This window comes from Salmo trutta, chromosome 1, assembly GCF_901001165.1.
Source record: "Salmo trutta chromosome 1, fSalTru1.1, whole genome shotgun sequence".
Classification (NCBI taxonomy): Eukaryota; Metazoa; Chordata; class Actinopteri; order Salmoniformes; family Salmonidae; genus Salmo; species Salmo trutta.
The window spans coordinates 72,344,682-72,627,091 of NC_042957.1; the positions used below are offsets into that span (position 1 = coordinate 72,344,682).

The 282,410-nt window shown below is 43.5% G+C and overlaps 7 protein-coding genes and 1 long non-coding RNA gene across 17 annotated transcripts; 2 read left to right on the forward strand and 6 right to left on the reverse strand.

Moving 5' to 3' along the window:
• Positions 1–35,199: 35,199 nt before the first annotated feature.
• Positions 35,200–36,093, reverse strand: LOC115198489 (uncharacterized). The gene is made up of 2 exons (XM_029760495.1): positions 35,623–36,093; positions 35,200–35,479 (listed from the first exon to the last, which is right to left on the reverse strand). The coding sequence occupies exons 1-2, from the start codon at positions 36,078–36,080 to the stop codon at positions 35,257–35,259; spliced, it is 681 nt and encodes a 226-aa protein (XP_029616355.1). The 5' UTR covers positions 36,081–36,093; the 3' UTR covers positions 35,200–35,256.
• Positions 36,094–44,890: 8,797 nt separating this feature from the next.
• On the reverse strand, positions 44,891–125,377 carry LOC115206969 (E3 ubiquitin-protein ligase rnf213-alpha). Of its 4 annotated transcripts, none has more exons than XM_029774063.1 (67): positions 124,973–125,375; positions 121,373–121,494; positions 116,501–116,628; positions 115,386–116,171; positions 113,837–114,024; positions 107,921–108,091; positions 107,524–107,726; positions 105,509–105,798; positions 104,679–104,938; positions 104,197–104,418; positions 99,105–99,297; positions 97,834–97,889; positions 97,561–97,738; positions 96,713–96,880; positions 96,492–96,590; positions 96,280–96,402; positions 93,627–93,810; positions 92,867–93,040; positions 92,447–92,599; positions 91,645–92,273; positions 90,886–91,045; positions 90,446–90,663; positions 90,189–90,326; positions 89,784–89,948; positions 88,328–89,612; positions 88,025–88,203; positions 87,734–87,889; positions 84,015–87,632; positions 83,647–83,771; positions 83,431–83,544; positions 83,210–83,334; positions 82,944–83,066; positions 82,766–82,824; positions 81,952–82,105; positions 78,787–78,928; positions 78,383–78,574; positions 77,954–78,084; positions 77,196–77,353; positions 76,789–77,001; positions 76,032–76,219; positions 75,618–75,738; positions 73,899–73,999; positions 73,377–73,559; positions 70,171–70,340; positions 69,988–70,090; positions 69,762–69,876; positions 68,022–68,229; positions 67,465–67,661; positions 67,029–67,151; positions 66,448–66,558; positions 65,557–65,799; positions 64,914–64,989; positions 64,771–64,805; positions 64,544–64,644; positions 64,102–64,258; positions 63,311–63,485; positions 62,913–63,007; positions 62,300–62,551; positions 61,732–61,864; positions 61,351–61,434; positions 61,006–61,186; positions 60,135–60,336; positions 58,887–58,964; positions 58,512–58,709; positions 54,334–54,423; positions 53,771–53,949; positions 44,891–46,366 (listed from the first exon to the last, which is right to left on the reverse strand). In XM_029774063.1, the coding sequence occupies exons 2-67, from the start codon at positions 121,473–121,475 to the stop codon at positions 46,213–46,215; spliced, it is 15,816 nt and encodes a 5,271-aa protein (XP_029629923.1). In that variant the 5' UTR covers positions 121,476–121,494; positions 124,973–125,375; the 3' UTR covers positions 44,891–46,212. The 4 variants fall into 4 exon arrangements, with proteins under 4 accessions (XP_029629923.1, XP_029629922.1, XP_029629924.1 ...); XM_029774062.1 differs by having other exon boundaries at positions 90,437–90,663; XM_029774064.1 differs by lacking the exon at positions 121,373–121,494 and having other exon boundaries at positions 90,437–90,663; positions 124,973–125,377.
• Positions 109,937–113,755, forward strand: LOC115207015 (uncharacterized). Its single transcript, XM_029774066.1, has 2 exons — positions 109,937–111,653; positions 112,284–113,755. Exons 1-2 carry the CDS (start codon positions 110,137–110,139, stop codon positions 112,807–112,809), a joined length of 2,043 nt encoding a protein of 680 aa, XP_029629926.1. The 5' UTR covers positions 109,937–110,136; the 3' UTR covers positions 112,810–113,755.
• Positions 125,378–126,065: 688 nt separating the features above from the next.
• On the forward strand, positions 126,066–127,621 carry LOC115207071 (uncharacterized). Its single transcript, XR_003880904.1, has 2 exons — positions 126,066–126,453; positions 127,254–127,621. It is a non-coding gene; the product is annotated as an uncharacterized LOC115207071 (long non-coding RNA).
• Positions 127,622–127,819: 198 nt separating this feature from the next.
• LOC115207031 (B-cell receptor CD22) lies at positions 127,820–135,455 on the reverse strand. 5 transcript variants are annotated; one of them, XM_029774067.1, is made up of 11 exons: positions 135,173–135,455; positions 132,691–133,050; positions 132,340–132,585; positions 131,976–132,242; positions 131,565–131,676; positions 131,420–131,465; positions 130,677–130,810; positions 130,537–130,581; positions 130,391–130,432; positions 130,080–130,139; positions 127,820–127,994 (listed from the first exon to the last, which is right to left on the reverse strand). In XM_029774067.1, exons 1-11 carry the CDS (start codon positions 135,234–135,236, stop codon positions 127,946–127,948), a joined length of 1,425 nt encoding a protein of 474 aa, XP_029629927.1. In that variant the 5' UTR covers positions 135,237–135,455; the 3' UTR covers positions 127,820–127,945. The 5 variants fall into 5 exon arrangements, 3 of the variants coding, with proteins under 3 accessions (XP_029629927.1, XP_029629928.1, XP_029629935.1); XR_003880895.1 differs by lacking the exon at positions 127,820–127,994 and adding an exon at positions 129,211–129,749 and having other exon boundaries at positions 130,322–130,432; XR_003880898.1 differs by lacking the exon at positions 127,820–127,994 and adding an exon at positions 129,211–129,749 and having other exon boundaries at positions 130,322–130,432; positions 130,537–130,574; positions 135,173–135,454.
• Positions 135,456–139,508: 4,053 nt separating this feature from the next.
• Positions 139,509–176,448, reverse strand: LOC115207079 (guanine nucleotide-binding protein G(o) subunit alpha). The gene is made up of 10 exons (XM_029774082.1): positions 176,280–176,448; positions 175,981–176,125; positions 171,049–171,140; positions 170,114–170,206; positions 167,537–167,697; positions 159,718–159,846; positions 155,151–155,280; positions 153,781–153,852; positions 147,079–147,166; positions 139,509–140,107 (listed from the first exon to the last, which is right to left on the reverse strand). The coding sequence occupies exons 1-10, from the start codon at positions 176,316–176,318 to the stop codon at positions 139,917–139,919; spliced, it is 1,140 nt and encodes a 379-aa protein (XP_029629942.1). The 5' UTR covers positions 176,319–176,448; the 3' UTR covers positions 139,509–139,916.
• A 6,528-nt stretch (positions 176,449–182,976) lies between these two features.
• On the reverse strand, positions 182,977–214,917 carry LOC115207090 (ethanolamine-phosphate cytidylyltransferase-like). 2 transcript variants are annotated; one of them, XM_029774095.1, is made up of 13 exons: positions 214,441–214,917; positions 205,620–205,708; positions 201,917–202,078; positions 199,891–199,957; positions 198,596–198,680; positions 196,829–196,870; positions 195,721–195,859; positions 194,286–194,368; positions 191,203–191,280; positions 190,936–191,001; positions 188,931–188,996; positions 187,447–187,535; positions 182,977–184,159 (listed from the first exon to the last, which is right to left on the reverse strand). In XM_029774095.1, the coding sequence occupies exons 1-13, from the start codon at positions 214,560–214,562 to the stop codon at positions 184,045–184,047; spliced, it is 1,203 nt and encodes a 400-aa protein (XP_029629955.1). In that variant the 5' UTR covers positions 214,563–214,917; the 3' UTR covers positions 182,977–184,044. The 2 variants fall into 2 exon arrangements, with proteins under 2 accessions (XP_029629955.1, XP_029629949.1); XM_029774089.1 differs by having other exon boundaries at positions 195,721–195,868.
• A 23,106-nt stretch (positions 214,918–238,023) lies between these two features.
• Positions 238,024–279,913, reverse strand: LOC115207107 (transcription factor MafG). Of its 2 annotated transcripts, none has more exons than XM_029774110.1 (3): positions 279,732–279,913; positions 242,036–242,108; positions 238,024–241,706 (listed from the first exon to the last, which is right to left on the reverse strand). In XM_029774110.1, exons 2-3 carry the CDS (start codon positions 242,069–242,071, stop codon positions 241,251–241,253), a joined length of 492 nt encoding a protein of 163 aa, XP_029629970.1. In that variant the 5' UTR covers positions 242,072–242,108; positions 279,732–279,913; the 3' UTR covers positions 238,024–241,250. The 2 variants fall into 2 exon arrangements, with proteins under 2 accessions (XP_029629970.1, XP_029629965.1); XM_029774105.1 differs by lacking the exon at positions 279,732–279,913 and adding an exon at positions 279,076–279,451.
• Between the last annotated feature and the right edge of the window lie 2,497 nt (positions 279,914–282,410).

Sequence of the window (282,410 nt, forward strand, 5' to 3'; positions counted from 1 at the left end):
CATCACACCCTGCTGTTACTGCCTCTACTACCGTCTACTGGACCACATCACACCCTGCTGTTACTGCCTCTACTACTGTCTACTGGACCACGTTACACCCTGCTGTTACTGCCTCTACTACCGTCTACTGGACCACGTCACACCCTGCTGTTACTGCCTCTACTACCATCTACTGGACCACATCACACCCTGCTGTTACTGCCTCTACTACCGTCTACTGGACCACGTTACACCCTGCTGTTACTGCCTCTACTACCGTCTACTGGACCACGTTACACCCTGCTGTTACTGCCTCTACTACTGTCTGCTGGACCACGTTACACCCTGCTGTTACTGCCTCCACTACCGTCTACTGGACCACGTCACACCCTGCTGTTACTGCCTCTACTACCGTCTACTGGACCACGTTACACCCTGCCGTTACTGCCTCTACTACCGTCTACTGGACCACATCACACCCTGCTGTTACTGCCTCTACTACCGTATACTGGACCATGTCACACCCTGCTGTTACTGCCTCTACTAACGTCTACTGGACCACGTTACACCCTGCTGTTACTGTCTCTACTATCGTCTACTGGACCACATCACACTCTGCTGTTACTGCCTCTACTACTGTCTACTGGACCACATCACATCCTGCTGTTACTGCCTCTACTACCGTCTACTGGACCACATCACACCCTGCTGTTACTGCCTCTACTACCGTCTACTGGACCACGTCACACCCTGCTGTTACTGCCTCTACTACCGTCTACTGGACCACATCACACCCTGCTGTTACTGCCTCTACTACTGTCTACTGGACCACGTTACACCCTGCTGTTACTGCCTCTACTACCGTCTACTGGACCACGTCACACCCTGCTGTTACTGCCTCTACTACCATCTACTGGACCACATCACACCCTGCTGTTACTGCCTCTACTACCGTCTACTGGACCACGTCACACCCTGCTGTTACTGCCTCTACTACCGTCTACTGGACCACGTTACACCCTGCTGTTACTGCCTCTACTACTGTCTGCTGGACCACGTTACACCCTGCTGTTACTGCCTCTACTACCGTCTACTGGACCACGTCACACCCTGCTGTTACTGCCTCTACTACCGTCTACTGGACCACGTTACACCCTGCCGTTACTGCCTCTACTACCGTCTACTGGACCACATCACACCCTGCTGTTACTGCCTCTACTACTGTCTACTGGACCACATCACACTCTGCTGTTACTGTCTCTACTACCGTCTACTGGACCACGTCACACCCTGCTGTTACTGCCTCTACTACCGTCTACTGGACCACGTCACACCCTGCTGTTACTGTCTCTACTACCGTCTACTGGACCACGTCACACCCTGCTGTTACTCTCTCTACTACTGTCTACTGGACCACATCACACCCTGCTGTTACTGCCTCTACTACCGTCTACTGGACCACGTCACACCCTGCTGTTACTGCCTCTACTACTGTCTACTGGACCACATCACACTCTGCTGTTACTGTCTCTACTACCGTCTACTGGACCACGTCACACCCTGCTGTTACTGTCTCTACTACCGTCTACTGGACCACGTCACACCCTGCTGTTACTGTCTCTACTACCGTCTACTGGACCACACTACACCCTGCTGTTACTGCCTCTACTACCGTCTACTGGACCACGTTACACCCTGCTGTTACTGTCTCTACTATCGTCTACTGGACCACTTCACACCCTGCTGTTACTGCCTCTACTACCGTCTACTGGACCACATCACACCCTGCTGTTACTGCCTCTACTACCGTCTACTGGACCACATCACACCCTGCTGTTACTGCCTCTACTACTGTCTACTGGACCACGTTACACCCTGCTGTTACTGCCTCTACTACCGTCTACTGGACCACGTCACACCCTGCTGTTACTGCCTCTACTACCATCTACTGGACCACATCACACCCTGCTGTTACTGCCTCTACTACCGTCTACTGGACCACGTCACACCCTGCTGTTACTGCCTCTACTACTGTCTACTGGACCACATCACACTCTGCTGTTACTGTCTCTACTACCGTCTACTGGACCACGTCACACCCTGCTGTTACTGTCTCTACTACCGTCTACTGGACCACGTCACACCCTGCTGTTACTGTCTCTACTACTGTCTACTGGACCACACTACACCCTGCTGTTACTGCCTCTACTACCGTCTACTGGACCACGTTACACCCTGCTGTTACTGTCTCTACTATCGTCTACTGGACCACTTCACACCCTGCTGTTACTGCCTCTACTACCGTCTACTGGACCACATCACACCCTGCTGTTACTGCCTCTACTACCGTCTACTGGACCACATCACACCCTGCTGTTACTGCCTCTACTACTGTCTACTGGACCACGTTACACCCTGCTGTTACTGCCTCTACTACCGTCTACTGGACCACGTCACACCCTGCTGTTACTGCCTCTACTACCATCTACTGGACCACATCACACCCTGCTGTTACTGCCTCTACTACCGTCTACTGGACCACATCACACCCTGCTGTTACTGCCTCTACTACTGTCTACTGGACCACGTTACACCCTGCTGTTACTGCCTCTACTACCGTCTACTGGACCACGTCACACCCTGCTGTTACTGCCTCTACTACCATCTACTGGACCACATCTCACCCTGCTGTTACTGCCTCTACTACCGTCTACTGGACCACGTCACACCCTGCTGTTACTGCCTCTACTACCGTCTACTGGACCACGTTACACCCTGCTGTTACTGCCTCTACTACTGTCTGCTGGACCACGTTACACCCTGCTGTTACTGCCTCTACTACCGTCTACTGGACCACGTCACACCCTGCTCTTACTGCCTCTACTACCGTCTACTGGACCACGTTACACCCTGCCGTTACTGCCTCTACTACCGTCTACTGGACCACATCACACCCTGCTGTTACTGCCTCTACTACTGTCTACTGGACCACATCACACTCTGCTGTTACTGTCTCTACTACCGTCTACTGGACCACGTCACACCCTGCTGTTACTGCCTCTACTACCGTCTACTGGACCACGTCACACCCTGCTGTTACAGTCTCTACTACCGTCTACTGGACCACGTCACACCCTGCTGTTACTCTCTCTACTACCGTCTACTGGACCACATCACACCCTGCTGTTACTGCCTCTACTACCGTCTACTGGACCACGTCACACCCTGCTGTTACTGCCTCTACTACTGTCTACTGGACCACATCACACTCTGCTGTTACTGTCTCTACTACCGTCTACTGGACCACGTCACACCCTGCTGTTACTGTCTCTACTACCGTCTACTGGACCACGTCACACCCTGCTGTTACTGTCTCTACTACCGTCTACTGGACCACGTCACACCCTGCTGTTACTGCCTCTACTACCGTCTACTGGACCACGTTACACCCTGCTGTTACTGTCTCTACTATTGTCTACTGGACCACGTTACACCCTGCTGTTACTGCCTCTACTACGTCTACTGGACCACGTCACACCCTGCTGTTACTGCCTCTACTACCGTCTACTGGACCACATCACACCCTGCTGTTACTGCCTCTACTACCGTCTACTGGACCACGTTACACCCTGCTGTTACTGCCTCTACTACCGTCTACTGGACCACGTTACACCCTGCCGTTACTGCCTCTACTACCGTCTACTGGACCACATCACACCCTGCTGTTACTGCCTCTACTACCGTCTACTGGACCACGTCACACCCTGCTGTTACTGCCTCTACTACCGTCTACTGGACCACGTTACACCCTGCTGTTACTGTCTCTACTATCGTCTACTGGACCACATCACACCCTGCTGTTACTGCCTCTACTACCGTCTACTGGACCACATCACACCCTGCTGTTACTGCCTCTACTACTGTCTACTGGACCACGTTACACCCTGCTGTTACTGCCTCTACTACCGTCTACTGGACCACGTCACACCCTGCTGTTACTGTCTCTACTACCGTCTACTGGACCACGTCACACCCTGCTGTTACTCTCTCTACTACCGTCTACTGGACCACATCACACCCTGCTGTTACTGCCTCTACTACCGTCTACTGGACCACGTCACACCCTGCTGTTACTGCCTCTACTACTGTCTACTGGACCACATCACACTCTGCTGTTACTGTCTCTACTACCGTCTACTGGACCACGTCACACCCTGCTGTTACTGTCTCTACTACCGTCTACTGGACCACGTCACACCCTGCTGTTACTGTCTCTACTACCGTCTACTGGACCACGTCACACCCTGCTGTTACTGCCTCTACTACCGTCTACTGGACCACGTTACACCCTGCTGTTACTGTCTCTACTATTGTCTACTGGACCACGTTACACCCTGCTGTTACTGCCTCTACTACGTCTACTGGACCACGTCACACCCTGCTGTTACTGCCTCTACTACCGTCTACTGGACCACATCACACCCTGCTGTTACTGCCTCTACTACCGTCTACTGGACCACGTTACACCCTGCTGTTACTGCCTCTACTACCGTCTACTGGACCACGTTACACCCTGCCGTTACTGCCTCTACTACCGTCTACTGGACCACATCACACCCTGCTGTTACTGCCTCTACTACCGTCTACTGGACCACGTCACACCCTGCTGTTACTGCCTCTACTACCGTCTACTGGACCACGTTACACCCTGCTGTTACTGTCTCTACTATCGTCTACTGGACCACATCACACCCTGCTGTTACTGCCTCTACTACCGTCTACTGGACCACATCACACCCTGCTGTTACTGCCTCTACTACTGTCTACTGGACCACGTTACACCCTGCTGTTACTGCCTCTACTACCGTCTACTGGACCACGTCACACCCTGCTGTTACTGCCTCTACTACCGTCTACTGGACCACACTACACCCTGCTGTTACTGCCTCTACTACCGTCTACTGGACCACGTCACACCCTGCTGTTACTGCCTCTACTACCGTCTACTGGACCACATCACACCCTGCTGTTACTGCCTCTACTACCGTCTACTGGACCAAGTCACACCCTGCTGTTACTGCCTCTACTACCGTCTACTGGACCACGTCACAACCTGCTGTTACTGCCTCTACTACCGTCTACTGGACCACGTTACACCCTGCTGTTACTGCCTCTACTACCGTCTACTGGACCACGTCACACCCTGCTGTTACTGTCTCTACTACCATCTACTGGACCACGTTACACCCTGCTGTTACTGCCTCTACTACCGTCTACTGGACCACGTTACACCCTGCTGTTACTGCCTCTACTACCGTCTACTGGACCACGTTACACCCTGCTGTTACTGTCTCTACTACCGTCTACTGGACCACATCACACCCTGCTGTTACTGCCTCTACTACTGTCTACTGGTCCACATCACACTCTACTGTTACTGTCTCTACTACCGTCTACTGGACCACGTTACACCCTGCTGTTACTGCCTCTACTACCGTCTACTGTACCACGTCACACCCTGCTGTTACTGCCTCTACTACGGTCTACTGGACCACGTCACACCCTGCTGTTACTGCCTCTACTACCGTCTACTGGACCACGTTACACCCTGCTGTTACTGTCTCTACTACTGTCTACTGTACCACGTCACACCCTGCTGTTACTGCCTCTACTACGGTCTACTGGACCACGTCACACCCTGCTGTTACTGCCTCTACTACCGTCTACTGGACCACATCACACCCTGCTGTTACTGCCTCTACTACCGTCTACTGGACCACGTTACACCCCGCCGCCATGACCTTGTAACCAGAGGGGGACCATACATTTATTTTATTTATTTATTTCACCTTTATTTAACCAGGTAGGCAAGTTGAGAACAAGTTCTCATTTACAATTGCGACCTGGCCAAGATAAAGCAAAGCAGTTCGACAACATACAAAAACACAGAGTTACACATGGAGTAAAACAACATACAATCAATGATGCAGTAGAAAAAAATAAGACTATATACAATGTGAGCAAATGATGTGAGATAATGGAGGTAAAGGCAAAAAAATGCCATGGTGGCAAAGTAAATAAAGTATGGCAAGAAAAACACTGGAATGGTAGATTTGTAGTTTGAAGAAAGTTAAAAGTTAAAATATAAATAATATGGTGCAAAGGAGCAAAATAAATAAAATAAATAAATACAGTAGGGGAAAAGGTAGTAGTACATGTGTGAGTGTGGTGGATTATGTCTGTTCACAATGGCTCCCTGCTCATGCATGTTTTCCTGTCGCCTGCACTGGACCGGATCATGATTGCTACAGACGCTTGATGGCAACAGACAATGAGGAACGACTGCCAAACCACTACCAACGAACAAACTGATGAACAAATGAACAAACGAATGAGCAAACGTACCAATGGAAGATAAGAAACTGACGCGTGGCGGTCGCTCATCTTAACTACCTTGAACTACCCAGCAGCATGGACTATCTCTGGAACTGAACGTATGTTTGGTGTGAATGTGTGTGTGACTGGTGTGAACCCGAGATACATTTTTTATTAAAAACCCTTGAAACCTTCATAACCTTGCCTGTGTGGTGCCTGGGATCTTAGAACCTGTTTTCGACACACACACACAAACTCTATGCACATGTATGCATATATAGACACACACATGCATACGCACACAAACACACACATCTGCACGTGTGCATAAACACACACATACACACACATTCACACACCTCCATATTAACATTCACCAACTTCCTCCAAACCCCCAACCATCACATAGAGGGAAAAAGATGGGTCCCCGTCAACGATCTGCTCCCATTGGCTGATAGGCCCAGCTGATTGCAGGCCATAATCCAGCCATTAGCTGGTCTCTTGGCAAGTGTCACCCGCCACTGGCTTTGATGACAGCCCAGCCAACTATGTGATGGCTCCAGAATGTTGATGTTCAGCTGTGGAGGTCCTATGTTAAATAGACGCTCTTCCTTTTTTACAAACCTCATAGTCTTTACATCATCTCTCTTTGTTGTTGTGTTTGTTGCTTTTGTTGTTCTGGGGGAAAGGAGGGATACAGATGGGGGTTTAGTGTAATAAAACTAGTTGTCAATAAATGAGAGTGGAATGAGTGTGCAGTGTGAAATTTGTCTTTAGAGGGGGTCTGTTCCAACTTAGTATTTGACATTGTTTTGCAGTGGCATGATGCTAAGACCAGTGAGAATTTGCTGTGGAATTCGATCTCCATTCGTCCCTGTATGTATTCAGTTGTGTAGTGTATATGCTACATGGGTTTTGTTATAGATGTAATCATCAATTTCTCCACATTATCAAGGCTCTTTTTGGAACTCAAACAAAACATTCTTCCATCATCTACGGTTGTGATAGTGGGTTGATGAGAGCCAAAGGCTACAGGACATCTAAGCAGCAGTACCATTTTATCTGAGCAGACAGTGGCCCTATCTGGTGAAAGACCACCACTGAGGGATCATATCTTAAATGTCATTTTCTGCCTTCATATTTTACAACATACCAAAATCTCATATTGATACGAATGCTAAACTTTGACAAGAGATCCAGTAATCTTGGACAGAGAACCATAACATTCACAGTATAAGGTAATCGACAGGGAGGGAGAGAGAAAGAGACAGAGGGACATAGAGAAATGGAGAGAGGGGGTTGGGGTTGGGGTGGGGAGAAGAAGAGAGATACAAAGACAGAGAGCGGGAGAGAGAGAGAGAGAGACAGATAGTGAACAGTCAAACAGAATCCATGACATGTTGTCATTCAGGTAATTAATAACATTTAATTGCATGTGACCTTCCTGTTATCGCCCACTCTAAAACAAGCTAAACAACATGAAATTGAAGATACCTTGCAATCAACTAGTATTGTTTGTGTAACGTTTCTATATACAGTTTATGAATCCATCATAAGGGGCACATTAAGAGCTTAGAATGTATAAATAGGCTATTTCTCAAACTCAGGCGGTACTTTCGGAGCGTATTACTAAATGGATTGATTCAGAGTCAGAGACATTTCATTATAAAGAGAGATTATTTTTTTTACCGAGAGACTTGGAAGGGAATCGTGACTTGCCATGGAAATATTGCCTCTGTCGACAAAAGAAAAATATACATGTTTCATTTTGGGAAATCAGAGTACAGAACATGAATGGCCTGCCAGTGCAGCGGCAGTAATAACCAAATGATTGGCCCTGGCAGGAAATGACACGTGTGTCGTTCCTGGACATCACAGGGTGGCGATGACTTGCCCAAAACGCGCCCTGCCAGGATCAACAATGGCACACGAATCTTCTTATGGGTGTCACAGGTTAAAGAGCAGGAGGAGGTTGGCAGAAGTTTCTTTCCCTCAGTATTTTCATCTATTCCCCTCGCTTAAAAAATCCTCAGCCCATCGCTAATAGCCAAGACATCCAACAAATCACCGTTCTATGGTCCAACCTGGACAGCCTGGATCTCCATGATTATGTGTTCCAGGCTGTTGGTTGGTTGTCCAGGTCAAATGCAATGGATGATTAGGACTATTATGGGGTGCTTTGAAAGTAGGCACGTACCGGGGCACTCTGAAATATACGGTAAGGGGGCACCAAGTTGATTAAATGTGGACCTGTGTGTGGAGTGAATAGGGGACTTCCCCCAATAGGCCAGCATCCCTTGAGGATGGCAGCAGCCGACATGTTGGGGCTGGCTTAAATATTGAATTCAATACATATAAAATGCAAAAGCTAGAAAAACATATTTTTTTAACCCCAATAGGCTACATGCAGTACAGTCCAATATGTCTCATAAAAACTTCATACAGTAGAAGACTAGGCGAATACATTATGATTCAGACAAACTTTATGTTTCACTACAGTTCAATCTGTCAGGCAAACCAACAGATACATTGATCACACACATCCCTCAGTCACAGGAAAGAGACATGCATCTTGTTTAAAAGTGTTCTTTAACCCTATGAGCCAGACTTTTCTGTTAGGGAGGACTATTTGGAGATGGAGGTTCTGAGGGCCAACCCCTACAGGTATATGATCTTAATTTGACCAGTTTCTTACAGCAGGAAAATAATCCTGCAGCAACAGGAAATTTGAATAATTATTGAATTAAAAAGATGTGTGGACATTTTGTAGGGGTTGATTACATTTTATTTAGGGCAAATTAAACACACTTTATAAGTATTTTTAAACCTTGAATACAGTGCAAGTTTGCATTTCATTCACACACACAGACACACACAGAGACAGACACACACACCCTCCTTACTCGGCTCACAACAGCACAGCTTTTCACCGCAGACTGAAATGAAAAGTGCTGAAAGCTTGTTTTCCAAGCAAGCGGAACTCCAATTGAGATTCCTGTCCACCCCTTGCACCCCTAGACTACTCAGCTCCACACAAAACCGACAATCTGACAGTGTGATTTCCTCACAGGCCATTATTCACTGTGATTATGGTTGAGAATGAGGTGAGCCGCTCTCCGTTCAACGAGTGTTTAGCCAAGGGAGTCTTTTAAGCAAGGTCTCAGTCTGCAGGAACTGCAGGAACGGCAAACATTTCTCATATACCTTGGAACACGTGTTTGAGCGATTTACAGCTTCACGGTTTATGATTTTGTATTCAACTGAAGTCATTAATACACTTATCTCTGACACCCCACTGTTATTGGGTTAACAGAAACGTGAGGCTCTTATACAGAGACTTGCTCTGAAGGAGCATGCACCTTTTATTTGAAGGGATAGTGAACTTTTTTCAAGTTGTGACTTATCTACGGTGTTGACCTTTATCCAAACTTTATTTAGGTTTTTCGACATAACCCTAGGTAAAGTCGGATATTTATTTTTTACTTTTAACAGCAAAAACGGAACCCTCTTTAAACTGTGGCTACCATACATGTGGCCATATACTATAGCTATGGCTGGTGGTTTTAAAGTCATACTTTCCAACTTATGGCTAAAGGATAAATCTACAGCAAAGTGCTTCGTACATGGCTTAATGGGTACTTTGCTTATTTTCCTCACAGTGAGTCCTAGTGCAGATTCAGGAGTAGCCGAGCCCAGCAAGGCCTCAACCAACGCCTCAAGGTCACACTCCTACTCCCAACTACTCCAGATCAGCAGAATTATAATTGAGCACAAATATTATTCTGTGCAATGGGAGAGGGCTTTGCGTATTTACGCTGGGGCTGAGACAGGAGGGTTGGGGAACCAGACACCGACAACAGAGGGAGAAGAGGTGGCTGAAGTAAGAACCATCTACCGCAGGTGTCTCCCAGTAGTATCCATAGAATACAGAGGGTGAAGGGGTCAAGGCTAATGCCGCCTGCTGCCGACACCTCCTCCACACCTCCAGCTGGGAATGAAAGCTGCAAATAAACCACTTGAACAAGGAACAGACCATATAGAATTGACTATATTAACAACATTACGTTTTTGTCATAAACATCCAAATTATCCAAACCACAAGCTAGAACGAGTGCATTTTCATTTCACTAGTAGAATCGGGAAGTTTCAACTTCCTGTGTATTCGGCTGCTCATAGTGAACCACAAAGTCTGGCATTTCTAGCCAATCAAGAACGATGCTTACGATGACCGAAGATTACCCGACGGGATTTTCAGGTTGACAAGTGATGCGATACCATATTTTTTCCCCGAAAATTCTCAAATAGAGGTAACATAATGCTAGCTAGCATGCTAGCCTAGCTGGACTAGGTAAGTCAGATAGCTAGCTAACGTTATAATACTGAATTGAACTCTGAAAGCCATCAGCTAAATCATATATCTAGCTAGCTATCTTTTGGATACACACTGTCAATCAATTTCGCCTATGCCATGGTAGTCACTGCTAGCCTGGTACCTTCAGCAGAGTAAACGTGTTTGTTTCTTTATTCATTCTATCTTTGACTAACATTAGCTAAAGTAAACTAGCAAACGTTAGCAAATAAGAGTAGCTCAATCTGGTAGCCATCTATTTACGTACGACATGTACGTACGGTCACTATATCCCTATAGTGACCGTACGTACATGTCGTACGTAAATCGTAATCGTAATCGATGCACTTATTGATGAAGCCGGTGAGTGAGGTGGTATACTCCTCAATGCCATTGGATGAATCCCAGAACATATTCCAGTCTGTGCTAGAAAAACAGTCCTGTAGGGTAGCATCCACATCATCTGACCACTTCCGTATTGAGCAAATCACTGCTTTGCCAAATGGAGGGCAAGCTTTGTATGTGTCTCTGTGTTTAACACTGCCTTGTTCAGGGGCAGAACAACAAACTTTTACCTTGTCAGCTCAGGGATTCGATCTAGCAACCTTTCAGTTACAGGTCCAACACTCTAACCACTAGGCTACCTGCCTTTCCTCTGTGTGTGAAACAAAAGTGGTCTAGAGTTTTTTTTTGTCTGGTTGCACATGTGACATGCTGGTAGTAATTAGGTAAAACGGATTTAAGTTTTCCTGCATTAAAGTCCCCGGCCACTAGGAGCGCCGCTTCTGGATGAGCATTTTCTTGTTTGCTTATGGCCTTATACAGCTTGTTGAGTGTGATCTTAGTGCCAGCATCTCAGAACTTCGTGGTGGTAAATAGACGGCTACAACAAATATAGATGAAAACTCTCTTGGTAGATAGTTTGGTCTACAGCTTATCATTTTTTTTATTTAACTAGGCAAGTCAGTTAAGAACAAATTCTTATTTACAATGATGGCCTACCGGGTTGAAATGTGTTCATGGTCATAATCATAACCAATGTCAATCCTCATCAATTATGTTACATGGTTAGTTAGTCAAATAATTTACCGTTGCTGATGTTACACATGTTTGCTAACAATTTTAAAGCGTAAGGCACTGCACATAACAAGTTAACAGTTGCCAGGTTAACTATCTAGCCATCTCCAGTCATGTGCTAACGTCTTCTGGTAAACCTAGCTTTAGGTGGGTGGTTGTAATGTTGTAGCTTGCGGTTTAGTAGCCATATCTATGACTAAAAAGAGAATACGTTTTACAATTGAGATACAATTTATCTTTTTTGTCATAGATATGGCTACCTGTAATTGATTAGCTAAATTAGCTAGCTAGCTAGACTAGCTAGATACCTACCTAGCTAGCTAGATAAGTTAGCAAACAGAAAAATGATTTGATTTCCCCCCACTGTAACACAATAGTATGTTAGCCAGCAATACAAAATATGGGCTTCAATAGATAAACAAAAGTTAGCTACCTAGCCAGTTAGCTACCTTAATGTTGATGAGAGAAATCACTCGAAGCCATTGCAGTCTGGTCAGTTCTTTCAGTTCTGCCCAACAGACTGTGTTGTTAGTGTCCACCTCCCTTACATAAAAGCCTGCCTTGCGGGAGGGTCGGGGCCAGAGCACAAATCACCACCACACACGAGTTGTAGTTTTTCAGAGATTGGAAAAAATGTGTCAGCTGGTAAATTTAGTAATGAATCCGCCGATAGGAACATTGCTGAAAGACGTCCAATGGCTCTATCGAACAAGGACAACCATAACTACACGCACAAAGACATATAGTGTGATCAGTATCACATAGAGCCTTTGTGAAATGCCACATAGCAGGACTACATTTATTTTCAGATATCGCCACCACCCATCAATACACCAGAAGCTGTCATAGGGTGTATCATTCAGTGCACGAATCCCTCCAGGGCTTTTCTGTGTGAAACACATCTCACTGACCTAAAAATGACTCGGACATGATGAAAACAAGCCCAGATTCCACCAGGTTGAAATTCCCCTGTAGCGCCTGCAGGTAAAATGTAAATGCTTTTTTTATGTCTTAAAATAAGGCTTGTATTGCGTTATGTTTCTCAGGTATCACTGTTTTAACTGATTCCAAAAGGCTTGTATTTAGTCAGGGTCATTATTAGATGATTATAAGGTTTGTAGTTCATACATGCTCATGGCAAGTTTTACAGTGCATTATAACTGCAGATAAGTAAAGTGTTACCGAACAGACCAGCCAATGTCTCTATGTGGATAATGAGGTAATCTCTCTCTCTCTCTCTCTCTCTCTCTCTCTCTCTCTCTCTCTCTCTCCTTCCCTCTCTCTCATCTCTTTTTTCCCCTTCTAATTAGCCTTTCATCGGAGGGGTAGGGAAAACATAACCCCATAATCTACACTCTCTAATCTGGTACAGGATGTCTTTCACCACCTCTATTGACTGTGTGACAGGCTCTCCAGGCTTATTATGACACTGGCACCAAGGTAATCATTCTAATCCTCTGGTACCGGCCATGTAAACAGAATCTGTCTCTGTGGCTACATCCGTAGCCATTATCTAGTCACCGCTACAAGGCTGTCAGGTAACAACGCATCTCAGGAGGAAGAGAATAAATCGTGAGAAAAAGAAAGAGGAATGAAAACGTGAGGGAGGAAGAGAGGGAGAGGAGAGAGAGAGAGAGAGAGAGCAAGACTTGAATTGCATTATATAAAACATATATATATTTGCCAGGCTAGCATCAGTGTTTCTCTTCAGGCAGCGAGATCTTTCTCTTGTGAAAGTAAAGTCCCATTTCGCCTCTGACATTTCTCATACCTATAAAAATGGATACTCATATTATTCTGTCATTTTATTTATTTTTCAAGTTATTCATAGAACTCCAAAATGAAAACTCTATAGACTGTTGTCTGCCTTCTGTAAAATCCCACACAACTAAGAGATTGTTGGCCACTGTTGATGACTACCTGTAAGCATTTCACAGATGATTACCATATCAGTGACTCTGATCTGATCCTTTTAAATAAAGTGACCCTTAAAATATTATTTAAAGATGATATTACCCTTAAAGGTTACCCTTAGTCCCTATCCAAAGGGAACCGCCTAAGTCTCCACAGTCACAATCACAGAAAGGGAGAGCCAAAGACGATTATGAGATGTCTTTTTGCTTCTCTTCAGTCAACTTTCGTCAAGCATTTTAGAGAGGTTGTTAGGAGGTAGATGTGGCTGCTGTATGTTGTCAGTATTATGACAGTCACACTAACATGGAAGTATGGACACCAGACAAGTGTGACTTTCTGTAGCTCTTTAAAAGCCGTTGTCCCTCTTCCCGGAGCTCTGTGTGGCCTGTGGTGCTAGGACCCATTAAAGGGGCAATCTGCTGTTGATACATCCATTTTTGGACTTATAAATGAACAGTATGTACAAATTGATTCTTGAAGAATATCATTTATAAATAATCCCAGCAGAACCCAAAATATAAGCTTGTTTTACTCTGTTTTTAAACAAAGTAAATGTAAACAAACACTATACATCCTCAAAACATGGTTAAAACTAGAATGTTGATATCATGGATGGTCAGTCCTTGCAACAAGGGCGGGGAGTCCACTTTAATATTGTTTCAACTGCTGATTGCCGTTATAGGAGCCCAGATCCAGCAGAACCAAAGTGCTAATCCCTCACACAGGAATTCAAGGGAAAGTGGGAACAGCTGAGGATCTACTGGAGGGCTAGAGAATGAGGAGCAGATGCTGTGCCTCACTACCTCTCTCAGTGTCTCACAGCATCACCGCTTCTATTCTTACCTCAACGACTGCATCGCTGCGTCTCTGCCTGCCTCCTTCCGTGTCTCTCTCTCTCTACAGTACCTCCCTGTCTGCCTTACTGTCATGGAGGTGGGAGTGTTGAGGTGGAGCAGACAGAGGACTGGTTCTAGATGTAATAACACGATACAGGGTCAGGGGATCAGGATGGACTCCGGAGGGGAACATAGCATTTTTTGGTGATAGCAGATAAGAGAATTTCTGTGCAGTGAGAATATAATGCTAATAATAGAATGAAATAGAATATAACAGAAAAGTAATTTATGCTGGACAGAGATATGTTGTATCTGAAACCCATTAAAAGCTCACAGGGTGAATTGGGTTGTAGGGAGCAGATTCTTAATATTCCCTGGTTATATTCTGTGGCTTGGGAGACCAGCAGAAAGCACTTCTGTTTCAGCACCTTATAAAAATATTACTCTTTGAGTCGTCGGCCTTGAAACAGAGTGTTCCAAACTTTTCCCCTTCGCAAACAAAATACAATCCTGATGAATGTGCAATGGGGGAGAATAAGAGGAATCATTTTGGCCCCAATAATTATATCCAGTGACTGTGGGGTTCTTTCACAAAACACGACAGAGTGAGAGAGGCGGCGGCTTCTCAAAGGTTGTAAAATGTAACACCACCTGACACAGCAGCCCTGCTGGGATTCTTCTTATTGTTATTTGGGAAATGCTAGACATATTTCTGCAGCTTCTCCTCTTAGCATAACCAGGCCAATTCAATATGGTGCTATTATTGCTGTGTGGAGTGCAGGGCGGCAAGGGCCAGAGCTGTCTGCTGGTTGCAGACGGTTTGGTATTGAAATTCAAGTGTTCATAATGAAAGTGGTGTGAAGTGGGGGTTAAGGTTTCATTGCCAGGGCTGGCCAGGGTTTAGGCAGCAAGCCCCTCCACCTGGCCTGTTTTGTAATTACGCAACCACCATAGACAGCAGTGAGCAGAGTGCTAAATGGGAGCAAGTCCTTGATCTGAAGGATATCATTTGTTTTTGATATACTGTTTATAGTTACACTCCTCAGTCTTATCAGTGTTCTACAGCGCGCAGGCCAGGCCAGGGTGGCGTTGTGTGTTGACAACTGGCTATGGAGTAAGAAATCATTTTGATCATGGCCTAGGAGCTAGTTCAGAGTTACATGTCCTGTTGGCAATAACTTGATGAGACAACAGAGCACAATGCATCAAAGCATATTTGTAAAACAGGCCTTTGTGACAACAATCAGGACTTCCCAAGAATTTCGACTTTTCGAGAGAACAATGGCAAAGAAAAGACAATCTACAAAGCAATATTAATCAAAGCAATCGATGCAAGGCTGGAATTTTGTCATGTTTTTTCCTTTTTCCATGAAAAATGTACTCACTCTGAAACGCTGTGCCTCCCATAATCCATTGTGGTATGTTCCCACTTAACTTGTAAATGTATTTTCTCATCCTATATCTAATAGAACATGGCAGCGCAACAATCTTAATTTCTTCATTGTGCTTAGAGGGCAACCCAAGTGTTGAGCGCTAAGGAGAAGTGCATACAATTAAGCTAATATAACTTACAGATGTGGTGTATTGGCTTTTGGTGTGGTTTTAGTGCTCAGAGGCTAGAACATAATGTATGCTGGGAGACCTGAGTATCTTGACACCGCAACTAAAGACATTGGTATTCGAAGGGTTAAGTTGGAAGCACTTCCCAGATCACTGAACTCAGGCCTGAAGTAGGCTAGGGGTTGGTGTTTGTAAGGTTGAATTATATATATTTTTTTACAGGCCGTTGTTTCGAAGATTTAGAAGTGGTCTTCTGTTTTCATTGTCGAGGGGTGAGCTAACGGCAGCTCCACTAGCTCCAGGTAGGAGATGGCTCTGGTTAATGGGCATATAACCCTCTAATAGATATGAAAGTGGAGCAATGTCGAAGGCAGGCTGATGACCTAGATTGTAACCAACTTCAGTCATTTCTTATTTGCCCTGGAACACAAAAAGCAGCAGATAGAACTACGTGACACTACTTAAAGGGATAGTTAACCCAAATTACAAAATGACACATTGGTTTCCTTACCGTGTAAGCAGTCTATGGACGAGATATGGCAGCAATCCGTGCTCTGGTTTAGTTTCCCTGGCACTGTTTCCACACACTAACGTTTTAGCATGTGTAGCACAAATCCCATTCAGGCCACGGGACCGATAATAGCTTTTTCACGCATGTTCAAATCATCTACAGCATAAGAGACATTGTTGAGCTTCACAATCAATTTCAAATACTTTTGGATGATTTGGACATAATGCGTGAAAATGTAATGCCAATATCAGTCCCATGACTTGAATGGGATTTGTGCCACTAATGCTAAAATGTTAGCATGTGGAAAAAGTAGTAGGGAAACTAAACCAAAGCATGAATTACTGTAATACCTTGTCCATAGACTGCTTACAGGGTAAGGACATTTGGGTTCACTATCACTTTAACGTCCATATGTTGGACAATCCTTATTGTTGGGTTGGGGTACTGTCAGCTGAGTGGGCTTTGCTGTTACAACCGGCTGTTATAGCTGTTTTTGGAGCTGTTAAATCTCTATTCACAAACAATGTAAATGGGATGGGTTGTCATTGTCCTTGGTTTCTGTCTGTTTTCTCTGAGCGTGTGATGCTTGTGATGATCGGCCGATGTGACCCCAATAAACCAAGCCAAACCCATCTCATCAGACAAAGCTGAAGGACACTACTCTGATTGTTTTGTTCAGCGAAGGCTAATTGTGCCATCTAGTGGTCCCAACTGACCCTGCAGTTAGTTCACAGGGACAACACTCCTCCTTTTGATATAGAAAATAGTATGTCATCATGGGAGGTTTGTGAGTAACGTGATGAGATTTACAAAGTATCTATGAATGGATGTAAAAATGACTGCCACACTCATTGAGGGTTGTTCTTTTTCCATGAAAGGAGAGCTGGTGATGGTGAGCAGCTCAATGTTCTGTCCTGGCTATTGGCAAGATAGAGACAGAGTCCCTTCGCCCTTGCCAGCTGTATCTCAATGATGCCAGTCCCTTTTTTACCAAAGCATCAATCTTTACCCACCGGTCACACACAACCGCTCCATGAATATCATTAGATGTCCCCGATTCCGTGTTGCATTTTCAGCCCTCATTTATTCTCATCAAGGGGACAAAGACAATGAGGCGCAGGACATCCATTTTGGCTCCTTTGTTTGCAAATTGTTTCAGGCCTTTTGTGAGGATCCGTGCGGCCGCTCTGCTCTAAAGACCACAGAAGTGGAAGGGAGAGGGATTGAGCTTGTTCACTGAGCCTTGGTCATCCAGGCCTGAGCGCTGTAGATCACGTCTCACACCCTATTGTGGGGGTGTTTGTTCCATGTGCTCCCTCAGCGGGGCTCGCTAATGAACACGGGGGCAGCGGGGGTGGTGGCGAGGGTTTCGGGGAAAAGATGTCCACCGAACTCACTGACAGGTTTGGCACACTGACAAGAACTGAACGGGCCAATGCTGCATGCTATTGCATGGGGCATCATGGACATCCTGCACTGTCTCTCTGTCATTCCACAGGTCAAAATAGAAAACCTTACAGCTGAATATTCATAAAGGCTATATCATGTTACCATGATATAGACAGCCAAACCTCTATAGTGATGTTTAACTCCCACTGTTACCATGATATAGACAGCCAAACCTCTATAGTGATGTTTAACTCCCACTGTTACCATGATATAGACAGCCAAACCTCTATAGTGATGTTTACTCCCACTGTCACCATGATATAGACAGCCGAACCTCTATAGTGATGTTTAAGTCCCACTGTTATCATGATATAGACAGCCGAACCTCTATAGTGATGTTTAACTCCCACTGTCACCATGATATAGACAGCCAAACCTCTATAGTGATGTTTAACTCCCACTGTTACCATGATATAGACAGCCAAACCTCTATAGTGATGTTTAACTCCCACTGTTACCATGATATAGACAGCCAAACCTCTATAGTGATGTTTAACTCCCACTGTCACCATGATATAGACAGCCAAACCTCTATAGTGATGTTTAACTCCCACTGTTACCATGATATAGACAGCCGAACCTCTATAGTGATGTTTAACTCCCACTGTTACCATGATATAGACAGCCAAACCTCTTTAGTGATGTTTATGCCCACTGTTACAATGATTTACACAGCAAAACTTATTTTGTGACGTTTATCTCCCACTGTGTTAAATTCAACACCTTAAAGTGAAACCATCTGAAAAAGTAAAAGATGTACACTTAACCCAACCAAGACTGTGGGTGTCAGTCACAATCAAGAACACTGTAACTTATGTTTAAAGTGTAAGGCTCCCAAGGGTTGTTGGGGGTAAAAATGATGTTTGAGTATCATTATCCAATTGATTTATGCTTGATACACACAGGAAACTGTTGAGCATGAAAAACCCAGCAGTGTTGCAGTTCTTGACACACTCCAACCCGTGCACCTGGTACCTACTACCATACCGGTTCTGAATGGCACGCATACTGTACACAATCCATGTCTTAAATGTCTCAAGACTTAAAAATCCTTCTTTAACCTATCTAATAACCCTTCATTGACACCGATTGAAGTGGATTTAACAAGTGACATCAATAAGAGACCATAGCTTTCACCTGGATTCACCAGATCAGTCTATGCCATGGAAAGATGTTTTGTACGATCTCTTATTGACGTCACTTGTTTCAAATTGCTCCTCTTAAGCATACATTTTCCAAGTCAAAACACAGGCAACATACTCTCTATTTATTTATTTTGAACACTGTCACACATTTTCACAAGTAAATACATTATATCTGGTCATGTATAATTTAAATCAGATTTGTTGAAGTAAAATATCTGTGCTCATAGGTCTAACTGAAGAACTTTAAATATGGAAAACAGAAATGGGCATGTAGACATGGTCAAATGTACCACAACCTGTTTGCATCTCAGACAGATGGTAAACAAAGGGAACAAACAGAAACCACAAAATGGAAGAAAGAAACTCATACCCTATGACTCATCTTGAGTGCAAGAGCAGGCAGTTTATCTAAGAGTATGAGTTTTGTATTTTTCATTGGTGTTTCCTATGGTCCTGCCTTCACTGTGTAATTACTTGTTCTTGTCATGTAGGGGGCTCCCTTGAAAAATATACCTTCTTCTCAATGGGACTCCCCGCCTAAACAAAAGGTTAAATAAAATAAAATATTATTAATTAATGGTCCAATGCAGCCGTTTTTTAATCTCAATATCAAATCATTTTTGCTAATAATGAAGTATCTTACCGTGATTGTTTTCAATTAAAATGGTCAAAAATAAAAAACTTCTCAAACAAGAATTTTGCGAGGACTGTCTGGGTGTCAGTATGCTAAATTAACCTGTGATAGAGGAACTGGCCCCTTCCCTCAAAATTCAGTTTAGCATTACATGCCCTATGTTACAAAAATATAAACCCTAAAGGGATAGTTCACTCATATAAAAAAAGTTGGTTTCCTTCCATTAACACCACCTGACAAGATAAGACCGCAATCCTTGCTTTGCTTACCTGGCAACTGTCTGTAAATGCTAACTGTTTAGCATTTTAGTCCAAAAACCAATGCCAGTCCATAGCAGAGGTAGTTACGCGTTTTGAGTCCAAATCTTCCCAAGAGTCTAAAATGTATTGTGTGTAGTTGATTAAAGTCACTATAAGATGATTTGGACATAAACTGTGAAAAATGCTAATATCCAGGATATTAACTTGCATTGGTTTTTGAACAGATGGCCAGGTAAAAAAACAAACAAATGGCAGGTAAATAAGCTACAGCATGGACTACTATCTTACCTTAACCATAGACTGCTTACAGGGTAGAGAAACCATTATGCAATTTTGAAATTTGGCTGAACTATCCCTTTAACCTATCTTAATGACTATGTTTCATATTTTGTTAACTTAGTATAATTCCTCATGGCTTCAATTATTTTACAGCCTGTTGGGCTTTGAGCCAAATATCAGCTGCCCTCTCTCGGAAAACAACCTGACCGATGCCCAGGTTTAAAGTGGTGCCGAACATGTAGAGAGAGATTACTGTATACAAGGTTTTATCGTCAAAGTATGTAGAGGAAAGAACGTTGCTTAAGTAATGAATTAAAATCCACACTGCTGTAAAGAAGAAGATAATTCCCTGCAGGATACCAGCGATGGTGACCCTCATCTGACTGTGGAGACGGGGAGAGGAGAAGGGGCTGCCGCTCTCTTTCATGCTCTTCATGTGTCTGTGCAGGTAGCACACCGTGGCACAGCTCGACCCCACCATCACACAGAGGCAAAAAAAGACGTAGATCATTTCCAAAAACAGACTTGCTGTCGATGCGTCAAGCAGGACATCTTTTAGAAAGGCAGCATCATCTTTTGGAGTGGAATAAGTTGATGTGAAACCTGTGCTATTGGTAGGCCCCTCTCCAGAGGAATAAAATTCTCCTGCAGCCCTAACAGCAAATTGAAACATAAAGAACATCCTGTCTCCAAATAGGCCCCAGTAGATGATGCTTTTGATGTTCCTCTTCACCCAGGTGAAGAGAGCTCGCTGGGCAGGGACGATCTGGGTGTAGTAGAAGAAATTCAGCCATACAGATGTTGACATGCTGGTTGCTGCCATGTACACCATTATTAGATAAGCAGCATAGAAACACTCAGAACTGGCAGAAACCATCCACAAGCATTGTGCTGCAATGAGAGAGAATAGGTAAACAGTGGTACAGAATACCGTAGATCCCAGCAGTAACTTCACAGGCTGTTTGAGTCCCTCTCTGCCGTGCGGTGGACAGAGCATGCAGAAAGCAAAAAATATGTTTGCAAAGATGTTTAGTATGGTGAGTGGTCCATTGACTATTTTCACAGACAAGTCGTCCATCGTTATACGTGTCATTTTTGAAGAGGTTTAAGTGTGCAGGGATAGCTTATCTTCTCTCAGCGTCTGGTGTTCAAATGCTGTACACCCCATCCCAGCCAGCTGTCTGACACACCAGGAAAACAATCTCAAACGTAGCACAACCTATTTACATTGCACATACCCATATGTAAATGATTAAGCTGTACATCAACCCAAAAGGAAAACAATGGGTGACACTTTCAAGTACGCAATAAATGCAATAAATGCCTTATAAGTGCATTTATAATGCCTTATAATACACATTCTGTATAGTGCCTTATAATACTATGTATTATAAGTATTTAGATCATCCTCATAATACATTGCTGTAATGCATCATATGCCCGGAGAACTTAGCCGTCCTGATCAGAAAATGGGTCTGTCACAGGTTGCATAATGCTTATAAGGCACTATGCCACAAGGGTATTATAAAGCGTCTTATAATAGACTTCATACATAATTTATGATGCTCTATGAAACATTATGCATGTGTTTTTGTTTGCTTAAGTAAAGGAGTTCACTTATTTATAAAATACTAAATAGGTATTTGTTGGCTTTAATTAAAACCTCTTCAGGATCGGACATTTTTTTTTTTTAATCATTTTGTATGCAAAGTTTCAGAGTGAGCCAGTGAATATTTATATCACTACACAATATTTTGTATATTTTGTATCAAGTCTGCCAGGAGTTTGCCCAGATGTGACAAATTGGTTAACTTATACATTACATAACTATTTGTTTACACACTCCCAGGAATGTCATATATGATGGATCATCAGTTTCCCTACAGAAAAAACACTAACCTTCACACATCTAGATGGCCGGACGGAGCCAGAGACAGCAGTGGGGTCAAACTGTAGAACCCAGATCCACATTTGAATATCATTTTTTTTTTTTTCACACAAACCTATACTACATTTTATCTCTGGGACCCTCAGGATGACAAATCAGAGCAAGATTACCGAATGTAAGTACATTATTTACATTCAGAGGTGAATGTATCAAACCAGTTGCCGTGATAAAAGTGTTTTGTTGTTGTGCACTATCCTCAAACAATAGCATGCTATCTTTTTTGCTGTAATAGCTACTGTAAATTGGACACTGCAGTTAGATTAACAATAATTTAAGCTTTTCATGTAAGAATTGTCTATGTCCCGGAAAGTTGGCTGTTGTTAACAATGTTTTCTAGTCACATTTTTGCATATTGCGCATCAACTGTCTCAGTTTAGGGACACCGATCCCGTAAGTAAAGTGTGATCATTTTCACAATGGACAAAAAACTCACAACGCAGTTAGCTACCCTGTTAACATTCTTTTTGACAGTGTCAAGTACAGGGATACAGGCAGTTTAACTGTATACAGGCAGTTTAACTGTGAGATTCTTGTTTAGTCATTTACACCCATAGCAGATTATGAGCACGAACAGCCCCACCAATGACTAGCTAGTAGATCACATTTCACATCACATTGTAAGTGTGTGTTTGTCCCATGTGCTACCTCAGCAGGAGCGAGGGTGCCGGGGACAAGATGTCTGCCGATCTCACTGACAGCTTTGGCACACTGACTGAACAGGCCAATGCTGCATGCCATTGCATGGGCCGTCATAGACATCCTGCACTGTCTGTCTGTCTTTCCACAGGTCATATAGAAAACTTTACAGGTGAATATTCATAAAGGCTACTTAACATGAAAGTCCTGTGTCTACTGACCCTACTTTAGTTTATTGCCATGATGTACACAGCCAAACCTCTTTAGTGATGTTTAACTCCCACTGTTACCATAATATACTCCCTTGATCCAGAGGTTCCGACTCCTTCATTCCAGGGGGCTTCCGCTTCAAGATCAGATCTGGTGTTACCTGGCCTTCGTCCTCTGTTCTGGATTCTACAGCTGGCTCGGGTCCATCGGGCCTCACCGCTCATCGATCCTCGGCGGGTCTGCGAGGCCACTCGAAGCGAAAGAGCAACCGCACCTCCTCAGCCTTTGCACCAGCTGTTGTCATCGGCAGCTCTATGGTGAAAACATCTCGGTTCCCAGGGTAAAAACCCTGTGCTATCCTGGGGCACGAGTACAGGACATTACAAGGCTGCTTCCAACCGTTCTACGACAAATGCCAGGGTCTGATGCTGTCGTAGTCTATGTAGGGTCAAACGACATTAGGAGGGCTAGCTTGGAACTGCTGAAAATGGATTTTAAAGAACTGATTCTAGCACTGAAAGATTCCAAAAGCGGCCAATTATTTCAGGCCTGGTACCATTGTTGGGATGCAGCTGTGAAAGATTCAGCAGGCTTCTGGCCTTACACCTGGCTAAAATATTATTGTAGCCCTGTTGGCATAACTTTTATAGATAACTTGGACACCTGGAAACAAAAGATGCTCTACAGGAATGACAGAGTTCATCCAAATAATCTTGGCTGCTGGACTCTGTCCACACATTTCAAGACTGCATTGATACAATGACTTATCAATGACCCAAGCCCTGCTCAGATAATCCCTACCATTGTGTCACTGAGTTGTCATAATGCTGCAGAAAATGTGCACTGTCCCAGTAAGTAAAGTAAAAAATAACACAATAAAATAACAATAATGAGGCTATATATAGGGGGTACCAGTACTGAGTGTGCGGGGATAATAAACTGCGAGTAGCAGCAGTGTAAAAACAGGGGGCAGGGGGGCCAATGCAAATAGTCTGGGTGGCCATTTAATTAATTGTTCAGCAGTCTTATGGCTTGGGGGTAGAAGTTGTTAAGGATCCTTGCGGACCTAGACTTGGTGCTCCGGTACAGCTTGTCGTGCGGTAGCAGAGAGAACAGTCTATGACTTGGGTGACTGGAGTCGTGGACCACTCTTTGGGCCTACCTCTGACACCGCTCAGTATATAGGTCCTGGATGGCAGGAAGTTTGGTCCCAATGATGTACTTGGCTGTACGCACTACCAACTGTCGCGCCTTACGGCCAGATGCCGAGCAGTTGCCATACCAGACGGTGATGAAACCAGTAAGGATGCTGTCGATGGTGCAGCTGTAAATCTTTTTGAGGATCTGGGGACCCATGCCAAGTCTTTTCAGTCTCCCGGGGGGGAAAAGGCATTGTCGTGCCCTCTTCATGACTTTTTTGGTGTGTTTGGACCATGATAGTTTGTTGGGTATGTGGACACCAAGGAAAATGAAACTTTCGACCAGCTCCACTACAGTCCCGTTGATGTGAATGGGGGTGTGTTCGGCCCTCCTTTTCCTGTAGTCCACGATCATCTTTTTTGTTTCCCTCACGTTGAGGGAGGGGTTGTTGTCCTGGCACCACACTGCCAGGTCTCTGACATCCTCTCTATAGGCTGTCTCATCGTTGTCGGTGATCAGGCCTACCACCGTTGTGTCATCAGCAAACTTGGTGTTGGAGTTGGTGTTGGAGTCTTGCTTGGCTACGCAGTTGTGGGTGAACAGGGAGTACAGGAGGGACTGAGCACACACCCCTGAGGGGCCCCCGTGTTGAGGATCAGCGTAGCAGATGTGTTGTTGCCTAACCTTACAACCTGGGGCGGCCCGTCAGGAAGTCCAGGATCCAGTTGCAGAGGGAGGTGTTTAGTCCCAGGGTCCTTAGCTTAGTAATGAGCTTTGTGGTGAGCTTTGTGTCGAACGCTGAGCTGTAGTCAATGAACAGCATTCTCACATAGGTGTTCCTTTTGTCCAGGTGGAAAGGGCAGTGTGGAGTGCGATTGAGATTGTGTTATCTGTGGATCTGTTGAGGCGGTATGCAAATTGTAGTGGGTCTAGGGTTTCTGGGATGATGGTGTTGATGTGAGCCATGACCAGCCTTTCAAAGCACTTCATGGCTACAGGCGTGAGTGCTATGGGGTGGTAGTTATTTAGGCAGGTAACCTTCGCTTTCTTGGGCACAGGGACCATGGTGGTCTGCTTGAAACATGTAGGTATTATAGACTCGGTCAGGGAGAGGTTGAAAATATCAGTGAAGACACTTGCCAGGTGGTCCACGCATGCTCTGAGTGCATGTCCTGGTAATCTGTCTGGCCCCTCGGCCTTGCGAATGTTGATCTGTTTAAAGGTCTTGCTCACATCGTCTACGGAGAGCGTGATCACACAGTCGTCCAGAACAGCTGGTGCGCTCATGCATTTTTCGGTGTTGCTTGCCTCGAAGCGAGCATAAAAGGCATTTAGTCCATCTGGTAGGCTCACGTCACTGGACAGCATGGCTGGGTTTCCCCCTTTGTAGTCCATAATAGTTTGCAAGCCTTGCCACATCCGACGAGTGTCAGAGCCGGTGTAGTAGGATTCAATCTTAGTCTTGTATTGACGCTTTTCCCGTTTGATGGTTCATCTGAGGTCATAGAGGTATTTCTTATAAGCATCAGGATTAGAGTCCCGCTCCTTGAAAGCAGCAACTCTAGCCTTTAACTCGGGTGAGGATGTTGCCTGTAATACATGGCTTATGGTTGGGATATGTACGTACGGTCACTGTGGGGACGACATCATCGATGCACTTATTGATGAAGCTAGTGACTGAGGTGTTATACTCCTAAATTCCATTGGATGAATCCTGAAACTTATTCCAGTCTGTGCTAGCAAAACAGTCCTGTAGCATAGCAACCGTGTCATCTGACCACTTCCGTATTGAGCGAGTCACTAGAACTTCCTGTTTTAGTTTTTGCTTGTAAGCAGCAGGAATCAGGAGGATAGAATTATGGTCAGATTTTCCAAAAGGAGGGCGAGGGAGAACTTTGTACCCATCTCTGTGTGTTGGAGTAAAGGTGGTCTAAAAATGTTTTCCTCTGGTTGCACATGTGACATGCTAATGGAAATGACTTAAAACGATTTAAGTTTGCTTACATTAAAGTCCCCAGCCACTAGGAGGGCTGCTTTCGGATGAGCATTTCTTTTTTGCTCATGGCTTTATACAGCTCGTTGAGTGCGGTCTTAGTGCCAGCGTCTGTTTGTGGTGGTAAATAGATGGCTACAAAAAATATAGATGAAAACTCTCTTGGTAGATAATGGGGTCTATAGCTTTTCATGAGGTACTCTACCTCAGGTGAGCAATACCTCGTGACTACCTTAAAACCTCTTCAGGATCCGCCCCCTTTTTTTCAATTTTCACCTAAACGGACATACCCAAATCTAACTGCCTGTAGCTCAGGCTCTGAAGCAAGGATATGCATATTCTTGGTACCATTTGAAAGGAAACACTTTTAAGTTTGTGGAACTGTGAAAGGAAGGTGGGAGAATGTAACACCATAGATCTGGTAAAAGATAACACAAAGAAAAAAACAACCGGTACCGCTGGAGTCTTTGACCATTTTTAGGGCCTTCCACTGCCTGGTATAGAGGTCCTGGATGGCAGGAAGCTTGGTCCCAGTGATGTACTGGGCCATTCACACTACCCTCTGTAGTGCCTTGCAGTCAGAGGCTGAGCAGTTGCCATACCAGGCAGTGATTCAACCAGTCAGGATGGTCTGGTGTTGGATCGTGCCTGGCCGTGCAGCAATGAGTGAACAGGGTGTACAGGAGGGGACTGAGCAAGCACCCCTGAGGGGCCCCTGTGTTGAGGATCAGCGTGGCGAATGTGTTTTTACCTACCCTTACCACCTGGGGGTGGCCCGTCAGGAAGTCCAGGATCCAGTTGCAGAGGGAGGTGTTTAGTCCCAGGGTTCTTAGCTTATTGATGAGCTTTGAGGAAACTATGGTGTTGTACACTGAGCTGTAGTCAATGAATAGCATTCTCACATAGGTGTTCAGGTGGGAAAGGGCAGTGTGGAGTGCAATCGAGATTGCATCATCTGTGGATCTGTTGGGGCAGTATGCAAATTGGAGTGGGTCTAGGGTTTCTGGGATGATGGTGTTGATGTGAGCCATGACCAGTCTTTCAAAGTACTTCATGGCTACAGGCGTGAGTGCTACGGGTTGGTAGTCATTTAGGTAGGTTACCTGAGTGCTCTTGGGATCAGGCACTATTGTAGTCTGCTTAAAACATGGCGGTATTACAGACTCGGACAGGGAGAGGTTGAAAATGTCAGTGAAGACACTTGCCAGTTGGTCAGCGCATGCTTGCAGTACATGTCCTGGTAATCCGTCTGGCCCTGCGGCCTTGTTGACCTGTTTAAAGGTCTTACTCATATGAGCTGCGGAGAGCGTGATCACACAGTTTTCCGGAACATCTGGTGCTCTCATGCATGTTTCAGTGTTATTTGCATCGAAGCGAGCATAGAAGTGGTTTAGCTCATCTGGTAGGCTTGTGTCACTGGGTAGCTCTCGGCTGTGCTTCCCTTTGTAGTCTGTAATGGTTTGCAAGCCCTGCCACATCCGACGAGGGTCAGAGCCGGTGTAGTACGATTCGATCTTAGTCCTGTATTGACACTTTGCCTGTTTGATGGTTCATCGGAGGGCATAGCGGGATTTCTTATAAGCTTCTCGCTCCTTGAAAGAGGCAGCTCTAGCCTTTAGCTCAGTGCGGATGCTGCCTGTAATCCATGGCTTCTGGTTGGGGTATGTATGTACGGTCACTGTGGGGACGACGTCATCGATGCACTTATTGATGAAGCCAATGACTGATGTGGTGTACTCCTCAATGCCATCGGAGGAATCCCGGAACATATTCCAGTCTGTGCTAGCAAAACAGTCCTGTAGCATAGCATCTGATTCATCTGACCAATTTTTTATTGATCTAGTCACTGGTGCTTCCTGCTTTAATTTTTGCTTGCAAGCAGGAATCAGGAGGATAGAATTATGGTCAGATTTGCCATATGGAGGGCGAGGTAGAGCTTTGTATGCGTCTCTATGTGTGGAGTAAAGGTGGTCCAGAGTTCTTTTTCCTCTGGTTGCACATTTCACATGCTGATAGAAATTTGGTAAAACGGATTTAAGTTTCCCTGCATTAAAGTCCCCGGCTACTAGGAGCGCCGTCTCTGGGTGAGCGTTTTCTTGTATGCTTATGGCGGAATACAGCTCATTCAATGCTGTTTTAGTGCCAGCCTCTGACTGTGGTGGCATGTAAACAACTACGAATAATACAGATGAAAACTCTCTCGGTAGGTAGTGTGGTCTACAGCTTATCATGAGATACTCTACCTCAGGCAAGCAATAGCTCGAGACTTCCTTAGATATCGTGCACCAGCTGTTATTTACAAAAATACATAGTCTGCCGCCCCTTGTCTTACCAGATGTCGCTGTTCTATCCTGCCGGTACATTGTATAACCAGCCAGCTGTATGTTAATGTCGTCATTCAGTTCTTAAGGTGAATGCACCAATTTGTAAGTCGCTCTGGATAAGAGCGTCTGCTAAATGACGTAAATGTAAATGTAAAAAAGTCCATGAAGCATAAGATGTTACAGTTTGTAATGTCCCGTTGGTAGTTTAATCTTCGTCTTAATCGTCAATTTTATTCTCCAAGGATTGCACGTTTGCTAGCAGAATGGAGGGAAGTGGGGGTTTATTCGTTTGCCTACAAATTCTCAGAAGGCAGCCCGCCCTTCTGCCCTTCTTTCTCCGCCTCCTCTTCACCCAGATCACGGGGATCAGGGCCTGTTCCCGAGGAAGCAGTATATCCTTCGAGTCGGGCTTGTCAGAGTCGTAAAAGGAAAAAAAATATTTTGCTAGTCCATGGTAAGTAATCGCAGTCCTAATGTCTAGAAGTTATTTTCGGTCATAAGAGACGGTAACTGCAACATTATGTACAAAATTATTTGAAAAATAACTTACAAACAACACAAATAAACAAACAAAAAAACACAATCGGCTGGAGGCACGTAAAACTTCTGCCTTCTTCTTCGGCGCCATCTTACCGAAAGCATCTGGGACAAATCGTTCACTAAACCTCAACTAAATCTTGTAAGGAATAATGTGGAAATTGAGCAAGTTGAGGAGACTAAACTGCTTGGAGTAATCCTGGATTGTAAACTGTTATGGTAAAAACATACAGTATTGATGCAACAGTAGCTAAGATGGGGAGAGGTCAGTCGATAATAAAGCGCTGATCTGCCTTCTTAACAACAATATCAACAAGCCAGGTCCGACAGGCCATAGTTTTGTCACACCTGGACTACTGCCCAGTCGTGTGGTCAGTTGCCACAAAGACTGGCCCAGAACAGGGCAGCACGGCTGGCCCTTAAATGTACATGTAGAGCTAACATTAATAATATGTATGTCAATCTCTCATGGCTAAAAGTAGAGGAGAGAGTGACTTCATCACTACTTGTTGTTGTATGAAGTATTGACATGTTGAATGCACCGAGCTGTCTATTTAAACTACTAGCAGACAACTCGGACACTATGCATATGTAACCGATGTGAAATGGCTAGTTAGTTAGCGGTGGTGCGCGCTAATAGCGTTTCAATCGGTGACGTCACTCGCTCTGAGACCTGAAGTGGTTGTTCCCCTTGCGTTGCAAGGGCCGCGACTTTTGTGGCGCGATGGGTAACGATGCTTCGTGGGGTGTCAGTGGTTAATGTGTGCAGAGGGTCCCTGGTTCGAGCCCAGGTTGGGGCGAGGAGAGGGACGGAAGCTATACTGTTACACATACCCCACAAGACATGCCACCAGAGGTCTCTTCACAGTCCCCGTAGCTAGAACAGACTATGGCTACATGGAAGTTCCATGGCTACATGGAACTCTATTCCATATCAAGTAACTCACGCAAGCAGTAAAATTAGATTAAAAAAAAACAGATAAAAATTCACCTTATGGAACAGCGAGGACCGTGAAGTCACACACGGGTACAAACACAAGCATAACATACACACCTGGATTATGTGTAGTAGTAGAGTAGTGTCCTGAGGGCACACACTTAATGAATTGTGAAATCTGTTGTAAAATGTATTTTAATGCTTAGAAATTGTATTATAATGTATATTACTGTCTTAATGTTTTGTTGGCAGCAGCTAATAGGGATCCAAAATAAATACAAATACAGACAGTCATCCTCTTCAGTGATATTCAACTCCCACTGTTACCATGATATGCACAACCAAACCTCTTTATTGACGTTAAACTCCCAGTGGTACCATGATATATACAGCCAATCCTCTTTAGTAATTTTTAACTCCCACTGTGTTAAATTCAACACTTTAAAATGTATACATGGACCCATCTGAAATAGTTTTGAATGAACACTTAACACTTTAAAAGTGTCAGTCATTCAATCGAGAACATTGCAACTTATGTTTAAAGTGTAAGGCTCCCAGGGGTTGTTGGAACATTTGAATATGTTTGAGTATCATCGTCCAATTGAATTATGCAATGTGAAGTAAGTATGTCCTCCGTATGTCCATCCACTACACGACCATAGTGCTTGCCTACGGAGCAGCAATAGGAAGTTCCCCTCCCTACCTTCAGGCTATGCTCAAACCCTACACCCCAACCCGAGCACTCCGTTCTGCTACAGCTGGTCTGTTGGCCCTCCCACTCCTACGGGAGGGGAGCTCCCGCTCAGCCCAGTCCAAGCTCTTTACTGTCCTGGCACCCCAATGGTGGAACCAGCTTCCCCCTGAAGCTAGGACAGCAGAGTCCCTGCTCATCTTCCAAAAGTGTCTGAAACCCAACCTCTTCAAAGAGTATCTTAAATAATCCCCCCCATCCTTCTAGCTCTGACTTTGCTGCTTTGCTGATAGCTACTTTATTGAGGAAAAGTGTACTTACTATGCCTGTGATATGTGGTTGTCCCACCTAGCTATCTTAAGATGAATGCACAAACTGTAAGTCGCTCTGGATTGGTGTGTGCAACGCCAGGGTTGTGGGTTCGATTCCCACGGGGGGTCAGTACAAAAAAAGAAAATAAATGCATGAAATGAAATGTATGCATTCACTACTGTAAGTCGCTCTGGATAAGAGCGTCTGCTCAATGACTAAAATGTAAAATGTAAATGGATAAGAGTGTCTGCTAAATGACTTAAATGTAAATGTAAAAAATTCAAATTGCTCCTCTGTAACGATTGTCTGACAGAGGGGACCAAGATGCAGCGTGGTAAGTGCTCATATTAACTTTAATGACACTTTAAATAAAACAAGAAAACGAAAGCCAACAGTTCTGCCAAGTGAAGACAGAAAACAACTACCCACAAAACCCCAAAGGAAAACAGGCTACCTAAGTTTGGCTCCCAATCAGCGACAACGATGTACAGCTGTCCCTGATTGAGAGCCATACCAGGCCAAAACAAAGAAATACAAAGCATAGAAAAAAGGACATAGAATGCCCACCCTAGTCACACCCTGGCCTAACCAAAATAGAGAATAAAAACCCTCTCTATGGCCAGGGTGTGACATCCACTTAAGCATAAATGTGCTTATAAGGAAGTCTCCATCAGCCTAAAGTCAAAATACAGGCAACATACTAGCTATTTCTTTAAGTAAATACAATGTCATATTTATAAAAAATTGCACACAAGAAAAAGTGCAAAACAATATGATGAAGGTTTAAAAGATAGAATTTGCATTACTTTTGTTGAAGTAAAATATCTGTGCTCATAGGTCTAACTGAAGAACTTTAAATATGGAAAACAGAAAGGGACATGTAGACATGGTCAAACGTACCACAACCTGTTTGCATCTCAGACAGATGGTAAACAAAGGGAACAAACAGAAACCACAAAATGGAAAAAAGAAACTCATACCCTATGACTCATCTTGAGTGCAAGAGAAAGCAGTTTATCTAAGAGTATGAGTTTCGTATTTTCATTGGTGTTTCCTATGGTCCTGCCTTCACTGTGTAATTTTTTGGTATTGTCATGCAGGACTCCCCTGCCTAAATAAAAGGTTAAACAAAATAAAAAATATTATTCATTAAAGGTCCAATTCAGCCGTTATGTAACGCCCTGGCCATAGAGAGGGGTTTTTGTTCTTTATTTTGGTTAGGCCAGGGTGTTACATTGGGTGGGCGTTCTATGTTCCTTTTTCTATGTTTTTGTATTTCTTTGTTTTGGGCCGTGTGTGTGTGTGGCTCCCAATCAGGCACAGCTGAAGTTCGTTGTTGCTGATTGGGAGTCACATAAGGAGCATGTTTTTCCTTTCGGTTTTGTTTGTAATTGTTTCTGTTAGTGTTTTGCACCTGACAGGACTGTTTGGCTGTTGGTTTTCTTGTATAGTGTTCTTTCTGTAATTAAAATAATGATGAACACTAACTCTGCTGCACCTTGGTCTACTCTCTCTCACAACAGCCATTACAGAATTACCCACCAAAAACGGACCAAGCAGCAGCAGAGGAAGGCGAGGCACCAGGAGAATAGTATGGACTTTGGAGAGGATCGTTCAGGATTCCTGGAGATAGGAGGAATTACTGGACGAAGGTGGACCATTGGCTCAAGCTGGGGATTATCACCGCCCGCAGTGGGAGATCGAGGCAGCGATAGCTGAGAGGCGCTGGTATGAGGAGAGAGAGCGCAACAGGCACGAGAGGCAGCGGGGGGGGCACACGGGGAGATTGGCGGAGTCAGGCGGTAGACCTGAGCCAACTCCCCGTGCTTACCGGAAGCAGCGTGGTACTGGTAAGACACCGTGTTATGCTGTGGAGCGCACGGTGTCCCCAGTGCACGTTCAAAACCCGGTGCGCTACATACCAGCCCCCCCGCAAGTGCCATGCGAGGGCAGGCATCGAGCCAGGACGGGTTGTGCCAGCTCAGCGCGTCTGGTCTCCAGTGTGCCTTTTCGGGCCAGGGTATCCTGCACCGGCTCTGCGCACTGTGTCTCCAGGGCGCTGGGAGGGTCCAGTTCGCCCAATGTCTGCTCTCCACCCGTGCCGGACCAAAGTGGGCATTCAGCCTGGAGTGTGGGTAAAGAGCGTCCGTACCAGAACTCCAGTGCTCCCCCACAGCCCGGTTTATCCTGTGCCTCCTCCACGGACCAGGCCTCCAGTGGGTCTCCCCATCCTGGTCTCTCCTGTGCCGCCTCCTTGGACTAGGCCTCCAGTGGGTCTCACCAGTCCGGAGCCGCCCGCCTGTCCAGAGCCGCCCGGTGAGTCCTGTGCCTAGGGCCAGGTCTCTTACATGTCTCCTCAGCCTGGTGAATCCTGGGTCAGTGCCGCCAGGGACGCCCGCCAGCCTGGTGCAGCCATCGCCGCCAGCCGGGCGCAGCCATCGCCGCCGGGCGCAACCATCACCGCCAGCCGGGCGCAACCATCACCGCCCGCCAGCCGGGCGCAACCATCACCGCCCGCCAGCCGGGCGCAACCATCACCGCCCGCCAGCCGGGCGCAACCATCACCGCCCGCCAGCCGGGCGCAACCATCACCGCCCGCCAGCCGGGCGCAACCATCACCGCCCGCCAGCCGGGCGCAACCATCACCGCCCGCCAGCCGGGCGCAACCATCACCGCCCGCCAGCCGGCGCAACCAGGGTCGCCCGCCAGCCGGGCGCAGTCAGGGTCGCCCACCAGACCTTCGGCACGGCCAGGTGCGCCACCTAAGAGGGCGACGCCGAGGGTGGCGCAGAGGCCACGTCCCGCACCTGAGCCGCCGCCGTAAGAAGGCCCACCCGGACCCTCCCCTTCAGAGTCAGGTTTTGCGGTCGGAGTCCGCACCTGGGGGGGGGGGGTACTGTAACGCCCTGGCCATAGAGAGGGGTTTTTGTTCTTTATTTTGGTTAGACCAGGGTGTTACATTGGGTGGGCGTTCTATGTTCCTTTTTCTTTGTTTTGGGCCGTGTGTGGCTCCCAATCAGGCACAGCTGAAGTTCGTTGTTGGTGATTGGGAGTCACACAAGGAGCATGTTTTTCCTTTTGGTTTGTGGGTAATTGTTTGTTAGTGTTTTGCACCTAACAGGTCTGTTTGGCTGTCGGTTTTCTTGTTTTGTTTTGTATAGTGTTCTTTCTGTAATTAAAATAATGATGAACACTAACTCCGCTGCACCTTGGTCTACTCTCTCTCTCACAACAGCCGTTACACGTTATTTATTTCAATATCAAATAATTTCAGGGTAATAATTAAGTACCTTACTGTGATTGTTTTCAATGAAAATGTTAAAAAAAAGAAACAAAAAATAGCTTCTTGGCAAAGAGTAATTTCTCAAGCAAAATGTTCGCTAGGACTGTCTGGGAGTGGTCTGAGTAGAGAGGGGGATATGAAAACTAGCTGTTATTGGTAGAGGTATCAAACGCTTATTGGTGTATTAAGTAACTTACTTAATGCAAATTTAATACAGGCAGGCCAAAACTCCATCGCACCAAAAAAGTCACATTTCAGGTCTTTTCAAACAGCTTATACACTAAAAGGGCATATTCATTTTTTTACAGTATTATTCCAACCTCAGAGTGTGGAAATATTTAAAACACAGAACAATCTAGTTTTTGACTGCATTAGGCATTTAAATTATACATCATGGGTTGGTTTCATAGAGCCCAGTTGAATCAAAATCCAGGTGTTGTAAAATGGTATTTCATTTACTCGTATACCTGTTATGGTGTTACAATAATCCTATGATGGTGGAACCGGCCCTTTCCCTCAAAATTCAGTTTAGCATGCCATGCCAAAGGTTACAAAAATACAAACGCTAAAGGAATAATTTGCATTGGTTTTTGGATTGATGGCCAGGTAAAAAACAAACAAGTTACAGAATGGATTACTGTCTTACCTTAACCATAGACTGCTTACAGTGTAGAGAAACCATTATGCAATTTGAGTGAACTATCCCTTTAATGTGTTAAATGACTTATGTTTCATATTTAACTTAGTATCATCCTCATGACTTCAATTACTTTACAGCCTGTTGGGCTTTGAGCCAAATATCAGCTGCCCTCTCTCGGAAAACAACCTGACCGATGCCGAACATGTAGATAGAGATTACTGTATACAAGGTTTTATCGTCAAAGTATGTAGAGGAAAGAACCTTGCTTGAGTAATGAATGAAAATCCACAGTGCGGTAAAGAGGAAGATAATTCCCTGCAGGATACCAGCGATGGTGACCCTCATCTGACTGGGGAGAGAAGGGGCTGCCACTCTTTTTCATGCTCTTCATGTGTCTGTGCAGGTAGCACACCGTGGCACAGCTCGACCCCACCATCACACAGAGGCCAAAAACAGACTTGCTGTTGATGGGTCAAGATGGACATCTTTTGGAGAGGCAGCATCAGTGGCATTAGCTAATGCGGTTGTGTTATTAAGCAGCACCTTTTTGGGAGAGACATTAGCAGTGCCATTCATTGATGTGAAACCTGTGCTATTGGTAGGCCCCTCTCCAGAGGAATAGAATTCTCCTGTAGTCCTAACAGCAAATTGAAACATAAAGAACATCCTGTCTCCAAATAGGCCCCAGTAGATGATGCTTTTGATGTTCCTCTTCACCCAGGTGAAGAGAGCTCGCTGGGCAGGGACGATCTGGGTGTAGTAGAAGAAATTCAGCCATAAAGATGTTGACATGCTGGTTGCTGCCATGTACACCATTATTAGATAAGCAGCATAGAAACACTCAGAACTGGCAGAAACCATCCACAAGCATTGTGCTGCAATGAGAGAGACCAGGTAGACAGTGGTACAGAATACCATAGATCCCAGCAGTAACTTCACAGGCTGTTTGAGTCCCTCTCTGCCGTGCGGTGGACAGAGCATGCAGAAAGCAAAAAATATGTTTGCAAAGATGTTTAGTATGGTGAGTGGTCCGTTGACTATTTTCACAGACAAGTCGTCCATCGTTATACGTGTCATTTTTGAAGAGTTTATGTGTGCAGGGATAGCTTATCTTCTCTCAGCGTCTGGTGTTAGAGTCTTGACTCTAACCTTTCTCCCATTTGCCTGTCTCCCCATTTCATTACTGTCTGAATAAAGTGTCAAACCACCTAAAAAAAATATGTAAACAAAAATATTTGCGTTCTTCAAATTTCATCCTCCAAAAATCTCAAAGTAACAATGTTATCACATTTTGAGTGTTAATTTAATATTCAAAGCATCCTGAATATGTCTGACCTGTGGTTCATGTCAAAATATGTAGAATTGCAGGAAATTACTTTAAAACAGTAAAAGATTCATGGGGGAGGACACCCAGACCCCTTGTCTAGGGGTTGTGCCAGGTGGCGATGAAATTCACATTGCAAATCTCACTCCAAGCTTTCTTCAAATGTTGGCAGCACTGTAGTAAAATGCAATAATTTCAACAATGGATATAACAATGCACAATAACACACACGTAGCTACCCTGGTAACATTTTATTTCACAGTGTCAAGTACATGGAAAGTGCCTGTTTTGCAAGCTAGGTGGTCACATGCATCCATAACTTTCCCTTCCACAAGTCTGTAGCCGGTCTTCTAGCTAGCTCTGAGCTCTATCAAGTCTGCAGCCAGTCTGCTAGCTAGCTCCCAGCTCTATCAAGTCTGCAGCCAGTCTGCTAGCTAGCTCCCAGCTCTATCAAGTCTGTAGCCGGTCTTCTAGCTAGCTCTGAGCTCTATCAAGTCTGCAGCCAGTCTGCTAGCTAGCTCCCAGCTCTATCAAGTCTGTAGCCGGTCTTCTAGCTAGCTCTGAGCTCTATCAAGTCTGCAGCCAGTCTGCTAGCTAGCTCCCAGCTCTATCAAGTCTGCAGCCAGTCTGCTAGCTAGCTTCCAGCTCTATCAAGTCTGTAGCCGGTCTTCTAGCTAGCTCTGAGCTCTATCAAGTCTGCAGCCAGTCTGCTAGCTAGCTTCCAGCTCTTTCAAGTCTGTAGCCGGTCTTCTAGCTAGCTTCCAGCTCTTTCAAGTCTGCAGCCAGTCTGCTAGCTAGCTTCCAGCTCTATCAAGTCTGCAGCCAGTCTTCTAGCTAGCTCTGAGCTCTATCAAGTCTGCAGCCAGTCTGCTAGCTAGCTCCCAGCTCTATCAAGTCTGTAGCCGGTCTTCTAGCTAGCTCTGAGCTCTATCAAGTCTGCAGCCAGTCTGCTAGCTAGCTTCCAGCTCTATCAAGTCTGTAGCCGGTCTTCTAGCTAGCTCTGAGCTCTATCAAGTCTGCAGCCAGTCTGCTAGCTAGCTTCCAGCTCTTTCAAGTCTGTAGCCGGTCTTCTAGCTAGCTTCCAGCTCTTTCAAGTCTGCAGCCAGTCTGCTAGCTAGCTTCCAGCTCTATCAAGTCTGCAGCCAGTCTGCTAGCTAGCTTCCAGCTCTTTCAAGTCTGTAGCCGGTCTGTTAACTAGCATCCAGCTCTATCAAGTCTGCAGCCAGTCTGCTAGCTAGCTCCCAGCTCTATCAAGTCTGTAGCCGGTCTTCTAGCTAGCTCCCAGCTCTATCAAGTCTGCAGCCAGTCTGCTAGCTAGCTTCCAGCTCTATCAAGTCTGTAGCCGGTCTTCTAGCTAGCTCTGAACTCTATCAAGTCTGCAGCCAGTCTGCTAGCTAGCTTCCAGCTCTTTCAAGTCTGTAGCCGGTCTTCTAGCTAGCTTCCAGCTCTTTCAAGTCTGCAGCCAGTCTGCTAGCTAGCTTCCAGCTCTATCAAGTCTGCAGCCAGTCTTCTAGCTAGCTCTGAGCTCTATCAAGTCTGCAGCCAGTCTGCTAGCTAGCTCCCAGCTCTATCAAGTCTGTAGCCGGTCTTCTAGCTAGCTCTGAGCTCTATCAAGTCTGCAGCCAGTCTGCTAGCTAGCTTCCAGCTCTATCAAGTCTGCAGCCAGTCTGCTAGCTAGCTTCCAGCTCTATCAAGTCTGTAGCCGGTCTTCTAGCTAGCTCTGAGCTCTATCAAGTCTGCAGCCAGTCTGCTAGCTAGCTTCCAGCTCTTTCAAGTCTGTAGCCGGTCTTCTAGCTAGCTTCCAGCTCTTTCAAGTCTGCAGCCAGTCTGCTAGCTAGCTTCCAGCTCTATCAAGTCTGCAGCCAGTCTGCTAGCTAGCTTCCAGCTCTTTCAAGTCTGTAGCCGGTCTGTTAACTAGCATCCAGCTCTATAAAGTCTGCAGCCGGTCTGCTAGCTAGCCACTTAAGGATCGTAACATTGGCGCCTAAAATGACATACCCAAATCTAACTGCCTGTAGCTCAGGACCTGAAGCAAAGATATGCATATTCTCGATACCATTTGAAAGGAAACACTTTGACGTTTGTGGAAAAATGAAATTAATGTAGGAGAATATAATACATTAGATCTGGTAAAAGATAATACAAACAAAAAACGTAGAGAAAGGCCATATAATCAGATAGGAGTTTAGACACAATTTAGATTTTGGCAAACAGATGGAAGCAGTGTGTATGCAAAATTCCAAACTGATTCAGTGAAGCATTACTTTACTACACTATATATAGTCTGCCAGGAGTTTTTCCAAATGAGCCGTTTTTCCAAATGAACTTTTGATTTCACCAAATGTGCATTACAGTGGCTAATGATGGCAAAGTTGTTTTCTACAAATTATTTGCCTACTTTAGCACTGTGTAATTTAGATGAAACAGTCATTAGCAACCGTTCGGAATGACTGGGCATCAGTCATCAGTTGGACACAAATATGGCTGCAGCTTCTGTAGAAAGTTCATAACAATGTCAACGATGCAACCCATGAATAGTGCCTTTTAAGCATTATGCCACCTGTGACAGACCATTTTCTGATTAGTAGGGCTGTAATGCATTATATGTTATACAATGTCTCAAGGATGCTATACAAGCAATTATATCGTATAGTGAGTATTACAAAGCACTATAGCTGTATACACTTATAAGGCACTATATGTTTACGCATCAAAGTGTTACCGAACATTGCATGACATTCCTGCATGTGTAAAATTAGCTAATATGCTATGATTGGTGGCAGAGGGACTACATCAACATTTCTGAAAGGCTCTTGAAATCTCAGGTTGATTGCTTTTACGGAGGTATCGCTCTTCTAAAACGGAAATAGTCTGTATGCCAGTATGAAAATGGGTTCAAATGTTCCATAACCTGTTTGCATATCAAAAACAGATGGAAATACCAACCAGCTTCCAGTTGCTGGCGTGCCACTGAAGCTAAGCAGGGTTGGGCCAGGTCAATCCAGGGGTGTATTCATTCTGTAGTAAAAAGGTTTCCTAAACAGAAGCAAACGTATTGAAACAGAGCGGGACCTACCTGAATTTGTCCAATAGAAACTTTTGTTTTGCTTGGTTTGCTTCCAATTGGATCTTAAGCGATAAACTGTTTCCGTAATGAATATACCCCAGGTAAAATGCTTCTGGAAGTGGTGTTGGAGGGCCAGTAGGGGGCACTATTCAAAAATCCCAATGCCCCAGGGCGGTGAATGGGAACCACTGCCCTGGGCTCGGTTTCCAAAAGCATCTTGAGGCTAAGTTCATCTTAGAACCATAGGATCCTACGGTGCTAACGATGAACTTAGCCTTGTGGGAACAACATCCCATTCATAGAACATGTTGTTCCCACTGTGACGATTAGAATTTATTCAAACAAAAAACTTTGGGTAGAGCGCAGCATTCACGTAAAACTGAAAGACATTTACCCATGGCAAGGTGACTGGGAACATGGACATGTACAAACAGACCAGCTATGCCCGCCGTAAGGCAATCAAACAAGCAAAACGACAGAACAGGGACAAAGTGGAGTCGCAATTCAACAGCTCAGACATGATTCATAGTTGGCAGTGACAATCATGGATTATAAAGGGAAAGCTGGCCATGACACCGACGCCTTGCTCCCGGACAAGCTAAACACCTTCTTCGCCCGCTTCAAGGAAAACACAATGCCGCCAATGCAGGCCACCGCCACTCACGATGACTGTGAGCTCTCGTTCTCCGTGGCCGACGTGAGTAAGACATTCAAGCGTGTTAACCCTCGCAAGGCTGACAGCTCAGAGCATGTGCAGACCAGCTGGCTAGAGTGTATAATGACATATTCAATCTCTCCCTATCCCAGTTATAGTCCACACTTGCTTCAAGATGTCCACCATTGTTTCTGAACCCAAGAAAGCAAAGGTAACAGAACTAAATTACTTCTGTCATCATGAAGTGCTTTGAGAGGCTAGTTAAGGATCATATCACCTCCACCTAACCCGACACCCTAGACCCACTACAATTTGCATACCGCCCGAACAGATCCACAGATGACCCAATCGCCATCGCACTGTACACTGCCCTATCACATCTTGAATAGAGGAATACCTATGTAAGAATGCTGTTCATCGACTACAGCTCAGCCTTCAACCCCATAGTGCCCTCCAAGCTCATCACTAAGCTTGGGGCCCTGGGTCTGAGTCCTGCCCTGTGCAACTGAATCCTGTACCTCCTTCCGGGCCGACCCCAGGTGGTGTAGGTAGGCAACAACACCTACGCTACACTGATCCTCAACACGGGGGCCCCACAAGGGTGTGTGCTCAGCCCCCTCCTGTACTCCCTGTTCACCCATGACTTCGTGGCCATGCACATCTCCAACTCAATCATTAAGTTTGCAGACAACACATTAGTGGTAGGCCTGATTACCAAGAACAACGAGAGCCCACATGGAGTAGGTGAGGACCCTAGTGGAGTGGTGCCAGGAAAATAACCTCTCCCTCAACGTCAACAAAAATGCAGAGACAGCAGAGAGAGCACGCCCCCATCCACATCGATGGGGGCGCAGTGGAGAGGGTGAAAAGCTACAAGTTCCTTGGCATGTATATCACTGACAACCTGAAATGATCCATCCACACAGAAAGTGTGATGCCTCCTCAACCTCATGAAGTTGAATAAATTTGGCTTGGCCCCTAAGAACATCACAAACCTCTACAAATGCACTATACAAACTTCTACAAATGCACCATTGAGAGCATCCTGGTATGGCAATTGCACCATCTGCAACCGCAGGGCTCTCCAGAGGGTTGTGCGATCAGCCCAACGCATCGCCAGGGGCACACTGCCTGCCCTCCAGGACATCTACAGCACACAGTGTCAAGGACCTCATCCACCCGAGCCATGGCCTGTTCACCCCACTACCATTTAGAAGGCTTCCCACAGCTGCATTGTTAGGTGTTGTTAGGCCCAAGACGAAGTCTATGTGACAACTGGAGATCAACTTTTAATATTGAAACAATGTTGCAAATGTCAGAGAGACAGACAACAAGATTTATACATATCTCCACTGTTGAAAACTAAATGTCACTCTAAAAGAAATGTGAGATAACATATAGATGCTTTTTATATTGGAGATTAAGTTGATAAATTGCTTGGCTGGGCTGATGAGACAGTGGATTGTACAGTCAGATGGAACAGAGTAAATAGGCGTTTTAACGTCATAGATTTAGCCGGTGGCAACTTGTGGAATAGACAACGGCGGTAATGAGGTTTTAACCAATCAGCATCCAGGATTAGACCCATCCGTTGTATAATTCTTGATACACATGGGAAACTGTTGCGTGAAAAACCCACCAGCGTTGCAGTTCTTGACAAAAAACGGCGTGCCTGCCACCTACTACCATACCCTGTTCAAAGGCCCTTAAATATTTTGTCTTGCTCATTCACCCTCTGAATGGCACACATAGACAATCTATGTCTCAATTGTCTCAAGATTTAAAAATCCTTCTTTAACCTGTCATCTACACTGATTGAAGTGGATTTAACAAGTTACATCAATTAGGGATCATAGCTTTCACCTGGATTCACCTGGTCAGCAGGTGTTCTTAATGTTTTGTCCACTCTGTATATATTTATATTCCTGACTGACTCATTCTGATATTTCTTCATTTCTTTCTTTAAATTTTTGGGGGATTTGTGTGTATTATTAGGTATTACTGCACTGTTGGAGCTAGAAACATAATCTTTTTGCTTCGCTTCCAATAACATCTACAAAATACGTGTACGTGACAAAGCATTTACGAAATGTTGTTACGATCCGGGTTAAGTTGAATCCTTCTCTACCACTAATGGTTGCATAAATTATGCTAATGATACAGGTGACTTATGCAATAGTCGCTTTTTTGTGTTGACGTTACACCTCAATCATTTGCATGCATCTGCAATGTAAACAGGTTACGCTACATTTGAGTTTGTTTTCCCGGTGTCTCAGACACCAGGCTGGGATTGGGTGTCCAGTATTTTAACACCAGACACTGACAGAGAAGATGGGCAATCCCTGCAAACAAAGACCTCTTCAAAAATGACACGTATCATGATGGACAACTTGTCATTCACAATAGTCAACGGACCGCTCACCTTTCTCAACATCTTTGCAAACATATTTTTCATCTTCTGCATGCTCTGCCCACCGCGTGGCAGACAGGGACTCAAACAGCCTGTGAAGTTACTGCTGGGATCTATGGTATTATGTACCACTTTCTACCTGGTCTCTCTCATTGCAGCACAATGCTTGTGGATGGTCTCTGCCAGTTCTGAGATTTACTCTGCTGCTTATCTAATAATGGTGTACATGGCAGCAACCAGCATGTCAACATCTGTATGGCTGAATTTCTTCTACTACACCCAGATCGTCCCTGCCCAGCGAGCTCTCTTCACCTGGGTGAAGAGGAACATCAAAAGCATAATCTACTGGGGCCTATTTGGAGACAGGATGTTCTTTATGTTTCAATTTGCTGTTAGGACTACAGGAGAATTCTATTCCTCTGGAGAGGGGCCTACTAATAGCACAGGTTTCACATCAATGAATGGCACTGCTAATGTCTCTCCCAAAAAGGTGCTGCTTAATAACACAACCACATTAGCTAATGCCACTGATGCTGCCACTCTAACAGTCCTGCTTCACACACTGATAGCAAGTCAGTCTTTGAAAATTATCTATGTGCTTTTTGGCCTCTGTGTGATGGTGGGGTCGAGCTGTGCCACGGTGTGCTACCTGCACAGACACATGAAGAGCATGAAAGAGAGCGGCAGCCCCTTCTCCTCTCCCCGTCTCCACAGTCAGATGAGGGTCACCATCGCTGGTATCCTGCAGGGAATTATCTTCCTCTTTACCGCACTGTGGATTTTCATTCATTACTCAAGCAAGGTTCTTTCCTCAATATACTTTGACGATAATATCTTGTACACAGTAATCTCGCTCTACAAGTTCGGCACCACTTTAAACCTGGGCATCGGTCAGGCTGTTTTCAGACAGAGGGCAGCTGATATTTGGCTCAAAGCCCAACAGGCACTGAAGCTGTGACCTGAGATGATGCTACAATAAGTAAATATAAGTGCTTTAGTAATACGAAATTAATGTTTGTCATTTTATTAACATTTGACATGTCATGCTAAACTCAATTGTGAGATAAAGGACCAGTTTAACCATCTCAGGTTCTCTGGCAGGAGTGTGAATTTTTGTTATGCCATTTTAGAACTGAATATTGATTTAATGTGGCCTTGTGAAACCAGCCCATAATTTTTAATCTAATTCAGTGGTATTCAAAGTAAAGGTCGCAATGCCTAGTAGAGTCAAGGTTGCGGGGGAAATGCAGTGAGGTCCACACCTACAAATAAAATAAAAACAAGAATCTAGATTAATTGTATGGGACAATATAAATATAATTTGAAAAATAACATCTTGCATAACCAATCTCAAAATAGCCTACTCACAGTACTGCAAAATGTTATTTTTACAGTTAACTTTTGAAATAGTAGCTTGCCAAATGAGAATGTTTAGTTAGCATGCCATAGCTGAATGCAGAGTTTCAACACACTAATTTCCCACAATGACTTTAAATCGGTAAATGACTTCCATTCCATTTACTTTTTGTTGTAGTTCTCAGGACAAAACATTTAAGCAAACAATCTCAATTCTAGTACAGTAGCAGCACAGTTTCTAAACCAGAGGCCCAACATTGCCAGACCGTTTATTAATTTAGTTGATTAAATTGACAGTTTATTTTGTGTTATTAACATTTTGGGGGGGGGGGGAATTATTCGTAAAAGTTGTAATATTTATTGGTTCTCTTAATTTTTATGAGAAATTAAAATGGAATGAATTTAATATTGGTTGATATAAAATGGAACATTTACAGATTTTTTAAAGTGGGGTCCCTACTAAACAAGTTTGAATAACACTGATCTAATGTACGTATAATCAGAGGTAAACTGTCATCTCCTGTTCATAATGAGGCTTATGGATTTAGTACTTTTTTCCTTTTTTGTGTTTCCCGTTTCTTCCTTTTCCATTATATGCTACTTATTTTATTTCTGTTGCAATGTTGAGGTAAACCTGCAAGTCAGCATTTCATTGTACTGTGTACACATGTATCCTGTGCATATAACAAATCAACTTTGATTTTAGTTCAACTATCATAATCTAATAAATATCATTTATATTTGTCCAAATGTGTGACTGCTTTGTGTGCTAAATAAAGAAACAGAACAGAGTTTGTTGCCTGCATTTTGACTTTGGGCTGATGGAGACCATCTGGTCAGTAAAAAAATAATGATGCTTGTATTATCTTCTTTTCACTTATGTGTTACACATCACAAATAGAAACATTTGATTATGACTCACAAAAATGGGACAGTCACTTTAAATGTTAATTTTCTACAAACACAGTCCCGAACCTGACGCTGTTCTTTGATCGAATGACTGTCATTTTTAACAGTCTTTAGCGGCAAGAAAGACCAATAAATTGCCAACAAAAAAAGATTTGCTGAGAGGCAAACAATTTATTTTGTTTTAACATAATAATCACTGCATGTCACGCTCTTCAGCAATGAAATGGAACACAGAAACAACATTTGGTCCAACTTTAAGTTCAACAAGAAGAACTTAAACTGCAAAATACAATGAGCATGGTTTATTCTGTAAGGCAGTGATTCTGAAAGTGGAAACTGTTATGCCATTTTTGACTAGATGATTGAAGATGAGTCCGTTATGAAAGAACAAAACATATCACTTGAGGCAAAGCCATGTAAATAGAATTCTACAGTGGCCCTAAATGAACAAAGCGAACTTTAAAACCTACTTTTCCATTGGGGACACCGTAGATATTAATAACAAGGTAGCTTCAGAAATGTGCAAACTTATTTCCCCCATTAGAAAACATCACCTGTGATAAATCTTGAATATTTTCTTGATTGCTGTTTGGTTGAGATAAAAATGTCAGACCCCAGAGTTATAGCCCAACATCTCACCTAGTTGCATCCCTGAGTCTAAGACCAAAAGTCTATCGATATAGAATTCAGTCTTTCCCTCCAGCAAGCAAACATTTTGTACATCCCAGGAGGTTGGTGGCACCTGAATTGGGGAGGACGGGCTTGTGGTAATGGCTGGAGAGGAATAGGTGGAATGGTACCAAATACATCAAACACATAGTTTCCATGTGTTTGATGCCATTCCATTCGCTCCATTCCAGACATTATGAGCCGTCCTCCCCTTAGCAGCCTCCACTGGATTTGCATATTTATCAACTAATAAAACAAATATTTGCTAACTACAACTTTCAAACCTTCCTCCCCTTCACTCATTGTACAAATCACATTTGACTTTTTAGATAGCAGAATTAAACAGTTTATAGGTATTGTACATGAGTAGAACCTGCCAGCTGGCACTTTGAAAGTGCATTTCCGAAAAGGCACTCATTTCATGTTCCCCTGTGTAAAACATATGCATCTATATCCTATAAATGTATTCTTAAACATGATTGTAAACATATCTGTGGCCCTTACATACAGTATACAGGGACTATAAAGTCTGTACAAAGTCTGCACCCCAACCTGGTTGGTCAAAAGTAGTGCACTACATTGGCGGAGTCTGGGGGTTGGAGCTATGGCTATGCTCCCTTCCGACTTGTCATTCTTCCAACATAGTCTGTCCCCCCAACTTCATACTGTCCTGTCTAAAAACCAATAAAAGTATGAAATGATGTTTGACTCTTCAGGAAGAAAAAGCAGTGCACTATGTAGGGAATAGGGAGCCATGTGTGATGCACCCAAAGGCAGAGTAAAATCAGTGAGGAGGTGGTTGAGCTATCTCTGGCTGCGCTCCTGTTTGAAGGCCACGGTGAACTTCCAGGCTTCTATGTACTGAGCCAGGGTGATCTCTCCGGGGAACAACTCGTCCACGTTGTGGGGAACGTCAAGGTCTTTCCGCTCCATGTAGGACACCAGGGTGTCTTTCAGGCTGCAGGACAATGGAGGAGAGGATAATGGACACATGTTCGACTTTCCTGTGTGTAAGTTTTCCAGACAGTGTTTGCGATTTTTACTTTCATCAAACATGCTTCACACTGAGATGTTTGTGGCCCTTATGAAACATACAATACCAGTCAAAAGTGTTAGTACACCTACTCATTTCAAGGGTTTTTCTTTATTTTTACTATTTTCTACACTGTATAATAATAGTGAAGATGTCAAAACTATGAAATAACACACATGGAATCACATAGTAACCAAAAAAAGGTGTTAAACTAATCAAAATATATTTTATAGCAGCCACCCTTTGCCTTGACAGCTTTGCACACACTCTTGGCATTCTCTCAACCAGCTTCATGAGGTAGTCAACTGGAATTAATTCCAATTAACAGGTGTGCCTTGTTAAAAGTTAATTTGTAGAATTGATTTCCTTCTTAATGCGTTTGAGCCAATCAGTTGTGACAAGGTAGGGGTGGTATACAGAAGATAGCCCTATTTGGTAAAAGACCAAGTCCATATTATGGCAGGAACAGTAACATTTTTATTTTACCTTTATTTAACTAGGCAAGTCAGTTAAGAAGAAATTCTGATTTTCAATGACGGCCTAGGAACAGATTTCATTTGTACCTTGTCAGCTCGGGGATTCAAACTTGCAACCTTTCGGGTTACTAGCCCAACGCTCTAACCATTAGGCTACCCTGCCGCCCCATGCAAATAAGCAACGAGAAACATCATTCAAATCAAATTTTTATTAGTCACATGCACCGAATACAACAGGTATACAGTGAGGTATACCTTACAGTGAAATGCTTAACCAACAACGCAGTTTCAAAAAAATACGGATAAGAAATAAAAGTAATTAAATAGCAGCAGGAAAATAACAATAGTGAGATTATGTATATACAGGGGGGTACCGGTAGAGTCAATGTGCGCGGGCACCGGTTAGTTGAGGTAATATGTACATGTAGGTAGAGTTATTAAAGTGATTACGTATAGATGACACCAACGGAGAGTAGCAGCGGTGTAAAAGAGGGGACGGGGGACGGGTGGGGCGATGCAGATAGTCTGGGTAGCCATTTCATTAGATGTTTAGGAGTCTTATGGCTTGGGGGTAGAAGCTGTTTAGAAGCCTCTTGGACCTAGACTTGGCGCTCCGGTACCGCTTGCCATGCGGAAGCAGAGAGAACAGTCTATGACTATGGTGGCTGGCGTCTGACAATTTTTAAGGCCTTCCTCTGACACCGCCTGGTATAGAAGTCCTGGATGGCAGGAAGCTTGGCCCCAGTGAGGTACTGGGCCGTTTGCACTACCCTGTCTGTAGTGTCTTGCGGTCGGAGACCGAGCAGTTGCCATACCAGTCAGGATGCTCTCGATGGTGCAGCTGTAGAACCTTTTGAGGATCTGAGGACCCATGCAAAATCTTTTCAGTCTCCTGAGGGGGAATAGGTTTTGTCGTGCCCTCTTCACAATTGTCTTGGTGTGCTTTTACCATGTTAGTTTGCTGGTGATGTGGACACCAAGGAACTTGAAGCTCTCAACCTGCTCCACAACAGCCCCGTCAATGAGAATGGGGGTGCACTCGGTCCTCTTTTTCCTGTAGTCCACAATCAACTCCTTTGTCTTGGTCACGTTGAGGGAGAGGTTGTTGTCCTGGCACCACACGGCCAGGTCTCTGACCTCCCTATAGGCTGTCTCGTCATTGTTGGTGATCAGGCCTACCACTGTTCTGTCACCGGAAAACTTAATGATGGTGTTGGAGTCGCGCAGTCATGAGTGAACAGGGAGTACAGGAGGGGACTGAGCAAGCACCCCTGAGGGGCCCGTGTTGAGGATCAGCGTGGCGGATGTGTTGTTACCTACCCTTACCACCTGGGGGGGGGGGGGGGGGCCCGTCTGGAAGTCCAGGATCCATTTGCAGAGGGACGTGTTTAGTTCCAGGGTCATTAGCTTAGTGATGAGCTTTGAGGGCACTATGATGTTGAACGCTGAGCTGTAGTCAATGAACAGCATTCTCACATAGGTGTTCCTTTTGTCCAGGTGGGAAAGGGCAGTGTGGAGTGCAATGGTGATTGCATCATCTGTGGATCTGTTGAGGCAGTATGCAAATTGGAGTGGGTCTAGGGTTTCTGGGGTAATGGTGTTGATGTGAGCCATGACCAGCCTTTCAAAGCACTTCATGGCTACAGACGTGAGTGCTACGGGTCGGTAGTCATTTAGGCAGGTTACCTTAGTGTTCTTGGGCACAGGGACTATGGTGGTCTGCTTAAAACATGGTGGTATTACAGAATCGGACAGGGAGAGGTTGAAAATGTCAGTGAAGACACTTGCCAGTTGGTCAGCGCATGCTCACAGTACACGTCCTGGTAATCCATCTAGCCCTCTGGCCTTGTGAATGTTGACCTGTTTAAAAGGTCTTACATCGGCTGCGGAGATCGTGATCACACAGTCTTCTGGAACAGCTGGTGCCCTCATGCATGTTTCAGTGTTATTTGCCTCGAAGCGAGCATAGAAGTTGTTTAGCTCGCCTGGTAGGCTTGTGTCACTGGGCAGCTCTCAGCTGTGCTTCCCTTTGTAGTCTGTAAGGGTTGTATTGACGTCCTGTATTGACGCTTTGCTTGTTTGATGGTTTGTCGGAGGGCATAGCGGGATTTCCTATAAGCTTCCGGGTTAGAGTCCCGCTCCTTGAAAGCGGCAGCTCTAACCTTTTAGTTCAGTGCGGATGTTGCCCATAATCCATGGCTGCTGGTTGAGGTATGTATGTACGGTCACTGTGGGGACGACGTCATCGATGCACTTATTGATGAAGCCAATGACGGATGTGGTGTACTCCTCAATGCCATTGGAGGAATCCCAGAACATATTCCAGTTTGTGCTAGCAAAACAGTCCTGTAGCTTAGCATCTGTTTCATCTGACCACTTTTTTATTGATCTAGTCACCGGTGCTTCCTGCTTGTAAACAGGAATTAGGAGTATAGAATTATTCCTAAAACATGAAGGCCAGTCAATCCGGAAAATTTCTTCAAGTGGAGTCGCAAAAAAACATCAAACGTCAAACTGTCTCAAGGAAGACCCAGAGTTACCTATGCTGCAGAGGATAAGTTCAATACAGTTAACTGCACCTTAGAATGCAGCCCAAATAAATGCTTCAGAGTTCAAGTAACAGACACAGCTCAAAATCAACTGTTCAGAGGAGACTGCGTGAATCTGGCCTTCATGGTTGAATTCCTGCAAAGAAACCACTACTAAAGAATTCCAATAATAAGAAGAGACTTGCTTGGGCCAAGAAACACGAGCAATGGACATTAGACCGGTGGAAATCTGTCCTTTGGTCTGATGAGTCCAAATTTGAGATTTTTGGTTCCAATCGTTGTGTCTTTGTGAGACGCAGAGTAGGTGAACAGGTGATCTCCGCATGTGTGGTTCCCACCGTGAAGCATGGAGGAGGAGATGTGATGGTGTGGGGGTGCTTTGCTGGTGACACGGTCTGTGATTTACTTAGAATTCAAGGCACACTTAACCAGCATGGCTACCACAGCATTCTGCAGCGATACGCCATCCCATCTGGTTTGCGCTTAGTGGGACAATCATTTGTTTTTCAACAGAACAATGACCCAACACACCTCCAGGCTGTGTATGGGCTATTTGACCAAGAAGGAGAGTGATGGAATGCTGCATCAGATGATCTGGCCTCAACAATCACCCAACCCCAACCCAATTGAGATGGTTTGGGATGAGTTGGACAGCAGAATCTTTCTGTATTATTTCTTACACTGTTACCCCAGGAAATCTTAAGTCTTATTACATACAGCCGGGAAAAACTATTGGATATAAGAGCAACTTCAACTTACCCACATTACGGCCAGGAATACGACTTTCCCGAAGTGGATCCTCTGTTTGGACCACCACCAGGACAATGGATCGGATCCCAGTAGGCGACCCAAAACAACAACGCTGCAGAAGTGCAGACGGAGCAGTCTCCTGGTTAGGCTCCATAGACGGGCACATCGCTCACCGCTCCCGAGTATACTACTCGCCAATGTCCAGTCTCTTGACAACAAGGTAGACAAAATTTGAGCAAGGGTTGCCTTCCAGAGAGACAGAGATTGTAACATTCTCTGTTTCACGGAAAAATGGCTCACTCGGGATACGTTATCAGAGTCGGTACAGCCACCCGGTTTCTTCATGCATCACGCCGACAGAAACAAACATCTCTCTGGTAAGAAGAAGGGCGGGGGTGTATTCCTTATGATTAACAAATCGTGGTGTGATCATAACAACATACAGGAACTCAAGTCCTTTTGTTCACCTGACCTAGAATTCCTTACAATCAAATGCCGACTGCATTATCTACCAAGAGAATTCTCTTCGATTATAATCACAGCCGTTGTATATCCCCCCCAAGCAGACACCTCGACGGCCCTGAAAGAACTTCATTGGACTCCATGTAAACTGGAAACCACATATCATGAGGCTGCATTTGTTGTAGCTGGGGATTTTACCACGGCTAATCTGAAAACAAGGCTCCCTAAATTTCATCAGCATATGGAATGTGCGACCTGGGCTGGCAAAATTCTGGATCATTGCTACTCTAACTTCCGCAACGCATGAAAAGCCCTCCCTCGCTCTCTCTGACCACGACTTCATTTTGTTGCTCCCAGACTACTGACAGAAACAAAAACGGGAAACGCACGTGCTCAGGTCTGTTCAACGCTGGTCCTAACAAACTGATTCCACGCTTCGATCACGTGGACTGGGATATGTTCCGGATAGCCTCAGACAACAACATTGACGTATACACTGATTCGGTGAGCGAGTTTATTAGCAAGTGCATCGGTGATGTTGTACCCACGGTGACAATTAAAACCTTCCCCAACCAGAAACCGTGGATTGACAGCAGTATTCGCGCAAAACTGAAAGCGCAAACCACTGCTTTTAATCATGGCAAGGCGACCGGAAACATGACCGAATACAAACAGTGTAGCTATTCCCGCCGCAAGGCAATCAAACAAGCTAAGAGTCAGTATAGAGACAAAGTAGAGTCGCAATTCAAGTGCTCAGACATGAGACGTATGTGGCAGGGTCTATAGTCAATCACAGATTACAAAAAGAAAACCAGCCCTGCCGGGGCCACCGACATCTTGCTCCCAGACAAATTAAACAACTTCTTTGCTCGCTTTGAGGACAATACAGTGCCACTGACACGGCCCACTACCAAAACCTGCGGGCTCTCCTTCACCACAGCCAACTTGAGTAAAACATTCAAACGTGTTAACCACCGCAATGCTGCCGGCCAGACAGCATCCCTAGCCGCTTCCTCAGAGCATGCGCAGACCAGCTGGCTGGTATGTTTACGGACATATTCAATCAATCCCCATCCCAGTCTGCTGTTCCCACATGCTTCAAGAGGGCCACCATTGTTCCTGTTACCAAGAACGCTAAGGTAACTGAGCTAAATGACTATCGCCCCGTAGCATTCACTTCCGTCATCATGAAGTGCTTTGAGAGACTAGTCAAGGACCAGATCACCTCCACCCTACCTGACACCCTAGACCCACTCCAATTTGCTTACCGCCCCAATAGGTCCACAGACGACGCAATCGCAATCACACTGCACACTGCCCTAACCCATCTGGAGGAATACCTATGTAAGAATGCTGTTCATCGATTACAGTTCAGCATTTAACACCATAGTACTCTCCAAACTCATCATTAAGCTCGAGACCCTGGGTCTCAACCCCGCCCTGTGCAACTAGGTCCTGGACTTTCTGACGGGCCGCCCCCAGGTGGTGAGGGTAGGAAACAACATCTCCACACCACTGGTCCTGAGAACGCCCCACAAGGGTGCGTTCTCAGCCCTCTCCTGTACTCCCTGTTCACCCATGACTGCGTGGCCATGCACGCCTCCAACTCAATCATCAAGTTTGCAGACGACACTACAGTGGTCGGCTTGATTACCAACAACGACGAGACGGCCTACAGGGAGGAGGTGAGGGCCCTAGGAGTGTGTTGTCAGGAAAATAACCTCTCACTCAACGTCAACAAAACAAAGGAGATGATCATGGACTTCAGGAAACAGCAGAGGGAGCACCCCCTATCCACATCGTTGGTAGTGGAGAAGGTGGAAAGTTAAGTTCCTCGGCGTACACATCACGGACAAACTGAAACAGTCCACCCACACAGACAGCGTGGTGAAGAAGGCGCAACAGTGCCTCTTCAACCTCAGGGGGCTGAAGAAATTCGGCTTGTCACCAAAAACACAAACTTTTACAGACGCACCATCGAGAGCATCCTGTCGGGCTGAATCACCGCCTGGTATGGCAACTGCTCCGCCCACAACCGTAAGGCTCTTCAGAGGGTAGTGAGGTCTGCACAACGCATCACCGGGGGCAAACTACCTGCCCGCCAGGACACCTACACCACCCAATGTCACAGGAAGGCCAAAAAGATCATCAAGGACAACAACCACCCGAGCCACTGCCTGTTCACCCTGCTATCATCCAGAAGGCGAGGTCGGTACAGGTGCATCAAAGCTGGGACCGAGAGACTGAAAAACAGCTTCTATCTCAAGGCCATCAGACTGTTAAACAGCCATCAATAACATTGTGTGGCTGCTGCCAACATACTGACTCAAATCTCTAGCCACTTTAATAATAAAACATTGGATGTAATAAATGTATCACTAGTCACTTTAAACAATGCCACTTTATATAATGTTTACATACCCTACATTACTCATCTCATATGTATATACTGTACTCTATACCATCTACTGCATGTTGCCTATGCTATTCGGCCATCACTCATCCATATATTTATATATACATATTCTTATTCATTCCTTTACACTTGTGTGTATAAGGTAGTTGATGTGAAATTGTTAGATTACTTGTTAGATATTACTGCACGGTCGGAACTAGAAGCACAAGCATTTCGCTACACTCGCGTTAACATCTGCTAACAATGTGTATGTGACCAATAAAATTTTATTTGACTGAAGGAAAATCAGCCAACAAGTGCTCAGCATATGTGGGAACTCCTTCAAGACAGTTGGAAAAGCATTCCAGATGAAGATGGTTGAGAAAATGCCAACAGTGTGCAAACCAGTCATCAAGGCAAAGTGTGGCTACTTTGAAGAATCAAAAAAATATTTTAATTAGTTTAACACTTTTTTGGTTACTACATGATTCCATATGTGTTATTTCATAGTTGTGATGTACAATGTAGAAAAAATAAATAAATAAAAACCCTTGAATGAGTAGGTGTGTCCAAACCTTTGACTGGTACTGTCCATGATGTTCATGTGATGTAAACAATACTACAATATCAAAAATGGAACCGCTAAGTGTCAAGAGAGACTACACCATGCCAGCTAGCTGTTATCCCCTTGGCTTACCCCCAGTCAGGCCTGTATGTGTCGGGGGCACGGGGGCTCTTCAGGACCAGCAGCAGAAACTCGTGCATCTCCAGCAGGAACGAGTCAGCGCTGCTCTTGGTGAAGAACGTAGTGAGTAGCCTCCGCTCTCCATCTCCCAGGGGATTCCTGTATTCCTCTGAGACCCCCACAAATGGGTCCTGAGGATGGGAAGGGGAGGGATAGAGAGGGGGGGTTTAGTGAAACTTTAATATACACTAGGGTGTAACATGACATTATGATCATTTTCTATTTATCAGATTATGTAAGTTAGTGTAACTAAGGTTAGTTTAACTGAATTTTGTAAGTTAGTGTAACTAAAGTTAGTGTAACTAAATATTGTAAGTTAGTGTAACTAAATATTGTAAGTTAGTATAACTTAAGTCACAATGTTACAACTTGTATTGTCAGTAATACAAGCACATCTCACCCACACAAACAGTAATCCAGACAAACAACTTAATAACCAGTGTAAAAAAAACATGACCCTTACAAAATCATGTGAAGACTTGTCTGGGTGAATGTGTGGTGTCTCGTTGTCTTACCCTCTTCAGGCGCAGCATGTTCTCAGACTTGAGTGAGGTGAGGAGTTGCCACAGGGCCACACAGTGCTTCAGACTACACCTGCTCAGGGCCTGCATGAGGACAACAGGACAACACAGTGTTTCAGACTACACCTGCTCAGGGCCTGCATGAGGACAACAGGACAACACAGTGTTTCAGACTACACCTGCTCAGGGCCTGCATGAGGACAACAGGACAACACAGTGTTTCAGACTACACCTGCTCAGGGCCTGCATGAGGACAACAGGACAACACAGTGTTTCAGACTACACCTGCTCAGGGCCTGCATGAGGACAACAGGACAACACAGTGTTTCAGACTACACCTGCTCAGGGCCTGCATGAGGACAACAGGACAACACAGTGTTTCAGACTACACCTGCTCAGGGCCTGCATGAGGACAACAGGACAACACAGTGACTCAGACTACACCTGCTCAGGGCCTGCATGAGGACAACAGGACAACACAGTGTTTCAGACTACACCTGCTCAGGGCAACATTGCACTAGATGTGTGCTAAAAAGGTTAGCATTTGAAACAGTGGCCAGGTAAACAAAACCAAATAATGCATTGCTGTCTTACCTTGTCAATAGACTGCGTTAATAGACAGGGTCAGGAAAACAACATGTCCTTTTGTAATTTGGGTGAACTATCCCTTAGTTTAATATAACCTCTAATCACATGGTCAGAAAACATGAAATCACTGCTAATGGGTTCTCTTGAAAGAGCTCACCTTACCGAGGGATGTGTTGTATTAACTTTCAGCTACAATTAATACCAAATTAGGCTAGATACTGACTGATAATATGCTAGCTACAGTTGAAGTCGGAAGTTTACATACACGTAGGTTAGTCATTAAAACTAGTTTTTCAACCACTCCACAAATGTCTTGTTAACAAACTATAGTTTTGGCAAGTCGGTTAGGACATCTACTTTGTGCATGACAAGAAATTTTACCAACAATTGTTTACAGACAGATTATTTCACTTATAATTCACTGTATCACAATTCCAGTGGATCAGAAGTTAACATACACTAAGTTGACTGTGCCTTTAAACAGCTTGGAAAATTACAGAAAATGATGTCATGGCTTTAGAAGCTTCTGATAGGCTAATTGACATCATTTGTGTCAATTGGAGGTGTACCTGTGGATGTATTTCAAGGCCTACCTTCAAACTCTGTGCCTCTTTGCTTGACATCATGGGAAAATCAAAAGAAATCAGCCAAGACCTGGAGAAATAAATGGTAGACCTCCACAAGTCTGGTTCATCCTGGGGAGCAATTTCCAAACGCCTGAAGGTACCACGTTCATCTGTACAAACAATAGTACGCAAGTGTAAACACCATGGGACCAAGCAGCCGTCATACCGCTCAGGAAGGAGACGTGTTCTGTCTCCTAGAGATGAACGTACTTTGGTGCAAAAAGTGCATATCAATCCCAGAACAGCAGCAAAGGACCTTGTGAAGATGCTGAAGGAAACAGGTACAAAAGTATCTATATCCACAGTAAAACAAGTCCTATATCGACATAACCGGAAAGACCGCTCAGCAAAGAAGAAGCAACTGCTCCAAAACCGCCATAAAAAAAACAGACTACGGTTCGCAACTGCACATGGGGACAAATATCTTACATGTTGGAGAAATGTCCTCTGGTCTGATGAAACAAAAATAGAACTGTTTAGCCATAATGACCATCGTTATGTTTGGAGGAAAAAGGGGGAGGCATGCAAGCCAAAGAACACCATCCCAACCGTGAAGCACAGGGGTGGCAGCATCATTTAAAACATTTTTAACCTTTATTTAACTAGGCAAGTCAGTTAAGAACAAATTCTTATTTTCAATGACGGCCTAGGAACAGTGGGTTAACTGCCTTGTTCAGGGGCAGAACAACAGATTTGTAGGGGTGCTTTGCTGCAGGAGGGACTGGTGCACTTCCCAAAATAGATGGCATCATGAGGATGGAAAATTATGTGGATATATTGAAGCAACATCTCAAGACATCAGTCAGGAAGGTAAAGCTTGCTCGCAAATGAGTCTTCCAAATGGACAATGACCCCAAGCATACTTCCAAAGTTGTGGCAAAATGGCTTAAGGACCACAAAGTCAGTGTATTGGAGTGGCCATCACAAAACCCTGACCTCAATCCCATAGAAAATTTGTGGGCAGAACTGAAAAAAGTGTGTGCGAGCAAGGAGGCCTACAAACCTGACTCAGTTACACCAGCTCTGTCAGGAGGAATGGGCCAAAATTGACAAAACTTATTGTGGGAAGCTTGTGGAAGGCTACCCGAAACGTTTGACCCAAGTTAAACTATACTGCTCAAAAAAATAAAAGGAACACTAAAATAACACATCCTAGATCTGAATGAATGAAATAATCTTATGAAATACTTTTTCCTTTACATAGTTGAATGTGCTGACAACAAAATCACACAAAAATAATCAATGGAAATCCAATTTATCAACCCATGCAGTCTGGATTTGGAGTCACACTCAAAATTAAAGTGGAAAACCACACTACAGGCTGATCCAACTTTGATGTAATGTCCTTAAAACAAGTCAAAATGAGGCTCAGTAGTGTGTGTGGCCTCCACGTGCCTGTATGACTTCCCTGCAACGCCTGGGCATGCTCCTGATGAGGTGGCGGATGGTCTCCTGAGGGATCTCCTCCCAGACCTGGACTAAAGCATCCGCCAACTCCTGGACAGTCTGTGGTGCAACGTGGCGTTGGTGGATGGAGCGAGACATGATGTCCCAGATGTGCTCAATTGGATTCAGGTCTGGGGAACGGGCGGGCCAGTCCATAGCATCAATGCCTTCCTCTTGCAGGAACTGCTGACACACTCCAGCCACATGAGGTCTAGCATTGTCTTGCATTAGGAGGAACCCAGGGCCAACCGCACCAGCATATGGTCTCACAAGGGGTCTGAAGATCTCATCTCGGTACCTAATGGCAGTCAGGCTACCTCTGGCGAGCACATGGAGGGCTGTGCGGCCCCCCAAAGAAATGCCACCCCACACCATGACTGACCCACCACCAAACCGGTCATGCTGGAGGATGTTGCAGGCAGCAAAACGTTCTCCACGGCGTCTCCAGACTCTGTCACATGTGCTCAGTGTGAACCTGCTTTCATCTGTGAAGAGCACAGGGCGCCAGTGGCAAATTTGCTAATCTTGGTGTTCTCTGGCAAATGCCAAACGTCCTGCACGGTGTTGGGCTGTAAGCACAACCCCCACCTGTGGACGTCGGGCCCTCATACCACCCTCATGGAGTAGGTTTCTGACCGTTTGAGCAGACACATGCACATTTGTGGCCTACTGGAGGTCATTTTGCAGGGCTCTGGCAGTGCTCCTCCTGCTCCTCCTTGCACAAAGGCGGAGGTAGCGGTCCTGCTGCTGTGTTGTTGCCCTCCTATGGCCTCCTCCACGTCTCCTGATGTACTGGCCTGTCTCCTGGTAGCGCCTCCATGCTCTGGACACTATGCTGACAGACACAGCAAACCTTCTTGCCACAGCTCGCATTGATGTGCCATCCTGGATGAGCTGCACTACCTGAGCCACTTGTGTGGGTTGTAGACTCCGTCTCAAGCTACCACTAGAGTGAAAGCACCGCCAGCATTCAAAAGTGACCAAAACATCAGCCAGGAAGCATAGGAACTGAGAAGTGGTCTGTGGTCACCACCTGCAGAACCACTCCTTTATTGGGGGTGTCTTGCTAATTGCCTATAATTTCCATAAATCATTCTCTCTACTATTATTCTGACATTTCACATTCTTAAAATAAAGTGGTGATCCTAACTGACCTAAGACAGGGAATTTTTACTGGGATTAAATGTCAGGAATTGTGAAAAACTGAGTTTAAATGTATTTGGCTAAGGTGTATGTAAACGTCCGACTTCAACTGTATATACCACAAAATGCTGACGACAACAAGACAGAAAATTAAGTTACTATGTTTCTCTTTAGGGTATCCATCTGTTTACTGGTTCCTGTAAGGAAGCCAATGACGAACCAGCTAGATGGAGAGAGCACTGAAACAATCAGGCTTTAGGCTCTCAACCAGCTGCTTAACCAGAGGAAGAAACAGAGTATAGGGCACAGAGGTATGTTACTGCTGCACCCGGACAGTCTGTGGGCTCCGGACGGAGGAAGGGGGCTGACCTTTAGGATGTGTGGGCCAGTCTGGTCTCCCATCTGCAGAACCTCCTCCAGGTAGCGCTCCAGCTGGAGCTGGGGCTCGCCTCCCGTCATGGCCAGGAAGCCTAGAGCCACCTCCACGGTGGAGAGAGCCTCACACACCTCGCTGTATGACTGCAGCTCCCCGGCCAGCGCCGACAGGGTCAGGATGGGCAGGGGCTCCTAGGGACACAAAGGGAAATGACAGAGACGTGGACCAGGCATAGAACAGGGTCAACTCAACCTCATGCCAGGGTTGTGTTCCAAAATTGGATGTAGTGTACCAATTCCAGATTTCATATCATGTTCATATCATACTGTACCATGTGACAACATATCACCAGAGTTATTGTGACTTACCTGTTGAACCTTTCCTTTCACATCCTTGAGGATATTTTCATAATTGCGGTCATGTCTGTTCACCAGGGTTGGGATTCCCTGTATAAGGAGGTAAGCAACACATCAAAACCTGTCTAATACACGGTCATATAGTAACTCTTGTCTTTACCTCACTTTGGCTGCGTTTACACAGGCAGACACATTCTGATATTTTTTACTCTAATTGGTCTTTTGACCAATCACATCAGATCTTCTCACATCAGATCTTTTTCAAAGCTGATATGACTGGTCAAAAGACCAATTAGTGAAAAAAAGATCAGAATGTGAAAACGCCGCTTGTGACAGCTAAGTGTTTCTGTAAAAAGGGAAATCTATACAGTTCTGGTCTAACCTCTACCGCACACTAACTTCAGTAAAACATATGTTTATACGTGGATGTAGTTGCACCATTTAAGAGCATATTTCAAAAATGTATTTCATTGCATTTGTTATTGTTAGACGATTGCTAATGAACTTGGCGTTACCCTACGAGATAGTTTGTCACTTTAACAATGTACCCTGTGTGAATTTAGGTATGCTCCCTAATTCTCTCGGAGGAGGAGGACCTGAGCCCTAGGACCATGCCTCAGAACTACCTGGCCTGATGACTCCTTGCTGTCCCCAGTCCACCTGGTCATGCTGCTGCTCCAGTTTCAACTGTTCTGCCTGCAGCTATGAAACCCTGACCTGTTCACTGAACGTGTTACCTTATCCCGGACCTGCTGTTTTGGACTCTCTCTCTCTCTCTCTGCACCGCACCTGTTCTCTTTAACTGAATGATCGGCAACAGACATTTACTCCGGAGGTGCTGACCTGTTGCACCCTCTACAACCACTTTGATTATTATTATCTGACCCTGCTGGTCATCTATGAACGTTTGAACATCTTGGCCATGTTCTGTTATAATCTTCACCCGGCACAGCCAGAAGAGGACTGGCCACCCCTCATAGCCTGGTTCCTCTCTAGGTTTCTTCTTAGGTTCTGGCCTTTCTAGGGAGTTTTTCCTAGCCACCGTGCTTCTACATCTACATCTGCATTGCTTGCTGTTTGGGGTTTTAGGCTGGGTTTCTGTATAGCACTTTGTGACATCAGCTGATGTAAAAAGGGCTTTATAAATACATTTGATTGATTAACTGATTGATTGACCTTGCTGCAGCACAGGCATTTAGTAACTTTGTCGATGCCGAGAACTGTACATTTGACTGACCAAGTGCTGACAGACAGACTCACGTTGAGAGTGATGAGTGGCTTTCCCTGCAGGAAGCGGGCCAGGATCTGCTGCTGGATCTTGGGCAGGTCGTACTCGTGCAGGGTCTCCTGGCCACGCTCCACACTGTACTGGCAGTTGGACAGAACCAAGGGCAGCAGATCCCTCTCCGGCTCGTAGCGGATCACGTGCAGGTCGCTCAGGTCCGCCGGGCTCACCGTGTAGCTGGGGGAGAGAAAGGGGAAGAGTGAACTAATGTGGTGATGTCAACCATGTCTGCTTCCTATCAGTTCAGTAGGGGTTCAGGGGTTCCCAACCAGCGGTACTTGGGAAGACTCAAGAGACCATAGTCCTACTGGTAAAATGCACGAGGGGGTACTCTGGGCAGAGTAAAATTCAGTTGGCGGTATAGTAACCGAAAAAGGTTGGGAACCACTGGCCTTGCGGTTAAGAATGTTGGACCAATAACCAAAATGTCACTGGTTTGAGTCCCCGAGCCGGCAAGGTGGAAAAAATCTGCCGTTCTGCCCTTAAGCAAGGCAGTTAACCCCCAACAACAACGGCTCCACGGGCGCCGATGACATGGACGCTGATTAAGGCAGCCTCCACACCTCTCTCGGTTAAATGCGGAAGACACGTTTCAGTTGAATGCATTCAGTTGGACAACTGACTAGGTATCCCCTTTCCCTTCCCTTTCTGTCTGTACATCTCAGACCGACCATGCATACAGTATTTTTTCTTACAAGCCTAATGAGACCAGGGGCCATATGTATCAGAGTAGGAGTGCTGGTCCCGGATCAGGTCCCCCCATCTACGTGATCTTATTGCGATCCTAAAGGAAAAATGATCCTGAATCAACACTCCTACTCTGAGATAGGACAACAGCGCCCTCACCTGGTCTCCTCTCCAGTGTGCTTGTCCACGCAGTAGACCAGTTCGTTGTGCAGGGCGATGAGGTAGCTGACCAGCGCCGTGGAACACAGGCCGGGACCCTGTCTCCGTGGCAACAGAACCAGGAAGTCACTGGTCAGGTCCAGGTCCTCCCGGCAGAACTCGCCAGGGATTTTAATCTCACCTGGAGCAGAACCAAAACACACAGATTATAATCACAAAATAGCAGACTAAGAAATCATGCATGAATGCCCCTCCAAAGAGCATATTTTGAAATATTGTATATATTTATATTATTCCTTTATTAATAGAGACCTAGAGTTGTGCTATGATTATCTGTGCTCATACCGTTGGTTGCCAGGGAGACCCGGAGCTGATTCCATGTTGTCAGGAAGATTTTGACCCGTTTCTCGCACAAGGCTGTGAGGGAGGCTGTGACAACAAACATATTAATCCACATGGAAGCCTATATTGTAAACAAACTGGAATACCCTTTTGACACTAGTGTTCTGGCCTGAACTGTACTGAGCTGACTATAATATTTTCCAGCCTGTATGGTGGAGGCATAACCACGCTACAGTACAGTTTAACTCAGCTGGCCTCAGTAGAGTGAAACTAATGATACATCTGCTCGCTGTACCATGCCAATAACACAAACAATACCACTGATTGTTTTCAGTTGGACATACAGTACTGTGACTAACCCAGAAGTATAGTTTAAACTAGTACCTGCTTTCTGGCTGTGAAGGAAGTCAGCGATGGTACGGCAGGTGAGGTCAGTCACGTTCTGGAACCTCTTCACCAGATCTCTCTGCAGTGCCAGGATGTCAGGAAGGAACTTCACCAACCGCAGCTCTGCCTCCTGTCACCAGACCAATCACAGGGAGGGAGATGTTACGGCGACCAATCACAGGGTACGGTAAAACAAACAAACTGCCAATCACACTGCACAGAACGAAGGTCTGACCAACATTGTGACTGTCAATGAGACTGTAAACACGTTTATTATAATTATAATGAATGTTTTGGTTGAGTTTCACATTATTCTGTGCCCAATAGAAATTAATGGTAAATAATGTATTGTGTCATTTTGGAGTCACTTTTATTGTAAATAAGAATAGAATACGTTTCTAAACACTTCTACATTAATGTGGATGCTACCATGATTACCGGAACAAGGCGAGACTACAAGAACCTGTCCAATAAGAAACACTCGCTTCCGTTGCAAAACATTTTGCTACGCTGTGCACTAATGAATAAGACCAAGGTTTCCGTTCAGCGGTGCCTCAGCTCTTACCCTCTGCAGGAACCGCCAGAGCATGGGCAGGGTGTCCCTGCCGTTGTGCTGCTCCACGATGTGGGCGAGGCTGAGTAGAGACACCCGCTCCCTGCAGCTCCACACAGCCGAACTGTGGATCAGAGACTCCCGGGGCAGAGAGGCCAGGAAGAGGCGCGGGTCCCCAAACACCAGCCTCATCACAGGGTTGGAGGAGACTCGCAAGTCGGCCCGGACAAAGGCGTTCACTTCCTTCAGCCGCCTGTCCAGGTGCTGGAGACGGGATGGGACGGGAGGAGGGGAGAGAGAGAGGGGGGGGAAGAAAGTGTCTCATTTAGATAATGTTTCTGTTATTCAGGGCAGTGTTCATTAAACACTAAACAGAAGAAAACAAATTCAAAAGAGAGAGGGACTACCTAGACTTGTCAATAAGAAAATGCAAAATGTTTTTTTTTCTCCATTGCAAACATTTTAAAACGTTTTCCATTGCGTGTTCTAATGAACACGACAGTTATAGATGGACCACCGAAAGAAAACAAATATTGTTGACTGTATTAAAAAAGGTACTAAAGTAATTTATTCATCTAGAGATGATGAACTGAGTCAAATGGTGACTGATGTAATTAGTTGGTACCTTCAGCTGAGGTGTGATGATGTCATTGCTGACGGTGGTCTCCCAGCCGTTTCGGGCCTCCTTGGTGGAGAGCAGGTTGTCATAGGGAACAGGCCCTGGAGAGAGAAGCAGAATAGAGTGAAGGAAACTTTCAGCGTCTGATATCAATCACAGACAATGATTCAATAATGGTACATTTTTATAAATGCTTTCACTTTAAACTACCTTCACCTTAAAGCACATTCTAAGACATTTCACCCCTCTAAAGAATGTACATATGATTCTAAAACTTGAATAAGGGATAGCTAATTTAATAGAACCGTTAGCATGCTTAGTTGGCTTCTAATCAGACAGTATTAGTGTCCTAAGGCGATGCTTGTAAACCTATTGAGGACATGGAGGTGTTTCTGGTCCCTTACACTGGCCAGGCTGGTGGGGCTCCAGAAGGCTGCTGATGACCAGGTGGACGGTGTTGACCGTGTCGTCAGACCCCTTCCCTAGTGACCTGGTCACCTGCTCCATGTCCTTCAACAGGTGGGCCCACAGGAACGCACCGGGGTCGGGCACTGGGGGCTTGATGATGGCACCGATGACCTACAGAGAGAGAAAGAGGGGGAAGGTAGAGGGAGTGAGAAAGGGAGGGAGTGGGGATGAAAGAGAGCAAGAGTGAGCAGAGAGAGAGCCAGAGACAGAGAAAAAGAGGGAGATCAAGAGACTCCGTTGAGGCAAGTGTCCTTCAAGAGATGTAACGGTCACCACTGGACAACAGTCAAACCAATAACCCCATCCATCCATGTACAGCAGGTACCTCTAGTGCAGTGGTTTTCAACCTCCTCAGACATTTCACACTTTAGTTGTTGTGGCCCTGAACTAACTCTAATTCACCTTTTAACTTTTATTTAACTAGGCAAGTCAGTTAAGAACAAATTCTTATTTACAATGACGGCCTACCCCAGCCAAACCCACGACGCTGGGCCGATTGTGCGCACGGCCAGATGTGATACAGCCTGGATTCGAACCAGGGACTGTAGTGATGCCTCTTGCACTGAGATACAGTGCCTTAGACTGCTGCACCACTCGAGAGCCCTAAATGCTTGATGATTCGTTGATCAGTTGAATCAGGTGTGTTAACTCTGGAATAGTTCCAACACATGGAACGGCTGTGTGTTCACGAGGAGATGTTTGAAAACCCCTGCTCTAGTGGACTTACCTGGGGGTGACTGCTGGTCCCTAGCAGCATGGTCATGTGTGTGATCAGGCGCAGCAGGTTAAAGGGCACTGGGGACATGTTCTTGGTGTCCTGCATGTCCAGGTTGTCTCTCCGTCTGGGCTCTCCCAGGATGTGGCCGGTCTGGGTGCGGTCACCCCTGTGAAGAGGACGAAAAACAACATTTGTATTTTCTCCATTCTCCAGTGCTGTCATGATACCAGACCTGGGTTCAAATAGTATGAGCCTGCTTGGATGGCCAGATGGGTGGGGTTTGTACTTTGGGGGTTATTTCATTGGTTCCATTGTGCCAGGTCAGCTCAATCAAGCACAGCTAAACAATTTGAAATAAAATAAAATACTGTTTGAACCGAAGTCTGCACAGTGCAGCACCTGCTCAAGCCATTATCAACTGTCTTAGAAATTCCATAAAAATCCCACTCACTGAATCTGAACGGCTTGGAAGCCAGGGACAGCTATGTGGTTGTCCCCTCCGATCTCAAGGCCACAGTCCAGACAGCGACTCCTCTCCATGGGCTGGCCACACTGTGGTTAGAGGGGTCAGACAGAGGGGTAGGAGAGAGAGAGATTCTGAGAAACAGTACTTAAACTGAAAGTTAGGGCCAAAGATAATTCAGAATAATCTTAACTCAAAACTCAAATGTTACGTACCTCACCGATGGTGCACGGGTGATTGTTGGGACAAACTGTGGAAGAGCAGAAGAAAAGCTTGACAACTTCACATTTTAGACAGTTAAATCTGCTAAATCTTTCAAAATTCACACATCCTTTGTTGTGGTCGTTACTATACTTACAGTACCACTGCAGCTGCCCCATAGCTTTGTGAGCCACTGCTAGCATGTCCTCTGGCATGGTGGGGAGGAAGGCTCTCTATAGACACACAGGAACAAACATCAACGTTAGCTGGACTATACATGAACAGAAGGGGATACTAGGACCACCCTGGAGATAAGTCACTGGCTTTAATGTGTTGAATGCTGTTGTTTTCCATGGACTGTATTGACAGATACTTCACTGATGTGGTGGATATGCCTTTTAAAGTATTTCAACAATTAATCAAACAACCATTTTCAGACTACAGGGCAAAGCCAAACCATACTGCACTGGCATTGATATTTATTTTCACAGGTTACCTTCTCAGCACGATTCTATTAAATGCATACCAGGCCAGCCCAGTACAGCTTGGCTCGGCTCAGTAGTGTGAAAAGGGTTTAGCCTGGATTCCTTCCAGACCAGGGGTGTCAATCTAAATTCCTGGAGGGCCGTGTGTAAGCTGGTTTTTGTTATTTCCTTTCTATTCATGTCAAATGAAGACCTAGGCAACCAGGTGAGGGGAGTTCTTAACTAGTCCTTACACTATGGGCCATGGTCAAAACTAAAGTAGTGCACTACATAGGAAACAGTGCGCCATTGGGCACGCAGCTACAGAGTTCCCACCTGCATGTTGGCAGGCAGTAGGGTCAGCTGCTGGAGGGGCGTCAGTAGACCCTGGTTCCCACAGAGCAGCACTGCAGCTAGGTGGACGCTCAGCTCCACCACCACACACTGGGCCCCAGAGGCCCCGGGACGGACCTCCAGGGGCCCCAGCCGGTTGGCCACCAGGGCCTGGGCGAAGGCCCTCACCTCTGGGCTGACCAACACCTTGGAGGCCTGGATGAACGCCAACAGGGTCTGGCATTGCTGGGGGGATACAGTGTTAGCTTTAGGTGTAAAGACACTGTTAAAGAGACAGGTGAAGTATGGAAGCTGAGGAGACAGTTGATACAGTGTTAGCTTTAGGTGTAAAGACAAGTGAAGTATGGAAGCTGAGGAGAAAGTTGATACAGTGTTAGCTTTAGGTGTAAAGACAAGTGAAGTATGGAAGCTGAGGAGAAAGTTGATACAGTGTTAGCTTTAGGTGTAAAGACAAGTGAAGTATGGAAGCTGAGGAGACAGTTGATACACAACGTTAGCTTTAGGTGTAAAGACAAGTGAATTATGGAAGCTGAGGAGAAAGTTGATACAGTGTTAGCTTTAGGTGTAAAGACAAGTGAATTATGGAAGCTGAGGAGAAAGTTGATACAGTGTTAGCTTTAGGTGTAAAGACAAGTGAATTATGGAAGCTGAGGAGACAGTTGATACACTGACAATAATATTCCTTTCTCTTGACATGTGCACTCATTCACTACTTCCCGCAAATCTAAAAGCATTTGATTGGTGGTGACTTGGGCTAGTAGGAGTTTCCACCATATGTCTTATATCAGTCATTTTCTTTCAAATCAGTGAAGGGTAGGAAGGAGAGAATTGGGACAACATCACAGTATTGTGTCTTTGTATAAGGACTCTTACCACAGGTTTAGGATGGAAGCTGTCATTGGCTGATCTGTAGAGAGAGGTGACTTCTCTGAACAGGGCCAGTAGCAGGTAGACTGCTTTCTTCTGTGGAGGACATTTACAGCCCTGCACACACACACAAGTCCAATGCAGTGTTTTTCCCCCAATATCAAAATAATTTATTGGTAACAATTAAGTACCTGTCTGGGAGTTGTCTGTGGGGATGGAAAAACTGAAAACTTGCTGTTATTGGCAGAGATTTGGAATTCTTTCTTATTGGTCTATTAACTAATTTACAGCATGGTGATGTCACCATGGAAGGCCAAAACTCCATCCCACCAAAACAGGCTGAAAAACAGCTCTCACACTAATAGGGCATTATCATCACTTTCACAGTATTATTCCAACCTCAGTGTGGAAATATACATACAACACAGGAAAAATCCAGTTTTGACTGCACTGGGCCTTTAACACTTTAAAAACAGAATATCTGATAGAAAGAACATACAAATGAACAAGCAAAATCAAATCACAAGCTTATGCAAAATGTTCTGCAGGTGTTTCAGTTATGAACTAAAGTAGAACTACAACAATACCTCACAAGCGCTGTCCAATGCCTCGATTTTGCCTTCCATCATTGCCTTGGCAACAGCATCTCGGATCGTCTTGTAATCCTCTCCACACACAAGATATTGGTCTATCTGGCTGCCAACTTCATTCTGAAGGACCACAGAAGAGAGCAAGAGTGGTTAAAATGGTATGAAATATGTTTTATACCGTCACGTCAATACAGGAATACTTAGTAAAACATTTTTCTTTTTTAAATCGCTACATACTCCAAAAATGCTAGCCATGAGATTCTAGATATTAAATACCCATTTAACAAATACAAACTTAAAAACATTTTGGATGAAATAAGAACACCCTAAGCTAAAAGGTTGACTATCCCTGTACCACTTCCAGCTTGGTATTGACATCGTATTGCTCCCTACATTACTCTCCTATAAAGAAAGACAAAATGGCCACCATTACCTGCTGCAGAACTTCAGCTGGGAACAACCACAGGATGTCAGCCACCTTCAGGAGCGTCTGAACAAACTCCACGCCGCGCTGACTGCAGATCTTACGGATGAGGTAGACCCGGTACCAGTCGTTCCCGCTGCGTCTACACAGTTCTATCACGCTGGTCAGGAAGGCCGCAACGCCGTTAGGAGACTCCTCCTGCGATCCTATTGGACCATAATGGGAGAGGGAAGTGCTCAAGAGCACATCGACAGATTTTCCACCTTGTCAGCTCAGGTATTCAAACCAGCAACCTTTCAGTTACTGACCCAACAATCTAACCGCTAGGCTACCTGCCGTCCTACTGTATTAATTAAATCAATTGAATAGTCTATCAAATCAATCATATATATTGTACGACAGTTGACCTACACCAGCAAGTATCATTTTGAAACACAAGGGTAGTGTTCAACGGGAACAAAATGGAAGAAAATAACTTTATTAAATGGAGTGATACTGGCAGACTACTTGAAATGACCCAATACTAGTTGTACCCTACTGAACAGGATCCAGGATGATGCACGTACCTGTGGCAGCAGCAGACATCTTCTGGACCAGCAGGTCTGCAGCCCTGTCCAGCCCCATGCGCACCCTGGCCACCTGCTGCAGGTACTCTACGGTGGCTGCGTGGCCGGCATCCAACTGCAGGAAGTCCCCCAGGAAGACCCTCTCATCCTGCATGCAGGCCTGCTGCTCTGCCGCCGTGTGGCACTGCATCCGCTCAAACATGGAATCCTGGGATGGAGAGGAGGGTGTGACAATGATGTCACTGAAAAAGCATGTCACTGAAAGATGCTACATGTAGAATGTGTCTGATAAGAGAATTATCTAATAAGGGTAAATGAATCAATAATCCATCATTAATTAGTAGTTATGTAGCATGGATAATTAATAATTAATTTACTGAACGTTAGTCTCATAAAGGTCTAGTAGAGGCTGGAAAGGGAGAGAAATGTGTGTGTGTATTTAGAGATACCGGGAGGAGCCTTCAAGGTTCTCCTAATCTATGGGGAAAGGAACAGGCAGTGCTGGAACAGTGGTAGCAGGTCAAGGAAGAGATTCTGTTCACCTACTGTCTGTGCGTATGTGTGTGCATAGGTTATCTACTTTTGGGTGTGGATGTGTGTGCGTAAGCGGAGAGAGGATAAAATGAACATCTTTGTTATTTGGACCTCAGAACGTTCTCTGAATAAACTGAACAGACCTTTTGCAGAAAGCTGAGTCCTTGCCTAATTATGAACCCAGTGTCTTACAAACCCTGGGGATTAGTCAAGGCTTATTGATTGTTAATTTATAGCATTAGGACATAAAATTCCTTTATCAGTGCCACCCATGTAGAAGCTTGGTGAACTGCAACTACATTTAGGCTCAATATAAACAATTCCCTCCCCTCCCCCGCATCCCATTTCCCCGCAACACGGTGGAGAGGTTAGTGCCATCTGACTTCCCAAGGATCCTTGATAGCAAGACTATTTTACTTTCAGTTACGTCCATCAACTTCAAAACAGCCGTAAAAATGATATTTTGGGTAATTGGAAACATATTTCACAGTGATTTAGATGGTACAATGATTCCCTACACTATTCAGTGCTTGTTTTCTCACATATACTGAAATTGAGCATGGAATTTCAGTAACCAGGAAATGACAAAGCAATTTCTACATTGGCCGCTTGCCCCAATCTGCCATTGTTCATTGTGCTCGATGAGGAGATGACCATGCCTTTTAGTGACTAGTGACGTCGCTGTCTGCACACAGATGTAGTTTTCCCATCTGGCTTTTGTTGTCAAATAGCAAGTCTGCATTTTAGAATGCTATTTTGTATTGGCCCATAATAATTTGTGTGAAACACTATCATTCTACTATTACTGCAGATAGAATATTATGGACATTTTCTGAAATTACAATGCAAAATCTCCACATGTAGCTGCTTGAAATAGCATTATTTACTGAAATGGCACGCGTCACTGAAATGGCACGCGTCACTGAAATGGCACGCATCACTGAAATAGCACATGTAGACATTGACATAACTAAATCCACAGCAGTAAAGACTGAGTTTCAAGCATGACACTATGTATTACTTTTAAGGCTAGGATTTTGCATCAACTCCAAACAGTCAAGTCAATGTACTTAGCCGATATCTCTTCACACCAACAATTACTGATGCATAACTCTTTACATACACCAACCACATAAATGCTACTGTAGATTCAAAATGGGCCATATATACTCCTACCGCCATTCAATGGGCCATATGTACACCTACCTCCAGACAGTTGATATACAGAGAATACAGTTCATTCTTGTCTGATTCCTCCAAGATGTTGCTCTGTTCAACTGCTGTCAGGTGCTGCTGCAGGTAGTCTTTCACGTTATCAAAGCTTCAAAAACAAACATGAATTTAATCAAACAGTGAGGGGCATTTGAAAAATGTTGATATACTTAAAATCATGAATAAAAGAGTACTCTAGCAGTACTAGTCACATAATCACCTGTATTTGAGCAGGAGTTTGAGAACAACCGACCGAACTACTGGGTTTTTGTCAACAGAGTCATCAAAGGGAGAGAGGGCCTTGGTCAGAATCTGACGATGAGCTGGCAAAGAGGAAGAGGATTGTGAGGACAACCACAAGACAAACACACAGCGGCCCACACCCCCATCTCCACCCACTCACCACCTCTGATGATGGGCACAGAGTGGACCTCCACCATGAGGAAGGACAGCAGGTGGAGGATGATGGCCCTGCAGGGGGGAGAGTTGTCCTTGAAGCACACTGTTGAGACCAGGTCTATGAAGAAGGCGTTGCACTGCTTCCTGAAGCGGGCGTTCTGGTTGATGAGAACTCTGTATAATAACATGATTGACACAACCGTGACCAACAATGCAATGAACCCACACATACTGTATGTTAATAATTAAATTCCGTTACAGTATTGATGGGTTCTGACTCTAAACTTGAAATCGTGTTATACATGTTATACATACATTAAGTGTTATACATCAAAATAAAGCTTAACTTCTTGTTAATCCAGCCGCTGTGTCAGATTTCAAAAAGGCTTTACGGCGAAAGCAGACCATGCGATTATCTGAGGACAGCACCCCGCATACAAACACATGAAAATCAGATTTCAACCAGGCAGGTGCACAACAAAAGTCAGAAATAGCGATATAATTAATGCCTTACCTTGGAAGATCTTCTTCTGTTGGCACTCCAAAATGTCCCAGAAACATCACAAATGGTCCTTTTGTTTGATAATGTCCTTCTTTATGTCCCAAAAATGTCCATTTATTTGGCACATTTGATTCAGAAATACACCGGTTTCAACTCGCCAAACATGCCTACAAAGTATCTAATAAGTTACCTGTTGTCGTGTCTTTGGGGTACCATTAAACTGAAGACATGTTTATCAATTAACTCCCTGTAATTATTATCACGCGATTAAACTGATTAATCGTTTAATTGTAATTAACTAGGAGATCGGGGCACCAAGGAAAATATTCAGATTACAAAGTTATAATTTTCCTAATATAACTTTCCTATATTATAACATTATATATTATATTCTATTATAGTATAGGCCGATTATCTTCTGGTTTAAATGGTGTATTTTACCTCGCGTCCAGTCTCATTCCAAACGTCGTAAATTGTTGTATCTGCACGAACCCAGCCTTTACTAAAGTCATCCATACATCAATTGTCTTAAAATCATTTATTTACTAAACTAAGTAATTCACAGAAAGCATACAAACAGTAATTATCGTCACAAAGAATTGGTAGAGTAATGTGCCCTAGTGGGCTAAACAGGCATGGCGGCCTGTTAAACAAAGGGTCATAAAAGGTCAGCTGAGGAGGCACACAGAGTTCATTAATATTAACAATTGATATGCTAATCCTTTGCACATGAACGCTCACTAATTCGGGAACAATTGCAATCAATATATATTTACGCTCAGTGTGTCGTCGGGATCCTTGTTGGAGCGTCGTTCTGTTGGAGAGTTCTCTCTCTCTCTCTCTCTCGGTTAGAATGGATCTTTCAAAGCGACATTCATTAATGTCGTTATAGAATGGATGTTTCGTCGGTCTTCGCGTTCAATGATATAATGTCTAGCTGCAGACTATTAAGTAATATCAAAGACTTGTTCTTATTCTGTCGGTATCGATAGTCTAAAAGTTAACCACGTGGTATAGTTCACTTTCAGTAGAGGAATTGGATGGTAAAACCTATTGGCCAACTCGCAATGGAGTGGAGGCCTGGTCTGAAGAAAGTAAATCAGGGTGGGGTTTTATAGTGAACATAGAACAGGCTTGTCACATGACGCCTGGTCCTGTCTGTGTCCCTGGGGGCGTGCCAATGACTGATTTAATCTTTGAACATAAATACATTCTATCACATTAACATCAGTACACAGCATCTCAATGTATCACAAATAGCTTTATCCTTATTAATACATTCTATACAACCATTTGGATGCAAGTCCCATAGCTGAGGCTATTATATAAACAGTTTTATGGTAATATGGCTATATTGTCTCTTCTGAGTATCACAAAATTGTACCAAGCGGACCAGTTCGTAGCTGGATTCTTCACCAATCTTGTATACCTTCTCCAGAACATAAATGTAATTCGGTTCCCCAATTCTGTGAGTTGGAAGAATTTCCTATGTCTCTCTATGAACCATGTGGCAGGAGATTCTCCTCTGGAATTTTACAACCCCTTCACACAGGGCCTGGGTGGGGGGAGATAGGTTGGGGGATGGTGCAAGGGGGGAGGGGGTCAACTGTCCTCCCTGTACTCAAAGAGGGCAACGTCATGACACTGTAAACTTGGTCAAAACAACATTCCTAATCCAAACTTACGTATCCTAAAACGTAAATAATCGATCAAATTTAAGACGGGATATACTGTGTTCAATACCGGATAAAAACAACGTGAAGCGCGTTCCAAGTCACGCGCAACAAAAGACTTGAGTCCATCTGAGTGACACATGGAAAGAATAGGACTACTTCTTCATTTCTCAAAAGAAAAACATCAACCAAATTCTAAAGACTGTTGACATCTAGTGGAAGCCATAGGAACTGCAACCAGATTCCTATTAAAAAGGGCTTCCCATAGAAACCTAATGGAAAACACATTGACAAAAAGAAAATTCCCTGGATGGATTGTGCTCGGGTTTCGCCTGCCAAATCAGTTCTGTTATACTCACAGACATTATTCAAACAGTTTTAGAAAGTTCACGGTGTTTTCTATCCAAATCTACTAATAATATGCATATCCTAGCTTCTGGGTCTGAGTAGCAGGGAGTTTACTTTGGGCACGCTTTTCATCCGGACGTGAAAATACTGCCCCCTAGCCCAAAGAGGTTTTAAGGGAGAAGGAACAGTTTATGGCCCACATCACTTAAATTCCTGCCTAGCAATAAAGAGAAGGAGGAGACTCCACACAAACTGGGGTATATATATATATATATATATATATATATACTACCACTGGTGGAAATATGTCTTTGTCTTATGCAGCTGTAAACTTGGTTTGAGCTTTACTAATCGTCCATGAGTTTTTACAAGGTTCATTTAGAACCTAACAGTATGAAAGCATTTAAAACTGGTGAGCCTAAAATGCATACACAAGAACGGTATTACGTAATTAATGAATTGCAGTAAAATTAATGAATTAATAAGTGAATGGCAGTGAAACTAATGAATGGCAGGGAAATTAATGAATTGAAGCTTAATCAACAATAAAACATTAAAATAGGATTAAATCACAATAAAGTCAGAGTTATTTCCATGAGGTTATCTTCTTCAGATAACAAACAGACCAATCAGAATGTCTAATAACCTTAGTCGTGTACTAATCAACATGAGAGGGTCCGCCCTCACCTTATGTCTTCAGAGGGCCTGAGAGCAAAGTCGTCTGGCACAGCCTGCATGCAGAGAGGACAGAACATCTGACCTGGGACCAGCCACTGTCTGATGCAGGCCAGGCAGTATATGTGGTCACACGGCAGGCTCAGGGGGTCATGGGGGTCGCTCATACACACAGGGCATGGCTGGAGGCCAAACCTGCACACGGACAAGATAGCGGTATGCAAGTTAAGCATAGTTTGTTAAAATTATAGAGCTAGACTGAGTTTGTTAAAATTATAGAGCTAGACACTAGTTATACACTATAATGAAGGCCCTGAGTTTATCTTTGTTATGTGAACGTGACCAGGAAAAACACCAGGTCCTTGTTTCCACCCACTATAAGTTTGGCCCTGAGGTTTTAGTGGTCGGAGTCCAATCATGATCCAGCCATATGCTCCCTTTGTGGAATAATATCAGCCAATCTCTGCTTTGCTGGATCAGGATTCCAATAGAAATATACTTCCAGACAGTTGAGAAAGGAAAGGGAATCCGTACCTGAAAATGCGCTCCATTGCTCCGTCTTTGCAGGCTTTCAGTATACCGATCACCGCCTCAAACGGCTTCTTCATTTTCAGGTCAGAGTCCTTCTCCAGAACCTTGATAGAACAAAGACAACAAATGCCATTTTGAAAGGAAAGGAAAATTGACACTGAACAAAAAGATACACTCAACATGTAAAGTGTTGGTCCTATGTTTCATGAGCTGAAATAAAAGATTGCAGACATTTCCCATATGCACAAAAAGCGTTATGTCTCAAATTTTGGGCACAAATTTGTTTGCATCCCTGTTAGTGAGCATTTATCCTTTACCAAGATAATCCATCCACCTGACAGGTGTGGCATATCAAGAAGCTGATAAAACAGCATGATTATTACACAGGTACACATTGTGCTGGGGACAATAAACCTGCACATTTTAGAGTGGCCTTTTGTCATACAACATAATGGCACATGTCTACAATTTTGAGGGAGCGTGCAATTGGCATGCTGATTGCAGGAATGTCCACCAGAGCTGTTGCCAGAAAATGTAATGTACATTTCTCTACCATAAGCCTCCTCCAACATTGTTTTAGAGAATTTGGCAGTACATTCAAAATCGGCCTCACAACTGCAGACAACGTGTATGGCATCGTGTGGGTGAGTGGTTTACTGATGTCAACGTTGTGAACAGAGTGCCCATGGTGGCGTTCTGGTATGGGCAGGCATAAGCTACGGACAATGTACACAATTGCATTTTATCAATGGCAATTTGAATGTACAGCGATACCGTGACGAGATCCTGAGGCCCATTGTCGTGCCATTCATCCGCCGCCATCACCTCATGTTTCAGCATGATCCCCATGCCACAAGGATCTGCACACAATTGCTGGAAGCTGAAAATGTGCCAGTTCTTCCATGGTCTACATACTCACCAGAGATGTCAACCATTGAGCATGTTTGAGATGCTCTGGATCAACGGGTACGACAGCGTGTTCAAGTTCCTGCCAATATCCAGCAACTTCGCACAGCCATTGAAGAGTGGGACAACATTCCACAATCAACAGCCTGATCAACTCTATGTGAAGAAGATGTCTCACTGCATGATGCAAATGGTCACACCAGATACTGACTGGTTTTCTGATCCACACATCTTTTTAAGGTGCCTGTGATCAAGAGATTCATATCTGTATTCCCAGTCATGTGAAATCCATAGATGAAATGAATTTATTTCAATAGACAGATTTCCTTATGTGAACTGTAACTCAGTAAAATCTTTGAAATTGTTGCATATTGCATTTATATTTTTGTTCAGTATATTATTCTGATATTAGTCCAGGCAAATCAGAGGAGTGGTGTGGTTACCTGTTACAGTGACTAAAATAGACCACTGAAGGGCACCATTTTATTTAACTAGGCAAGTCAGTTAAGAACAAATTCTAATTTACAATGACGGCCTACACTGGCCAAACCTGGGCCAATTGTGCGCCGCCCTATGGGACTCCCAATCACGGCCAGTTGTGATACAGCCTGGATTCGAACCAGGGTGTCTGTAGTGAAGCCTCTAGCTCTGAGATGCAGTGCCTTAGACCGCTGCGCCACTATACAGTACTATGCATACACTAAAATGCGGTTTCCCAGACACAGATTAAGCCCAATCCTGGATTTAAATCATTTTTTATGGAGATTCTCAATTGACATCAGCATTCCTATAGATATGACCCCAGACCACACTGACCTGGCACAACCCTCTGGTGTGCTCCAAGACCAGAGGCTTCAGCTTCTTCTCCACCGCCTCGATGCCCAGTAACATGTGCTCCACAAACAGAGACAGGGTGACGATGCGGTTCCACCCGGTCCTACAGAAACCACAGAAAAAACAAGTCACAAAAAATACAACTGGCATTCTGTTGTTCTAAAGTTTTAGCAGCTACCAAATAATACAAAACTGCCCTTCAGATGACTGGACAGCTTTACACTTCTTTTAAATCACAATTAAATAAAAGGGACTTTTGAAGGGACAATGCAACAAACAAAAAACAACAGTTGAGTAATAGAGTCAGTTTATATACTGGCCATGTCAATGTCACTGTGTCAACCTTGCCATTCATGTTCCTGTCATTGAGATTGAATAGAATCCCTGTTAACTCACTGAACTCTGTGGACCATGGCCATGCTCCTGTCCTTATAGTGTCTCAGATTCTCCTCGGCGCAGACCAACTCGATGGGAACCTGGAGCCTCTTGACCTGTCTGAGCCAGACCCGCCGCTGCCCGTCCGTGTCCAGAGCCTGGGGCTCCAGGTACTCAACACAGGCCACGGCCGCATACACGTCCAGCACCTGGGGAGTTAAGGCATGCTTTGAGGGGTAACGCAGTCTCATGTAGCTAGACATTGCGTTATGACATTTGCTCTGCATCCTGGCAGAGGAGAACATAAATGCCAGCCACACAAGGCTATGGTCAATGCAAAATGACACAATGCAGAGGAATATACTTAAGATATCCTTGTTCCTGAAAATGGTTTATATTAACACAAGTAACACAGCATAAAGGAGTGATATTCCAGCAAGCATCTCCCCTATGCTTGAGCTAAAACGCAAATATTTACCTTCCATTTCATCTCTACCAGCATTCAAAAAACTGGAAGAAAACAAAAGTATCATTGCTTGAAATAAAATGAAGAATCCCTTTAACACTGAACTGGCCTGCTATACTATACTTCAGTGGAGGCTGCTGAGGGGAGGGCGGCTCCTAATAATGTGTGCTGCTCCTGGTTTTAATGTCAACATTTTCACACCTAGAACCCTCGAGCTCTGCTTGCGCTGGCCAACAGTTAGGACTCCAGTGCAGCTGTTATAAAACATAGTGTTTTCCCAACGCCCCAGGGTAGCTTCCCAGTAATACTGACCAGTTCATCCCCCTCTCTGGCATGTGTGTTCCCCCGGAGGACCTGGGCCAACTGGGGCTCCATGCTGATCATCCTGGACAGGTTCTGCAGGCGGTTCTTAAACTCATGGTAGGCAGCGTGGACCCAGGGCAGCGAGGTCACTTCCTTCTCCATGACGTCATCGTGACGCAGCCGCAGCTCGTTCACACAACAGGTCAAGGCACCGCAAAGGAGCTGGATGGTTGGTTAGGTTGTATGGATGCGTACACACACACACACACACACACTAATAATTAACACCTTGAAATAACAATTCATCTTTATCTAGCCAGGACTGTCCAGTCAGAATGATGATTGCTGGGATCCATAAAAACAGACTAATGACATCATTATATAAATGTGGAAAGTAAAAGAATGAAACTCATTACCTGCAGATCCTCCTGACAGGTCACATTCATGGTCATGGAGATGAAATCCTGCAGGTACCTGTGGAAGAACTCAGCCTGCATCTCCGGGTCTGCCTCTGAGATGTAGCGGCCCAGTGGGGTCTTCCTAAAGAACTCCTCAAACTGGCCCTGAGTGTGACCTGAACATCCCAGAGGAAAACACCATAACTAGGTTAAATGACCAGAAAATAACATCATTCCTAGATAGAGACCTAGTACTGAAGAATTATGGAACACAACACAGACTACAACCAGGGATGTGGCAGTAAAACAATGCTGAACGTTGGTAAAAACGTAATGCCCTATTCACTAAATAAATTAACGATCCTCCAATACAAACCCTGGTTACAACATATAACAGGGTTCCCCAACTGGAGGCCTTAAGGTTTTCTGATTAAAAAATAAAAAAATAATACTTTTTTATTTTCATTGTTGGACATAAGACTGTAAAAACACCAGGAAATCAGCACCAAGTGATTTTAATTTAAGAAATCTGTTCCAAAGTATTCCCACGCATAACAGAGAGACACGTGATTGTATACAAATGTAAGCAAGGTTTGAAATGATTATGTTTTAGTCAAACATATCTGTTTGGGCTTCTTGCAGTCTACAAATTACTGTAATTATGTTCTGGCCCCCCAACATCCACTCAAAAAAATTAAAATGGTCCCTCGGTTGAATCTAGTTGATGATCCCTGACATATAAGTTAGATGTATGAGGTATTGTCATAACCCACTACCTTCATGCTGGAGAGCATGGACCCAGAGTTCATCCAGGTAGTCCCTGATCCTCCAGCTGAAGGGCATGATGCAACCAATGTTCTTGTCCAGCCCAATGTAGTTCTGGACCAGGATGGTCTTTGACTCTGAACTGGGACAGGGAGGGAGGGGTTAATATAGAGTGGCAAGAGAGAGGGAGTTGTTGATTCACTGACATTCTAGAATCAGAGCTGACAGAAGACAGCATCTCTAGTCTTGAACACAGAAATATAATTACTAGAAGGGACAAAGCCCCTCAGACCATGGTAATTTGACTGGAATACTCAATATGGCCGCCGGTCCACCCATTGCACAACAACAACTTGATTAGAAATGGCTGTTCTTGTCATTCTATTTCTATGCTCTCTAGTCCAACAACATAACCATTGCTGTGACAGTACAGTACTTACTTGCGGTCCAGTCCTGTGTAGGGAACCTCGAGTAGTTTGTCGTTCCCAAAGATGTCCAACCAGAGTTTCTTAACCGCCTCTCCAGAGTTGGAGTCCAGCAGAATGTCCAGGTTGCGGTCGCGGTCGATGACAGAGACCAGCTGGGCCAAGAAGGGAATAACCACAGCCTGCACCCTTTTCCATAGGGTGTGTCTGGTTCAAAAAGGTAGAAAAACAGTTTAGTAGAGCTGTTTATGGACAATATGGAGCAAGTCAAAATGTATGGTTATTTGGCCAATCAAAAATATCTGATGTCCCTTAAAGAGTTAGTTAAAAAAAAGTTATCTTTAAAGTCCCTTTGAAATAAGCAAACAATGAGGATTTGTACTGGTATAAGAGGTTTTGAAATCATAGTGGTCACTCACCTGAATGTCCCTCCTTCCTGCAGTGCGTCAATGTTGGACGCCTCCTTGATGACCCAGTGATTTGAGGACAGTTTGAGCGTGTTGTCATCATGAGTCGACAGCAACGAGTGAAGACGTCTCTTCATGGTCCTCAGAAATTCAGCTGTTCATAAACATTCATAGTCTGAGTATTATCATTGTTTTTTATTATTTTTTTATTTCACCTTTATTTAACCAGGTAGGCAAGTTGAGAACAAGTTCTCATTTATAATTGCGACCTGGCCAAGATAAAGCAAAGCAGTTCGACACATACAACAACACAGAGTTACACACGGAGTAAAACAAACATACAGTCAATAATACAGTAGAAAAATAGGTCTATATACAATGTGAGCAAACGAGGTGAGATAAGGGAGGTAAAGGCAAAAAAGGCCATGGTGGCAAAGTAAATACAATATAGCAAGTAAAACACTGGAATGGTAGATTTGTAGTGGAAGAAAGTGCAAAGTAGAAATAGAAATAATGGGGTGCAAAGGAGCAAAATAAATAAATAAATAAATACAGTAGGGGAAGAGGTAGTTGTTTGGACTAAATTTATAGATGGGCTATGTACAGGTGCAGTGATCTGTGAGCTGCTCTGACAGCTGGTGCTTAAAGCTAGTGAGGGAGATAAGTGTTTCCAGTTTCAGAGATTTTTGTAGTTCGTTCCAGTCATTGGCAGCAGAGAACTGGAAGGAGAGACGGCCAAAGGTGAAATTGGCTTTGGGGGTGACCAGAGAGATATACCTGCTGGAGTGCGTGCTACAGGTGGGTGCTGCTATGGTGACCAGTGAGCTGAGATAAGGGGGGACTTTACCTAGCAGGGTCTTGTAGATGACCTGGAGCCAGTGGGTTTGGCGATGAGTATGAAGCGAGGACCAGCCAACGAGAGCGTACAGGTCGCAGTGGTGGGTAGTATATGGGGCTTTGGTGACAAAACGGATGGCACTGTGATAGACTGCATCCAGTTTATTGAGTAGGGTATTGGAGGCTATTTTGTAAATGACATCGCCGAAGTCGAGGATCGGTAGGATGGTCAGTTTTACGAGGTTATGTTTGGCAGCATGAGTGAAGGATGCTTTGTTGCGAAATAGGAAGCCAATTCTAGATTTAACTTTGGATTGGAGATGTTTGATGTGAGTCTGGAATGAGAGTTTACAGTCTAAACAGACACCTAGGTATTTGTAGTTGTCCACATATTCTAAGTCAGAACCGTCCAGAGTAGTGATGCTGGACGGGCGGGCAGGTGCAGGCAGCGAATGGTTGAAGAGCATGCATTTAGTTTTACTTGTATTTAAGAGCAGTTGGAGGCCACGGAAGGAGAGTTGTATGGCATTGAAGCTCATCTGGAGGGTTGTTAACACAGTGTCCAAAGAAGGGCCAGAAGTATACAGAATGGTGTCGTCTGCGTAGAGGTGGATCAGAGACTCACCAGCAGCAAGAGCGACATCATTGATGTATACAGAGAAAAGAGTTGGCCGAAGAATTTAACCCTGTGGCAACCCCATAGAGACTGCCAGAGGCCCGGACAACAGGCCATCCGATTTGACACGTTGAACTCTATCAGAGAAGTAGTTGGTAAACCAGGCGAGGCAATCATTTGAGAAACCAAGGCTATTGAATCTGCCGATGAGGATGTGGTGATTGGCAGAGTCGAAACCCTTGGCCAGGTCAATGAATACGGCAGCACAGTATTGTTTCTTATCGATGGCAGTTACGATATCGTTTAGGACCTTGAGCGTGGCTGAGGTGCACCCATGACCAGCTCTGAAACCAGATTGCATAGCAGAGAAGGTGCGGTGGTATTCGAAATGGTCGGTAATCTGTTTGTTGACTTGGCTTTCGAAGACCTTAGAAAGGCAGGGTAGGATAGATATAGGTCTGTAGCAGTTTGGGTGAAGAGTGTCCCCCCTTTGAAGAGGGTGATGACCGCAGCTGCTTTCCGATCTTTGGGAATCTCAGACGACACGAAAGAGAGGTTGAACAGGCTAGTAATAGGGGCTGCAACAATTTCGGCAGATAATTTTAGATAGAAAGGGTCCAGGTTGTCTAGCCCGGCTGATTTGTAGGGGTCCAGATTTTGCAGCTCTTTCAGAACATCAGCTGACTGGATTTGGGAGAAGGAGAAATGGGGAAGGCTTGGGCGAGTAGCTGTGGGGGGTGCAGTGCAGTTGACCGCGGTAGGGTAGCCAGGTGGAAAGCATGGCCAGCCGTAGAAAAATTCTTATTTAAATTCTCAATTATAATGGATTTATCGGTGGTGACAGAGTTTCCTATCATCAGTGCAGTGGGCAGCTGGGAGGAGGTGTTCTTATGCTCCATGGACTTGTGTCCCAGAACCTTTCAGAACTTTTCTCCAGTGTCCCAGAACTTTTTTGAGTTTGTGTTGCAGGAAGCAAATTTCTGCTTGAAAAACCTAGCCTTGGCTTTTCCAACTGCCTGTGTATATTGGTTTCTAACTTCCCTGAAAAGTTGCATATCACGGGGGCTGTTCGAGGCTAATGCAGAACGCCACAGGATGTTTTTGTGTTGGTTAAGGGTAGTCAGGTCTGGAGAGAACCAAGGGCTCTATCTGTTCCTGGTTAAAAATTTCTTGAAAGGGGCATGCTTATTTAAGATGGTGAGGAAGGCATTTAAAAAAAATAACCAGGCATCCTCTATTGATGGGATGAGGTCAATATCCTTCCAGGAAACCCGGGCCAGGTCGATTAGAAAGGCTTGCTCGCTGAAGTGTTTCAGGGAGCGTTTGACAGTGATGAGTGGAGGTCGTTTGACCGCTGACCCATTACGGATGCAGGCAATGAGGCAGTGATCGCTGAGATCTTGGTTAAAAACAGCAGAGGTGTATTTAGAATGTATTTATTGTGAATGGAATGCATGTCAATGATGACCCATTGTTGTGCTGTATCCATGCAAGCCCGGATATGGTAATGCCAGAGAAGTATGGAGATCGCTTATTGAGTCTAAATTTTCAAACTCCTCCGGCACTAGCACGCACTACTGCTTAGATATAGCACGCCAATGGGTAAACAGTTATTAAGAATTGGCCTAAACAGCAATAATAATAGATTTATTTTATATAGCGCTTATTACTACAAGAATAATCTCCAAAATAAACAATTAGTACTATAGTAGTAGTTATCCTACCTCTTATTTGTTGGTTGTCAGTCAGGAGTGTGAGCAGGATCTCCACTCTCCTGGTGCTACGGACTCCGCCCTCCAGCTGGTCTCTGAGCATGCCCACTGCGCTCTGCACACAGCTACGTACCAGCGCCGTGGAGTCCACAACACTCCCCCAGCTCTGCAGTAGGAACATGGTCATGACACATGAAACATGAGGAAGGTGTTCCAAAACAACATGGGTACAGTAAAACATGGGTTATGTACAGTAAAACATGGGTTATGTACATATGATATTTAAATGGTGCTACAAACAGGATTTATTTGAATTTTTGCATTGTAATTTCAGAAAATGGCCATAATATATCTGCCGCTAATAGTGGAATGATAGTGTTTTACAGTATTACCGAGGAAAAGGCTTTTACAAGAGGAAGACCAACATACAGAATGCCAAAACAATATTGTAGCAAATAATAACAGCTAAATATTAAAATGCTAAAGTCTAACATCAAAAAGTGCATCCTCTTTTAAAGCATTAGATTGTATCTCAGTTTATAATGCTAAATAGTGTAGACCTGTCATATAGGACCTTTCAACCAAAAATATGATGATTTTTACGCTGTTTGTGCAATTTCAGTGCTTGTTTACTCACAAACTGAAATTGAGTGTGGAATTTTAGCAACCAGGAAATTACATTTGCGATTTGCACTAAGTAACACAGCCACGAAGTCAGAACGGCAATCCCATTTTGACAACAGATGCCCCTCTGGCGAGAGAAATCAATAGGCAAATATCACAGCCAATCACAACACTGTTGGGTAAGTAATAGTGTAAAACTCACTGTTTGGTCTTCATGTTCCAGTTGCTCTGTCTCAGTGTACATGTCATCTACCTCCATAGCTGTGCATAAACATAGAAGGCTCTTTTAACTACGTCAACAGGTCATTTTCTATGAAGAAGTGTATAAGTACGAAGACATTTTGTCATTATCATCAATACGAGTGTAAAAGGTCATTCACCTTCAGGCTCATCCTTTTTCTCCTCAAACAGTTGACTGATGGTAAGGTTTCTCAAGGCTTTGATATCTGACACAATATCTTTTGATCTTCTGAGGTCATCAATATGAACCGACCTCCAGGGGTCTATATGGGATTTCAACAAAAAAAAATAACTTCATAAACCTTTTTTTTTACAAAAGTTTTCAATCTCAGATTATCTTTTGTGTACGTATCCCATTTCAACATGTTCTAAAGTTGTAAAATGTTTGAACCAACGATAACCTCACCTCCAAGAAATCCGACATAGGATGTCCCTCCTTCCATTCTTGGCAATTTAGTAATGAAGTAGACGAAGACCTTGCCTCCCATCTCCTCTTGTCTTGATTTATTGATTTCATTGATGGCAGAATATCTGAAATTAATTAGATAAATTATTAGATATAATCAGATTTTTTTTTTTAAATGTTTATGTATTTATCAAATTACATGTATTCCAGACTTCACTTACTTGGCGGAGGCAATGAGATTTGCACTGTGCGACGCTTCATCAAAATCTGACTGAATGATCAGTATTTTGTTGCCAGATGTATTCTCTCTCCCATTTCCAGATGTAAGGAAATGACTAAGAAGAGAGAAATGTTTTTAACCTGACCAAAAGGTTTCAACTCAACAGCTAATGGACAATCAATAAAGCATGATGAGGATGAACTAAACGGTGTCAAACCTGATCTTCTTGAGGAAGGAGTGCTCAGTGTCAAACTGCTGAAGACAGAGAAGCTCGACATTGTTCACGACCTCTTCCAGTGGTCCAACATCTGATGCTGTTAAAAGTCTGGAAAAGGTAGTCACCTTAGAAAGTAAAAAAAAAAAAAGTGGACAATATTAACAAACGTTTAATAAGAATTATATAATGTCATATCCCAAAGTTGCCAGGGTTTTCAGAAATCCTGGTTGGAGAATTCCCTCCTGATTATGTGAATCCCCCAATCAAGATCTCTGAAAAAACAAAGATTTTTGATTGTGGTAAAAAAAAAAGATATATATATATATATATATACACATTTATATTTGATAAATATATCAAATTGTTACCTCTGTGAAGGAGGAATGGCACTGCTTGTCCTGTTGAGTGTGAGAGAAGACGAAGTCGGCCAAAGAGCTGTGCTTCTGGTCCTCAAAGTAGATCCTGGCCAGATGTTCACTCTCCACCCTGGGGAGACCAGTGCAGTCCAGCCGAACCACCGAGTCTGGAGTGGCACAGTTCAGAAGGATCAGTTTGGCCTCGTCCAGGACTCTTCTTTGGGGGTCGGAAATGTCTGTCTCTCCCCTTTGTTTCTCTGTCATTTGGAGGACTACCGAAGCACACGTGTCAGAATGGTAGCCAATGAAAACATCAGGAGGTAGGTACTTGTATGTCTGGGGGGCCATGGAGTGTTGGTTTTCGAGGGCCACAAACTGCCCAACCCATTTCTCCAACTCCACAACAACTGCTCTTTGTTCCTCCTTGAGAACTGTATGGATGTCCAGATAGTGCTTCTCAAGCCTGTTGATGAGAGGGATTGGAAACTGTTTGTAGACCACCTCTTTCTCCTCAATGACAATGAGCCTGAAGTCTTTGTGTACTCTGCATTTTACACGATGTGTCCCCAGTCCCAGGTCAACGTACTTCTGTCCTCCCAAGCAGACGTAGTACTGGTTCAGAGCATCATAGAGACTTTCGTAGAGGTTCTGCAAGTTCAGGAGCACGACGGTTCGACCGGTTTCCATGCAGATCTTGACTCGGTTGATGTTGCGACAGATCTGGGTGTACTCTTGGTCCATGGGGAAGCTGGACCCGAAGATAATCTCTGGCTGGCAGCTCTCGGAGAAGAAAGTCTGCTGCAGGATCTGTAGTGCTGCATAGTTCTTGGTCAGAACTAGCAAATAGCGGCACTCATCCTCCTGGCCAATCGCAGTAATGTTTTGTCTGACAAGATCGATGGTGCTGATGCTCTCCAGATTCAGGTTGATCTGTATCTTCTGGAGCCTTTGGGTGAAGACTGTGACTACGTCCACGTCGTCCCTGCCACTGAAGTTCCTGAGGACCGCCTCCACAATCTTCTCTGCACTAGGCCTCTGTTCGGAAGCCTTGGTCACTGCGAAAACCATCTTGATCAAACTGTAGTAGTCACGCAAACCAAAGAAACCTTTCCCCTGTTTACGGCAGATGTTTAGGTAGGCCCTGGCAAAGGGTTGGAAGAAATCCCTGACCTTCTCCAAAATCATTGTGTCAGACGAGCATATGCCTTTAGCGCTCTCAATCAGCTCTTTCTCGTCAGGGTCGCCACGTGAGACGAAAATGCCTCTATTCATCTTCGCAGGATCCAAAGCCCAGTTGGAGATGCCGATGAATCCAACCTTTTTGTGCGGTAGCGGCTCATCATCGATGCATCCCTCTTCTAGCAGAGGATGGAGGGTTTTCAGGGGCATTTTGGGCGAATCCTCAGCCAAGCCAATCTCATCCAGCACCACCACAGATATATACTCCTTCAGGTTCTTCCCCTCCTGGAAGCGAGCACATTGCTTGAACGTGTTGATGATGCCCTCCGGTGTGGAGTGAGGGCTGCACTGGAAGGACACCAGGTGAATCTGCTTAAGCCTTTTGTAGAGGTCAGAGTGTGCGGCTTGGCCCTGCATGGCGTCTGCCACCAAGGTTTTAGACAGAGATTTTGAACTCCCAGGTTTCCCCACCAAGAAGAGGGGGATTCTCAGCTCTATACAGACCACCATCATGAAGACATTCTCTTTCAGAGCATTGTTTCGTGCAATAGTTTCCCCCAAGGGCACTCCGCTCAGAAGGAGATCCTGCATGAGGGAGATCTCCTGCATCACTTTGAATGGGGTGTAGGTTTCAGTGAGGTATTTGCAGATTCTCTGTCTGTACTTGTCTTTGTTTTCCAAGCAAGCATGGTAGCATACGCCCAGAGCCATCACTACAGACCACAAGACTGGGTCTCTTGCTTCTGGCTCCCTCTGGTTCCTCTCACTCCTCTCTGCATTTTGATTTCTCTGATACTGATTTAGCTCAGCAAGCAGCATCGCATGGTTTCTGTAGAACCACACAAAGGCTTGCATGCAACGTTCTACATCCCTCAGACTTACGAAGCTACATTCGTCTTTCCTTGTCCGCATGTACCGCTGCGAAGCAGACAGGACTTCCGCGATCAACCTGGTGTATACTATATCGATCGTGTTGGTCTCAACCACCCTCTGGACAATCTGCTGGATGTACATTTTTTCAGTGTGATCATTGAGCTGGCCAAAGTCCCACACCAGAGGTATCATGCTGGGGGGCAAGGCCTGGACTCTGTACACCAACTGGCGGAGAGGGATGGAGCCCAGCTTCTCATCAGTCTCTTCAGCTCGGACTCGATATCCCAGTCCAGCAGACTCCAACCTCTGAATCATCTCGTCAGTGTGTTTTCTGTAAGGGTTGCATGCGGCGATGATCTGCAAGCCGCAATGGGGCACCAAACACTCTCCCTCCACTGTATTATCACAGAGGACTTCCTTGATACTGCTGATGGCTTCCGTGGTGTTGGCTTCGTCAAAGAAGAGGACAGAGTCAAAGCCGTAGTCTTGTTTGTTGGTGAACGCAATGGCTTCTGCTTCCCGGATTTTGGTGTAGATCATGTCTGAGCTGGTTCCACCATGAACTTTGACTAGCTTCATGTTCTCCGTGGCCACTCCGCTCCTCCTAAGCTCACATAGGAATTTAATGAGCCTTGTCTTCCCACAGCCTGTCTCCCCCATGATGATGACTGGGATGCCACACCTGAACCGCATGTGGATGGCCAGCATCTTCAATATATTGTCAGTGGTGAGCTCATACGTTTCGTCAGGATCAAGAGGCCACTGGATTCCCAAGACGTTGCAAAGGCGTTCAATCTTCTCCCCTCTGGGCAGTTGGTCAAAGTCGATATTGAAAGGGACTCTCTGTAGCTTTAGACCCTCATACAGCTCTCTGGTCATAATGTCTCTTTTGATCACCCTTCTTGTGGATGGATCGACGGCGTCAACAGAGTTCTGTTCGTTGGGCTGAAGATGGAAGCCAATGAAGGTCATGGACACATGGTCATCGTTGAAGAAGATGTACGGATGTGGTTCTGACTCCCATCTCTTCCTGATCCGGAAGGGTGCCAAGTCTTCGTCGCTGACCCCAGTCAGGTCCATTTGCTGCCTCCCGGGGCTCTGGTCAGAGATGCTGAGTGACGGTGTGGCAAAGTCCTTGGCCATCAGAATCATGAAGTCCACCACAAAGTTCTTGAATCCCTGGAGGGTGTCCCCGGTGAAAGAGGCATCACAAAAGACTGACGTCTCACAGTCTCGTAGTTGAAGGTTTAGGAACCATGCGAAATTCCTTAACTCGGCCCACGACGGGTCCATTATGCCACAGAACATAAAGAGCATCTGTAGACATTCTACATAGGTGCCTTCCACCCCACTGTACATGAAGGTGTCCAGGTCGATTTGATTATGGAAACGTGTCAGATACTGGTAGGGCCGTTGGTATGCTTCACTCCTGAACTCTTCGTCATCCATGAATGGGTCTTCAAGCTTTACAAAGGAGGGGTCCTCCCGCATCCTCATTTCCAGATCTAGAACCTCTTTTGGTGGGCGGCAGAAGACATTTGGGAACACATCCAGGAATGTGGAGTTGGCACTTGCATTCTGTGAAGAAATAAAGTGTGAGGAACGAAAGTGTGAGTGTTCTTTTTCTCTTATCACAATGAAAATGTATGGGATTTAACACCAAGAGACTACATATTTACCGTTCTTGGGCCATTTCTGGGCAAGTTTATTGATGACTGCAGGATCTCAATGACATAAAGCTGCTTGTTGCTGCATTTCCACATCCTTCCCTCTGAATCCATCAAATATCCCAAGACCAACAGTTTAAAGAGAAACTCATAGAGGCCTTTCCGCACCTGTTGATAAAACATTTTTTTTAGGAATTTCATCAAAATATCACAAAACGAATCTACATGGATAAACATTCTATCAAAAATAGTTAAACTATCACTAAACAAATAATAATGACCAATAGGCTACAGTATATTTACCGAAGATGTGACATCGAAGTGGAAGATGAGCTCTTTCGACTTGGGGGTATTCAGCAGAGACTGAAGAATAACATTCTCATCAACCCTTGGCTCGATCAAGCGGATGCATTTCAGCAGTGACAGCTTCTTGGTGGAGTGTTTCAGTTTTTCATACAGCCTCTTGATGTAAAGGGACTTACCTGAAAGTGTGAAGAACATGTCATTATTTTAAGCAGAAATCCAGCGGTTAAGTAGGATATATCAAACCACCAATTCAATGATCAACACAGGAGTATACATAAACTGAAGGCCAAATATACTCACCAACTCCAGCTCTACTGGACGACACAACTCCAACAAACATTCTGTCCTTGAACACAGCAGCAGCACTGCTCTGATCTGACGGGACCGTGTAGTGTTTGTTGAGGTATCTCTGGATGCTGTTCAGGGGTTCCTGGGGCACCATGTGTAACCTGTACTGGCTGAAGGCCGAGGGAAGGTAGGCATGCTCTCTGTCCGAGCTGCAGATGATCACGAGCCTGTAGTCTTTCCTGCTCTGCATTTTAATTCGCTGGAAAAAGCTCTCCACCTTGGAGCTGACTTCGTAGCTCAGCTGATCACCGTAGAGCATGGTGTAAATCTTCTTTCCTCTGTAGCCGGCAGTGAGGCAGCGTCTGAGGAACAGCTCCACCTGCTCGTAAGGCGTGGAGGAGTTGCACAGTAGGACCTCGTCGTATGTGGGCAGAGGCTCATGTTTGCTGCTCATGTAAATGGAGATGCAAGACGTCAGGATCTCGTCGTGTGGGGAAACTATGAGGTTTGGACTTCCGATAGCCAGGCCCTTGGGTATCAATCTTTCAATGCTTTTGTATTTCTTCTCATCAGTCATGTCTCCTTCATTCTCATCACCTATGTTGGCCAGAATTTCTAGCAGTCTTCCGAAGCTTTGGATGTCGAGAGTGTCTGGGAGGAAACACTTCATGTCTCTCATGTAGGCGTTCCACATCAAGTCCAACTTTCCTGAGTCGCTAATGTGCTCCACAAGACTTGGACAATTGTCTGAAGAGAGATTCAACTCTCCAATGAAATCCAGACCTCCCTGTACACCGCTCGGCACCTCAACAAAAGTCTGGAAGTCAATGTCCTCATTTTGCATAGGTGGGTTAGTGAGGATCTCGTATTGCAGTGTGTGCCAGGTTTGCCTAAGATCGGAAGCTGTGCAGTTGGGTTTGACGAAGGAGAGCATCATGAGAACTTGGTCCTCCAAATTCGACACATTCTGCTGAGTCAGCTTACTGCACAGGTATACGATCTGCTCAGCGGTGTAGTAGTTCAGGTAGTAATTGTGGGATCTCTGTTTGTCCATGAAGTCGTTCCAGTACTTCAGACACTTCTCCATCTTCCTGCACAGCTCAGGAAGCTGCTCCACGATGCTGCCCTCCACCATAATCACACTGACAACGGTGCCAAGGTTGAAGTCCATGATGACGCCGGCGTCTTGGCTGAGGGAACTACAGTTGATGTTGGCCTCCCAGTGTCTGAACAGGGGGTTCCCTGCCGTGAACAGGGCAATGAATGCCACAGCTAGCCTCTGGACACTGGCGAAAACCTGAGGAAAAGAACACAAAGTGAATCCTTGTTTATAATGGCACATACCAAATGCTCCTCTCTTCTATTACTATATGACTACCAAGCTCACCTTGAAGAAGAGGCTTCAACCTTAACTGACATGCATGGTTAAAGAAAAGGTTAAATTAAAGAAAGAAAAATACTACAGTACCTCCGCAAACTGGTCCACCTCACACTGGCCCTGGTCCCCTTTCCCAGACATGAGCATAAGTTTGTTCTGCAGTTCCCTCAGGTCCTCCAGGGAGTAACGGCGCATCTCATGGCCCTCGTCATGCTCCTCTGGGATTTGCAGTTTCAGGGCAGTGTCCAGGCTCAACTGGAAGGACAAAAAGAAAAAATTATGTTGAAGCATGGCACTGTAGAACTATGACATAATAATTCTACTCCACTGAAGTATCATTCTACACACTGGAGTGGTAAACGTTTTAACCGAACTTCAAAGCATCGGTAAGCAGTTGGAACAAAGTCCTGGCTAAAATGAACATGAGTAAGAGCTGATACTTTTAAAGATGGTTGAAACTAACTGTATATTCTATGGATTGTTGTTCAGGCCTACCTTCTTTTGGTTCTGGGCACTGATGATGTAGATTCCTTTACTGTTGATGGCTGATGCTAAGGAGAGAGAAGATAGTTCCACAGATCCATGGCTGTCCTTCACAGTCTTCAACCACTCCAGGTGGCGCGCTGTGTCACACTGCAATAAGGACATTCACAGTCAGGTAGTTTTCCACTTTTAAATGGATAGTTGACTTTGAAGTTTTGGCTTATTTAAGGTAGGTTGAAAGTAAGTTAAATATCACAAAACTTCCTCACCAGCTTCTTTGGGAGGTTGTTGTCATTGTCCAATGCCCTCCACAGCTTCTTCAGCACCTCCTTGAAGGCCTGGAAACCGGAGTCTGGCTTCAGTTCGTACAGCATCGGAGAGTAACCCAGGACAGCATCATGGAAACAGGCCACACGGTCCACGTCGAGGTCATTCTCCCCAGCAGAGATGGAAGCCAGGTCAACAAACACTTTAAGCTCGTTGATATCTGGAATAGAGCACAACAGACTGATTAATCCAATAGCACTACATTTATCCCACAATGGGAAAAAAGCAGTTCAGATACAGTATAACAAATAACATGAGACCTCATAATAATCACATGAAATATAATTACACAAAACATGACTGTCTATTTTCAATAGATACAGTTAGTGACTGATTACTGACAGGTTACCCTCTTGAAGGTAAAGATGATCACCCCATTTACCTTCAAGAGCCTCTTTAACCCAGATGACAAAGTTTTTCCTGAGGCCGAGTTCCTGGAGACACAGTCTGCGGGGCTCTGTGATGTCCACCAGAACCAGCTTTGTCTGCATCAGGTCATTGTCAATACGATCCAGGTGCTCCCTCTTAAAGTCCTCATGCGTCTGACAACAGAGAAATACAGAATTTGTTTGAGTATTGTTTGTTCTACCAGTACTTGGCTTCTGATTGGCTGAAAGGTTTAATACACAGTTTAGTTCCATACAGAAAACCAAACACACATCCTGGCAATGTTAGCTTCAGATAACTTTGGCCGGGATTCAAACAAATCACACTACGCCAACAGCGCCCCTGACAATGTCCTTGACATTCTACGAGATAATATTTATGGTAAACGTCACGGGTGTCAGCTCAAACGCAAATTACCTTTTTAAATTCAAGTGTTGCGTGACGTAGGCACAATGCAGTTTGTTCGCTAGCTAGCATTAATTTGTAAAACCAACTTTTGACGAGCACTGTCATTTTCAGCAGTGGTGGCCAGGACAGTGGTGGCTAGAAAGCTGATACAATGTTGCCTAGTGGCAAAAGCAAACTTGCTAACATTTTCTGTTTGAGCGGTAGCTTAGGACAGTTGGCTGGCTAGAATAAGTTTATTACCAAAGTAACAAGCTATCTAGCTACGTCAGTGAATGTGCACAAAACAAGATGACGTTTGTTTTAAACCTGTGATAAATAAATGAAACGGAAATTCACACCAACTCACAACTTCTAGCAGTGTTTGCAGGACTTGGAAGTTGCCTTGAAGGTTGAGCGTCTGCTTGACCAACATGATGACCTGAGCAGACTCCACAGCCAGGTGAAGCTCGTGGTACTGCTCAATCTGCTGCACCCTTCTCTGGATCCACTGTTTGTTATCCGACTTGTCGTTTCTGCACATGATATCAAAGTCCTGCGCCAGCTCTTCGTACTTGCCCCTGTAGGCCTTGAAGAGAGTATCAACCTCTTCAAGCCGAAGGCTGCCGTTCTTCAGGCATTTGTAGATCTCATCGTACTTCGCGTAGCAAGGAAGAAAAATATTGCTGTGTATCTCGACTGGTCCTACAAAGTAGTCAACCGATTCCTCAGGTTCTTCATGGTCATAGTCTTCATCATATGTATCTCTTCTGGCAAGGTCTCGGGCCTGTTTCTCCCAGCACAACTTGAAGATGTAGCTGTCTTTAAATCTGTGCAGAACCTCTGCCATCTCTCTCACATCGTCCTCAAGTTCGAAGAAGGTGACTACACCGTCCGTTGGAGAAGAGAGTTGGTCGAATGGATGGACCTCCATGAATTGGTCAAGGGTCATTGCTTCAATGTTGGTCTGTAGTCTTGCTTCCAAGCCTTCAAATTGAACTGCAAGAGAGGGATAAAGCATGAAAACGATTAGGACCACTGATCAGACTGGCCAAACGCAACCTTCCCTCAAAAGATTTTACTTTCATTCACCCATTTGACTTCTCACAAACACAGACTGCGTAGCAGCTTTGTGTGGATCTTTGACCGAATACACACACAAACACACCTACCTACGACATGTTCCTGTAGTTTGCGGCTCATGGTAAGCAGGACTTCCACCAGCTCCTTCTCATGGTAGACAGCTTTCACCTCCTCCTGCCTACACATTAGCAGCCTTTTCATGGGGGCGCTGTCCTTGTAGCGCTCATTCTCCGAAAGACAGTCTGCATTTAGATCAAAACACACATTTCATAAGCAAACAGCACTAAGACTAATAAAAAAAGACAGCCTTTATCAATATTATGAAATCCTTTCATATGAACAAAGAACTTGGGTTGCAAAATTATGGAAACGTTCCAAAAGTTTGATTATTATTTTTTTAAATCCCGGATGAGGAATTGCCAGTTGAAAGAATCTTCCAAACAGGATTTCTGAAAAAGATGGAAACGTAAGGGACGTTTTCAACCCTAAAAAGCACAACCTCCCATTACCTATTTTCAGCAGCTCTGTGAAGGTATCCCTCTTCTCCAAAACGGAGTTGAGCAGTTTGATGCGGATGTTTCCGTGGACCAGCTGGTTGGAGATGGCAGTGAAGGACGAGATAGCTACGGCCATCCTGTCCCTGGCTTCTTCAGAGAGCTGCTCAATCAGCTTTTCATCTGCACCTAAAACCACATAGGACTTACATTACAATATGGGGTAAAAGCAGCTGGATACTGAAACAAGATGGGTTAAATGCTTGATACAGTTACAGGACTCTCAATTTGAAACCAGAAAAGTCTAATTGAGATCACAAAAACTATTATAAACACAACATACATTTGAACTACAAAAACATCACCAGGACTGGGACACAATGATGGCCAAAGACCGCCAGAAGAGGGGAGTCTTTCAGCACTGGGGCGGCAGGTAGCCTAGTGGTTAGACCGTTGGTCCAGTAACCGAAAGGTTGCTGGATCGAATCCCCGAGCTGACAAGGTAAAAATCTAACGTTCTGCCTCTGAGCAAGGCCCACTGTTCCCCGGTAGGCTGTCATTGTAAATAAGAATTTGTTCTCAACTGGCTTGCATAGTTAAATAAAGGTTTAAAATTATATAATATATATATATATATATATATATATATATATATATATATATATATATATAATGTAAAAACCATACGGCAGACATAATTATCATGCAATCAGACCATACACTAAAACAGGCAAATAGACTGATTAAAGAACAGTAAATAGACTGATGGAAGTACCGTGTAGATGGAAGATGTTCTTAGCGGCTGTCCAGGAGAGCAGGTGTTGAAAAACCACGTCATCTTCTTCGTGGTAATCACCATGCTCGTCTCTCGGCCAGGACTTCTGGATGATGGCTGAGATGAGTTTACCAAACTTCCAGTTGATCTTCAACCGGTCAAAGAGTTTACCCTCGGACTTGCTCTGTGTAAGAAGAAAAAACATTTAAGAGATTGAGATCTATACAGGATATGAATTCCTAAAATAAGAGATTAGGTTTATGTCCTAGCCAACTTCTTCATCAAGGCTTATTTTCCATTTCATTCAGAAGCGGTTCAGTTTAATACGCTTTAATATGCTTATAAAAGGTCATTATACAGTACCAGTTAAAAGTTTGGACACAAACTCATTTAAGTTTTTTTTTTACTATTTTCTACATTGTAAAATAATAGTGAAGACATCAAAACTATGAAATAACATATGGAATCATGTAGTAACCAAAAAAGTGTTAAACAAATCGAAAAAGATCTTATATTTGAGATTCTTCAAAGTAGCCACCCTTTGCCTTGATGACAGCTTTGCACACTCTTGGCATTCTCTCAACCAGCTTCATGAGGAATGATTTTCCAGTCTTGAAGGAGTTCCCACATATGATGAGCACTTCTTGACTACTTTTCCTTCACTCTGCAGTCCAACTCATCCTAAACCATCTCAAAAGGCTTGAGGTCGGGTGATTGTGGAGGCCAGGTCATCTGATGCAGCACTCCATCACTCTCCTTGGTCAAATAGCCCTTACATAGCCTGTGTTTTGGGTCATTGTCCTGTTGAAAAACAAATTATAGTCCCACTAAGCACAAATCAGATGGGATGACGTATCGCTGCAGAATTCTGTGGTAGCCATGCTGGTTAAGTGTGCCTTGAATTCTAAATAAATCACAGACAGTGTCACCAGCAAAGCACCCCCACACTTCCTCCTCCGTGCTTCACGGTGGAAACCACACATGCGGAGATCATCCATTCACCTACTCTGCGTCTCCCAAAGACACGGCGGTTGGAACCAAAAATCTCAAATTTGGACTCATTAGACCAAAGGACAGATTTCCACCAGTCTAATGTCCATTGCTCGTGTTTATTGGACCAGCAATTCTCTTCTTATTATTGGTGTCCTTTAGTAGTGGTTTCTTTGCAGCAATTTGACCATGAAGGCCTGATGCACACAGTCTCCTCTGAACAGTTGATGTTGAGATGGTAAGTTGGTGGTTGTAGATATCCCTCTAGTGGTGTGGGGGCTGTGCTTTGGCAAAGTGGGTGGGGTTATATCCTGCCTGTTTGGCCCTGTCCGGGGGTATCATCGGATGGGGCCACAGTGTCTTCTGATCCCTCCTGTCTCAGCCTCCAGTATTTATGCTGCAGTAGTTTATGTGTCGGGGGGCTAGGGTCAGTCTGTTACATCTGGAGTATTCTCTTGTCTTATCCGGTGTCCTGTGTGAATGTAAATATGCTCTCTCTAATTCTCTCTTTCTTTCTTTCTTTCTTTCTCTCGGAGGACCTGAGCCCTAGGACTACCTGGCATGATGACTCCTTGCTGTCCCCAGTCCACCTGGCCATGCTGCTGCTCCAGTTTCAACTGTTCTGCCTGCGGCTACGGAACCCTGACCTGTTCACCGGACGTGCTTGTTGCACCCTCGACAATTACTATGATTATTATTATTTGACCATGCTGGTCATTTACGAACATTTTAACATCTTGACCATGTTCTGTTATAATATCCACCCGGCACAGCCAGAAGAGGACTGGCCACCCCTCATAGCCTGGTTCCTCTCTAGGTTTCTTCCTAGGTTTTTGGCCTTTCTCAGGAGTTTTTCCTAGGGAGTTTTTCCCAGCCACCGTGCTTCTTTCACATGCATTGCTTGCTGTTTGGGGTTTTAGGCTGGGTTTCTGTATAGCACTTTGAGATTTCAGCTGATGTACGAAGGGCTATATAAATAAATTTGATTTGATTTGATTTGATGTGTCGCTTCTTGAACTCTATGAAGCATTTACATGGGCTGCAATCTGAAGTGTAACACTGGGTCTTCCGTTCCTGTGGCGGTCCTCTTGAGAGCCAGTTTCATCATCGCGATTGATGGTTTTTGCGCTTCATGGTTTTCCGGATTGACTGACCTTTGTGTCTTAAAGTAATGATGGACTGTCGTTTCTCTTTGCTTATTTGAGCAGTACCTTGACAAATATGGACTTGGCATTTGACCAAATAGGGCTATCTTCTGTATACCACCGCTACCTTGTCACAACACAACTGTTTGGCTCAAACGCATTAAGGAAAGAAATTCCACAAATGAACTTTTATCAAGGCACTTCTGTTAATTGAAATGCATTCCAGGTGACTACCTCATGAAGCTGGTTGAGAGAATGCCAAGAGTGTCCAAAGCTGTCATTAAGGCAAAGGGTGGCTACTTTGATGAATCTCAAATATGTTTTAATTGTTTAACACTTTTTTGGTTACTAAATGATTCCATGTGTTATTTCATAGTTTTGATGTCTTCAGTATTATTCTACTGTAGAATAATAGTGCAAATAAAGAAAAACCCTGAAATGAGTAGGTTTGTCCAAACTTGACTGGTACTGTATATTGAATCTGTATTTAAGTAAAGTGTTACCATGAGTCTACTTACCTGGCACAGTGAGGTGACAGCTTCCAGGGCACATTTCTCGATACTCTTGGCTACGTGAGGGTGAGATTCATTCAGGACCTCAATCTTCGAACAGTAGATCTCTATCTGATCCAGAGGAGACTCCTAGAAATGCAGAAAATGTATTTCAGTCATTTCACCAATGGCTATTTCAGTCAGGTCTCAATTCTACTATATGTGTGGCCGTTTCATACCTGTTTCAGTTTGCCCTCCAAGTCCCTAGTGAACGTTTGTCTCCATTCTTTTGTGAAATCGTCATTGGCGAACTTGAGAGAGATTATGTTATTCCACATCTGGCAAATAAAAAAAGAGCATCATTAGTAAAAAAAAAAAAAAAAAAGATAGAAATACACAAAAAGAAAAGAAAATTCATGGTCATGATTTACACAACAAAAATAAATCATTTTCTCCTCACCTCTATCTCTGTGGTGACACTGACACTGAGGTACAAGGTGGCCACACTCCTGGCCAGCAACCGGTCTCTGAAGGTTTTGCCGATCCAGGATCTGACGATCACCATCGCCTCAGATAGCAGCTCCAGCTCCTTGGCATGCATATGCTCTCTTTCCACATCCTTAGTGGCCTTGAAAAGGAATGATAAGTTATTTCCATCCTTTTTCGGAAATGTCTCAACCATAGAAATAGAACTACTAGAAGGGTAAAGACCCTCAAAGCACAGCAATTTGCCTGGAACACTGACGGGTACACTCAATATGGCCACCGGTCCACCCATCACAGAAAATTGACTTAAATGGGAATGTCCGTTCTAGTAAATATTTTTCTATGGTCTGAAGTAGTCGGTTGTACCCGCACCAAAACTCTGGTATTTCTCATTTTAGAGCTTGTTCTCCATCTTCTTTTTAAAAAGTGAACCAACATGTTTTAGCACTTTTATTTCCCCGACTTGATCAAAACTCGTTTTCTCATGCTCTCTCTTATCGCTCTGCAGCAGACATATAGTGACAAATAAGTTTGGAACATCGAATCGCAATAAAGAATCATGATACATATAGAATCCCAATACATATCGTACCGGCACCTATGTATTATGATAATATAGTATTGTGACGTCCCTGAAAATTCCCAGAAATACAAGATAGTGGTCAGATTCAAAGACGTGTTGTTAATGTATTTTCTGTTTAATAAATAACCTTCATATCTAAAGATATGATATCTGAAGACACTGAAGCAGCAAACGTTGTGGAAATTAATGCGTGTCATTCTCAAAACTTTTGGTCACGACTGTACTTGATCTCTACATACCTGTTTCTCAAAGGCCCGGGCAAACTCGGATACGGAGACAACCATGTTCATGCATGCCACAGGGATGTCTGTGAAGTTCTGAGTGTAGGTTGAAGTGGACCGGACTCCTCTGCAGATCTTCTCAAAAAGTTTCACTGCAGCTGCCAAGCACTCTCTGCCATAAGCCTCACTAAAACAACTGCAATCACAAAAAACAGTGGATGTTTTACAATAACTATCATCAAAGATCAAAAGGAAACGAGTGAACCAAATTAGTTACAGAAAGTCAATCACCTGTATTTCTCCTCGATGAGATTGCTTTGAATATGTGAGAGAGTGTCCGACACATACTGCAGGGCAGAAAAAACACATTGTTAAAAAACAAGTTGATTTGAAACCTTCAATGCTCTATAATACTTTTAAAAACATTCTTGGTTTATTGGCTAGGATAGAAATAGAGGAGAGAGTATACTGAAAAAGCTGTGGGCCGGATTCAAACACATGCTGCAGGAGTATATAATATGTACTCCTATAAATACACTCCTGTGTTCTGGAGGCAGCGGCTAAGACCGCTAAACTACCATAGCCCACTTCTACAGGGTATTACTTCTTCAACTAGTTATAATAACGGATTGGATTTAGCTATATAGCACATTTACCAGTAGCTCAATGCACTTTACATACTGTTCCTTCAGAAAGTATTCACACTTCAAGATTTGTTGTGTTACAGCCTGAATTTAAAATAGATTACATTCAGATTGTCACTGGCCTACACAGAATACCCCATAATATCAAAGTGGAATTATGTTTTCAGATGTTTTACTAATGAATTAAACATGAAAAGCTGAAATGTCTTAAATCAATAAGTATTCAACCTTTTTATTATGGCAAGCCTAAATAAGTTAAGGACTAACAATTTGCTTAACAAGTCACATAATCAGTTGAAATGGAATGGAGCTAAGAACTGACAAAATCCTAGATAAAAACCTGGTTCTGTCTGCTTTCCAACAGACACTGGGAGATTAATTCACCTTTCAGCAGGACAACAACCTAAAACACAAGGCCAAATCTACACCGGAGTTGCTTACCAAGAAGACAGTGAATGTTCCTGAATGGCCGAGTTACAGTTTTGACTTAAATCTACTTGAAAATCTATGGCAAGACCTGAAAATGGTTGTCTAGCAATGATCAACAACCAATTTGACAGAGCTACAAGAATTCTAAAAATAATAAAATGGGCAAATGTTGCACAATCCAGGTGTGGAAAGCTCTTAGAGACTTACCCAGAAAGACTCACAGCTGTAATCGCTGACAAAAGTGATTCTAAAATGTATTGACACTGGCGGTTTAATACTTATCTAATCAAGATATATAAAGAAGTATTTTTTATAAATATATATATATAAAAAAAACTAAAGTTACAATTTTGTGTAAATCGTTAACAAAATATGACAAGTAAATACATTTTAATCCCATTTAGTAACAACCAAATGTGGAAAAAGTCAAGGGTTGTGAATACTTTCTAAAGGCACTGTAGTCAGGGGGAAAACTAGGGTCCAGCTCACCTGGTTGTTGCTATAGGTGACATCCTGAGGGGCCCTCAGAGTGAAGACATGGAGCAGGTCCAGCAGTTCCACGTTGATGAGGACGCTGCATTCCATCAGGTCCTCTATGGGCAGCAGACACATCCAGGACCGAGACACTAGTCTGTCCATCTCAACCAGATGGCCATTGTTTTTCATGAGGTTTAACATCGCTCTAAAAAAAGGAGTGGAAAAAGGAGGGATATCAGATATCACCAATTAATATATCAATTTTTTTTGGACACACCTACTCATTCAAGGGTTTTTCTTTATTTGTACTATTTTCTACATTGTAGAATAATAGTAAAGGCATCAAAACTATGAAATAACACATATGGAATCATGTAGTAACCAAAAAAAGTGTTAAATCTAAATATATTTTAGATTCTTTAAAGTAGCCACCCTTTGCCTTGATGACAGCTTTGCACACTCTTGGCATTCTCTCAAATAGCTTCATGAGGTAGTCATCTGGAATGCATTTCAATTAACAGGTGTGCCTTGATAAAAGTTAATTTGTGGAATTTCATTCCTTCTTAATGAGTTTGAGTCAATCAGTTGTGTTGTGACAAGATAGGAGTGGTATACAGAAGATAGCCCTATTTGGTAAAAGACCAAGTTCATATTATGGCAAGAAGAGCTCAAATAAGCAAAGAGAAATTACAGTCCATCATTACTTTAAGACATGAAGGTCAGTCAATCCGGTAAACAATCAAGCGCAAAAACAGTCAAGCGCTATGATGAAACTAACTCTCATGAGGACCGCCAGTGGAAAGGAAGACCCAGAGTTACCTCTGCTGCAGAGGATATGTTCATTAGAGTTAACTGCACCTCAGATTACAGCCCAAATAAATGCTTCAGAGTTCAAGTAACAGACACATCTCAACAACTGTTCAGAGGAGACAGCGTGAATCAGGCTTTCATGGTTGAATTGCTGAAAAGAAACCACTACTAAAGGACACCAATAAGAAGAAACTTGCTTGGGTCAAGAAACACGAGCAATGGACAAAAGACCGGTAGAAATCTGTCCTTTGGTCTAATGAGTCCAAATTTGAGATTTTTGGTTCCAACTGCCGTGTCTTTGTGAGACACTGAGTAGGTGAACGGATGATCTCTGCATGTGTGGTTCCCACCGTGAAGCATGGAGTAGGAAGTGTGATGGTGTGGGGGTGCTTTGCTGGTGACACTGTCTGTGATTTATTTAGAATTCAAGGCACACTTAACCAGCATGGCTGTCACAGCATTCTGCAGCGATACGTCATCCCATCTGGTTTGCGCTTAGTGGGACTATAATTTGTTTTTCAACAGGACAATGACCCAAAACACACCTCCAGGCTGTGTAAGGGCTATTTGACCAAGGAAAGTGATGGAGGCCTGCATCAGATGACCTGGCCTACACAATCACACGACCTTAACCCAATTGAGATGGTTTGGGATCAGTTAGACCGCAGAGTAAAGGAAAAGCAGCCAACAAGTGCTCAGCATATGTGGGAACTCCTTCAAGACTGTTGGAAAAGCATTCTAGGAGAAGTTGGTTGAGAGAATGCAAAGAGTGTTCAAATCTGTCATCAAGGCAAAGGGTGGATACTTTGAAGAATCTAAAATATGTTTAGATTTGTTTAACACTTTTTTGGTTACTACATGATTCCATATGTGTTATTTCATAGTTTTGATGCCTTCACTATTATTCTACAATGTAGAAAATAGTAAAATAAAGAAAACCCCTTGAATGAGTAGGTGTGTCCAAACTTTTGACTTGAGGTCATCCTGACTAGTTGCATCACCACCTGGTATGGCAACTGCTCAGCATCTGACTGTAAGGCGCTACAGAGGGTAGTGCGTACAGCCCAGTACATCACTGGGGCCAAGCTTCCTGCCATCCAGGATCTATATAATAGGCGGTGTCAGAGGAAAGCCCCAAAAAATGTCAGAGACTCCAGTCACCCAAGTCATAGACCGTTTTCTCTGCTACCGCACGGCAAGCGGTACCGGAGCACCAAGTCTAGGACCAAAAGGCTCCTTAACAGCTTCCACCCCCAAGCCATAAGACTGCTGAACAATTAATCAAATGGCCAGCCGGACTATTTACATTGACTCCCCTTCATTTGTTTGTACACTGCTGCTACTCACTGTTTATTATCTATGCATAGTCACTTCACCCCCACCTACATGTACAAATTACCTCTAACCTGTACCCCTGCACACTGACTCAGGATCGGTACCTCCTGTGTATATCCTCGTTATTGTTATTGTGCTAGTTTAATTTTATTTAAACGTAACTCTTCTTGAACTGCAGTGTTGGTTAAGGGCTTGTAAGTAAGCATTTCACAGTAAGGTCTACACTTGTATTCGGCGCATGTGACAAATAAAGTTTGATTTGATACTGTAATTACGAAAGGCCAAACATTTAGCGTAATCAGGGACACAAACTGATGAGGGCCCAAAAAGGTGACACTTTTTTTTTCTTCACTGAAACATGAAAGAAATCCCTGCCAGAGGGAAATGCAGGTTAACTAATTAAACAACAAAGAATTTGATCTACATGATCAGTCTCTGTGTGTAAAATAAAAAGTGGTTCATGTGAACCTAAGAAAGCAATCCAATGTTATTTGTTGCCTAGACTTTACTGCAAACAAGAAAAAACAATACACTAATATTACAGTTAGCCATGACAGCCTTTATAATAGAACGCTTGTGACCACACACATCTAAATATTGCACTTGGGGAAAAAATTCTATTTCTACTTTAAGAAGTTTAACAAACATGCATTCTTTTCATGCTCTATTATAGTGGCCACTATAGTAGACATCGATCAAGAGCACAAGGCTACATGTGTGCAAAAATAACGGTCACTGAGTAAAAAAATGTAATAATCCCCCTCACTCACACACAAGTGTTTACAGTCAAGTTCAACACAACAAAAGCAAATCTTTGTGCTACACATTATTACATTGTACACTTTCTGCCTGTGGACATCTGTTCTACAATGTGCCAGCAGAGCATGATACCGTTTGTTGGCATAATGTCTCTCTTTCAGGCAGAGAGTACACCTGGCATCAGGGCCGGCCCTTCCATCAGGCAAGTTTAGGCCGCTGCTTCACTCCCACTATCCTTGGTAGCTATGGTGATGCGTGTGTTTATATGGGTTTATCCAATTGTGAAACAAATAAAAATGAATCTGCCAAATAAATTATAGTATTTTTTTTTTAAGTTTGTGTGTGACAAAGACGATTAGTGATTAAGGCAGTAGCCTAACCTAGCCTGTTAACGTTAGCTAGCTACTACTAGTGGATATCACTTTAGCTAAAAGTAAGCTATAGAGATTTGAAACAATTTGCTACCATGTCAAAGAGACAGGAAGCTAATAAAACATTTTTTAAAAAGAGGCTCAATCTCTAAACCAAAGAAATTCGCTGGTGAAATTTACCAGTGTGCAGCACTGTCCATCAGCCAGTGTGGAGAATGACAAGTCTACGAGGACAGGCCATTCATTCGCCGAGAACGAAGAGCCCCCGCTCGCTGATTCTTTCTCGCCCCGTCTCCGTGGTCAGGCTTCTCCCCTACCTCTTCGTTATCGTTCAGAGGACGCACTGCTGTAACTGTCAAACTGCCTTTCCACTGTCCCGCTGTCATTCCAGAGCGCGCGCGGATGCTGTAACTAGCAAATCGCTATCCACTAACAAACATCTTTTGATATGTATATCGATATATGCACTCCATTTTTTTTTTTTTAGAACTGCAGATATGCAGGTCATTTCCGAAGGCCTTAAGTAAAATGACTGCCATAAAGATTTACACATAGGAGAGATATGCGCAAACATGAAAGATAGGGCAAACCTGCAACTCCATATTTGGACGACAAGAAAAATACAAAAAGTTATCACGCGTAGAAAGAGATTTATATACGTATAAAAAAGGTTTGTACCCATAGAAAGCTATTTCTATACATCACTGGCAGCCTCTCGTTCGGCCTACATTGATGCCTGCCTTTCAAAAGCTGCAGAAATTATAGTATGTTAACCATGTGTAACCATAGTATGTCCAATGTAAATAATCGAAACCCTAGCCCTAGATTACTCTATATTTGCAACACTATTGCAGTGTACACCCGTTCATCACCCAAATAGTTGAATTAGCTGGCCAGTGTGATAGCACCACTAAATGTGAAGGATATGTCATACATTGTAAGTGATTATAATCCATCCACTGTCTCATGTTGCACAGAAGATGAGCATTAAGGAGACATAAGTATTTACTGAGGCCCTGTTTACCCAGGAGAGGCATGCAAATGATAGAGGGGAGGTGTAGGATCAGACTTTGTAACAGCATTGTTTTCATCCCTCTCCTCGCCCCAAACTGGGCTTGAACCACGGACCCTCTGCACACATCGACAACAGTCACCCTCAAAGCATCGTTACCCATCGCTCCACAAAAGCCACGGCCCTTGCATAGCAAGGGAAACAACTACTTCAAGGTCTCAGACAGAGTGACGTCACCGATTGAAATGCTATTAGCATGCACCGCTAACTGGCTAGCCATTTCACACCGGTTACACTCACCCCCTTTGACCTTTTCCACAGCAACCAGTGATCTGGGTCAACAGCATCAACTTTTTTCTACGACTACAAATCGCTTTCTACACTTTGACTTTATGGCAGTCATTTTAATTAAGGCCCTTGGAAATGACCTGCATATTGCGGTTATAAAAATATTCTAATGCAATATATCGATTTACAAATACAAATCAAAAGGTGTTCGTGGATAGTGAATTACATTTGTGGATAGTGATTTACATTTGTGGAAAGTGATTTACATTCGTGGATTGGTGATTTACATTTGTGGAAAGTGATTGGTACTTATTTGTACAAATCATGATACACGAATACAAAATGCATGCTGTGAGTTCACAATACATTTGGCATGATATTGATCCCATAGCCTCCCCCCTCCCAAACTTTTCTCATCGGATCTACACGAATCACACAGGTCACCTATTTTGGATTCAGCGAATTTCGCCAAAAGGTGAGACAATAATGATTTTCTATTACGACAGGGAGAATAGAAGAAGTACTGTACCTCCTGTCCTGGCTGTTGAGTGCCATGTTGCCTGCCATGTTGCCCGCTTTGAGGCCTTGGAGGCCCGCCCAGGACTGCTCGTACTTGGGGGTGACAGTGGTAGATATGGGTGTGAATGGTTTGGAGAATCCCTTGAGGAGGTGGAGCAGGGGGAGCACCAAAATCCACCGGGGGCCTTCAGTCTTCACACTGTTGATCAGAGTCACCAACATGTCTGGCAAGCTGGTCAGGAGAAAAATACAGCAGGTTGTTTTTCACACAAAAACATCAGCACTTTTGTCCCAATTTTTTTCATGAAAACTCATCCACTAACATGTACTGCTGTCAAACACTTTCTGTTAGAAACTGTTTTGAAAAAATGTGTATAAAATATATTACTCTGTTTCAAACTAATACAAATGATTACATATTGTACAACAAACAATAATTATAGTGTCTGCAATAGGCAAAAAATAAGTAGAAATCCTGATGCCAAAACCCACTTTTTGAGACCTGAGACGGCTTGGGCGAAGTCGGTCCAGTACTGCAGGAAGGAGTCTTTGGGCAGCTTGGGCAAGCACAGGGCGGTGCAGAGCCGGGTGGACTCTCCGTGGTCCAGCTTGAGGCCGTACTGCTTCCACACATACAGCATGACCACAGCTGCCCTCATGGGGTCCTGGATGAAGCAACTCTTCCCCTCACCCTCCTTCTGCAGCTGAGGAACAACGTTATGCAGCATGAACTGCTTCAGCAGCTTCCTGACCTTGGGAAGGCAGAACAAACAGTGAACGTTATCAGATGTGTTGTTTTGGGGATGGTTACACACTGCAACACAACTCATCCATTTGCTTTTCCCTTCCATATACAAAAGAAACATACAATAAGGCAACCAAATAAAGAAATGTGAAAAAACAACAGCAATCATTACAGAAATGATAACTCCCTCACACAAAATTACCTCTGTGCATTTTTGGGCAGAGTTAATATTATATGAGTGGGTTTTATTTGTTTTGTCAAGCAAATAGACACTGAAATGTTTGCCCTCATTTCACTTCTAACAGCAACAAAATAACAGTAACACATTAGAAGAGGGGAGGCAGAGCAGGAGAAAGCAAAACAAGCTAAAGCCAAACAGCAAGGGGGTGGGGGGTAACATCCATGCATGCATTAGCATTCAGGTAGGTGGGGGGAGGGTGGTTACGTCTAGGCCAGGGTGAAGAGGTGGGTCTTTAGGCAGGACTGATGGAGATGGAAGATGGAGATGGATTCTGAGTTTCGGATAGGTGGAAGGAGAGAGTTCCAGAGCCGGTGTGACATTTAGAACTTCACTTACATCTTTTTCGTCGTAGTCTAAGGAGCACCATTTCTTGTGTGTCTCCTCATAGACAAACGGGTTCCCGTAGATCTGGTAAAACTGATTCAGCTGACTGAGGAAACTCTTGAAGTTAATGTCAGTCCAGCTCCTGAGGAGGTCAAATATACTCTCCAGCATAACCTTCCCTGCGATTTCTCGGCCTTCGATAACACTTTTCCTTTGTTCCGGCCAAAGAGCATCTTTTAGCCACTTGAGCACGTTCTTGGATGGCTCCACACAGATGATGTCATCATACTGATGCCAGTCCCCTGAAACCAACCAAAATCACAGTTTAATATGATATTTGGATACATTTGACAATTTCCTCACATGTAAGACAGTGTTTGAACAAAATGGACAAGTAGCACCAAATAGCTGTATGATAAAAGTCGGCAATAAGGTTTTGAACTTCATGTTTACAGTGCCTTCGAAAAGTACTCAGACCCCTTGACTTTTTCCACATTTTGTTACGTTACAGCCTTATTCTAAAATTGTTTAAATTGTTTCCCCCCCTCTCATCAATCTACACACAATACCTCATAATGACAAAGCAAAAACAGTTTTTCAGTAAATGTAAAAAAAAAAAATGAAATATCACATTTACAAAAGTATTCAGACCTTTTACTCAGTACTTTGTTGAGGCACCTTTGGCAGCTATTACATCATTGAGTCTTCTTGGGTATGACCCTACAAGCTTGGCACATCTATATATTTGGGGAGTTTCTCCCAGATCCTCTCAATCTCTGTAAGGTTGGATGGGGAGTGTTGCTGCACAGCTATTTTCAGGTTTCTCCAGAGATGTTAGATCGGGTTCAAGTCCGGGCTATGGCAGGCCACTCAAGGACATTCAGAGACTTGTCCCGAAGCCACTCCTGCGTTGTCGTTGTCCTGTTGGAAGGTGAACCTTCACCCCAGTCTGATGTCCTGAGAGCTCTTGAGCAGGTTTTCATCAAGGATCTGTTTACTTTTCTCCGTACTTTTGCTCATCTTTGCCTCAATCCTGACTAGTCTCGCAGTCCCTGACACGGAAAAGTATCCCCACAGCATAGGGATGGTGCCAGGTTTCCTCCTCGCATTCAGTTCAATCTTGGTTTCATCAGACCAGAGAATCTTGTTTCTCATGGTCTGAGAGTCTTTAGGTGCCTTTTGGCAAACTCCAAGTGGGGTGTCATGTGCATTTTACTGAGGAGTGGCTTCTGTCTGGTCACTCTACCATAAAGGCCTGATTGGTAGAGTGCTGCAGAGGTGGTTGTTCTTCTGGAAGGTTATCCCATCTCCACAGTGGAACTCTGGAGCTCTGTCAGTGTGACCATCAGGTTCTTCGTTACCTCCTTGATCAAGGCCCTTCTCCCCCAATTGCTCAGATTGGCCAGGCAGCCAGCTCTAGGAATAGTCTTGGTGATTCCAAACATCTTCCATTTAAGAATGATGTGTTCTTGGGGACCTTCAATGCTGCAGAAATGTTTTGGTACCCTTCCCCAGATCTGTGCCTCGACACAATTCTGTCTCGGAGCTTTACGGACAATTCCTTCGACCTCATGGCTTGGTTTTTGCTCTGACATGCACTGTCAACTGTGGGACCTTATAGACAGGTCTGTGCCTTTCCAAATCATGTCCAATCAATTGAATTTACCACAGGTGGACTCCAATGAAGTTGTAGAAACATCTCAAGGATGATCAATGGAAACAGGATGCACCTGAGCTCAATTTTGAGTCTCATAGCAAAGGGGCTGAATACTTATGTAAATAAGGTATCTGTTTTTAAATTGTAATACATTTGCAAAAATTTCTAAAAACCTGTTTTCGCTTTGTTATTATGGAGTATTGTGTGTAGATTGCTGAGGATATCATTTTTTTATCCATTTTAGAATAAGGCTGTAACGTAACAAAATGTGGAAAAGTCAAGGGGTCTGTATATGAAGTAAATGGAACATTTTAATCAGTGACTTGAAATCAAGTACTGCTATAGAAATTGTTATAGCAACTGCACCCACCTTCTTCATTAAGCAGATGGGAATTGACAAAAAGACATCTGTTGGTGGTGGGGTAGTTAGAATCCAGATTGTATATGTACTCAAACTCGTACTTTTGCTTTTTATGCTTGTAGACGAGGTACTTGTATGGTATGGACACGGTTGCATTAGATTTGGTTGTGGTCAAGCTCCCTTCAACTAGGAACCCATGCTCTCCAAGATCCCTGTAGAGACAATGCATTGGTTTATCGTCTGTTACACATCATATACATTGAACCCCCACCACGAGTCTGTTGTTTTCTATGTGAGATAGATGGGAACAATGTTGAACATTATAAGCAGGTTCCTATTGAATATATATATTCTACATATTTGGCTAAACTGTCTTGACGGCTGATACATGTATATAAAAACATACTTAGACATAGTGAGCTCAACGGAATTGGTATCCCAGTTCCCAATGTTCCCCCCAGCCCTGATGAAGATGCGGTCCTCGTCCGGGTTCAGCTTGAAATCCTTCGAGAGGACAGCGTGGAAATAGATTGTGAGTCTCTCACTTGCAGAGACCTGTTTTTTTCCTGAAGGGATCCTGAAATTGGACCAAACAAAATGAATCCGATGGGTATTGTGTTAGCTAAGTGGAGAGGTGCATGATCGATGCTGATAAAAATGATTTGAAATGTGCAGAGCTGTGGTCGAATGTGTAACAGTCCCGGCACAAGCACCTCCCCCAACGGAGACTGGGATTCAATCCCCCTCTCCACCCTTCCTCATACAGTGCCTTCAAAAAGTATTCACACCCCTTCACTTTTTCCATATTTGGTTGTTATAGCCCAAATTTAAAATTGATTAAATTGAGATTGTGTCACTGATCTACACACACACACACACACACACACACACACACACACACCCCATAATGTCAAAGTGGAATTTTGTTTGTAGAAATTAATAATAAATTAAAAACGCTGAAATGTCTTGAGTCAGTAAGTATTCAGCCCTTTTGTTATGGCAAGCCTAAATAAGTTCAGGAGTAAAAAATGTGCTTAACAAATCGCATAATAGGTTGCATGGACTCATGTTCAATAATAGTGGTGAACACGATTTGTGTACCCCACACTTACAAATAATTGTAAGGTCCCTCAATCGAGTAGTGAATTTCAAACACAGATTCAACCACAAAGACTAGGGAGGTTTTTCAATGCCTTGCAAAAAGGGCACCACTTGAATATGTCTTTGAGCATGGTGAAGTTATTAATTAGACTTTGGATGATGTATCAATACACTGTCACTACAAAGATACAGGCGTCCTTCCAAACTCAGTTGACGGAGATGAAAGAAACTGCTCAGGGATATCAACCATAAGGCAAGGGTGATTTTAAAACTGTTAGAGGTTGTTTAATGGTTGTGATATGAGAAAACTGATGATGGATCAATAACATTATAGTTACTCCACAATACTAACCTAAATGACAGAGTGAAAAGAAGGAAGCCTGTACAGAATACAAATATTCCAAAAGATGCATCCTGTTTGCAACAAGGCACTTAAGTAATACTGCAAAGAAATGTGGCAAAGAAAGGAACTTTGTGTCCTGAATACAAAGCGTTATGATGGGGGCAAATCCAAACCCAACACATCACTGAGTACCACTTCATATTTTCAAGCAGTGGTGGAAGCATCAGGTTATGTGTATGCTTGTCATCGGCAAATACTAGGTCGTTTTTGGGATAGAAAGAAACAGCGCATGCAAAATCCTAGAGGAAAATCTTTCAGAGACAAATTCACCTTTCAGCAAGACAATAACCTAAAACACAAGGCCAAATATACACCGGGAGTTGCTTACCAAGACGCCATTGAATGTTCCTAAGTGGCGTTATTACAGTTCACTTAAATAAGCTTGAAAATCTATGGCAAGACTTGAAAATGGCTGTCTAGCATGTAACGATCAACTTGACAGAGCTTGACGACTGAAATTCTCCTTAAGACTTTCCCAAAACGATTCAAAGCTGAAATCGCCAACAACGGTGCTTCTACAAAGTATTAACTTAGGGGTGTGAATACTTATGTAAATGAAATATTTCTGTATATACTTTTCAATAAATTTGCAAAAATGTCTAACAACATGTTTTTAATGTCATTATGGGTATTGTGTGTAGATGGGTGAGAAAATACATCTATTTAATCCATTTTGAATTCTGGCTGTAAGACAACAAAATGTGTAAAAAGTCAAGGAGTATGAATACTTACTTTGCTTCTGTACCTGTAGTTAGAGTGGATTTCCACTCTCAAAAACGTGTTTGGAAATAAGCACAACATTGTGTACACAGACAACAATGGATAGTAGCGCTGTGCGGGTTGACGGTGTTTTTGAAAGTGCTTTTGTGTTTATCAATGCAACAAAAGTGTGCCTTTTAGGGTCTTCATTGTTAAGTTCATGTTTTAAGTAGCCCTATATTTCTGTTATTACGGGGCTATCATTCAGTCAAGAGTGCGCCTGCGCAGGAAGTTAGTTCGTTGATGGACCTAGCCGTGAGTGTAATGGCTACCTTGTAGTGTGTTCATACAGTATAGTAAACTTTGTTAAACTGGAACCTTGTCATTGTGTCATTTCGAGTTAACATTGGTAGCAGAGGATGGCTAATAACTACAATGTGCCACCTCGCTTCGACGAGAAGAGGTCGTACGAAAGTTGGAAAAATGAACTTGGAATCTGGACGCGGGTTACTAATCTGGACGGGAAAAAGCAAGCACTTGCGGTGGTATTATCGCTCGAGGGAAGAGCGAGAGATACAGCACTGGAAATATCCGTTGAGGATTTGAACAATGATGATGGTATGGGAACTTTGATCAGAGCACTGGATTCTGTATTTCTTAAAGAAGAGAAAGACCGTGCCTACGAGGCATATTCAAACTTTGACAGTGTTTCGAGAGATATTTCGGTTGCAATGACGGACTACATCATTGATTTCGAACAAAGGTACAATAGGATGCGCAAGTACGACATGGTTCTCCCGGATGCAGTGTTAGCTTTCAAGTTGCTAGATACTGCCTGTCTAGATGGTAGGGAGAAACAGTTGGCTTTGACTGCTTGTACTGTACTGACTTTTGCATCAATGAAGTCGGCACTAAAAATAATTTTTGGTGAAAAGACGTCTGTCGCGCCTTTAACAGATGGAATGCAAGCGAGTGACGGAGCATATTACACTGAGCAGCAGAGAAAAGGCGCCAAAAAGTCACGTTCTCAAGACAACCTGAAGAGGGCGCCATTTCCCGGCACAAATCCACTGGACAAATATGGAAGGAGATCAAAATGTGCTGTTTGTCAAAGCACTTACCATTGGGTTAAAGACTGTCCTCATAAAAATGAACAAGTTAAACTAACAGAGGAAAATGTAAACACAGATATAGAGCAGTGTAACATTACACTGTTTTCAAATGAATCTGCTTCTGATACTGAGATTTTTATAGTTGAATCCTTAGGATCTGCTGTGATTGATACTGCATGTACACGCACAGTGTGTGGTGCAAAATGGCTTGATAGCTATGTTAGTGAACTAAATATGAAAGAAGTACAAAATATGATTGACACACCAAGCAACAGAGCTTTCAAATTTGGAGATGGGAGAATTGTCCATTCTACCAAGAGAGTTAAGATACCAGCAAAAATTGGTCAGACTAAGTGTCACATTGAAACAGAGGTGGTCCCTACAGATATCCCCTTACTATTAAGCAAAGCTTCCCTCAAGAAGGCAGGGGCTGTACTAGACATAAAAAATGACAAGGCAGTGATGTTTAAACAACCAGTGACTCTTGAACTTACTACCTCAGGCCACTATTGTGTAAACATTTTAGACAAAGACATCACACAGAGTCCATGCAAAAATGAGATTCGGACGGACACAGAGCACATGGAGATTCTGACAGTCACAGAGAACATGAACTCAAAAGAAAAACACAAAGTATTGTTAAAGCTTCACAAACAGTTTGGACATGCTACAGTTGACAGACTTCAGAAGTTACTCAGCAGTTCAGGGAATAATGATGATGAGAGTATTTCCATTCTACAGCAGATAGTTAACAATTGTGAGACATGTCAGAAATACAGTAAACCTAAGCCCAAACCAGCTGTTGGTTTGCCACTAGCTTCCAAGTACAATGAAACAGTGGCTGTAGATCTACATGAGTTAGCACCAAGTGTGTGGTACCTTCACATAATCGACCACTTCACACGCTTCAGCGCTGGAAGCATTGTGAATACAAAGAAACCCAGTGACATCGTCAAGCACTTCATGCATTCCTGGGTAAGTGTGCATGGCCCTCCCCAGAAATTGTACAGTGACAATGGAGGAGAATTCAATAATAATGAAATGAGAGAAATGGCAGAGAACTTCAACATGGAAGTAAAGACAACTGCTGCATACAGTCCATGGAGCAATGGACTTCTGGAGAGACATAATCAAACACTCACAGAGATCATGCTGAAAGTGAAGCAAGACAATGGATGTGACTGGAACACAGCCCTAGATTGGGCTTTGATGGCAAAAAACTCAATGCACAATGTTCATGGTTACAGTCCATACCAACTAGTGTTCGGGCAGAACCCTAATCTTCCCTCTGTACTGGTTGACAAGCCACCAGCACTAGAAGGGGCCAGTGTGAGTGCATGGGTGGGACAGCACCTGTCAGCACTACATGCAGCGAGAAAAGCGTTCACTGAAGCAGAGTGCTCAGAAAGAATTCGCAGGGCTCTGCGTAAACAGCTACGACCTACCGATGAGAAGTACGAAACTGGAAACAAAGTGTACTACAAACGAGTTGACTGTCAAGAGTGGAAGGGACCGGGAGTAGTCATTGGCCAAGATGGTGTGGTGATATTTGTGAGGCACGGAGGCATCATTGTCAGGGTGCATCACTCAAGATTGCGGAAAGTAAATGATCAACAAGATAGAGGGGCTGTTGCTGAGAATCATCCTAATGAAAAGGAGACAGTAACAGACACAAACCTACCAGATGTCATATCCAATGATATGGACACTGAAACTGACACAGGAAATGGAGCAGAGACCTTCAAACATGCCACAGATAATACTGTTGAGCGTTCAAATGAGGAAAACATTCAACAACAGCCACATGTGTTAAGACAACATGGATGTTCCAATCTGAAAACTGGACAAACTGTTAAATACATGGACAGAGAAAGTGGTATTCCACATACAGCAACCGTCATTGGACGAGCAGGAAAAGCCAAAGGAAAACACCAGAACTGGTACAACTTGCAGTACTCTGAACCTGTCACTTGTAGATAATCTCAGAATTGAACCAATGGAAAATCGAGAAAAACAGAATGACATTCAAAATGATGATGTACTTGAAACAAAGGACGTGTCATTTGACTCAGCTAAGCTAGATGAGCTCAGTAATTGGAGGAAAAATGGAGTGTTTGAGGAAGTTACAGACATTGGCCAAAAATGTGTCTCAACAAGGTGGGTGTGTACCCTTAAAGAGTCCTTAACTGGAATAGTGCCTAAAGCACGTCTAGTGGCTAGAGGTTTAGAGGAGCTGGCTGCTAAACAACTCCCAAAAGACTCACCGACATGCGCCTCAGAGTCACTCAGATTGCTGATGTCCGTGATCTGCCAGAAAAAATGGAAACTTAATTCCATAGACATCAAATCTGCATTTTTGCAGGGAACAGAGCTGTCAAGGGACATTCACATCCGACCTCCGCCTGAAGCTAAATGCGAAGGAACACTGTGGAAACTAAAGAAGTGTGTGTATGGACTGGCAGATGCATCACTCTACTGGTACAACAAAGTCAAGGCAACAATGCTGAATACAGGTGGAAAACTGTCACAAGTGGATCCTGCAGTCTTCTATTGGCTTGATCAAGACTGCAGTGTGACTGGAGTACTTGCCTGTCATGTTGATGACTTCATCTGGGGTGGCTCACAGACCTTTGCTACAACTGTGATTCCACACCTCAAATCTGTTTTCCAGGTCGGCCGTGAGGAGCATGATAGTTTTTGTTATGTTGGCATAGAGTTTATTACAGTTGATGGGACAATACTGATGCAACAGGAGAGCTATATCAAGAATCTTCAACCCATTCACATGGATTCTCCACTCACGGGGCTATCATTCAGTCAAGAGTGCGCCTGTGCAGGAAGTTAGTTCGTTGATGGACCTAGCCGTGAGTGTAATGGCTACCTTGTAGTGTGTTCATACAGTATAGTAAACTTTGTTAAACTGGAACCTTGTCATTGTGTCATTTCGAGTTAACATTCATGCTATCATTGTGTGACTTCTGTTATGAACAACACAATTTGCAAATACCTTTTTGGCGGTGGAACATCCTGACCCTTTGTTTCAGAGTCGTCGCTTTTGTTGTCTTTCTGTTTCTCTTTCTTGACGCCTGGGCTCTGTGGTGTAGGGGAGGAGGCGTCTCCTCCCCCACGGGAAGGCTGCTGCTGGACCTCCATGTTCTCCACCTGTGGGTCCACACTGGAGCCTCTGCTCTCCACCTGGCATGAGGAAAAACAGACAGTTTGAGGATCAGTCTGCTCTCCACCTGGCCAGAGGACAAACAGACAGTTTGAGGATCAGTCTGCTCTCCACCTGGCCAGAGGACAAACAGACAGTTTGAGGATCAGTCTGCTCTCCACCTGGCCAGAGGGGGAAACAGACAGTTTGAGGATCAGTCTGCTCTCCACCTGGCCAGAGGAGAAACAGACAGTTTGAGAATCAGTCTGCTCTCCACCTGGCCAGAGAAACAGATACTGCGAGAACATCTCTTCAAAGAGCACCTCGGTTGACCTCCCTTGCGCCCTACACCAAAAAACAGAACACCTTACTACTCTACTCATCTTTCTCTTGTGAATACTGGAACTTATATTTTCTTACTAGCACGGATTTTGCTGATAGCTGCTTTTATGAGGAAGGTTTCACTTGAAATGTCTCTGATATGTGCTTGTTATACCAATCTTAATTAAATGTGCTAATTGTAAGTCAAATGTAAAAATGTAAATTCTGTGTTTGAGGGGATGAGTTTCAGCAGGGTAAAGCACAGAATATAATCGCTCAAGACTAAAATTAAAGGTGATATGTAGGTCAGTGGTTCTGCGCAGTCTGACTACAATGTAGTTGATCTCAAACATACACCAAGTCAGAGAAGGTAACAAGCTCCCCCCACACCCTTAGACAAAACAAACTACACCAGCCATAATAACCTAGTCTAAGCAGTTTTTTATTTGATTTAGTTAATTAGCACACATGGTGGCAAATGTTGCCATAATACAGGTTTATAATATGGGCTATATTAAGTTAGGGTTACCTTATGGAAATAAATACTAGCCCGTATCATAGCAACACAAATATATTTGATTGAAAAAGAAAACCTGGGCCTCCTGAGTGGCACAGCGGTCTAAGGCACTGCATCGCAGACCCGGGTTCCTATTCCGGGCTGTGCCACAACCAGCCTGGAGTCCCATAGGACGGCGCACAATTGGCCCAGTGTACAAAGCATTAGGAATACCTTATATTGTGCACCCCTTTTGCCCTTAGAACAGCCTCAATTTGTCAGGGCATGGACTCAAGGTGTTAAAATGTCCAGCAGCGTTGCAGTTCTTGACACAGTCAAAACCGATGCGCCTGGCACCTACTACTATACCCCGTTCAAAGGCACTTCAATATTTTGTCTTGCCCATTCTCCCTCTGAACGGCACACATACACACTCCATGTCTCAATTGTCTCAAGGCTTGAAGTGGATTTAACAAGAAGTCAATAAGGGATCATAGCTTTCATCTGGATTCACCTAGTCAGTCTAATGGAAAGAGCATGTTTTGTACACTCAGTGTATTTTGTAATGTCAAGCAGCTACATTACCTCTGATTTCTTCTGAGAGCCAAACACCATCTCATTACCAGCGGTGGTGTGCTTCAGGTCCTGGTTCTGCTGATCATCTGTCCCTTTCTGTTTGTCTTGTCTGGTCTGGTTCTGCTTAGCATTCTGGTTCACGTTTGCATTCTGGTCCAGGTTCGTCTGCTTTGAATTGGCCACGTCTTTCTTGTTCTTAGTGGTCTTCACGTCAGCAGCCTTTGGAGCTTTCTGGTCAGTGGTCTTCACGTCAGCAGCCTTTGGAGCTTTCTGGTCAGTGGTCTTCGCCGATACCACTGAGGCTGACTGAAGAGGGGGGGTGGTGGTGGTGGTGGATTTGCCAGCCGAGTCGGTGAGAGAGGCAGGAGTGTCATTCGGAGCCGACATGGAGGTCTGTTTTGTAGGTGACTGAGATAGGTCTTTCTCTTCACTGCTCTGTTGATCTTTCCCTGCGGCAGGCTGGCTCTCTGCGCTGGCCTCAGGCTGTGACGAGGTAGTGCTTGGAGGATGTTGATTGTCAGATGTGTTCCCAGATGGACTGATTGTACTGGGTGCTGCTGATGATGCTGATGCACTGGCTGGTTTCTCCACTAAGGCAGACGTGTCATGAAGTGAGTTGGGTGTCTCGTCCATGGCGCTGGCATCGCTGTCAGAGGACTCTGCAACTTCCTGTTTCCTGTTATTCCCAAGGCTGTCCATAAGGGATATATCTAACAGGTCAGAGGTCAGCTGGTCAGAGATCAATGACGCAGGGCCGCCGTCCTTCTTCTTCTTGGTCCTCTTCCTCTTTTTTCTCTGATTGAGCCAAATGTTGAAAAAAAGAGAACAAACCTTAGTATATCCACTCTTCCCTCAATCAACATTACTTACATTTTGTGTTTTATTAGGATGCCTATTAGCTGTTGCAGGAGCAGCAGCTACTCTTCCTGGGGGCCTACAAGCTAGGTGATCAGTTTCTATATCTGGACTGTATCATTGACACAGTTTAGTGACTGATAAAGCAATATCTTCAGATAAAAATATTTTCAAACACAGCATAATTTTTTTTTTTTTTTTTTTTTTTTTTTTTAAATCGGAAATTAGAATGAGGAAGTTCTCAAAAACATGTTGGTTTTAATATCCACCTTTTTCTTAGGGTTGCTGTTGGGGTCTTCATTGGGCCGCTTCGGAGAAGTGTTAGTTTCCTGGTTATTCAGGGTTGACACATCACTCTCCATTTCTGTCTTCTCATTCACACTCTCCAGTGATGGCTCTAACGGTTTAGGTGAAAAACAAAAAAAATCATCAGTTGCATTAGTGCTTGTGAATTACATTGTCAACTTGATCAGAATTCCCTCAGTTGTCTGGTGTAGGCCAATGTTCACTCATTTTTTTCGGCAGGTCTAGTGAACGCAAACTTGGACATTGTGAAAATTCTGTGCAACTTCCGGTGAGCATTTAGGCTTTACTGCTTTAAGTTACAGTTAACAGTGGTCAAGTAGGCTACTGTGACTATTTGATCATAATGTAGTCCAACCAGAGTGGCCTACCATCAAAAACAATGGAGAAAATGCATCCCATAACATTTTAACATGGAAATAGCTGTTCTATCATTCAGACTACAGTAGCAACCAATGTGTCGTGTTCAATGTAGGCCTACATTCCATGAGACTGAAAAAAACATGCAGGGCTTGACATTAACCTGTTTATCCACTTGTCCTTCAGACAAGGAGCTGACTGAAAATGTTGTGGCGTTTGATGCAAGAAACCACTTTACAAAATAAAACTCATTATTCCCATACCATTTATTACAGAGAATCAGACAAAATATGCTACGCTCTGCTTACTTACCTTATTCAAGACCGTTTCAAAATACAACACTGCCCCTTTAAGACATAAAAAAAATGCTCTTTACCTGACTTGATTTTCAAAGATGGCTTGAAAGGCACACATTTTGTGCTCTTGTAGGAAGCAACCACTCCCCATTGTTGACTAGAAATGAGCTATAACTGGGCTAATAACTTACTAACTAGCAAAGAATATGAAGAAATGTGCACAGGTGGCTACATGCAGCTCTCACTTTGATTTCAAAACAAGCATATCTACTCACGATAGGTCATGTTGTCCAGTTCTAGGTGAATTGCACAGATCCATATATGTCAATGACTATTTGCATTTAGGCATACTACAGCGCTGATTGGTTATGACGCACCGGTCTGTGTAGAGTAAGGGCCTGAGTTCTGCATGTCAATGCAATCGAATCCTTCTCCAATGCACACTGCCTAAAAGAAAATCTCTCGCACTAAGTCTTGCATAGTTCATTTTGTTTCGGTATGTTACATTGAAGGTGTCTAATATTGTGTTGATTTGAGCACAAGTCCCACAGCAGAACGAAACGTTGATAGTGTTAACTAAAGAGGAAAACTCTAGAAAGTTGAGTGAAGTTCAATCCCTCTTACTGGCGCTGCGCACAGCTTTGAAGGAACATTGGTGTAGGCTATTGGGGCTCCCGAGTGACGCAGCGGTCTAAGGCACTGCATCTCAGTGCTAGAGGCGTCACTACAGACACCCTGGTTTGAATCCAGGCTGTATCACAACTGGACGTGACAGTCCCTGGTTCGAATCCAGGCTGTATCACATCCGGCCGTGATTAGGAGTCAGTCCCATAGGGCGGCGCACAATTGGCCCAGCGTCGTCCGGGTTTGGCCGTCATTGTAAATAAAAATGTTATTTTATTTATTTAACCTTTATTTAACTAAGCAAGTCAGTTAACAACAGGCTGACTACACCGCTCGTTGCAAAATACATTTACATTTGAGTCATTTAGCAGATGCTCTTATCCAGAGCGACTTACAGTAGTGAATGCATACATTTCATGCATTTTTTTATTTATTTAATTATTTATTTATTGTACTGGCCCCCCGTGGGAATCGAACCCACAACCCTGGCGTTGCACACACCATGCTGGCGCTGCAAACACCATGCTCTACCAACTGAGCCACAGGGAAGCTATTTAGAAATCTATATTATTTAATTATTGTACCCACACTGCTCGCGCGCACTAACAAGCATCTGCGCTGACTACACCGCTCATGTCGCAAAATGAATTTACAAACGTATATTATTCAATTATTGCGCCCACACTGCTCGTGCGCATCTGCGTTGCCAAGGGCTAAAATAGAAGTCAGTTCTATTTCTGACGCAGATCGCGCTGCAAGTCCTGCCTCTCCCATCTCCTCATTGGTTATAACCACGCGGGTGACTGAAAGACGAACGAGGTCAGTAATGCACCGAATTTATGAAAGTTGCCAATCGCAATATAAAGTCAAGAGAAGAAAAAGCCTGGAAGGAGGAGTGATGACTAGAAAAGATTCGGTTGACAATTTTATGTGTGGATTAATTGGCGGAGTAGAGGACCTTGTGCATTTCAGGTAAAATAACAACCCAATGTTTATATCCCAGGACAAATTAGCTAGCAAGTGCAAGCTAGCTAGCTAAATTGTCATAAATGTTTAATACTTTCCGACCTGTCCCCAAATTAATATAATTGGTTCAGAGTTTGTTTTGACATTTTAACCTGCGTGTCATGATCGCGTTTGGTGTGGGGGGACAAAAATCAATTTATGCACGATGGCAGCCGGTTTGGGTTCCGTGTTAAGAACAAATTCTTATTTACAATGACGGCCTACCCCGGCCAAACCCGCATGACGTTGAGCCAACTGTGCGCTGCCCTATGGGACTCCCAATCACGGCCGGATGTGATACAACCTGGATTCAAACCGGGGACTGTAGTGACACCTCTTGCACTGAGATGCAGTGCTTTAGACCACTGCGCCACTTGGGATACCTTAACTGACTTGCCTAATTAAATAAAGGTTCAATTTAATATATATATATAAGTCGGAAGTTTACATATACTAAGGTTGGAGTCATTAAAACTCCTTTTTCAACCACTCCACAAATGTCTTGTTAACAAACTATAGTTTTGGCAAGTCGGTTAGGACATCTACTTTATGCATGACACAAGTAATTTTTCCAACAATTGTTTACAGACAGATTATTTCACTGTGTCTCAATTAAAGTGGGTCAGAAGTTTACATACACTAAGTTGACTGTGCCTTTAAACAGCTTGGAAAATTACAAATTAGGACGTCATGGCTTTAGAAGCTTCTGATAGGCTAATTGACATCATTTGAGTCAATTGGTGGTGTACCTGTGGATGTATTTCAAGGCCTACCTTCAAACTCAGTGCCTCTTTGCTTGACATCATGGGAAAATCAAAAGAAATCAGCCAAGACCTCAGAAAATAAATTGTAGACCTCCACAAGTCTGGTTCATCCTTGGGAGAAATTTCCAAACACTTGAAAGTACCACGTTCATCTGTACAAACAATAGTATGCAAGTATAAACACCATGGGAGCACACAGCCGTCATACCGCTCAGGAAGGAGACGCGTTTCCTAGAGATGAACGTACTTTGGTGGGAAAAGTGCAAATCAATCCCAGACCAACAGCAAAGGACCTTGTGAAGATGCTGGAGGAAACAGGTACAAAAGTATCTATATCCACAGTAAAACGAGTCCTATATTGACATAACCTGAAAGGCCGATCAGCAAGGAAGAAGCCACTGCTCAAAAACCGCCATAGAAAACCCAGACTTCGGTTTGCAACTGCACATGGGGACAAATGTTGTACTTTTTGGAGAAATGCCCTCTGGTCTGATGAAACAAAAATAGAACTGCTTGGCCTTAATGACCATCGTTATGTTTGGAGGAAAAAGGGGGAGGCTTGCAAAGCCGAAGAACACCATCCCAACCATGAAGCACGGGGGTGGCAGCATCATGTTGTGGGGGTGCTTTGCTGCAAGAGGAACTGGTGCTCTTCACAAAATAGATGGCATCATGGCGATGGAAAATTATGTGTATATATTGAAGCAACATCTCAAGTTAAAACTTTGTCGCAAATGGGTCTTCCAAATGGACAATGACCCTAAGCATAGTTCCAAAGTTGTGGCAAATGGCTTAAGGACAACAAAGTCAAGGTATTGGAGTGGCCATCACAAAGCCCTGAACTCAATTCCATAGAAAATTTGTGGGCAGAACTGAAAAAGTGTGTGCTAGCAAGGAGGCCTACAAACCTGACTCAGTTACACCAGCTCTGTCAGGAGGAGTGGGCCAAAATTCACTTAACTTATTGTGGGTAGCTTGTGGAAGGCTACCAAAAACGTTTGACCCAAGTTAAACAATGTAAAGGCAATGCTACCAAATACTAATTGAGTGTATGTAAACTTCTGACCCACTGGGAATGTAATAAAATAAATAAAAGCTGAAATAAATCATAATCTCTACTATTATTCTGACATTTCACATTATTAAAATAAAGTGGTGATTCTAACTGACCTAAGACAGGGAATTTTTACTAGGATTAATTGGCAGGAATTGTGAAAAACTGAGTTTAATGTATTTGGCTAAGGTGTATGTAAACGTCTGACTTCAACTGTGTGTGTGTGTGTATATATCCCCCTCTTTCTTTATTCACCATTACAGTTGTAAAATAAATCATATTTTGATGGAGGTGTCATTATTTGCATACTGTTAATGAGGGCCTGTGGGAATGTAGGGATTCATGAGGAAAGCATCCCTCTCTCGTGTGGCTTGCAATGTGAAGTTAGCAATAAATGTGCCTTCATAAAGATACAGTTAGTAGTTATTTTACTCACGTACAGACAAGTTTGATTACATGACAGGAGGGTCTGAGTCAGATTTTTTTTATTTTTATGATGACTGTATACAGGCAATTCCACAGTAACTGAGTGACAATGAGACATATTTCACTTTAAAAATTTTGTCAAAAAAAAAAATGATTGCAAAGTAAAACAACCCATACAACTCTATGCACAAGGACTACTTTTAACAATTTCCACAGACATTTTTACAAAAACCCATTTACTTTCTTCAAGTAAAAAAGTAAGAAAATGTATTTATATAACATAACATTACATTACAGGGCAGTACTGACCAGGCTCCTTGGTGAGTGGTTGTGCAGCTAGCTGATGGCCACACTGGCTGCAGAATCTAGCAGTTTTCTCAAACGAAACACGGCCACAACCTGTGCACTTCATCTTGAAGTTTCAATGGCGTCTGTATTTCAGAGGGAACACTGTTTGCATCTCTATGACACAGAGCTCGGGACCAAATATCTCACTTAAACGTTCTTGAATTTCAATGTAATGTGAGAAACAACTAGCCAGCTAAAGGTATAGCCACTTCCTTAAACTAAAGCCAGTCAAATAAATTCTAGGATCTGTTTTGTGGCAGACTATATTAACTGCCCCAAACCAAATCCATACAGTAAGTTATCTTCAGTCCAGGCTATAGCTACTGTTAACGTTATGGCTCTACCCCAAACATATTTTTTCATGTAGTTAAGTTAGTTAGCTAGCTAATGCAATCTGCATGATTTTACTAGAAATTGCTTTTTCTTCCTAAATATTTTTATCCAAGTAATTATAATATATAACATTGCAGACCAAGTAGGAAATTGCTAAATATTTCCCAACAACCTAGCTAGCTCCTGATTACCTTGGGAAAAGTTGTCAGTACAGTACAGTGTTGGTGTTCCTGAATGCGCAAACTCTGCCCACCCAGCGATGAATACATGATCCAATCCCAAACGAACCCTCGCGATAGCCACTTCCTCTTTCGTTTCTAGAGAACTACACAACAGCCTAGTGCAGGGGTGTCAAACTCATTTTAGCTCAGGGGCCACATGGAGGAAAATCTATTCCCAAGTGGGCCGGACCGGTAAAATCATGGTATATATAACTTAAAAACAACAACTTCAGATTGTTTTCTTTGTTTTAATACGATCAACATAAAGCTGGAGCCTGAGGACAGTGTGTCCACAATAGTACAAGCACAACATCACTATTAATCATAAAACACCTCAAGTTTATTTGAAAATTCTAAAGAAAAAGAACACACAAACACACAATGCCTCAGTGATTCACAGAAGTATATCACAGATCACAGAACTATATCAGGGTGTCTCATGCAGCACTTTAAGTGGGGTTGCATAGTTTAGTTGACTCCTGATACCTGGCATCTTTTAGCTTTCACCAGCGCATCAATATCAGGCGTCACATCCTGAGTGGCAGCCAACTTCAGGATGTGATTCAAGTGCTTGTGCGTGAGCCTTGAGCACAGCTTTGTTTTATTTATGCTCATTACAGAGAAAACTTGCTCACAAAGATATGTGGTTCCAAACATGCACAACAGTTTTGCAGCGAGGGCTGTCAAGTTGGGGTAACCTGGCAAGAGATTCTGATAAAATGTGTCCAAGCCAGCTGCGGCAAATTTGCCCTTCATATCCGAGTCACACTGCAAGTCTATTATTTCAAGCTGACGGGCAGATCAGAGGGATTCACGGTGAATGGCGAGCAAAAAATGTTGAAGTCTTTCTCCAGTTCACCAAAAATCTGAAAGCGTTGCTCAAACTCCCGTAACAGTCCCGTTATTTTATCTTTGAACCGCTTCATGTCTGCCACATGTTGGGTCGCGCACACATTTTTCAGACAGGAGAAGTGAGCTGCATCACCACCGGCGAGTTGCGTCTCCCACAATGACAGCTTCAACTTGAAAGAACGTATGCTGTCATAATACTGCGTGACGACTTTGTTGCGCCCTTGCAGCTGTTTATTCAAGTTATTCAGGTGCTCTGTAACATCCACCATAAATGCAAGGTCCTGCATCCATTCTGCGGAATTAAATTCTAACACTGGTTTGCCCTTTTCTTCCATGAACTGTTCAATTTCTTCTCGTAAATCAAAGAAACGCCTAAGCACAGCACCTTGGCTTAACCATCTTACCTCAGTGTGGTATGGCAGGCCATAGATGTGGTCTTTCTCTCTGAGAAGGCTGTCAAACTGACGGTGATTCAGGCTTCTGGATCGGATGAAATTAACAGTTTGGATGACCACCTTCATGACGTTATCCATCTTTAATGACTTGCAACACAAAGCCTCCTGGTGCAAAATACAGTGAAAAGTCCAAAAATCACGTCCTCCATTTGCAGATTGCACTTTCTCTCTGAACTTTGTCACAACGCCTGCTTTTTTCCCGATCATTGCGGGCGCACCATCTGTAGCCAGGCTGACAGCGCGGGACCAGTCCACTCCGACCCTGTCCAGCGCGCCGACGAGTGCGGTGAAAATATCAGCTGCTGTCGTTGTATCTGTCATCGGCACCAACTCCATGAACTCCTCGGTGACGGTCAATGTGTCATCAACTCCGCGGATGAAAATGGCCAGTTGTGCAACATCTGTAATGTCCGTGCTTTCATCAATTGCAACTGAAAACCCAATAAATGACTTTACTTTTTGCTTCAACTGGCTGTCCAAATCCACTGAAAGATCGGAAATCCTGTCTGCAACTGTGTTTCTTGTCAGGCTGATATTTGCAAAAGCCTGGCGCTTTTCAGGGCACACAATCTCCGCTGCCTTCATCATGCATGTTTTTACAAATTCACCCTCACTAAATGGTTTTGAAGCCACTGCGATTTCATTAGCAATGAGATAGCTAGCTTTCACTGCAGCGTCACTGATGTCTCGGCTGTGAGTAAACACAGACTGCTGTTTCTTCAGACCCGCCAGACCCGCGTCCACTTTTCTCTTTTTTGACAGAGACATATTGGGGCAATGAGGGTGCCAAAGCAAATAATGTTAAAAGTAGAAGTCGTAATAAATATCGCGGGCAAAACAAAGTAGCTCATCCGGACTGGCTGCACTTGCTTGACCTACTTGCACTGCTCCGGTATAAACAGTTTGCTTGCTTAACACAATTGCTATTGCGCCATCCAGTGGATGCAATTCAAACAGCTATTTATTTTGAAAAATTGCAGCTCATTTTTATACTTTACAAAATCATCTCGCGGGCCGGATTAAACCCCTTTGCGGGCCTGATCCGGCCCGCGGGCCGGACGTTTGACACCCCTGGCCTAGTGCCTGGATAATTAACTAGACAACTTTATTACAATTGACGAATGCAAAAGCTCCTCGGAAATGACAATGAAATGCACTGACATTATCAATAACAAGCTTTCTAGCTAGCCTGGAACGTCTCTGTTCAGCTATTGCTACAATCCACTCGACAAAGAGTGGAATGTTAGCTGAAACGACTGGTACCCAGATAGCGGCTAACTAGCTAAAAAGCCCGGCCACAGATGAATATTAATATATAGCTAGCTATCTCCCATATAAACGATTGCAAATGAATGCCATGACAACGTACAGCAGTTTGTTCTGTATTGCTATCTGACATGTAGATAATTATGACATGACACCAACCCTGCACTGCCTCGATTCAAGCAGTTGCCATCTAACTAGTTTGTTAAATAGCCCACACAGTTGTTAGCTGCTACTACTAGCTACGTAGTACACTGTGACCTAGCAAGCTAGTCATATTGAGTTGCCCGGCATAGCCGTCCACACCATCTGACCTAAGTGCTAGTCTCTTCGCTCCGGGAATGTGGACAGGTCTCCCGGAGCGAAAAGGCTACCTCAGCGCTAAAGTTAGCTAACGGTAGGTAATTGAAAATAGCTTTGCTACTGTATACATTTACCTGTGTTAATCACACGAGGGTCTGTTGTTTTACCATTCCACAAAATGGGTGAAGTAGAATTGCACTTTCGTTTTGTGAGAAATGGGCGTCAACAAGCTAATCCGTGTACACTGTCCAACTATTGTATTCAGTGAGTTCCCAGTTTATAACATGCATTGCAAGCGGTGGGGGTTTTCCGAATGACATGGCATGTTCTTGCCCTTAAACTGTCCCACTGTAAAGGTCATATAATGTTTTGCCAATCTTCTTTCCCCCAAGTAAATTAATAAAGGTTCATTGATTAATCAAGAACTGATAGCAGCTGCTCAGTGTTTGGGCCCGTGCACATTAAAGCAAACTTTTCTGGTTATTTGGCAGCAACTTGCATGCCAAGTTAAATGTGCAATACTTTAACCACCTTTGAACAGATGCTTTTTTGTCTGCAATTATTTAATCATAGGATTTGGCAGGGATAACTGAACCATTGCAAATGTTTTGACTGAAGCAACATCATTTCCCCCTAATGCTCAATTGAGTCAACATGAATGAGATTCAAGGTAATATGATATCTGACTTAATTGCATGAACATTATAATAACAATGTATTTTTGAGGCACAAGTCCTCCTCTACTGTAATGGTGAGGGTGAACACTGAGCAGCATCCACTTATGACAGCGGATCCCACAGATCAGGTTTCTAGCCCAGGGATTTCCCCATACACCCAAAGTGGATGGGGGTACTCTGTGTACAGCTCCCCCAGACGTTTTCTCTACAATCACTGTGACTCAGCTGTCTCTACACCACCCTAGTGGGCTACTACTATTGCTGTACCTCCAGCCAAGTGGCCAGAGCAGGCTCTAAAGTGAGAACGTTGCACAATGCTGGCATCATATTACAGTAAGTCTAGAATACAGCTTGGCTGCTCGTCAACTGAGGGTTGGCAATGATGGGAAGTGAAGAGGAGTATTTGCAACGAATAGACATTGATTTATTAATACACCTATTACTAGTATGGAAATCTGAAGGGTGACGGAACATTGCATCTTAATTGTGGGCAATTCTATGGTAACAGAGTAATGCTGAGACTCATATTTTTTCACTTTAAAATGTTTGTCAAGCAGAAACCAATGATTGAAATGAAGTTAAACAAACCGTACAATTGCATGCACAAGGACTACTTTTAACAATTTCTACTGAATATTTTACAAAAACACATTTACTTTAAGAACAGTGGAGATGCAAAGTTTGGTAACATAATTGCTGTTTGTGCTGTCATTCTTTTACTGTCATTCGAGTACCAGAATGAGGGGGGATGAGGGAGAACTGACCTAGCTTTGTGTTCCCCTCATAACCACTTGATGAGTTATCGAAAGAAGAGCTTCTTTGCCCTGACATTCAGCTGGATAGCCGAGCAGTGGAGAAGATGGCATCCAATCTGCTCGTCTTGAATGCAGGCTTGGTGGTCCAGCTAGATGCCATCCTGTAGTGTCACGAGGACACAGGTAAGCATGTGTTATTGACTGGGGTTCGAACTAAATCCTAGGCATTCATCTTCAGTGCCGGTATTTATAAAGAACGTCAGAGTGTTAGTGCTGGTCTAGGATCAGTTTTATCTTGGATCATAATGAGTAAGACTATATGGATTCTAGATCAGCACTCCTCTGAGGCGCTTTATGAATAAAGGTCCTGGTCTTAGGCAAGGTCATCACGAGAGCGTAGTTCACCAAACCACCTCTATTACTCATGTATGCAAGGGAAAACGGGCACAATCAACAGGGCACAATATTCAGAACGTGACAGACAGAAGTGTCTTGTACCCAATTGAAAATATCATCTGTCCTTGCTTCAGCATAAGGTCATGAGTCATAATGTTGAGTCAAGTCCATTCCAAACCATTGCATTTTATATATTTTTTCAGAATGTGAGACTGGCAACTTTCTGTGAGTTGGAATAGTAGACTACACAAGGCTCAATTACAAAATTAGTTTGTGCATCAGCAGTTCTACTCTTATGTCAGTCACAGATAATCGATTAGCCCATGTCAGCTAACATTCTTTACATTGCTAAGTTTGTTTAGCGGCCAGCTATCTAAACTTGTTATCATGGTCCAATTATCTACTAGGGGGCCCCCATTGATTTGTTAGTCAGTCTCACTCTAAAAAAACTGCTAACATTTCTCTACACCTGTGTAGAATTGATGGAATTGCAGGAAATTAGCTGTAAAACAGGCGTGCCGGCCTGGAAGGACTACCAGCTCAACACTGAGATGGGCTTCAAGGTGAAAATCTCTCTGTCTCACCAGGGGACAGCACTACTGGGATATCAGCCCTCCAGAGGACAACAATAGCCACTGGGCTGTAAGCATCGTCACTTGTACCAGCTCTGAGGACCGTTACAGGATCCTGGGTGGGGGAAGAGGAGGAGGAGGAGGGACAGGTGAAAGATGGGGCAGGAGAAGCGATTGGAAAGGCTTTTGCAGCAGCGTTCGCCAAGAGGAAGTAGGTGGACTGTAAGAGGCAGGAGGTAAATTCGAGGCCCTCAGAAGGAAGAGATGGAACAGCAGGAAGTGGGGAATGGTCTCTATGGATGCAAGAAGGAAGAGAGCAAGGTGGTGCAAGAAAAGAGAGTTGAAAAAGATAAGAGTAGGTCCAGAAAAGAGAGACAGAGAAAGAAAAGAGGTATCAAAAAGTAAAGAGGGAGGTAGAATGAGAAAAAGGGGATGAGCCAGACACTCAGGAGAACACTACTGCAAGGCTGAAGAAAGGGAACTCGGGACACGATGGGAAGATGCAGCCCTACCCCTCTCAGAACCACCCTGGTAAGATTGGGCTATACGTGGACTGTGACCAGGGTTGCCTCTCCTTCTTCTCTGTGTCCAGAGCCAGGGTCAAGCTCTTCCGCAGGTTTGAGAAGGTGCCGTTCTATCCCCTGCACCCAGCCATCACGCTCAGGGAGCCGGAGAGCAGAATGACCTTCAGATGATGAGGTCATGGGTCAAGGGGCTATGCCATGGTGATGCTTCAGCTCAGAAAATGGAGTAGTCCTAGAAGTGGAATAATTAGAACGAACATTCCCATTCAAGTCTATGTTCTGTGATGGATCTAGATCTATTTCTATGAGGAAATCTGTCATTTAAGAGGGTTTCAGAGGAGAGTTTCTATGTCATCCCCTGTAGGTCACAGAAGGAGTGCACATGGAAAGGTGATGGATTAGTCTGAATTTGCATAAACAAATACAACCTAAATAAATTAGATTGATACGCTTCATGTTTTTATTTAAATGTTTACTTAAGACTGTAAAGTATAATGGTTAAGGATAGCTATAAAGTACATACAATTAAGTTAAAGTACTTTTTTCTGCTGTGGGCTAAATCAGGGTCACAGTGTTTCTTGGTAGTCTTAATAAATCTACTTTGAAACAGAAGTATATATGTCACACATGGTTATGGGCTTAAAAAAAGAAGACACCTGTACCATGTCAGATATAGAGTTATTCAATTTTGCATCCCAATATTACACTTTATATACATCATAGAAGACTGAAATATAACCAAACCATCTTTAAATAGAACACCGGATATAATGTTTATTAGTTATGAAATTATAAAAAATATGAACATTCTACCAATGAGAGTGCTTTTGGTCGTTTGACTCTAGGAAAGAGTTTTAAAATTAAAGGAAGTAAAATGCATTGCCAGATGCATATGACTAAGTGAAATACATTTAAAAAGTAAAACAAAAATAAACAATGTCTCAAAATATTGGAGTCTTTATTCTTATGAAATTAAGACTACATGAGTGGACTGCAGATATCCAAGGTGGCCATCAGCATTGTCTCAGGTGTACTGCAGATATCATAATCTCTTCCTCTGTTCACAGCTGTGAGTTCATTCATCATGCAGAGGCTCTGTTCTGACCTCTAGTGGAGTCTAATAGATCCTCAGGGTCCATTGTGTGAGTTTCACCATCTCAACTTGCCTAACGACTCAAGGTAACTGAAATCTTCAGCCGTTCTGGTTGCTATGTACTTCAGTCGGACTGACAGCATTGAAGTTGTTTGTAGTGACGTCAAAATGAGGTCATCAAATGGGCCTCTCGGGTGGCGCAGTGGTCTAAGGCACTGTGCCACCAGAGACTCTGGGTACGAGCCCAGGCTCTGTCGCAGCCGGCCGCGGCCGGTTTGGCCGGCACTAGCGACTCCTGTGGCGGGCCGGGCGCAGTGCGCACTGACCAGGTCGCTAGGTGTACGGTGTAGGAGTTGTAGCAATGAGACAAGACAGTAACTACTAACAATTGGATACCACGAAAATGAGGTCATCAGCAATTGGATCATCTCTAACCAATCAGAGTATCAAAGCCAATGAAGAATTTTCAAAGCGCCATTGAAGGCTTCCACCATTTTAATGTAATCAACTGGGTGGGACTTCCAACATTTATTGGCTGATCCCTCCTGGTGGCCATATTGGAGTCATGTCCAACCGGTTCATCAGGAGGGATCAGCCAACCTGAAGAAGAAAATTGACTACTTCAAAATGAAGATAGCCTCAATGGTGCTGCACATGCTGTCACAGATAAAAAGATGAGTCCTCTATCTATGCGCTTTATCCACGTGTGTTCTGGCTCTGGCCCAAACCATCGGTTTCTGGGACCAATCAGAGCGGTTAGAATGTGTTTGCATTCTAGAAATTGTCAGGAAGGTACTCGGATCCAGACTCAGAAGACACTAACATCCGTGGGTGTGGCATAGCGTTTGTTCAGAGCAAGGAGTTTCGTTAGCCAGGCAACATCTCAACTACTGCCTGAAACCAAAATAAAGTCTTAAGAAAGCTCAAAGAAAGTTTGAATGGGTCAATGTACACTGTAAAACATAGATTATTTTTTACTTCTGAAATTATCTGCCTTATGTTTACGGTAATAGTACTGCATGATCATAATGTTTGTTGTATTTTAAAACATCAAGGCAATAAAGGCTACGCTTAGACAGGCAGCCCAATTCTGATCTTTTAACATCAGATCTTTTTCAGAGCTGATCTGATTGGTAAAAAGACCAATTAGTGAAAAAAATACAGAATTTGGGCTGCTTGTCTAAATGCAGCCAAAGTGACAAAGTCTTAGTTGAGATGTGTTACCTGATCGCAGCGCTGTAGATGACTGGGTCATCCTGGGCCTGTTTCCCCCTAGGAGTGGGCCTACAAACAAGAACACAGTAATTATCATGGTTGTGGAATTCTATTGTTGTTATCGTTATCTTTTACATTATAATTGCTATTATACAAATCATTGTTGCTAAAGACTGGTTTATACTAGGTCTAAAAACATGGCTGTAGACCATTAGAATATGAAGAAGTGTTGTTGGCAAAAACAACATTACATTTATACGCAGGACTGTCATTGCGACGGTAATTGTCCTTATTGCAGAGAGGATAGAACAGGTTGGTACCTGGATACTACACTGTAGAGATCCTCCTTGGCTTGTTGCTCCCTGAACATGTGGAAACAGAAACACACATATTGTTATTGGTTATCACAAGAAAATCTAAAGAAAATTGTCATATTAAGTGTATTTTTTTAAAGTAGCATTCTTACCATATAGAGCTGTAGATGGGCGTAGCTTCCTCGTTCTGCTGTTGTCTTACAGAGGACGTGAACACAAACACAGTGCAGTTGGTTAAGGTAACATCACCCATTGATTTGTGGATTGTTTAATCAATTATCACTTTACTTACATGTTTGCCCTTTGCTTGGTGTTGGTGTGCACTGTTGTATAGATGACTTCATCCTGTTGAGATGGTTCCTCCTCTCTCCGCTCTTCTGTCAGGCTACAGTCTGACGTGTGGCTGGTTACATGCGCTTCTGTGGTCTAGACACAGTGAGATGGAGACAGAGAAAATACTGGCAATGCATTTGTGAACAGCAGAACTTTCTGCACAATAGTTAAAAAAAAATCTGGGCAGACAAAGTTAAGCTACAATATTTCCACTTCCTTATGTAAATGATCACACTTTCACATCAATTTCCTCTGTGAATCAGCCAGTACACTTGCTCCTACCCACACACAGACATATACAATTACGGTCTATGCTGGTTGCAGGATTTTCTGCTTGCATCTCTCTCACCATGAACGTTGTGGGTGTTTTTGTGGTGAAGACTCTAGGCATGCTGATGGCTGTAGCATAAATAGTGACTGCTTGCATGTTGTTCTGTACATGTGATAGCTGTGCCACACTGTGCTGCAAATGCATTGGGTTCAAACATTGACCCTGCATGACTATCATCATCACAATTAGTATGATGATAAGAACGGAATAATTATTGTGTGGTTGCAACACAAAAGCACATATATGACATGTGTATAGCCCAAAACAAATAGCTGGAACAAATAGATAGAACAAATAGCTGAAACACAACGCTAGTAACCAATCGCTGGTAACAAATAGTTGGTAACAAATAGTTTAAAACATATTGTCACCTGTGTGTTCTCTTCTGTGTCTGATTTTGGTGCTGTAGTCTTTTTCCTGAGGACACAGAAATATGCAGCATGATTATGACAAATATAGAATGCAAAGTAAATGAGCTAAAAATATTTGTTTGAGGAAATAGTGGTTTAAACCTACCTGTGAGCAACAAGATGCCAAGCGACCATAGGCAAAATGACAATCATTGGCACTACAGCAAGCACTGCAATAAGTATTGTGAGTGTCACAGCTGCCATCCCCTTTGCATGATCTGCATATTAACACAAAAGCGTTATCATTTAAATTACATTTAAATCATGTAGCAGACACTCTTATCCAAAGTGACTTACAATCAGTGCATTCATCTTAAGATATCTAGGTGAGACAACCACATATCACAGTCATAGTAAATACATTTTTCCTCAATAAAGAAGTTATAAGCAAAGTCAGTGCTATTAGGAAAAGACAAGTGCATTTGTTTTTGCATTTAAGTTGTTCAGATTTCTGATTGCTAGAATTGTTCCTCTTTATAACCCATGTTGTGGTTTTACAAAATGTTATTGTACTTACCTTTGACTTTCAGAGATAGAATAGTGGAATTCTGTCTTCCATGCTTATTGCTGACGACACAGAAGTATTTCCCACTATTACCAGTGTGAGTAACATTCAACTGTAGCTCAGCCTGAGATACCATTTCCAGACAACTCTCTCCATCTATTTTAAACCAAGTGTAGTTCAATGTTGGGTTAGCATTGCTGCTGCAGGTCAAAGTAACATCACTACCCTCCAATACTTCAGATGACGGCCAGACTGAGACTGAGGGATTCCTAGGGCCATCTGAAAGAGATCAGACCACATCATCTAGTTGTTATCTTCCATCAGTGGCTTTTTAGAAAACAGTGTTACTTGTTGATAAAAACCTTCCTTTACTCACATTCAACGTTGACCCTGATAACCTCAGAAAGTGGTCTATTGTAATGCTTTGGAGAACATGAGTAGTTTCCAGAGTCTTGAAAGGATATGTCACAGAGGTAAAGAGTTGAGGACTCCTCTTGCAGGGGTTTTCCATTCCTGAACCACATAACTGCAGATGAACAGTTGTTCATACAGGTCAGATTCACACAATCCCCTTCTTTTATTGGTTCGTGTACTTTGGGTGTTGTCATCGAAATGATCAACTCTAAAAGTGAAGGGAAAAAACCGGTAAATGTCCTAATCTATAGACAACGCAATAGTGAGCTAAGCCCATTTCACGTTTGCAGCAAATGAAGGAAAACAGACTTACCAGAAATATTCACTTTTGCACCATTACTTCCCGTCCACTTGCCGCCGTTATTAGTTTCAAATCTGAATGCATATTCTCCACTGTCTCTCTGCTCTACTTGGTGGATTTGCAAAGAACAATTATGAACTTTGTTACCAACATACTCAAATTTGGTGCCGGTATGAGTTCTATTATTACTATCAATGATGAAAGGGCCATCAAAAAACTGTTTCCTCCCTTGACTCCACATAACTTTTTCCACTGTAAGGTTCTTGTTAACAACCATCTCAGGATAGTGATATGTGCAGAAAATGACAACAGAAGAGCCTCTTACTGCACAGACATCTTGATATACCACAAGCCAGTTGGTGCACAAAACCCCTAAAACAAAAATACATGTTTTATTGATTTACACTCACCTACCCTATGTATTTACAGTGCCTTGCTAAATTATTCATACCCCTTGAATTGCTTAACATTTTATTGTGTTACAAAGTGGGATAAAATGTATGTCATTTTTTTTGTCAACAATCTACTCAAAATGCTCTGATGTCAAAGTGGAAGAAAAATTATATATATTTTTTAAGATTAATAAAAATGTCACAACTAAAATATAGTCATTGTATAAGTATTCAGACCATTTGTTTAGGCAAGCCTACATGAGTTCAGGAGTAATATTTGGTTTTAAATATACTTAAGTATCAAAAGTAAATGGAATTGTTAAAATGTATCAAAAGTAAAATTATAAATAATTTAAAATTCCTTATATTAAGCAAACCAGACGGGACCATTTTCTTTGTTTTATTTATTGCCGGATAGCCAGGTGAACACTCCCAACACTCAGACATCATTTACAAACGAAGCATTTGTGTTTAGTAAGTCCGCCAGATCAGAGGCAGTATGGATGACCAGGGATGTTCTCTTGATAAGTGTGTTAATTGGACCATTTTCCTGTCAAAATGTAATGAGTGCTTTTGGGTATCAGGGAAAATATATGAAGTAAAAAGTGCATTATTTTCTGTAGGAATGTAGTGAAGTAAAATTAAAAGTTGGCAAAAATATAAATAGTAAAGTACAGATACCCCAAAATCGACTTAAGTAAAAATACTTTAAAGTACTACTTAAGTGCTTTACACCACTGGTTACATGGAAATAATAGAGATTGACATGACTTTTGAATGACTAACCCTTCCTCTGTACCCCGTACATACAACATCTGTAAGATCCCTCAGTCAAGTATTGAATTTCAAGCGCAGATTCAACTACAAAGACCAGGGAGCTTTTGGATAACTTCATAAAGAAGGACAGTGATTGGTAGATGGGTTACAATAAGTCAGATATTGAATATATCTTTAAGCATGGTCAAGTTAATCATTATGCTGTGGATGATGTAATAAACCACCCAGAAACAACAAAGATATAGTCATCCTTCTGAACTGAGCTGCAGGACAGGAAGGAAACTTTTCAGGGATGTTACCATGGGATGTTACCACCAAATTGGTGACAGTTACAGAACTTGAAGAATTAAGAAAATAATAATGGGCTAATATTTCACAATCCAGGTGGCTAAAGCTCTGAGAGACTTACCCAAGAAGACACATAGTTGTAATTGCTGTCAAATGTGTTCATAACATGTATTGACTCATGGAGATTTACACTTATGCAACAACTATATTTTAGTTTTTAATTTTAATTTAAATGAAAAAATAAAATGAAAAAAAATCCACTTTGACATTACATGTTATTCTGTTTAGATTGTTGACAAAAAAAATTATAAAATAAATGTTAATCCCGCATTGTAATACAAATCCAAGGGGTATGAATACCTTTTCAAGGCACTGTATTTAGACAGTGAATCTTTATACTCAAGCATTTGGGTTTGAGATAAAATGTTTTATGTGAGGTGACAGTACAGAATGTCACCTTTTATTTGAAGGTATTTTCATATATATTTTTTACAATTTAGAAATGAATGCACTTCATGTATCTAGTCCCCACATTTTAAGGTGTGAAGTATTTGGACAAATTAACTTAAAGTGCAATATTGTATCATTTTGGAGTGACCTCTTCTTATTTACACTTTTATTGTAAATAAGAATAGAATATGTTTCTGAACACTTCTACATAAATATGGATACTACCATGATATGGATAGTCCTGAATGAATTGTGAATAATGATGAGTGAGAAAGTTACAAGTGCACAAATATCATACCCCCAAGACATGCTAACCCTTACATAACCGGGAAGGTTAGCATTTTGGGGTATGATTTTTATGCGTCTGTAACGGTCTCACTCATCATTACTCACGATTCTTTCAGGACTATCCGTAATCCTGGTAGCATCCACATTAATGTAGACGTGTTTAGAAACATATTATATTCTTATTTACAATAAAAGTGACTCCAAAATGACACAATACATTGTATACCACTAATTATACATGATACATATAATAAATGACTTCCTAGTGTTATATTTCTGATTTCCTTCGTTGTTCTTACCAGGCAAAATGAGTAGAGACAGAGCCATTTCCATACAGATGGGTTGTGTCAGCCCAACACTCATCTCGGTAGCCAAACAGCAATCTCTCTAAGGTCCTTCACTTGTGTCAGAGTTCTTAATACAGCAGTCAAAAATGCAGAGGGAACCTCTGTCCTCTAGTTTAAAACACAGACGTTTTGTGTCAATTCATTTACGGGCTTGGAGTTACTCATCAGGAGCTGCGCTGCAAAAAGGCAAACTGTCTTTGCAAGTGTCATCAAAAGACAAAAAGTCTGGGTGTATCAGCTAGCTAATGAGCTGAGTGAGAGTCACCTGTTGACATCAGAGACACTCGCCGCAACCAAATCAGGTCATTTTACCACAGGCACAACGTGCCACCTACGGTGCCTTCAGAAAGTATTCATACCCCTTGACTTATTCCACATTTTGTTTTGTTACAGCTTGAATTCAAAATCGATTAAATAGATTTTTTTTGTCACCCATCTACACACAACACCCTATAGTGACCAAGTGAAAACATGTTTTTAGAAATTGTTGCTAATTCATTGTAAATTAAATACAGAAATATCTAATTTACATAAGTATTCACACCCCTGAGTCAATACATGTTAGAATCACCTACAGCTGTGAGTCTTTCTGGGTAAGTCTCTAAGAGTTTTGCACACCTGTATTGCACAATATTTGCACATTATTCTTTTTAAAATTCTTCAAGCTCTGTCAAGTTGGTTGTTGATCATTGCTAGACAGCAGTTTTCAAGTCTTGTCATATATTTTCAAGACGATTTAAGTCAAAACTGTAACTAGGCCACTCAGGAACATTCAATGTTGTCTTGGTAAGCAATAACAGTGTATCTTTGGCCTTGTGTTTTAGGTTGTTGTCCTGCTGAAAGCAGACTAATCTAGGTTTTCCTCTAGGATTTTGCCTCTGCTTAGCTCTATTCTGGTTCTTTCTATCCTAAAAAATCCCTAGTCCTTGCCGATGACAAACATATCCATAACATGATGCAGCCACCACTATGCTTGAATATGAAGAGTGGTACTCAGTGATGTGTTGCATTGGATTTGTCCCAAACATTACATTTTGTATGCAGGATATAAAGTTAATTTCTTTGTCACATTTGTTGCAGTTTTATTTTAGTGCATTATTGCAAACAGGATGCATGATTTGGAATATTTGTATTATGTACAGACATCCTTCTTTTCTGCCTGCGGCTATGGAACCCTGACCTGTTCACCGGACGTGCTTGTTGCACCCTCAACAACTACTATGATTATTATTATTTGACCATGCTGGTCATTTATGAACATTTTAACATCTTGACCATGTTCTGTTATAATATCCACCCGACACAGCCAGAAGAGGACTGGCCACCCCTCATAGCCTGGTTCCGCTCTAGGTTTCTTCCTAGGTTTTTGGCCTTTCTAGGGAGTTTTTCCTAGGGAGTTTTTCCTAGCCACCGTGCTTCTTTCACATGCATTGCTTGCTGTTTGGAGTTTTAGGCTGGGTTTCTGTACAGCGCTTTGAGATATCAGCTGATGTACGAAGGGCTATATAAATACATTTGATTTGATTTTCACTCTTGTCATTTAGGTTAGTATTGTGGAGTAAGTACAATGTTGTTGATCCATCCTCAGTTTTCTCCTATCACAGACATTGAACTCTGTAACTTTTTTAAAGTCACCATTGGCCTCATGGTGAAATCCCTGAATGTTTTCCTTCCTCTCCGGCAACTTAGTTAGGAAGGACGCCTGTATCTTTGTAGTGACTGGGTGTATTGATACACCATCCAAAGTGTAATTAATAACTTCCCCATGCTCAAAGGGATATTCAATGTCTGCTTCTTTGTTGTGCCCTTCTCTGGGAGGCATTGGAAAACCTTGCTTGTCTTTGTGGTTGAATCTGTTTGAAATTCACTGCTCAACTAAAGGACCTTACAGATAATTGTATGTGTGTGGTACAGTCATTAAAAAATCATGTTAAAAATTATTGCAGAGTGAGTCCATGCAACTTAAGACAATTTTTTACTCCTGAATTTATTTAGGCTTGCCATAACAAAGGGGTTGAATACTTATTGAAACAGGACATTTGAGTTTTTCATTTGTAATGAATTTGTAATTAACTTTGATATGATGGGGTATTGTGTGTAGGCTAGTGACACAAAATCTCAGTCAATTTAACACAACAAAATGTGGAAAAAGTCAAGGGGTGTGAATACTTTCTGAAGGCACTGTAAGTCATTTCCATTCATACTGTATGTTAGCCAGGGCGCGTGACCCAGATTGTACCCTCTGCTCAGGGCAAAAAAAGTAGGCCTGCCAATCACAACTTCTGCTGGTGTCCAGACCAAATAAGGAGAATATTGTTACACTGAAGTGATTGTGTGTGATGTTGTACATTGTCCACATGGTGGCAGACTACTGTGTATGACTCACATTTCCGGAAGTAAATTATTCCACACAGAAGATTTATAGAATAAACCAACTATATGAACATGCGCCATACATTTGTGAAACCAAAAATGAATATTAGACAAAACAGAGAATAGTTTATACTATAATTTAAAAAACTCAGAGAAATCCTTTTAAAAAAAGGTTTACCGTAGGCTAGGTAGGCTATATGCTAAACTTCACAGTGGGTTTCCAATAACATAAAAACATAACATATTAATAAATATATAGGAAACTTGAGCAACATTGTGAATTGTAAACCTTGTAAATAATCAGAAAATGTAAGTGGTTAATATGCTTTGATGTGTGCAGAACCTGACGTTACTACCCTTCAGCAGCTTTATGAACTGATACATTCGCTTAATCTAAATTAAACGTCAGATCATGTCTGACACCATACCCCCCTTCAGACTCTACAAGCCTACGTCCCTGGCTCCCCAACGCGTAAAACCGATCAATCCACACACGATTCTATCAAGCGGAATATGAATCACCCACTCTATCGTAGCCTAGTTGACGAAATTTAAATACGATCACGAGGTCACTATATAAGAGAGGACAGTAGGGAAAAAACATATACCAAGTTCTCATCGAGGTGATGTTATAGGGAGAAAGTTAAAGGAGCGCAAGAACGAGAACTTCACACAGTGTTCAACATGGAGAGGTCCGTTAAACTTGCTTTAGTAATTGTAGCTATGTCCATGCTGGTTTCTTGCAACCCAACCGAAGCGTGGTACAAGCAAGTTTCCGGCCCAAGCTACTACTCGGTGGGCAGAGCTTCGGGTTTGCTGTCCGGGATCCGGAGATCACCATATGTTAGGAGGTCCGAGACCAATTCATTGGCGGACAGCGGAGAGTCTACGGTGAACAGCGTCCTCTCGGGACCGAGCAGTCGACTGAATTCGGTGCTTAAATCTATGGTAAGAGGCTATATTTTACATTACTGATGTTCAATTGAGCAATGCGCATTGGAAACAGGCACTTCCTGTGGTGCGTAAAAGTGCTTAAAGGTGCGTAAAAGTTACATTTCACAGGGCACAGACAAGAATAATCAAAAGTAGTCCAATTGTTTTGTTTTTTTGGTAGACTATATTTCAAACAGTTTTGACACCCTGAAACTGGATCATGAAGGAGCTGTCCATTCAGCACCAGCGCACCACCAAGTAGCCTACAGCCTCATTATACAGTCAAGTTTGGACTGATTAGAAGAAAACTACAATAAATCAAAAGGACATATTAGAATGTCAGTTTATAGTCATAAATTGTTATTTTCAAAATCCACATTTCGGGGAAATTAATCTCAAACAGCCACAAGTCTTGAACATCAACGAACTTTCTCATAATTCGCTTAATGTTGCATTATGTTGATTAAAATGTCTTGTTTTTTTCAGCCTATTTGTATCAAAGATATCACACCGAATCTGCAGAGCTGCGAACTTGTTCAGGATGGTTCAAGGTTATTTCAATGTAAAGCAGACGTGTTCGTGTCGCTCGACTCATTAGACTGTGTGGAAGCATGATCAGCACCGCGAACGTGGATGGACTGATAACGTTCGATGGAACCGAATGTTTCTTATTTTCACAAATATTGTGAGAAAGTCTGTTTTAGACTGCGCATGGCAGTATGCTGACTACTACTTCCCCTAACGGGTAATAGCCAAATTGTCTGTTAAATCATATTATGTAATGCATAGCAATGTACATATGTATTAATGTCCTTGTTTAATGAATAAATACATCTTATATTGCACTCAAATTATTTTACCCAATTATTTCGCCCTATAAGTCAAAATGAATCCTGCTTCACACATTTGTACAATTATTATATATCAATTATCTATACACCTATTTGTATGTAAATGTTAAGACACATTTTAGTTAACTCAAATAGGCCATAATACAAACCACTCAAGCTTGGCATACATCTGCCGCCATCTTAAAATAATTACCAAAGACAAGTAGGCCTATACATTATTTTATTGAATTAAAGACTTATAAAATGTCAAGAATACAGTCAAAATGAGGAATGTCCATCCATATTAACTTAGCTCAGTCCTTTAAATCCATGATGACAATACAAATTAACTAAGGATATAGCTTTGAATGTCCTGAGCAACTAAATGAAGTTGGTTTTACAGATCATAACAGTAAAAATAAATGTACAAAACACAATGACAGTTTTCTGTAGTTAGTAAATATTACATATGTTAAATTATATAAAAACAAATATCCATCAATAAAATCTAGAAAGTGTCTTTAAGGCACTGATGCAGTCAAATGCACCCAGGTCAGGGCTTATAGCAATGAGAAGTTCTCCAAGTTCTCCTTGACGACGGTGTCCATGACGACGTGGAAGACCACCCGTACGTTGTGGGTGTCCGTGGCAGTGGTGTAGTGGTGGTAGACAAGCTTGTTGGGGGTCCTGTTGCAGGCCACAAACATGGCAGTGATGTGACGTGCAGCAGCATCCACGTCCCAGTCGGCTCCTGTATTAGGGGACGTAGCAGAGAAGTCACGTCAGTTGAGTGACATATCCAATTGAGTGACGTGTACAAGTTGAATTTCAAGTTCAATCTCCCACAATTTACTAGCCATAGGGCAGTCTGGGCAACTGCCTGATGGGCTGGTCCATCTTCAGCCCATGTTGTAGTAAATTTAGTTTTTTGTGCTGTGATCATTATTTGGCTAATGAAGGGCCCCCCCTAAAAAAAGTGTTACAAATTCCATGGCAAATATATTTTCTCAGTCTGCCCCTGTCCATCTCTATAGGCTTGTAGCTTATTCCATATCATCAACTCCATCACACAATTACAAAGACTGACTCTGGTACAAGAGTGCTGTAAGGAAACATGTTTAGTAGCAATCATGCGTCAATGGGGTTTGCGGTCCTAAAAATGAAAAACGGTGAGTCTTGCTCCTAGATATTCCTTAAAACATTTTTTAAAAACACAGTATTAGCTAGATGTGTGCATGTTTCAAAATCATGGACAGACACGTGAAAGGTTTGGAAAAATCCAGTGTCTGGAGATAAATGTCTCATTTAGGCATGATGAACTGAAACTCAGTGAACAAGTGAAATTATGTTCCGTGACAAGTTCACGCAAAACAACTTGGTTCTTATAGAGTGGAAAAACGGAGAGAGAACAACCCCTGCAGCTCAACTGAAGACTGAATCACCTCCATGTTAATTACCACACCTCCTGCTCTGCAGGATGAGAGTGAAATATGTTAGACTGTTACTGAGCCCTGAGGACCACAGAGGCTGTGTATAAGTGAGGTGTTATCGGTCTGCCATGATAACTCCCTGGCAAGACATTCTGGCTTCTGAGTGGCTGCGTCTGAAATGGTACCGTATAGACCTCTGGTCAGAAGTAGTGCACCATGTAGAGAATAGGGTGCACTTTGAGTCGCAGCCATTGTCTTGTATCTTGATACTCCCATTGGGAATGCTATGAGTAGGTTTCCCCTCATGCTGCAGGGAAAACTGCAGTAGATCCAGTCTAGAGAATGTGGTAGCGTAAACCGGAATGTGGATACTGGATGTATGTTCCAGGGAGATTCCCATAGAAAACACAAGGATGCCTGCAAAGAAGGGATTCTCCATATGGAGAAACCAGTCCCAGCTTTAAAATGACATGCAGCTTATAAAGCCTTTCTAAACACTACATAAATGTATGTCATGCTCTATAAAGGGTTCATAAATGTCGCATAACTGTGTGACAACCACCAATGTCAAATATGCCATAACCCACTGTTAAATATTACAAAACTGCTTCATAAAAGGGTGGCATAAGCATAGCTGAATAAATCATTAAATTGAGGCTTCACAAAGCATTTATAACCTTGTCATGCATGTTGGTAGAGCATTGCAATGTCAGGATAGTGGGTTTGATTCCCGGGACCAGCCATATGTAAAAATGTATGCACACATGACTAAGTCGCTTTGGATAAAAATCTCTTAAAATGGCAAAATTATTATACACTTCTCCAAAAAATAAAGGGAACACTTAAAACAACACAATGTAACTCCAAGTCAATCACACTTCTGTGAAATCAAACTGTCCACTTAGGAAGCAACACTGATTGACAATAAATTTCACATGCTGTTGTGCAAATGGAATAGACAACAGGTGGAAATTATAGGCAATTAGCAAGACACCCCCAATAAAGGAGTGGTTCTGCAGGTGGTAACCGCAGACCACTTCTCAGTTCCTATGCTTCCTGGCTGATGTTTTGGTCACTTTTGAATGCTGGCGGTGCTTTCACTCTAGTGGTAGCATGAGACGGAGTCTACAACCCACACAAGTGGCTCAGGTAGTGCAGCTCATCCAGGATGGCACATCAATGCAAGCTGTGGCAAGAAGGTTTGCCGTGTCTGTCAGCGTAGTGTCCAGAGCATGGAGGCACTACCAGGAGACAGGCCAGTACATCAGGAGACGTGGAGGAGGCCGTAGGAGGGCAACAACCCAGCAGCAGGACCGCTACCCCCGCCTTTGTGCAAGGAGGAGCACTGCCAGAGCCCTGCAAAATGACCTCCAGCAGGCCACAAATGTGCATGTGTCTGCTCGAATGGTCAGAAACAGACTCCATGAGGGTGGTATGAGGGCACGACATCCACAGGTGGGGGTTGTGCTTACAGCCCAACACCGTGCAGGACGTTTGGCATTTGCCAGAGAACACCAAGAGTGGCAAATTCGCCACTGGCGCCCTGTGCTCTTCACAGATGAAAGCAGGTTCACACTGAGCACATGTGACAGACGTGACAGAGTCTGGAGACGCCGTGGAGAATGTTCTACTGCCTGCAACATCCTCCAGCATGACCGGTTTGGTTGTGGGTCAGTCATGGTGTGGGGTGGCATTTCTTTGGGGGGGGCGCACAGCCCTCCATGTGCTCGCCAGAGGTAGCTTTGACTGCCATTAGGTACCGAGATGAGATCCTCAGACCCCTTGTGAGACCATATGTTGGTGCGGTTGGCCCTGGGTTCCTCCTAATGCAAGACAATGCTAGACCTCATGTGGCTGGAGTGTGTCAGCAGTTCCTGCAAGTGGAAGGCATTGATGCTATGGACTGGCCCGCCCGTTCCCCAGACCTGAATCCAATTGAGCACATCATGTCTTGCTCCATCCACCAACGCCACGTTGCACCACAGACTGTCCAGGAGTTGGCGGATGCTATAGTCCAGGTCTGGGAGGAGATCCCTCAGGAGACCATCCGCCACCTCATCAGGAGCATGCCCAGGCGTTGTAGGGAGGTCATACAGGCACGTGGAGGCCACACACACTACTGAGCCTCATTTTGACTTGTTTTAAGGACATTACATCAAAGTTGGATCAGCCTGTAGTGTGGTTTTCCTCTTTATTTTTGAGTGACTCCAAATCCAGACCTCCATGGGTTGATAAATTGGATTTCCATTGATTATTTTTGTGTGATTTTGTTGTCAGCACATTCAACTATGTAAAGAAAAAAGTATTTAATAAGATTATTTCATTCATTCAGATCTAGGATGTGTTGTTTTAGTGTTGCCTTTCTTTTTTTGAGCAGTGTATTTCACTAAAACACTTCTAGGATGGCCCAACTGTTTTCCCTCTTGGGAGCATAGACAATATTGACCTCAACATTCTGCAAAATGCTGTGCTGCAGGATGACACAGGCTCTAAAGTGCTGTCATGCACAGAAAATGTTAAAGCCTTTTAAAATTATTTCAAATTTGCCTAATTCTGATTGTGTCTTTCCAAATTCCGCAATCTTTCTGGTTTTCCCCAGGGTTTTTTTTTTTACACTTTAATACAAAAAAACGGAACTGCTTAAAACAATGCTTAAACCGCATCAGGGGGCAACTTTTTATCTCTACAATATATATCATAAAACCAGACATATATACAGTGCCTTCAGAAAGTATTCAGACCACTTGACTTTACACATTTTGGTAGGTTACAGCTGTATTCAAAAATGTATTAAATAGTTTTTTTTCTGCCTGATCAATACACACAGACAAACCAAAAACAGGATTTTATAAATGTTTGCTAACCCTCCCACTCTGTCTGCCAAATTCTCTTTTCTCTTGTTTTATTTAATAGGATGTTGGTGGGAGGAGTTGGGGGTTGTCAGCGAAAATGGGACACATGTGCTCGTATTTATCCCTGGGACACACCCACCTTTCCCCCCCATACATCAAGGACACTCTCCACGCAGACTGTTTTTGGTTGTGGCATTTGGGGGCTTCAGTGTTCATTTGTTTTGGCACCTCAACACCCATCATTAACACCAGCTATACACGCATCCACCCACTCACACTGACCCCCCCCCCCCCCACACACACACACTTGTTACTTAGATATAGTTTAATATATATGTGTGTTACTTCTTTATCTCCCCATTGTCTCCCTCTTATGGGCTACAAGCCAGTTCAGAACAGGTTTGACGCTACAAGCTTGGCACACCTGTGTTTGGGAAGTTACTCCCATTCTTCTCTGCAGATCCTCTTAAGCTCTGTCAGGTTGGATGGGGAGCTTTGCGACAGCTTTTTTCAGATCTCTCCAGAGATGTTCGATGGTGTTCAAGTCTGGGCTCTGGCTGGGCCACTCAAGAACATTGAGACTTGTCCTGAAGCCACTCTTGCATTATCTTGGTTGTGTGCTTAGGGTCATTGTCCTGTTGGAAGGTGAACCTTAACCCCAGTCTGAGGTCCTGAGCGCTCTGGAGCAGGTTTTCCCATCAAGGATCTCTTTGTACTTTGCTCCGTTCATCGGTGACTCAATCCTGACTAGTCTCCCAGTCCCTGCCGCTGATAAACCATCCCACAGTATGACGCTGCCACCACCATGCTTCACCGTAGGGATAATGCCAGGTTTCCTCCAGACGTGACACTTTGCATTCAGGCCAAAGAGTTCAATATTTGTTTCATCAGACAAGAGAATCTTATTTCTCATGCCTTTTGGCAAACTCCAAGTGACCTGTAATGTGCATTTTACTGAGGAGTGGCTGCCATCTGGCCACTACCATAAAAGGCCTGATTGGTGGTTGTCCTTCTGGAAGGTTCTCCCATCTCCACAGAGTAACTCTGGAGCTCTGTCAGTGTGACCATCGGTTTCTTGGTCACCTCCCTGGCCAAGGCCCTTCTCCCCCGATTGCTCAGTTTGGCCAGGCGGCCAGCTCTAGGAAGAGTCTTGGTGGGTCAAAATTTCCTCCACTTAAAAAAAATAAAAATGGAGGCCACTGTGTTCTTGGGGACCTTTAAATGGTGCAAAAATGTTTTGGTTCCCTTCCCCAGATCTGTGCCTCGACACAATCCTGTCTCAGAGCTCTACGGACAAGTCCATCATCGTGGCTTGGATATTGCTCTGACATGAACTGTGGGACCTTATATAGACAGGTGTGTGCCTTTCCAACTCATGTCCAATGAATTCAATTTACCACAGGTGGACTACAATCAAGTTGTAGAAATATCAAGGATGATCAATGGAAACAGGATGCACCTGAGCGCAAGAATCTGAACATGTGTAAATAAGTATTGTTTATATTATTTTTAACAGAATGTGCAAACATTTCGAAAAAACCTGTTTTCGCATTGTCATTATGGGGTATTGTGTGGATTGATGAGGAATATATTTTAATCCAGTTTAGAATAAGGCTCTAACATAAAATGTGGAAAAAGTCAAGGGGTCTGAATTCTTTCCGAATGCACTGTATGTCCACCAGGAGAGGGAGGGAGGGAGGGAGGGAGGTAGGTAGGTATGTATGTATACACACATACATACATACATACCTACCTCTCTCTCTCTCTCTCTCTCTCACCAGGATCCATATTGACCATACAGTTGAAGTCGGACGTTTACATAGACTTAGGTTGGAGTCATTAAAACTCGTTTTTCAACCACTCCACTTTCTTAAGAAACTATAGTTTTGGCAAGTTGGTTAGGACATCTACTTTGTGCATTAAAAACAATTTTTCCAACAATTGTTTAAAGATTATATCACTGTGTCACAATTAAAGTGGGTCAGAAGTTTACATACACTAAGTTGACTGCCTTTAAACAGCTTGGAAAATTCCAGAAAATTATGTTATGGCTGTAGAAGCTTCTGACAGGCGAATTGACATCATTTGAGTCAATTGGAGGTGCACCTGTGGATGCATTTCAAGGCCTGCCTTCAAACTCAGTGCCTCTTTGCTTGACATCATGGGAAAATCAAAAGCAAGCAGCCAAGACCACAGCAAAGAAATTTTAGACCTCCACAAGTCTGGTTCATCCTTGGGAGCAATTTCCAAACGCCTGAAGGTACCACGTTCATCTGTACAAACAATAGTACGCAAGTATAAACACCATAAGACCACGCAGCCTTCATACTGCTCAGGAAGGAGACACGTTCTGTCTCCTAGAGATGAACGTACTTTGGTGAGAAAAGTGCAAAAACAATCCCAGAACAGCAAAGGACCTTGTGAAGATGCTGGAGGAAACGGGTACAAAAGTATCTATCCAAAGTAAAACAAATCCTATAAATCGACATAACATGAAAAGCCACTCAGCAAGGAAGCAGCCACTGCTCCAAAACCGCCATAAAAAAGCCAGACTACGGTTTGCAACTGCACATGAGGACAAAGATTGTACTTTTTGGAGAAATGTCCTCTGGTCTGATGACACAAAAATAGAACTGTTTGGCCATAATGACCATCGTTATGTTTGGAGGAAAAAGGGGGATGCTTGCAAGCCGAAGAACACCATCCCAACCGTGAAGCACAGGTGTGCTTTGCTGCAGGAGGGACTGGTGCACTTCACAAAATAGATGGCATCATGACAAAGGAAAATTATGTGGATATATTAAAGCAACATCAAGACATCAGTCAGGAAGTTAAAGCTTGGTCGCAAATGGATCTTCCAAATGAACAATGACCCCAAGCATACTTCCACATTTGTGGCAATATGGCTTATTAAGGACAAAGTCAATATATTTGAGTGGCCATGACAAAGCCCTGACCTCAATCCCATAGGAAATTTGTTGGCAGAACCCTAACCCTACCAAATACTAATTAATTGCATGTAAACTTCTGACCCACTGGGAATGTGATGAAAGAAATAAAGCTGAAATAAATCATTCTCTCTACTATTATTCTGACATTTCACATTCTTAAAATAAAGTGGTGATCCTAACTGACCTAAGACAGGGAATATTTTACCTGGATAAATGTCAGGAATTGTGAAAAACTGAGTTTAAATGAATTTGGCTAAGGTGTATGTAAACTTCCGACTTCAACTGTACCTGAAGAATACACACGTCAAGAGGTCATTTTATTCTCCTCACAGCCTTATCTTAAAGCTATGGCGTTCGCTAAATCATCAGCAAAGGAATAAAACAGATTGATTATTTTAGGAATAATGCAAAATGCACAATTTCTTTGACAAGTACAATTTTACATGTTTTTGGATTGACTGATACCAATATAATTTTTTTTTACTTTACCTTTGTAACTAGGGAAGTGGAGTCGCAAGTGCCTTCCTGAGTTTATGATCTTCTCCTGGAAGAGGTCCCTTTTGTTCATTAACAGAATCTGAAAAAGATTTGATGACAATACAAAAAAGACTAGAGCTTCATCCCACAAATATAAATAGCTAAATCAATGTCAACATTTGAACAATGAGGACATAAAGTTAATAAAATCAATAAAGATGCATGTCAAATAGTTCTGAAAGTAAACCTTTAAACACTCTCCCATACATTCCTTCTAGTGTCACTCCTGAGCTACACCAATTCACATGACACACGATAGCTTCCTAGAAGAGAACCAAAAAGACTGATCGTTTTTCAATTCAGGGTCCACAGCTGGTGTCAAACCTGTGAAAAGCATTTTAACAAATAAACAATGCATTCAGACCTCTTCCCCTTTTCCACTGTTACATTACAGCCTTATTCTAAAATTTTATAAAAAGGTTTTATCCTCCAATCTACACACTACCCCATAATGACAAACTGAACAGGTTTAGAAATGTTTACATATTTATAAAAAAAAAATATATATATTTAAGTATTCAGAGCCTTTGCTATGAGACTCGAAATTGAGCTCAGGTGCATCCTGTTTCCATTGATCATCCTTGAGATGTTTCTACAACTTGATTGTAGTCCACCTGTGGTAAATTCAATTGATTGGACATGATTTGGAAAGGCACACGTCTTTATAAAAAGGTCCCACAGTTGACAGTTCAAGTCAGAGCAAAAGCCAAGCCATGAGGTCGAAGACAGACCTGTGTTGAGGTACAGATCTCGGGAAGGGTACCAACACATTTCTGCAGCATTGAATGTCCCCAAGAACAATGGCCTCCATGATTCTTAAATGGAAGAAGTTAGGAACCACCAAGACTGATCTTAGAGCTGGCCGCCCGGCCAAACTGAGCAATCAGGCGAGAAGGGCCTTGGTCAGGGAGGTGACAGAGAACCCGATGGTCATTCTGACAGAGCTCCAGAGTTCCTTTGTGGAGATGGGAGAACCTTCCAGAAGAACAACCATCTCTGCACCACTCCGCAATCAGGCCTTTATGGTAGAGTGGCCAGACGAAAGCCACTCCTCAGTGAAAGGCACATGACTGCCCGCTAGGAGTTTGCCAAAAGGCACCTAAAGGACAAATCAGACCAAGATTGAACTCTTTGGCCTGAATAACAAGCATCATGTCTGGAGGAAACCTGGCACCATCCCTACGGTGAAGCATGGTTGTGGCAGAATCCTGCTGTGAGGATGTTTTTCAGTGGTAGGGACTGGGAGACTAGTCAGGATCGAGGGAAAGATGAACAGAGCAAAGTACAGAGATCCTTGATGATAACCTGCTCCAGAGCGCTCAGGATCTCAGACTGGGGCCTAGGTTCACCTTTCAACAGGACAACGAGCCTAAGCACACAGCCAAGACAACGCAGGAGTGGCTTCAGGACAAGTCTCTGAATGTCCTTGAGTGGCCCAGCCAGAGCCTGGACTTGAACCCGATCCAACATCTCTGGAGAGACCTGAAAATAGCTGTGCAGCGACGCTCCCCATCCAACCTGACAGAGCTTGAGAGGATCTGCAGAGAATAAATGGGAGAAACTCCCAAATACAGGTGTGCAATGCTTGTAGAGTCATACACAAGAAGATTGAGGCTGTGATCACTGCCAAAGGTGCTTAAACAAAGTCCTGAGTAAAGGGTCTGAATACTTATGTAAATGTGATTTCAGTTTATTTTTAATACATTTGCAAAAATGTGTAAAAACAGTTCTCATTATGGGGTAGTGTGTGTTGATTGATCTGGGGGGAAAAAACAATTTAATACATTTGAGAAGGCTGTAACGTAAAAATGTGGATAAAATCAAGGGGTCTGAATACTTGCAAATGCATTGTACATCATTATCTTGTAAGAGAAATAGATACCAGTAACGTAACCTAAAAATGTGAAAGACAAGAGAAATGAGTTGGGAGGTTGGCCATGCCCTACCACTGTGATTGAGATATACACTGCTCAAAAAAATAAAGGGAACACTTAAACACCACAATGTAACTCCAAGTCAATCACACTTCTGTGAAATCCAACTGTCCACTTAGGAAGCAACACTGATTGACAATACATTTCACATGCTGTTGTGCAAATGGAATAGACAACAGGTGGAAATTATAGGCAATAAGCAAGACACCCACAATAAAGGAGTGGTTCTGCAGGTGGTGACCACAGACCACTTCTCAGTTCCTATGCTTCCTGGCTGATGTTTTGGTCACTTGAATGCTGGCGGTGCTTTCACTCTAGTGGTAGCATGAGACGGAGTCTACAACCCACACAAGTGGCTCAGGTAGTGCAGCTCATCCAGGATGCCACATCAATGCGAGCTGTGGCAAGAAGGTTTGCTGTGTCTGTCAGCGTAGTGTCCAGAGCATGGAGGCGCTACCAGGAGACAGGCCAGTACATCAGGAGACGTGGAGGAGGCCGTAGGAGGGCAACAACCCAGTAGCAGGACCGCTACCTCCGCCTTTGTGCAAGGAGGAGCACTGCCAGAGCCCTGCAAAATGACCTCCAGCAGGCCACAAATGTGCATGTCTGCTCAAACGGTCAGAAACAGACTCCATGAGGGTGGTATGAGGGCCCGACGTCCACAGGTGGGGGTTGTGCTTACAGCCCAACACTGTGCAGGACATTTGGCATTTGCCAGAGAACACCAAGATTGGCAAATTCGTTAGTGAAAGCAGGTTCACACATGTGACAGACGTGAGAGTCTGAAGACGCCGTGGAGAACGTTCTGCTGCCTGCAACATCCTCCAGCATGACCGGTTTGGCGGTGGGTCAGTCATGGTGTGGGGTGGCATTTCTTTGGGGGGCCGCACAGCCCTCCATGTGCTCGCCAGAGGTAGCCTGACTGCCATTAGGTACCGAGATGAGATCCTCAGACCCCTTGTGAGACCATATGCTGGTGCGGTTGGCCCTGGGTTCCTTCTAATGCAAGACAATGCTAGACCTCATGTGGCTGGAGTGTGTTAGCAGTTCCTGCAAGAGGAAGGCATTGATGCTATGGACTGGCCCGCCCGTTCCCCAGACCTGAATCCAATTGAGCACATCTGGGACATCATGTCTCGCTCCATCCACCAACGCCACGTTGCACCACAGACTGTCCAGGAGTTGGCGGATGCTTTAGTCCAGGTCTGGGAGGAGATCCCTCAGGAGACCATCCGCCACCTCATCAGGAGCATGCCCAGGCGTTGTAGGGAGGTCATACAGGCACGTGGAGGCCACACATATTACTGAGCCTCATTTTGACTTGTTTTAAGGACATTACATCAAAGTTGGATCAGCCTGTAGTGTGGTTTTCCACTTTAATTTTGAGTGTGACTCCAAATCCAGACCTCCATGGGTTGATAAATTGGATATCCATTGATTATTTGTGTGATTTTGTTGTCAGCACATTCAACTATGTAAAGAAAAAAAAGTATTTAATAAGATTATTTCATTCAGATCTAGGATGTGTTATTTTAGTGTTCCCTTTATTTTTTAGCAGTAATATATATATATATATATATCAAAAACAAGACTTTACTGAGTTAGAGTTCATAAGGAAATCAGTCAATTGAAATGCATTCATTAGGCCCAAATCTATGGATTTCACGTGCATCTGTTGGTCACAGATATCATAAAAAAAATGTGGGCGTGGATCAGAAAACCATTCAGTATCTGGTGTGAGCACCATTTGCCTCATGCAGCACGACAAATCTCCTTTACATTTAAAGTGGATCAGGCTGTTGATTGCAGCTTGTGGAATGTTGTCCCACTCCTCTTCAATGGCTGCGTAAAGTTGATGGATATTGGCGGGAACTGGAACACGCTGTTGTACACCTCAATCCACAGCATCCCAAACATGCTTAATGGGTGACGTCTGAGTATGCAGGCCATGGAAGAACTGGGACATTTTCAGCTTCTAGGAATTGTGTACAGATCCTTGCAACATGGGGCCGCGCATCATCATGCTGAAACGTGATGGCGGCAGATGAATGGCACGTCAATGGGCCTCAGGACCTCATCATAGTATCTGTGCATTCAAATTGCCATCGATAAAATGCAATTGTCTTTTGTGGTGGTTAATTTCTGCATTACCAAATGACGAGAGAGAAACTTCACACACCAGTCAGAGTTATTATTAAAAGATGTAGTTTAAGTATAAGAGCTTTGCAATAGCACTGACGTTCAATGATGCACCATTTCTAATGAACCATTGAAAGTGACAACACAAAAGTACAAAGATCTTTTATAGCCAAGATATACCCCTCTCAACCTACATGACGAACAATCGATACATAGAATGGTCACAAGGTTAAGATTTGTATGTAAGGGTATCTATAATACATAGCAGACAGTTACTGCTGTGTCAACAGTTTATTGTATAGACCAGTGTCTGGCCCTCCTACTCCAAACTGGAACCGTCTAGCACAAAAACAACAACTCATCCAATGGCATAACTCAATTGTCAACTCTAGATACTCCCATCTCAAGCAAAACCCCTTCTTGACCCCAATTCTGGACAAGCTCACTGAGGGGAGTGTCTCTAGGTCATATACTATCCCAGAATAAGTGCAACATCAGAGAGGACATGGTTCCATACACTGCCATACACCTTCCCAATGCCAAACGAGGGAGTGACTTGCGCACAGACATTGTGGAGACAAGTAATTGGTTCTCCATTAATCATGCCATCCCTTCACATGGTTTAAGAATAGGTAAAGACACATTCACATATGAAGACAATGTTCCATCCTGTCCTCGTCCCTTTCTGATATTCTGCATAACACCAGATGCATGTGTAACAGTGTAGGTTCCGTCCCTCTCTTCGCCCCAACCTGGGCTCGAACCAGGGACCCTTGCACACATCAACAACTGACACCCCACGAAGCATCGTTACCTATCGCGCCACAAAAGCCACGGCCCTTGCAACGCAAGGGGAAACCCTACTTCAAGTCTCAGAGCGAGTGACGTCACTGATTGAAATGCTATTAGCGCGCACCACCGCTAACTAACTAGCCATTTCACATCGGTTACACATGTAAAAGACAAGTCTGACCTCTCCCCTCTCTGGGCCCCAAGTGACTGAGCCCCAGCTGAGGGAAGAAGTGCAACTGCCGACACCAGAGTCCAAAGGAATACATTCTAATAACAAGTATATCACATAAGCATATTATGCAGATAAGACATCTTAATTATCTATGTTACCCAACTAATTCATCCGCCACACTGTTGTCTATAGCTTATGCCTGCTCATACCATAACCATCGCCACCATAGGGCACTGTTCACAACATTGACATCAGCAAAACGCTCGCCCACACAATGCCATACACGTGGTCTGCGGTTGTGAGGCTGGTTGGACATACTGTCAAATTCTCTATAACGTTGGAGTCGGCTTATGGTAGAAAATTAACATTCAATTCTCTGGCAACAGCTCTGGTGAACATTCCTGCAGTCAGCATGCCAATTGCACACTCGATCAAAACTTTGAGACATCTGTGGCATTGCGTTGTGTGACAAAACTACACATTTTAGAGTGTCCTTTTACTGTCCACAGCACAAGATGCACCTGTATAATGATCATGCTGTTTAATCAGCTTCTTGATATGCCACAACTGTGGATGGATTATCTTGGCAAACGAGAAATGCTCACTGTAAACAACATTTGAGAGAAAAGCTTTTTGTGCACATGGAACATTTCTGGGATTTTTTTTATTTCAGTTCATGGAACCTGGGACCAACACTTTACATGTTGCGTTTCCATTTTTGTTGAGCGTAATTAACGACAGAAAACACCCGCGACTAAAAACTGATTATGACTCACATCCACAGTCCAAACGTCTTTTACAACCTTTTACAGTCTAAACGAGACAAAACAAGCTCGTTACACGCTTTTTATAAACAGTCCTCCCGGCCTCAGCGCTGAACTGAGATCACCTCAATTATGCCCCTTGTGTGGTAATTGCCTGTGTCTGAGGCAATTAGAGGCAGTTGTGCCGCCTGCGGCTGGCTGGGCAGAGGTGGTTAGCAGGAGGCACTCTGGGGACTCCATGGGCTTTAATTACATCCACTGGGCTGCCCTCAGCAGGTCACAGCATTGTGCTTTCATTTAACCTTTATTTATACAGCTCAGTCAATTAAACACCATGATGCGATGGCAACATGTTTGAACGTTGTGGAAAGTTCAGAAGGAGCTGTGTCATGTGGAACAGAAAGGCCTCTTGGACGTGTAGAATAAGGAATCATGTCAGCTCCATGTGATATGCCTGAACTTGGCCCTGGACTCTGCCACACAGCATAGACAGCCCCAACATCAAGCACGTGACATTGGGAGTACAGGAAGATGTTTCCTCTAAAACCACTGATCCAGGGACATATTATTTTCTCCCCATAATTGAAATAAGGTACGAATTGGGTGGTATGCTAATCTAATGCTAGATCTGTCATTAAGGGCAACTTCTACCTGCAGCTGAATGTGGGTAACGAAGTGGCCAGAGGAGAAACCATCACTAAGGTGGACAAAGTAATTTGTAACCTTGATTGAGTGTGTAATGGTTTTACTTAAGAGTGACAATGTTTGGGAAAGGCAATCAGTTCGGAGGACTGTGTTAAGACTGAAATGTGTTAAGTAGGTGTTGTCAGACAATCACCATGTGAAAACTTACCAATGAGGTACTTCTGAAAACTATGTTGGTGCAGATGGAGGTAAAGAGTTCAAGGCTCTCTTGTAGCCGGTTCTAAGAGGGAGAAAGAGAAAAAGAGCAGGGAGAGAGGGATATGAACAGAACGAGCAGGGAGAGAGGGATATGAACAGAACGAGCAGGGAGAGAGGGATATGAACAGAACGAGCAGGGAGAGAGGGATATGAACAGAGCGAGCAGGGAGAGAGGGATTTGAACAGAGCGAGCAGGGAGAGAGGGATATGAACAGAGCGAGCAGGGAGAGAGGGATATGAACAGAACGAGCAGGGAGAGAGGGATATGAACAGAACGAGCAGGGAGAGAGGGATATGAACAGAACGAGCAGGGAGAGAGGGATATGAACAGAACGAGCAGGGAGAGAGGGATATGAACAGAACGAGCAGGGAGAGAGGGATATGAACAGAGCGAGCAGGGAGAGAGGGATATGAACAGAGCGAGCAGGGAGAGAGGGATATGAACAGAGCGAGCAGGGAGAGAGGGATATGAACAGAGCGAGCAGGGAGAGAGGGATATGAACAGAGCGAGCAGGGAGAGAGGGATATGAACAGAACGAGCAGGGAGAGAGGGATATGAACAGAACGAGCAGGGAGAGAGGGATATGAACAGAGCGAGCAGGGAGAGAGGGATTTGAACAGAGCGAGCAGGGAGAGAGGGATTTGAACAGAGCGAGCAGGGAGAGAGGGATTTGAACAGAGCGAGCAGGGAGAGAGGGATATGAACAGAGCGAGCAGGGAGAGAGGGATTTGAACAGAGCGAGCAGGGAGAGAGGGATTTGAACAGAGCGAGCAGGGAGAGAGGGATATGAACAGAGCGAGCAGGGAGAGAGGGATATGAACAGAGCGAGCAGGGAGAGAGGGATTTGAACAGAGCGAGCAGGGAGAGAGGGATTTGAACAGAGCGAGCAGGGAGAGAGGGATTTGAACAGAGCGAGCAGGGAGAGAGGGATATGAACAGAGCGAGCAGGGAGAGAGGGATATGAACAGAGCGAGCAGGGAGAGAGGGATATGAACAGAGCGAGCAGGGAGAGAGGGATATGAACAGAGCGAGCAAGCACGAGCAAGACAGAGATAAAAGGGGTGGGGGGGGAGATTAAGAAAATCAATGATACTGGACATAGATCTAAACAAAGTTTCACTCAATCTGTCAGATACGACTTCAAATATAGATGGTACCATACACGGCTTTAGGCCATTCTACTGGTTTGTTACATTGTTCTGACGTAGAGAAGGTACTGTAGTGTACACAACATCCCACTCTACTTTTTAATCAAAGCTGAGACTGAACAGCTCTAACTCCCATACCTTCTGCTAAATGGTATATACACTATCTATTACCATAGAGCGGTCCTCCATCAGGGTCATGTCGTAGTCACTGAGCGCCACAACAAACAGCACGGCCCGGACACAGTCAAAGTAGCTGAGCCACTTCCTCCTCTTGGTCCGCTGGCCACCCACATCATACATCCTGTAGGTAGGCAGACAGACAACCTTATTCACAACTTAGAGACATGAGGTGACAGAACAAATTAACAGGCTACAGTTTCTGGTGTCAATCATTTAATTTCCAAAGACTTGTAAAATATGTACATCACCCTCAATGAGGGATATTGTAAGTTAGAGGTTGAAAAGGTTGAAAGCACTGAAGCAAAACACCTTAAATAGTGTATGAATGATGGACAGACTTCATATAACTGATGTAAAGCTGAAGAAAGATTTGACAGATTGGTACAGTCACTTGGGGAGAGTTATTGGCAGCAGTGTCCAGATGCAACATGTGGTAAAAATATATATATTTATTTCATGTCACTGTTAATAACAGAACTTAAATTTCACTAATTATATCCTGTGTCATCTTGAAATGTGATTAACATCAATGAAGCAAAATAACTTACAGATCCATTCAAATGCATGAAAATAGTCCAGAATGTTCAACATAATTGACTGGAAAAATAAACGAAATAACTCCACAACCGCCCATCACAAATGTTTCCAACTTCCACATTTCATTGATTTGTCCTTCTGTCCACACAAGGTGTCAGGTACAAGGGAAATGAGAGTTCCAAAATCAATGTGATTCTCCACTCCAATTCCACCTTGGGACTTGTCTCCACATCAGCTCACACTTCCCATCTATACTGAACAAAAATATAAAATGCAATAAATTCAAAGACTTTACTGAGTTAGATATGAATCTGTTGGTCACATTTTTTTTTTTTTAAAGATAGACGTGTGGATCAGAAAACCAGTCAGTATCTGGTGTGACCACCATTTGCCTCATGCAGGCGACATCTCCTTTGCATAGAGTGGATCAGGTTTGTAGCTTGTGGAATGTTGTCCCACCCTTCAATGGCTGTGTTTAGTTGCTGGATATTGGTGGGAACTGGAAGACGCTGTCGTACACGTCAATCCAAAGCATCCCAAACATGCTCAATGGATGACATGTCTGGTGTGTATGCATGCCATGGAAGAACTGGGACATTTCTCAGCTTCCAGGAATTGTGTACAGATGCTTCTGACATGGGGCCGTGCATTATCATGCTGAAACATGTGGAGTTATGGCAAGACAATGGTCCTCAGGATCTCGTCACAGTGTCGCTGTATATTCAAAATTGCCATCGATAAAATGCAATTGTGTTTGTTATCCGTAGCTTATGTCTGCCCATACCATAAACCCACCATATGGCACTATTCACAACGATGACATCAGCAAACCGCTCGCCCACATGACGCCATACATTTGGTCTGCAGTTGTGAGGCTGGCTGGACGTTCCGCCAAATTCTCTAAAATGATGTTGGAGGCAGCTTATGTTAGAGAAATTAACATTTAATTCTCTGGCAACGGCTCTGGGTGGACATGCCAATTGTACGCTTCCTCAAACCTTGAGACATCTGTGGCATTGTGTTGTGTGACAAAACCGTACATTTTATAGTGGCCTTTTATTGTCCCCAGCACAAGGTGGACCTGTGTAATGATCATTCTGTTTAAATCAGCTTCTTGATATGCCCCACCTGTCAGGTGGATGGATTATTTTGGCAAAGGAGAAATGCTCACTAACAGGGATGTAAACAAATATGTGCACACAATTTGAGAAATAAGCTTTTTGTGCGTATGGAACATTTCTGTGATCTATTTTTGTTCAGAGTATATTACACCCAGCACCACCAGCAAACACAGGAGCACAGGAATAGGCCTACTGTACTCCAGTCTCTAGGGATTAACAACAAGATAGTAGCAGTCTGGTCCCTTATTGTACGTGCTGTAACCAACAACTGAGGATTGTCTAAAACACAAACAGTAGGAGTAGAGCATTCTGGGCAAAACATTTCAACTCTCAAACCGGAAAAGTAGTATTCCATGTTGAATTCCTGTGAAGCTCAGGGTCTTGGTGACACAGGTCATTGTGATAGTGACCAACCTGCATCTGACGGTCACCAGGAGTGTGATTACACTACCCTTGTCAGAGACATTTAAGCCGTGTCTTTGGGGTCACATTTTGTTTTAAAACCCGGCATAGCAAGGATAGCCTGGTCCCATACGGCATACAACTCTTCCATAGGTGTCATGTCATACAATGAACGAACACACAACACAGAGGAGTTAGCTAATTACTGGACTACCAGGCTACAGCAGCAATCCCTGAGATAATGGTGATTGAGGTAGAGTATTTTTGGAACCATTACAAGACTGCTACATGACTGGGTCTCTGATACACATTCATAAACGTTTGGCTTGTCGTGATGAGAAAAAAATAAAGTTGACATTTAATGTTGTTTCACAACCAACTGTATCCACGTCTAATACCTGGTAGTGTCATTGATCATTGTTCTACGTCGAAAGCACAGGAGTGGAGCTGGAGCATGATGACGTGACGTGTTCAGAAGGCTGGAGCACAGTACAAGGAGAATCAGCAAGGAGAGAAGGGGGTGTAGAGGGGATTTAGTGGCCATTAGGAGGAAACCTCTTGCTATTCCTTCTCTCAGAAGCACAGAGAGAGCGAGCGCGAGGACATGAGCGAGAGACATCAATATCTTATAGGTCTGATTCATTCCTCAGTATGCCGCCTCCCTTGCAGCTGTGACGGGGTGTCTGCTAGCACTCCTCAGGCACCCCTCGCTAAGTCGTGAGAAGGGCCAGATGGGGCCACCATGGGACATTAGAGCCCAGAGAGTAGGGCAATCAGCAGGGTAGGCCGGTTTATAACCCAACCCCTTCCCACCCTGGAGATCAGCATGCTCCTTCTTTGTACCAAGACACTTTGCGAAAAGTACAGTCCAACAAATGATTCTGATCATCAGAAGGCATACTCAACTGTTTACTACACTGAAACACTACATTTGTTTCAGTCAAACAGAAGCCCTGGCTCTTGGTTTGCTATAAAGCTGAAGGATAGAGCTGGTGAAATGTAACCACTCAAGTTCATAGATGGAACTTGAGCTGCACAAATCCATTCCCACTTTAATTTTTTTTAATTGTTTTTCAAATGGGCACACTCATTTTGCAAGCGGGGAATAACATTCACCACCCGACTCTACAGCACTCAATACAATAGTAAACTCCACCTTCACTGCCCACGTAGTTTGGCATCCCCTGGCTATTATTCACATTTGGCCAGATTCATTATTGAATAAGGTCAATTGAATAAGACAGCAAAACATTTGACTGAAATTAGAGGCATTGATATTGCATGGAGATTTCAAGAAAAGTCATGCAGATGTAATGGGATTTGATTTAAAACCGAAGGGGGTTTGGAAATTATAATACAAGCAACAAAAAAGACATTAAATATAATTGATTTCAAGTGTCCTACAAACTTTGCTCAATATTTCATGATTCCATAGAAACACAAAACTAAAAAAAACTATTAGCATCATATAAACTAGATATTACCAAATGAGTACAAAAATTCCTTAATCATTTTCGTAGCTGCCTTTATCCATTTATGCCATTTTGTGCCCTTTGTCAATGGCATCACATTGTGGGAACAAAGTGATATGGCTGCGGTATGATTCACTAAGTTTCACCCACCCCTCCATGTCACAGCAAGGCAAGCCAAAAAGGAACAAAGATTAATTAATGGCTCTGAGGAAGGTGTCTGACAAGCCAAATGTCATAATTTCTGTTTGCCCCTGTAGTACATTTTAAAATCATGGTAGACATCCGAGTGATCCTTTTATTTTTCTAGGAATAGTCACAATATGACGTGCCTAACGGTCATTTTTGTATTCACGCTGGGCTGAAGCACGTCTGGGTACGCTTGCATTTATGAATTCAAGCCTCTGGATAACAGTACTGCATCTTGGGAAAGTGGTTGCCATCGGTTTAAACTTTAATACATGACAATCTCTAATGACGTGATAGTGATTCACCGACAATCTTCCTGCACAGTTCTCCTCTGTGCATCAGGAGACCAAGAAGCCAGAGACAAACTGACAACTTGTCTGAAGCCATTTCTTTTACAATCACACACAGCTGAAACACCAGACTTACACAGAGGCTTCTTATAGACAGGCGTGAGGCGAAGAGGGGACATTGTCTTGATACTACAACAGTTTACTAGAACGAGTCAATACAGAATATTGTATTGGTTTGAGATGAAGCACTATGGACATTCATAATAATGCTCATTTGAAAATGGTCACTCAAGGAACCATAAGATGACATATGATCACACAGAATATTTTCTCAAGGTATCAATGGGTGTCACTGTCTTATGACAGAGTTGTTAGTTATACTCAAAAGTAAGACAATGGAGGTGTACATTTGTTATAAAGAACATATGCAAAATAACATTTAGAAAACACGATGAATGTATGGGACAAGATTCATGGGTAGACGAATTATGGACTGGTTTAGACAAGGCAATTCTCACATGAAATAGAGCCAGTGAGAACCATTCCTTACCTGAAAACCATGTGATTGACTGGAAACCGAGTCTCGATGATTCCGGAGGTTCGCACTCTCACCCGCAGTACGTCCACCTCAGTGGGAATGTATCTGGGAGAGATGATCCGATTTATGTTCTCAAAGAAACTGGGAAAGGCAGATGGAGGAAACGACAGTCAAAAGAAACAAAAAACAGCTTTAAGACTGTAAATGGTTTAACTGAAGAACATAAAATCAGGCAATGTTGATTTAAAAAAAAAATTGTTATTTTTTTTTTATTTTTTTTTTTTAACATGGTGAATTATGTTCAAAATGATATTTTATTGATGCATTAACAACCTCTCTGGGATCGTTCGGGACGCTAGCGTTCCACCTCGCCAACAGCCAGTGAAATTGCAGGGCGCCAAATTCAAACAGAAATCTCATAATTACAATTCCTCGAACATACAAGTATTATACACCGTTTTAAAGATAAACTTCTTGTTAATCCAGCCACGGTGTCCAATTTCAAAAAGGCTTTACGGCGAAAGCACGCCATGCGATTATGTTAGGTCAGTGCCTAGCCACAGAAAACCATAGCCATTTTCCAAAGAAGGTGTCACAAAAGTCATAAATAGCTTTAAAATGAATCACTAACCTTTGATGATCTTCACCGGATGGCACTCCCAGGACTCCATGTTAGACAATAAATGTGTTTTGTTCGATAAAGTTCTTCTTTATGTCCAAAAACCTCATTTGAAATTGGCGCGATGTTCAGAAATGCATTGTCTCAAACATCCGGTGAAATTGCAGAGAGCCACATCAAATTACAGAAATACTCATCATAAACATTGATGAAAGATACACGTGTTATACATAGGATTAAAGATAAACTTCTTGTTAATCAGTGCATAACGGAGTAAAAATAAAAATTACACACTCCAAATGTTTGGGGTCACGTAGAAATGTTCTTGTTTTTGAAAGAAAAGCTCAACTGGCAGCGTCATTAAATAGTACCCGCAAATCACCAGTCTTAACATCAACAGTGAGAGGATGCTGGCCTTCTAGGCATAGTTCCTTCTCAAACTAGACATTATTGTACTTGTCCTCTTGCTCAGTTGTGCACCGGGGCCTCCAACTCCTCTTTTGCTGTTCTGTGAAGGGAGTAGTACACAGCGTTGTACGAGATCTTCAGTTTTTGGCATGGAATAGCCTTCATTTCTCAGAACAAGAATAGACTGATGAGTTCCTGAAGTAAGTCTTTGTTTCTGGCCATTTTGAGCCTGTAATCGAACCCACAAATGCTGATACTCCAGATACTTAACTAGTCTAAAGAAGGCCAGTTGAATTGCTTCTTTAAACTCAGAACAGTTTTCACCTGTGCTAACATAATTGCAAAAGGGTTTTCTGATGATCAATTAGCCTTTTAAAATGAGAAACTCAGATTAGCTAACAACCTGCCATTGGAACACAGTAGTGATGGTTGCTGATAATGGGCCTCTGTACGCCTATGTAGATATTCCATTTAAAAAAAAAAAATCTACCGTTTCCAGCTACAATAGTCATTTACAACATTAACCTCTTAACAATGTCTACACTGTATTTCTGATCAATTTGATGTTATTTTAAAATGGACATAAAATGTACTTTCTTTCAAAATCAAGGACATTTCTAAGTGACCCCAAACCTTTGAATGGTAGTGTATATATATATGATGAGTTGTATGAGTACATGGTCTCCGAGGCAGTTTAATGAGTAACTTGTACTGAGCGACAGAGAGACAGAGAGAGACGGGAGAGAAATAACTAAATTAAGCAGTCATTTGCGAGTGTGGGAGATCAGAGGACAGTCCACCAAGTGGCTGGCTAGGTGGGATCCACCACCAGAGGACAGTCCACCAAGTGGCTAGCTAGGTGGGTTCCGCCACCAGAGGACAGTCCACCAAGTGGCTGGCTAGGTGGATTCCGCCACCAGAGGACAGTCCACCAAGTGGCTGGCTAGGTGGATTCCGCCACCAGAGGACAGTCCACCAAGTGGCTGGCTAGGTGGGTTCCACCACCAGAGGACAGTCCACCAAGTGGCTGGCTAGGTGGGTTCCACCACCAGAGGACAGTCCACCAAGTGGCTGGCTAGGTGGGTTCCACCACCAGAGGACAGTCCACCAAGTGGCTGGCTAGGTGGGTTCCACCACCAGAGGACAGTCCACCAAGTGGCTGGCTAGGTGGGTTCCACCACCAGAGGACAGTCCACCAAGTGGCTGGCTAGGTGGGTTCCACCACCAGAGGACAGTCCACCAAGTGGCTAGCTAGGTGGGTTCCACCACCAGAGGACCAGCATTCTAATTTATGTGATGAAACAAACGTCCACACAAAAAGTATTCCGTTAGAGATGCTTTGTGTTGAACGTGTTCATAGAAAACTCACTTCATCCGTAGGCTCCACGGGGACTTGAGTCAGAAGATGTCCATAGTGATAAGGGATAGTCAAAAACATCCAAAACTGTGAATGGTGTTAAAACACACCAAGCCTTAGGGAAATGGCCAGTCTCTAGAATTTGCAATAATAAAGCATGTTTCGTATCAACACACCTTCAAGGCTTTTACTCATTGTATGCAAATCAGGTTCATGAGCCATTATATCAACGCAAGCTTTTTACTGGAATACCTTGAAGGTATAATGGCATAGCTCTGTTACCATAGCCAGACTGTTTCAGCAGAGCTCTAAAAGCAAAGTCCTTTCCATAAGAGAGAAAACTCATCATTAGAACACGTCAAAACAACAAGTCACTTCTCATGCCACAATAAAAAGGTACAGACAACCATTAGAAGGGAAAGGCCAAATGAGTGGTGTTGATCTAAGGGGGGAGGAATAACATGACATATTGGAGCTGACCTTTTGATCACACAGCAATTAGCACTTTTCACAAAGCAACACACACAAGCTGGCGCAGTAGAGAACGTCATGAAGCGCTGTAAACTGATACCTACAGGGTGCGACAGAGGCTTCCGCCAACCACCTTCCTACCCATGCTGCACTACACCGCCACGAGCCAGGCATTCGTGACATTCCGGTCCAGTCTCATTGTGTCATCCACCGAGAATGCACACCCACCCCCTCCCTCCATCCTCACACCCTCCTCGAATGCAGCACTCCCTACATGGCACTGGTGATTGAGTTGTGGCCAACAGGCCCTGGGTTCAAATAGTATTTGTTGCCATTCAAATACATTGAGCGTTTGATTGAACCTGGCCTGGAGTGTGCCGGGTGTGCAGAGGCTATTCCATTGGTTCCATTGCCCAAGACAAGTTCCATTGAGCGCAGCTAAAGTATGCGAAAGAAGATGAATACCATTTCAACCCAGGTCTGGCGGCCATGAAGCCCACATCAAACTGCCCACTGTCCAGCAGGCCATAGTGGCATGTCAGTGGGCCACGGAGGCCCAGACTACAGGGGCGGGAGCTCCAGGCAGGCTCAGCTGCAGTGGGGGGGGGGGGGTTGATCCAACCTGGCACCCTCAAACAGGATACCAAGCCTGGGTACGGTCATGATACCCACACCCCCTGCTATCCTCTGCTGGGCTGCTGTCTTGAAGGATCGGGAGTTTGGAAGCAGAGCTTCAAAGTGATGGGGATGGACTGTACAAGCAGTTCTTTTCAGCTTGGGTTAGCAGTGTTTACAGAAGCCAACAGTTCCAGTTCCTCTAAAACCCAGTGGAACAGTAAAGAACTACAGGTCAGGACAGTTGATTCAGAACAGGTCTGTATGAAAAAAAGTTGTCTCTTCTACATGTAAGCTGTCAGTTTACTGTATAGCCTCTTGGACAGTCTCAATACTAAAGTTCTCTCCTCACTACCTTTCCTGTCACAATACTCTAGAATGGCTTCCTCTCCTCATCACCTTCCCTTCATGACTACCGATGAGTGAAAGGTTTCCATTATATTGCTTTCACCTGAAATGACCTGCGAGATCAGTGATCGGCAGAGGAGAGAAGACCAGAAAAAAACTTTGAGCCTTTGAGTCCATTTTTAAAAGGGCAACAGGGGTTCAGTCAAACATAATTTCCTCCCTTCACAATCCAGAGGAAGTCAAAGTGTCACGACCGTCTGATCTGCCAATTCATGTGGAAGAGATCAATTAGAACAGGAGGTCTAACAGAGACAGAGGACAGACAGGGGAGAGAGCTGGGACAGAGGTAATCCTTAGTCATATCAAGGGTGTCTGAAATGGAACCCTAAACCCTAGTGACTAAAGGGTTCTGATCTAAAGTGGTGCCCTATAAAGGGAACAGGGTACCATTTCAGATGCAGACAGACTCTTTATTGACGTGTGGTCTAAGGACAGTGGGAGAGAATGGGAGGTAGAGAGCTGGGAAGAAAGAGGTGATCCTTAACGTCACATCACAACTCCCGCTCCCAGCCAGAGGAGGAGACACTAGGAGTCCCGATAATGAAGCTGTCATGGTGGACTGGTCTTTCCTCAGTCTGGGAAGATACTTAACACTTGGACCCTCACACGAAAGAACCCGGCACCTGTTGTTTCACTGATAAGAGCATCCGCTCTCACATATACACGGAGTACAAAACATTACAAACACCAGCTCTTTCCATGACATACTGACCAGGTGAATCCAGCTGAAAGCTATGATCCTTTACTGATGTCAATTGTTAAATCGGGTTAAAGAAGGATTTTTAAGCCTGGAGACAATTGTGAAATGGATTGTGCATGTGTGCCATTCAGAGGGTGAATGGGCAAGACAAAAGATTAAGGTGCCTTTGAACGGGGTATGTTAGTAGGTGCCAGGCGCAACGGTTTGAGTGCGTCAAGAACTGCAACACTACTGGGTTTTTAAACGCACAACAGTTCCCTGTGTTTATCAAGAATGGTCCACCACAGATGGACATCCAGCCAACTTGACAACTGTGGGAAGTATGAGTCAACATGGGCCAGCATTCCTGCGGAACGCTTTTGACACCTTGTAGAGACCGTGCCCCGACAAATTGAGGCTGTTCTGAGGGCAAAAGGGGGTGCAACTCAAAAGTGTGTGTGTGTGTACCTCTGCTGGCTTGCCTCTGAAGCTAAGCAGGGTTGGTCCCTGGATGGGAGACCAGGAGCCCTTTATCATGACTCAGTTCTATTACATTACACATGAGTCATTAGATGATGGCATCTTCTGTAGGGGGGAGTTTTGTTAAGATCTGCGACACTCGGTCTGAACATTAACACGTCACTTGCATTACGGCTTTGGAAGCAAAAGGAACTTCTTTCATATTAGCAATAAATCATTTTCCAAAATCAAAAGGTTCAATTGATACACACCTTTATATGGTTAGGGTTCCCACACGGCCATATTTTCATGTTACAGCGCTTGTTTACAGAAAACAGACAAAGACAGAGTGGACTACCTGTGCTATTTAGCTATCTGCGTCTCCGAACACCTGTTTGTAAACAGAAGACAGACACCACACAAACATGTGGTCACAAAAAAAAAGTCCGCTGCAACTGTCCCCCCTACAGTAAGTGTTATTATTTTGATGTGATGTGAAAGTATAGGCATTTATGTTTCTAGAACCGTGCCGCAATTGAGAATCAATTCACGTTTAGATAGAATATTTGGCTGTTTCGGCTTCCAGAGCCAATTCACCCTTTAAACAGAACATGTAAGGTCCTTGGACTAAGGAGTAAGGTTAGGTTCCTTTAATCCATTATTGGGCTAGGAGATCAGATGCTGCTGGAAGTGGTGTTGGAGGGCCAGTAGGAGGCACTCTGGTCTAAAAAAGATTAATGCCCCAGGGCAGTGATCGAGACATTGCACTGAGTAGGGTTCCTTCTTTTGGATGGGACATTAAAACGGGTGTCCTGACTGTCTTCACTAAATATTCCCATGGCACTTATTGTTAAGAGTAGGGGGAGGTTAACCCCGGTGTCCTGGCTAAATTTACAATCTGGCCCTCATTCTATCATGGCCACCTAATCATCCCGAGCTTCCAATTGGCTCATTCATTCCTCCTCCCCCCCTTCTCTCATGTAACTACTCCCCAGATCATTGCTGTAAATGAGAATGTTCAGTCAACTTACCTGGTAAAATAAGGGCACATTCTTTTAAATGCTTTTTTTTAATCAAATAAAAAACTCACGACATCAGTGTGAAACATAACTAAGGAGATCAGAGCAGAATGCTCCCGCCGTTAACCCAAACCATAATCCACACTTCACTTGAACACCCCATTCAGCAAAGGTAATGTCCCTGAAAACAAGGCATAAAGAGGCACTAAATGGGATTTGATGACACTTGAAACAAAATGTTGTAAAAACCCGCCACACTTCACATGAAGCGCCTAATTGCATCGCTCACCAAGGACGTGGTGCTATGTCCCATCATATCACATGCTTAGAAACACAGCTGATCAACCCCCACAACAGAGGACGTGGTGCTATGTCCCATCATATCACATGCTTAGAAACACAGCTGATCAACCCCCACAACAGAGGACGTGGTGCTATGTCCCATCATATCACATGCTTAGAAACACAGCTGATCAACCCCCACAACAGAGGACGTGGTGCTATGTCCCATCATATCACATGCTTAGAAACACAGCTGATCAACCCCCACAACAGAGGACGTGTGTCTGACACCAGAACAATAAAATAATAATAACTATTCTGAGCATGACCTCAGTTCAGGGCAGGGGCCTGTTTTAGGAACATGTAAAACGCACACGCCTCCAACTACAGGATGACATCATGGTGTTTAAGTAGCCATCTACATAAGCAGTCTAATATACAGGAGTATATTCAAAAAGAAGACAAATCGAGAATAAACTGGTGCAGATTAAATTGGAGCTGGGTAACGTCACAATACATGTGGATCCACCACCAACCCCTCTGGTTGGCAATCCCATACATAGCCCTCTGATGCCACCTTAGCGACAAACCCATACATAGCCCCCTGATGCCACCTTACCAACAAACCCATACATAGCCCTCTGATGCCACCTTACCAACAACTGCCCCCCAGGTGGTGAGTAAAGTAAAGCTGAATTGCTGTGAAGCAGAACACGTGGCCGCTGCTTAGTTCATAACAGACAGTCAGGAGTCTTTTAACCAATTATCCCAATCACAACACGCCTCTGTAAATAGTAGTATGTACACAATCCCCGGTTATCGTCCCCTCACTAGACACACAAGCATTTCAAACTTAATTCTCATGTCTTTCCCCCCCCCCCCCCCCCCATGTCCTTTTTGAACCAACCACCACGTTTACAAAGATATTCCGCAGGCATTACATTATAATGAAGGAACAATTAAAAATGTCAATTCAGCAAAATGTCAGGAGAATAATTTCCTGTGACGGATGTATTTTTTTGCTACAATCCCATTGTGTATATCGACGAGCAAGTAAGCAAAGGCTTCCCTTGTACGACCTGGGAGGATCCACACGGTCCAGTCAGTCTGAACGAGGTGGGACAGCGCAGATACAACATGCGTCCCGACACCAGTAGCACGATTCTTGATTTTCCACGGCAAAGAAGAAAAGCAGCCACAAGACAGACTATTAAACTCTATGAGCCTTTAAGAACCTGATTTATGTCATATGTTTTCTGCTATACCGTCAATTATAGGATGTGAGTGACGACAGTGAAAAAGACCACACTGCTGCTACCTCACTCTCCAATAGAGGGTGATTAACAAAATATATATATATTGATAGTGTTAAAACCAAAACGCAGCATTTCTATCAACTTCCACTGTTTCACCATGAAATTCAGTAAGCTCCATAGGTTGTTTCCTTGCCATGATAATACTTTAGAGAACTGTGATACTGAGTACAGTGACAACACTACATGTAAGGTACTCACTAGAGCGCGGAGTCGTTGAGTTGGAACTCGTAGCCCCTGGCAGCTGCAGCTCTCACACCCTGGTCGGCCCAGAGAGCACAGAAAGACAGGGCCACAAACGGCAGCAGCTCCCCGTCCTCCCCGAAACACTGGCCACAGGACAGCACAGAGCGGGCATGGGCCTGTATGGGGACAACAGGCAGAGGGCTTCATGATCACCGATACTCCAGGGCAGTGGTTCCCAAACTTTTTATAGTCCCGTACCCCTTCAAACATTCAACCTCCAGCTGCGTACCCCCTCTAGCACCAGGGACAGCGCACCCTCAAATGTTTTTTTGCCATCATTGTAAGCCTGCCCCACACGCAAAATGATACATTAAAACATAAGAATGAGTGGGAGTTGTCACAACCCGGCTCGTGGGAAGTGACAAACAGCTCTTATAGGACCAGGGCACAAATAATAATCAATAATTTTGCTCTTTATTTAACCATCTTACATATAAAATCTTATTTGTTCATCAGAAATTGTGAATAACTCACCACAGGTTAATGAGAAGGGTGTACTTGAAAGGATGCACATAACTCTGCAATGTTGGGTTGTGGAAAGAGTCTCAGTCATAAATAATTTCTCCCACACAGTCTGTGCCTGTATTTAGTTTTCATGCTAGTGAAGGCTGAGAATCCACTCTCACATAGGTACATGGTTGCAAAGGGCATCAGCAATTTGCCAAGGCAGGATACTCTGAGCGCAGCCCAATCCAAAAATCTGGCAGTGGCGTGTGATTAAAATCAATTCTCACAGAATCGCTTGTTGTAATTTCAATGTGGCTTTCTTGTTCAGTTAATCGGTAAGTGGACTGGAGGCAGGGCATGAAAGGGATAGCGAATCCAGTTGTTTGTATCATCCGTATCGTGAAAGTACCTGCGTAATTATTCAAACTCACTCAGGTGCTTCGCTATATCACATTTGACATTGTCTGTAAGCTTGAGTTCATTTGCACAGACAAAAAAAAAAATCATACAATAATGGAAAGACCTGTGTTGTCCTTGTTAATGTTGACAGAGAAGAGCTCCAACTTCTTAATCATAGCCTCAACTTTGTCCCGCACATTGAATATAGTTGCGTAGAGTCCCTTTAATCCTAGATTCAGATCATTCAGGCGAGAAAAAACATCACCCAGATAGGCCAGTCGTGTGAAAAAAACTCATCATGCAAGCGGTTAGACAAGTGAAAGTTATGGTCAGTAAAGAAAAGTTTAAGCTCGTCTCTCAATTTAAAAAACAAACGTGTCAATACTTTGCCCCTTGATAACCAGCGCACTTCTGTATGTTGTAAAAGCGTTACATGGTCACTGCCCATATTACTTCATAGTGCAGAAAATACACGAGTTCAGGGGCCTTGCTTTAACAAAATTAACCATTTTCACTGTAGTGTCCAAAACATCTTTCAAGCTGTCAGGCATTCCTTTGGCAGCAAGAGCCTCTCGGTGGATGCTGCAGTGTACCCAAGTGGTGTTGGGAGCAACTGCTTGCACGAGCGTTATCACTCCACTATGTCTCCCTGTCATGGCTTTTGCGCCTTCAGTGCAGATGCCAACATGAGCAGCAGCTACATTTAGCTACATACGGATAGTTAGTGGAATTCCCGCGAGAGAGTAATGGTTAATGTGATTGGATGTTAATTGACTAGGCTACCTGTATTTGACATTGTGTTGTTATTTCATTGAACACTAGATGGTTTAATTTTATTTTTGGCAGTGAAACGAGGCTAATCAGGAGAAAGTAAAAAAAAAAAAGTTCAAAAAATAATATTTAAAATGTGAATCAGATTTTTATTTGGCGTACCCCCGACGGCATTGCCCCAGTTTGGGAATATGATGAAAATGTGCTGTCTCGGGTCGTGTTCATTAGGGAATGAAAGACATACATGCTTTTTTTTTTATTTGAGTTTTGCTATGTAAAATGAGTGTTTCTTATTGGACTAGTCCAGGTAGTCCCTCTCGGTTTCAGTCTTTTCTTCCATTTGGTCCTAATGAACAACCCAACTAAATCATAATGACAGATGTAGAAGATAAATGCCAGTCCCTGTGTCCACTTGTCATTATTAGTGAGGTCAAGAAAGATGTATGAGGCAAAGAGGCCTTTAAACTTCGAGATATGGCTTGTGATCGTGTAAGGGACGTAGCTAGGAGAATACCAGAGCAAGGCTGACATCTAACGTGACATCTGAGCGCTACAGTTTCAAAAAGAGGAAACTATGACCATGGGCAGAGATGTACGTCTAAAACTGGGCTGACTAGTTACACTGTATGATCCTGTTAGGTCAACATGTGTTAAATGGGGGTACAGAATGTGTTGCATCATTACTAGAGGGTGTGAATAGAGACCATATTTCAATAATGTGTGCTGTATCTGTATGATAGAAGACCACAAATGGTCTTCTGGCTAGTACCCTCTGCTAGTTTTGGTTTATGTATCTGTTGCCTGGAGTAACTATGTATTTTAAATTGTCAAATCAAAAAGGCCCTAACAAGGTGGTCAGTAAGTAGCTCACATGAGATGATGCTCCAAGACTAGCTGCTAGCTCTTCTCCCTCACCTTGTTCTTCTTGTTGGCCAGATTAATCCTCAGCAGTCCCATGCCACGCAGCACAAACTTCATGGAGGTCAGGAGGTTATCCAGCACTGCAGCCTGTGAAGGGAGGGAGTTCGAATTTTATTTCGGTATACATGGTAACTAAAATCTGAAGTGTGAATACATCAAGAAAGACAAGTAAATCAATAAATATGTTCACTAATCGAGAAAGTTCAGTAGTCTGATGGAATCACTCATGGAGGGCAGAGTTTAAATACTTTGGATGGTGAGCGAGAGAGGGAGGGAGAGAGAGGGGTGACTATTGAGCACTGGGACTGGGCTATTCTTCACAACACTGCAGATAGAACAAAAATTTGAATGATTCCCTATTCTACCAGACAGATATTCATGCCTGTTCTATGTGAATGTAAAATGTTCAATAACGTAACACCCACCTTTACAGACCCCTAGCTAAGGACAATACACTGTAAAAAAACTGTTTGAACAGTATACCTAGCATTATATAGCTACCATTAACCACACCAAAGCTGTTCTACCTCCACGGTCTGATTGGTAGGAGGTAGAGTCACCTTTCCCAAACCCCAGCCCCCATACATCCAGACGCAACAACTCCCTCCCTAAACTCCCAAGTGGAGTCACCATCAGCTACATCAGCGCCCTGTCCATCCCAAACACTATTCGATTAAGCATCAGTAAGAGCATTTTCTTGCAGAATGGAAGCATACAGTATTAATCGAGGGCAGTATGCATTGATCATGGTATCGTGACTGTTGAATACAGCCTTTTTAAGCCAACAACATAACAGGCTATGGACCTGTCTGGGTTCTTTAGAATAGTGAGAATGTAGTGTAACAAAGCCAAGAATCCCCTTTAAAGAAAAAAACAAATACCACAACACATTCGAGAATCTCTGCCAAGGAGGGTAAAGCGTGCAGTACCTTGAAGCTAATAAGCTCTGGCTTGGAGAAGCCATGACTGTGGATGATCTTCATCTGCTTGACCATGGTACTCTTACCACTCTCTGCAGCACCTGGAACAAAGTAGTCATCACATCTGTGCAATCTAATGACAACTTAAATCACAAACATAAATACATTAAATATATTCTGCAGTGACATGGTTGGCCATATCTGTGATTTGCAACCAAACTGGTCTCAGAGCATTTCGTATTTTTTTGTACATAAATCCAAGACACCACATTTAGTATGATATGTTACGTTTCGTATGGTATGTATTCATTTGTGAATGTCCATCACCCATTTCGTATGATATGTTTAGAATTAACATTTTATTTACATGTTACGAATTCATAAAAAGCATGCAATATGTTACGACTCTGCAAAACATTTCATATGTTACAAATTCCAGGTAGGTGGCTAAGGTTAGCTAGCTCGCTAACTTTAAACAAGTTTAGGAATTAAACTCTAAAGGGTTAAGGTTATGGGAAGGGATAGCTAACATGCTCGTAGCTGCAAAATATCAAGTAGTTAAAAAGTTGACAATTAGCTAAAATTGTACATGGTGAGATTCTGAATTATCTAGCAACCATTTGCATTATAAGGTTAGGGTTAAGTTTAGGAGTTAGGTTAAAGGGTTAAGGTTAGGCAAAGGGGTAGCTAAAATGGTTAAGGTCAGGGTCAGTGGTGGAAAAATACCCAACCTTCATACTTGAATAAAAGTAAAGATACCTTAATCGAAAATGACTCAAGTAAAAGTGAGTCACCCAGTAAAATAGTACTGAGTGAAAAAGTCAGTATTTGGTTTTAAATAGGCTTAATTATCAAAAGTAAATGTAATTGCTGTAACTTTTTGGGTGACCTGGCCAAATTCACACTGTAGAAATATGAGTTATAGATCTATTACTCTACTTGAACGCAAGTCTAAGAAGCGGTAGATCTGTTCTTTTGCATCTTCAAATGGCTAAAATAACTTTTTGATTATGGAAAATATATTTCACAAGGATTTAGATGGTTGAATGATTCTCTACACTAGAGCAGCTTGTTTTGTTAAACTGAAATTAGGCAAACTACAAAAATACAAAAACGTAACACGTAAAGTGTTGGTGCCATGTTTCATTAGCTGAAGTAAAAGATCCCAGAAATGTCCCACACACAAAAAGCTTATTTCTATCGAATTTAGTACATCCCTGTTAATGAGCACGTCTCCTTTGCCAAGATAATCCATCCACCTGACAGGTGTGGCATATCAAGAATCTGATTAAACAGCATCATTACACAGGTGCCCTTGTGCTGGGGACAATACAATGCTTATCTAAAGAATTTGCAGTTTTGACAATGCCACAGATGTCGCAAGTTGAGGGGAAAGGGGGGATATTTAGTCAGTTGTCCAACAATGTTTATTTATTTATTTATTAATTTATTTATTTCACCTTTATTTAACCAGGTAGGCAAGTTGAGAACAGGTTCTCATTTACAATTGCGACCTGGCCAAGATAAAGCAAAGCAGTTCGACAACATACAAAAACACCGAGTTACACATGGAGTAAAACAACATACAATCAATGATGCAGTAGAAAAAAAAAAATAAGACTATATACAATGTGAGCAAATGATGTGAGATAAGGGAGGTAAAGGCAAAAAAATGCCATGGTGGCAAAGTAAATAAAGTATGGCAAGAAAAACACTGGAATGGTAGATTTGAAGTTTGAAGAAAGTTAAGTTAAAATATAAATAATATGGTGCAAAGGAGCAAAATAAATAAATACAGTAGGGGAAGAGGTAGTAGTTTGGGCTAAATTAAAGATGGGCTATGTACAGGTGCAGAGATCTGTGAGCTGCTCTGACAGCTGGTGCTTAAAGCTAGTGAGGGAGATAAGTGTTTCCAGTTTTAGAGATTTTTGTAGTTCGTTCCAGTCGTTGGCAGCTGAGAACTGGAAGGAGAGACGACCAAAGGAGGAGTTGGCTTTAGGGGTGACCAGAGAGATATACCTGCTGGAGCGCGTGCTACAGGTGGGTGCTGCTATGGTGACCAGTGAGCGGAGATAAGGGGGGACTTTACCTAGCAGGGTCTTGTAGATGACCTGGAGCCAATGTGTTTGGCGACGATTATGAAGTGAAGGCCAGCCAACGAGAGCATACAGGTCGCAGTGGTGGGTTGTATATGGGGCTTTGGTGACAAAACGGATGGCACTGTGATAGACTGCATCCAGCTTGTTGAGTAGGGTATTGGAGGCTATTTTGTAAATGACATCGCCGAAGTCGAGGATTGGTAGGATGGTCAGTTTTACGAGGGTATGTTTGGCAGCATGAGTGAAGGATGCTTTGTTGCGAAATAGGAAGCCAATTCTAGATTTCACTTTGGATTGGAGATGATTGATGTGAGTCTGGAAGGAGAGTTTACAGTCTAACCAGACACCTAGGTATTTGTAGTTGTCCACAAATTCTAAGTTAGAACCGTCCAGAGAAGTTATGCTGGATGGGCGGGCAGGTGCAGGCAGCGATCGGTTGAAGAGCATGCATTTAGTTTTACTTGTGTTTAGGAGCAGTTGGAGACCACGGAAGGAGAGTTGAATGGCATTGAAGCTCGTCTGGAGGGTTGTTAACACAGTGTCCAAAGAAGGGCCAGAAGTATACAGAATGGTGTCGTCTGCGTAGAGGTGGATCAGAGATTCACCAGCAGCAAGAGCGACATCATTTATGTATACAGAGAAAAGAGTTGGCCCAAGAATTGAACCCTGTGGTACCCCCATAGAGACTGCCAGAGGTCCAGACAATAGGCCCTCCGATTTGACACACTGAACTCTGTCAGAGAAGTAGTTGGTGAACCAGCCGACGCAATCGTTAGAGAAACCAAGGCTACTAAGTCTGCCGATGAGGATGTGGTGATTAACAGAATGTATTCAACTGCAATGCGTCTTCCGCATTTAACCCAACCCCTCTGAATCAGAGAGGTGTGGGGGGCTGCCTTAATCAACATCTTCGGTGCCTGGGGAACAGTGGGTTAACTACCTTGCTCAGGGTCAGAACGACAGATTTTTACCTTGTCAGCTCGTGGATTCAATCCAGCAACCTTCCAGTTACTGGCCAAACCCTCTAACCACAAGCCATGCAATTGGCATGCTGACTGCAGGAATGTCCACCAGAGCTGTTTCCAGAGAATGTAATGGTCATTTCTATACCATAAGCCGCCTCCTACATTGTTTTAGAGAATTTGGCAGTATGTCCACCTGGCCTCACAACTGCAGACCACGTGTAACCCCGCCAGGCCAGGACCTCCAGATCCGGCTTCTTCACCTGCGGGATCGTCTGAGACCAGCCACCCGGACAGCTGATTAAACTGTAGGTTTGCACAATCTATGAATTTCTGCACAAACTGCCAGAAACTGTCTCAGGGAAGCTCATCAGCATGCTCATCGTCCTCACCGGGGTCTTGACCTGGCTGCAGTTCAGCACCGTAACCTACTTCAGTGGGCAAATGCTCACCTTCGATGGACACTGGCACGATGGAATGGTGTGCTCTTCACGGATGAATCCCAGTTTCAACTGTACCGGGCAGATGGCAGACAGTGTGTATGGCGTTGTGTGGGCGAGCGGTTTGTGGTTGTCAACGTTGGGAACAGAGTGCCCCAGCGGTGGTGGGGTTATGGTATGGGCAGTCATAAGCTATGGACAGCGAACACGATTGCAATTTATCGATGGCAATTTGAATATGAAGAGATCCCGAGGCCCATTGTCATACCATTCTTCCGCCGCCATCACCTCATGTTTCAACATGATACTGCACGGCCCCATGTAGCAAGGATCTTTACACAATTCCTGAAAGCTGAAAATGCCCCAGTTCTTCCATGGCCTGCATACTCACCAGACTTTACTCACCAGAAATGTCACCCATTGAGCATGTTTGTGATGCTCTGGATCAACAGCATGTTCAAGTTCCCACCAATATTCAGCAACTTTGCACAGCCATGAAGAGGAGTGGGACAACATTCCACAATCAACAGCCTGATCAACTCTAAGCGAAGGAGATGTGTTGCACTGCATGAGGAAAATGGTGGTCACACCAAATACTGACTGGTTCTGATCCACGGCCCTACCTTTTTTTTAAGGTATGTGACCAACAGATGCATATCTGTATTCCCAGTCATGTGAAATCCATAGATTAGGGCCTAATGAATTTATTTAAAATTGACTGATTTCCTGTAACTCAGTAAAATCTTTGAAATGGTTGCATATCACATTCATATTTTTGTTCAGTGTATTACAGTTTTAGCAACCAATGGCGGAGCAATTTCTGCAGTGTAACTAAGTATCAAAAGTATATATATATAATTTTAAATTCCTCATTAAGCAAACACAGCACCAACACTCATACATTTACAAACAAAGCATTTGTGTTTAGTGAGTCCACCAGATCAGAGGCAGGAGATGACCAGGGATGTTCTCTTGATAAGTGTGAATTGGACACTTGTCCTGCTAAACATTCGAAACGTAAAGAGTACTTTGTCAGGGAACATGTACGGAGTAAAAAGTACATTATTTTCTTTAGGAATGTAGTGGAGTAAAAGTAGTCAAAAATATAAAAGTACAGATACCACAAAATAACTACAGTAGTAGGGCCTACTTCAAAGTATTTTTTCTTTAGTACTGTACATAATTGGGAAGGGTTAGCTAACATGCAAAGTAGATAAAAAGTAGTTCAAAAGTAGCCTAAATGATAATTATCCATTTGGATTTCTAGAAATTTGCATTATACCCACCCAGCCAAACTCCTTTCAATTTTGCATCGGTCTCAATTAACCATACCAAAGATAACATATCGTACTTAAGTGTCTCGGATTTCCATACAGAATAATACAACATTCTGAGACCAGGTTGTTGCAACACATACACACCGCACGCACACAAACTTACCAAGTAGCAATATTTTGATCACGTTCACCTCAAGCTTGGCTTGTTCAAACAAATCTCGTTCTATATTAGAGCTTTGAATTTTCGCCCTTTTCTCATCCTCAGTAACGTCGGGTACGGGGTGAATGCAAATTGATCTCACGCACATCTAGGTTTGAAATGTCAATTTTAGTCGAAGATACAGTATGTTCTATTAGAATGTCGCATTACGACTGTCCGGAGATGTTTGCTTGATTTAAAATGTATTGAAAACAAATGAGGTTTACACATTAAACACAAACAAAGACAACATTTTGATATACCTGCAGAGGAGCTGGCAGAATATTGAAAAAGCGGAACATCTTTGAGGTAGCCTACCGCATAGAGTTCAACGTTTGCTACAAACTGGGGCTGAAAATACAACACGAGATAAAGAGAAATGAGGTAAGCCTAAAGAACAGGGAATATGTCCAGTTAATTTCTATAGGCTATACTACTCAATGGTTAAATGTTACACATGGGAGGTGACCTAACACATAACACCTGTGCATTATTAGTGAAGATCCGTGCTCATTTCATGAAGAAACCAATCACGCGCGCGAGACTGAAGCGAAACTTAATTAAAGCCTACAAATACCTATTACAGTGTTCTATAACTAAGTTGATCACTTTATTTAAACAAACACATGCATAGTGCTGTATAATAAGCTTTATGATACATTACGTGCTCTTGTAAAACAAACCACTATATAGCCTCAACATGGTTAAAACTAGAATGTTTACATCATGAATGGTCAGTCCTTGCATCCATAGCTGTCTATGAATTTGAGTGGTTCCATTTCTCCAGCCCCATTCCTCAGCTGTTTACTGAACCAGGGGCGGGGACGTGTTTTGTTATTGTTTTAACTGCTGATTGCCACTGTAACGCCTCGATCACACGGATATCATTTTAGTGTTTTGGGACACCAGAAGTACATTAATTTACAATGGAACACTGTGTTTACCTTGCAGCATTGCGTTACAGTGTGTTCTGTGTGGTGCATACATTGGATTTGTCGAACATATGCATCAAATTGTATGCGTAGATGGTTTGACAGAAATGGTAGCAGGTGAATGTTAAACTTTTGTTGCACACATCCAGATGATGCTGCGTACCATTTTTGCGCAATAACGATGTAGGTGTGATCGAGGTGTTTAAAAACGATGAAACAATAGAAACGGTGTAAATTGTAACCTGACTCATATAGCGAGGATTGCTACTCTAACCCCTCACATGTCCAGGCCCGTGAGCTCCGATGACCTCACAGCCGCCATCCCACTTCTGACACCAATGTAGCAAACATTGGTGTCAGACTGGCGTGAAACCCTATGCATTGCGTCAATAGGGTTAACTGAATTGTTGGGAATTGTAAAGTGGCTCATATAGCAGGATCGCTACAGTATAACAATGTGTCTAAAAACTATATTGTCTGTGTTTCCAAACAAGTATGGCTATAATAATACATTATGCATTATAGCCTTATAACTCATTATAGTCAATTATCAATAAAACATCATACAGAGTTTTATCACCACTTATGAGTTATTCCGTTTCCCTTCCCTATTATAGATGCTTACAAAACATTAGGAACACCTGCTCTTTCCATGACACACACTATCCAGGTGAAAGCTATGATCCCTTATTGATGTCACTTGTTAAATCCACTTCAATCAGTGCAGATGAAGGTGAGGAGACAGGTTAAAGAAGGATTTGTACTACTTGAGACATGGATTGAGTATATGTGCCGTTCAGAGGGTGAATGGGCAAGACAAAATATTTAAGTGACTTGGAACGGGGTATGGTAGTAGGTGCCAGGCGCACCGGTTTGAGTGTGTCAAGAACTGCAATGCTGCTGGGTTTTCCACGCTCAAGTTTTCCATGTGTATCAAGACTGGTCCACCACCCAAAGGACATCCAGCCAACTTGACCCAACTGTGGGAAGCATTGGAGTCAACATGGGCCAGCATCCTTGTGGAACGCTTTCAACACCTTGTAGAGTCCATCCCCAACGAATTGAGGCTGTTCTGAGGGCAAAAGGGGGTGCAACAAGATATTAGGAACGTAATATTTTGTACACTCAGTGTATAGTCAGTGTCATAACGCATTATAAAGGATATTATAATATAAAGCATTGTACAAATGTTGACTTACTTCATAGAAAGTGTTAATTCTCCACTGTATATTCAATATATCACTTTTCTGTATGAGGAATGAGGATACACTGCATACTAATTAGGCTCGGGATAATTAAAAATGGTCAAAGTAATAAACTGACATTTCCCGACTTAGTAGTGTGAAGTGATTGATAGATGCAATTTGACCGTAATTTCGGCTGATCAAAGGTCCACCTATCTGTTCAACACATGACCTCATACTCTTTAATGAATGATGATGATTACCTTTATAATGCCTTTGCCTATAATGATCACTTTACTCAAATCATCTTCAAGTATTTTGCTCATTAGTCCACTGTAGATATGGTGCAAGACCCTAAGTTGTCAAGATAGAGCACTTTTAGTAAAAAGCTAAAAGTGTGATGATGCAAATCGCACCATCATCACACTTTTATTTTTAGCTAAAGTTCCCTATCTTGAAAACTTCGGGCTCTTTTCAATCTGTATTGCAGAAGTGTTACAGATTGCCTGATCGAAATTAACAGGTAATTTCCGATTGAGCCGACATATGCAGCTTTTACCGTGAATGCAGTCTCTGCTAACGCGGGAACATTGCCTTTAAATTTCAACCACGCTGTACCACTGAATTTCCACGATACTGATTGAATAGAGACCTTAACTGCTGACATGCATGGTCTAATTAACAAAATACAAAATATATATATATATTTTTGCTGTAAATTGATCCTTTAAGAACAACTAGGCAGCAAACAATATCACCCTAACACACCTTCTATTCGTAAAATTGTTTTTAAAATACTGAGACAAAGTCAAGATGACCAACACAGTTTTTCAGATGGAGTTGTTATTAACAATGATAATATACTGTACCAAATTCCACAGCGTTTGTCATTTAGAAGATCAGAGTTGTCAATAACATAGGATAACACTGTAGCCTATACAGTACATTGAATACATTCCAACTTTATAGACAGACAACGTTTTATATGCTTTTGAAACATATGAAATCAACCAGAGTTCATGTCGAGGTGGTCTGACTGAAAAATATACATTTATGAAAAATATAGTATTTAATCCGATTAACGTTTTGAAATGGTGATTTTTTTCTCTCCAGAGGTTTGATTAAGACTTTTGATCAGATGACAGTAAAAGGTCATTAGTTTATCTAAGTTAACAGCACCGTACATATTTCATAATCTCCTAACGTTTAAAATAATTTGCCATTAAAAGCATCTTGTTAAAACTCAGTTCAGTGCTCTACCAGAATGTGCAAGGATAAGTGTCTTTTACAGAGGAAGAGTGACCTGCTGTGGTTAAAACAAGAACTGCGCTCAAAGGTTGGGCAATGGGTCCTGGAATAATAGTTTGCATTTGTTGTAGTGGAGAACAGTTCTATCTATATTATAGATTCATTCTATAACATAGAACAGTTCCAAGGCTTTCCAGTCAATACGTTCTTGTAGTATTATCTACATGAGGTCCCAGAGGTTGGCCCATCTACACAAAAGGTGCTATATAGAACCCAAAATGGTTCTTCAGCTGTCCCCATAGGAGAACCCTTTGAAGTACCCTTTTTGGTTCCAGGTAGAAACTTTTTGGGTTGCCAAAAGGGTTCTACCTGGATTCAAAATGGAACCAAAAAGGGTTCTATTTGGAACCCAAAAGGGTTCTCCTATGGGCATAGCCGAATAAGCCTTTTGGAAGCCTTTTTTCTAAGAGTGTAATATTTAATTCCGTTTCTCTTCTAGAAAGTGATTAAAACTGTCCGAAAGCTGAGGGTAGCCTCTGATAGAAAGCTTGAATCATTAATGACCTCAGCTTGTCCCAAGGTGAAATCGATCAATCGGCTCTCACAGAAATGGTACATTTTCAAACCCATCCCTGAACACCTCTAGTGGTTTCAACATCTTCCAGAGAGTTCTCCTGGTTAATATAAATTTTATAATACATATTAATTTATAATACATACATACAGTACATACATACAGTACATATACATACATACAGTACATATACAGAGATAGATAAGATAGGACTGTAAGTTGTGAGGGGATCAGCCCATTGCCACGATGACAGCAGCAACAGTCCCTTGGAGAATGACAACGGCTGCATCCGAAATGACACCCTATTCCCTATTTAATGCATTACTGTTGACCATCAGATCCATGTTAAAAAGAGTGCACTATATACAGTGAGGGAAAAAAGTATTTGATCCCCTGCTGATTTTGTACATTTGCCCACTGACAAAGAAATGATCAGTCTATAATTTTAATGGTAGGTTTATTTGAACAGTGAGAGACAGAATAACAACAAAAAAATCCAGAAAAACGCATGTCAAAAATGTTATAAATTGATTTGCATTTTAATGAGGGAAATAAGTATTTGACCCCCTCTCAATCAGAAAGATTTCTGGCTCCCAGGTGTCTTTTATACAGGTAACGAGCTGAGATTAGGAGCACACTCGTAAAGGGAGTGGTCCTAATCTCAGTTTGTTACCTGTATAAAAGATACCTGTCCACAGAAGCAATCAATCAATCAGATTCCAAACTCTCCACCATGGCCAAGACCAAAGAGCTCTCCAAGGATGTCAGGGACAAGATTGTAGACCTACACAAGGCTGGAATGGGCTACAAGACCATCGCCAAGCAGCTTGGTGAGAAGGTGACAACAGTTGTTGCGATTATTCGCAAATGGAAGAAACACAAAAGAACTGTCACTCTCCCTCGGCCTGGGGCTCCATGCAAGATCTCACCTCGTGGAGTTGCAATGATCATGAGAACGGTGAGGAATCAGCCCAGAACTACACGGGAGGATCTTGCCAATGATCTCAAGGCAGCTGGGACCATAGTCACCAAGAAAACAATTGGTAACACACTACGCCATGAAGGACTGAAATCCTGCAGCGCCTGCAAGGTCCCCCTGCTCAAGAAAGCACATATACATGCCCGTCTGAAGTTTGCCAATGAACATCTGAATGATTCAGAGGACAACTGGGTGAAAGTGTTGTGGTCAGATGAGACCAAAGTGGAGCTCTTTGGCATCAACTCAACTCGCCGTGTTTGGAGGAGGAGGAATGCTGCCTATGACCCCAAGAATACCATCCCCACCGTCAAACATGGAGGTGGAAACATTATGCTTTGGGGTTGTTTTTCTGCTAAGGGGACAGGACAACTTCACCGCATCAAAGGGACGATGGACGGGGCCATGTACTGTCAAATCCTGTGTGAAAACCTCCTTCCCTCAGCCAGGGCATTGAAAATGGGTCGTGGATGGGTAATCCAGCATGACAATGACCCAAAACACACGGCCAAGGCAACAAAGGAGTGGCTCAAGAAGAAGCACATTAAGGTCCTGGAGTGGCCTAGCCAGTCTTCAGACCTTAATCCCATAGAAAATCTGTGGTGGGAGCTGAAGGTTTGAGTTGCCAAACGTCAGCCTCGAAACCTTAATGACTTGGAGAAGATCTGCAAAGAGGAGTGGGACAAAATCCCTCCTGAGATGTGTGCAAACCTGGTGGCCAACTACAAGAAACGTCTGACCTCTGTGATGCCAACAAGGGTTTTGCCACCAAGTACTAAGTCATGTTTTGCAGAGGGGTCAAATACTTATTTCCCTCATTAAAATGCAAATCAATTTATAACATTTTTGACATGCGTTTTTCTGGATTTTGTTGTTGTTATTCTGTCTCTCACGGTTCAAATAAACCTACCATTAAAATTATAGACTGATCATTTCTTTGTCAGTGGGCAAACGTACAAAATCAGCAGGGGATCAAATACTTTTTTCCCTCACTGTAGGAAAAAGGGTGCCATTTTGGATGCATCCATTGTGTTGGTTGTTCAATAATCGCTGTGCGAGGAGCAGCAGAGGTGGTTTGGTGGGTCTCCAAAGCAACAAGTCCAAGCCTCGGCCGACAGACTTCAACCTAACCACACTATTTCTCCCAGAAATGAATAATTCATAATTCTCCTGTTTAATAAAGCTCAATCAACCCCAAGAAAAATAACTTGCGTTATGATAATTATTTAGAAAACAAATATTAGTCTGGCGTTAACTTGCACAGCCAGTTCCACAAGACTATATTAGGCCTTCTGGTTCTCTGTCTGGCTGGTTATAACTCAGTGACTATTTTGGGACTTCTGGTTCCCTGTCTGGCTGGTTATAACTCAGTGACTATATTAGGCCTTCTGGTTCTCTGTCTGGCTGGTTATAACTCAGTGACTATATTAGGCCTTCTGGTTCTCTGTCTGGCTGGTTATAACTCAGTGACTATATTAGGCCTTCTGGTTCTCTGTCTGGCTAGTTATAACTCAGTGACTATGTTGGGACTTCTGGTTCCCTGTCTGGCTGGTTATAACTCAGTGACTATATTAGGCCTTCTGGTTCCCTGTCTGGCTGGTTATAAGTCAGTGACTATATTAGGCCTTCTGGTTCTCTGTCTGGCTGGCTATAACCCAGTGACTATGCTGGGCCTTCTGGTTCCTTGTCTGATTATAACTCAGTAACTTTGTTGGGCCTTCTGGTTCCCTGTCTCTTTATCACTTAGTGACTATATTAGGCCTTCTGGTTCTCTGTCTGGCTGGCTATAACCCAGTGACTATGCTGGGCCTTCTGGTTCCTTGTCTGATTATAACACAGTAACTTTGTTGGGCCTTCTGGTTCCCTGTCTCTTTATCACTTAGTGACTATATTAGGCCTTCTGGTTCTCTGTCTGGTTGGTTATAACTCAGTGACTATGTTGGGCCTTCTGGTTCCTTGTCTGGTTATAACTCAGTGACTATGTTGGGCCTTCTGGTTCCCTGTCTGGTTATAACTCAGTGACTATGTTGGGCCTTCTGGTCCCCAGTCTGTCTGGTTATAACTCAGTGACTATGTTGGGCCTTCTGGTTCCCAGTCTGGCTGGTTATAAGTCAGTGACTATGTTGGGCCTTCTGGTTCCCAGTCTGGCTGGTTATAACTCAGTGACTATTTTGGGCCTTCTGGTTCCCAGTCTGGCTGGTTATAACTCAGTGACTATTTTGGGCCTTCTGGTTCTCTGTCTGGCTGGTTATAACTCAGTGACTATTTTGGGCCTTCTGGTTCCCAGTCTGGCTGGTTATAACTCAGTGACTATGTTGGGCCTTCTGGTTCCCAGTCTGGCTGGTTATAACTCAGTGACTATGTTGGGCCTTCTGGTTCCCTGTCTGGTTGGTTATAACTCAGTGACTATGCTGGGCCTTCTTGATCCTTGTCTGGTTATAACTCAGTGACTATGTTGGGACTTCTGGTTCTCTGTCTGGCTGGTTATAACTCAGTGACTATGTTGGGCCTTCTGGTTCCCAGTCTGGCTGGTTATAACTCAGTGACTATGTTGGGCCTTCTGGTTCCCTGTCTGGTTGGTTATAACTCAGTGACTATGCTGGGCCTTCTTGATCCTTGTCTGGTTATAACTCAGTGACTATGTTGGGACTTTTGGTTCTCTGTCTGGCTGGTTATAACTCAGTGACTATGCTGGGCCTTCTTGATCCTTGTCTGGTTATAACTCAGCGAGGGAATGGGAGACAGTGAGAGGTCTATATTGTTTGGGTGGTTTGTGAAACCATAAGAAATAAAGAACATGTAAATCCATTCAGCCTGTATTAAGATATAAAGACAAAGAAAACAGCCTCACCTAACATGTTACCATGTCAAACCTACAACAGAACTCCCATTGTAAGAATACTGCATGTTGAAAACAAAGGCTCGCTGTCTGGCTGTTGGTAAGGAGAGTGTGACCTGGAGGGTGTTGGTTGGGAGTTGGAACACAGGTGAGGTGGATTGACTGTTCTGCATTGGTGGTGGGGGTTAGATGTATTGGGTTTAGTCAGTCTCAGATTGACCCTGAGGGTGGTCAATAGTTCCTCGTGGTGGGAGTGATCCTTTGGGCCTGTCGTCCTAGAGCACAGCCTGGGCTCTCTCCTTGCCCTTCTCCTCCTCTCTTCTCTTCATGGCCTGGATCACAGCCATCTCTTTGGCCTCTTTCTTCTGGTTCCTGGCCTCGAACAGCAGCCTACATCGCAGGGGACACAGAGGGGAGGTTTCAATAGTATGGTAACGCATGGAATATTTACCCTTCTGTGATTTAGAGTATAGTATAATTGGAATGTCTTGGTACCGCATGATGCTTGCAACACCAGGATAGTGGGTTCGATTCCCGGGACTACCTGTACGTAAAATGTATGCGTGCATGACTGTAAGTCGCTTTGGATAAAACAATCTGCTAAATGGTAGATAGTGTTATTATATTATTTTATAGTGGGAGCTGAAAACACATACCCAAAATGCTGTGCAGGTTCAGACAAATGGTTCATACACTTACAAAGTAGAGAAAGGTTACTGGGAGTAATATAGTGTGTGACTTTCTTTACTTTTCCCCAAAATTATCATGATGACGTGACCTTAGCATCATTACAACTACAGAGATATTATCATGATGACGTGACCTTAGCATCATTACAACTACAGAGATATTATCATGATGACGTGACCTTAGCATCATTACAACTACAGAGATATTATCATGATGACGTGACCTTAGCATCATTACAACTACAGAGATATTATCATGATGACGTGACCTTAGCATCATTACAACTACAGAGATATTATCATGATGACGTGACCTTAGCATCATTACAACTACAGAGATATTATCATGATGACGTGACCTTAGCATCATTACAACTACAGAGATATTATCATGATGACGTGACCTTAACATCATTACAACTACAGAGATATTATCATGATGACGTGACCTTAGCATCATTACAACTACAGAGATATTATCATGATGACGTGACCTTAACATCATTACAACTACAGAGATATTATCATGATGACGTGACCTTAGCATCATTACAACTACAGAGATATTATCATGATGACGTGACCTTAGCATCATTACAACTACAGAGATATTATCATGATGACGTGACCTTAGCATCATTACAACTACAGAGATATTATCATGATGACGTGACCTTAGCATCATTACAACTACAGAGATATTATCATGATGACGTGACCTTAGCATCATTACAACTACAGAGATATTATCATGATGACGTGACCTTAGCATAAGATATTATCATGATGACGTGACCTTAGCATCATTACAACTACAGAGATATTACATGATGACGTGACCTTAGCATCATTACAACTACAGAGATATTATCATGATGACGTGACCTTAGCATCATTACAACTACAGAGATATTATCATGATGACGTGACCTTAGCATCATTACAACTACAGAGATATTATCATGATGACGTGACCTTAGCATCATTACAACTACAGAGATATTATCATGATGACGTGACCTTAGCATCATTACAACTACAGAGATATTATCATGATGACGTGACCTTAGCATCATTACAACTACAGAGATATTATCATGATGACGTGACCTTAACATCATTACAACTACAGAGATATTATCATGACGACGTGACCTTAGCATCATTACAACTACAGAGATATTATCATGACGACGTGACCTTAGCATCATTACAACTACAGAGATATTATCATGACGACGTGACCTTAGCATCATTACAACTACAGAGATATTATCATGACGACGTGACCTTAGCATCATTACAACTACAGAGATATTATCATGATGACGTGACCTTAGCATCATTACAACTACAGAGATATTATCATGATGACGTGACCTTAGCATCATTACAACTACAGAGATATTATCATGATGACGTGACCTTAGCATCATTACAACTACAGAGATATTATCATGATGACGTGACCTTAGCATCATTACAACTACAGAGATATTATCATGATGACGTGACCTTAGCATCATTACAACTACAGAGATATTATCATGATGACGTGACCTTAGCATCATTACAACTACAGAGATATTATCATGATGACGTGACCTTAGCATCATTACAACTACAGAGATATTATCATGATGACGTGACCTTAGCATCATTACAACTACAGAGATATTATCATGATGACGTGACCTTAGCATCATTACAACTACAGAGATATTATCATGATGACGTGACCTTAGCATCATTACAACTACAGAGATATTATCATGATGACGTGACCTTAGCATCATTACAACTACAGAGATATTATCATGATGACGTGACCTTAACATCATTACAACTACAGAGATATTATCATGATGACGTGACCTTAGCATCATTACAACTACAGAGATATTATCATGATGACGTGACCTTAACATCATTACAACTACAGAGATATTATCATGATGACGTGACCTTAGCATCATTACAACTACAGAGATATTATCATGATGACGTGACCTTAGCATCATTACAACTACAGAGATATTATCATGATGACGTGACCTTAGCATCATTACAACTACAGAGATATTATCATGATGACGTGACCTTAACATCATTACAACTACAGAGATATTATCATGACGACGTGACCTTAGCATCATTACAACTACAGAGATATTATCATGATGATGTGACCTTAACATCATTACAACTACAGAGATATTATCATGATGATGTGACCTTAACATCATTACAACTACAGAGATATTATCATGACGACGTGACCTTAACATCATTACAACTACAGAGATATTATCATGATGACGTGACCTTAACATCATTACAACTACAGAGATATTACCATGATGACGTGACCTTAGCATCATTACAACTACAGAGATATTATCATGATGACGTGACCTTAGCATCATTACAACTACAGAGATATTATCATGATGACGTGACCTTAACATCATTACAACTACAGAGATATTATCATGATGACGTGACCTTAACATCATTACAACTACAGAGATATTATCATGATGACGTGACCTTAGCATCATTACAACTACAGAGATATTATCATGATGACGTGACCTTAGCATCATTACAACTACAGAGATATTATCATGATGACGTGACCTTAGCATCATTACAACTACAGAGATATTATCATGATGACGTGACCTTAGCATCATTACAACTACAGAGATATTATCATGATGACGTGACCTTAGCATCATTACAACTACAGAGATATTATCATGATGACGTGACCTTAGCATCATTACAACTACAGAGATATTATCATGATGACGTGACCTTAGCATCATTACAACTACAGAGATATTATCATGATGACGTGACCTTAGCATCATTACAACTACAGAGATATTATCATGATGACGTGACCTTAACATCATTACAACTACAGAGATATTATCATGATGATGTGACATACCAGGTTATCTCACTTCTTCCTGCCCTTACCTGTTTTTGATGATCCTCTGAACAATACTATCAGTGGTGAGGCTGTTCATACTGTCCACAGTGTGCAGTATTCCTTTCTTTCTGGGCTCCTGCATTTAGAGAAACACAGTCCACACTTAAACATTCACTTAGACATTGCACGCTTTGGATAAAAGTTTGCAAAATGGCATATGTTATTATATACTATACTGTATATTATATTAGTCTTCCAAATACATTGTTACTTGGTTTCTAAGTGGTTACAAAGGCTTTTTAAATGAAGAAGTTCATCCCTACATTTTTCTGTGAGAATGCCTTGATGGGAAAAGTACTGTAAGCCCCATGATAAATTGTCCAACATTTTTTGTTTACTAAAGTGGTGGCCATTATCCCCTTTGGTTTTCTGCTAGTCATACACTACCCTTTCAAAGAGCATCTTATACGGTGGCAGGTAGTGTAGCGGTTAATTGCATTGGGCCAGTAACCGAAAGGCACGGAGCCTGCAGCGACAGTCACGAGTCCGGAACCTACAGCGACGCTCCCCAGTCCGGAGCCTCCAGCGACGCTCTCCAGTCCGGAGCCTCCAGCGACGCTCTCCAGTCCGGAGCCTCCAGCGACGCTCCCCAGTCCGGAGCCTCCAGCGACGCTCCCCAGTCTGGAGCCTCCAGCGGCAGTCCGGAGTCTTCAGCGGCGGTCGGCAGTGCAGAGCCTCCGGCGATGAGCCACGGTCTGGTTCCTCCGGCGACACAGAAGCGGGAGGATCAGCGGGCGGAGTGGGGGCTACGCCCCGAACCAGAGCCGCCGCCAAGAATAGATGCCCACCCGGACCCTCCCCTATAGGTTCAGGTTTGCGGCCGGGAGTCCGCACCTTTGGGGGGGGGGGGGTGTACTGTCACGCCCTGACCTGAGAGAGACATTTTATTTCTCTATTTTGTTAGGTCAGGGTGTGGGGTGGGCATTCTATGTTTTATATTTCTATGTTTTGGCCAGGTATGGTTTCCAATCAGAGGCAGCTGCCTATCGTTGTCTCTGATTGGGAACCATACTTAGACAGCCCTTTTTCCCTCCTTGAGTTGTGGGGTCTTATTTTTGTACTGCTCAGTAAGCCTGCAAGACGTGACGGTGGTTTACCATTGTTTATTATTTTGTTTAAGTGTTCTGAGTAAAAATAAATATCAAGATGAACACTTACCACGCTGTACCTTGGTCTACTCCTTTAGACAACCGTTACACTCTGAGCTGACTAGGTGAAAAATCTGTTGATGTGCCTTTTGAGCAAGTCACTTTACCCTAATTGCTCTGGATAAGAGCGTCTGCTAAATTACATAAATGTAAAATATACCAAGTCCCCATGGCCTTGTAGTTTTCTGCCAGTCATAGTCTACCCTTTCAAAGAGCACCTTATACCAAGTCCCCATGGCCTTATAGTTTGTATCAATTGGAGTGCACCAGCACATTGTTTTTTAGTAACAGAGTTGTGTCAGAAAAAGGTGCAGGGTACTCACGGCATACGGGTCAGACCCGTCTTTGTCAGGATGCACCTCTGTCTTCCCATGACACACAAGGTCCACCTGCAGAAGTAGACCACGCATGATGAGACCCAACACTAACCCACTGTAGATACCATGCAGGGTGAGACCCAACACTATCCCACTGTAGATACCATGCAGGATGAGACCCAACACTAACCCACTGTAGATACCATGCAGGGTGAGACCCAACACTAACCCACTGTAGATACCATGCAGGGTGAGACCCAACACTAACCCACTGTCATGACGTTGGCCTGTGGGTAAGGTTTATGACCCCGCCCCCCATAAATACCTTTCTCCCTTCCCCTCTCTGACCCTACTGAAGGACTTGAATAGCCTGTGTTAAATATAGAGAGTCTGGGAACATCAAACAAATGGGGAAAAGGAACCATATTTTGGTAATAAAACCAGTTGGAAATATGCTTGAGAACGTAATGAGTATGTATGTCAGTTCGTTGTTATCTGAGACATTATGACTGATGACAGGACGACATAAACTGTACCTGGGAAAGTATACACCCTCTAGTTACATGGAATTGTTATGCAATTGAAATGTTTGATATTGAAATTGTTTGTTAGGAGATTAAATGTAATTTTAGCTTCCAAATGAGAGATTTGAGTTTTAATACCGAAAGTGACCTGCTTGATCAGTGGCCCACCCCTGTGAAGAGGAGGGGTTATAAACGATGAAACACATCCTTCCCCCTCTCCACTATATAAGCCTTTGACGAAAAGATAACCAGTGGTTCCAGTACGGGAGGTCTGCAGCCTCTACGTTAGAAGGACACACATGTCAACTAAACCATATCAAGTACAGAACTAAGCCAACCTCGGCGTGAGCTTTGATGGCGAATGGTATGAACTTTGAGCTTATTTACTACAGAAGTGATACTTCCTAGCCGTTGAGTTAGCAGCGGCCGCTGTAGACGTGGGCTAGGAAAGGACGGACGACGGATCCAGTCTAACAGACAGACGAAGATACCACCATGTATCTAATTTACCACCAGAGACATTCTTCCAAGGACCGGAAGATCTGTTGGCCAACCCGGCCAGCATCTACGACCAATCTACCGAAGCGCAGCTCAGAGTAAATGTTTATTGCATTTTCCTTTTCCAAATGAGCGGTAATTTAGAATGCATAAGATAATGTATTTACGATAGCATAGCTGCTGTTTCTCTGTTCCTAAATCTTCCCGCTCTTTCATTCAAGCCCAACCCCCTTTCCTTTGTGTAACCAGCCATGATACAGGTTCCGTCCACCAGGACGTTTTCTGTATGACATCATTTGTATTCTGTGTATATGTAATTCTGTGTGATTAGTTCAGGTATTTAGTAAATAAATAATTAAACCCAATTTTGTATTGCTGATTCAACTTGTTAGCCAGGGTTCGTGAAGATAGCCAAGAATTTACAACTTTCATTATGAGACTGAAAATAAGATAAGGGTTAATATTGACTGCTATCGATGTAAAATATTACTAAGTATTTTAAGAGTTTATTCGGAAGATAACGGCTCTATAAACGTTCTTCCGTGGTGCCCCGACTTTCTAGTTAATTACATTTACATGATTAGCTTAATCAGGTAATATTAATTACAGAGAAATCATTTTATAAGTTAGCATGTCATATCACTTAATCCGGCATAGCCAAAGACACGACACCACTGTAGATACCATGCAGGGTGAGACCCAACACTAACCCACTGTAGATACCATGCAGGGTGAGACCCAACACTAACCCACTGTAGATACCATGCAGGGTGAGACCCAACACTAACCCACTGTAGATACCATGCAGGGTGAGACCCAACACTAACCCACTGTAGATACCATGCAGGGTGAGACCCAACACTAACCCACTGTAGATACCATGCAGGGTGAGACCCAACACTAACCCACTGTACCTTTGGAGTTTCCACAAATCTTAGCATGCTCAGCCTGGTTCAAATGGCTCGGCAGAACAAGTCTTGAGCCCTTACCTTGAAGTGGTCTAGTAACTCTCTCGTGACGGCATAAGGCGCACCAATCACCACCTCAGAGACATACTATAGACAGAAACAGAACAGAAGCACATTAGATTAATATACTCAACACTTCTCATCATTTTATTTGACCTTTATTTTAACAGTCCCATTGAGACCGAGGTCTCTTTCACAAGGGAGCCCCGCATACACACAATTTACAAAATGACTCTTATAAAATAGATGTACAGTATCTCTTATGAAAGAGAAGGAGAGAGAACTTACTCGACAGGCCAGCACACTGAGTGTTCTCTCATGGACGTTCATAATGGGGTAATTCTTCCCTTTGTAGCGATTCACCTCCTGAAAAATTCACACAAAATCCAAAAGTAAGAATAAGATGACGCAAATTTCCACTATCAGTGGCAGGATTTAATTTGACAGTGGGTTGGTTATAGGCATTGTGGTTTTTAAAGGCAATTTCTGATTGAGCCGAAATATGCAGCGTTTACCGTGAATGGGATCGCCGAGAACATTGTGGGATCATTGCCTTTGATAGCCATCACCAGGCGGTAAATTGGTTAATAGACCAATAACAAAGAGTTCCAAACCTCTCTGTCAATAACAGCTAGTTTTACATTTTCCTCTCCCCACTGAGACCACTCCTAGACAGGCCTTGCAAAATTCTTGCTTGAGAAATAGTTTTTTGCTGAAAAGCCATTTTTGTCCATTTTAATGCACAATTATTACAGTAACTGTTACCCAGAATGTATACTTATTGATATATACATGGCTGCATTAGACCTATAAATCCCAGCCTAAATGATCTATTTTACAGCTGAACTGAGGAGACAATAGACCAGATTGTGTCAAAGAGTAACCCCACTATAACATATGGCTTGTCAGACTCAACTGGTCAAAGAGTAACCCCACTATAACATATGGCTTGTCAGACTCAACTGGTCAAAGTGTAACCCCACTATAACATATGGCTTGTCAGACTCACCTGGTCAAAGAGTAACCCCACTATAACATATGGCTTGTCAGACTCACCTGGTCAAAGAGTAACCCCACTATAACATATGGCTTGTCAGACTCACCTGGTCAAAGAGTAACCCCACTATAACATATGGCTTGTCAGACTCACCTGGTCAAAGAGTAACCCCACTATAACATATGGCTTGTCAGACTCACCTGGTCAAAGAGTAACCCCACTATAACATATGGCTTGTCAGACTCACCTGGTCAAAGAGTAACCCCACTATAACATATGGCTTGTCAGACTCACCTGGTCAAAGAGTAACCCCACTATAACATATGGCTTGTCAGACTCACCTGGTCAAAGAGCAGCATTCTAGAAACTAAATACATTACAAAGGAACGTCTTGATTAGTGTTATGTTAGCTAGCTACATAGTTGCTTTTGTATCATGATAAGGTGTAGTACTGAAACTATCGAGGCTACCTAGCCAGCTACACGTTCAAACAAAGTCAACAACGCAGCCACTGCTAGCTAGCCTACTTCACCAGCCAGCTGTACTGTATCATCTTCGTCATTTTAGTCAATAAGATTTTTGCAACGTAAGCTTAACTTTCTGAACATTCGAGACGTGTAGTCCACTTGTCATTCCAATCTCCTTTGCATTAGCGTAGCCTCTTCTGTAGCCTGTCAACTATGTGTCTGTCTATCCCTGTTCTCTCCCCTCTGCACAGGCCATACAAACGCTCCACACCGCGTGGCCGCTGCCACTCTAACCTGGTGGTCCCAGCGCGCACGACCCACGTGGAGTTCCAGGTCTCCAGCAGCCTCTGGAACTGCCGGTCTGCGGCCAACAAGGCAGAGTTCATCTCAGCCTATGCTACCCTCCAGCCCCTTGACTTCCTGGCGCTGACGGAAACATGGATTACCACAGATAACACTGCTACTCCTACTGCTCTCTCCTCGTCTGCCCACGTGTTCTCGCATACCCCGAGAGCATCTGGCCAGCGGGGTGGTGGCACTGGAATCCTCATCTCTCCCAAGTGGACATTCTCTCTTTCTCCCCTGACCCATCTGTCTATCTCCTCATTTGAATTCCATGCTGTCACAGTTACCAGCCCTTTCAAGCTTAACATCCTTATCATTTATCGCCCTCCAGGTTCCCTTGGAGAGTTCATCAATGAGCTTGACGTCTTGATAAGTTCCTTTCCTGAGGATGGCTCACCTCTCACAGTTCTGGGTGACTTTAACCTCCCCACGTCTACCTTTGACTCATTCCCCACTATAACATATGGCTTGTTAGACTCACCTGGTCAAAGAGTAACCCCACTATAACATATGGCTTGTCAGACTCACCTGGTCAAAGAGTAACCCCACTATAACATATGGCTTGTCAGACTCATCTGGTCAAAGAGTAACCCCACTATAACATATGGCTTGTCAGACTCACCTGGTCAAAGAGTAACCCCACTATAACATATGGCTTGTCAGACTCACCTGGTCAAAGAGTAACCCCACTATAACATATGGCTTGTCAGACTCACCTGGTCAAAGTGTAACCCCACTATAACATATGGCTTGTCAGACTCACCTGGTCAAAGTGTAACCCCACAATAACATATGGCTTGTCAGACTCACCTGGTCAAAGTGTAACCCCACTATAACGTATGGCTTGTCAGACTCACCTGGTCAAAGAGTAACCCCACAATAACGTATGGCTTGTCAGACTCACCTGGTCAAAGAGTAACCCCACTATAACATATGGCTTGTCAGACTCACCTGGTCAAAGAGTAACCCCACAATAACATATGGCTTGTCAGACTCACCTGGTCAAAGAGTAACCCCACTATAACATATGGCTTGTCAGACTCACCTGGTCAAAGAGTAACCCCACTATAACATATGGCTTGTCAGACTCACCTGGTCAAAGAGTAACCCCACTATAACATATGGCTTGTCAGACTCACCTGGTCAAAGTGTAACCCCACTATAACATATGGCTTGTCTGACTCACCTGGTCAAAGAGTAACCCCACTATAATATATGGCTTGTCAGACTCGCCTGGTCAAAGAGTAACCCCACAATAACATATGGCTTGTCAGACTCACCTGGTCAAAGAGTAACCCCACTATAACATATGGCTTGTCAGACTCACCTGGTCAAAGAGTAACCCCACTATAACATATGGCTTGTCAGACTCACCTGGTCAAAGAGTAACCCCACTATAACATATGGCTTGTCAGACTCACCTGGTCAAAGTGTAACCCCACTATAACATATGGCTTGTCTGACTCACCTGGTCAAAGAGTAACCCCACTATAACATATGGCTTGTCAGACTCACCTGGTCAAAGAGTAACCCCACTATAACATATGGCTTGTCAGACTCACCTGGTCAAAGTGTAACCCCACTATAACATATGGCTTGTCTGAAAGCCTGGAAACAGCCTCCAGGAAGTCCACATGGCCGATATCTGAGAAGACATTGGTCAAGGCCGACAACAACAACTATAGTATCTACAAACTAGACCTCTGAGTCCAGTCTATAATCTCAAACCTCTCCACACACTGTAGATGACTGGGCCCAGGTGTTTTGGCTGACCACAGGACCAGCCAGTTATAGAAATACAGAACATCTACGTCACATAAGTGTAGTGCAGCTAGGTAGTGTAACAGTATAGCTTCCGTCCCTCTCCTCACCCCTACCTGGGCTCGAACCAGGGACCCTCTGCACACATCAACAACTGCCTCCCACGAAGCATCGTTACCCATCGCTCCACAAAAGCCGCAGCCCTTGCAGAGCAAGGGGAACAACTACTTCAAGGTCGCAGAGCGAGTGACGTCACTGATTGAAACGCTATTAGAGCGCGCCCCGCTAACTAGCTAGCCATTTCAAATCAGTTACACTAGCATGAGGAGTGTTTGTCTTTCTATGGCCCAGTTTTTCTTGGTCAGGTCACATGGTCAGAAAATAACAACTCTTTGCTCTAACATGGTAGATATGAGTGTATAGAGTCACCTGACATTGATGTATCCTACCATCAGGGCCTTCAAAGCTGTCAGAGAAGGCCTTAGTAACAAGTCAAACCATTCTTATGTACATGTAACTGACAAAATAAAGGAAACACTTGAGTAAATGAGGGATACAAAGTATATTGAAAGCAGGTGCTTCCACAATGGTGTGGTTCCTGAGATCATTCAGCAATCAACATCCCATCATGCTTAGGGTGATGAAAAAAATGCTGGGTAAGCCATTATTTTTGGCTACCATGGCAATGCCACCATAGGATGTCAATGTCCCCATCTACAGGGCACGAGTGGTCGCTGAATGAGCAAGAAAACGATGTAAACCATATGCCATGGCCGTCTCAGTCACCAGATCTTAACCCAATTGAACACTTATGGGACATTCTGGAGCGACGTCTGAGACAGCGTTTTCCACCACCATCAACAAAACACCAAATGATGGATTTTTTGGTGGAATAATGGTGTCTCATCCCTCAAATAGAGTTCCAGACACGTGTAGACTGTATGCCAAGGCGGAATGAAGCTGTTCTGGCTCGTGGTGGCCCAACACCCTATTAAGAGACTTTATGTTGGTGTTTCCTTTATTTTGGCAGTTACCTGTATCAACTCACTTCATATTATAGACATGATCAGGAAAAGCTCCTGGCACCAGACATGGTAAATATGAGGAGGCTGGTGGAGGGGGACATCACCATGCGGGATTCCAGCCATTGTATTCGCTGGAATGCAACGAATGGAATGGTATCAAACACATGCAATTGAAAGTAGTGCATTCATGGAGCCACCAGACAGAGGATACGGAAGAGGTCGAAGGCTCCAGCCACATAGATGATGGTGTCCCCAGGCTGAGGCTCCTGTCCTGAGGCAAACTGGATAATCTTCTGGGACGTCTGGAGGAACTGGGACACCCCCGTCCACGGACTGTGGCCCTTCGGACCCTGCAACACCCATAATGCACAAAGACCACAAATAAATACAGTGTAGCACTTGACAAACCACGACTAAATGTTCATTCCAAGCCAGCAAAGGAATGATATCATTACACTGAGTATGATATTCCTTACAGAGGCTAATACAGGTGGAACCTCTGAGAGAGTTATTGAGTCCCCTAAATGGAATGTATTGTATTGTCCATAAATGTGTTCATTGGGCAGAAAGGGGAACAACACACCATGCCAGTATGTGGCAGCTTGACTTATTAAAATCCTATAGCATTTGGTATTCAAAGTTGGTATTCAATATTCACTACGGTCTTTTCTCATAGGAGAAAATGATCACACTGCGTCACCCAGTGGCCAAATTAGTAAAACACCATCTGAGATCCCTCTTCCTGAACATCCAGTAGCCAGTCAGTCAGCACTGTGAGGTATATCTCAATGTCCGTCAGAGACCCCAACACATTTATTCAACACTGGCCAAATATATTTTTCTCTCTCTTTCAACTTTTGAAAAAGAGAACATTTGTTATGTAACGGTGATCATTCTAAAGTAGCGTTCTCTTTCCCACCCCCATTTGGAATCCAAACGTTGTTCAAATGTAGATCCTCTGGTCAGTTTCTGCATTCAGAGGGAACAGAGGTGGTATTCATTACCACCTGGCCAGGCCCAGAGTTTTGATTATCAACTGGGCACCACAGTAACGCCCTTTGTTTCAGAGAGGGAGTTGGCGAGAGTTGGGGGGGTACTAAAGCTGTAGCAGAGAAAGTCTACCCAGGATTTGGACACAAATAGTGGACCATGACAAAGCAGTTGCTATGGTCAAGTGCACTCTGATTTTTAAAGGGCTCTTCTTTATTTAAATGATCAAAAACAGACAGCTGTGCATTTCACAGAGTGAGCCTATGTGGGATTTAAAAAAAGAACTTTTCTTGAAGTTGTACTTGTATGAGAGTAGACATGGGACCTACCTTCCCAAAGTTGTCTGTGTGCTGTTGATAGTCTGAATGGCCCTGAGGGGACACAGGAGAGGAAACAGGCTCCAGTTGATATATTATTCAACTGGAACAATAGGAGCTAGGAGACATGACAGATAGGAGCAAATCATGACTTCTACATTTTTGATGTCAACAGGAGACTAAGTGGAAATTCGACTGAAGTAAAATAACTCCTGGTCCTATTGTAGCCTATGAGGGGGTTCTATACTCACCATGGTGACCTATGAGGGGGTTCTATACTCACTATGGTAACCTATGAGGGGTTGCTATACTCACCATGGTAACCTATGAGGGGTTTCTATACCCACCATGGTAACCTATGAGGGGTTTCTATACTCACTATGGTAACCTATGAGGGGTTTCTATACTCACCATGGTGACCTATGAGGGGGTTCTATACTCACCATGGTAACCTATGAGGGGTTTCTATACTCACCATGGTAACCTATGAGGGGTTTCTATACTCACCATGGTAACCTATGAGGGGTTTCTATACTCACCATGGTAACCTATGAGGGGTTTCTATACTCACTATGAGGGGTTTCTATACTCACCATGGTGACATATGAGGGGTTTCTATACTCACCATGGTAACCTATGAGGGGTTTCTATACTCACCATGGTAACCTATGAGGGGGTTCTATACTCACTATGGTAGCCTATGAGGGGGTTCTATACTCACCATGGTAACCTATGAGGGGTTTCTATACTCACCATGGTAACCTATGAGGGGTTTCTATACTCACTATGGTAACCTATGAGGGGTTTCTATACTCACCATGGTAACCTATGAGGGGTTTCTATACTCACCATGGTAACCTATGAGGGGTTTCTATACTCACCATGGTAACCTATGAGGGGTTTCTATACTCACTATGGTAACCTATGAGGGGTTTCTATACTCACTATGGTGACCTATGAGGGGTTTCTATACTCACCATGGTAACCTATGAGGGGTTTCTATACTCACCATGGTAACCTATGAGGGGTTTCTATACTCACTATGGTAACCTATGAGGGGTTTCTATACTCACCATGGTAACCTATGAGGGGTTCCTATACTCACCATGGTAACCTATGAGGGGTTTCTATACTCACTATGGTAACCTATGAGGGGGTTCTATACTCACTATGGTAACCTATGAGGGGTTTCTATACTCACCATGGTAACCTATGAGGGGTTTCTATACTCACTATGGTAACCTATGAAGGGTTTCTATACTCACCATGGTAACATATGAGGGGTTGCTATACTCACTATGGTAACCTATGAGGGGTTTCTATACTCACCATGGTAACCTATGAGGGGTTTATATACTCACTATGGTGACCTATGAGGGGTTGCTATACTCACTATGGTAACCTATGAGGGGTTTCTATACTCACTATGGTGACCTATGAGGGGTTTCTATACTCACTATGGTGACCTATGAGGGGTTGCTATACTCACTATGGTAACCTATGAGGGGTTTCTATACTCACTATGGTGACCTATGAGGGGTTTCTATACTCACTATGGTAACCTATGAGGGGTTTCTATACTCACTATGGTGACCTATGAGGGGTTTCTATACTCACTATGAGGGGTTTCTATACTCACTATGGTGACCTATGAGGGGTTTCTATACTCACTATGAGGGGTTTCTATACTCACTATGGTGACCTATGAGGGGTTTCTATACTCACTATGAGGGGTTTCTATACTCACTATGGTAACCTATGAGGGGTTTCTATACTCACTATGTTGCTGTGGTGGGCTTTGGTCATCAGTAGCATGCGACCGACCAGGTCTGTGGTAGAAACTCCCTGGGTTCGCTTGCACTCCCTGGAACAACACCAGGCCATGAGACAAAATTGTACAATTGTAGACAGAGCATAACAACAGCAATAATAATATGATAATATATTAAATAATATATAATATACTAAACAAAATATAAATGCAAAATGCAACAATTTCTAAGATTTTGCAGTTACAGTTCATATAAGGAAATCAGTCAATTGAAATACATTCATTAGGCCCTAATCTATGCATATGACATGGCTGGGAATACAGATATGCATCTGTTGGTCACAGTAGGGTTGTGAATCAGAAAACCATTCAGTATCTGGTGAGAGCACCATTTGCCTCATGCAGCACGACACATCTCCTTGGCATAGAGTTGATCAGGCTGTTGATCACTCCTCTTCAATGGCTGTGTGAAGTTTCTGGATATTGTCGGGAACTAGAACACGTCGTATACGTTGATCCAGAGCATCCCAAATGTGCTCAATGGGTGACATGTCTGATGAGTATGCAGGCCATGGAAGAAATGGGACATTTTCAGCTTCCAGGAATTGTGTAACAGATCCTTGCAACATGGCGCTGTGCATTGAGGTGATGGCGTCGGATGAATGGCACGACAATGGGTCTCAGGATCTCGTCACGGTATCTCTGTTCATTGAAATTGCCATCGATAAAATGCAATTGTGTTCATTGTCTGCAGCTTATGCCTGCCCATACCATAACCCCACCATGGGGCACTCCGTTCACAGATGCACTGCCAAATTCTCTAAAACGGATTTGGAGGAGGCTTATGGTATAGAAATGAACATTCAATTCTCTGGCAACAGCTCTGGTGGACATTCCTGCAGTCACCATGCCAATTGCACGCTCCCTCAAAACTTGAGGCATCTGTGGCATTGTGTTGTGTGACAAAACTGCACATTTTAGAGTGGCCTTTTATTGTCCCTAGCACAAGGTGCACCTGTGTAATGATCATGCTGTGTAATCAGCTTCTTCATATGCCACTCCTGTCAGGTGGATGGATCATCTTGGCAAAGGAGAAATGCTCACTAACAGGATATAAACAAATTGGAGCTCAAGATTTGAAAGAAATAATCTTTGTGTGCATATGGAACATTTCTGGGATTTTTTATTTCAGCTCATGAAACATGGGACCAACACTTTACATGTTGCCTTTATATTTTTGTTCAGTGTATATTATTAACGACAGCTTAATATCAAGGTTCATTCCAGCTTGAGTAACTCTCACCTGTACCTCCCTGACCTCTTCACCTCTTCGTATGTGTCCTTCCCATCCACTGTTAGTGTGATGTCATCTGAAATGACACATTCAACATGTCTGCTATATTCTGATCAAGGTGACAGACATGAGATACTTTACAGGAGGTCAAGGGGCAAGATAGAACCATTAGATACTGGGAAAACATGAAACAGGATATTATCCCCCAAAATATGAAAACTAAATAAAATAAAAGTGTATTGGTTGCGTACACAGTTTAGCAGATGTTATAGCGGATGCAGCGAAATGCTTGTGTTACTAATTCCTCACAGTGTTACTATGTTACTATGTTAATATAGTATGTTAATGGATTAATAAGTTACTATGTTACTATGTCACTGTGCTAATATGTTACTGTGTTAGTATGTTACTACTGTTACTGTGTTAATAAGTTACTGTGCTACTATGTTACATTTACATTTACATTTTAGTCATTTAGCAGACGCTCTTATCCAGAGCGACTTACAGTAGTGAATGCATACATTTCATTTCATACATTTTTGTTTCTGTGCTGGCCCCCCGTGGGAATCCAACCCACAACCCTGGCGTTGCAAACACCATGCTCTACCAACTGAGCTACAGGGAAGGCTAATGTTAATACGTTACTGTGTTACTACTGTTACTGTGTTACTGTGTTACTATGCTACTGTGTTACTGTGTTACTATGTTACTGTGTTAGTATGTTACTACTGTTACTGTGTTAATAAGTTACTGTGCTACTATGTTAATACGTTACTGTGTTACTATGTTACTGTGTTACTATGCTACTGTGTTAATAAGTTACTATGTTACCTTGTTACTGTGTTACTACTGTTACTGTGTTACTATGTTACTTTGTTACTATGTTACTGTGTTAGTATGTTACTACTGTTACTGTGTTAATAAGTTACTGTGCTACTATGTTAATACGTTACTGTGTTACTACTGTTACTGTGTTACTATGTTACTGTGTTACTATGCTACTGTGTTAATAAGTTACTATGTTACCTTGTTACTGTGTTACTACTGTTACTGTGTTACTATGTTACTTTGTTACTATGTTACTGTGTTACTATGTTACTGTGTTAATAAGTTACTATTTTACTATGTTATTACCATGTCACTGTGTCACTGTTACTTTTCTACTGTGTTACTGTGCTACTATGTTACTACTGTTACTGTGTTACTATGTTACTTTGCTACTATGTTACTGTGTTAATAAGTTACTATGTTACTACTGTTACTGTGCTAATGTGTTACTAAGTTACTGTGCCACTGTGTTACTGTTACTACTGTTACTGTGTTACTACTGTTACTATGTTACTATGTTACTGTGTTACTACTGTTACTGTGTTACTACTGTTACTGTGTAACTGTGTTACTACTGTTACTGTGTTACTATGTTACTGTGTAACTGTGTTACTACTGTTACTATGTTACTGTGTTACTATGTTATTGTGTTACTTTGTTACTATGTTACTACTGTTACTGTGTTACTATGTTACTACTGTGTTACTATGTTACTGTGTTACTATGTTACTGTGTAACTGTGTTACTACTGTTACTATGTTATTGTGTTACTTTGTTACTATGTTACTACTGTTACTGTGTTACTATGTTACTGTGTTACTATGGTTACTGTGTTAGTGTTAATACGCTAGTATGTTACTATGTTACCACTGTTACTGTGTCACTATGTTACTGTGTTACTATGTTACTGTGTTACTATGGTTACTGTGTTAGTGTTAATACGCTAGTATGTTACTATGTTACTACTGTTACTGAGTCACTATGTTACTGTGTTACTATGTTACATTTCACATTAAAACAATACAATGAAAATAAGTGAAGTTCTACTCTACTGTTTCTGAGTCTACCTATCAAAGACATGGGGGGATGTTTCTCTCTCTCTCTCTCTACACACACAAACAGTTGCTGAGTGGACTATCCTGGATTAAAAAAAATGAACAGAATATTCAGAACCGGCCCACCCATTCAAGTATCTCATCAAACTCACCTCCGTGCACACAGAAGTCACTGGTGTACTTGTCCAGGGTCTCCAGCGTGGTGACGTAGGGCGCTCCCTCCACTATCTCATCCACCCACTTGATGGCTCTTACCATCTTGTATCGTTCATCCTGGGTGAAGACCGGGGGACCCTTGTGCTGTGAGATCTCACCTACAGGGTGACGAGGTATTATTACTAATGGTCACTGATATTCATCAAAACACACCGACCACCAGAAGCTAATAGCTGTAGAGTGTTTTCACCTGGCATTAAAGGGACAGTTCATCTTTTAGTATTTTGTTCATTAGAACACTGTTAACATGATCCCCCAAAAAGTGTCCATATCAGCAGTTAAGTTTTCAAGATAGAGCACTTTCAGTACAGAGAAAAAGCTGTGATGATGATGAAATTAGTTGAGTGAACTATCTCTTTAACAAGTGTCCTGTGGTCAGTTCCGGTCCACATTTAGATCCATGTCTGCACATGTTTACTATAGACGAGCCATGATGACCATGTTTACTATAGACGAGCCATGATGACCATGTTGACTATAGACGAGTCATGATGACCATGTTTACTATAGACGAGCCATGATGACCATGTTTACTATAGACGAGCCATGATGACCATGTTTACTATAGACGAGTCATGATGACCATGTTTACTATAGACGAGTCATGATGACCATGTTTACTATAGACGAGCCATGATGACCATGTTTACTATAGACTAGTCATGATGACCATGTTGACTATAAACGAGTCATGATGACCATATTTACTATAGACGAGTCATGATGACCGTGTTGACTATAGACGAGTCATGATGACCGTGTTTACTATAGACGAGTCATGATGACCATGTTTACTATAGACGAGTCATGATGACCATATTTACTATAGACGAGTCATGATGACCATGTTTACTATAGACGAGTCATGATGACCATATTTACTATAGACGAGTCATGATGACCATATTTACTATAGACGAGTCATGATGACCATGTTGACTATAGACGAGTCATGATGACCATATTTACTATAGACGAGTCATGATGATCATGTTTACTATAGACGAGTCATGATGACCATATTTACTATAGACGAGTCATGATGACCATATTTACTATAGACGAGTCATGATGACCATGTTTACTATAGACGAGCCATGATGACCATGTTTACTATAGACGAGCCATGATGACCATGTTTACTATAGACGAGCCATGATGACCATGTTTACTATAGACGAGTCATGATGACCATGTTGACTATAGACGAGTCATGATGACCATATTTACTATAGACGAGTCATGATGACCATATTTACTATAGACGAGTCATGATGACCATATTTACTATAGACGAGTCATGATGACCATATTTACTATAGACGAGTCATGATGACCATATTTACTATAGACGAGTCATGATGACCATGTTTACTATAGACGAGTCATGATGACCATATTTACTATAAACGAGTCATGATGACCATATTTACTATAGACGAGTCATGATGATCATGTTGACTATAGACGAGCCATGAGCAGATAGTGCTCTGAACGTCTTGATCAGATAAGGTATACTCAGCAAGACGTTGCAACAAACAGCACCACGGATATTGAGACAAACGCAACCAAAGACTTTGCTCTCACACAGTCTCTGTGTGCTTCACAAGTGCATGGTCCTGCCCCCCCCTACACAGCTGATTCAAATAATCAAAGCTTGATGATGTGTTGAATATCTGAATCAGCTGTGTAGTGCTAGGGCAAAAACGTGCACCCAGGGGGGACCCAGGACCGAGTTTGGGAAACCCTGCTATACTGCATGCGCTGTAGCCAACTGTCATGTTGTAGTCAACCATTGGCATGACAACGAAGAAAGAAAATAGTAGGCTAGAGCATCAAAAGACTGGACCAGCAGGCTGCTACAGTAAATAGTGTGATGGACTCAAACAGTAACAAAGTGTGTACAACATAGGGATATACAGTATGACCGCCAACACTTGGTTGACTGTGAACTTGTTTTAATAAAGTGAAATAATCCAGCCTGGTCCCAGAACTGTTTGGGTTGTCTGCCAAAGTAACCCCTATGCTCAATGGCATGCCTTGCCATAGAAGTTGGCAAGACAGCACAAACATATTTTGGTCCAGGCTAGAAATGATCAATGTGGGTATGACAAGGGCTTTACAATCTGTGTATATCTTTTTGCAAAGTTTTCAAAACTGCATGTGACATTGACCTTGTCTGTTATAAACCTAAGGGGGATATAGGGGGATGGAGAGAAATACATGACCAGCTGTATAATAGTTTCACACTGACTGTACAGTACATTATCCACACTGTAGCAGAGATAATCCATTATCACGCCTCTCTCCTCTCTCTCTCACCTCTCTCCTCTCTCTATCCCCCCTCTCTCTCTCTCCCTCTCTGTGATAGAGGTTATAGCCTACTATCTATGTGCTCCTTTGTCCCTGACAGACCACAGTGTGTGAGGCTCTATTGTTTGAGTTAAGCCATGTAGTTCTGGGTTATGGTAAACACTGACATGGCGCCCGTCGCACAGTGTGTCTGTGGTCCCAGTGTCAGAGTGCCCTAGTGTGCCATGGGAGGCTGTGATGTGTTGTTGTGTCCCAGCCACTGTTTGGGCCCCTGTGTTACTACTGTCACAACAGTCACAAGTTCTCCCAAGTGGCTTGTGTTCATTAGGAAACGCAATGAAAACAGGTAGTCCATCCAGGTAGTTCATCCTTGTTTCAGTCCATTTTTATTTAATTTGGTGCCTAATGAACACAACCCTGGTGTCTGATGGTGATGAGTTATTAAAGCAGTGGGAGGCTGGCCGCCCGACACCTCCCCATGGCAGGCTGAAGGGTTTGGGAGAGAAGGAGGAGAGGGATAGGGTCTGGTGGGAGATGCTTTGATGTGTGTGTTTGGAGGGTGTTGGCTCTGTGTTGAGGTGATGCAGGTCAAGTCTGGTTGGGCTCTTGGTTGGGGTAGGAGATGTAATGGGGGACTGGTAGTGGCAGTTGAGGGCTGAAAGGATGAGGTCACTATGCTAGGTCTGGGCGTCTGAGGGGATTGGGAGGTGGTGGTTATTCCATGGAGGTCAGGGTCACATTCATTAGGGCCCACAACGGAAATTAAGAATTCATGTTGGACGAGGTAACTCCTGGTATTGGTCCAGGTAACTCCTCCCTGTTTCCATCCATTTTCTTACATTCAGTGCTTAATGAATACAACCCCTGGTATGATGGAGACTCTCCTGTTGCATGCTGGGACTGGAACCCAACCCTGGTGTCATGGAGGCTCTCCTGTTGCATGCTGGGACTGGAACCCCAACCCTGGTGTGATGCAGGCTCTCCTGTTGCATGCTGGGACTGGAACCCCAACCCTGGTGTGATGGAGGCTCCCCTGTTGCATGCTGGGACTGGAACCCCAACCCTGGTGTGATGGAGGCTCTCCTGTTGCATGCTGGGACTGGAACCCCAACCCTGGTGTGATGGAGGCTCCCCTGTTGCATGCTGGGACTTGAACCCCAGCCCTGGTGTGATGGAGGCTCCCCTGTTGCATGCTGGGACTGAAACCCCAGCCCTGGTGTGATGGAGGCTGCCTTGTTGCATGCTGGGACTGGAACCCCAACCCTGGTGTGATGGAGGCTGCCTTGTTGCATGCTGGGACTGGAACCCCAACCCTGAAGCTCTTACCGTCTGTGTGTACTCCAACGATGAGGTAATCTCCCATGGCCTTGGCCTGCCGCAGCTGGTTGGAGTGACCATAATGGACCATGTCATAGCTAGAGGAAGGATAACAAAGCCACAGTTAATACTAGGGAGCATTCATAGGGTCAGTTTCCAAGACGCAGATTAAGCCTATTCCTGGACTGAGAATGTTTTGTAATATAGGAGTAGGCTTAATCTGGTTCCGGGAAACCTGTCCATAATGTACATCTAGTACCACCAAACTGTCAGAGAAACAGTGTCACTATATCCATAGTAGCCATGGAGACCAGCACTGAGCACTCCATCTGTAGTTGATTTGATTATAGCCCAGATTGGGACACAGGTTGGTGCAAAGTAATCTAGCACGGTGATGACTAACAGGTGGACATTAGCATTAGCCTGCTATCACTCAAACTGCTGACATGACAGGCCCTGCAGTGGTTTGGTGTCTGTTCCGGCTCCTCACTCAGTGGTGGTTGAGGTACAGGTACAGTGAGAATTAGCACAGCAAGTGGTAATGCTATACTGTAGGCCCCTGATGTATGGATTCATAAAGCTTTTATAACAGCTACATAAGACATTAAACCATCTGTCATAGTCAGTCATAAACATTATGAACCATGGTATTAGATACAATGAAGCTTGTCATAATGGGTACTAGAGATAATAGGATGTTTTTGTCCTGTGTAGAGGTCGACCAATTATGATTTTTTTCAACGCCGCTACCGATTATTGGAAGACCAAAAAAGCCGATACCGATTAATCGGACGATTAAAAAAAAAATAGTTTATATATATATATATATATATATATATATATATATATATATATATATATATATATATATATATATATATTTGTAATAATGACAATTACAACAATACTGAATGAACAATGAACACTTATTTTAACTTAATATAATACATAAATAAAATCTATTTAGTAAAAAAAAAAAAAGAATGACATGTTCAATTTGTTTTAAATAATGCAAAAAGTGTTGGAGAAGAAAGTAAAAGTGCAATATGTGCCATGTAAAAAAGCTAACGTTTAAGTTCCTTGCTCAGAACATGAGAACATATGAAAGCTGGTGGTTCCTTTTAACATGAGTCTTCAATATTCCCAGGTAAGAAGTTTTAGGTTGTAGTTATTATGACGCGTTGACTATTTCTCTCTATACCATTTGTATTTCATATACCTTTAACTATTGGATGTTCTTATAGGCACTTTAGTACTGCCAGCCTAATCTCAGGAGTTGATAGGCTTGAAGTCATAAACAGCGCTGTGCTTCAAGCATTGCTAAGAGCTGTTGGCAAACGCAGTAAAGTGCTGTTTGAATGAATGCTTACGAGCCTGCTGCTGCCTACCACCGCTCAGTCAGACTGCTCTATCAAATATCAAATCATAGACTTAATTATAATATAATAAACACAGAAATACGATATCTAACGGGTGGCATCCCTAAGTCTAAATATTTCTGTTACATTGTACAACCTTCAATGTTATGTCAGAATTATGTAAAATTCTGGCAAATTAGTTCACAGTTCGCAACGAGCCAGGCGGCCCACACTGCTGCATATACCCTGACTCTGCTTGCACTGAACGCAAGAGAAGTGACACAATTTCCTTAGTTAATATTGCCTGCTAACATTAATTTATTTTAACTAAATATGCAGGTTTAAAAAAATAAACTTCTGTGTATTGATTTTAAGAAAGGCGTTGAGGTTTATGGTTAGATACATTATTGCAACGATTGTGCTTTTTTCAAATGACATCATAGTCTCCTCAGTAGCATGTTATAGTGGAACTGGAATAGCACATTTGTAGTCATGTAGCCTGTGTTATAGAGGCACTTGACATAAAGGCACATTGCCTACAGTAAAGTATTAGAGAGAAAGCTGAAACCTGGAGAATTCTTATCGCCAATAAAATGTCTGTTAACGGTACACATCAACTGTAGTAATTTGACGGATCATAAAAGTGGATAAAATCAGTCATAAGCCATTTACAACTACTGTACATGACCTGCTGCTGCTATAAAATGTCATCAAATTAGAGATGTCACGCTTTAGAGATGTCCAGCCCAGAGCAGTAAGAGAATCTCATGTTGCTAAGTAGCCTGTCTGTCTAAGGGGCAGTGATGACACAGTGAACCCCTGAACCATGGTGTGATGTGGTCGTGTCACTATACACTGCAGACTGCTCTTGTTCCTACTTCCTACTGCCCTTAAGTGAACTTTCAAGATGGACCACTTAATGTTATCACTTTTTTATCAGCTTTCTTTCCCACGTGGCTGTTCTTAAAAGCATGTTTTATTGTTTATTTATTTAACCTTTATTCAACTAGGCAAGTCAGTTATCAACGGTACTGAATGTTAAATGAACACGTTGTATGGCGCGACCAAAAGGACATTGTTTTGTGTGATGACTGAACAGCATAAGCAGTCCCTGACCGTTTCAGACGTTTTGTTCACACTGTCTGTTAGAGCTGTGGAATGGAATCCACATGTTTATTCTAAATAGGGGGCTTAATGTGACTACTGAGTGTGGCTGGTCAGGCCAGAAGTGGTGTGTGTGTGTGTGTGTGTGTGTGTGTGTGTGTGTGTGTGTGTGTGTGTGTGTGTGCGTGCGTGCGTGCGTGTAAGGAGACTGAGACAAAGGACTAAGGGTTACATAAGAGACTATGCTTGTGAGAGAGGCCCTGCAGTCCTAGGCTTGGTGTCCATGTCTCTCTGCCTTCCTGCCTGCCTTCCTGCCTGCCTTCCTGCCTGCCTTCCTGCCTGCCTTCCTGCCTGCCTGCAGTCCTAGGCTTGGTGTCCATGTCTCTCTGCCTTCCTGCCTGCCTTCCTGCCTGCCTGCAGTCCTAGGCTTGGTGTCCATGTCTCTCTGCCTTCCTGCCTGCCTTCCTGCCTGCCTGCAGTCCTAGGCTTGGTGTCCATGTCTCTCTGCCTGCCTTCCTGCCTGCCTTCCTGCCTGCCTGCCTGCCTGATCCTTTAACTGTTTTGTGACAGAGAGCACTATCAGAGGAAGTAGACAGACAACAGAAGAGCACAAGCCCAAAAAAAAGAAGTCCCAAGACCATCTAATTTCCATTACTGGCTGAGACCCCTAGTCTGGCTGATACCAGTCCTCCTGACTTCAGAGTCTGGCTGCTACCAGTCCTCCTGACTTCAGAGTCTGGCTGATACCAGTCCTCCTGACTTCAGATTCTGGCTGATACCAGTCCTCCTGACTTCCGAGTCTGGCTGATACCAGTCCTCCTGAGTTCAGAGTCTGGCTGATACCAGTCCTCCTGACTTCAGATTCTGCCTGATACCAGTCATCCTGACTTCAGAGTCTGCCTGATACCAGTCCTCCTGACTTCAGAGTCTGCCTGATACCAGTCCTCCTGACTTCAGATTCTGGCTGCTACCAGTCCTCCTGACTTCAGATTCTGGCTGCTACCAGTCCTCCTGACTTCAGAGTCTGGCTGATACCAGTCCTCCTGACTTCAGATTCTGGCAGTCCTCCTGACTTCAGAGTCTGGCTGCTACCAGTCCTCCTGACTTCAGATTCTGGCTGATACCAGTCCTCCTGACTTCAGATTCTGGCTGATACCAGTCCTCCTGACTTCAGATTCTGGCTGATACCAGTCCTCCTGACTTCAGAGTCTGGCTGATACCAGTCCTCCTGAGTTCAGAGTCTGGCTGATACCAGTCCTCCTGACTTCAGATTCTGCCTGATACCAGTCCTCCTGACTTCAGAGTCTGCCTGATACCAGTCCTCCTGACTTCAGATTCTGGCTGCTACCAGTCCTCCTGACTTCAGAGTCTGGCTGATACCAGTCCTCCTGACTTCAGATTCTGGCTGCTACCAGTCCTCCTGACTTCAGAGTCTGGCTGATACCAGTCCTCCTGACTTCAGATTCTGGCTGATACCAGTCCTCCTGACTTCAGATTCTGGCTGATACCAGTCCTCCTGACTTCAGATTCTGGCTGATACCAGTCCTCCTGACTTCAGAGTCTGGCTTATACCAGTCCTCCTGACTTCAGATTCTGGCTGCTACCAGTCCTCCTGACTTCAGAGTCTGGCTGATACCAGTCCTCCTGACTTCAGATTCTGGCTGATACCAGTCCTCCTGATGTCAGAGTCTGGGAAGCTGTTTGATGTTGTCAGCACCAAACGTCGATAATGAACGGAACTGTGCCTTTACTGGTTGGTTGTCCTCTGTGTCTCTCTCACTCAAACACGCACAGCCACTCAGAGCCTCCAAGTGTCTTCCCCTTGTTTAATAACTGTTGGGTTTTCAAATCCAAACAACCAGAGCTCTCAACCCCCAAGATATATATTTTTTGAAAGAACCAATCAATATCCCTACTCTGAGACGGATCAAATATAAAATTATAATGACTGGCTTTCCAAACCATTGGGGCACAGCACGCTGTGTACAACGTGGGTCTGCACAACGTGGGTCTGCACAACGTGGGTCTGCACGTCAGCCAGGCTAGCAACCCTCCAGCAAGACAGCCCAAACATTTGTTCTCGTTTTTCTTGTTGTTCAAATCTTTGTTTGATGCCTGTGTCTAATGGTTTCTTGTATTTACCACAAATACTTCATATGATATCGCTCTCATAAAGATAATCTATGCTGTTATTAAAATGTGCTTGGACATACTATCTATACATGATATACCATGTACCATAGATACATGACACAGGCCTAGAAAGGCTTCTTGTGCTATCTCTCTCATAAAGATAATCTATGGTGTCATTACATCTGTTAGGATTATTACTACTACTACTACAGACATCACCTCAGAATGACTCTTCCCCTGACTGAGATTATTACTACTGGGGATTTACAGACAGACATCACCTCAGAATGACTCTTCCCCTGACTAAGATTATTACTACTGGGGATTTACAGACAGACATCACCTCAGAATGACTCTTCCCCTGACTGAGATTATTACTACTGGGGATTTACAGATAGACATCACCTCAGAATGACTCTTCCCCTGACTGAGATTATTACTACTGGGGATTTACAGACAGACATCACCTCAGAATGACTCTTCCCCTGACTGAGATTATTACTACTGGGGATTTACAGACAGACATCACCTCAGAATGAATCTTCCCCTGACTGAGATTATTACTACTGGGGATTTACAGACAGACATCACCTCAGCATTACTCCTCCCCTGACTAAGATTGTAAACTGCATGTTTATAGGCTGTGTTCTTGGTCGTCTTCATTAGGGCACACACGTTTTCAAACATTTTGCAACAGTAAATGAAAATGAGCATCCAGTTAGTCCCTTCCTGTTTCAGTATGTTTTTTTTGTTGCCTAATGAACACAACACAGCCTGGCAGCAGCTATGTGAAAGCCTGAGTGAGGAGTGTCAGTGGACTTTAGAGCTCAGTTGATGATGTTGCTGACTTGGACCCTGGCTACCTTCTGTCACTGGAAACCAATTAACAACAGAATGTCTCAAACTTCAACCCTAAAGGCAGGACAGTGTCTAGATTAGGGTTGCAAAATAAATTCCCTGGTTTTCCAGAAATCCTGTTTGAATTCCGGATTTCCTGCTTATTCCCTCCTGATTCCGTGAATCCTCCAACAGCGATTTCGGGAAAACCAGGGAATTTATTGAAAGTTCACGAAATTGAATTTTTTTCTGACACTGACAAGTGACACTCCAACAATTGATAGTTTAGCAGATTTAAGGCTAGATTCAATCAGATCAAGCGTTAACTAGTTAACCGCATAGCTGATGTTTTGGAGGTGTCGGAGGTGTAACTGCATTAGAGCCGTCAAAGCAGAGTGTCTGCTTGTGTGGTCATTGTCACAAAGCCACACCCCTCCCACTCGCGTTAGAAGTTCAGAATGAGTAAGTGTTGGCTATTTCGGAAAAATTACACTCAAATTGAAAATCACAAAACAAAATGATGAGAAAATGATTATTTCTATCAGCCTAATAGAGGGGCAGATTACAGCTCACATTCCAGTGCTCAAACTTCTAAACAAGTTGGGATTTCTCTTAATGCAACTCCATGCAGCCAATGGCAATGTCCGCTTTAGGTATAATGCCACTTGTGGATTTGACAGCTCTCACTTCCAACACTGCCAAAACAACCGCCATGCGGGTCTTGGCTAGCGCAGATCTGACAGAATCTAGCCTAAAGTCTCACTGACAGACAACAAATATATATTTCCTTTCCTGAGTCAATCTGCCCAGTGCTGCTCCTAGGGCCTGCTACAGATGCTGACGGTGCTAGATGTCAACAAGAATATGGTGATGCTGCTGCAATGTATGGCCAAACAATGTACTGTATTTAGCGAGGACAGACGAGTGAGTCCGCAGGGCATGAACTTTCATGGACATGGCAGGTGTGGGCCGAGGGGTTAGAAGGGTTAGTGAAATGAGCTCTGTTCACACAGGCTCGCTTTGGGAACTCACCCCACCGATTAATATTCTGGCATCCGAAACATTCTGCAACATTCCATCTAACCACGGCTAGGTGGCTGCACCAAAACGACTGGAATTCTCCCAGAGAAAGCCGCCGTAATGCTGATCTTCACGCGCATGAATTCAAAGCGTGTTTTTTTCCTACATTCCTGATGTGGGTCAGGTACATGTCCTGTAGCTTCTGACTCTGCCCCAGGGGGAGATTGTGTGTGACGGTGTTTCTCATGGCAGAAACACTCGACAACGTCAGTGTTTAGTTTCCACACACTACCACTCCGTTTTGAAACAAACTCTGACCACGGAACAATGGCAGGCTTGTTAGTGTTTCCACTGCCCGTACGCTCGGCTGCTTCATAAGCAGGTTACAACACAGAGGAAGAGGGTGCTGTGGTCTATACGCCTACAGCACAACACAGTGGGTGTCAGGGAGGTGGAGCGAGTTATAGTGCAGGCCTATGGGGTGCTGTTTGTAACATGTTGTATTTTGTGAAAATTATGAATTCAGTGCAACAAAATACAAACATGCAAGGAAATATAGCATGCAACAAACGCCCTTGTTCCTGGAGAGAGGGACAGATGTTGAAGACTTCAGAGTGCTGACACTGTACTCTGAAGTGTGTTGGAAGGAATGTGGACTGTTGACACTGGGTATTATCTCAGAGGTCCCTCTTCCTGTCTTGAATTATCTGACTTTTGGTGGTATTTAGGTGGTATTCCATGCACTGTGCACAGGAATCTACAAGTAATTCCAGATCAAATATCCGAAATCCACAGCAAAAGAAGTAGAGTCAAGTTGTACACTCGTACAATAGGGGCGTTCCTGCATGTGGGCATTTCGGGGCGTTCCTGCATATGGGCATTCCAGCATCTGCAGGAACGCCCCCCCTCAAGCATCCCATTGGTTCCTTCATGAACATCCCCCCCATCGAGCATCCCATTCATTCCTGCATGAATGCTGGGAGGCTAGGGCAACACTGTGTGCTAGTTAAATAACTAACGCACAAAAAAACATATTTTTTGCACAAATTGTTTACATCCCTGATAGTGAACAGTTCTCCTTTACCAAGATAATCTATCCACCTGACAGGTGTGGCATATCAAGAAGCTTATCAAACATCATGATCATTACACAGGTGCACCTTATGCTGGGGACAATAAAAGGCCACTCTAAAATGTGCAGCTTTGTCACACAACACAATGCCACAGAAGTCTCAAGTTTGAGGGAGCGTGCAATTGGCATGCTGACTGCAGGAATGTCCACCAGAGTTGTTGCCAGATAAATTAATGTTCATTTCTCTACCATAACCTCACCACCGCAGACCACGTGTAACCACGCCAGCCCAGGACCTCCAAATCCGGCTTCTTCACCTGCGGGATCATCTGAGACCAGCCACCCGGTCAGCTGATGAAACTGAGGAGTATTTCTGTCTGCAATAAAGCCCTTTTGTGGGGAAAAACTCATTCTGATTGTGTAACAGAGTCCTCCTGCTGTGTAAGGGAGTCCTTCTAAGGACTAGCTGGCTGAGCTAGCACACGGTGTACTTCTCTCCCACCTGCTGAACACCTGCCCCCGCCGTCGTTACCTGAACTGCGGAAAACAGTGCCTGTCAGGCAAGGGGTGAAGGACACTGTCTACCGGTGTAGGGCTAACTAGCTACCCTTCTTCTGTGGCGTTTATCCGTGGCTGGCATCCAACCTTATTGTGCATTAACGCCACCAACTGTACTGGAGCACCCCTACCTTCTGCTTCTCCCTAACTTAAACATTTACCAATAGAAGTATAAAGAGGGGTTCCTGCAGATGCAGGAATGTCCACATGCAGGAACACCCCGAATTGCCGGGCACAATTGCACCCTTCTCCACCTGTATGCACACTATGCGTGAATGCAGTTTGCCTAGGCTACAGTCGCCTGCATAGCCTATCCTATCGCTCGAATAAGATGCAAAGTGAGTACCCTGGTGGCATGTTGCCATTACTGAGAGTAAGACTGGAAGGTAAACATACCTGGCATGTGATGCGGCAGCCTATTGAAACACTTTTCTGTTTTGACAGGCGGAATGCCGATGGAATGGAGCAAGCATGCGCTGCTGTTTATGGCAGTATTTCTAAGTGCATTGGCTATGGACAGTTCACTGTACATCACATACATTGTGAAATGATGCTACGTTTTCACCACATTAAAAAATATACAATCTTAGTAATATACTATATTTGTGTAAGTATCATAGAGGTGGGCATGCCTCAAGTTTCTGAGAAAAATGTATTTAATTGTATGCATGCTCAGGGCAACAATGTAGCAACACAGGCCTTCTATCTAGCTGTCACTGTAACGTTAATGTTATTCTGTATCACTCACCACCCGTCACACCACACCCGGATGGTTCGTCTTCTCTTCTCCGGACTGCAAGCTGTAGCGCCGAGGTTCGTCCCTGCATCTTTCCCTGTTGTGTTCATTGGGTGATGTCCGTTCTTGATCATTTTGTGCACGAAAAGACTACGATGATATTATATATGATATTTCAACGTAGCCTGTATCCTGGACAAGCAACCCCTAATAATAGCACGAACGAAGACACAAATATACCTGCACCGTTCGATTTTATGTCTAGGCTTTATCTAATGTATGTCCTTTTGCAGGATAGCCGGTTTCTGCATAGAAGTGACGCCTGAGCAGCATAACCGTGGGACAACGCCTCCTATCCCGGGGAAGTGGCGTCACATGGCATTGGATCGTACGATGACTGCTAGTGGATAGCCGACATATTGTTACATAATAGAGGCATGCTCCACTGTCATGTGATTAGATCTGGATTCACACGTAAGGCCAACCATGTGTATACACATTAAGAATATAGTTACAGTGTGAAATGAACATGAAATAGAAGAGGACATCTGGTCCCTGTTCTTCACATTCATTCTTTAACATACAGGCTACAATAGGCTACATCCATAATCCATCAAATAGCAGGTCCCAGAGCCTGCAAGTCCCTTAGAATAGAATATAACCTACATATATACAATAGAATAGACACATGTAGAATAGAAAAGTCACGCATAGAATATAATATACACGTATAGAATATAATAAACACTTGTAAAATAGAACAGAATATACATGTATAGAATAGAATACAATATACACATATACTTGTAGAATAGAATAGAATGTACATGTATGGTATAGAATCGAATATACACATATAGAATAGAAAATACACATATACCCATAGAATATAGTATAGAATATAAACATATATAATAGAATATAAACGTATGGAATAAAATAGAATATACACGTATAGAATATATGTACACATATAGAATAGAATTGAATATACATGTATAGAGTAGAAAATACACACATAGAATAGAATATACACTTATAGAATAAAATAGAATATACACGTACAGAATAGAACATACACATATACCTGTAGAATATAATATAATATACACCTATAGAATATAGACATATAGAATAGACTAGAATCTACACATATACCTGTAGAATAGAAGAAAATATATTCGTAAATAATAGAATATACACGTACAGAATAGAAAAAACATATAGAATAGAATATACACATATAGAATAAAATAGAATATACACATACAGAGTAAAATAGAATATACACATATAGCTGTAAAATAGAATATACACATATAGCTGTAAAATAGAATATACACATACAGAGTAAAATAGAATATACACATACAGAGTAAAATAGAATATACACATACAGAGTAAAATAGAATATACACATATAGCTGTAAAATAGAATATACACATATAGCTGTAAAATAGAATATACACATACAGAGTAAAATAGAATATACACATACAGAGTAAAATAGAATATACACATATAGCTGTAAAATAGAATATACACATATAGCTGTAAAATAGAATATACACATACAGAGTAAAATAGAATATACACATATAGCTGTAAAATAGAATATACACATATAGCTGTAAAATAGAATATACACATACAGAGTAAAATAGAATATACACATACAGAGTAAAATAGAATATACACATACAGAGTAAAATAGAATATACACATATAGCTGTAAAATAGAAAATACACGTATGGAAGAGAATATACATATATTGAATAAAATAGAATATACACATGTAGAGTGAAATAGAACATACACATATAGAATAGAATATACAAGTATAGAATAGAATATACACATATAGAATAGAATATACAAGTATAGAATAGAATATACACATGTAGAGTGAAATAGAACATACACATATAGAATAGAATATACACATATAGAATAGAATATACAAGTATAGAATAGAATATACACATATAGAATAGAATATACAAGTATAGAATAGAATATACACATGTAGAGTGAAATAAAACATACACATATAGAATAGAATATACAAGTATAGAATAGAACATACACATATAGAATAGAATATACAAGTATAGAATAGAACATACACATATAGAATAGAATATACAAGTATAGAATAGAATATACACATGTAGAATAGAATATACAAATATAGAATAGAATATACACGTACAGAATAGAATTTACACATATAGAATAGAATATACACAAATATAGAATATATAGTTGAAGTCGGAAGTTTACATACACTTAGGTTGGAGTCATTAAAACTCGTTTCTCAAACACTCCACAAATTTCTTGTTGACAAACTATAGTTTTGGCAAGTCGGTTAGGACATCTACTTTGTGCATGACACAAGTCATTTTTCCAACAATTGTTTACAGACAGATTATTTCACTTATATTTCACTGTATCACAATTCCAGTGGGTCAGAAGTTTACATACACTAAGTTGACTGTGCCTTTAAACAGCTTGGAAAATTCCAGAAAATGATGTCATGGCTTTAGAAGCATCTGATAGGCTAATTGACATCATTTGAGTCAATTGGAGGTGTACCTGTGGATGTATTTCAAGCCAACCTTCAAACTCAGTGCCTCTTTGCTTGACATCATGGGAAAATCAAAAGAAATCAGCCAAGACCTCAGAAAAATTGTAGACCTCCACAAGTCAAACGCCTGAAGGTACCACATTCATCTGTACAAACAATAGTACACAAGTATAAACACCATGGGACCACGCAGCCGTCCTACCGCTCAGGAAGGAGACGCGTTCTGTCTCCTAGAGATGAACGTACTTTGGTGCGAAAAGTGCAAATCAATCCCAGAACAACAGCAAAGGACCTTGTGAAGATGCTGGAGGAAACAGGTGAAAAAGTATCTATGTCCACAGTAAAACGAGTCCTATATCGACATAACCTGAAAGGCCGCTTAGCAAGGAAGAAGCCACTGCCCAAAGTTCCATTCGAACGCGATTTTTTCCCAGGACAACTTGCAGACTTGTTTACGTGCTGCTGTGCGTTTTTGTTGCCAACCTTACTTTGCTACCTGACAACTTTACGGTTTTTACTTTTTAATTACCGTTTATATTTTTAGTTTTTCCCTCACTCAACTTTTTTCATTCCGGACGTTTTATCTGGACATGGTTCGTCAGGACCTCCACCAGCCGAAGCTAAGTAGTAACATTAACATGATGCCTTCTAATTGCAGTCGCTGTACTCATAATATACAGGAGAACGATCGCCTTATGGCAAGGATAGCTGTGCTGCAAGTCCAGCTTCAGACGCAATCGTTAGGCAAGGGTAATTTCAGTGTAGAAAAGGATGAAACAACGTCTGTGCCACCAGTAAGTACAGATAGTAACGTTAGTATAAATCCCCTCACACGGTCCCCGCAGCCAAACAACTTTCTCATGGCTTCTGGAGGGAAATGCTGTAGGAATGCTCAACCGGTGTCGCTCATTCAGCTGAAACTTTCAACCGGTTCTCCCCATTAAGCAGCAGGTCGGAGTCAGAGGCCGAAACTTCTCTGGTCACTACTCCTCCCGTTACGGGGTCTGAGACGCCGAAGCTTCCCACCATTAGTTCTGACAAATTGAAAACCCTAGTCATTGGCGACTCCATTACCCGCAGTATTAGACTTAAAACTAATCATCCAGCGATCATACACTGTTTACCAGGGGGCAGGGCTACCAACGTTAAGGCTAATCTGAAGATGGTGCTGGCTAAAGCTAAAACTGGCGAGTGTAGAGAGTATAGAGAGATTGTTATCCACGTCGGCACTAACGATGTTAGGATGAAACAGTCAGAGGTCACCAAGTGCAACATAGCTTCAGCGTGTAAATCAGATAGAAAGTTGTGTCGGCATCGAGTAATTGTCTCTGGCCCCCTCCCAGTTAGGGGGAGTGATGAGCTCTACAGCAGAGTCTCACAACTCAATCGCTGGTTGAAAACTGTTTTCTGCCCCTCCCAAAATATATAATTTGTAGATAATTGGCCCTCTTTCTGGAACTCACCCACAAACAGGACCACGCCTGGCCTGTTGAGGAGTGACGGACTCCATCCTAGCTGGAGGGGTGCTCTCATCTTATCTACGAACATAGACAGGGCTCTAACTCCCCAAGCTCCACAATGAAACAGGGTGCAGGCCAGGCAGCAGGCTGTTAGCCAGCCTGCCAGCTTAGTGGAGTCTGCCACTAGCACAGTCCCCATTGAGACTGTGCCTCGACCTAGGTTGGGCAAAACTAAACATGGCGGTGTTCGCCTTAGCAATCTCACTAGAATAAAGACCTCCTCCATTCCTGCCATTATTGAAAGAGATCGTGATACCTCACATCTCAAAATAGGGCTACTTAATGTTAGATCCCTCACTTCAAAGGCAGTTATAGTCAATGAACTAATCACTGATCATAATCTTGATGTGATTGACCTGACTGAAACATGGCTTAAGCCTGATGAATTTACTGTGTTAAATGAGGCCTCACCTCCTGGTTACACTAGCGACCATATCCCCCGTGCATCCCACAAAGGCGGAGGTGTTGCTAACATTTACGATAGCAAATTTCAATTTACAAAAAAAAAACGACGTTTTTGTCTTTTGAGCTTCTAGTCATGAAATATATGCAGCCTACTCAATCACTTTTTATAGCTACTGTTTACAGGCCTCCTGGGCCATATACAGCGTTCCTCACTGAGTTCCCTGAATTCCTATCGGACATTGTAGTCATAGCAGATAATATTCACATTTTTGGTGACTTTAATATTCACATGGAAAAGTCCACAGACCCACTCCAAAAGGCTTTCGGAGCCATCATCGACTCAGTGGGTTTTGTCCAACATGTTTCTGGACCTACTCACTGCCACAGTCATACTCTGGACCTAGTTTTGTCCCATGGAATAAATGTTGTGGATCTTAATGTTTTTCCCCATAATCCTGGACTATCGGACCACCTTTTTATTATGTTTGCAATCGGAACAAATTATCTGCTCAGACCCCAACCAAGGAGCATCAAAAGTCGTGCTATAAATTCTCAGACAACCCAAAGATTCCTTGATGCCCTTCCAGACTCCCTCTGCCTACCCAAGGACGTCAGAGGACAAAAATCAGTTAGCCACCTAACTGAGGAACTCAATTTAACCTTGCGCAATATTCTAGATGCAGTTGCACCCCTAAAAACATTTGTCATAAGAAACTAGCTCCCTGGTATACAGAAAATACCCGAGCTCTGAAGCAAGCTTCCAGAAAATTGGAACGGAAATGGCGCCACACCAAACTGGAAATCTTCCGACTAGCTTGGAAAGACAGTACCGTGCAGTATCGAAGAGCCCTCACTGCTGCTCGATCATCCTATTTTTCCAACTTAATTGAGGAAAATAAGAACAATCCGAAATTTATTTTTGATACTGTCGCAAAGCTAACTAAAAAGCAGCATTTGTCACGTCCTGACCAGCAAAGGGAGTAATTGTATTATAATTTGGTCAGGACGTGGCAGATGGGTATTTGTTTTGAATGGTTTAGGTTGAGTGTGAATTTTGTAGGGGTGTTTGATTTATTATTTCCGGGTTTTGGTTTATGTTCTATGTTTTGTATGTCTAGGTTCATTCTAGTTCTTTGTATTTCTATGTCTAAGTAATTGGGTGTTGGACTCTCAATTGGAGGCAGGTGTTTTCTGTTGCCTCTGATTGAGAGTCCTATATATAGGTTTGTGTTTTGGTTGTAGTTTGTGGGTAGTTGTTTTTGCATTGCGTTGTATATAGCCTGCAAAACTGTTCCTGTCGGTCATTGTTTCTTGTTTTTTCGTGGTGTTCACATTTAAATAAAATATGATGAGCACGCAACCCGCTGCGTATTGGTCCACTTTTTCCGACAGCGATTTCTCCATATCTTCAGACGAAGAGGAGCGTGACAGCATTCCTCAAGAGAGGATGGCTTTCACTTCAGCAGTAATAAATTCATGAACTTCTTTGAGGAAAAGATCATGATCATTAGAAAGCAAATTACGGACTCCTCTTTAAATCTGCGCATTCCTCCAAAGCTCCGTTGTCCTGAGTCTGGACAACTCTGCCAGGACCTAGGATCAAGGGAGACACTAAAGTGTTTTAGTACTATATCTACTATATCTCTTGACACAATGATGAAAATAATCATGGCCTCTAAACCTTCAAGCTGCATACTAGACCTTATTCCAACTAAACTACTGAAAAAGCTGCTTCCTGTGCTTGGCCCTCCTATGTTGAACATAATAAACGGCTCTCTATCCACCGGATGTGTACCAAACTCACTAAAAGTGTCAGTAATAAAGCCTCTCTTGAAAAAGCCAAATCATGACCCAGAAAATATAAAAAACTATCGGCCTATATCGAATCGTCCATTCCTCTCAAAAATGTTAGAAAAAGCTGTTGCGCAGCAACTCCCTGCCTTCCTAAAGACAAACAATGTATACGAAACGCTTCAGTCTGGTTTTAGACCCCATCATAGCACTGAGACTGCACTTGTGAAGGTGGTAAATTACCTTTTAATGGCATCAGACCGAGGCTCTGCATCTGTTCTCGTGCTCCTAGATCTTAGTGCTGCTTTTGATACCATCGATCACCACATTCTTTTGGAGAGATTGGAAACCCAAATTGGTCTACACGGACAAGCTCTGTCCTGGTTTAGATCTTATCTGTCGGAAAGATATCAGTTTGTCTCTGTGAATGGTTTGCCCTCTGACAAATCAACTGTACATTTCGGTGTTCCTCAAGGTTCCGTTTTAGGACCACTATTGTTTTCACTATATATTTTACCTCTTGGGGATGTCATTCGAAAACATAATCTTAAATTTCACTGCTATGCGGATGACACACAGCTGTACATTTCAATGAAACATGAAGAAGCCCCAAAATTGCCCTCGATAGAAGCCTGTGTTTCAGACATAAGGAAGTGGATGGCTGCAAACTTTCTACTTTTAAACTCGGACAAAACAGAGATGCTTGTTCTAGGTCCCAAGAAACAAAGAGATCTTCTGTTGAATCTGACAATTAATCTTGATGGTTGTACAGTCGTCTCAAATAAAACTGTGAAGGACCTCGGCGTTACTCTGGACCCTGATCTCTCTTTTGAAGAACATATCAAGACTGTTTCAAGGACAGCTTTTTTCCATCTACGTAACATTGCACAAATCAGAAACTTTCTGTCCACAAATGATGCAGAAAAATGAATCCATGCTTTTGTTACTTCTAGGTTGGACTACTGCAATGCTCTACTTTCCGGCTACCCGGATAAAGCACTAAATAAACTTCAGTTAGTGCTAAATACGGCTGCTAGAATCCTGACTAGAACAAAAAAATGTGATCATATTACTCCAGTGCTAGCCTCCCTACACTGGCTTCCTGTTAAGGCAAGGGCTGATTTCAAGGTTTTACTGCTAACCTACAAAGTATTACATGGGCTTGCTCCTACCTATCTTTCTGATTTGGTCCTGCCGTACATACCTACACATACGCTACAGTCACAAGACACAGGCCTCCTAATTGTCCCTAGAATTTCTAAGCAAACAGCTGGAGGCAGGGCTTTCTCCTATAGAGCTCAATTTTTATGGAATGGTCTGCCTACCCATGTGAGAGACGCAGACTCGGGCTCAACCTTTAAGTCTTTACTGAAGACTCATCTCTTCAGTAGGTCCTATGATTGAGTGTAGTCTGGCCCAGGAGTGTGAAGGTGAACGGAAAGGCTGGAGCAATGAACCGCCCTTGCTGTCTCTGCCTGGCCGGTTCCCTTCTCTCCACTGGGATTCTCTGCCTCTAACCCTATTACAGGGGCTGAGTCACTGGCTTACTGGTGTTCTTCCATGCCGTCCCTAGGAGGGGTACGTCACTTGAGCGGGTTGAGTCACTGACGTGGTCTTCCTGTCTGGGTTGGCGCCCCCCCCTTGGGTTGTGCCGTGGCGGAGATCTTTGGGCTATACTCGGCCTTGTCTCAGGATGGTAAGTTGGTGGTTGAAGTTATCCCTCTAGTGGTGTGGGGGCTGTGCTTTGGCAAAGTGGGTGGGGTTATATCCTGCCTGTTTGGCCCTGTCCGGGGGTATCATCAGATGGGGCCACAGTGTCTCCTGACCCCTCCTGTCTCAGCCTCCAGTATTTATGCTGCAGTAGTTTATGTGTCGGGGGGCTAGGGTCAGTCTGTTATATCTGGAGAATTTCTCCTGTCTTATCCGGTGTCCTGTGTGAATTTAAGTATGCTCTAATTCTCTCTTTCTCTCTCTCGGAGAACCTGAGCCCTAGGACCATGCCTCAGGACTACCTGGCATGATGACTCCTTGCTGTCCCCAGTCCACCTGGCCGTGCTGCTGCTCCAGTTTCAACTGTTCTGCCTGCGGATATGGAACCCTAACCTGTTCACCGGACGTGCTACCTGTCCCAGACCTGCTGTTTTCAACTCTCTAGAGACAGCAAGAGCGGTAGAGATACTCTCAATGATCGGCTATGAAAAGCCAACTGACATTTTCTCTTGAGGTGCTGACTTGTTGCACCCTCGACAACTACTGTGATTATTATTATTTGACCATGCTGGTCATTTATGAACATTTGAACATCTTGGCCATGTTCTGTTATAATCTCCACCCGGCACAGCCAGAAGAGGACTGGCCACCCCTCATAGCCTGGTTCCTCTCTAGGTTTCTTCCTAGGTTTTGGCCTTTCTAGGGAGTTTTTCCTAGCCACCGTGCTTCTACACCTGCATTACTTGCTGTTTGGGGTTTTAGGCTGGGTTTCTGTACAGCACTTTGAGATATCAGCTGATGTAAGAAGGGCTATATAAATAAATACATTTGATTTGATTTTGATTTTGACTGCTCCAAAACCGCCATAAAAAAGCCAGACTACGGTTTGCAACTACACATGGGGACAAAGATCGTACTTTTTGGAGAAATGTCCTCTGGTCTGATGAAACAAAAATAGAACTGTTTGGCCATAATGACCATCGTTATGTTTTAAGGAAAAAGGTGGATGCTTGCAAGCCGAAGAACACCATCCCAACCGTATAGCACAGGGGTGGCAGCATCATGTTGTGGGGTTGATTTGCTGCAGGAAGGACTAGTGCACTTCACAAAATAGATGGCATCCTGACGAAGGAAAATTATGTGGACATATTGAAGGAACATCTCAAGACATCAGTCAGGAAGTTAAAGCTTGGTCGCAATTGGGTCTTCCAAATGGACATACTTCCAAAGTTGTGGCAAATGGCTTAAGGACAACAAAGTCAAGGTATTGGAGTGGCCATCACAAAGCCCTGAACTCAATCCTATAGAAAATTTGTGGGCAGAACTGAAAAAGTGTGTGCGAGCAATGAGGCCTACAAACGTGACTCATTTACACCAGCTTTGTCAGGAGGAATGGACCAAAATTCTCCCAATTTATTGTGGGAAGCTTGTGGAAGGCTACCCAAAACGTTTGAAACAAGTTAAACAATTTAAAGGCAATGCTACTAAATACTAATTGAGTGTATGTAAACTTCTGACCCACTGGGAATGTGATGAAAGAAATAAAGCTGAAATAAATCATTCTCTCTACTATTATTCTGACATTTCACATTCTTAAAATAAAGTGGTGATCCTAACTGACCTAAGACAGGGAATTTTTACTAGGATTAAATGTCAGGAATTGTGAAAAACTGAGTTTAAATGTATTTGGCAAAGGTGTATGTAAACTTCCAACTTAACTGTGCATGTATAGAATAGAATATACACATATAGAATCAAATAGAATATACACATATAGAATAGAATATACACATATAGAATAGAATATACACATAAAGATTAAAATAGAATATACACATACAGAATAGAATGTACACATTTAGAATAAAATATACACATATAGAATATACACATATGCCTGTAGAATAGAATAAAATCTACACATATATAATGAAATAGAATATACACATACAGAATAGAATATACACGTATAGAATAGAATATACACATAAAATATACATGTTGTCACGTCCTGACCAGTATAGAGTATATTTGGTTATTGTAGTTTGGTCAGGACGTGGCAGAGGGGAGTTGATGTATGTTTATGGGGTTTGTCACTGGTCTATGTCTGTGGTTCTATGTTTAGTTAATTGGGGTTGGACTCCCAATTGAAGGCAGGTGTGTTGAATTGCCTTTGATTGGGAGTCCTATATAGTAGGGTGTGTTTGTCTTTGTGTTTCGTGGGTAGTTGTATTTTGCACTGCGTTATTTATGCCTGTAAAACTGTCACTAGTCTTATTTCGTTTTCTTGTTTTTCCTCCGTGTTCACACTCGTTTAATAAATTAAGATGATGAGCACTAACTCCTCTGCGTATTGGTCCACGTTCTCCGACGATGATTTCGCTATATCGTCTAGCGACGAAGAAATCTGTGACACATGTATAGAATATACACATATAGAATAGTATATACACATATAGAATAAAATAGAATATACACATATAGAGTAAAATAGAATATACACATAGAATATACACATATAGAACAGAATATACACATATAGAATATACACATATAGAATAGAATATACACATATACCTGTAGAATAGAATAGAATACAATATACACATATAGAATGGATACTTAAATGTCCCCCGCCTAACCTCGAAATACACACACGTTGAGAGGCACAGGGTCAGCCAAGGAGCAGCGCCCCTGGCTGGAGGGCAGTTTAGGGGTGAGTGCCTTGCTCAAGGGCATAACGGCAGGTCAATAGACGATTCAATAGCCTGTTTCTCTCTATTAGTTTCTAAGACTGTATGGGGATGCTTTTAATTTTCTAATGCATGGTGTATTCACAACTAAACAAGTGAGGATTTGCAACAAAACAAGTGATAATTTTGCTACAGTGTGTAGCAAAACAGATTAAAGATAGTCCCTCCCTGTTCCGCAAAAAAAAAAAAAATTGGTACCTAGTGAATACACCCCAGGGCCCAGCCCACCGTGTTTCTAGTGAATACACCCTAGGGCCCACCGTGTTTCTAGTGAATACACCCCAGGGCCCAGCCCACCGTGTTTCTAGTGAATACATCCCAGGGCCCAGCCCACCGTGTTTCTAGTGAATACACCCCAGGGCCCAGCCCACCGTGTTTCTAGTGAATACATCCCAGGGCCCAGCCCACCGTGTTTCTAGTGAATACACCCCAGGGCCCAGCCCACCGTGTTTCTAGTGAATACACCCCAGGGCCCAGCGTGTTTCCAGTGAATACACCCCAGGGCCCAGCGTGTTTCTAGTGAATACACCCCAGGGCCCAGCCCACCGTGTTTCTAGTTAATACACCCCTGGGCCCAGCCCACTGTGTTTCTAGTGAATACACCCCAGGGCCCAGCGTGTTTCTAGTTAATACACTCCTGGGCCCAGCCCACCGTGTTTCTAGTTTATACACCCCAGGGCCCAGCCCACCGTGTTTCTAGTTTATACACCCCAGGGCCCAGCCCACCGTGTTTCTAGTGAATACACCCCAGGGCCCAGCCCACCGTGTTTCTGGTGAATACACCCCTGGGCCCAGCCCACCGTGTTTCTAGTGAATACACCCCAGGGCCCAGCGTGTTTCTAGTGAATACATCCCAGGGCCCAGCCCACCGTGTTTCTAGTAAATACACCCCAGGGCCCAGCCCACAGTGTTTCTAGTTAATACACCCCAGGGCCCAGCCCACCGTGTTTCTAGTTAATTGTCACGTCCTGACCAGCAGAGGGCGTATTGCTTAGTCCAATTTGTAAGTCGCTCTGGATAAGAGCGTCTGCTAAATGACTTAAATGTAAATGTAAATGTCTAGGTCAGGATGTGGCAGGTGGTTTGTGCTTGTTTAATGTTGGTGATTGGGACTTCCAATTGAAGGCAGGTGTGTATAGTTGCCTTTGATTGGAAGTCCTATATAGGTGTGTGTGTTTGTCCTTGGGGTTGTGGGGAATTGTTTTTGCACTTGCTTTGTGAGCCTGCAAAACTGTTTGCTGTCGTGAGTACTGTTTTTGGTTTTCCAGTGGATACTTTACTTGTTTTGTTAATTAAAAGAATGAGTGTCCACACTTCCGCTGTGCCTTGGTCCTTCTCTCTCATGTATGACATTTTCAACGACGAGTACGACTTATTTTGGGACAGAATTCCCCACCACCAAACCAGGACCAAGCAGCGGAAGAAGGCTGGCGAGGACTGGGAGACACGACGGGTAAGGGAGACCGAGAGGCACCCCAATATTTTTTTAGGGGGGGGGGGGGGCACAAGGGCTGGTTGACGGCGCCAGAGCCGCCCGCCAGTCAACAATCACCAGAGCCGCCGGCCAGTCAACAGTCACCAGAGCCGCCCGCCAGTCAACAGTCACCAGAGCCGCCCGCCAGTCAACAGTCACCAGAGCCGCCCGCCAGTCAACAGTCACCAGAGCCGCCCGCCAGTCAACAGTCACCAGAGCCGCCCGCCAGTCAGTCACCAGAGCCGCCCGCCAGTCAGTCACCAGAGCCGCCCGCCAGTCAGTCACCAGAGCCGCCCGCCAGTCAGTCACCAGAGCCGCCCGCCAGTCAGTCACCAGAGCCGCCCGCCAGTCAGTCACCAGAGCCGCCCGCCAGTCAACAGTCACCAGAGCCGCCCGCCAGTCGTACGTCGCCAGAGCCGCCCGCCAGTCGTACGTCGCCAGAGCCGCCCGCTAGTCAGGAGCCGCCAGAGCCGCCCGCTAGTCAGAAGCCGCCAGAGCGGCCCGCTAGTCAGGAGCCGCCAGAGCCGCCCGCTAGTCAGAAGCCGCCAGAGTGGGCCGACTGCCCGGAACTGCCAGAGTGGCCAGACTGCCCGGAACTGCCAGAGTGGCCAGACTGCCCGGAACTGCCAGAGTGGCCAGACTGCCCGGAACTGCCAGAGTGGCCAGACTGCCCGGAGCTGCCAGAGTGGCCAGACTGCCCGGAGCTGCCAGAGTGGCCCGACTGCCCGGAGCTGCCAGAGTGGCCCGACTGCCCGGAGCTGCCAGAGTGGCCCGACTGCCCGGAGCTGCCAGAGTGGCCCGACTGCCCGGAGCTGCCAGAGTGGCCCGACTGCCCGGAGCTGCCAGAGTGGCCCGACTGCCCGGAGCTGCCAGAGTGGCCCGACTGCCCCGAGCTGCCAGAGTGGCCCGACTGCCCCGAGCTGCCAGAACCGGAGCCACCTCCAGATATAGGTGGGTTGGGGAGGGGGGGTGTAGCACAGTGCCGTCGGTGACGGCAGCCACCCTCCCTTCCCTCCCTTTTTGTTTAGGGGTTATTGGTTGTTGGTTTTTGTTGGGGTATTGGGGATTTTCTTGTGTTTTTCTTTTTTAGGTGCATCCTGGAGTCTGCACCTTGAGGGGGGGGTACTGTCACGTCCTGACCAGCAGAGGGCGTATTGCTTAGTCTAGGTCAGGATGTGGCAGGGGCTTTGTGCTTGTTTAATGTTGGTGATTGGGACTTCCAATTAAAGGCAGGTGTGTATAGTTGCCTTTGATTGGAAGTCCTATATAGGTGTGTGTGTTTGTCCTTGGGGTTGTGGGGAATTGTTTTTGCACTTGCTTTGTGAGCCTGCAAAACTGTTTGCTGTCGTGAGTACTGTTTTTGGTTTTCTAGTGGATACTTTACTTGTTTTGTTAATTAAAAGAATGAGTGTCCACACTTCCGCTGCACCTTGGTCCTTCTCTCTCATGTATGACATTTTCAACGACGAATACGACTTATTTTGTGACATTAATACACCCCAGGGCCCAGCCCACCGTGTTTCTAGTTAATACACCCCAGGGCCCAGCCCACCGTGTTTCTAGTTAATACACCCCAGGGCCCAGCCCACCGTGTTTCTAGTTAATACACCCCAGGGCCCAGCCCACCGTGTTTCTAGTTAATACACCCCAGCCCATTCTGGGTGATGTGGTCACAAGCAGGGGATTCCTCTACCTTACCTCCTACTGGGTCATGTGGTGCCACCTTGGGTAAAAACATGCGCTGAATACAACCTTACAGTAAAATGCTTACTTACAGGCTCTAACCGATAGTGCAAAAAAGGTATTAGGTGAACAATAGGTAAGTAAAGAAATAAAACAACAGTAAAAAGACAAGCTATATACAGTAGCGAGGCTATAAAAGTAGCGAGGCTACATACAGACAACGGTTAGTCAGGCTGATTGAGGTAGTATGTACATGTAGATATGGTTAAAGTGACTATGCGTATATGATGAACAGAGAGTAGCAGTAGCGTAAAAGAGGGGTTGGTGGGTGGCGGGTGGCGGGAAACAATACAGATAGCCCAGTTAGCCAATGTGCGGGAGCACTGGTTGGTCGGCCCAATTGAGGTAGTATGTACATGACTGTATAGTTAAAGTGACTATGCATACATGATAAACAGAGAGTAGCAGCAGCGTGGGGGGGGGGCACACAATGCAAATAGTCCAGGTAGCCATTTGACTACCTGTTCAGGAGTCTTATGGCTTGGGGGTAAAAACTGTTGAGAAGCCTTTTTGTCCTAGACTTGGCACTCCAGTACCGCTTGCTATGGGGTAGTAGAGAGAACAGTCTATGACTGGGGTGGCTGGGGTGGCTGGGGTCTTTGACAATTTTTAGGGCCTTCCTCTGACACCGCCTGGTGTAGAGGTCCTGGATGGCAGGCAGCTTGGCCCCAGTGATGTACTGGGCCGTACGCACTGCCCTCTGAAGTGCCTTGCGGTTAGAGACCGAGCAATTGCCAAACCAGGCAGTGATGCAACCAGTCAGGATGCTCTCGATGTTGCAGCTGTAGAACCTTTTGAGGATCTCAGGACCCATGCCAAATCTTTTTAGTTTCCTGAGGGGGAATAGGCTTTTTTGTGTCCTCTTTACGACCGTCTTGGTGTGTTTGAACCATTCTAGTTTGTTGTTGATGTGGACACCAAGGAACTGGAAGCTTTCAACCTGCTCTACTACAGCCCCGTCGATGAGAATGGGGGCGTGCTCGGTCCTCCTTTTCCTGTAGTCCACAATCATCTCCTTGGTCTTGGTTATGTTGAGGGATAGGTTGTTATTCTGGCACCACCCGGCCAGGTCTCAGACCTCCTCCCTATAGGCTGTCTCGTCGTTGTCGGTGATCAGGCCTACCACTGTTGTGTCGTCTGCAAACTTAATGATGGTGTTGGAGTCGTGCCTGGCCATGCAGTCGTGGGTGAACAGGGAGTACAGCAGGGGACTGAGCACGCACCCCTGGGGAGCTCCAGTGTTGAGGATCAGCGTGGCAGATGTGTTGCTACCTACCCTCACCACCTGGGGGCGGCCCGTCAGGAAGTCCAGGATCCAGTTGCAGAGGGAGGTGTTTAGTCCCAGGATCCTTAGCTTAGTGATGAGCTTTGAGGGTACTATGGTGTTGAACACTGAGCTGTAGTCAATGAATAGCATTCTCACATAAGGGTTCCTTTTGCCCAGGTGGGAAAGGGCAGTGTGGAGTGCAATAGAGATTGCGTCATCTGTGGATCTGTTTGGGCGGTATGCAAATTGGAGTGGGTCTAGGGTTTCTGGGATAATGGTGTTGATGTGATCCATTACCAACATTTCAAAGGACTTCATGGCTACGGACGTGAGTGCTACGGGTCTGTAGTCATTTAGGCAGGTTGCCTTTTTGTTCTTGGGCACAGGGACTATGGTGGTCTGCTTGAAACATGTTGGTATTACATACTCAATCAGGGACATGTTGAAAATGTCAGTGAAGACACCTGCCAGTTGGTCAGCACATCCCCGGAGCACACGTCCTGGTAATCCGTCTGGCCCCGCAGCCTTGTGTATGTTGACCTGTTTAAAGGTCTTACTCACGTCGGCTACGGAGAGTGTGATCACACAGTCGTCCGGAACAGTTGATGCTCTCAGGGATGCCTCAGTGTTGCTTGCCTTGAAGCGAGCATAGAAGTGATTTAGCTCATCTGGTAGGCTTGTGTCACTGGGCAGCTCGCGGCTGTGCTTCCCTTTGTAGTCTGTAATAGTTTGCAAGCCCTGACGAGTGTCAGGGCTTGACACTCGGTCTCAGTGTTATACACTGAGTATACTAAACATTAGGAACACCTTCCTAATATTGAGTTGCAACCCCCTCCTTTTGCCCTCAGAACAGCCTCAATTCATCGGAGCACTCTACAAGGTGTTAAAAGCGTTCCACAGGGCCCATGTTGACTCCCACAGCTGTGTCAAATTGGCTGGATGTCCTTTGGGTGGTTAACAATTCTTGGTACGCATGGGAAACGGTTGAGCGTGAAAAAAACAGTAGCATTGCAGTTCTTGACACAAACTGGTGTGCCTGGCACCTACTACCATAGCCAGTTCAAAGGCACTTAATAAATATTTTGTCTTGGTCATTCACCCTCTGAATGGCACACACACAATCCATGTCTCAATTGTCTCAAGGCTTAAAAATACTCCTTTAACCTGTCTCATCCCCTTCATCTACACTGATTGAAGTGTATTTAACAAGTGACATCAATAAGGGATCATAGCTTTCAACTGGTCAGTCTATGTCATGGAAAGAGTGCTTAATATGTTGTACATGCGGTGGGTACTGCTACAACATGCAGTAATTTCCCTCTCCCTCTCTGCACTTCCTATCCATGTCCAGCAGAGGGAGCAAAGCTCCACCATATAATATTGTACACATGCTATCACACTATGTAGGTACTCAGAGTAGAATGACGATTACTTGAACATATTGTGTTTAGTAAGCACATAGAATAATACATAGCTTTGTCCTTGCCTTTATTAACACAACACATTATGAAAACCGAAATGGTCCATATTTTTTGACTGCTGCATTAGAATAGAATAATATATATTTTCCATGATATCCATTTGCAATGATATAGGTATTGCTGACACAATATCCAACACATTACACACCAAACACGACAAGCTAGGGAGTAGCACAGCTTCAGCCACAGCCCTCCCTAAAAAAAAAATCTGGTTTGCACAGGCATTCGAACCGGCAACCCACTCTAACCTCAAGGCTACCACCACCCCCAAGAGCAGAACCAGACACCATGGGGCTTGAAGTACTGCTCTGAGGTCTATTGCCTGGACTGCTGATGTTTTGTGCAGCTATCCGTCATGCAGCACATTACCAAAATAAGTGGATCCCAATGAGAGAACATTCAAAGAGCTTGTATTATTTAATGTATACTGAATAAAAATATAAATGCAACATGCAACAATTTCAAACATTTTACTGAGTAACAGTTCACATAAGGAAATCAGTCAATTTAAATAAATTCATTAGGCCCTAATCTATGGATTTCATATGACTGGGCAGAGGTGCAGCCATGGGTGGGCCTGGCAGGGCATAGGCTCACCCACTGGGGAGCCAGGCCCAGCCAATCCGAATGAGTTTTTCCCCACAAAATGGCTTTATTACCCCCCACCCCCCCCTCGGACGATGCCACAGGTGAAGCAGCCGGATGTGGAAATCCTGGGCTAGCGTGGTTACACGTGGTCTGCGGTTGTGAGGCCGGTTGGACACTGCCAAATTCTCTAAAATTACGTTGGAGGCAGCTTATGGTAGAGAAATGAACTTTAAATTCTGACAAAAGCTCTGGTGGCCCTTCCTGCAGTCAGCGTGCCAATTGCACACTCCCTCAAGACTGGAGACATCTGTGGCTTTGTATTGTCCCCAGCACAAGGTGCACCTGTGTAATGATCATGATGTTTAATCAGCTTCTTGATATGCCACACCTAATAAGTGGATGGATTATCTTGGCAAAGGAGAAATGCTCACTAACAGGGATATAAACAAATGTGTGCACAACTTTTCAGAGAAATAAGCTTTTTGTGTGCATGGAACATTTCTGGAATCTTTTATTTCACCTCATGAAACATGGGACCAACACGTTACATGTTACGTTTATATTTTTGTTCAGTGTAGTTTGCCGTTTATGGACAACCCTAATAATAACTATTTTTAATAGATTTGTCCTCTAAAACGATGACATTTGGAGGAAGCGGCACCATGCTAAGCTTTGGCAGAGTCGGGCATGGTGGTAAATTAACACCACGGCTGATGGGGATGGTGGTAACATTAATTGTGCGGTCGGCGGCAGTGGGCATCAGGCGGGTTTAGGATCTAGGACAGTGCACCTGCTACACAAGTGTCCTAGATTGCCCACCAGATCACTTTAACCCAACCCGCCAAATTAATCAAGTCTTCAGAGGCCATAGAGCCCGTTTGGGGCAGCCATCAGGGGAGGGGGAGTGAAGCATCTGATTAGGACAGAGAGACCGTCTGGGACAGCCATAAGGGGCGGGGAAGGGAAGCATTTGATGAAGACAGAGACCGTCTGGGGCAGCCATCAGGGGCGGGGGAGTGAAGCATCTGATGAAGACAGAGAGACCGTCTGGGACAGCCATCAGGGGCGGGGGAGTGAAGCATCTGATGAGGACAGAGAGACCTGTATGAGCTGATAGGAGGGAATGGTTGTACAAAGAAGCAATGCTGGTTTACACATGACAGTTACAATGTTGGCACAATCTTCCTGACCCCAACCACACTGTGCTGGTGTGGATATGTACCTTTCACTGTGATTTACGTCACAGTTCCCGCAACTACAGTGGATGGATGTGTAACCAGGCCAGCGCGGTACCAACAGCTCTGCTCGGTTTGGTTCAGCTCAGTAGCCTAGTGGGAAAAAGGTATTAGTCTAGACTCTAGACAGAACCATTAGTTCTTTGCTAACCAGATTACCCACATGAAATATGTTCTGAATGTGAGTCCAGGTATAGGCATTCATGGGATGGGTGATGTCTGATGTGATGAACCATGTGTTAATACACTGAGGGGCCCAGGAGGCCCCGAGGGACAGGGGATGACTAACTCACAACTCTTCCTAATCTAGGACAGCTAGGCACACCGCACATCCTTCATGACTCTCATGTTTTAGTCGTGTTGGGCCAAAAACATGTCCGCCGAGGTTAGTCAAACTGGGTCGCCCGCCCGACGGCTTTTTTTGGATCACAAAAAAAGAAGGAAATTGTGCCATCTAAATGATCGCCTCCTCCCGAAAACCCACCCTGGACAGCAAAAAGCCTTCCCCGTCAGTTTATTTTTACTAGCATCAAAGTGGGTCAATGACGCCACAGAAAAATATGACGAAACCTCATTTAAACATTTCAACAGTGTCTGAATGGGTCACCACAGGAAGAGAGGGTCACATTTAATAGTCCTTTTCAAAACCTTTTTATTGGTCATATAGAAAATAAAGTAAGCTGTATCAACAACCATACTATATACACACACACATCAATAACTTAGACATTTCAGAGAACCACGGTTAAAACCACAGTCATTATATATGAATACATCATATTACTTATCTACAGATTGCAAAAAAGTACAATAATTTACAAATAGTTACAATTTACTATTCTGTTTTCCATACAAAGTACTGCAATATCTTATTACAACCCATACAGAAAAATAACAAAAACAGATTAATAATAACTTTATATACCATTCAGACACTTCCAACAGCTTTATTTTCAGACTTAATACCTTTGAAACATAGACCTATACTCGAGTGAGAAATACCTGCACAGTCAAATGTTCACCAAGCATCATTTGATTCAAAAAAGCCTACATATCTCTACTAGAGCTAGCAAACCGTCACACAAGTGCTGAGAAGTTTTTCATCCTCTCCAATACAACTCGCTTTTAAACAAAAAGCCATAACCAAGTAAAAACGAGATCAGCTGCAGAACAAATTAATTCCAGTGTTAAGATCAATATCAGATACACACATTCAACAAACAAAGACAAACAAATGGACTTTCAGGAGACAATGAGCAGTAATGATTGAATTAGCAGCATGGTAGGAACCAAACTAGCCAAACCACAAATGACAACAGAAATTGCAAGTGGCCCTTATGTTACTCAGGATTGTGTTCCTGGTCACGTCTTCTACTTCAGGACATAACTTCAGCCCTGTTTTACAGATTGTATAATCACACATCTATAGACTGCATAATGTAGAATATCTGTAGGTTTAGTCTTTAAGACAGGTAATACCAGTCTTCTAATCTATGGAGTGATATTTGTGACAACAGAAATTCAATTTGTGAATACATATTCAGTTTCTGCTGGTTCTAATATCACTCCATAGTCTTCGGGTTTAGGGGTTTTGGTCAGGGGAAGTGTACTGTTTGAGAAGGGTTTAGTCAGGCGTTGGGCTACTTCCCCTAGACTAGAATCCCTTTAGACAGGCCTTACAGTGAGTGAACATCTGGGGTGTGTCCAGTGAGGGTGGAACGCTCAACAACGTTGCAGATAAAAATATAAATGAATGGATCTGACACAATTCCCAATTCTATCATGACAGGTAATCATATCTGTTCTACACAATATATTTCTATCTGAACAGTTGTACCCTCTAGCAGTTCCCATGGTTTTCATCTCCTTCACCAACATAAACTAAGGGCCAACTGCAGTTTGGTGTGTGTGGGGTAAAACAACAACAAAGAATTCCAATCCAAAACACAGGAGCTGTTGGTATAAAAATCATTAGACCACAGTCACGTGTCACTATTACAACAATATAGAATACTCTTTTAGCTTTACTCTCAAGCCTGTCCACTGAGTTTGCATATGTATAAGGGTCACTTTTTCACGACGGGCAACACTACCTACAGTAGCTACCTACTATACACCTTTGTGTATATGTGTGTGTGTGTGTGTGTGTGTGTGTGTGTGTGTGTGTGTGTGTTACTCCCTCTTCAGAAGAGATACATGTACAGTGAGCACCATAAATCATTGGACAGTGACCATTTTTTGTTATTTTGGTTCTGTACTCTAGCACTTTGAGTTTGAAAGGATACAATAACAATGAGGGTGAAGTGCAGACTGTCAGCTTTAATTTGAGTGTATTTTCATACATATTGGATTAATCGTTTAGAAATGACAGCACCTTTTGTACATGGGGTCCCCCCATTTTAAGGTACTACAAGTATTTGTTGAATTGCTTCACAGATGTGTAGTTAGGCAGGTGTATTCATTTGTGTCGTTAGTGAATGCAGGAGAGCTGTTGATGAAGAGTATTGATTGTACACTTTGCTATTGCCTTTGGAGGTTGTTGTTGGGGTGTGACAACATGAGGAAGACAGCAGTGTCGATGCAAATGAAGCTGGCCGTCATAAGGCTCAGAAATGAAAATCAATCAATTAGGAACATTGCAAAAACCCTGGGCATGCCCAAGTCAACAGTTTGGTTCATCATTAACAAGACAAAAAACAACCGGTGAACTCAATTATGTCAAAAGACCCGGTAGACTGAGGAAGACCACTGTAGTGGATGACCGGAGAATATTCTCTATGGTGAAGAAACCCCCCTGACAACAGCCCAACAGATCAAAAACACTCTTCTGGATGTAGGTGTAGATGTGTTAAAGTCTACCATACATAGAAGACTACACCAGCAGGACCACAGAGGGTACACTACAAGATGCAAACCACTGATAAGCCTGAAGAACAGAAAAGCGAGATTACAGTTTGCTAAAAAGCACCTAAAAGAGCCCCAAGAGTTCTGGAAAAAAGTATTGTGGACAGATGAGACAAAGATTAACATGTACCAGAGTGATGGAAAGAGGAAAGTGTGGAGAAAAAAAAAGACATGCCAATGATCCAAAGCATACCACCTCATCGGTGAAACATGGTGGAGGCGGTGTTATGGCTTGGTGGAGGGGGTGTTATGGCTTGGGCCTGTATGACTGCCAGCGGAACAGGCTCACTTGTCTTCATCGATGATGTGACTGCAGACAGAAGTAGAACAATGAATTCTGAAGTCTACAGAAATATTTTATCTGCTCAGATAAAACCAAATGCCTCCAAACTCATTGGACGGCACTTCATCATGCAACAAGACAATGACCCTAAACATACTGCTAGAGCAACGCAGGGGTTTTTGATGGCCAAAAAGTGGAAAATCCTTGACTGGCCGAGTCAATCACCAGATCTGAATCCAATTGAACATGTATTTTACATGCTGAAGAAGAGACTGAAGGCAATAAGTACCCGAAACAAGCAGGAACTGAAGATGGCTGCAGTACAGGCCTGGCAGAGCATCACCAGGGAAGATACCCAGCGTCTGGTGATGACGATGTATCGCAGACTGAAGATGGCTGCAGTACAGGCCTGGCAGAGCATCACCAGGGAAGATACCCAGCGTCTGGTGATGTCGATGTATCGCAGACTGAAGATGGCTGCAGTACAGGCCTGGCAGAGCATCACCAGGGACGATACCCAGCGTCTGGTGATGTCGATGCGTCGCAGACTGAAGATGGCTGCAGTACAGGCCTGGCAGAGCATCACCAGGGAAGATACCCAGCGTCTGGTGATGTCGATGCGTCGCAGACTGAAGATGGCTGCAGTACAGGCCTGGCAGAGCATCACCAGGGAAGATACCCAGCGTCTGGTGATGACGATGTATCGCAGACTGAAGATGGCTGCAGTACAGGCCTGGCAGAGCATCACCAGGGAAGATACCCAGCGTCTGGTGATGACGATGTATCGCAGACTGAAGATGGCTGCAGTACAGGCCTGGCAGAGCATCACCAGGGAAGATACCCAGCGTCTGGTGATGACGATGTATCGCAGACTGAAGATGGCTGCAGTACAGGCCTGGCAGAGCATCACCAGGGAAGATACCCAGCGTCAGGTGATGACGATGTATCGCAGACTGAAGATGGCTGCAGTACAGGCCTGGCAGAGCATCACTAGGGAAGATACCCAGCGTCTGGTGATGACGATGTATCGCAGACTGAAGATGGCTGCAGTACAGGCCTGGCAGAGCATCACCAGGGAAGATACCCAGTGTCTGGTGATGTCGATGCATCGCAGACGTCAAGCAGTCATTGCATGCAAAGGATATGTGACCAAATATTAACAATGATTACTTTATTCTACATTATGTTAAACTGTCCAATGTTTTTTGATGCCTGAAAATGGGGTTGACTATGTACAAAAGCTTCTATAATTTCTAAACAGTTCATCCAATATGTATGAAAATACCCTCAAATTAAAGCTGACAGTCTGCACTTCACCCTCATTGTCATTGTATCCTTTCAAACTCAAAGTGCTAGAGTACAGAACCAAAATAACAAAAAATGGTCACTGTCCAATGAATTATGGTGCTCACTGTACGTATGCAAGACAGGTCATAGGTCAGGATGCCTTTTTAACATTGTAAAGACACATTAAGGTTCACTCCACAAGACTGCCACAGCAACAAGAACGACAACACCCATACTGGGAAATGTCAAGAGTCATATATATATCCATGGATTATCTTCCAGTCAATGGAAATATCTAAGTGTGTTCAGAAGACATAGTGAGGATGTTTTAGCGTACATACACTATATACTAGGGCTGTGTCTGATGGCACCCTATTCCATAAATAGTGCACCACTTTTGATAATGCAGGGAAGTGTCCATTTCAGATGCCCCCTGATCTGATGTGAGCTCAGAGGTGTGGGGAATAGCATATTAGACACTGGAGTACAGACCTATTCTCTCCTGTTCAGGTCTACCTTCCATACAACTTCATGTGCTCTGGGTTCCTCCTGCCTTCCTTGACTATTGTAGCTATAGGCTAACAGTCTGGATCCTGGATAATGTGGACATATCCAGCTCTCTGCTTCCTAACCTCTTCCTCTCAGCTGCTCTGTTTTAAAAGGACATGTTCAGTAATTCACAACTTAATGCTAGTGGTATCCTTACCCTGATAGAAGTCTATGAGCCAGGAGAAACTGGAATGATTGGCTTTTACATTACTTAAAGGTGATTTGGCATCACTTTTTGAACATTTGCCCCCATCACTCCCATTGATTTTTAGCTGACAGAGGATAAAGTTAGCTGAAGTTTATATTGGCTGTTTAAAGAAATTAGAACCATGGAATACAGGCTCATATAGACTATATTCAGGGCAAGGAACCATCTGACATGAAGTTGTAAAATACCAAACATATCCCTTATGTCATTACAAAGATACTGTCACCTTTTAAGGTACAACTGCTTCCTTGAACCCCTCTTAAAGGATCAGAAGACAGGGTACACTTGACAGGGGACACTTGGCACGTAAGCAGCATTACTGGCAGCAGGTTCATCTTCCCACATCTTCATTTGGTGTCTGAACAAAAAGCCCTTTTAGAAAAATTGTAAATGAGCAACTATCAACATAAGTGCCATCCCTAACAGCTTCTTCTCAGAGCTGTAATGGTTTATTTTTAGGGCAACCTTGTTTTCTCCTGAGCAGAACAAGCTGGAGGTTAGTGCATGTTTACCCTCACACAAACCATGAACACAACCTGACAGTCAGGAGATGACCTGTTATTAGTCACCTGTATAAAGCTGCATGCTGAGCCTCCCTTCTCATAGTTAGAATGATAAGTTATTTCTTCAAGGAGAACTTTTACAATGCTTGGATATATGGTAAGAGAGAGTCAAATATTTTGATTTTCTTAGTCTTTGAAAAAGTAAATTGTGAGGCTATTATCCCTTTGCAAATTGCAAGTAGTCCCCTTTGGTAAATGGATAAGACAATAACAGTTTAATCTAAATTAGAGGTGATGTCCCCCTAGAATTGAAACCAAAGAGAGGTGAGGAGGGTCACTTAACTGGGATTCAAAATGAACCAAGGGCATTATCTTTCCCCATAAAAATGAACCAAGGGCATTATCTTTCCCCATAAAAATGAACCAAGGGCATTACCTTAGCATTATCTTACCCTACCTATGCCTGCTCGGTCGACAGTAATAACGTTGACAGTAATAACGTCGCAATGACAAAAACATTTGTGAATCACAGCTAGTGGAAGAGATATCACAGATGCCAATATGGATGAAGACAATAGATGATGTTTACACCAGCTATATTATCTCTATTACAGATTCCTATAGAAAATACCACAGCATGACATCTACAGTGAACAACACTGCCAACTGTCACTTATACACATCACGTCACGCGCTACCCCACACAGTACGCGCTACCCCACACAGTACTCGCTACCCCACACAGTACGCGCTACCCCACACAGTACGCGCTACCCCACACGTCACGCGCTACCCCACACAGTACGCGCTACCCCACACAGTACGCGCTACCCCACACAGTACGCGCTACCCCACACAGTACGCGCTACCCCACACAGTACGCGCTACCCCACACAGTACGCGCTACCCCACACAGTACGCGCCTAGTCACTAGAAAAAGCTACCAGCCTTCAATAGTAAGCCACTTTTGGTACAATTGCAAAAAGGATATCACAGGTTTTTTTGTTTGAAGTTCTTTTTTCCAGTGTTTCTATAAACAATGCCAGATGCTCGTCTATGCATCAATACAAATCAAGAGCTCTAAGTCAACGACTTCTAGAATACACACACGTTGACAATTAAACAGTAAAGCTTGTTGTGTGAATATTATTTTGGAATATGTGACCAGCCAGTTCATGTTATTACATACGCACAAAACAACTAGCTACAAAACAGTATCAACTTATTTACTCCATGGAGCACAAATTGAGTTTGAAATGTTTTGAGGATAAAAAAATATTGTCACCCCAAAGCATAATCATCACAAGATCTTGTGAAACATTCTGGTTCTCAGATAGTGGAGAAAGAAACAATCTTGTAATCCTGGAATGGCATTGTCAACTCCAACATCACACCTATTATCATCATCATCATTTACATTTACGTCATTTAGCAGACGCTCTTATCCAGAGCGACTTATTATTTTGCCGATCAGATTGACTCATTTCACTTACATGAAACTATGTAAGAGACATTTCCTATTTTTCAGTGCATGTGTGTATTATTGCATCTCCTGTTGGTAAAATTCTGTGACAGGCTGAACTGAACCTAAATAAATGCTCAACTTAACAGAATTTCCTGTTTAGTTTTTTTCACCAACTAAAATCACATGAACTGGTCTGATGGTTGAGTTACTAGTCCTTACTGAAGGTTGCTCACAAGACATCAATAACATACAGCGCATTTCCCTCTTCTCGTAGTAGTCAGTGCGTTCTAACAGGCCCAGGCTTGTTGCTAAGTGCAATCACTCTTTCTCCACTTGTGATACGGAGAGAGGGCTAAGAACTTGACGCATAATGCCAACTGGGTGTGGCTAGACTGTTGGTGGCTAGTAGTTATGAAAGAGTGCATTTCCACATCAAAATCCTGTGTCGGGACGGAAAAGACTCAAAGGGCCATCTGGAGGAAACAAACAAACACTCAAACACTTAGTACCATGTACAAAAACACACAAATCAATCGACAGCTCGACTTCCAACACCAGATGGAGTGACATCAATTATGGATTGGGCTGCGTCGTACGACCTTCCTGGACTCACGTGACGTTTAACCTTTTGGAACCCAGTATGTGAAAATACACTATAGAGGATGTGTATAGTCCAGCGGAGGCTCATTGTAATGGCTGGAATGGAATTCATGAAACAGAGTCAAACATGTGGTTTCCATCAATTCCATTCCAGTCATTACAATGAGCCCGTCCTCCTATAGCTCCTCCGACAAGCCTCCTCTGGTGTATGTATTTCTGCTTGTACAGTGCCAAGGCAGAATGGAAGTATGGTTTATCCTACTAAAGGCTGTCTGATAAGTGTTGGTGTGGCCTCTGCTGCTGGCCAATTGAAAGAGTGTTACTAGCTGGTACAAAGGTCTGGGGGGGGGGGGTTGTGGCCCAAAAGACAGACAAGGGAACTAATCCTGTGCTCCGTGATGATACACTGACTATAGTACACGTTGCTTCATTAGTCTGATAACTCTCCACGCCGCCCAGCCCAGATACTACGACCTGGCTCCCGTCTTGGACTTGATGATGGTGATGACGCTGGTGGCCGTGGCCACCTTCCCAGGGACCAGGGGCCCCATGACCCCCCGACCCCCTGGGGTTAAGGCTACGGCCGGGCTGCGCGCCACAGTCCTGGCAAAGCTCTGCAGGGCCTCGTACTTGGAGCGCAGCGAGTCCAGTTCCACCTTCATGGTGGCGTTCTCTGTGGCCAGCTTGTCCACCTCCAGCTGCAGCGCCGTCTTCTGCTTCTCTAGCTCCTCCTTCTGGGTGACCCGCTTGACGCGGCAGCTGGCGGCGTAGCCACGGTTCTTCAGGGTGCGCCGCCGCTGCTTGAGCTGCAGGATTTCGTCCTTGGTGAGGCCGCGGAGGTGAGCGTTGAGCTCCCGGACAGACATGGTCACCAGTTCGTCGTCCGTGAGGCTGGTCCCATTCTCCCCTGGCTCCTTCTTCACCTGAGAGGGAAGTGAAGGGGGGATGATTTGATTTATTTTGGAGGTAAAACATTTTTCAGTAAAAAGTACTAAGCCCAGAGGATAACTCATGAAAGCATTATACAGCAGTTATTTTCAATGTGGTCCAAAGAGCAGGGGAAAGGGGGGATGTGGTCAGGAGAAGGAGGAAGACGGGGGGACAAAGAGAAGGAGGAAGACGGGTGATGACAAACAAACAATTATGACTAGAGTACAGATGGTAAGAAGAACATACCTTTTCTCCCCACACTGACAGTGTGAGAGAGACAAAGGTTAAGGTAGGGGTCTATGTACTTCTTTGGTAAGTTTACCTTCAAGGCTTTGTTTCCCTTGTTTGTAGTAGTCATGCCACGAGAGCCGCTTCCAACTACACCACTTGTTGGTCTGTGGAAGAGAAGAGCTTCAATAAGAATCCATATAGCCAGAGGAGAAGAACAGTGAGTTTTCACTGAGAGTTCACGTCAAATATAGAAGAACATGAGAAGAACAGGAAAGGTGCTCAAAAAAATTATGTTCCTCAAACTCAAAATCCATTGGAGGAAAAGGTCAGAGAGGAAGGACCTGAGAAATTCTCTAATACGGTTGAGAAGGAATCGAGGAGATAGATTGTGCGGAATAGAGGAAAGGCAAATTGTGACGGAGCCATTAGTTTTCAAAGATGGAGCAGAGACTGCAGCTCTTCTGCTAACAGTAACAGGCAGGCCAATCAGTAACAGGCAGGCCAATCAGTAACAGGCAGGCCAATCAGTAACAGGCAGGCCAATCAGAAACAGGCAGGCCAATCATTTGAGCAACTGTGAACTAAAGGACAGTTGGCATTTGACGGTTTGGCACAACTACAGCAGTAGCGACTGTCACTTTGATTTATTAGAAAACAAAACCATCAGCGGGGAACTTCCTCAACGAGCAGCCACCAGACAGGAAACACCAACTGAAAAAGTCACCATCCTACTGTATGTACCTCAGACTAACATCTCAGACAAACAGCTCTAACACACACACCTCAGAAATAACCTACTGTATGTACCTCAGACTAACATCTCAGACAAACAGCTCTAACACACACACCTCAGAAATAACCTACTGTATGTACCAGTCCTGACACCTCAGACTAACAGCTCTAGCACACACTTCAGAAAGAACTCAGTCTGGGGAATATGTCCATTGTCCACGGAAAATGTTTAAAACATATTTAAAAGACAAGCGTTTATTATTCGACAAGTTCAGGTAGTCCATCCCCGTTTGGTGACTAACGAATACGAGATAACTGGGGAGGGAAACTGTATTCTAGTCAAGTCCATCCTATTCAACTATTACTATTCTATCCTACGTATTCTTCAAATATACTATATATTCTATCCACATACGGTCCATAGTGTCTATACATCCCATCACACACACATACAGTGCATTCTGAAAGTATTCAGACTCCTTGACTTTTTCAACATTGTTACATTACAGCCTTATTCTAAACTGGATTAAATGAAATTAAAATCCTCAATCTACACAAAATACCCCATAATGACAAAGCGAAAACAGGTTTTTAGAATTGTTTGCAACTTAAAAAAAACAAAACAGAAATACCTTATTTACAGAAGTATTCAGACCCTTTGCTATGATACTCAAAATTGAGGCCAAGTGCATCCTGTTTCCATTGATCATCATTGATGTTTCTACAACTTGATTGGAGTCCATCTGTGGTCAATTTAAATGATTGGACAGGATTTGGAAAGGCACACACCTGTCTATATAAGGTCCCATAGTTGACAGTGCATGTCAGATCCAAAACCAAGACGAGGTCGAAGAAATTGTCTGTAGAGCTCCGAGAAAGGATTGTGTCGAGGCACAGATCTGGGGAAGGGTAGCGAAACATTTCTGCAGCATTGAAGGTCCCTAAGAACCATTCTTAAATGGAAGAAGTTTGGAACCACCAAGAGTCTTCATAGAGCTGGCCACACTGCGCAACGGGGGAGAAGGGCCTTGTCAGGGAGATGACCAAGAACCCAATGGTCACTGACAGAGCTCCAGAGTTTCTCTGTGGAGATGGGAGAACCTTCCAGAAGGACAACCACCTCTGTAGCACTCCACCAAATCAGGCCTTTATGATAGTGACCAGACAGAGGTTTTTGGACATAAAGAGGGACTTTATCGAAAAAAACCCCGAACATTTATTGTGTAACATGGAGTCTTGTGAGTGCAACCATATGAAGATCAAAGGTAAGTGATTCATTTTATTGCTATTTCTGACTTCTGTTACTCCTCTACTTGGCTGGTTACTGTTTGTAATGATTTGTCTGCTGTGCGCTGTTCTCAGATAATCGCATGGTTTGCTTTCGCCGTAAAGCCTTTTTGAAATCTGACACAGCGGTTGGATTAACAAGAACTTTATCTTTAACTTTTTAAGGTATAGGGGGAAGTATTTTCGATTTCGGATGAAAAGCGCGCCCAGAGTAAACTGCCTAATACTCGGGCCCAGAGTCAAATATTTGCATATTGTTAGTAGATTTGGATAGAAAACACTGAAGTTTCTAAAACTGTTTGAATGATGTCTGTGAGTATAACAGAACTCATATGGCAGGCAAAAACCTGAGAAAATTCCAACCAGGAAGTGGGAAATCTGATGCTTGTAGTCTTTTCAAGTCATTGCCTAACACACAGTGACTTAGGGTTCATTTTGCACTTCCTAAGGCTTCCACTGGATGTCAACAGTCTTTAGAACCTTGTTTCAGGCTTTTGCAGTGAACAGAGAGCGAACAAGAAGGCCAGGAATTTGGTGACTCAGAAAATGATATGACTTCAGTGGTGCGCTTTCACGTGATGAGGTAGCTGTGTTCCATAACGTTTTTCAAGACACTGGAATCGTCCGGTTGGAATATTATTGAAGATTTATGTTAAAAAGGCCCTAAAGATTGATGCTATACAACGTTTGACATGTTTCTACGAACGTAAATATAACTTTTTTTGACTTTTCATTGTGAAATTTTCGGCACGCTTCCTAAATTTGGAGTAGCTTACTGAACGCGCAAACATCAAGGAGGTATTTGGACATAAATGATGGACTTTATCGAACAAAACAACATTTATTGTGGACCTGGGATTCCTGGAAGTGCCTTCTGATGAAGATCATCAAAGGTAAGTGAATATTTCTAACGTTATTTATGATTTTAGATGACTCCGAAATGGCGGGTATCTGTATTGCCTGATGTATTTTTCTGAGCGCCGTACTCAGATTATTGCAAAGTGTGCTTTCCCCGTGAAGCTTTTTTGAAATCTGTCACAGCGGTTGCATTAAGGAGATGTTTATCTATAATTCTTTGAATAACAGTTTAATATTTTATCAACGTTTATGTTGAGTATTTTTGTAAATTGTTGTGCTGATTCACCGGCAGTTTTGGAGGCAAAATATTTTCTGAACATCACGCGACAATGTAAAATGGGGTTTTTGGATATAAATATGAACTTTATCAAACAAAACATACATGTATTGTGTAACATTGAGTCCTAGGAGTGTCATCTGATGAAGATCGTCAAAGGTTAGTGCTTAATTTTAGCTGTATTTCTGGTTTTCTAACTTTATGCTTTCGCTGTAAAGCCTTTTTGAAATCGGACAATGTGGTTGGATTAAGGAGAGGTGTATCTTTAAAATGGTGTAAAATAGTGTATGTTTGAGAAATTTGAATTCTGACATTTTGTTGTTTTGAATTTGCCGCCCTGATATTTCACTGGTTGTTGAATAGTGTGAACCGTGGGTGGGACGGTAGCGTCCCACGTAGCCCTGAGAAGTTAAGCTGATGTATAGCACTTGTATGTTTTAGGAATTTTTATTATGAGATTTCTGTTATTTGAATTTGTCGCTCTGCAATTTCACTGGCTAGCGGAACGCCTATCCCTAATAGGTTTTAAACAACTCCTTTTGTAAGATAAAACATTTATCTAACTGCTTAACTATTTATCTGTACATGGAATTGTATTTGTTAGTTTTTTTTATAAATGTTTCTAACCTTTACAGGAAAATGCCACAGGCACTATCTGATGTGTGGAGACATTTCACTGCAGCTAATGTTGAAGGAAAAGCTGAGTACATTTGCAAATACTGTGCCAAATCATATGTGAAGAATGCAACAAAGATGCAGAATCATCTGGCCAAGTGCATAAAGTTCCCTCAGCAATCACAACAAGCAACCTCTTACAAAAGTCCCTTTACTTCTATTTGAGGTAAAAATTATGAATCAGACACCTTATCGATAGCAACAGCCCATGGTCCTCCTGGAATCACAAGTTTATTTGACTCAATGGAGGAATGTAGTCAGAGAAATGCTGCTGAATGTCTTGCTCGAGCTGTGTATGCAACTGGTTCACCTCTGATGCTCACAGGCAATGTGTATTGGAAGAGATTTCTGAATGTTCTTCGCCCAGCATACACCCCTCCAACCAGACATGCTTTATCTACTCATTTGCTGGATGCAGAGTCAACAGAGTTCAAGTGAAGATCAAGCAAATCGTAGAGAAAGCAGACTATATTGAAATCATCTCTGATGGGTGGTCGAATGTTCGTGGGCAAGGAATAATGAACTACATCATCTCCACCCCTCAACCAGTATTCTACAAGAGCACAGACACAAGGGACAACAGACACACCGGTCTCTACATTGCAGATGAGCTGAAGGCAGTCATCAATGACCTTGGACCACAGAAGGTATTTGCACTGGGGACAGACAATGCAGCGAACATGCAGGCTGCTTGGTCTAAAGTGGAGGAGTCCTAACCTCACATCACACCCATTGGCTGTGCTGCTCATGCATTGAATCTACTCAAGGACATCATGGCACTGAAAACAATGGATGCACTCTACAAGAGAGCCAAGGAAGTGGTTAGGTATGTGAAGGGTCATCAAGTTATAGCAGCAATCTTCCTCACCAAGCAAAGTGAGAAGAATAAGAGCACCACATTGAAGCTGCCCAGCAACACCCATTGGGGTGGTGTTGTCATCATGTTTGACAGTCTCCTGGAGGGGAAGGAGTCTCTCCAAGAAATAGCCATATCAGTCTGCCGATATGGACAGCCCCATCAAGAGGAACCTCCTGGATGATATATTTTGGGAGAGAGTGGTAAGCAGCCTGAAACTCCTGAAACCTATAGCAGTAGCCATTGCATGGATTGAGGGAGACAATGCCATCCTGTCTGATGTTCAGACTCTATTTGCAGATGTAAGAGAATAAATCCGTACTGCCCTGCCCACTTCACTGTCACTCCAAGCAGAGGAAACTGCAGTTCTGAAATACATCAAAAAGCGTGAAGACTTCTGCTTGAAGCCCCCATACACGCCGCAGCATACATGTTGGACCCCAAGTATGCTGGCAAGAGAAACCTGTCTGGTGCAGAGCTCAACAAGGCCTATGGTGCCATCACTACTGTGTCTCGCCACCTTGGCCTGGATGGGGGCAAGGTTCTTGGCAGTCTGGCGAAGTACACTTCCAAGCAAGGGCTTTGGGATGGAGATGCAATATGGTAGTCGTGCCAACATATCTCATCAGCCACCTGGTAGAAGGGACTTTGTGGATCTGAGGCTCTTTCCCCTGTTGCCTCAATCATCCTCCAAATCCCACCAACATCAGCCACCTCAGAGCACAACTGGTCCTTGTTTGGGAACACACACACACACACACCAGGCTGTTATAATACAAGGGTTGAGAAATTGGTGACCATCTGGGAAAATGTGAGGCCTTTTGAGCCTGACAACGAGCCATCCTCAACAAGGTTGGAAAGTGACAGTGAAGATGAGGCCTCAGAGTTTGATGTTCAAGAGGTGGACATTGGTCTAGGGAGAAGACATGGAAGCCTGAGAGGAAGACAACCAAAGCTTTAGTTTCTAGACTATCATTTTACAGATGTATGTTAAATGTTTTTGGGAGATGCGATGGATCATTGGGGATCATTCAATATTCCCTTTCTTTTGTTGTTCAGTGAAATCATCCCATGTGAAGAGTCAACACATTTCATTAAAGTTCAATTAGTAACTAAATATTTTTTTTTATTTCTATTGAAAGGATTCAATCATTTGCAATTATGTCTACTTATGATAAGGTAAAAGGATTCTGTTTCCATATGATATGGTAAATATATCCAATGCAAAAAACATCTTCATTTAAACAGTATTAATATTCATTTGCATATATTTCTGTTAATTCCCATATATTCCTGATAAATCCCATGGAAAGTTTCCACCTATGAATACATCCTAATGTGTAGTATTCCGGAAGCCCTTCCAGCTGAGCTGGTCCACAGTGAGTGTGAGCCTTGTCACAGTGTCAGAGGGTAGCAGGACACAAGCTTGTGACTGAGTAGAGCAGTGGCCCTTGACGAACTGCTTTACTCATGCTGAGCACAGCCAACACATACACCACACACACACACACACACACACACACACACACACACACACACACACACACACACACACACACACACACAATAAGCGCATGTGTGAGAGTAGCGCTTGGCTGCATGTGTGTGCGTGTAATCGTGATGGCTAACACCTCAGTTTTGCAAATAGCTGTAAATATGTGAGACGAAGCGTGAGAGGATGTGTAGACTACACACTGCAGAGACGATGGAGGAACAGAAAGACAAACAGAGAGATGAGTAGTCGTACTGAAGTGCGGCCAAGACGTTACCATGGCAACAACGGGGTGGGGGGCTACAGGTGGAAACGACAGCTCACCTGAGCCAAACGGGATGAGACGGGCCACTTGTTAAAAATGACCTGGATACGACACAATCACACAGGCAGTGGAGGAATGGAACACAGGGTCACATTGTGGCTCGCATTCTTGATGCTTCCCTTTCAAATACCCTCATGGAATAGCCTAACAGTGTTTTCTCTCCGCTAGCTAGTAGGCTAACCCCTAACATTCCATTCCACAGTCAGTACAAATAGATAAGGTGTATTTCCATCTAGTTGAGGCTATAAATAATAGACAGTAACACACACCAGTAGTTCCTCTACCGAGTCCCCACCAGGAAGCCTTTCAAAATATTACACAGATAATGGGATATAGAAATATGATTAGGGTTGCAAAGGGTCGGAAACTTTCTGGGAAATTTTCCGGAAATTTTCCATGGGAAGTTAAGCCCTGGAAATTTGCTTAAATTCATCAACAACAAAAAAGTTAGCTTATAACAGTGAACCTTTTTTGTGGGATACACATAAGGCAATTCTACAGAAAGTTTCCACCTGAATATTCCCCAAAATGTGGCACCCTAAATATGATGCACAGATAGACTAATGGATGATGAGAGACAGTCAAGTAGCCTATAGTCCTAGTCCCACTGGCCCAGGCTACCATCTCTTTACAGCTGGTGTAGCTTGGCTATACTAGTAGGGTTAGTGATGAGACTTAAAGTGAAAGGCTGCCAAATCTACAATCTGTGTACTTTGCACAGGTAACATTGTTCAAAAGCAGAGAACATAGCAGAATTGTCTTGAAGGCAAAACAAGTGGACAACTCTGTCGGCCTGGTTTCCAAGTTGAGGAGAATTTCGTGACACAGCTGTGCAGGGTGACAGGCCAGCACATTATTCAGCCACAGAACTGCAGGGTGACAGGCCACACAGCTGCAGGGTGACAGGCCAGCACCTCGTTCAGCCACACAGCTGCAGGGTGACAGGCCAGCACCACGTTCAGCCACACAGCTGCAGGGTGACAGGCCAGCACCTCGTTCAGCCACACAGCTGCAGGGTGACAGGCCAGCACCACGTTCAGCCACACAGCTGCAGGGTGACAGGCCAGCACCACGTTCAGCCACACAGCTGCAGGGTGACAGGCCAGCACCTCGTTCAGCCACACAGCTGCAGGGTGACAGGCCAGCACCACGTCCAGCCACACAGCTGCAGGGTAACAGGCCAGCACCTCGTTCAGCCACACAGCTGCAGGGTGACAGGCCAGCACCACGTTCAGCCACACAGCTGCAGGGTGACAGGCCAGCACCACGTTCAGCCACACAGCTGCAGGGTGACAGGCCAACACCTCGTTCAGCCACACAGCTGCAGGGTGACAGGCCAGTACCACGTTCAGCCACACAGCTGCAGGGTGACAGGCCAGCACCACGTTCAGCCACACAGCTGCAGGGTGACAGGCCAGCACCACGTTCAGCCACACAGCTGCAGGGTGACAGGCCAGCACCACGTTCAGCCACACAGCTGCAGGGTGACAGGCCAGCACCACGTTCAGCCACACAGCTGCAGGGTGACAGGCCAGCACCTCGTTCAGCCACACAGCTGCAGGGTGACAGGCCTGCACCACGTTCAGCCACACAGCTGCAGGGTGACAGGCCAGCACCTCGTTCAGCCACACAGCTGCAGGGTGACAGGCCTGCACCACGTTCAGCCACACAGCTGCAGGGTGACAGGCCTGCACCACGTTCAGCCACACAGCTGCAGGGTGACAGTGAATTTGAAAAATGTATGGGATCATTCCACTAAAACTGGCCGGCTAGCATATAGTGCAGAAAAATTATTCAAATTCATTTTACACAATATCTTATCACAGCACTGGCAAACCATGGTTGACCAACTCCTTGACCAAAATGGCTGACCTTTATCCCCCGTCAGAAGAAGGTTCATGTCCATTCTAGTTCCATTGGTCCAAATGACCTTACATGGTAGTGCAAAAAAAGTGCACACACACACACACACACACACACACACACACACACACACGGGCCATTCCACTAGCAGGCGCACACAAAAGACAGCAAGTGATTGGACTGGGACTAGGCAGCAACCTTGCATCTGACAGGTTCACCCTCTAACATTCACAGCAGAGGACGGAGCAGCGGGCACCAACGTCCTCCTCACACACAAATGATTTACCTCCCATAAACGACTTCACCTCGTGTGTACGCCCTGAGAACGGAGGCAGAGCCACGGCTCAGGAGAAGGGATGGGGCGGAGGGGGAGGGACGGATGGGGGACACGGAGCGTCTTTTGTAGGCGCACGCTGCATTTTTATGAATCGCCCTGGAAGAATGCTGACAAAACCAGAGCTGATTGCTTGTTGCTCGTAGAGGAGAGACATTACACCCACAGGAAATGGAAAGCGCTGAGTGTGGCCGCTCAACCCCAGTGAAAGGAGGAGAAAGAGAGATTGGGGAGGAGAGACAGAGACACTGAGCAGAGAGAGAGAGAGAGAGAGAGGTATAAACAGCCTTGTGAAAAATGCACTCTCAACACATTTGGAGGAACTGAAAAGAAGATAAAAACCCTGATCTCAGCAAGGACCGACCAAGGAGCCAATTAGGACAGTTAAAGAAGTTGAACTAGCACGACCAGAGCCATCGCATATATCCCAAATGGCACCCTATTCCCCATGTAGTGCACTACTTTTGACTAGGTCACATAGGGCTCAGTTCAAAAGGAGTACACTGTATAGGGAATAAGGTGCTATTTGGAACACCACCAGTCCAACCTTCAAAACACCCATCAAGACTGTCTGCCTCTCCCTAAATCTCATCATCTCTGCATCGTATGATCACTTCTGTGACAGGAGTTCCAATAACTAACTGAATAGCTGGTTTTACTCCACGGGCCGGCAGGCTGCCTGAGATGTGCAGGAGGATTTCCTCTGCCTACGTTCCAACAGCGCCTACAGGAATCACAACCACGCTTTGTGGGTTGTTTGGGATTAGTACCTGTACCTGTCCCTTTAGCTGCAATAGGAGCTATTTTGGGTGCTTGGGCCGCTCTCACACCAGAGAGCAGCATGGACATGAGGTAGGACTGACTGTGCGTCCGTCATGCTATCCATATGCTAGTCATGTAGAAATTACCTATTTTTTTTAGCGTGAAGTTCAGATTGCAACTTCTCTATTTTGCGCTCTGATGTCTGGGAATTCACAGTGGTATCAAGCATATTAGTCGCTAGTTTGCTGTGTCGCAATACACCCCCCGAGTAAAAACACGACAAGCTCTAGAATTTGTTTCTTAAAATTTTTGCCAATATATTGCCTAATGGAATCTAATGTAAGACCATTCTAGACTTTTTGATCAAATTATTAATACGAGATGATTGCCATAAGTAAAAAAATTTGAATTCCTTGCATATTCGCCATCACGTAAGCTACGTATTTCGCCATCACGTAAGCTACGCATTTCGTCATCACGTAAGCTACGCATTTCGTCATCACGTAAGCTACGCATTTCGTCATCACGTAAGCTACGCATTTCGTCATCACGTAAAAGCTACGTATTTCGTCATCACGTAAGCTACGCATTTCGTCATCACGTAAGCTACGTATTTCGTCATCACGTAAGCTACGCATTTCGTCATCACGTAAGCTACGCATTTCGTCATCACGTAAGCTACGCATTTCGTCATCACGTAAAAGCTACGTATTTCGTCATCACGTAAGCTACGCATTTCGTCATCACGTAAGCTACGCATTTCGTCATCACGTAAGCTACGCATTTCGTCATCACGTAAGCTACGTATTTCGTCATCACGTAAGCCACGCATTTCGTCATCACGTAAGCTACGTATTTCGTTACATAAATCTGTGAATCTATTGGAATAAACTGAAATTTAGTCAAAAATGAAAGCATGTTGTGTTCCTTTGCCTAGCTACCGCAGTAAACAACTATCAAGCAGTAGTCCTGCAGTTGCAGTGCATCTACACATACATGACATTCGCTAACCTAGCATGGATCTCAAAGTCACTACTCATCACTGGGTCTCGGATTCACTTTAGATGTCCACACTCACCAAGAATGACATTTGCTAGTTCATTACAGCAGAGATGATGGCTTTTAGCATAGTTTTAGCATCTCTGTAAAGCGGATAAAAAAGGTATAGCCAGAGCACTGTGTTTACTAAGCTACAGATCCTGCTAACTTTACAGCAGCAAAGGGAGCATGTTGAAGAGGAAGGAGATGGAGTCACAGATTAAGGAAGAAAAACATTTGTTCATAATAGTCCATTTACACTACTGCTATTGGGTATATTTAATATAAAAGGTAATACAAATATTTTCTAAAATGTATTAGAACAGTTATATAAAAAAAGAATGGTCTTCATCCATAAAATTGGCTGTTACACAGTTCTACAATTACAGTGCCAGACCTACAGAGGACAGTGAGTGGTGTGAGGGGGTCGGCCATGTTGATAAACCTACAGAGGACAGAGAGTGGTGTGAGGGGGGGGGGTCGGCCATGTTGATAAACCTACAGAGGACAGTGAGTGGTGTGAGGGGGGTCGGCCATGTTGATAAACCTACAGAGGACAGTGAGTGGTGTGAGGGGGTCGGCCATGTTGATAAACCTACAGAGGACAGAGAGTGGTGTGAGGGGGGGGGTCGGCCATGTTGATAAACCTACAGAGGACAGTAAGTGGTGTGAGGGGGGTCGGCCATGTTGATAAACCTACAGAGGACAGTGAGTGGTGTGAGGAGGTCGGCCATGTTGATAAACCTACAGAGGACAGTGAGTGGTGTGATGGGGGGGGTCGGCCATGTTGATAAACCTACAGAGGACAGTGAGTGGTGTGAGGGGGGTCGGCCATGTTGATAAACCTACAGAGGACAGTGAGTGGTGTGAGGGGGGGGGTCGGCCATGTTGATAAACCTACAGAGGACAGTGAGTGGTGTGAGGGGGGTCGGCCATGTTGATAAACCTACAGAGGACAGTGAGTGGTGTGAGGAGGTCGGCCATGTTGATAAACCTACAGAGCACAGTGAGTGGTGTGAGGAGGTCGGCCATGTTGATAAACCTACAGAGGACAGTGAGTGGTGTGAGGGGGTCGGCCATGTTGATAAACCTACAGAGGACAGAGAGTGGTGTGAGGGGGGGGGGTCGGCCATGTTGATAAACCTACAGAGGACAGTGAGTGGTGTGAGGGGGGTCGGCCATGTTGATAAACCTACAGAGGACAGTGAGTGGTGTGAGGAGGTCGGCCATGTTGATAAACCTACAGAGCACAGTGAGTGGTGTGAGGAGGTCGGCCATGTTGATAAACCTACAGAGGACAGTGAGTGGTGTGAGGGGGGGGGGTCGGCCATGTTGATAAACCTACAGAGGACAGTGAGTGGTGTGAGGGGGGTCGGCCATGTTGATAAACCTACAGAGGACAGTGAGTGGTGTGAGGGGGTCGGCCATGTTGATAAACCTACAGAGGACAGTGAGTGGTGTGAGGGGGTCGGCCATGTTGATAAACCTACAGAGGACAGTGAGTGGTGTGAGGAGGTCGGCCATGTTGATAAACCTACAGAGGACAGTGAGTGGTATGAGGAGGTCGGCCATGTTGATAAACCTACAGAGGACAGTAAGTGGTGTGAGGAGGTCGGCCATGTTGATAAACCTACAGAGGACAGTGAGTGGTGTGAGGAGGTCGGCCATGTTGATAAACCTACAGAGGACAGTGAGTGGTGTGAGGAGGTCGGCCATGTTGATAAACCTACAGAGGACAGTGAGTGGTGTGAGGAGGTCGGCCATGTTGATAAACCTACAGAGGACAGTGAGTGGTGTGATGGGGGGGGTCGGCCATGTTGATAAACCTACAGAGGACAGTGAGTGGTGTGAGGGGGGTCGGCCATGTTGATAAACCTACAGAGGACAGTGAGTGGTGTGAGGGGGGGGGGTCGGCCATGTTGATAAACCTACAGAGGACAGTGAGTGGTGTGAGGAGGTCGGCCATGTTGATAAACCTACAGAGGACAGTGAGTGGTGTGAGGAGGTCGGCCATGTTGATAAACCTACAGAGGACAGTGAGTGGTGTGAGGGGGGGGGTCGGCCATGTTGATAAACCTACAGAGGACAGTGAGTGGTGTGAGGGGGGTCGGCCATGTTGATAAACCTACAGAGGACAGTGAGTGGTGTGAGGGGGGGGGTCGGCCATGTTGATAAACCTACAGAGGACAGTGAGTGGTGTGAGGAGGTCGGCCATGTTGATAAACCTACAGAGGACAGTGAGTGGTGTGAGGAGGTCGGCCATGTTGATAAACCTACAGAGGACAGTGAGTGGTGTGATGGGGGGGGTCGGCCATGTTGATAAACCTACAGAGGACAGTGAGTGGTATGAGGAGGTCGGCCATGTTGATAAACCTACAGAGGACAGTGAGTGGTGTGAGGGGGGTCGGCCATGTTGATAAACCTACAGAGGACAGTGAGTGGTGTGAGGGGGGTCGGCCATGTTGATAAACCTACAGAGGACAGTGAGTGGTGTGAGGAGGTCGGCCATGTTGATAAACCTACAGAGGACAGTGAGTGGTGTGAGGGGGGTCGGCCATGTTGATAAACCTACAGAGGACAGTGAGTGGTGTGAGGGGGGTCGGCCATGTTGATAAACCTACAGAGGACAGTGAGTGGTGTGAGGGGGGTCGGCCATGTTGATAAACCTACAGAGGACAGTGAGTGGTGTGAGGAGGTCGGTCATGTTGATAAACCTACAGAGGACAGTGAGTGGTGTGAGGAGGTCGGCCATGTTGATAAACCTACAGAGGACAGTGAGTGGTGTGAGGGGGGGGTCGGCCATGTTAATAAACCTACAGAGGACAGTGAGTGGTGTGAGGGGGGGGGTCGGCCATGTTGATAAACCTACAGAGGACAGTGAGTGGTGTGAGGAGGTCGGCCATGTTGATAAACCTACAGAGGACAGTGAGTGGTATGAGAGGGTTGGTTAAGATGAGAAAGAGTCCCAATTCTCTGTCCTTTTTCTAGAAGTGTGCACTTGCGTACTCCCCGTCATGGATTTAAAAGCACATGATTGGTGTAAGCATTGGCAGGAGTGAGTTTCCACCATTGTTAGGCTAAAACAAGTGTACACTTTGGGAGAAGGGTGGAGAATCGGGACACAGCCATAAATAAATGCTGATGCGACATGATTGGTCCCCTGTCCGTCTGGCCTTTAGCCCCATGCCTTTAACGATGTCATCCCTTTGTAGGTGGGGCCTGGTTACAGGGACTCTCCAGGGGTGTGCCGAGGCAGAGCGGCATCAGGAGGGAGAGGGGCTTTGTTCAAGGAGCTATTGGTTACCCTACACAGTATCTAGCCTACACCATGGCCCCCTTGATGAATATTTATCACTGTCATTCCCTGAGTGTGTGTGTGTAGGCGCGCGCACGTGTCGCTCAATACGTGTGTGCGCACCTGTGTTATAGTGAGTCAGCTGTATATATATATATATATATATATATATATAGTGTGTATAACTGTCCGCGGAAAAATATATATGGTCGACCGAGAGTCGTCTGTTCTATTAACCAAATCGATTGGTAGAAATTGTAAAACGTGTTTTGTTCCAAATATAGGCACATCCTGTATTTTAATCAGATCAACTACAGTATATGCACAGAGCTTGTCTGACGCTTTAAGCGCACTGTTTGACTAAATCATTAAGACACAAATGACTAGAGGGAGTCCGACCGCAATTGATTTGATTGTGCTCAGACTTGCTGCGCTGTGTTAAAAAAAGAAAAAAGGACAGCGTGTGACCAGCACCTATTGTCTCTCTCCTCCACGCTGCAGAGACCACTACAGAACATCAGTGTTTATCACCATGTCCATGTTGCTGAAGCTGAATAATTACAGCCATTTCTGACTGAAAAGTTCTGTTACCAAAATCCCTCATTTGTTTTGGGAAAAATATTCCCCATTCCCTCAACCCTTGCTCTTTTTACGTGACACAGGCATGTATCACATGCACATGACCAATAGGGCCTGACCTATAGCATATCATAATCCCATCAATAAATTGTTTATAAACAAACTCTGAACACGCGACAGCAAAATGGATGCAGAGGACATGACAAAAACTGGAAACGGGAATGTTTACTAGTTGCTTAGGAGATAAAAGGGGAAGTCAGATTTGTGGAATAAATGTGACAAGTTGTGGAAATACCGGAGATCAAGAAAAATAAGGTAAGGGGCAAGCGCTACGTGCATAATATTAAGTACGCCAAACAGGTGCAGTTATATTACAATATCATTTGTCTGACCATTTGGAACAATGTAAACACTAAATAAATAACGTTACAACAGACTCTCTGGTACGCTTGAGTTTTTTTGTAAAGCCTTTATGACAGCAAAGACTAAAAAACAGTCGCATTCATTCGTGAATGCAATTTACGAAATGGAACGGTTTATTTATTGTTTACGCAAATTATTCAAGGGTTGCTTTAACTTTTTTTGTTATGAAAATGCTTAGATAGCATTTCAAATCATGAATGACTCATATGCTGTGTGATGACATGAACGGATAAATGACTGATTGATACAGTAGCTTATATAAGGCCTATAAGTTATGGTATTTTGAACTACAGCTCGATGGTGGTTATACAAGGCTGCTATACTAAGCCTACTAATGATAACATGACTTATCAACTCAAATTGTATTGGTCACATACACATGGTTAGCAGATGTTATTGCGACAGCCCGACAGGATGCGCTCAACTGTGCATCTGTAAAAGTTTGTGAGTTTTTTACAAGCCAAATTTCTTCAGCCTCTGGGGCCCCACAAGGGTGCGTTCTCAAATTAAACAACTTCTTTGCTCGCTTTGAGGACAACAGTGCCACTGACACGGCCCGCTACCAAAGCCTGTGGGCGCTCCTTCTCCGTGGCCGACGTGAGTAAAACATTTAAACGTGTTAACCCTCGCAAGGCTGCCGGCCCAGACGACATCCCTAGCCGCGTCCTCAGAGCAAACGCAGACCAGCTGGCTGGTGTGTTTACGGGCATAATCAATCCCTATCCCAGTCTGATGTGCCCACATGCTTCAAGATGGCCACCATTGTTCCTGTTCCCAAGAAAGCAAAGGTAACTGAGTTAAACGACTATCGCCCCGTAGCACTCAATTCTGTTATCATGAAGTGCTTTGAGAGACTATTTAAGGACCATATCACCTCCACCCTACCTGACACCCTAGACCCACTCCAAGAGGTCCACAGACGACACAATCGCTATCACACTGCCCTATCCCATCTGGACAAGAGGAATACCCATGTAAGAATGCTGTTAATTGACTATAGCTCAGCATTCAACACCATAGTACCCTCCAAGCTGATCGTTAAGCTTGAGGCTTTAGGTCTCAACCCCGCCCTGTGCAACTGGGTCCTGGACTTCCTGACGGGCATCCCCAGGTGCTGAAGGTAGGAAACAACATCACCACCCCGCTGATCCTCAACACTGGGGCCCCACAAGGGTGCGTTCTCAGCCCTCTCCTGTACTCCCTGTTCACTCGTGACTGCGTGGCCATGCACGCCTCCAACTCAATCATCAAGTTTGTAGACGACACAATAGTAGTAGGCTTGATTACCAACAACGACGAGACAGCCTGCAGGGAGGAGGTCAGGGCTCTCAGAGTGTGGTGTCAGGAAAATAACCTCTCACTCAACGTCAACAAAAGAAAGGTGATGATCGTGGACTTCAGGAAACAGCAGAGGGAGCACCCCCCTATCCACATCGACGGGATAGCAGAGTGCAGTCTGCACAACGCATCACTGGGGGCAAACTACCTGCCCTCCAGGACACCTACAGTAGAGGTCGACCGATTATGTTTTTTCAACGCCGATACAGATTATTGGAGGACCAAAAAAAGACGATACCGATTTAAATCGGCCGATTTTTTAAATGAATTTATTTATTTTTAATAATGACAATTACAACAATACTGAATGAACACTTATTTTAACTTAATATAATACATCAATAAAATCTATTTAGCCTCAAATAAATAATGAAACATGTTCAATTTGATTTAAATAATGCAAAACAAAGTGTTGGAGAAGAAAGTAAAAGTGCAATATGTGCCATGTAAAAAAGCTAACGTTTAAGTTCCTTGCTCAGAACATGAGAACATATGAAAGCTGGTGGTTCCTTTTAACATGAGTCTTCAATATTCCCAGGTAAGAAGTTTTAGGTTGTAGTTATTATAGGAATTATAGGACTATTTCTCTCTATACGATTTGTATTTCATATACCTTTGACTAATGGATGTTCTTATAGGCACTTTAGTATTGCCAGTGTAACAGTATAGCTTCCGTCCCTCTCCTCGCTCCTACCTGGGCTCGAGCCAGGAACACCGACAACAGCCACCCTCGAAGCAGCGTTACCCATGTAGAGGAAGGGGAACAACTAATCCAAGTCTCAGAGCGAGTGATGTTTGAAACGCTATTAGCGCGCACCCCGCTAACTAGCTAGCCATTTCGGTTACACCAGCCTAATCTTGGGAGTTGATAGGCTTGAAGGGGTGGGTATAATTTATGGAACGTTCCAACAGGAATCTGTTCCAAAAAAACGTAAAGTAAAAGGTTGCCAACCAACAACGCATACAAAGTAGCAACGCATACAAACCTAGCTAACTAGCTGCCGAATAGGCATCAACTCACCACGTAGCTTATTCTTAATGTTTGTCCATAGGCAACCAGAGTGAGGACAGACATTTTTCGGAATAAACGCGATGAGTGAAAAAACGCAATGAAATAGACCACTCCCTACCCGGTATCTTATTCTGCCGCTATACAACTTTGTATGCGTTGTTTTTTGGCAACCTTGTTATTTACGAAGTTTTTGGAATAGATTCCTGTTGGAACGTTCCACAAATTATACCCACCCGGTTTGAAGTCATAAACAGCTTGAAGCACAGCGAAGAGCTGCTGGCAAACGCACGAAAGTGCTGTTTGAATGAATGCTTATGAGCCTGCTGGTGCCTACCACCGCTCAGTCAGACTGCTCTATCAAATCCTAGACTTAATTATAATATAATAAACACACAGAAATACGAGCCTTTGGTCATTAATACGGTCGAATCCGGAAACTATCATCTCGAAAACAAAACGTTTTTTTTTCCTTCAGTGAAATACGGAACCGGTCCATATTTTATCTAACGGGTGGCATCCCTAAGTCTAAATATTCCTGTTACATTGCACAACCTTCAATGGTATGTCATAATTACGTAAAATTCTGGCAAATTAGTTCGCAACGAGCCAGGCGGCCCAAACTGTTGCATATACCCTGACTCTGCGTGCAATGAATGCTAGAGATGTGACACAATTTCATGTTAGCAGGCAATATTAACTAAATATGCAGGTTTAAAAATATATACTTGTGTATTGATTTTAAAGAAAGGCATTGATGGTTAGGTACATTGGTGCAACGACAGTGCTTTTTCGCAAATGCGCTTGTTAAATCAACACCAGTTTGTCGAAGTAGGCTGTGATTCAATGAGAAATTAACAGGCACCGCATCGATTATATGCAACGTAGGACACGTTAGATAAACTAGTAATATCATCAACCATGTGTAGTTAACTAGTGATTATGTTAAGATTGATTGATTGTTTTTTATAAGATAAGTTTAATGCAAGATAGCAACTTACCTTGGCTTCTTGCTGACCTCGTGTAACAGGTAGTCAGCCTGCCATGCAGGCTCCTCGTGGAGTGCAATGTAAGGCAGGTGGTTAGAGCATCGGACTAGTAACCGGAAGGTTGCAAAAACGAATCCCCGAATCCCCCTGAACAAGACAGTTAACCCCCGTTCCTAGGCCGTAATTGAAAATAAGAATGTGTTCTTAATCTGACTTGCCTAGGTAAATAAAGGTGTCCAAAAATACCGATTACCGATTGTTAGGAAAACTTGAAATCGGCCCTAATTAAATCGGCCATTCTGATTAAAATCAGTCGACCTCTAACCTACAGCACCCGATGTCACAGGAAGGCCAAAAAGATCATCAAGGACAACAACCACCCGAGCCACTGCCTGTTCACCCCGCTATCATCCAGAAGGTGAGGTCAGTACAGGTGCATCAAACCTGGGAACGAGAGACAGAAGCCGTTTTTCAATCTCAAGGCCATCAGACTGTTAAACAACCATCCCGAACAGAGTGGCTGCTGCCAACATACAGACTCAAATCTCTTGCCACTTTAATAAATGGATTTAATAAAGCTATCACTAGTCACTTTAAATAAACGCCACTTTAATGTCTACATATCATACATTACTCATCTCATCTGTATATACTGTATTCTAAACCACCTACTGCATCTGACCATCACTCATCCATATATTTATATGTATATATTCTTATTCATCCCTTTACATTTGTGTGTATAAGGTAGTCGTTGTGAATTTGTTAGATATTACTGCACTGTCTGAACCAGAAGCACTTCGCTACACTCGCATTAACATCTGCTAACTATGTGTATGTGACCAAAACAATTTGATTTGAGTTTCCTAAGGACTAGAAGCGAGGCAGCCCTCTGTTGGCGCCATCTTAAATCATTATCATTATAATCATAATAATAACAATAAGGAGATGAAGAAAAAGGAGGGTTATTATTATTAGAAAATGTTGTTTCTGAAAATGTGGAAGTGTAAACACTAAATAAGTAAGACCAGAGGCTGTTCAAATAATACTTTTTTTTTTAAATTATAGGCTTTATTACACAACAGCAAAGATTAAAAACAGACGAATTTGTGAAATTGTTTATCCGACATGTGGTTGTGTGAGGCTTGGTGCTCAGAGAATCTGTATGCTATTAAACAAACACTCAACCAGCCAACAGAAGCAGGATCTGTCTTATTTCTGTAGATATGCAAGGTACACACAATAACAAAGCAAAAACAGGTTTAGAAATGTTTGCACATTTATTAAAAATAAAAACAGAAATACCTTATTTACAGAAGTATTCAGACCCTTTGCTATGAGACTCGAAATTGAGGTCAGGTGCATCCTGTTTCCATTGATCATCCTTGAGATGTTTCTACAACTTGATTGGAGAACACCTGTGATTGGACAGGATTCGGAAAAGGCACATCTGTGTATATAAGGTCCCACAGTTGACAGTGCATGTCAGAGCAAAAACCAAGCCATGGGGTCAAAGTAATTGTCCATAGAGCTCCGAGACAGGATTGTGTCGAGGCACAGATCTGGGGAAGGGTACCAAAACATTTCTGCAGCATTGAAGGTCCCCCAAAACACAGTGGCCTCCATCATTCTTAAAATGGAAGAAGTTTGGAATCACCAAGACTCTTCATAGAGCTGGCCACCCGGCCAAACTGAGCAATCGGGGGAGAAGGGCCTTGGTCAAAGAGGTGACCAAGAACCTGATGGTCACTCTGACAGAGCTCCAGAGTTCCTCTGTGGAGATGGGAGAACCTTCCAGAAGGACAACCACCTCTACAGCACTCCACCAATCAGGACATTATGGTAGAGTAGCCAGACGGAAGCCACTGCTCCAAAAAAAAAAGGCACATGACAGCCCGCTTGGAGTTTGCCAATAGGCACCTAAAGGACTCTCTGACCACGAGAAACAAGATTATCTAGTTTGATGAAACCAATATTGAACTCTTTGGCCTGAATGCCAAGCATCATGTCTGGAGGAAACCTGGCACCACTCATCACCTGGCCAATACCATCCCTACGGTGAAGCACGGTGGTGGCAGTATCATACTGTGGGGGTGTTTTTCAGCGACTGGCCAATACCATCCCTACGGTGAAGCACGGTGGTGGCAGCATCATACTGTGGGGATGTTTTTCAGCGGCAGAGACTGGAAACTAGTCAGGATCGAGGGAAAGATGAACGGCGCAAAGTACAGAGAGATCCTTGATGGAAACCTGCTCCAGAGTGCTCAGGACCTCAGACTAGGGCAAAAGTTCACCTTCCAATGCAGGAGTGGCTTTGGGACAAGTCACTAAATGTCCTTGAGTGGCCCAGCCAGAGCCTGGACTTGAACCCGATCGAACATCTCTGGAAAGACCTGAAAACATCTGTGCAGCGACGCTTCCCATTCAACTTGACAGAACTTGAGGATCTGCAGAGAAGAATGGGACAAACTCACCAAATACAGGTGTGCCAAGCTTGTACCCAAGAAGAATCAAGGCTGTAGTCGTTGCCAAAGGTGCTTCAACAAAGTACTGAGTAAAGGGTCTGAAACACTTATGTAAATGTGATATTTCAGTTTAAAATGTTTAATACATTTGCAAAAATGTCTAAAAACCTGTTTTTTTCTTTGTCATTATGGGTAGTGTGTGTAGATTTTTTTTAAATCAAAGTCATCAATTTTAGAATAAGGCTGTTTGTGTTTCCCCGCTCCTCATTTCTTAACAGCACATGCCTTAATTGTTTTTCTCATCTCCTATCTCCGCCACATTTTCCTCAACACCAATGTGCTAGTTGACTTTGCTATTATACACATGGCAACATGGTCTAGGAAAAGGGGGGGATAGGGTTGTGGGGGGGGAGTTAGAGAGGTGGGGATAGGGTTGTGGGGGGGATTGAGGTGGTGGGGTTGGAGTTAGAGAGGGGGGGATAGGGTTGTGGGGGGGTTTGAGGTGGTGGGGTTGGAGTTAGAGAGGTGGGGATAGGGTTGTGGGGGGGATTGAGGTGGTGGGGTTGGAGTTAGAGAGGTGGGGATAGGGTTGTGGGGGGGATTGAGGTGGTGGGGTTGGAGTTAGAGAGGTGGGGATAGGGTTGTGGGGGGATTGAGGTGGTGGGGTTGGAGTTAGGAGGGGGGGGATAGGGTTGTGGGGGGATTGAGGTGGTGGGGTTGGAGTTAGGGAGGTGGGGATAGGGTTGTGGGGGGGATTGAGGTGGTGGGGTTGGAGTTAGGGAGGTGGGGATAGGGTTGTGGGGGGGATTGAGGTGGTGGGGTTGGAGTTAGGGAGGTGGGGATAGGGTTGTGGGGGGGATTGAGGTGGTGGGGTTGGAGTTAGAGAGGGGGGGATAGGGTTGTGGGGGGGATTGAGGTGGTGGGGTTGGAGTTAGAGAGGTGGGGATAGGGTTGTGGGGGGGATTGAGGTGGTGGGGTTGGAGTTAGGGAGGTGGGGATAGGGTTGTGGGGGGGATTGAGGTGGTGGGGTTGGAGTTAGAGAGGTGGGGATAGGGTTGTGGGGGGGATTGAGGTGGTGGGGTTGGAGTTAGGGAGGTGGGGATAGGGTTGTGGGGGGGATTGAGGTGGTGGGGTTGGAGTTAGGGAGGTGGGGATAGGGTTGTGGGGGGGATTGAGGTGGTGGGGTTGGAGTTAGGGAGGTGGGGATAGGGTTGTGGGGGGGATTGAGGTGGTGGGGTTGGAGTTAGAGAGGTGGGGATAGGGTTGTGGGGGGGATTGAGGTGGTGGGGTTGGAGTTAGGGAGGTGGGGATAGGGTTGTGGGGGGGATTGAGGTGGTGGGGTTGGAGTTAGGGAGGTGGGGATAGGGTTGTGGGGGGGATTGAGGTGGTGGGGTTGGAGTTAGGAGGGGGGGATAGGGTTGTGGGGGGGATTGAGGTGGTGGGGTTGGAGTTAGGGAGGTGGGGATAGGGTTGTGGGGGGGATTGAGGTGGTGGGGTTGGAGTTAGAGAGGGGGGGATAGGGTTGTGGGGGGGATTGAGGTGGTGGGGTTGGAGTTAGAGAGGTGGGGATAGGGTTGTGGGGGGGATTGAGGTGGTGGGGTTGGAGTTAGGGAGGGGGGGATAGGGTTGTGGGGGGGATTGAGGTGGTGGGGTTGGAGTTAGAGAGGGGGGGATAGGGTTGTGGGGGGGATTGAGGTGGTGGGGTTGGAGTTAGAGAGGTGGGGATAGGGTTGTGGGGGGGATTGAGGTGGTGGGGTTGGAGTTAGAGAGGGGGGGATAGGGTTGTGGGGGGGATTGAGGTGGTGGGGTTGGAGTTACAGAGGTGGGGATAGTGCTGTGGGGGGATTGAGGTGGTGGGGTTGGAGTTAGAGAGGGGGGGATAGGGTTGTGGGGGGGATTGAGGTGGTGGGGTTGGAGTTAGAGAGGGGGGGATAGGGTTGTGGGGGGGGATTGAGGTGGTGGGGTTGGAGTTAGAGAGGTGGGGATAGGGCTGTGGGGGGGATTGAGGTGGTGGGGTTGGAGTTAGAGAGGTGGGGATAGGGTTGTGGGGGGGGTTAGAGAGGTGGGGATAGGGTTGTGGGGGGGATTGAGGTGGTGGGGTTGGAGTTAGGGAGGTGGGGATAGGGTTGTGGGGGGGATTGAGGTGGTGGGGTTGGAGTTAGAGAGGTGGGGATAGGGTTGTGGGGGGGATTGAGGTGGTGGGGTTGGAGTTAGAGAGGTGGGGATAGAGTTGTGGGGGGGAGTTAGAGAGGTGGGGATAGGGTTGGGGGGGGGTTAGAGAGGTGGGGATAGGGTTGTGGGGGGGAGTTAGAGAGGTGGGGATAGGGTTGGGGGGTTGAAGAGGTTGGGGGAAAGCCACGTCCTCCACTTGACAGCAGTGTAACAAGATTATCAGGGCTGTAAGAGCAAACAAAAACCTGCGGCAACCCGCTTTGGAATCCAGATTACAGCAGCACCTCCCTCTCTGAATACTAAGCGACACTGAGGGGGACTATCGTAACGGGGGCGCGGGCTTTGTTCAGATGCTGAGAGAAGACGTTATTCGTAATAGGCCTATACAGACTCAGCCGACGGACTCACCAACACACACACAAAGATATTCACTACAGAAACATGCACACAGACAAAATGTATTAAAACAAACAGATGACTCACTAAAAACGCACAATGCATGCACACAAACATTCCACGCACACCCACACACCCAATGATTTAGCCTGTCACTGCTGATTCCTGAAAGGAAGCGTGGCGGCGGTAGGCATCGGCAGCTCCCTAATGAAGTGGATAAACTAGGCTGTGGAGGTGCATGCTGATGAAAGACCAACAACCAGCGGCACAACAGACCAACAGCCAACGAGCGACAACTACAGAGGCAGTAAAGATCTGAGAAATTAACACCCATCTTAAATGGTAGGCTCTCTCACCTAGTTAGGCTAAATAATGATTCTCCACACCTAGGTAATAAGATCACCTGCTATAATTCATGCTTGTAGATACTTAAAAAAGGTACTCAGACATGACGTAGATGCACAAAGTAAACAGTGGGTCAATTTCAACAAGTAAGAACGTTGAAGCGCAACGCTAAATTTCCCCGCTGTTTTGGTCCAGTTGCTACCACACTGTTACAGGGTGAAGGGAACCCGTCCGCATACTGTGTCAGAAGTCTTGCATCTTGCAATATCTGTGGTGCTGCTTGTGGCAACGTCATTTCGGTGAGTCTACCTTCAAGATATAATTATCTCTCATCTGCTTAAATTCATGCTCAACACTGAAGATAAAATGATATTTCACCTGGCAGCTGAAAAATCATGCTTCTCCGCATCAAGCTTAAAATAAATCTCACCTGCACAAAATCATGCTTCTCCGCATCAAGCTTAAAATAAATCTCACCAGCACAAAATCATGCTTCTCCGCATCAAGCTTAAAATAAATCTCACCTGCACAAAATCCTGCATTAAGACTAGATGGAATGATGTCACCCGTTTACAACCCCTGCCTCTTCAGTATGTGCACACTAGGCCTAGACCGGGCGGTCTGCTCCACTACATTACTGCTTTTGTTCCTCCCGTACGCCTCTAAAGCACTCACACAATGTATCTGCAGGTTACCACAAGCATCAGGAAGAACCGAGACTATTGCAGCGCGATGCAAGAAGATGCACTAACACAATGTAAACGGATAGTTGACACTATGCTGCAACAAGGTGATAGCTGCCAGACAACAGCAGAGAAGTTTAGCCTCGCGCTTCACGCTCCTAGTTGCTGCTCTGTCCGGTACTACTGTTTAGAGAGTCACTGACTTTTCCTTTAAGTATAGGCAACATTACATCCTGATAGGAGTGCCACCAGTTCCACTCCCTCCTTCCTTTGAAGAAAATGATAAGATATTCTGACCTAATCATCCCTCCCTTCAGCTGAGTGAAGTCAATTATCAACCAAGCTGCATGTGTCGAGCGCCATTTAACTGCAAATTAAAAATCGGACTCTGCTGGTAGCTCGGGAAGAGTTACCAGGAGGCTGGCTCAATTTATGCATATAGGAAAGAAAGAGGAGGAGGGGGAGGGCGGGAGAGAGAGGCAAAGGGAGAGAGCTGTTATTCAGAGCGTGAAATAAGAGTGACAAAAGAGAGAGGGTAAATCGTTCAGCGGCTTTCAAAGGGAAAATGTGTGAGGCGCTATCAATGGTGGGAAAACATTAAGCCAACACCTTCTCCCATTAAGAGGTTGGAGTGATGATGAGACATTTCCTAACATAACCAGAAATTGTTTGCCGAAATAAAGATGGCACCTTTTACAAGGACTGTCCCTGTAGTAGTGGGCCCTTGTATAATGATATGTCACCTACGCTGCCCTGCTTTCCCATGGGATAGATGACTGGTTGTTTGCAGAGAATACAAGGGGACATTCTTCCTACTGCCTCTGAAGATCTAATTGAGTTCTAGAACCTGAGCTCGTAGTGGTTTATAAAGCGTCTCAGAGTAACTTCTGCTGATCTAGGATCAGGTCCATCCCAGTCCTTGACCAATGTAGGCTAATCTTATTCATCATGATGTACAAGGCAAAACTGATCCTAGAACAGCACTCTTAGTCTGAGCGACTTTATGAATACAGTCTCTGGAGTCCACCAGGCATGAGGCTCACGTGAGTGGGCGAGGACTGACATTCCAGAATCATAGCCAAGATCTAATCTGATTTCCAACAAGACTGTTTAATAAGATTTATTTGGATAGCTCTCAAAAGTCTGTCAGAGTTTGGGCATGTGGTGTAGATTAATGTTATGTCCCCAATGGCACTCTATTCCCTATATAGTGCACTAATTTTGTCCAGAACCCTATGCAGGGAATAGGGTTCCATTAGGGATGAACCCCATGATTACTAGAAACTGAGAACACGTCATCACACTTCAAATTGAGGAATAAGAAACGGGTGAGTTTCTCCACCTGAAAGAGGAACGACAGTCTTGATACGGAACAAACCTTATCTAGAGTAAAAGGACTTCCTGCACGCTGGTTGTTGCCATAGATTAAAACAAATAAATAGTCAACATGTTATTAAGTGCTAAAGCTTTTTTTACATAGGCTATGCTGTTTTAGCAGAATCAACATGTAAAACAGTTGGAAAAGTAACAGAATGTCAGCCGATATTCTTGTCAGAGGCACTCGGTTGCAATCTGCTGTCCATCATTCAGTGTTGTACTTTAGGCCTACACCCAAGCTACACCACAGGTTAGGCCTAGACAACATTTGTGTGTGAGGAAGCTGTCAGTTGTTAAGCGTATATGTTGAAAGAAAATGGGAAAGCAATTTCAGCACACTCTTAGTACCTGTGATTTGGTGTTTTCTAAAATAAGCCAAACTTGGCTAGGCTTATTTCCAAGTTGAATACAGTGCCGCTGTGGTCTATTGAATCGATATTGTGTCGAGAGCCGCAGTGGGACTCGGAGGAGAGCGAGGACTTCATTGGCCTTCAACGCTCTATATGCCTGGAGGACTTGATTAAAAGGGAATCGCTCTTGATACATCAGCAGCCATAGCCTAACGCTGGCAGAGGGAGGCAGGGAGGATAGCAGGCAGCCCACACACACACACCACACACACACACACACACACACACTGGTGAAATGTTTCAATCCATGAACTACCATTACTGGATCCTATATGTATTACTGACCTTAAGACTACAATAGAATACAACTATAGTGTCCATATTGAACAATGGTAATGTGTCCAATTTCTCCACAACATGACAGTAGGTTTCTCTGGAACAGGAATAATTCAGTCATTTGTAGTTAATTGGCTCTGTATGGTTAAGAGCTCATCAGTGTCGTCACTGTAAGCAAACAGGAGGCTAGGCCTACTCTGTCTGTCCAATCCACTGCTGCTTTGGTAGATTCATTAAACAAGAGACAATGTTGTTTGGCTACCACTGTAATGTTATGCTACAAAAATCAATACTCTGCTATTTGTAGGGTTTTCAGTGATTTAGTGGACCATAAGACAACTGACTGAATTGAAAACAATTGTCTCATCGTGTAGATAGTAGCCTATGTACTACGTGCATGCGTACACACACGTGGAAAAAGTACTCAATTGTTATACTTGAGTAAAAGTAAAGATACCTTCATTGAAAATGACTCAAGTAAAAGTAACCCAGAAAAATACTACTTGAGTAAAAAAGTATCTGGTTTTAAATGTACTTAAGTACAGTGGTGGAAAAAGTACACAATTGTCATACTTGAGTAAAAGTAAAAAAGAAAATGCTTTACATCAAATATCTTTTATCTTGCAAACAAGAGAGCATAATTCTTATATATATATATATATATTTTTTTTTTTTATTTACAGACAGACTGGTGCACACTCCAGCATCATTTAGAAACACCGTTTTTGTGTTTATTGAGTCCGCCAGATCATAGGCAGTAGGAATGACAATGCATTATTTTGATTGGTGCATGAATTGAACAATAATTCTGTCCTGTCTGAGCATTCTAAATGTAACGAGTACTTTTTGGTGTCAGGGAAAATGTATGGAGTAAAAAGTACATTATTTTCTTTAGGAATGTAGTGATGTAAAAGTATATCAAAAATATAAATAGTAAAGTACAGACACCCCAAAATACTACTTAAGTAGTACTTTAAAGTATTTTTACACCACTGCACACACAAGGCTAAACGTCAGCATTCATAATGAGTGTGAAGACTGGTTCAGAGTGGTTGATGTTCATGTAAATGAAGCACACGTTTTTCATATGGTACAAGTAACATTGACAAGTCAAATATTGGGAAAGTAACATTGACAAGTCAAATATTGGGAAAGTAACATTGACAAGTAAAATATTGGGAAAGTAACATTGACAAGTCAAATATTGGGAAAGTAACATTGACAAAGCCTCATTTGATGTCACAGATGTTGCCTACTTAAAACAGGTCAACCAAGTAAAGCACATGAAAGTCAAAATGACAACGCTTTGACTGCTGTGCCTGGAGGATGAAAGAACAAAGTGCTACTTTTTCACAAGTCCAGAGAGGTAGCCTATATCGCAACACTCAGCAATCATAATCCCCTTCCGACGACGCTTTGCAAAGAGTTTCATCACCAACAGCCCCTCTTTTCATTAAACAGAAAACACTATATTCTCTCTCTATGTAGCTACAGCAGCAATTCTGTTTCCCCATGTAGCTACAGCAGCACTTCCGTTTCCCCATGTAGCTACAGCAGCACTTCCGTTTCCCCATGTAGCTACAGCAGCACTTCCGTTTCCCCATGTAGCTACAGCAGCACTTCCGTTTCCCCATGTAGCTACAGCAGCACTTCCGTTTCCCCATGTAGCTACAGCAGCACTTCCGTTTCCCCATGTAGCTACAGCAGCACCTCCGTTTCCCCATGTAGCTACAGCAGCACTTCCGTTTCCCCATGTAGCTACAGCAGCACCTCCGTTTCCCCATGTAGCTACAGCAGCACCTCCGTTTCCCCATGTAGCTACAGCAGCACTTCCGTTTCCCCATGTAGCTACAGCAGCACTTCCGTTTCTCCATGTAGCTACAGCAGCACTTCCGTTTCCCCATGTAGTGAAAGCAGCACTTCTGCAGACAAGAAACCCCATAACACATGCTGTGTATTTCCGAAGGGAAATTCATTTCTCCTGATTAGGTATAACTAACTAAATAACTGCTCTGTGTTGAGTCAGCCATACAATACTGCATTTGCAGAGGTGTTGGTTCATTGTCTGTGAAGCTGTGCAGCAGTGGATTCTTGCCCAGTGGTTCTTCACGTGGGCTGGGCTGGTCGGCCTGTCCTAAACATTGCCAATGGGTGTTGCTGTCAGTAATAGCCCTCAGACGATGGTGCCGACCCAAACTGTACCGACTCAGATGGAGTATCAACGACGGTCCTTTCCAGCACAGTGCCAGCAACTACGATGGATGTAGCCATAACCAGGCCAGCTCCACTCGGCTCCGTAGAGTGACATTTTTTTATACACCTTTATTTAACTAGGCAAGTCAGTTAAGAACAAATTCTTATTTACAATGACAGCCTAAGAACAATGGGTTAACTGCCTTGTTCAGGGGCAGAACGACAGATTTTTACCTTGTCAGCTCAGGGATTCGATCTTGCAACCTTCCGGTTACTAGTCCAACGCTCTAACCACTAGGCTACCTGCCGCCCCAAATGGGCTTTACAGTCCAGTAGCTGTGTGCACCATCCAGCCACGTTCACCTCTAACAGTGTCCAGTCTTGTTTTATCTTGGCCACCTCTAGAAGGGCCATAAATCTCTGAGCTGATCTCACCACACCACACCAATCTCATCCTGCCTGCCACCTGCTGTGGCGCTATACAAGGCCCCCTCATCTGTTCTCGTTACCTGCTGTGGCAGGACGGGAGACAGGAATTGAGCTTTATTGCAAATCTGGGTCTCTGACATGGGGCTGTAGCTAACTGCGCAGTATGTCTACCCAAACACGCTTTGCTTGCCTGCACCAACGAGGATGATGAAATAACTTGGAAATCGGAGCAAGAGAGAAACTTCAGAGACTCTACGCAGATCCTATCTGTGTACCCCTCCTCGCCCATTTAGGCTACTCAACAGTTTCCAAGGTGACTGGGAAGCAGAGCTGGACGATATATCGAATGAATTTGAATGTATGTTTTTGTGAGATATTACAAATGCCTGCATCACACTAATCATTTTTTTATATTTTTTTATGAGCGTTTATGTCCGCATGTTGTCTTTTTGGTCTCGTCTCCTTCACTCCTTCTGTGCTGTGCATCTAACCATTTACACCAGAGATCTGTATATAATGACGAGATGCTCATGTCTCTGTCTCTAACAATGGGAATCGTTGTCCCAAAGACGCGAAAGCAGGTGACAAGCTTAGGTCCAAAATAAGCCCATAGAAACGTATTGGCCTTATTTGACAGATTTTGTCGAGTGAAACTTCTCACGTCGCCTCTTCCTCTCTGTTTATACACACACACACACACACACACACACACACACACACACACACACACACACACACACACACACACACACACACACACACACACACACACACACACACACACACACACACAAAAACACACACACACACACACAAAACCCCTCCCCCTCCACTCACAACAACAAAGATGAGAGATCACTTATTCCTCTCTTACAAGAGGTTTCAACTTGCCATTTGGTCCAACAAAATTTGTCATAGGGATACTGAAACAAATTGCACATTATTTAACTGTAATAGAGGAGAAGTTAACCTTTCTAATGATGCCCTTTTTACATCTCAACTACTCAAATTGCACACAGGGCAGACACCGGTAAAACAGGAGTATCAATGAACATTGATTCTGGAAAATGAATGGTCAGTTTGTCACGTGGAACAGATAGCAGCATCTTAGCCAGACCGTTATACTCGCTGTCTAGTCTGTTTATAATACCACATACCGCTAGCAGCATCTTAGCCAGACCGTTATACTCGCTGTCTAGTCTGTTTATAATACCACGCACCTCTAGCAGCATCTTAGCCAGACCGTTATACTCGCTGTCTAGTCTGTTTATAATACCACGCACCTCTAGCAGCATCTTAGCCAGACCGTTATACTCGCTGTCTAGTCTGTTTATAATACCACGCACCTCTAGCAGCATCTTAGCCAGACCGTTATACTCGCTGTCTAGTCTGTTTATAATACCACATACCGCTAGCAGCATCTTAGCCAGACCGTTATACTCGCTGTCTAGTCTGTTTATAATACCACGCACCTCTAGCAGCATCTTAGCCAGACCGTTATACTCGCTGTCTAGTCTGTTTATAATACCACGCACCTCTAGCAGCATCTTAGCCAGACCGTTATACTCGCTGTCTAGTCTGTTTATAATACCACGCACCGCTAGCAGCATCTTAGCCAGACCGTTATACTCGCTGTCTAGTCTGTTTATAATGCCACGCACCTCTAGCAGCATCTTAGCCAGACCGTTATACTCGCTGTCTAGTCTGTTTATAATACCACGCACCTCTAGCAGCATCTTAGCCAGACCGTTATACTCGCTGTCTAGTCTGTTTATAATACCACGCACCTCTAGCAGCATCTTAGCCAGACCGTTATACTCGCTGTCTAGTCTGTTTATAATACCACGCACCTCTAGCAGCATCTTAGCCAGACCGTTATACTCGCTGTCTAGTCTGTTTATAATACCACGCACCTCTAGCAGCATCTTAGCCAGACCGTTATACTCGCTATCTAGTCTGTTTATAATACCACGCACCTCTAGCAGCATCTTAGCCAGACCGTTATACTCGCTGTCTAGTCTGTTTATAATACCACACACCTCTAGCAGCATCTTAGCCAGACCGTTATACTCGCTGTCTAGTCTGTTTATAATACCACGCACCTCTAGCAGCATCTTAGCCAGACCGTTATACTCGCTGTCTAGTCTGTTTATAATACCACATACCGCTAGCAGCATCTTAGCCAGACCGTTATACTCGCTGTCTAGTCTGTTTATAATACCACGCACCTCTAGCAGCATCTTAGCCAGACCGTTATACTCGCTGTCTAGTCTGTTTATAATACCACGCACATCTAGCAGCATCTTAGCCAGACCGTTATACTCGCTGTCTTGTCTGTTTATAATACCACGCACCTCTAGCAGCATCTTAGCCAGACCGTTATACTCGCTGTCTAGTCTGTTTATAATACCACGCATCTCTAGCAGCATCTTAGCCAGACCGTTATACTCGCTGTCTAGTCTGTTTATAATACCACGCACCTCTAGCAGCATCTTAGCCAGACCGTTATACTCGCTGTCTAGTCTGTTTATAATACCACATACCGCTAGCAGCATCTTAGCCAGACCGTTATACTCGCTGTCTAGTCTGTTTATAATACCACGCACCTCTAGCAGCATCTTAGCCAGACCGTTATACTCGCTGTCTAGTCTGTTTATAATACCACGCACCTCTAGCAGCATCTTAGCCAGACCGTTATACTCGCTGTCTAGTCTGTTTATAATACCACGCACCTCTAGCAGCATCTTAGCCAGACCGTTATACTCGCTGTCTAGTCTGTTTATAATACCACGCACCTCTAGCAGCATCTTAGCCAGACCGTTATACTCGCTGTCTAGTCTGTTTATAATACCACGCACCTCTAGCAGCATCTTAGCCAGACCGTTATACTCGCTGTCTAGTCTGTTTATAATACCACGCACCTCTAGCAGCATCTTAGCCAGACCGTTATACTCGCTGTCTAGTCTGTTTATAATACCACATACCGCTAGCAGCATCTTAGCCAGACCGTTATACTCGCTGTCTAGTCTGTTTATAATACCACGCACCTCTAGCAGCATCTTAGCCAGACCGTTATACTCGCTGTCTAGTCTGTTTATAATACAACGCACCTCTAGCAGCATCTTAGCCAGACCGTTATACTCGCTGTCTAGTCTGTTTATAATACCACGCACCTCTAGCAGCATCTTAGCCAGACCGTTATACTCGCTGTCTAGTCTGTTTATAATACCACGCACCTCTAGCAGCATCTTAGCCAGACCGTTATACTCGCTGTCTAGTCTGTTTATAATACCACATACCGCTAGCAGCATCTTAGCCAGACCGTTATACTCGCTGTCTAGTCTGTTTATAATACCACGCACCTCTAGCAGCATCTTAGCCAGACCGTTATACTCGCTGTCTAGTCTGTTTATAATACAACGCACCTCTAGCAGCATCTTAGCCAGACCGTTATACTCGCTGTCTAGTCTGTTTATAATACCCCGCACCTCTAGCAGCATCTTAGCCAGACCGTTATACTCGCTGTCTAGTCTGTTTATAATACCACGCACCTCTAGCAGCATCTTAGCCAGACCGTTATACTCGCTGTCTAGTCTGTTTATAATACCACGCACCTCTAGCAGCATCTTAGCCAGACCGTTATACTCGCTGTCTAGTCTGTTTATAATACCACCTACCGCTAGCAGCATCTTAGCCAGACCGTTATACTCGCTGTCTAGTCTGTTTATAATACCACGCACCTCTAGCAGCATCTTAGCCAGACCGTTATACTCGCTGTCTAGTCTGTTTATAATACCACGCACCTCTAGCAGCATCTTAGCCAGACCGTTATACTCGCTGTCTAGTCTGTTTATAATACCACGCACCTCTAGCAGCATCTTAGCCAGACCGTTATACTCGCTGTCTAGTCTGTTTATAATACCACATACCGCTAGCAGCATCTTAGCCAGACCGTTATACTCGCTGTCTAGTCTGTTTATAATACCACGCACCTCTAGCAGCATCTTAGCCAGACCGTTATACTCGCTGTCTAGTCTGTTTATAATACCACGCATCTCTAGCAGCATCTTAGCCAGACCGTTATACTCGCTGTCTAGTCTGTTTATAATACCACGCACCTCTAGCAGCATCTTAGCCAGACCGTTATACTCGCTGTCTAGTCTGTTTATAATACCACGCACCTCTAGCAGCATCTTAGCCAGACCGTTATACTCGCTGTCTAGTCTGTTTATAATACCACGCACCTCTAGCAGCATCTTAGCCAGACCGTTATACTCGCTGTCTAGTCTGTTTATAATACCACGCATCTCTAGCAGCATCTTAGCCAGACCGTTATACTCGCTGTCTAGTCTGTTTATAATACCCCGCATCTCTAGCAGCATCTTAGCCAGACCATTATACTCGCTGTCTAGTCTGTTTATAATACCACGCACCTCTAGCAGCATCTTAGCCAGACCGTTATACTCGCTGTCTAGTCTGTTTTATAAAACGTGCAATAAGCTTAAAAACACAATTATAAAGGAATTGGCAACTCGTTCTCATTCTGAGAAATAAGGTAGGTCACGTGATTTCAACATCTAAACAAAGTGGCCAGGCTAGCATGCTGTTCAAACTAGAGGTCAACCGATTAATCGGAATGGCCGATTAATTAGGTCCAATTTCAAGTTTTCAGAACAATCGGTAATCAGCATTTTTGGACACCGATTATATATTTTTTTTATACACCTTTATTTAACTAGGCAAGTCAGTTAAGAACACATTCTTATTTTCAATGACGGCCTAGGAACGGGGGTTAACTGACTTGTTCAGGGGCAGAACGACAGATGTTTACCTTGTCAGCTTGGGGATTCATTTTTGCAACCTTCTGGTTACTAGTCCAACGCTCTAACCACCTGCCTTACATTGCACTCCACGAGGAGCCTGCGTGGCAGGCTGACTACCTGTTACGCGAGGGCAGCAAGAAGCCAAGGTAAGTTGCTAGCTAGCATTAAACTTATCTTATAAAAAACGATCAATCTTAACATAATCACTAGTTAACTACACATGGTTGATGATATTACTAGTTTATCTAGCATGTCCTGCGTTGCATATAATCGATGCGGTGCCTGTTAATTTCTCATTGAATCACAGCCTACTTCGACAAACTGGTGTTGATTTAACAAGCGCATTTGCGAGAAAAAAAACAGTCGTTGCACCAATATACCTAACCATAAACATCAATGCCTTTCTTTAAAATCAATACACAAGTATATATTTTTAAATCTGCATATTTAGTTAATATTGCCTGCTAACATGAATTTCTTATAACTAGGGAAATTGTGTCACTTCTCTTGCGTTCCGTGCAAGCAGTCAGGGTATATGCAGCAGTTTGGGCCGCCTGGCTCATTGCGAACTGTGTGAAGTCCATTTATTCCTAACAAAGGCCATAATTAATTATGACATAACATTGAAGGTTGTACAATGTAACAGCAATATTTAGACTTAGGGATGCCACCCGTTAGATAAAATACGGAACGGTTCCGTATTTCACTGAAACAATAAACATTTTGTTTTCGAAATGATTGTTTCCGGATTCGCCCATTTTAATGACCAAAGGCTCGTATTTCTGTGTGTTATTATGTTATAATTAAGTGTATGATTTGATAGAGCAGTCTGACTGAGCGATGGTAGGCACCAGCAGGCTCGTAAGCATTCATTCAAACAGCACTTTCGTGCGTTTGCCAGCAGCTCTTCGCAATGCTTCAAGCATTGTGCTGTTTATGACTTCAAGCCCATCAACTCCCGAGATTAGGCTGGTGAAACGGATGTGAAATGGCTAGCTAGTTAGCGAGGTGCGCGCTAATAGCGTTTCAAACATCACTCGTTCTGAGACTTGGAGTAGTTGTTCCCCTTGCTCTGCATGGGTAACGCTGCTTCGAGGGTGGCTGTTGTCGATGTGTTCCTGGTTTGAGCCCAGGTAGGAGCGAGGAGAGGGACGGAAGCTATACTGTTACACTGGCAATACTAAAGTGCCTATAAGAACATCCAATAGTCAAAGGTATATGAAATACAAATCGTATAGAGAGAGAAATAGTCCTATAATTCCTATAATAACTACAACCTAAAACTTCTTACCTGGGAATATTGAAGACTCATTTAAGGAACCACCAGCTTTCATATGTTCTCATGTTCTGAGCAAGGAACTTAAACGTTAGCTTTTTTACATGGCACATATTGCACTTTTACTTTCTTTTCCAACACTTTGTTTTTGCATTATTTAAACCAAATTGAACATGTTTCATTATTTATTTGAGGCTAAATTGATTTTATTGATGTATTATATTAAGTTAAAATAAGTGTTCATTCAGTATTGTTGTAATTGTCATTATTACAAATAAATAACATTTAAAAAATATAATAATATATTTATTTTTTTAATCGTCCGATTAATCGGTATTGGCTTTTTTGGTCCTCCAATAAATCGGTATCGGCGTTAAAAAATCATAATTGGTCGACCTCTAGTTCAAACAGTTGGAGACGGACAGAAGGGTGTGTTCATAACTGTTCTGCCTTGTTAGCTAGCAAATAGATCCACGTTGGCTAAACTTGAAATATAAAGATTAGATGGCTACTCCACTAGCACTTGTTTATGAGACCTGTGTTAATGTTCTATAATGCCTGCTACAAATTAGTCATTATTAGTGAATGTGCATTATGCATGGTTCTGGTTAAAATATGTAACAAAAATGGCATTTTCATTGACTGACTTGAAATCCAGATAAGTGATTATTGCAAAAAAGATATTGATAAAATAATTAAATTATTAGTGGGTCTTATGGTGGTGGAAGGCTTATATTTTGCCTAGGTATTATTTCACAAGTCCTAAATTCATTAGATTATTCCTGACCGTTTTAAAATGCAGTGTATTTGGCCTTTAAATTGTAAAACAAAGCTTAGAGAATTTTATCGATATGATTTGTCCACAAGTTTGAAAAAAATTTAAAATAAGGAGATATGATTTTTAGGCCAAACCGCCCAGCCCTACTGAGAAGTAAATAAGTAACACAGCCTCTCAGCAACAAAAAAGGCAAAAGCATATTTTCACTGCCCACCACTAAAATAGCACCATGGCACTTATAGTAAAAGATATTCAAAGTGCACCATTTAGAGTTGCTGGCAACCAATCAAAAAACGGCTACATGTAACACAAATTAACCATCATTAACTAAAATAAGGACATCAGTATTAGATTAGCCTATATGCCACCAAATCATCCCATGTACATCCCATGTCCAAAGCATATAGGCTAACATTATTCAAGCAACATAAAAACATATACAGTAGTGATTGACAGTGCTGGATTATATTTTCTGAAACAAAAGGCATTCAGTACAGAACGGCGGGTTTAATCTAAATGTGACCCAGTTTAACATTACTTGACATGGTGAATAGCAAAGCGGGCTGAAAACAGTGGGGATTCTTTATGTATGAAATACATTTTGGTCAATATAATAGATACAGGATATAGCAAATAAATCCTATTAAATTACTTTTTTTGAATAATATTCTTAGAATACTAGATGTTACAATTGTATGCTAGCACACTTGACTGCTTGCTGGTGGATCCTAAAGAGAGCATTACAATACAGAAAGCTGATCTATTTCTCCTCATCAGAATGCATTGCAGCCAGAGAACAAGGCAAATTCAATGATTTATGCTCATCCCCATCATTCCAGGAGCAACAAGAGGACTGCAAATCAACACTTGACCATTTCACTACACATAATCTCTAGGATGACGCCTGACGGCTCGCTGATAAATATCAACCATCCTTCTCTGCCCAGACCTTTGTCCGCTGGTGGGGCCATGTTTCGGGTGGTTTCTTTCTCAGACGTCCAAATACATCATTGTGATGATTCAGCAACGTGATAAAAATGCCTAGAATGCGATTAACTACGAACGTCAAACAAAACGTACAATGTGTAACGTTAGCTATCCTGGTGTGTAAACACCGGACATTGCCAGCGGAGGCTTGATAAGACATCGCGGGTGGTTACCACTGGCTAAATGACTTCGGCAGGTGAACCAGTTTGCTAACCTCTACCGCCATCGAACACGATCGGAAATGCCAAGCAATCGACTGTTGAGCAATGCAAACTTGCAGCTATCAGTCACTAAGCTGTGCACATGTATATATATATATATAGTATCACAAAATACTGTCGAGTCCTTGTTTTATCGTGCTGATTTATGTCACAAATTAAACCACCAACCTGATCGCGCTCCGACAACCGTTGCTTCGGCTCGCGCTTCCCTCAGCTCTGCAAGGCACGCTCGCTACGATATGAAGCAGCAGGTTTGAACAGCTCCAGACCTAGTTACAGTATGTGCATGACGAGGCAAACTACAACAAGCTAAATAAGCAGTTGGATCGCAGGCTATCCATTTAGCAGAAGCCACCTATATCTGGTTACACATTTTCTTTCTCGACAACCCCCAAGCTGTCACTACTACACTACACCACTGCTTGCGCGTGACTAAATAGCAGTATATGTGTAGCAGCCTACAGACTCCCGCCTGCTGAACAAGCAAGGGAATCCCCATACTCAGCTACTTAGGAATTACAAGATACGCTTTTTTGGGGGGACAAATTCTAGGATTCAAAAAATAATGTAACATGTTCGTCTAATTACAAACCATGTCGTCATTCACACACAGAGACTAACAACAGTTGAGACGTATACTAGAATAAAGTACTTGATAGTGAACTGAGTTCAGCCAGCTGCTGGAAACCTGAGAAATTAGTTTACAGGCTGGCTAGTTAGTTACAGCATAGAAGACACGCATTGAGCAAGCAAAACTCAGCATATCAGAGGTAATGGCATGCACGTACACTCAGCAAAACAACACGTTTCGCTTTTCAACTCACCAAACGTGATGTTTTTCTATAGTTCTTAACGTCCTCTATTGTGTAATAAAAAGGCCAACTTGAATGTAGCTGCTACAATTGTGACTGCCAGACAAGCATGCGTTTTAAATCCCGCTCGTGCTCTCCTTGTTGATTCCTTTCTCTACATTCATTTGTATCGCGGAGCCAGACGTCACGTGGGTTCATTCATGAAGTATCAACAGAAGGACACTAAAAATCATCTTTTCATGTATGCAATCTCTTGCATGATGTTGCAACGCATCTGTAAAAAAATAAAATAAAAAGAGGAAAAAAGAGCTTGTTGTAACGCATATGGTTGATTTTGCAAATATGGACAATTTTGGATGTTAAATGTTTTTGGAAATAAAACTTCTTGAAACTGCTTTTTATCTATCTGAATTTTTTTCTTTACTCTGTCCGCAAACAAGATCTAATAGTGGCTGAGACCATACTACTTAAGAATATAAAGATTTGTATCGGTTTCCCCAAATACCTGAGTTCCAACGTCATAAAATGTGCTATTTTAGTTGAAAAGGAAGTTACCGAAATTGCGCCTATATACAGTTGAAGTCGGAAGTTTACATACACCTTAGCCAAATACATTTAAACTCAGTTTTTCACAATTCCTGACATTTTATCCTAGTAAAATTTAGGTCAGTTTGAATCACCACTTTATTTTAAGAATGTGACATGTCAGAATAATAGTAGAGAGAATGATTTATCTCAGCTTTTATTTCTTTCATCACATTCCCAGTGGGTCAGAAGTTTACATACACTCAATTAGTATTTGGTAGCATTGCCTTTAAATTGTTTAACTTGGGTCAAACGTTTCGGGTAGCCTTCCACAAGCCTCCCACAATAAGTTGGGTGAATTTTGTCCCATTCCTCCTGACAGAGCTGGTGTAACTGAGTCAGGTTTGTAGGACTCCTTGCTCGCACACACTTTTTCAGTTCTGCCCACAAATATTCTATAGGATTCAGTTCAGGGCTTTGTGATGGCCACTCCAATACCTTGACTTTGTTGTCCTTAAGCCATTATGCCACAACTTTGGAAGTATGCTTGGGGTCATTGTCCATTTGCGACCAAGCTTTAACTTCCTGACTGATGTCTTGCTTCAATATGTCCACATAATTTTCCTTCATCATGATGCCATCTATTTTGTGAAGTGCACCAGTCCCTCCTGCAGCAAAGCACCCCCACAACATGACGCTGCCACCCCCATGCTTCACGGTTGGGATGGTGTTCTTCGGCTTGCAAGCATCCCCTTCTTCCTCCAAACATAACGATGGCCATTATGGCCAAACAGTTCTATTTTTGTTTCATCAGACCAGAGGACATTTCTCCAAAAAGTACAATCCTTGTCCCCATGTGCAGTTGCAAACCGTAGTCTGGCTTTTTTTATGGCGGTTTTGGAGCAGTGGCTTCTTCCTTGCTGAGCGGCCTTTCAGGTTATGTTGATATAGGACTCATTTTACTGTGGATATAGATAATTTTGTCCCTGTTTCCTCCAGCATCTTCACAAGGTAATTTGCTGTTGTTCTGGGATTGATTTGCACTTTTCGCACCAAAGTACGTTCATCTCTAGGAGACAGAACGTGTCTCCTTCCTGAGTGGTATGACGGCTGTGTGGTCCCATGGTGTTTATACTTGCGTACTATTGTTTGTACAGATGAACGTGGTACCTTCAGGTGTTTGGAAATTGCTCCCAAGGATGAACCAGACTTGTGGAGGTCTCAATTTTTTTCTGAGGTCTTCACTGATTTCTTTTGATTTTCCCATGATGTCAAGCAGAGGCACTGAGTTTGAAGGTTGGCCTTGAAATACATCCACAGGTACACCTCCAATTGACTCAAATTATGTCAATTAGCCTGTCAGAAGCTTCTAAAGCCATGACATCATTTTCTGGAATTTTCCAAGCTGTTTAAAGGCACAGTCAATTTACTGTATGTAAACTTCTGACCCACTGGAATTGTGATACAGGGAATTATAAGTGAAATAATCTGTCTGTAAACAATTGTTGGAAAAATGACTTGTGTCATGCACAAAGTAGATGTCCTAACCGACTTGCCAAAACTATCGTTTTTTATAAGAAATTTGGAGTGGTTGAAGAACAAGTTTTAATAACTCCAACAGTGAGGGAAAAAAAAGTATTTGATCCCCTGCTGATTTTGTACATTTGCCCACTGACACAGAAATGATCAGTCTATAAACCTTAATGACTTGGAGAAGATCTGCAAAGAGGAGTGGGACAAAATCCCTCCTGAGATGTGTGCAAACCTGGTGGCCAACTACAAGAAACGTCTGACCTCTGTGATTGCCAACAAGGGTTTTGCCACCAAGTACTAAGTCATGTTTTGCAGAGGGGTCAAATACTTATTTCCCTCATTCAAATGCAAATCAATTTATAACATTTTTGACATGCATTTTTCTGGATTTTTTTGTTGTTATTCTGTCTCTCACTGTTCAAATAAACCTAACATTAAAATTATAGACTGATCATTTCTTTGTCAGTGGGCAAACATACGAAATCAGCAGGGGATCAAATACTTTTTTCCCTCACTGTAAGTGTATATAAACTTCAGACTTCAACTGTATATATAACCTTTCACATGAATTACATTTTCATTTTTTTTTTTACTATTTGGAAGTTCTTAATTATATGTATTCATCATTTATGT

Coding starts and splice junctions, on each gene's coding strand:
- LOC115207107 (XM_029774110.1), bottom strand. CDS start 242,071: ATGACTACTACAAACAAGGGAAACAAAGCCTTGAAG. Junction 241,707..242,035: donor AGGGAAACAAAGCCTTGAAG/GTAAACTTACCA, acceptor CTTCCCTCTCAG/GTGAAGAAGGAGCCAGGGGA.
- LOC115207031 (XM_029774067.1), bottom strand. CDS start 135,236: ATGAGTGTTGGGCTGACACAACCCATCTGTATGGAAATGGCTCTGTCT. Junction 133,051..135,172: donor GTCTCTACTCATTTTGCCTG/GTAAGAACAACG, acceptor TTTTTGTTTTAG/GGGTTTTGTGCACCAACTGG. Junction 131,677..131,975: donor TCTATCTCTGAAAGTCAAAG/GTAAGTACAATA, acceptor GTTAATATGCAG/ATCATGCAAAGGGGATGGCA.
- LOC115207015 (XM_029774066.1), top strand. CDS start 110,137: ATGGCTAATAACTACAATGTGCCACCTCGCTTCGACGAGAAGAGGTCG. Junction 111,654..112,283: donor GGTTTGCCACTAGCTTCCAA/GTACAATGAAAC, acceptor TACCGATGAGAA/GTACGAAACTGGAAACAAAG.
- LOC115207090 (XM_029774089.1), bottom strand. CDS start 214,562: ATGATCAAGAACGGACATCACCCAATGAACACAACAGGGAAAGATGCA. Junction 196,871..198,595: donor AAGCCCACCACAGCAACATA/GTGAGTATAGAA, acceptor GTGTCCCCTCAG/GGCCATTCAGACTATCAACA. Junction 195,869..196,828: donor ACACAGACAACTTTGGGAAG/GTAGGTCCCATG, acceptor TGTGCATTATGG/GTGTTGCAGGGTCCGAAGGG.
- LOC115198489 (XM_029760495.1), bottom strand. CDS start 36,080: ATGGACGACTTGTCTGTGAAAATAGTCAACGGACCACTCACCATACTA. Junction 35,480..35,622: donor TTCTATTCCTCTGGAGAGGG/GCCTACCAATAG, acceptor ACCCATCAACAG/CAAGTCTGTTTTTGGCCTCT.
- LOC115206969 (XM_029774062.1), bottom strand. CDS start 121,475: ATGAAGTGCACAGGTTGTGGCCGTGTTTCGTTTGAGAAAACTGCTAGA. Junction 82,825..82,943: donor GAAAAAGGATGAGCCTGAAG/GTGAATGACCTT, acceptor GTTTATGCACAG/CTATGGAGGTAGATGACATG. Junction 63,008..63,310: donor GCCCCACCAGCCTGGCCAGT/GTAAGGGACCAG, acceptor TTCTCTCTCCAG/GGCCTGTTCCCTATGACAAC.
- LOC115207079 (XM_029774082.1), bottom strand. CDS start 176,318: ATGTTCCGCTTTTTCAATATTCTGCCAGCTCCTCTGCAG. Junction 171,141..175,980: donor GATCAAAATATTGCTACTTG/GTAAGTTTGTGT, acceptor ACTTTGTTCCAG/GTGCTGCAGAGAGTGGTAAG. Junction 147,167..153,780: donor TTTTCAGAAGTACCTCATTG/GTAAGTTTTCAC, acceptor AATCTTTTTCAG/ATTCTGTTAATGAACAAAAG.